The sequence below is a fragment of the Phalacrocorax carbo genome, chromosome Z, assembly GCF_963921805.1.
Source record: "Phalacrocorax carbo chromosome Z, bPhaCar2.1, whole genome shotgun sequence".
Lineage (NCBI taxonomy): Eukaryota > Metazoa > Chordata > Aves > Suliformes > Phalacrocoracidae > Phalacrocorax > Phalacrocorax carbo.
The window spans coordinates 85,465,452-85,745,664 of NC_087548.1; the positions used below are offsets into that span (position 1 = coordinate 85,465,452).

Consider the following 280,213-nt stretch of genomic DNA (forward strand, 5'->3'; position numbering starts at 1 on the left):
CGCGCTCAGCCCTCCTCGGGACAGCTTGGAAATGTGCCGGCTTCTCAACTCAGCTTGCCAACTTGAAGCCAATTTGCATTGGATAATTATTTTCAATTAAGTGATAACAATCCTGTTCTGAACAGAAATAATCTTGTCCAAAGGCCAAACAGTTTATCCTGTCTCAGAGATGAGGCTGCAGCTTTGTGCAGGGGCACATCAGTGTCAGCGCCGTTATCGGCTCCACTGTGCTGAAGGGTACAGCTCGTGGCCAGGAAGGGTTGCACACAGTCCCATGTGCTAACGCAGCCTGCTTACAGCGGCCCACCGCGACCACCGGTACACCCTCCAGGTCCTCACCAGCACCTGCTTCTCCTGCGCAGGCCCACCAGACACAGAATCACAGAATCCCTGACTGGCAGGGGCTGGAAGGGCCCCCTGGAGCTCACCCCGTCCCACCCCTGCGTGAGCAGGCACCCCCAGAGCAGGGGCACAGGGCCGCGTCCAGGCGGGGGGTGAATGTCTCCAGGGAAGGGACCCCACAGCCTCTCTGGGCAGCCTGTGCCCCTGCTCTGGCACCCGCACAGGGAAGGGGTTTGTCCTCATGTTCAGGGGGAACCTCCCGTGTTCCAGCTTGTGCCCGTGGCCCCTTGGCCTGGCGTTGGGCACCACTGAAAAGAGCCCGGCCCCATCGTCCTGACACCCACCCTTCAGATACTTACAGGTATTTATGAAATCCCCCTCAGCCTTCTCTTCTCCAGGCTGAACAAGCCCAGGTCTCTCAGCCTTTCCTCACCAGGGAGATGCTCCAGCCCCTGATCCCCTTGGCAGCTCTGCGCTGGCCTTGCTCCAGCAGTTCCCTGTCCTTCTTAAACTGGGGGGCCCAGAACTGGACACAGTACACCATGTCTCCCTTCCCGCTCCCACAACAAGCTAAGGGGTTTTGCAACCCTGGCAGTTTTATTCACTCCCCGGGTGGTAGCAGGACTATTTTTCGTCTGCAGATCTCACCTGCCCACCAGCTGGCTTCCTCCTGCAGCATCATGCGGAGCAGGCATGTGCGCTGCGTGGCAAGGTACAGCTGAAACAGAGATGCACACCGAAACAGCCCCAGTCCCCGCAGCCAGCTGCCCTGACAGAGGACTCGAGCGTGTTTCTTACGAAGTTGGCACCTTTCTGCTCAGCATCCTCCCCACTAAGGACACCTGGCCTCTGCGGGAGCCAGCAGCAGGAGCTGTCCCATGCCCCTGTGAACCGGCCTCTCGGCGCTGGTTGTGTGCAAGTGTCCTTTGCTCTCAGGAGCAGCATGAGCCACCGAGCGTCCCTCAGGCGCAGCAGGCGGTACGTGTGGGTTGGTGACATTCCCCTGAGGAGCTCTGCCTGTAGGCCGTCTGTCTTTACCTTGGCTGTCAGAACCAGAGACAAGCGGGACTGCGGCCACCAAAGTACAGATCCGGCTGGGCCCCGTCCTGCCCTTGGTGGGGAACAGATCCACCCCAGGCAAACTATCTGCCAACTTGACAGAAGTCACGGGTATTTGGTACTGAAACTTGGAGGCTCTGGCCGGCTCCAGCACAGAAAGGGGGAAAGACTGTGGTGAGCATGGCCTGCGCCAGAGATGGGCCCAGCCAGCTTGGAAGAGCTGCCTCCAGAAGTGTAACCCTCTGGCCACAGCCACAGCCACGGCTTGTTCCAGGTGGCTGCCCTTGGCTTCCTGCCCCTCGTCCCTCCGTGCCCAGCACCGCAGCCGGCAAGGGGCAGGCAGCAGCCGTGGCTGCAGCAGGGGGCTGGCTGCAGTGCTCATCGCTGCGCCTCGGAGCCAGCCTGGGAGCCGAGCTGGGGCGGTGGCGGTTGCACGTGCACAGATTTCTATACCGCGCTTTGCCGGATGGAAGTTGGGGGGGGGTTTGTTGTGGGTTTTTTTTTCTTTTTTTTTAATCCACCAAAGCCCAGTCAGTTGGGAAGATTGGACTCTGGAGCTCCTGCAAGTGAAAAATAGCAAATCCAATATCTTTTTAGTGGTGTTTTTATATTCAAATTAGACATAATCTCCATGAATAAAATTACTGTTCCCAAAGGGATCATGCCCAATTTAAATGTATAAAATGTCATTAAAAGGGCACTGGCTTGCTATTAAAATTTAACTCCAGCAAACCCCCAATGTCATTTGTATTATAGTTTTACAATTAAGCCAGAGATGTTGGAAATAATAGTTTTGATGTACAATCTGGTACCATACAGTACGAGTGCATTGTTCCTAAGAAGACTGCAACCGGACCTGTCGCTGGGAACATGGCCACGTTGGAGCAGGAACGCCACCGGGGCCAGCTGCAGCTCTCGGGGAGGGGGGGCGCAGCCACAGCACTGCCGAGGGGCGTTCGGTCGGGAACAGGTCTGGTGCCTTACTGCACCCTTGACTCCTGCTCACAGCGTGGTCCACCTGAGACCGGCTGGCGCAAGGACGTGGCCAGTGCAAGGTGACTTCCTGATGGAAGGACCCTTTGCACAGGGCTGGGACCCCTTGCCTTTTGGGGCCATGAAAGCTGGGCCAGGACCACTCCAGGCAAAGGATGTGGATCTCTTTCCTTTCAGTCTTGCTGGTTCAAAAGCAGAACACCACAGGGAGGGTGAGAGCAGCACCAGCAGGGCACGGATGCAAAGCAGGGCTGCCAGGCTTGTGCAATGGCTGGCAGGCACCTGGACAGAAGGAGGCACTGCCAAGGAGGAGGCAATCACAGCGGCAGTGCTCTGAGGTCAGGGTTTGCCCCAGAGGGATGGGAGCACACCTATCACCCCACATAGCTCCGTTCCTGAAAACGTGGTGCCACTGAAAACGTCCCGCAGTACCCTGCTCTGGCTGGGGAGAGGTAAATGCCCTCCTGCCCTGCCCCTGGCACTGGGGCTCAGTTCACTCCCAGGAGGGCAAGATGCAGCATCTGCAGAGGTTGGTGTGCACAGGCTGGTTGCCCCATCTGTGCCGTGGGGATGGCTCGCTGCAGCCACAGTGGCCCAGGACAGTCAGCGCAGAGAGCAGCTTGGCTTTGCTCCTGACTTTGCCCCTGGTCTGCTGCCTCACAACACTGTCTGGCTGCAGATGGCCTCATGGGAAGCTCGGTGCTACTCTCAAGGTCAGGTAATCCCTGGCAGGGATCTTGCCCGGGCAGCTGTTGCAGCTCAGGAAACAGCTGAAAGCAGCAGCAGCAGGAGGGGAGGTAGGAGGGAAGAGGTCTGCCCGGAACACTGCCTGTGCCAGAGGGGTTGGGGCAGCCGGTGCAAACTGCTCACCTGCCTGTCCCCAGCAGAGGTGTAGCTTGTGCCAGGTCATTGCTTTTGTCCCTAATAGAGGGCCGGGTCAGCCACCAGGAGCTGCTGGCTGTTTTCCCCCAATGCAGGAGGAGGAAATCAGAATCCTGTCACAGTAGACAACATCTGGGTGTACCTGAGAACTGCAGGTGAGCTTTCAGACACACAGAGAGCCCCTCAGTTATCAGGTGACCTAAGGAAAGGTGTTTTGACTCTCCCTAACAGATGGTGACTCTGCTGAACCCTTGCTCTCATATACTAGAGTCCAGAGCAAAACCAGGTGATCCTGGGAGGAGACAGCAGCCACGGGAATGGCCTGGCCTGGCCCAAATGCTGGTGGTCCTGCTCCCCTTGCCCAGGCAGGCTTCAGCTTTCCTTGAACACCAGTCAGCATCACCAAGGCAGTTCCTGACTTGGCACACCAGCCAACTGTGGCTGTCGAAAGGGTGCAACTCGTTTCCTACAAAATCTGACATCATGAAGCACCCAGCTAAGGATAGCAGCAGCCGTCCCTTTGGCAATCTGGTCACCAAGTCCAGAGCCTATGCTGGCCTCAGGCGGCTGAAACTGGGGCCTCTTTTGCTGAGCTGTGGATGAGAAAAGGGAATCCAAGCGAGCTGTCCTGACCCTTCCCAGCCAGCACTTCATGCATGTGGTCCCCCAGGAGATGACCAGCTGCCCTGCGCTGCCGCCCCGCACTGCTGTGCTGGCAAAGGTGTCTCCCACCTGCCCCAGGCCATGCCGGGTCACCCAGCGGAGCTGCAGGCTGAGGCCGGTCCGGGGCACCACCACCAGACCTTCCTCTTCCTTGGACCCTCAAAGCCCAACCATTGTAACAGCCAGCGCTTGCTCTGTGAGTGCCTGCCCCAGGCATGGGAAAGGCAAGGTGGCCGCCGCAGGAGGTGTGCAGGGGAAAGACTGCTGGCAGCAGGCCAGCATAAGCCCCCAGGCTTGAGGGCATAAGCCCCCAAGCACCGTGTCCGTGCCTGTGGCACACCGTGCACACCCTGGGGCTGCAGCGGGGCACCAGGAGCCGAGGCAGCGCACGCTGCCCGACCGTGCCCCATGACCTCAGCAGACCTGATGCAGTTTATCCCCCAGAGTCGATGCGAGACTGCACACACAAACATCTACTCCCTTGAAAGGGGCTCCTCAGAAAGAATCTTTGCTCTCTACCAAATAATTACTATGCATTAAAGGGTATAATGCATATTTAAATACGCATTCAACTGTCAGAGTAAGCAGGTGAGTGAATACGCATGTTATAAAAAATATGTATTTAACTAATATGCAATTAATGGGGCAAAACAGCCAAAACTATTTATTACTTCTGGGAACAGAACACCTTCCAAAGCATTTTAATTACTGCAGTAATATTCTGAAAACAAAGATCACATTCAATATTTCTCACTCGCTCTTCTTTTTCCCCAAAGAATAGAACAACTATGTTAAAACTGAGCAATCCTACGTGTACGAGAGAACTGTTAAACAAAAACAGAGTATGTGGAGCCCTGGGAAGGTTGCAATCAAACAAACTGCTGCAACAGGAGAAAAGTAAATACCCCGGTGTGGACTTTGCAAAAACCAACCCTGCTCCTGGCCTCCACTCTGGCAAGGCGCAGCTGCACCCCCCAGGTGGTGCGCGGGCAGTGCCACGGGGAGCAGCACCACGAGGCCTCTGCCCAGCACTGGCACAGGGACACAGAGGTGCTGCGGCACAAGTAGTCTTGGGGGCTGCTGCCAAAGCTCGCCCTCCTGGCCAGGCTGCTTGCCACCCCCAGGGAGCGAGAGGTCCCAGCTACACGCACTCAGCGGCACCCACGACAGCCAGCATCATGGTGTCCACTGCCAGCCTCTTCTCTTGTCATCTGTCTGGCAGTTGCCTGAATTACTGCTGGAGCTCATAAAGCACATGCAAACAGCCTGCAAAATGGGAAGCATTCATCTGAGACATGCAGCCCAAATGCCCTGCTTGCGCTGCAGACGGATCACTTAGCCTTGTCATTGCGTTTATGAGGGTGAGAGAGTTTTTCACTGCTGCGGTATTTTCCCATTAGCCATTACAAGGAGATGCTGCTGGAGGGAACGAGGAAAAGGCTTCTCCTATGCATGACTGAGCTGCAAAGCCCAAATCAAAGGGACAGGTTGTGCCCTGGGTAATTCTTACCTCGATTTCCATGTTGAAACACGATAAACCATGTAATAAAAACCTCGTTTACCTTCCCACACCTTCACGTCCTCACTACCGGACCCCCTCCTCAAGCCCAGCCCCACGGCCATGAGCGCCGCTGAAGTTTCAGTGCCATGCCCCCCCCGCCCCAGGCAGCGCTGCCTCTGCGCCCACCGCGGCGGACCTCAATGGGCCAGGGCCCCCCGGCTCCCGCCAGAGCTGCTGGCGGGCCACCGCAGCCACGGCAAGGTGCAGCAAAGCCTCAGCGCGCAGCGCAGGGGAGAGGCGAGGCCAGCGACCGCTCTCTCCTCTCCGGTGCCTCCGGTCGGGGTCTCCCCCGCCCGTGTGGGGTTCTCCCCCCGCCGCCTGCCAGCGCACGGCACAAAGGCAGGGCGGGAGGAGGCAGCCGGTGGCCCCTGCCGTGAGCTGCCCTCCGCAGCCCTCCTGCCGCGCCACGCACACGCCCTGCGGAGAGGGGCTTGCGGGCCCGCGGTGCTGCTGCAGGCCCTGTCGCCGTGCGCGCCCGCAGCGGCGCTTGGCTGTCCGGGGCACCCGTACCACACCGGAGCCCGGGGAAGGCGGCCCCGCGCGCTGCCGCGCCGGCCCGCCCCGCCGCAGCCCTACGCGAGGCCCCGCCGCCAGCAGGCACAAGGCCCCCGTGAGGCCCAGCGGGAGCCAAGGTACCGGCAGTGGCGACTGCGGAGCAAAGCCCGGCCCCCGCAGGCTCCCCCTCCCGTGCGGAGCTGCGCTTGAGCAGGTTGCGCCTGCGTGCCCCCAGGGGCCGGCAGCCGCCGCTGCGGCCCGGGTCCCCGTTGTTCGCGGGGCGCGACCCCCCCGGCGCTTTCGGCACCTCTTGCCTGAGGGAGGGAGTTTTGCTTCTGTTGTCAGAGAGAAGCAGCAACTTAATGAGAAATACTTTTTAATTTTTCTCTTTTAAAGGAAGTTTCCAAATTTATGCTAATGTCGGAATGCTTCTGAGTCAGTAGGTGGCTGACAACACGCCGGGTCATATTTTGTGTTAAAATACATGAATCCAAAATGAAAATATTGGCAGATTTAGCATCTAGCGGTCCAGTGGGGAATGCCCCCATCTGGGCATTTCCAACAATAGATTGCGTCTAAAACAGTTCTGAGTTCAGTCCTGACCACTAATGCTCCGCACAATTGCATGAAAGAAGTCCTTTTTAATTCTTAAAAGGAAAACAGTTTAATCATTGTAAGAAACTATACCTTCAGGGTATCGTTTCAAAAATACAGGCAGAGATTAGAAGGGATTTGTGAGATTGTGTTTATTCCCAATTTAGGTGCTTTCCATAAATTAATTATAAAAGCAAGCCCAAACCAGTCAGGAGTACACTGGGAAATTCTCAGAGTGTTAGTCATTTTCATGCACTAATATTCATGCCATCTGCCTGCCTTTTTTCTGTTTTCTCTAACTGCTCCATTGTTAACCGTAGCCTGCTTTCTTTTGCTGCGTTTAGTCCCTCTCCCCCTCACCCTGCTGCAGGTAGTTACCCTGAGCACACTGTTATATTTTTGTTGAAAGAGCATTAGAAGGAAAAGGCTTGTTTTGGCAATTGGCACTGATGCACAGCAAGCAGCGCCTCATCACAATGCAGACACGAGCTGTCATTTTGTTCCCGTTTAGAGGATTCGCTCCCATCTGCGTGTCGTCGCCTTTCCAAGCTCTCCACTGGGGTGGTTTGCAGAGGACCATGGGCTGGAGGCCTCCTGCCAGTATCTCCAGTGCGATGGAGAGGATGGGACAGGACTGTGCTTGCCCTTCGGCCCTTCCTGCAGCATGGCATGATGTCCTGGGAAAGACCTGGAGCTACGGGTGTGGGCAGAGCTGCCTCTGACGGAGGGGTGAAGCGGAGTAGGCTGCCCATTTCTCCATGCATGAAATCCACATACTGCAGTGAAAAGAACAACTTCTGGGTCAGCCTATAATAGCAATGGTAAAATGCAGGTGCCAAGCATCCCCCAGACGAGTTTCCTCCAGCAGCTGCTAGTGACATCAGCAATGCAAATCCAGCAGTGCTGCCCAGGATGGAAGGCTGGGGGACAACAGGTCACCTTGTGACAGGACAAGAGCTGCCAAAAAATGGTCCCAGTGCTGTCAGTGCCACTGCAGCCTGCTCAGGAGGAGTCTGGGGGTTAACAAACGTTCCCTCAGCTTGGGAGCTGTAGCCCCAGCTTCACTAACCTGGCCTCATCTGGCAGCTTTCGGCTGGGACAGGGGAATGGAGTGAGCGAAGACCTGCAGGGAGGGGCGAGCCATGGGGCCGGGGGCGCAGGGCATGTGTCCCGGAGGCCTGATGCCCTCCCCACACCCTGGGCAGGCGCAGGGCTTGGGGGGAGCTGTGCTGGCAGGCCCAGTGTTGCCAGCGAGACACCTCTCGCTCTCGCCCAGCTGGTGGAGCATCACCACCGGTGCAGTCCAGCTTGCTCGGAGGACAGTGCTCCCCACATCTATCTGGGGATGGCTGCTCAGGTGGCCTAATGACTAGAACTGGAGCTCGCTTGTCTCCTCGCTTCTGTCGGTCCTCTGGTCCCCACTGGGGGTGCTGGGTGTCACACCCCACAGAGGAGTCCCCCAACAGCGGCTGCCTGCTCTGAAAATCCAGAAGCCACCTCTCCTAGCCAGCCCAGCAGGGAAGCAGCCAGCAGTGGTTTGGGTTTGTCCATTCAGCTGCCTGGAAATGGGAAGGAAGGGCAGGAGTCAGCGCACGGAAGCACCCAGGAGCTGTCCTGGCTCGGGGGGGGGGGGCCACACAGCTGCTCCACCAGCCCCTGGCCAGCAGAGACCCAGCGTGGCGGTCCAGGCCCATCCAGGCCACTGCACAAGGGCTACTGATGCCGAGTTTGCTCTGTCTGGTGTGAATTGTCTCCAGGTAGAGCTCTGATCCTGCTTTTAAAGATTGTAGTTGTCTCTTTTAAGAAAGGAAAATTAAAATAGTGCTCCTTAGAACAGTATCATCCAAAGGTTTTGGTTGCTCCTAAATACAAAATCCTAGCTATCCCTTAAGAAGGATTAAAGAAACTGGTGTGGCTGAAATCCCTAATGGAGATTATATGTTTTTTCCTCCCTACAGGAAATCTCCGAAAATGCTTTAAAAATAATCTTGTGGTAATAGTCTAACAGCCTAAGTACATATTCGCCCTCCAGTAAAAGCAGACTTTCATCTGGGTATTAGACTTCTGAACATCACAGAGCCTGAAATGGCAGCGCCCTGCGCACTGTGTCCTACATGCAAAATCCCTGTCCCCACAAACTGCGCAAAGGAGAGGAGTCGCCTCTGCTGTGGGCACAGCAAGGCAAGCGGGGATGCAGGATCACAGCTAGACAAGCAGAGGCAGCAAGAGAAGGAAGCTCAGACCGGGACAGAATGGGAAAAGCTGGGCTCCTGCTAGCCTCAGGCCCCAGCTGGGTGGGCAGTATGCTCCCACGTGCAGGTCCAGGTCACTCCATCCAAGGAGGGAGTCCTGGAGATGCCGGGGAGGTGAGGAGAAGAGTGGGAAGTGAGTGCATTTGGCGGAGCAACCCCAAAGGGCTCTGGCTCTCCACATGACAGGGCAGTCCCACCTCCACACATGCAGGTACCAAGAGGCAGTACAGAGCAGAGCTTGGAGTCACAGGCTGAGGGGAAGCAGAGATGAGCAGCGGTGGTTCAGGAGGGCCTGTGGGACCTCAGCATGAGGCTCTTCCATGCACCAAAATCTTCCCATCACCAGAGCAAAAAGCCCCTTCTCCTGGCATGCTCCTGTGGGTCCTTGCCTCCGTGCCACCTCTTTGCTGACCTTACACCTTCAGGCAGCATTGTCCAGCTGTCACCCTACCCAGCAATCCAGCATTTATGGGATAAAGGGGCCAGGGGCACTTGCTCAGCAAACTAACACATAGGCTTTTGGGTATCAGATCCTTTCCACGGTCCCACCTCCACAGCTTGGCAGCTGTGGGGTCAAGCAATGGGACCCTGGTTGCCCCGCTCAGAACTGCCAGCACAAGTGTCTGGGATCCCAGGGCTGTGCATGGGCTGCAGGAGGAGGGGCAGCCCGGAGGCAGCAGCATGACTAGCAGGGATGGCAAGAGGGCACCAGCTTTGCTGATGGAGGACCGTGTGGCATAGCAGTGGGCCTGTCCTGCAACACTGGGGAGGCTTCCAGTGTCATGGGGACATTGTTTGGCAAGGAAAGTGCCCCACACCAGGACAGTGACTGTGTGTGCAGTGATGGGGCTGACTAACACAGTCCTGCTCTACTGTGGACACACTGTGCTGCTGCTGGGCTGGCTAGTTCTGGCTCAGGGTCATCCCTTCCAGCAGAAGATTACCGGTTTGGTCAGGAGTAGGCCCAGGCAGGGGCTGCAAACCACTGCCAGGCCAGCATCTCTTGCAGCGGCAAGAACCCAACCTGACAGCAGCCAGCACCACCGTGGTGGGACATGACCACATTTAACCCAGGGAGGAGAAGGGGAGGTGAGCACTGCATGGGCAAGCAGCAGCAGATCCAGCCCCTCTCCCCATGGCATGAGACAGGGACTGTCAAGGGGCTCCAGGCAGGAGAACTGGTCCAACCTCATGGGGTTGAGAGTGCAGCGCACGCAGAGCCCCTGGCCCAGACCCGCAGGTCATGTCACTCAGGCATGCAGGTCCCCCACTCCTCCCAGGAGCCAGCGCCACTGCTGGTGCCTGGCTTTGTCCCTGGAGACATTTGTCACATACCAAAATGGGAAAGCAGCCATGCCCCACAGCAGAGTTATTAATTAACCAGCTGGATCCCAACAAATAGGCTTTGCTCTGAGAAGCGACCAATTAATTTAGTGGGCGTAAATTTGGCTGGATTAATTCCCACCACCAGCCCTCTGGCAAATGCTTTTCTAGTCCAGGCTGACATAAACCCCTGGGAAATTGGTTCTCACCCCTAGCACTCCCTGGAGAGCCATGGCTCCTCCTCAAAATCCAGGATGCATGGACAAGATGGGATGGGATGGGATGGGATGGGAAGGGATGGGATGGGAAGGGATGGGATGGGAAGGGATGGGAAGGGATGGGAAGGGGTGGATGGAGACTCAGCTGTTCTGCCGGCTTTTTGCAAGGAGCTGCGTACGTCCACACTCTTGTGTCCTCTGGAGAGCTGCAAGCTTTGCTGGGGTGCCTTATATTTCAAAGGACATCACCTTCATATAACAAAAGCCAGTGGTTGTTTTTGTCCTGCCCTGACATGCACCCCTAAAATCCCATCAAACTCCTGCTGTACCCAAGAGGGTGACATTTGCACCTCCTCTGGTGGAGCATGCACCCCAGAGTCACTGCCGCAGGCGGCTGCTCAGCTCATGGCAGCTCTGCGGCCCCGCTGGCAGTGGCACGTGGCTTGCAGAGGCTGGGCAAAGCTTGGACGCATCTTCTATGGCTGCCTCCTGGCTCAAATGGCCACCTGGCTTTCTGTGTCGAGCCCACTGGCAGGATAAAATAAAAGCAAAGCATTGGGAATCAAACGGCCTCACACAGAGGAAATGTGAAAACAGTGTTCGGGGAAGCTATTCGCACAGCAAGGCTTCTCCAGATGTGGTAGCACCGACACACTAGCTGGTAAAGCAAACCCCTGCAAGTTTGCACAGGAGGAAAGAAAAGCTGGCTGGGACATACCCATCATCCTTGCTCCTCCTACAGCAGCCCAGTGGCCTGCCAGCAAGTGGAGGAAGACACAGCATCCGCTCATCTCTCTCATTTCAGCTTTCAGAAAGGTTTTGCAGAGCTCTGCAGAGTTTCCCAGGGGTGAAATGGCCTGCAGGTCTGTCTGAAATAAACCAGATGGTAAAAACAGAATTTACAGCTCAGGTTTCACCAGGGTGTCCAGATAACAGGAAAGATGCCAGGTCACGGATGAGAGACCAATTAATTACATTAACTATCTGAAACTCCGGGGTGAAGCAAAGCGTGGTGGAGCAAGGAACGGCTACAAGACATCCCCAAGTCAGGCAGACTGACGGGCACTGTGCAGCACTTCAGAAGGAGCCAGCAAAGGCATGTCAGTGGAAGAGGCGGTGGTGGAGGACAGTGGCAGGTGCAAAGCCATGAGGAGCAGGCAGAGGCAGTGGGAGGGCTGTGCTGACCTCCCCGCAGCCACTTGTGTTAGTGGTCTGCCGTGGCCAAGGGGGACATGGCTCAAACACAGCAGGAAAACAATTCAGAAGGAAAAGGTGGGATGGGAATACTGTGATGGCTAAAGATGCCATGGCTAAGCCTGACATATTCACTTTCATGGCATGCACAAAGGAGCAGAGAACTGGTCAGGGGGTGCTGCAGAAAGGCAGCGCAGGCTCGCATTTCACCAAAAGAAGGGAATTAGAGGAGATACAGAAAATATTAAACATAAATTATGCATTTATGTGTGTGTGCCTTTTTATACGCACATATGTGTATGCAATAGCTGTAAAACATCAAAATGGGAAACCAGGAATTGCTATCCAGTTTGTTCCATGGGACAAGAAGAAGAAGACACTGTTAGCTTGAATGACATCCAGTGTAAAACCAGGGAGAGGAAATAGCTGCTTCTCTGCATATGGTTGTGGCATGCCCTCGAGCCAGGTAACAAAAGGGTCTGTTGCGGTTTTAGCTGGGACAGAGTCAATTTTCTTCACTGCAGCTGGCATAGTGCTGTGCTTTGGACTTAGTGTGAAAACAATGTTGATAACACGCCGATGTTTTAGCTGTTGCCAAGTAGTGCCTACACTAGTCAAGGCCTTCTCCAGCTTCCCATGCTCTGCCAGGGGCACAAGAAGCCGGGAGGGGAAGGGGCACAGCCAAGAGAGCTGCTCCAAACTGGCCAAAGGGATATTCCATATCATATGACATCATGACCAGTATGTTAACTGGAGGAGTTGGCTGGGGGAAGCAGCGATCGTGGCTCAGGGACTGAGCCACGATACAATACTACTACTACTAAACAATAATTATTATTATTTGCGTTACCATTATTACTATTACCATTTTATTTTAATTATTAAACTGTTCTTATATCACCCCATGAGTTTTTTTGCTTTTGCTCTTCCGATTCTCTCCCCCGTCCCACAGGGCTGGGGGCAGCGAGCGAGCGGCTGCGGGGTGTTTAGTTGCTGACTGAGGCTGAACCATGGCAGTGTCACAAGCAGACTGAACACTCCTTTGCACACAGAGACTGTTCAGGCCTAGAAATAGTCACTGTCCATGTTTGGCAGAGGGCACAATTTCTGTGTACAAGTGAAGCGCTAATTAATAGGGGTAATTTCTTGGGGTGGCTTACTGATAGCCCTGCACTGAAAAGTCCAAAGCAGCCAGGACAGGCCAGCCCTGGGAGCAGGCACTGGGATGGGAGCACCCATGGTAGAGAGAGATGGTACAGCCACCAAGCTGCTGCTCTCTTCTCTCAAGGTACAAACAGGTCTGCCTACTCAGCAACGGCTTCAAACTGCTTCTGTCCCTGCAGTAGTGGGGCAGCTGGACACCCCTCTGGTTGTGTTGTGTGGTCTCCTATAGACTTTCCCACCTCCCAGCAGCTGCCCCATGCAACCCCCATGCCTTTCCCCCAGACCCTGCTTCATGGTCCTGCCCCAGTCCCCCCAGTTCTGCAGCGCTCCCAGTTTCCTCCTACTTCCGCAAGTGGTAGCTGAGCAGGAGCTCAGGTGCTCCAGGTGGTGGGCGCTCCTCCAACGGGCAGGCTGGCAGCACCACACTGGCAGGACCACAGCGGCTGCAGGCAGGCATGCCCTGTTCCTTGCAGGGCCCCTGGCTCTGTCCTCCCTCCTTCTGCCTAGCTTGAGCAAGCAGGACTGCTGCCAGGCTGGGATGAAAATGGACAGAGGTTTTGTGCGTATTTGGGAAGAGCCAACAAAGGTGGGCAGACATTACAACCCTCATCCGTGCAGGGAGGGAGGGGATGTGTAGCAGCAGCCACTCCTGACACCCCTGCGCTGGAAGGTGAGGTACCAAGACTGCATCCCCCCCACCCAAAGAAAGAGCATACGTTCTCTCTCCACCTCCCCCCTAACTTGTTGGCTCAAAAACTGCAAGAGCTTGGAAAAGTTGGACTAGTTTCGTTTGCACTCTGTGTCTGGAGATGTGAGCTACATTTCTACAGCCATCAGGGTAAAAGTTGGACATGGAGAGGGCCAGGACCGTGCCAGTGTCCTGTGGAAGGGAGGACTGCGTTGCACACTCAAGTCTTATTAGAAACAGCCAGTGCCTTCACCCTCTCTTGTTCTCATCCCCAGGGAATATTTCAGTGCGACACGCATCCTCATGGGTGCTGAAGGCAGTCAGCCACAAGGCAGAAACTCATGCGGAATGAAGCTCCATTTGTTCCTCTGCTCATGAAACTCCTGCTTTTTTAAAATCAAGCTCACAATCCCATGACAGTAGGCAGTAGCGCTTGAGATGGGGTGATATGGGGAGGAAGATGTGGGTGTTAGGAGCAGGCTCAAGCACAATCCCGTTTGTGCCTGGCCTGACAACAGAGTTTTGGCCAGTGCAGGTGAGGAAAGAGAAGGCTCAGGGGTGTCCTATTGCTGTGCTTAAATACCTGGCAGGGGAGTGAAGATGTGGAAGCTGGGCTCTTCTCAGCAGTGCTCAGCAGCAAGGCAATGGGCATGCACTGAGACACAGAAAATTCCACTGAAACAGATGAAAAATGCTTTTTTAGTCTGAGAGTGGCTGAACACTGGAACCAGTTGCCTGAAGAGGTTGTGGAGCCTCCACCTGTGTAGATATCCCAACCCCAGTGGAACACAGCCCTAGGAGACTAGCTCTAGGCAACCCTGTTTTGAGGAGAGATTGGGCACATTGACCTCTGGAGGTGCCTCTGGCCTCACGGATCCTGTGGTTCTGAGCTGCACCCTGCTGCAGAGGACACCTGTAAGATCCAGTGCAAGATCGCAGCACTGACAGCGACGTTACCTGCAGAGGGACTGAGGAGCTATCACCTTTCCAAGAGGCAGCAAGTTTCTCGCCCCAGTGGACTGTGACCTGTGAAGTGAACAGGCACGTAGAGGTGGGCTGCCACTGGCTCGTGTGGTGCCAAAGGGTTTTGTCACCAAACCGTGCAAGTGACGTGATCCAAAGGAGTAGGACTAAGTCTGCAAGCAAAGTATCCTCAGGTCTGGCATGAGAGGCTAGCTTTGTCCCTCTGGAGCTGACTGCCAGCTGCATGCAGGGAAGAACACGTTCCCTTGTCCTTGCCCAGATCATGCTGTCACAAGCTTTTGCCACTAAGCAGTCATTTCCTGAGACACTTATACCATGCACAGGGTGCGTTTGCTGAGCAGGTCCTGACACCACCACATGCCTATGGCTGGAGCCAGTGGCCCAGAGGGTGGTGACAAGCCAAGGCACTCTAGGAGTGGGTTTCTGCATATTTATAGTAAAGACTTTGAATCTGAAGCCACACAGCTAAGGAGACAATTTATAGGTGCTCTGTGCATTTAATTGTATCGATAAAACCACAATTTTGCCATCATTGTGAGTTTTGTTTTGTAAATAAATCCTCTCTGGAAGTCTCTGTTTTTCTCATACTGGTGCCACTGGAGGAACCGGGCAGGCATTCAAATGTTGTCACTGCATGTGGTGTGCTGGCTCTGGCAACACAGGGCACCAGCAGCTGCGTCACGTTCTCCTGAGTGAGTGACTCCACTGCATTCACCTGGATGAGCAGGGGAGGGCAGCGGGAAAGGGGAAAGAAAACCCTTGCAGCCACTGCACCACAAGATTAGTGTGGAGATGTCATGCTGAAGAGCACATACTCCTGACACAAATCCTTACGTGATCAGGGAGGAAGATAAGATGTCTGCTCTAATGATAACCCAGCTCAATACAATAAAATAAACTTCCGTGCAATTATTAACAAATAAAACGGATTCTGCTGGCATAATCTGGCAGCATACTGACGGTGGGAGCAGGCGTGCATCACGATAAAGGAAAATCCCACCAGTGGAGTACAGTTTCATTAGATAAGCTGATACCTCATATAGCACTGATGATTCATGCCAAAGAAAAGCGCTGTAAGTCCCTGGTCTCCCATTTTCCTATAAAACTCCCATTAAGATCAGACGGTTGTGCACTCCGGCTCTCTTCAGCTCTCTTGTTAAAGCTTCCATCAGATAACAAAGGCTGTAAAGTCCCGGGGCAATGATGAGGAAGAAGTCACATAGGACCCTTTGTTTTCCCAACAGGGCCAGCGCAGTGAACCACAGTGACCCAGCCAGGCTCCGGCCATGGTCACATCGCAGCTGCCAGGCCAGAGTCACAGGGTCTGAGCCTCTGCCAGCAGATTGTCCTCCATCTAAACACAAAACCGGGCGGGGGGTGGGGGGGTGCTGTAAGCCATCCCCATCTCTCACATGGCCTAAGCCCGTGGAGCGCCTGCTGTGGAGCAGCAGAGGAATCCCAGATAGACATTCTGGGGTGTTAAACTCCACCTTCCCCGTGTCCATGGATGTGTTTTCTGTACTGGTAAGACCCTGTTCGTTCCCAGAGATAATACACCTGCTTTACCCGACCTTTCTATACAAGCTCACGTCTTCTTTGGTCCCAATCCCTCCCCATACCTGTGTTCATTTTGTGATCATAAAGCAGGTTCAGATCTGGTCTCCAGCAAATTTAAATCTGGCTATTAACAAGCAAAGTCTGTTTAGCACTGGGAGAGGCTTTACTCTGCCTACCTCTGGCCTTTGGGAACCACCCAAACCACACACTGGAGGCTCTGCAGTGGAAACTCTCATCCTAAAACACTGTCCAATACCTGTAGCATCGACTGCTGACTAGAGGTGTCAATCCTTCTCCAGCAATGAAGCTTAGGCAACCAGCTCAGCCTAGGTGCATGCTGTGGGGATGATGTGTCAGAATGGGGCTGTCAGTAGTGTTTCTTCAAGTAGCTGAATGAAGGGACCTTTAGGAGATGAATGAGGTTCCTAGAGCTGCAAGTTGGGTGGCTTGTTCCTCTTGGCTGGCACGTTCTCACCCTTACTTTGGGGTAGGTATGCACTGCTTAGAGATACAGGTTGGGTCCCAGCAGGGTGTATCATCATGGCTCCTCTATGCCTCCTCAGCCAGCAGAGAGAGAAGTGCTTAAATGATGCCTCAGGAGTAAAAGACATCAGAGATCAGAACACAGTTCTGGTCAGGGACCAGACTGGGTGACCACAGCAAAACAGAAACTGTGAGGACCTGTCACCTTGTAAGCTGGTCCAGAAGCCCACCATCTCCCAGCAAAAGTGGTTTAGGTCATCACCACCCCAACTTTAATGACACTGGCACAAAGCCAAGTCTAAAAGCTGGTTGATGTAGTTCCCCACCTTACTCGGATTACCAGGCCCTTGGCTGATTGGTGATGGTATTATACAGCATTACACATTATATCTTCACAGCAGTACTTCTTATACAAAGGTATGAAATTACCACTGGGATGATGGGCAGAGTTCAGTGTCATGGTCTGCAATATTTGGTAGTAGTCCCTCTGCCAGTTCTGGAGAAGATGCTGGCGCTCATGCATAATACCCTGATGTTGCATGGAATTTGAAAAAAGTCACAAGGAACCCAAATAAATGTCTGCAAATATATATACAGGTGTACATGTATGTGCATGCATGAACGTATACGTTGTCCACACCATGGTGCCCCCTGGAACCAAGGACTGCTTGGCCATCCACATTGGCATGCATACCTGTCTGCACACACCCACACGTGTGTGAATGACTGACAGAGGGATGCACCCAAACACCTTGTTCTGTCTGTCCTTCGATTTCCCTGCTATGCTTTTCTGAGCCACCAGTGCATTGATATCTGTAAGAATTCAGCCAGATTTTATTAAAACTTCATCTTAGGTTTAAAAAATCTTCTAAAAGCCCTGCAGGGCTATTGTAAATTTCAGTCCCCTGCCAGATCGCAGGAACAGAGCAGGCAGGCAGATAGGCGGCAGGTCTGCTCTGAATGCAGACATGTGCAAGCTGTAACACAGTAGGTAGGTCTCCTCTGCCACCCACCAGTACTCCGTTTCTTGGGATTGGCAGCCTCCACACCAAATCCAGTGGAGCTACTAATCTCCAAAAGGCCTAAGGGAAGATCCCACCTCCTGCTCTATGATGCAATCCACCCTTGCCCTCACCCATCCTTAAATGTTCCCCATCAGCATCCCAGCCGGGCTCCTGCAGCCGCCCCGCAGGATGCCCACATCCCGGCCAGGCAGTCCAGGTACCCACAGACCCTCGCTTCCCCGGGGTGCTGATCGGGGAAGCGAAAGGCTGGGAGCCTTTCCCTCCTGCAGCCCAGTGCTAGGGCTTGGGGACATCTGTCCTGTGCAAGTCAGGGGCTTGGAGGCTGCATGTGGAGCGGCTTCTTTGAAGGAGACCCACCAGCAGCCCTGCAGGAGTCGGCATGGGGCGGAGGCGTTGCCGTACCCTCCTGGCTCTGGGGACCTCCCACGCACGCAAGCACCAACGGCAGCACAGTGGGTGCTGCCAGGAGCAGCCACGCTGCGGGAAGGGCTCCTCTGAGGCGGAGGAGGTGGCACAGTACAGCGAGGCAGCTCCCACCCAGGCCTCCAAGGCAGCTGGCTCCCAGGGCAAAGGTGGGCACGGCCGCGGTCTCTGCAAGGGGAGGCCCACAGCTGAAACCTCATGACCATTCACCAGCTGTTCTCACGACAAGCTGCTGGTCCGCCCGCGCCCCAGCGCACACCGTAACCCGGAGAAGGAAACGGTCCCGGTAGCCGAAGGGAGGGGCCGCAGAGCGGCCGTGCGGCCCCAGGGCGGGGTGGCGGCCGCGCCGCGCGCCGCCCCACGCAGCCTCCCCGCGCCCCGCCGCTGCCGGGGGGCGGGCCGGGGGGCGGGCCGGGGGGCGGGCCGGGGGGCGGGCCGGGGGGCGGGCCGGGGCGGGCCGGGGGGCGGGCCGGGGCGGGCGGGGGGCGGGCCGGGGCGGGCCGGGGGGCGGGCCGGGGGGCGGGCCGGGGGGCGGGCCGGGGGGCGGGCCGGGGCGGGCCGGGGCGGGCCGGGGGGCGGGCCGGGGCGGGCCGGGGCGGGCCGGGGGGCGGGCCGGGGCGGGCCGGGGGGCGGGCCGGGGGGCGGGCCGGGGCGGGCCGGGGGGCGGGCCGGGGCGGGCGGGGGCGGGCCGGGGGGCGGGCGGGGGCGGGCCGGGGGGCGGGCCGGGGGGCGGGCCGGGGCGGGCCGGGGGGCGGGCCGGGGGGCGGGCCGGGGGGCGGGCCGGGGGGCGGGCCGGGGGGCGGGCCGGGGGGCGGGCCGGGGCGGGCGGGGGCGGAGCGGTCGCCCGGGGTCGCGGCGGCGGCGGCGGCGGCGGCGGCGCGGCCATGGCGGTGTTCGTGACGCGGCGGATCCCGGCCGAGGGGCTGCGGGTCCTGTCGCAGGCCGGCGGGTGAGCGCGGGACCGGGGCCGGGCGAGGGGGCGGCGCCGGGTCGGCCCCGGCCCCGGCCCCGGCCCCGGCGGCGCGGTGACGGGCCGGGCCGCGCTCCCGCCGCAGGTGCCTCGTCCAGCAGTGGGACTCGGAGGAGCCGGTGCCGCGGGACGAGCTGCTGGCGGGCGTGGCGGGGAAGCGGGGGCTGCTCTGCCTCCTCTCGGACCGCATCGACCGCGAGGTGCTGGAGGCCGCCGGTGGGTGCGGGCTGCGGCCCCGCGGCCCCCTCCGTTCCCCTCCCCTCCCGGCCCAGTCCCGCCCCCCGCCCGGGGCGACGCTGGGCAGCCGCACGCTGGTGGTGTCTTGCAGGGCCCGGCCTGAAAGTCATCAGCACCATGTCCGTGGGGTTTGACCACCTGGCCCTGGAGGAAATTAAGAAGCGGTAATTCTCCCCTGCTCTGCCCCTCACCCTGCCCCTGTGAGGGATGGGGCCCCTCTGGGGGAGGCGGCGGAGAAGGAGGGCAAAGCGCAGAGCTCATCCTGCTCTTGACCTCTTGACGTGGCAGAGCTGCGGGTCGCTTTGGCAGGCGCCTGGCGGGCGGACTTTGGCACAGCATGGGGCTGGACAGGGTTTGCGACCTGCACCTCCCTCTTGCTAGGGTATGGCTAGGGTCACCCCCAACCCAGCTGGGGTCGGAGGAGCCTTTGGATGCTTGGGTAAGGCTAGGGTAACCCCACCCCAACTGTGGTTGAGAAGAGTCTTTGGAGGAAGGGCTGAGGAGCTAAAAGGGATGTCCCCTTGCATATAGTTTTGTGGAGACCTAGAAGAGATGTAGCATCAGCAACTCACCCAGAAATGTTGACGTAGCACCCCAAGGCTGGCAGCCTTGCCCCAGAGACGTGTGCTTGCCTTGCAGAGGGATCCGTGTGGGGTACACACCTGATGTCCTGACAGATGCCACCGCAGAACTTTCTGTAGCTTTACTTCTGGCTGTGTGCCGCCGGCTGCCAGAGGCAGTGGAGCAGGTAAAGAAGTGAGTATCGGCAGCTGCCAGCTGCAGCAAGGGCTGGCTTCTGAGCCCTGCAGCCCCCAAACCGGGAGCTGCAGGAGAAAGCGTGCCACACTTGACAGATGAAATGGGGCTGAAGTCAGAGTTTAACCCAGCTCGAACTGAACAGCTTGCAGGCCAAAGCAGAGTCACCTCAGTTCCATGACTCTTTGGAGAGGTGCTGCTCAGGGGCTGTGAGAGGGGCAGAACTCCCCTCTGTATGCTAGGTAGAGGGCCTGCGGGAGAGGGCACCCAAGGCCACTGCAGACCCCTTGAGGAAGGCACGCATAGAACATCTGGCCAGAGCTCAGTGACTGGCAGTTGTTCCAGGGCTGTGGTGAGCAGTACCTAAAATCCCAAGGCAGCTGCTGCTGCTGCTGAGCACCTGAGGTCCAAGCAGATTCCTGCAGGAGACCACTGAGGTCACTTGAAGCAGGTACCTCAGAAAGGCTGGTTGTAAGATCATCTGTCAGTGCAAAGGGCTGGCCACCTGCATTGTTGTAGTCTCTGGCGTACTTGCCCAAATGCTGGGCTGGGCTATGAGCAGCCTCTCCCATGTTCTGTCTGACATCTGTTTCTATCTCACTCTCTCTGCTAGTGGTGGCTGGACAACATGGAAGCCCTTATGGATGTGTGGCTATGGTCTGTCTGATAGTACAGTGGGCATCATAGGTCTGGGGAGAATAGGTAAGTGCAGGTCAGGCGCAGGATTTTTGTCTCCTGTGATGGCAGGGTGGTTTTGGAGGTTCAGCTGAGGTGGTGTCTCCGGTGCTCACCTATGAGAACAAGGACAGCTGTGTAGAGCCTCTCCAAACAGAAATAATGACTCACCAGGCCTAAACCTTAGAAGTTTAAAGCATTCAAGTGCATCGACTACATCTGAATGCTACAGCAAACTGCATGCTGTCCTCTTGATTTTCAGTTAAACAAATGCCCTGACAAAGTCCAAGATGACGTGCTTGTCATCCTTTCAGTTGTGGACTTTGTCAGCAGATGGCTATTTCTTTCCTCGCTTCCCAGTTTGCTCGCTAGGGTAGCTGCAGGTTTACTGTTCCGTGGCTCCCTTTCTGTAGTTTCATTCTGGTGGGGAGTCCATTCCTGCTTGCATGAGGAGCAGCAGAAGGCATCCATCTCCCCAGCCCAGGCCCTCCGCGCTCCAGGCTTGGAAGCAGCCTGGCAGGAGTGATCCTACCACAGCACCCATTTAGCGAGCGATGTGCTCTGCTTGCTGCTGCGCTGTCAGCCACATCGAGGGTGAGCGTGTCGAAGAATGGACCGCTTGGAGAGGCCTGGTGGACCCCCATGGCCCAGCGTTAGCCTCTGTGCAGCATGCCTCATGCTTACGATGGCACAGCAGCCCGACGGTCTTCTTTCTCACTCCTAGGACAGGCGGTTGCCCGCCGCCTAAAGCCCTTTGGGGTCAAGAAGTTTCTGTACACTGGCAGTCACGCGAAACCAGAGAGTGCTGCAGAGTTTGAAGCTGAGTTCGGTAAGAAAGACGCCAGGAGCAGGGGCAGAGTCGTCTGTTGCCTGGCAGCACAGACCGCTAGGGCTGGGATGGCTCCGGGGAGGTGTCGCCCCACGGGTGGGCCAGTGGGAGGGAGGGTGTGAGCTGGAGGTTATGGGTGGCTCCTTGGTGTAGCTGGTGTGAAATGCTGTGGGGGCAGCAACGGAGGGAGTGGCAAATCCGAAACACTTTCCATGCAGGGCGGTGGATGGCAGGGAGGGAAACCTGCCTCCTTTGAGCCGGGCAATTCCAGCCAGAAGGCTGGACACACCTGGGCTATCACTGACCGCTCACCATAATTGTGGCCTGTGGCTGTTTCTGCCGCTTTTGCCTTTCATCTGGTGTCCATCTCTTTGGATTTCCAGTTAGTTTCATTCCCACAAGGAAGTGGAATATAATGGGCAGGGAGGGGAAAGTGGCAGCTGCCCAGTGCCAAGATGTCCTGCAGGGAGGAGGGAACAGGCTGAGGCTGGCCACAGATCTTCATTGAGGGTAGATTTTGGTTGCTGGAAACAAACATCAGCTTTAACCTCCTGCTTCACAATGAATGTCACAGTCCAGCCAAGCCTGGGAATGTCTCTTAGCTGCTGAATGGGGCTTTTCTGTGGCCCTGTTGGAGTCCCGAGACTTGCATCGTGCTAAGTTTTCACTCTGAAGCCAGCATATTTCCAGCTGATGCTTTTTTGCACAAAGTCATTTGCAGAACTTGTCCTGCTCCTTGCAGTTTCCTCTCACCTCCAGGAGCGACAGTGGCACAACTCATTATCTGTAGGTACCGTATACAGAGATTTAATGCTGGTATAAACTGCTGCTGCCATATTTTGCTGTCTAAACATGAAATACATACCAGAGCCTCCTTTGGGCCAGATGGCTAAACTATCGCTAGATTCCCTTTTGGCTTGGATTTGAATTCAAAAGATGTAAATTCTTCTGAGAAAGAAAACACTGCAGTAGTATCTGTAGGAGTGTGCATAGTTTCTGTTGGGTGTTTTCTGGTTGTTGCGTCTCCCCATCTGTGGAGAAGGGTCAGCCAGGTCTCTCCAGAGCCATGCTTGCTTGCTGGCAAGCCTTACAGATAAAAGCGATGCTGAGGTGGGCTGGTGAAGTCCCCGAGCAGAGCTGTGACCTGTGTTTCTCCACTCAGTCCCACTCATGAGGCTGGCCGAAGAGTCGGACTTTGTTGTGGTGACATGTGCTTTGACTCCGGCCACCCAGGGAATGTGCAACAAGGACTTCTTCAGCAGAATGAAGAAGACCTCTGTGTTCATCAACACGAGCAGGTAATTGCAACTCGGTCTCCTGCATGGGGCGGGGTGACAGCTGTGGTTGCAGGGGGGATCTGGTAGGCTGTGAGATGTGCTTCCACTGGGAGTCCAGGTGGTGTGTACAGCCTTCATGGCTGCAGCCGCCAGGACTGCCCAGCATGTGGCTGGCTCTTCCAGCCCAAGGTCTCCTGGGATCAAGCCAAAGGCAGATTAAGATGTTCGGGGGGGTACAGCCCCTGTCTCCTTTGCAGGGCCTTGTGCCCCACCCCGGTGGGGTGGACGGAAGGGTGACTGTTGGGTGACGGGAGGGTGAGGCTGAGGGATTGCCCAGGAGACGGCTGCAGCTGCCAGAAGCCTTGCTCTTGGGACAGAGGCAGGTGTGACATGGCTCCTTGGCCGAGTCCAGTGGTAGCCTCCTGTTCCCACTGCCTTGTAGAGCACGGTGGCAGGGCAGAACCCGTGCAGCCCGACATGCAGCATCTGCCCAGCCGCCCGGGATGCCTTGCGCTGGCTGCGCCTCCCTCCACAGCTGCCGGGGGTTGTCCTGTGCTCCAGCACCTGGCTCTTCTCCTGATGGGCAGCCTGGAGCAGGAGCAGCTCGTTGTGCTGAGAAGTTAGGCACATCCAGAGAGTGTGACCTCTGCTCAGGCAGCCCTGTGGACCTGGATGCCACCACCGAGGCTGTCCTATGTGGCCTGTGCCCTGGCCAGGCCCCCCTAGGAGCCCATGGGACTGCTCGGAGCCCATGGGACCCCTCAGCAGCAACACAAGCTCTGCCTCTGTGTTTGCCAGGGGGGCTGTGGTGAACCAGGAAGACCTGTATGACGCACTGGCCCACGGCCAGATTGCAGCGGCAGGCCTGGACGTCACGACGCCGGAGCCGCTGCCCACTGACCACCCCCTGCTCTCCCTCAAGAACTGTGGTAAGTGGCCGGCTTGGCAGCTGGCTGCGCTCTGCTCTGGCAGCCTGCACTGGGGGTGCCCCGTGCGCCCACAGCTGCGGACCCGCTAGCTGGCGTGATGAGGATTCCTTGTCCCTCTTAGCCTGCTGGTGTGAACAAGCACTGAAACATGGAAGGGCAGAAAGGTCAAGCGTCTTTAAGCAGACTGTAGGTAGCCCCTGTACAATGCGGGGAGCTGCTAGAGGGGAATGGATCTCCATTCAGTGGGGTGAGGCATGGTGTGAAATTCATGGGGGAGCCTGATACCAGCAGGTGCCTGAATGAGAAGCCAAATCTCTGCTCATGTGCTGCCAAGCTCTGGTATTCTCTAAGCTCCTGGGCATATATTCTGCTAAAAAAGCTTCCCACGTGGCTAAAAAGCTGGGTGCTGAGTCTGCCTAGAGGAGTCTCAGCCTTGGGAGTGCTGCAGCACTGCGAGCCTGGGCTGCCAGGCACAGGGTCAGCATGTGTGCTCAGAAGCACAGTTCATTTAAGTGCTTGCCGTGCTCCCCAGTGGATGTCAGCAAATTAGCCGTGAGCTGAAGAGGCCAGCAAGTGCTCACGCTATGGGATGAACAGGAGGTGTCTTTGCAGACAGTCTAGCTGCATGCCCCGGCCAGCCCAAGGCAACTTTCACTGGGAAAGTGGTGGCTGGCGAGCTGAGGCAGCCTGTTTTCTGGATAGTAATGGGCATCAGGCAGGTAGGAAGGTGCTGGTCCCAGGACTAGTGTCTTCTCTGGAAGAGGACAGGTTGGATGAGAAAGGCCTGTTAGGCAGGGGCTTGCTCAGCTGCTTTTGTGCTTCAGCATTGCCAGGCTGCAGGAGTGGGGGCAAGAGTGCCTGCAACCAGGGGTGGTAGCTGATCACTGTTAGTTTCACCCATGCTTTCCTGAAAGCTTGCTGAGAGCTGCCGCGTGGGGCAGGATGATGTTTTACTGCAGGAGGTTAGCAGCCCTCGGTGTTTTCCTGGGATCCTCGTTGATGCAGACTGAAGGGACTGTGTAGGGGGCTGTTTCCCACGCCTGCAAGCACCAGTGCAGCTCCATCCTCACAGGTGCCAGTGGCTGGCCAGCAGCCTGGGATGAGTTAGGGACAGCTCCTGGCGTGTTCACTGCCTTCCCTCATGTGGCCTTCAGTGAGTAACTTGGCCTGTCCCCTGTAAAGTGGGGCCAAGAGCCTTCCTTTTCTCCAGCCAGGGAGCGTGTGGGTCAGGCCAGTTACAGAGTAGGGCTGACACAGACACAAGCCAGAGAGGCTTGCTTGTATCCCTTGAGGCAGAAAAGAGACAGAAATGAAAAACAGAGAAGGCACTGCTTTCTAATTAGAAAGTAAACGTCTGCGATTGTGCCATTGCTGGTGCCACGGCAGGGTGCCCGTTCCTACCTGAATGCTTGTCTTTGCCAGGGTGGGCAATCCTGCTCAGAGCTGATGCCATAAGCCAGGCCAGAGCAGCTTCCTCTCACATCAGCATGTGCTTTGGCCGCTCAAACGCACCCCAGGTATGAGATCTGGTCTGTGCATCTTCACTTGCATGGGCAACGTTATCTGAGTGGCTGTGCAGGTGCCAGCAGGATGTCCTGTCTCCTGCAAGGAGGCTTTGGGAGTGTCCAAAAAGAAACAGTAGAGGCATCCATGCAAATTTGGAACTGCCCATGACCGAGTATCCATTTCTGAAATACAAGTTCATAGCTGTTGCTTTGATTATCTTTTTGCTATAATCTATTTTCTGTTTGTTTGCTTTGGTTCCCATGGTAGACAGTGTAAGAAATTATAAAAGCAGAGGCTTTCTGGAAATATTTGCAGGACTACAGAGATCTTGGAGCTCTGGAACAACACAAGCAAGGCAAATACAGATGTATTTACTTTCACAGAAATGAGGCTTTGATGATTCTGAAATTATTCACAGATTTCACCCAAAACTGCCAAACAGTTTCAGCAGCAGAAGGAACATGGCATAAGTAGAGGAGGAAGAAGTGGTGATGTTACTTTCACACTGAATAAGGAACCCAGGCTGGCTCTTGACTGGGGGAGAAAGGACCTATGGGACGCCACAGTCCTTAGGAGAGCCTTCTGCCCCCAGGGCAGCAGCATGTCAGGTGTTCAGGCTTCTGCATTGCCTGTAGATGCTCTGTCAGAAACCAAAGAAAGGCTACAGTGCAGGCTTTTATCCATACATGGGGAAAGTACTCTCCACTACTAATATAACAATAACTTACCACTAAAGCAGCTTTGGCTCATTCCTGTACATTGCATAGAAGGAGCCTTTTCACATAAGTGGATAAAAATCTCTGCCCTGACTGTGCTGCAGCATGCCAGCTCTGTTTGGCAGGGGCTGTTTGCCTCCACACGTGCCTTCCCAGTGCACCCCTGGGTCTGTAAACCATGATGTTTTGCAACAGCCTTCGGGCTTGTGCTGCGATAATGTGTTGGTTCATGCCTATCAGTGAGCCGAACCTCCTAAAGCTGTGTGGCAATCAGGCAACAGCGTGCAAATTTCACTGCATGTTCATCTGCTGCAGAGATAGTATTTTACATCCACCACCAATTTTGAGTCTGTGCAGGAAGGTGAGTACAAGCCTGAACGCAGAAAGAAGGACCAACTTTTGGCTGAATGTCTTTGGCCTGGAGGACTTAAAAAATACCTCAGTTAGCTATTTATCAGATGTCTTTTCTGCTCTCAGTGGCTGATGATTTTGTTTCATGCTCCATGTCTGATGTCAGCTTCTGGTGGAGCAGTGGCTCATGCAGGATGCAGGTTTACCCCCTCCATGGGAAGATTTCTGAAAGAGGCTGCAAGAGGTCAGCAAAGGTAAGAAACAAGCAAGTAACCCTCCCTGTCCCCTGCAGTGATTCTGCCGCACATTGGGAGTGCCACGTACGCCACGAGGAGCACCATGGCAGTGCTGGCAGCCAACAACCTGCTGGCTGGGCTGCGAGGGGACCCCATGCCCCATGAGCTGCTGCTGTGACAGCCAGGGCCTGGCTCCTGCAGGGCTGCAGGACTTGGCCGTTACCTTCCCCTGGAGAACCTTCACCGACCAGTCCTGTGCCTCCTCACCTCTGCAGCAGCGCACCAGCAGTGCCTTCAGTGAGGGAACTGTACTATAACCATTAAAGAGAATCGGTGAACGTGTCGTGCTCATTTCATTTGAGAACAGGGTGCCCCAGGCATGTGGTGGAGCACACAGCGCTGCGGGGGGCTGCGGGTCTCATGGTCGTGTCACTGCCGCACTCAGCCGGCCATAGATGGCGTTTGGCCCCGATTCAGAAAACACTTGCAGGGTCAGGACTGTTGTGTATTTCACTAGCCAGGATGTGTCATACCATAAGGGAGCTGCTGCTACAGTGCCTGTCCTCACAGCCTGGCTCCTGAGGTGACAGCGAGAGGCCAGGCAGATCTGTACTTGAACTGCCAGCTTGTAGCCAGGAAGGGAAGAGAGGCAATTGCTCGATCAGCACAGGCCCATTGCTGCCAGCCCGCTGGTTGCAGTCTCGGATTTTTTCACGCTGGTTGCAGTCTCAGATCTCTTCCCCAGTTCTTTTTCTGAGATATGCAATGACACGTGTCAGTGCAAAAGAAGACATGAGTGGGGGCCAAGCCTCTAGGTGCTAGGGGAGACCTGGATGAGCACATTTCAGGGGTGTTGGGGGTTCTGTCTCTCCTGCAGTGGGGGTTGGAATCCATCTCTCCCTGCCAGTCCTCCCAGCAAGCTTCTGTCCCAGCTGCTGAAACAATCAGTGAGGCGTGCTCTGTGGATTGCTCCTGTGTGGTGTACCATGCCCTGTCCGAGAGCAGCACGCTCTGATGACATTGTTGCCTTAAAGAAAAGAAAGGTAGCTGTCGCATTGCATTGCGGTGGCAGGAGGAATTTTACACAAAGCTTGTCAGAAATCCTGCTATGAATGTGTGCATGTTGAGTGGGATCCTCGAGCACGTTCTGCCTGCAGGGGAGGAAAGGGTCAAGAAGGACTTTTTTTCCAATTTTGTGGGGGGCATGCCCATAAGCTCTCTGCAAGAGGACTGTGCACAGTCCGTGTGCGGCCCTGCAGCATCCAGCCATGCTCTTGAGGACAGGAGTAGCTCATTTCCCACTTTCTTCAGCAGGGGCCTTGGCTGTGAGCTTGCAAGGTCGTCTTCCCAAGAAAAAGGAGTGAGCGAGCCCCTTTGCCAGTGTCACCCCCCTCCCTCTGGGAGCTTGCTTGAAAGGGGCAGCTTTCCTCAGAGTCCCTTGCAGCTGTGGCAGTCCTTCCCAATCTGCTGCAGGCAAGCCCACATCAAGGGTCTGCTCTTCCTCAGATGGGAACCAAGCCCTCTGGGGGCCCTGGGGAGTCTTCTGTGGTTCGGAGCCATGGTCACAGATTCACAGTCTAGACCAGCAATTTTCCCATCCTCCTGTGCAGCCAGCACTTGGGGAGCAGTTCTGAAAAGTTCACTACACAGCAAAGGAAAACACCCAACTGGGATTTTCAGAACAAAAGGCAAGGATTTGATCTATAGGATTGTTGCATTTGGAAATCAATAGCAAAGTGCGTTAAACAGGACAGTCACGTTACTTCCCTGGAGTTCTACCAAAGACCTGTCCTGTGCACAGTCTTGCAGTGGCAGCACTGGACACATCTGCAAATTGTGAATTTGTGTCCCCCAGATATGAACACGTGTATGATGAGGAAGCCAGTTCAATTTAACTTTTCGTATTCTACCTTGGCAGGGCGGTGGGAAAGCCTTGGCAAGTGCAGCCTGCAAGGGCTGGTGGGAGAACAAGGGGGGGCCTGCCTGGCCCATCCCTGCCTGACAGTGGCGAGACTGCTTAGGGGCACACATCGGCCTTGCTGTGGTCCCATCCCCTCATGCCCTCCTGGCACCTACAACCACGAGGCAGACGGGACAGCCCTGCGCGATGCCTGCGGGATATGTTCACAGCCCTGGCCAGCCCCAAATGCGCCGCCGCTGCATGGTGGGGAGATCACTCTCACCAGTTTTAAACCAGTCTCCTCCCAGCTCTACAGGCTAGGGAACACGGTACAGACCATGGAAGCAGACCTGGACTCAGTTTACTTGTGGGCTGTGGCTCTCGATCAGCCTTCCTCCCCTCCCAGCCTTGTCATTTTGATCCCTAGGTTTTGGCATTCAGAGCCATATATGAAGGAAGGGACAGCCTTCTTTCCAAGGCTGTGGGAGGTGTGGAGAGGAGGAGGAAGTAAGTGAACATTTCGGTTCACTTGACCCCAGGGGGATCCATCCCACAGATGCAGAACACAAAGTACACCCAGTGTGTTCAGCCAGGGCAGGTGCTGTAGCAACAAGCTCTGCCATCAGCAGAGCCCCTGCACCAGCCACCTGGCTGCTACTGAGTCATCTCCATCTTAAGTTTCCTCCAAAGCTGAGGCTGGAGCTGCTCAGTTGGCCTCACGGGCACAGGACCCCACCATGTGTTCCACATGGATTTCTGACTGGTGCATGGGTACCCTGCTTCCAGCCATGTGGGCTCCAGCGCTATCTCCTGACCAGTGCCCTCACTCATTCCCCCCCACCCCGACCCAGTGCCTGCCAGAGCTCGGTACCGTCTCAGTGTGTTCTTTTAGATAATCCACACAAGGAAGGTTTGGGGCTTAATACCAAATTTACTTCTCTGTAGGCATTTGACGTTACATTGGATTTTTGTTTAGCAGAATGATACAGCAATGTACTGAAATTGCAGTACAAGCACAGTACTGCAATTGCAATATATGGTGGGACTGCAGCAGAAATGTGGTGGCCGTCACTGGTCTCTGGAGGCGCCGCTGTCGCCGTGCTGGGCACCCCCAGCAGCTGGGAGGGAGCACGTGCGCTGGAGCCAGCTCAAGCCTGTTGCACTCGTCAGTGCTTTTTTTGCTGTCCATCAGTGCTTGCACTCTGCTTTGAGCTGAGCCAGGTGAACCTCCCCATGGTGGCTGGGCTTGTGTAGGACGACATCTGACCTCCTTTGGTGACGTCCAGGGTGAACGGTGTCACAAGCAGCTGATCCACCCAGCTGAGAGGCATGTTTGTGTAAGAAGAGCCCCTGTCCCTTTGCATCGAGATCAGCTCAGCTGTCTGCAGCTGCCTGAGCCCTCTCCTCTGTGCCTTTGCCTTTGTAAGGATTTGCCGACCGGCCTTGGCCCTGGCAGCAGGGGTGGTTGGGCCTGTGCAAGGGCTCAGCGTGGGCCCCACTCATGACCCCATCCCCAGCAGCAATGTGATGCTGCAGCTGGGCAAATGCCCGTGGGCTAAATGCATGACAGGCCTGCTTCCACCTTGGGGCTGAGGTTTACCTAGTCCCAGCAAATGCCACCCTTCGCGCAGCAAGACAGGGCAAAGCTCCTGTTGCCCAGCAGCTCAGCTGCTGGACCCCGACCCTGACTTACCCCCAGCTGTGTTTGTCCTGGGGCACCTCCCAGGAGGAGCTGCCCTGATGGCGCAGCATCAGCCTCACCAACCCAGGCACGTCTCCGCATCCAGCCCAGAGGGATGGACCAGGGACAAGGTCTGAGCACGAGAGGTAGCCCTCTCCTCCCCAGTGGCCAGCTGCCTGCTTCTCACAGCACTGAAGAAGATGCTGGATGCCACAGGCGACCTGAGAACCTCAGCTGGTACAAAATCTGTGCCTGCACCACCCGGTGCCTCCCTGCCGTGGCTCTGCCTGGCCACACTGTGCACCCACATCCAGGGAGGAAAGAGCCTTCCTTGTGCAGCCCAAAGGCTTCCGCCACGCTTTGGGTCTTGGTGAGAGATGCTCATACCCATAGAAATTGCACTGAAAAAGAGAAGAGATGTAACATGAAGCCTCAGCTGCTGGACAGATGCAAAACCAGTGCTTCTTTGAAATGACGGTGCAAGGGGAGGGGGAGAGGGGACTGCAGTAGGCAAGAAGAAAGGGTCTCGTTCCCAGCTCGGGACCTTGCTGGCTGTGTGCCCAGCAGTGCTGGGCCCCCCACTCCACTGAGCTATGGGTAGGGGCTTTCGATGCCCACTGGCCAGGAGGAAGAATAGCCTTGTGCTTCCTCCCGCAGGGAGGCTACAGCCCAGCCAGACCCTTCCTGGAAGGCAACCAGTGCCCAGCACAGCTTCACCACCCTCCTTCCAGCGAGTCAGGCACAAGGTGAGCAGTGCGCGCCAGGCAGCCACGCTGCCAGAGGGAGCTGAGCCTGGAGGCAGCAAGCGCTGTTCTGCAAATGGATGGACAGAGAACAGCCTCTGGAGAAAAGCCCAGGGCAGTAACCAGCCATAACGTGCCTGAACTGCTCAATTCACCATTCATCATTTTACAGCACAGGAAGGTTTCTGGCAAGGGTAAAAGGAAGTGCACGAGTCTGCATCTCTGAGAGCAGCAGTGTTTTGTTTTCTCCAACTCTCATCCCGTATAAAAGCTGAGCAGGGTGCTGCATAATAATCCAAAACATTACTTAAGAGATGAGAGGGGAGGGCAGCAGCTGGTGGTGTCATAAGCCTGATGAATGGAGGGAGCTGAAACACAGAGACAAGCCTGTGCTTGAGAATTAAAGTTCATCTAGTACTCCCTGTACTTCTCTTTCTGTCCCCTAGCAAGTGTTGTTCATGCTGAATTCTCTACTTGAATTTCTGTTGATGTTAAATGAACCATACTCTGATAGCAATAATAGCTATTGGAAGATATTCATTAATTAGCTATTGATGCTGGCTAGTTAAAGGAAGACCTTTGCTTCATGCCTCAGAGAGTATCTGACATGTTTATCGATACGTTTTGATTCACAAGCCTTGCTGATTACTGTATGCCTGCCCATAAGAAGCAGAAAGCGTTGGGGAAGTTTCTAATGAGACCTCTGCTGACCAACAAAAGGTTTGTAGCTGAGGTGGTAGATGATAGGAAGGGAGTGGGCTCCTGAGCATCTCAACTAGCTGGAAAGCTTCCAATTGACAGAACAAATCAGAAGGATTCACTTTGACGTGAAAACATTGACTATATTACATGGGCACAAGTGCATCTGGTTAGTTTGCTTGTCTGTATGGCTTTTTAGTTTTGACACTAAAGGTTCTGGTGTTGGTGAATGCTGAAGGATGTTGACTAAATATTCGAGAAGTTATTGCGACCCCTAATGATGTGAGAAATAAATAGTTAAGTGAAAATGAGCTGGTGTCTGAGCATTTGTATTAGATTCCCTGAGTATACTAAGAAATAGACACGAGCTTGTAAATAAGGCTGCTGGAGGACCAAAGCACTTTTCCAGTGTCACCTCTTGGAATTTCTTTGAGAAGAGTACCTTCTGCAGCTATCGATCACTTTGCTCTGCCAGCCACAGAAATCATCAGTATGCCCTTACTGAAAAGATTTTGTTTTCTAAAAATACTTTTAAAACTGTAAGTGATAAAACGTTAACCTTGTCTCTCTGCCCCTGCTTAAAGGAACCTGTAGGTTTGTTAGGCAGTCTGAGTGTGGCTGTGCAGAGCCAGATCTACTGACAGTGAAACACAAGTAAGCCTCGATAGGTGTCTGTCCAAGGCCAAACACCTCTTAAGAGGATTTCTTGCTCAGTAAGTTCTGGACATACGCTGTAACGACAATCACTAGTCAAAACTTTATGCCACCAATCGCTAAAGAGCTAGCCAGTGCAGCGAGCTGCAGCAGCTCCCAGGGCACGGTTGCTGTGCTGGGCCTCCAGATCATTGTCTTCCCACAAGGAACTCAGACAGCAACAATGACAATGGATTATGGATTTTACAGATGTCACATATTAACGTTATTTCAGTAACAACTGTAATAATAAGACCTTAGGAAGACTATATCCTACCAGGAAATTGTTACTGAGGAAAGTGCAGGCTTTTACAATTAGTTTTTGCTAAGAACAAGTGTTTCTTTGCGGTCTTGCATAAAGAGTAATAATAATTTTCCAGGTGCCTTTCAAGTGGCCTGTTTTGGTGGTTATTTGGCTGATGGTGCTGAAGCAAGCAAGGAGACTCGCACTCACTGCGCTGTGGGGGAAGCAGCATTTCACAGCAGAGCTATTTCTTCATCCACTGCGCACTCGCAGCAGGAGGAAGAGCCAAGCGCGCAGCAGGGAGGAGGCACGGGGACGGCATCCCGCTGGACAGGCGGCTGGTGGCTGCAGAGGCGAGAGCTCACACCTGCTCTTTCAACTCCTTGCAAGGGCCAGCCCCCATCATGTAACACATAAGCAGCAAAGGTGGTAAAACCGCCATGGAAGTGCGAGGATTTGCTGCAGCAGTCCAGTGCTCAAGGTACCATTGCCAGGGACAGACCCTTCCCTCAGACATCCTGAATAGAGGCATTCTTGTTGTGCTTTGGTAGTGTTTTACAAGGTTGAATTATGAATAAGAGGTGCTTGTGGACTGACTACGTGAGTGACCTGCAGCGGCCATCTGCAGAGACAACGGGCAGAGGACAGAGCACAGCCTAGCTTCTGTGCAAGTCTTCCAACAGGAAACTTTGCCGCAGTCTTTCCATGACTATTTTCTCTGGCAGGAACAGCAAACCTTCAAAAGTGGTTCCAAAGCATAAGCAAACACAAGGCTTCAGCTAAGCATGAGCTCCTACAGACACATAGTTACATGGATGTAGTATTGATGTATGGCTTCTACCGACACCTTACATTAGTTCAGAGTCATTCTTTTTTATAGGAAACTCCAGACTGAACTTATTTTCATATAGTATTAAGAAAAATTAAAAGAGCGCAATATGGCATTTAAATGAGACCGCTGCTTTTATGTGTTTTCAAAATCTATTTAACTACCCACCCTGATATCTATTCAAGACGTGAATTATGCTGTCATGTCATGCAATTTGGTCTTGCCAGCACTAATACATTTTATTAAGCAAGTCACCAAACCAGCCTTTGTTAGTTGCCTCGTGTTGCAGACCTGGAAGGTCACTGAGGGGCATTCAGATGATGTTACCAAAAATAATCGCGCCATTACCCAACTACCCCTCCTTGCTCCCTTGCCAGCACAAGCATCTGCACAGTCACAAAGTGAACTCATCAAAGAACTGACAGCTGAAAAAAATGTCAATAACTTCCATGCACAAGTGGGGATGCTCCCAGAATCCCAAGGCTTTCCAATCTTTGTCTAATGAGGGAGACGCAGGCAACGCGCCCCTTCCCATCAAGGCTGCGGCAGGAGCAAGAATCCCTGCAAGCAGGTCAGCCAGCTGCAGGGCATCTCAAACAATCTGCATGAAACACCTTTAACATCGTCTCCAGAGCAGAGCTAGCCAGAAGACAGACCACCACATATTGACACATTGGCTCCATGAGAAACTAAACCACCCTGAGCCTGATCAAAGCCAGTACGGTGAAGTCCAGCCTCACTCCGCTGGTTCAAACTAGCTCACAAAGCATTGATGGGACAACGCAGTCCTTCGAGACTTCATACTGGCTCAAATATGGACCCACTTCTTCTTGACTAGGTATTACATGTCCCCTGAAAACTGGCAAAGCCCCAGCATAAAGCAGGCGGCTGGCTGCAGGCAGCAGTATGTGCTTGGCCTCTTTTGACAAATACGCCTACATGTGTGCCTACATTTCAATCGGATTGTTTTCCACTGCCAAGTGATCTAACAACACAAAGAGCCTGCTCAGCCAACACACAAACGCTACTTGTTTAGTCAATCCGTGATATGCTGTTGGCAAAGACACCAGGATAACAAACAGGTAAATCAAGTCAGACAAAATAGCACAAAAACGTAGGGTTTATTTTCAGATGTTTCATAATACTAACATACTGACATCTTCACACGAGGTTTCACTGTAGCATTTTTAAAGTTAAATTTTGAACAAAAGGCAGGGTGATAAGCTCTTTGACAACATTACCAGGCTTTGAGTTGAGGTACTGTCATTTTACAGTAGGGGACAGCTAAGTGGAAATACCAGTCTGAGATATTGCTTCATACTGGAAGACTAGGAAAGCAACAAGCCGGCCACAGGCTCCTGGGTTTGCAGTGTGTTCCTCCAGATGCACTAGATGTCAATGAATAATGAAATTTAAAGTTGCTACTTCCAAAAGTGCTCCAAGTTGATTTTTTTCTTAAAGAATGAATAAAGAAGTCCTCCTGCACAAGTTCTGATATTTCACAATTACATTAAAATTTTTATAAAAACAGACCAAAAGTACAGTTAAATATGTTTATCTGCTCAGATAAGTTCTTAATTACTCTCATCTCCTTACTCACATAGTTGCTTTATTCCTATGGATTGCAAAAATTCAAGGAATTCAGATGTGCTACAGGAAACAGATAGAAAATATATAAAACCCCCCTATATTAAAACCAAACACCAGAAATACAGGGAAGATCAAACACTCAGAACATTACTAATAAGGCGACACAAGAAAATATTGAAGTACAAAATACTGCATTTTATTGATGTTTCAGTGAGATTGCTTAGTATAGCTCAATGCTGTTAATCCCCGATATCAAAATTATTATCAAACAAAATGTGGCATAACCTAATGCTTTTAAAAAAATGCAGCACATTTCCTTAAAGCTTATAAAATCAAGAGCCAGAAATATGACCATTAGATAAATCCTATAACAAAATCTTACAGTTTGGAAGGAATTAATCATTCACTCTGTTTCCATGTTCCTGTTGACCCTGGATGCTCAAGGTGCAAATGACATGTTGACAAACATTCGGCATTTTTTTTTCCCTATGTAAAGCGGTGTAATTAGAGATGAAAACATTTCTTCATTAGCAGACTACTGTTTCACATAAAGTCAAGTGCAGAAAGATTCCCTTGCTTCCTTTGGTCTAACAATGACTGTTTGGTTTCTGTGCTTCACCAGTTTTGATAGTTCGTCCTGCTAAATGACCTACAGTACTGTGGATTAGGGTTTTATTTTCAGTTTGTCCAAATATAAGTCAGGGATGTTTAAGAAGGCTAACCATTAGATAGCACAAACCCCATAAAACTGCTGAACATCATCACACAGGATACCTTTGCTATACAGAATGAAAGAAAGAGGGGAAGGTTTGATTTTTTTTTTTAAATGTTAATGGAAAGCTGTTGCTCTGTGACTTTGATACCAGGAAATGCAAATCCTCTGCCTCTCCTCAGCAGAATGGACATGCTGTTGCCCTGACCCAGCTCCTACGTGGCAGAGCAACATTTATCAGCAGACGTGCTCCAAAATTTTACTTAGAAACCTAATATGCTGAACGCCAGTAGTTAGTTCATGTGCATCTTTAACAAAGAAAAAAGGACACTTCAGACAGTATTAGTTACAATGGTATCAAAGAGGAGGAAATTAAAACAAGATTTACACAATTCACTTGAAGAAAAATGATCACTGAATTTCTCCTATACAAAGTGTACAGTGCTATTTTATTAAATTAAATTTATTCTAGATTTTTTTTAATTTATGTGGAAAGGTACATTTATGACACTACTTTAAGTGGAAGGACTGGATTTGACAACTACATTTTATAGAAAGACATAAATAAATATGGCAAATTAGGATCATTCCTGACTGGTTTGATCTAAGGAACAATTCATAATTGTGAAGGAAAGTAAGTATGCAGAGGAGGAAATTAAAGCCTGAAGGTAAGTGTGTTAGAAAAGGACAATATGCTTACGCAGTAATGGGGATCAGATTGACTATCAGCATCTGGAACAGCAAGAGACTATCTTATACAGTAAAAAAAGCCATCACAAATTATCTCTCTCCTTCAAAATAACAAAGCAGACAATGACAAGCTCTTTTCAGACTTCTGTGTATATAGAGTTTTAACATAGGAGATACGAATTGGTTAAAATACTGCTAAGAATAGCACAAACAAGAAACAGTACTTCACTTATCACTTAATACAAGTTTCTACAGGAAAAAAAAAATATCATTCAAACATCCATGTCTTGCTGTATTCAAAGTATATATACATCTGGCCATTCAAAAGTTACTTGTCTTGGATTTAGTTTAAGCACCTTCATTACACAGTGTCCTTTACTACAAAACAGCCAAACATACATTCATAAACCTATAACTATTTTTATAATTAGCATATTTTAAAGCATTATGTCAGACAGGTGCATCCAAAGTTGGTTTTCTCTTTAAAAGATATGCAGTCTGTGTTAGTTACAGTAAACAGCTCTGGTATTACTGTCCATACATAATGCAGCAACTTGTTTTACAGGTCATTTATTTAAATGCTTTCACTTTTACAAAATACTTTAGAAAAAAACAAAAGAGGAAATATGCACTTCAGTTTTTCATTCTTGAAACGTGCTACTTCATGAGATAACTACACTCTCACCCCTCTGCCCTGCAAAGGTACTGATTAGCTTTATGGATCGTATCCCCATCAGCCCAAGGCCTGAACACACATCATAGTAATGCTTCACACATCTACACCGCGACTTCTGAGGATCTCCAAGTTCTTCGCTACCACACCCCTGTGAGGTAGGTACAGTAATATCCCCAATTGACAGAACCAAGACTTTTGTGTGTGTGGCACAATCACACATAAATATTCACTGACCAACACGAGCAGCCTCTCAGCCTGCAGCCTTGAAGAAAATAGTGTTCATGCTTCTGTGGTGTTTCAGGGAGCTAGATGTCTGCACTGGCGCTCTCCTGCAGGCCTGGGTGGAGAGGGTTAAAGCAAAGTGCTAGGCAGATTGCTGCTCTGCCACCTCAGGCAGGTTGTCTTGGAGTGTTTGTACAGGTGGCTGGACTGGCTGAACCGCTTGCCACACTTCAGGCAGGCATAAGGCTTTTCTCCTGTGTGCACACGGATGTGTTTCTTGCAGTCCGTCAAGGTCAAAAACGTCTTGCAGCAGATCTTGCATGCATACTTGCGCGCACCTTCTACAACCAAGACATTGTGCTCAGATAAGGCCTTCTTGCATTTTGAAAGGACATCTGCAGATGCCCTTGTCAGCTGTGGCGGACCAGCTTGCGATGGATGACCGTTTTCAAAGGAAGTGGTCCCATTCATGATCAGCTGGGAACTGGATGAGTTATCTTGCAGTTGGGAGCTCCTGACAGAGGTCACCACAGGCATTTTGGGGGCTATGCGGCGGTAGCCAGGAAAGCTGCTAGCTCCACCTCTTACTGAGCCCATCATTGCCCTTGAGAGGGAGTGCAAGCCCAAGCCTGACCGTGGAAAATCCATGCCAAACTGTTCTGCTGCCCGGTACCCAGAAGTCTGTACACAGGGGAGACCCATCACATCCTGCATTGGTCTAACAAAATGAGAGTCTGCAGGCTCACTGAACGGATTCTCGACATGAGAGACAGTGGCAGATGAATGGCCACCAGCAGGCCCCGACTCTGGACTCATCAGGTAAGAGGCATCACTGTCCATTCTGCAGTCACTGGTAGTATTTGGAATGTTGTCATCACTGTTTTGACTAGCACCAAAGCTACCACCTCTGCTTTTATTTAGAAAATTTGAGATACTGAAAGCAGACTTGTGTTCCAGGTTATTTGACACCTCCATAATATGGATGTCTCCCACCCTATCAGTACTGGACTGGGGGTCAGAAAAGCTGCGATCACTGCTCTCAGGACTCAGTTCTATCTTCTCTGCACTCACTACTCCTCCTTCCACTTCAACAGACTCACTGCCCTCTGCTTGGGAAGTGACATCACTCACCTCATCTTGAGGCTCTGGGGAACTCAAGGGCTCAGATTTCACTACCACCCTCATGTGCTCCTTTTCATTCAGACTGACCTCTGGATTCTCACATGGGAAGTTATTCTTCTCAGAAGCAGCCTCCTGGTCAAAGCTCGTTTCCACCTGTGTTGCCTGGGATGCCATGGACATCTGTGAAATGTTTCCTCCACTGTTGTCAGACTGACTGGGCACTTGAGCATCTTCCTGAGCACTGAAAGACTGATCAAACATAATAGTATTAACCTCCTGGTTATCAGCAACAGCGTCGGCCTTAGAGTTGTCTACAATCTTCAGTGAATCAGGCGAGAAGAAATCTTCCCGTGAATGAACTACTGTCTGCCCACTCTCTGCAGTCACATCAGAAACAGACTCATCCATAGTAGGCCTGATGCGCTGTCTGGCCCGATCTTCAGAAGACTGTTTACGTTTGTGGAGGCGACGGATAGGAAAAGTAGTGCGCTGCTCGATGTTACTTCTCATTGAGGAGCTCATAGTACTTGGTTGTTCCTCTGTGTTCTGAGTGGAATTTAATGCAGAGCTCACGATGCTCAGTCCAAGCTGCTGGAGCATGAAAGACCTCTGCATGCGTGCATTTTGCTCTTGAACTCTATCACTTGCTGGAGACATTGGCAGTGTCCTGGTAGTAAGGTAGTGTTTGCATGCTTTAACAACTGAGTTCAAATGTAAGTGAGAAGCAGCCAGCAAGACATCCATAACATTGCTCTCCCCAAGCATTAGTGTGGAAGTATACATCATGTCTATCAAAGCAGCAAAAGCTTCTGCTGTTACCACTTCACTGTCCAGCTGAATCATATTCATAGTCTGATCCCCTTCTGCTACAGTAAACAGAGCTCGGAAATGGGTGCTACACGCTGCCAAAACAGAGCGGTGGGCTTTGAAATGCCTGTTTCCCACCACAATGACACAGTCGCAAAGCTGGCCATGAAGCCTCTGGTAGTTGAGCTGCTGAAAGATTTGCTCAAAATGTCCTGGAAAATCCATGATCCTGTAAGACAAAACAGAACAAACTGTAATAATAAAAATGGCTGAAGTCCTATTCAGACCACAGAGAAACCAGGTTTTAAAATGAAAGTTGATGTCCGAAAGACAGAGGAACAATAACTAATCTTAATGTTCTACTGCCACATTGGTACCGTATCAAAGCTGGCAACCTTGTGGAGGAGGACGAGGAAGAAATTACAGGTTCTGCCATGGAGCTGACCTAGTATAACAGCCGCCTCAACATCAGCCTTGTCAGAGTCAGCTCTGCTGCAAACTGAATAACACTGGTCATTTCGCCTCCATTCGCTCCTGTCCAAACTAAAACACATTCTTTATAAAACATTTAATCCTGTTTTCTGAAAAAACCTAACTGTGAATAATCTACTGCAACCTTTGATAAATTGCTCGTTATTACATAATCTCCCACTGAAAAGTCTAAACTTTAATTGTCATCTCATTTAATCCAGTTTCACCTTCTACAATTGACTTTCTGCACAGTTTCTCAGCTACTGTGCAGAACTGTCATTCAACTACCTGCTTTTCACAGAGAAACATACAAAAGAGACTTAATGGAAAAGAAGGGAGATACTCCTGCACTGGAACAAGTGGTCAGCTCTTATCTGAAACTGCCACCTTTAGCTATCAGAAATGCAGTGCAATTTTCTTATTCACTATAGTCAGGTGAGATGCATCGAAGTCTGTTTTTCCCACAAAATAAATAAAATGGTAGAAAGATAGCAGAGTTTGCTGATATTAAGAGCTGTCTGCACTGGCTGTTTCTTGTGAACCTGCTTGGTCCATAAGGACATTATTGGAAGCTTTTGACAAAATGATGTACTAAACATGACAACTGGACAAACTCAGGTGTGTTTTTTTCTTAAATTTCCATTAACAGAACATAAATAAAATCTTAGTAGACTCATGTTAGGACTAAATAGGTGACCTTCAGTGATACCTCTTCTTTTTCTCATGACAAATCAACAAAGTATAAGATTTGGGGAGCAGAACAGTTGCAAATATGGGGCATACGCACACACATTTTTGTGTTCTTGATTTATTTTTCAACAGCTGTACAACAGTATCATGTGACACAAGACTATAAAGCAGCTAAAATAAAAGATCACACAGAAAGAATTATACTTGTGAAGAGGGATCAAATGTGAGTCTCCAATTTAGAAATTCTGCCCTCAAATAGACACATGCTGTGAACAAACCATGCACTGTTTGCAAACCTGCACGGCCACAAACTATATCAGTAAATGGCATATGAAGCTTCCCATAGTCATGTTTGACCAGTAAATAAAAGTATGCTCAGAAATAATGTTCATATTTAAAAATCTCTGCAGTTCTTTCACTTTATACAATGACTTTGCTCAGAAGGTATGCTCAGGCCAGAGACAGTGGTTGCCAAGTACACACATTCATTCAGAGGAAAACAGGTACAGCTGTTGATTTAGATTGTCAATTACTTTGCAATTTTATTCACCTGGATGGACATAAATTAACTATTTACTTGTAAGGATCAGCAGAAAAAGCAAAACCTCAGAAATGCAAAGAGCAACTGCCAAGATCACAGGCATAGAGCAAGAGCAGCACACAACCCCAAAGGCTCCTTCAGCCTGCAGAAATGCACAGCCTGCAGCAGCTCGAAGCTCTGTGCCCTCCTTTGCTGCAAGGCAAAAGGCAGTAAGGGAGGCAGGGCAGGCTGAGGAATACCACCTTTGAGACACATACTGCTGTAAGGCCCTGCTGGTAAAGGCAATACACAGAAGGTCACTGATGGATTTGTAAGGCATCGGTGATGCATATGTAAGCAGGCAGCTGTAGAATTAGAAAGATCCATGGGCTTCCAGCAGCAAATCAGCTCCAACTAGAAAAGTACATCTGCAATGTTCCACAGCCTTGGATTATCACCATTAACACGTCAAGGGAAAGCAGAACAGTTCTTGATCCTCTTTTATAAAGGATACACATCTTTTGAACTAGTTCGGGAGTTATTCTGCAAGCAGCAAGGGATTAGGTTTCTTATTAGGAAACAAAGTTAACACATGCTCTGTGTGCCCTTGCTCCCTTCACAATAACCCTGCTCGCTCCCCAGCCACACCCCAACCCACCGAATCCCCCCAGGCCCCAGAGGGAGCTCAGGCTGGGCCTGGTGCTGAGCGAGCTTTCCCAGTCACACCATCCGGTGGTGGAGCGGAACAAACGCGAGCTGAACACATGCTGCGCTCTCCATCCAGTGAGGGTACAAAGCCAGGCCCCCCTTTTCTATCAGGCCTACAGCTGCAAACCTTGTTGGACTTAAAATACTAGTTTCCATAGTCAAAACTTGCCAGCGTCTCCAACAGCTACGGATGGGATGGGCAGCGCAATTTTACTCTGTAACACTTCTTGTCACTAGATAACAAGTTTTGGGTCATCAGGGATGGGAGACTACAGACAGCTCTCCGGTAGGAAGACCTTAGATGCAGATACTGTCCATTTTTAGCCTGTCTTGAGGCTACTTTGGACACTACTGTGTGATGAACAGCTACAATTTTCTGATTCCCAGGCCTATGAAATCCCTTATGGGCAACCTGGACAAACAAAGGGACCTACTCAAGTTTGCAGCTTTTGCTGCTCTTTAACTATCAGACTACATTAAAATTAAGGGAATCAGTAGTATAGTAGGCAGAGAGATCTCAATTCATGCCAGAGGAGGTGGCAAACTAACATAAAAGCACAAAGACTAAAACTATTAAGTCACAAAATAAATCTCTCAGAACAGGGCCTGCCTGCCTCAGCTGCCAGGCTGGAGCTAATGTAAGAGCAGCTGCTGCTCCCCAGCTGAGGCAGCTCGCATTCACCCACCTCCTCCTTCTCTAAGGCACACGACATACACTTTGCAGGTCTTCGCTGAAGAAAGATTTCACCATAAAAGAGGGGACCCTGAAACTCACTGACCTTGGGCAGCAGGACAAAAGGAAGACAGGGAGCCTGTGACAAGAGCCTCGAGTCCCAGCAGGAAGTGTCTGGAATGTGGCAGGGGCAAGGGCTGCTTTGTGAGCAGTGCTGCTACATCGCCGTCTGCCTTTGCTGCTCCTGCACATCTGGTTAAACACATGCCCTCTTTTGTTCCAGCAAGCACTGTGCAAGGACGACCTCCTCTCTAAGGAAAGCTGCCCTCCAGACAGGCATATCTGCAAAGTTGAAAGGGGACTGCCAGACAATTCTTCTGTTATCTCTTTTGCTGGAGTCTGAGATGGGCTAGGTGTTATGCCAGAGATAGTAGAATGGTTTAGGTTAGAAGGGACCTTGAAAGCTCACCTAGTCCAACCCCCCTGCAGCGAGACCAGGGACATCTTCAACTACATCAGGTTGCTCAAAGCCCCCTCCAACCTGACCTGGAATGCTTCCAGGGATGGGACATCGACCACCTCTCTGGGAAACCTGTTCCAGTGTTTCACCACCCTCATAGTAAAAAATTTTTTCCTTATATCCAGTCTAAATCTACCCTCCTTTAGTTTAAAACCCTTTTCCCTTGTCCTGTCACAACAGGCCCTGTTAAAGAGATTGCTCCCATCTATCCTATAGACCCCCTTTAAGTACTGGAAGGCCACAATAAGGTCTCCCCGCAGACCTCTTCTCCAGGCTGCACAGCTGCAACTCTCTCAACCTGGCCTTGTAGGAGAGGGGCTTCAGCCCTTGGACCATTTCTGTGCCCTCCTCTGGACCTGCTCCAATAGGTCCATGTCCTTCCTGTGCTGAGGGCTCCAGAGCTGGGACGCAGCACTCCAGGTGGGGTCTCACCAGAGCGGAGCAGAATCCCCTCCCTCACCCTGCTGCCCATGCTGCTGGGAATGCAGCCCAGGATACGGTTGGCCTTCTGGGCTGTGAGCACACACTGTTGGCTCATGTCCAGCTTTTCACCCACCAGTACCCCCAAGCCCTTCTCCACAGGGCTGCTCTCAATCCCTTCATCCCCCAGCCTGTATTGATACCAGGGGTTGCCCTGACCCAGGGGCAGGACCTGGCACTTGGCCTTGCTGAACCTCATGAGGCTCTCCCAGGCCCACCTCTCCAGCTTGTCCACGTCTCTCTGGATGACATCCGTCCTGGTGTGTCAACTGCACAGCTCAGCTTGGTGTCATCTGCAAACCTGCTGAGGGTGCACCCGATCCCACTGCCTATGTCACTGATGAAGATATTAAATAGCACCAGTCCCAGTACAGGCCCCGGAGGGACACCACTCATCACCGGTCTTCATCTGGTCATCGACGCTCTGGATGTGACCATCCAGCCAGTTCCTTATCCACCAAACAGTCCACCCACCAAATGCATCTCTCTCCAGTTTAGAGAGAAGGATGCTGTGGGGGACAGTGTCAAAGGCCTTACAGCAGTCCAGACAGATTACATCGACAGCTCTTCCCTTGTCCACTGACAAGATAATGCTCTATCCTTGGTTTCATGGGACTAAAACACAGGCTCTAAGGGGAATCGGGGAGGGGGGTGGGGGGGGTGGGGGTGGCCAAGGCAAGAGTTGCCAGAGCAACAAAGCAACTCTTTCACTCCATTTAGAGAGCCATTACTATAGCATCAGTGTGCTCTTGGGGGGTCTGGATGTTGGTTGGCTTTCTGTCCACTTCACTCCCCAGTCAAGTGCAACAGCTCTAAGGAACCACTTCACAGCTGTAGGGCTATATGCAGGGCTGACTGCATAGTGTATAACGCTACAGCTGACTGGCAGACACCTTGGGAAGTCCCAGGCACCTACCACACCAGGAACGCCACGCCACCGTCTTTCCTTAAGGACCAGAACTGCAGGACACCATGGTATTATTTACAGTGACTTCCCAAAATGCAGCAGTGCTGAACCATAATCACCACCACCTAGGCAGCTAAGACAGGAGCACTTTGCTTTGCCCATTTGCAACCAAGAACAGAATCGTTCCACTTGTACCTTCACTGCAGAAAGCACAGGGCCCAGCAGAGACGGCTCCAGCTTCAACAGTCATCAGAAGCAAGCTGTTCAAAAGCACATAAGCAGTTCGCAGTCTGCGCACTGCTTTAGGTCATTTTAGGAAATGCACTCTAGAAGATATAAAATACCTGAGACCTCATGCATTGCCCTTATCGCAGGAGGTGGTGTGCTTCAGAAGGCTATGTAGTAACACATTTGAACCAATGTCCAGAGAAGCCTGGAGGTGGAAGACACCAAACCACACAAGGATACGATTTCACATCAGTAAAAAGACTGGGCTGGACTCCAGAAAGGAATATTGGTTACAGGGATAGAGCAAAGTATTTCTGCCCAGGCAGCAATATATATTTGAACCAGAAAAAACAGTCAAGAGTCGTTGTTTTGACCAATGATTTGGGATTTCAGAATTCAGAGAGACACCTTGCTTACAGTCACCAAAAGTGATTGCACCCTTTGTGCACCTGAAACAAGACAAATCCTAGTTTTGCTTCAAATATTAATTTTGATTTGTACTGAACTTTTACTACACCATAAAGGCTAAAGTCTTCAAACCAGAATCAACAAACAGACCCCACAGTGAGGTTAATCAAGATCCGTTGAAAATTATAAAACTAGATTTGAGTTTTAAACATTGCATACTATAAACACACCACATTCGGCAAGATATCAGCTACTTTGGGTTACTCAATACATTAAAGGCACCTAAGTCAACATGAAATATGTATCAGTGACTTATTTCCGGATATGCACATTTGGTCTGCCTTTCACTTCTGCTTTGGTCATATGTTGCCTATCAGCAACAGCTGGCCATAAAGACTCCCCATAACCACCCACGGGCTGCACATCCCCACTGTTCCTCTATCAAATGACCCAACATCTGCAGCATGTGACGGGTGGCATCCCATCACATGGTGTGCAAATGCCTGTTCAAATGAAGGACAGAGATGCTCCCAGCTGAGTAGTCACTGGTTTCAGTAGCCAGTCTCTGCAGCCTTTCTGAGGCTCACAGTCAGCTCCAGTTAACATCCTGGGGACTCAAGGAATGTTAGATGAAATCTTCTGCTGAATGAGATCAAATCAGTGGGGCTCGGGAGGCATCAGTGGTACAAACAGCAGACACTGAGTCCAGTGGCCTTTTGGAGAGTAGCGGGAAAGGGAAAAGCTTAGTTCTATAATCAAACAAATGACCACAGATGAGTGAAAAGAAACTATACCAAATTGTTTAGCTACAAGTGGGTTTACTGTAACTAATATATATAACATAATAAATAGTCAGAGCCAGGAAAGTTTTAAGGGCAAGCAATGGAAAAAATATCTACAAAATTCTGTTCTGCCTGTTCCTGGACTAAGGCCAGGAACCAGCAGGGTCAGAACCAAAGAAACACTCATTCACATAATGCAGTAAAACTACTGAACTCTTTGCCACAGGCAAGTACACATGAAGTCAAGAGCCATTACCTATATTCATTGAAGAAAAATCAGTTGAGAGCTACTAAATATTCAGATGCCACCTCCACCTGGGGAAGGTATAGTTTTATATATACTTACCACTCTGGCTTTCAGTTTGAGTTTGCTTTGGTATTTTTGGAAGAGTTTTAGGAGAGAACTATGAATTTTTTTAATGTAAGACTAGTTTGGTAAAATTTAATAAGGAAGTACTTTCTCCCTAACATTTTGATTACACACTTAAAAAGATAATTAACCTTTGAATAAAAAGCAAGTTCAGTAGGTATTTAAATATTTAACTTGACTTTTCACTGCTAGAGGAAAACATGCCACAGCATATCCAACAGCCCAAAAGAGGCAAGGCTGCTACTGCTCAACCTCCCCAGACCCCGAAGGGGAGTAGTGGGAAATGGCACATTCCCAGTGGGCACAAATGCATGGAGCACCCGTATACACTCAGCTCTCACACAAACAGAGCAGCAGCAGATATGTTGCCCTGCTCCCCTCTCTGACGGGCCAGGATGGAAGTCCATCTGCAAGAACATACATACAGGCATACGAGCTAGACCCCTCCAGCAGCTGGCCCTCCCAGCAGCTGCACCCTGGGTCCCAGTCTCCCCACCTCCAGTCTGCAGTTATACGAGCCCCCGAGGCCAGAGCCTGGCTCCCATTGCCCAAACAGTCTGTCAGAGGTACACAGTGGCAGCCAGGACTCCCCTGGTCCCACAGCTGACCTTCCCACGTTCTCACCCCTAAAGACCCAGGGACTCTCACACCCAATGCTGCCCTCAGGGACATATGGACCCCATTGCTCCCAGGCCACTTCACTGCCTCATCTAGGTTGATCTTCACTGGCCACCAGACACTTGCACACCCGCACTTGCTCCAGTTCATGCCCCATGGGCACAGGGACCCTCCACCCCATGGCCTGACCCGCACGGCTGCACTCATGCCAACCAGAGAGTCCTCACCAGAGCCAGGAAGGAATTTCATTAGGAGCAGGACAGACGGCATTAATCAGGTGCAGGTCACAGCAGGCAAGCATACTGACCAAACTGCCTACATGCAGCCGGCCTTTTTAGTCCCCTATATTTTAGTCCCTCTATATTTCCACACCTGTTCCTCCCTGGATCCCCTAAACCCCTCCTTTGCCCCACTTTTGGTTCCTCCCCTAAACATCCTGTAATAAGTCCTGTGGGGTCCCAAGCTGTTTTCCTTGCAGCCTATGTGTTCCAGCAGTGGGCAGCAAACCCCTTAGTCCGACAGAGCTGTTCTGCAACTCACTGTGATGGGTCATGCCGGGACACTAGGCAAAGGCTTTGCTGGGACTGCCCTGGCAGGGGCCTAGACAAGGTGCTCCTTCCTTGGGGTCCTTGATTTGCATTCCCACCTGTGCCCCTGTGCTCTTCTGGGCCTGCAACAGGCTAGCTCCAGGAATGGGCCTGGGAGCAGCCCTACAGGGTACTGTTTGTGCCTCCCCTGGGGCTGTGCAGAGGAGCCTAATCATGCAAACGAACATTCATGGTGGCACATACTAGCTGTTGTTCGGTCTTGTGTGTTGGACAAGTAAAACATCTGTATTTAATTAATGTTAGTAAAATATTCCTCATATATGTGGATGAAGATAAGGCTCAAATTTCTAAAACTAAGCCTTCCATATTAAAAAAACATCAGGATTAAAAATACCTAACTAGGAAAATGATGTGCAAGTGTTCTGAAATTCTAGGAAAAAAGACCTACAATTTACAATCACATAGCCTGTTCATTAATCTCCCGTTAGTTATTAACCTCAGAGTCTCTCTGTCAGCTCCAACCAAATTTAACAGAGAGGACATTAGATACTGAGTTCCCACATTTTTTGTTGAAGTTGGTGCCTGGTTACAGCAGAAGCCAAATTTATAAGGACTGCTTCTCAGAGTCATAATTAATTCCCTTATTCTCTTAAACAACACAGAACACGCCAAACCAAAAGGAGCCAGCTGGCCAGTTTGCACACAGCTATGAATGAGGCACTCGTGCTGCCATCTGCCCAGCCAGGCAGGTAGCAAACAAAAGGGGCAGCTGGTAACACAATCACATAGCAGGAGAAGGGATACTATAGATTTTACCATAGGAATTCAGATTTATTAGCACATATTTCTACTGTTTTAAAGTTAAAAATGTCTTCATATGGTTTCTTTCTATTTCTTGAATGATTAGCATTAACAGTACTATGTAGACTTACAGCCCCTTTTTCCATCAAGTCCCTCTGCTCTAATACTTAAGCTGCAGCAAGATGGGACAAGCCAAGTATTTAAGTACACTTACACTGAAACTACTGCAGAATCAAAAACTTATCTCACTTCGTTCAAAAAGTTAACTCACTATAAAATAGTGTGAAAAATAACAACTCTGAATAACGATCTACTTAAAATTTTATTACTGTGTCCAATACTATAGCACAGTTTAGATTATACTGCAATCCTGAGCCACTGTCAAGAAGTCAAACATACGTAGTCAAACATGAGTTTCCCCTAAAAAAGCTTTAAAAAATGTTTGCAAAGTAATTGATTTTGTGTTACTAAAACCAACAACAAAAGCTGCCTCGACTAACCATTCAGTAGAATTATATCAGAAGAAAACTCACAAATACTCTACTGAAAACTTTAGACTAGGTATTTGTCCTTACCAGACAAACGAAGGAAAATCTATTACTTGTACCTCAAACCCCATTCCTAACATTCTGCATTTAAATGCATCTGATATTCTAGGTATCAAGCCTGCAGGAATCTCTGGCGTACACCCAAAACTTGAGTGTGCAAACACAAAATTAATAACTTAGCTTAAATTACATTTTACAAAACATTACAATACACTTGTACTGTGCTTAACCATTGTGCTTGAAATAATACATCTCAAAAAGCTTCCCTGAAGCCTGAAATACAAACATAAACCTAGATACGAGTCAGTGATACAAGTGTTATTTTAGAAAATACTTTCTACTACCAGTTTCGTTGGTTTTTTTAACAAGCCAGCAGAACAGTGGGAGAGTAGATACAGAAAGAAAAGGAAGTCTTCACCTTCTCTGACATCTTCAGCAAGTTTTGCCACTTTGAAATGCAGAGGGCTTACATTCTCTGCTCTGAGAGTGCTTTCAAATGGAAGATATGGCGGAATTTTAATTAACAGTAGTTAAAATGATTTCTGGATTTGCCCCATAAAACTGAAGCAGACTCTAGTGTTACATCGCTTCAGTGTATGTGACAATACAGTGAGTGCCCGCCATGAAAGGCGTTTTTTGTGTGTGTCTGACAAGCACCTACAACTAGAGACTGATGACTGACAGCTGAGCTTACAGCATCTCATTTGAGGTGTTTCCTTAGGCAGGTTTTATATATAGTTCAACTCACACATCTTATCTCCCTATTGTCAAGGAGGATGAGTTACAACTTGTCTAAGAATCAGAAAGGATAAGCTGCACTGCAGAAGCTGCTGCTGGTGGCATCAGCCCTCCAGAGAAGAGTCAGAGATTAGCATATGGCTTAGTACTTTCTCATCACCTGAAAAGTACTGCAAATAGTCCAACCTATGGCAACACCAACTCATTAACAAACAGTAACAGCATAGTCTGCCAGCTGCAAAGAGCATCTTTGAAAGGAGCATCAAAAGGCTTCCTTAAAAAGGCTAGATTTTTCCTAGACACTCTTAGTTATCTACAGAAACAGATGCTACCTGTGACATGGCCATCCTCCAGCTTCCTCATGTTCCCACTCACCTCCTCCAAGCCCTGTGATGCACCTCTCAGTCTTCAGATCCTGCAGCACAGTGTGATAGTTCAGAGGAAGAAACAAAGGATGAGACTGAAAAGTGACACTGCTGCATTTTGATGTGCTATCTCAGCTTGTCACTGGGAAGGTTGTTTCTTTGTTGTAATTCCACTATTTAACACACCTGTACTGCTGTATGTTCTGAACAGACTGAACACTGTTTCCTTGTAATTCCTGGCTAATTCGAGGTCAGTACCACAGCTTTCACAGGCATCAGTCTCTCAGAAGAGTTGACATATGCTTCTCTGGTCAACTTACTAAAGCACGGTGCTTTCTAGGTATCCGTAAGAAACAGGAAAAGATGATCATGGATTCTATTCTTGATCTTATGAAGGTACAAAACTATCTAGTATGAGAAAACAGCTGTTCCCAAGAGCACAACTGGTTTTTAGGCACTGCACAGGGAAAGACCTGAAGAAAGCTGTTCGGGCAGTGTTGCAAAGGCAAAAGCATAGAACGCTGCTACACAGAACTGGCAACACAGTTATTTAAGGGCATGAGAAGACAAACTGCCATCAGTGAGGACTGATCTGGACTCACAGTTACGTTATCAGCTCAGAAAAAACTCTCCTGAGGTTCGTGGTACCACGGCAGTCTCTGTCACTGCCATCCTCCTCTCACAAGAATGCCCAGCTCTGCAATGGAAAATCAGTTGCCAGCTTCTCCTGCCTACCATCATGAAGCAAACCACAAACACCAAAGCTCTGCAGGCAAAGATCCCAAAGGAAAGCGCAGCCACAGACAGCTCGTTGCCAGCATGATGTCTTCTTGTTCAATATGGCAATAATTTCTAAATCTAGCTCTTCAACTTCACTATTTACTGCAGATTCAATAATTTTGAACAGTCCCGTTCAACCACCTTTCTTTGTGGTACATTTGCTTAAGCTTTTAACCCCAGTGAAACTAGGATTAACTGCATAATGAATAAATCTACTTTTGCCAGGATCGAAGTAACAAATATAAGTTTGCCACCACCACAACGGATTAACTAGTATTACATGTCTTCAGCCTAAGCAAATAACTATATCCCCAAAACTGATTCAACAGATGACTATTGTATTCCAAATGCGAATTGTTGAATTACCTCCCAAACTCGTTTCAATAACTCTTCTTCTAACATTATCATTTGACGCTCAAAAGGGAAGAAAATCTATGTGGATGTACTGTACAGTTCTGTCTATTTTGGCATTGTGGTGGGTCAATCAGACACCCACCCGGCACTCTCTCACTCCCCCTCCTCAGCTTGATGAGGGAGGAAGTGAGATGAAAAGCTTGTGGGCTGAGATAAGGACAGAGAGATCATTCACCAATTAGCATCCAAAATGCTCATCTTTGGGAAGACTAATTTAATCTATTGCCTATTAATAATAGAATAGGACAGGAAAAAAAGAAAAACCAAAACTAAAACCACCTTCCCCCCACCCTTATTCCTTCTTCCCAGGCTCATCTTTACTTCCAACTCTTTTACCTCCTCCCCTCCAAGCAACACAGGTTAAGCAATGGGGGTTGTGGTCAGTTCATAACGCTTCATCTCTGCTGCTACTTCCTCCTCATGCTCTTCCCCTGCTCCAGTGTGAGGTCCCTCCCTCAGGAGACAGTCCTTCACAAACCTCTCCAATGTGGGTCTTCCCACGGGCTACAGTTCTTCACGAACTGCTCCAGCGTGTGCCCCTTCCATGAGGTGCAGTCCTTCAGGAACAGGCTGCTCCAGTGTGGGCTCCCCTCCATGGGGCCACAGGCCCTGCCAGGAGCCTGCTCCAGCATGGGCTCTCCAGAGGCTGCAGCTTCCTCCAGGGCACTTCCACCTGCTCCACCACGGACCTCCATGGGCTGCAGGCAGGGGACCTGAATCACTGTGGTCTTCACCATGGGATGTTGGAGTCTGCAGGGCTGTTTCTCTCACACTTTCTTACTCCTTTCTCTCAGCTGCTGTCACACAGCACTATTTACCTCCTCTGTTATCACAGAGGTACTACCACCATCGCTGACGGGCTCAGCTTTGGCCAGTGGTGGGTCCATCTTGGAGCTGCCTGGAACGGGCTCTGGCTGATATGGAACAGCTTCTGGTATCTTCTCACGGAAGCCACCCCTGCAACCCTCCTCCCACCACCAAAACCTTGCCACAAAACCCAATACAAGCATGTACTAATGAAGAATTAAAAACAAAACATTGTCTTAATCAAGGTCTAAAAGTCCCACTAAAGGGTAACAATTTACATGGTTCGTGTGTATTATGCTGAATTAAATAAATTCCTTCTAAGTAATTTTTGAAAGGTGGAGGAAGAAATTAAGCAGCTGTTGTCCATTCCAAGATGGTAACTTCCTCCTCTGTTTTCACACAGACCCCACTCCAGGTCTACTTTTCCCTTGTAACATATGGGTTTACAGTAGAGTGCAACACGGTTACCAGCTTGACCACTTCAGGGCTTGCTTTTGTTAGCATGACCACGAGAAAAACCGGCAGTGAGTTAGGTCAATTCTGCAGACACAACACACATATTCCAGAGAAGCAACTGGTGTGCATGCGACTTCTGTACATCAACAGTACATGTAACACCTCTCCAACCGTATGCTGTCCTCCACAAGATAAACTTCAATTCTTATGCCAAGTACACAGAAATTATGTTTCTTTGAAAATTCCAGAACATTAAATTAATGGACAAATAAGGAAGACTGTTGTTCCTGAGCTCATTCCCGATTGCACTGAAAGGCTCTGTACTGAAGAATTTAGTTGTATGGGGTTTGTTTTTTTTTATCACCTGGAACATCCAAGTTTTATATCTCTCTGAAGACTCAAGATAACACCTACATCTCATTCTTCCATCATTAGTAGTTAAAAATACATCCAGAAATTTAATTTTGGATCTTACACAAACACCACCGTGCAGAAAAGGAAAAGGCCCTCCAGAGACTCCTCGTCAAACACAGCGTCCCACGCGCAGCACCGCAGTTTTGTCTGTCCCGACCAGGTCAGGGTCAAGCGCGCTTCAGGGTCGCCGAGCGCCGGCTGCGGTCCACGGCGTCCGAGCAGAAGGAGCGCCCGGCCGCCGCAGGGGCCCTCCGCGCCCCATCGCGTCAGGCCCGCCGGCGGCACGCCCGCGCCCCACGCTCCCCGCCGGCCGGCCTCCAGCGGCCCCCCCTCTCCCGTCCGCGACGAGGCCGCCCCCGGCCCGTCCGCAGCTCGCCGTCCTCCCGGCCGCCGCCGCCTCTCGACGGGCTCGCGGCTGGCCCGTCGGGGGTGCCCGGAGCGCGGGGGGCGGCAGCCCCACAGCGCGCGCACCCTCCGTCCCGGCCCTGCCACACACGTTACCCCCGCCCCGCGCGCTCCCAACCGCCTCCGTACTCCCCCCAAACCCCCCCCCGCCCCCCCGCGCTGGCACCACCCGCCGAGCCCGCCGCCGCCCCCCCCCCCTCACCTGCGGTCCCCGCCTCCCCCGCTGCCTCTGCTCTCCGGGCGGGAAGGGCCACGACGGGGCGCCCCGGGAGGCGGGAAGGGCCGGGCGCGGCCGTCGTCCTCGGCCCTGCGGCCCCGTCCCCACTACCCCGGCTCCGCCCCCACAGGCCCTGCGCAGCGGCGGCTTCGCCGGCAGCTGGAAGTGATGCCATCGCGCAGCCGCCCCCTCCCGGTTTGCCGCCAACCAATCAGCGGTCTCATTGTTGATAAGCAACGGCGCCCACTTGGCAATAAGCACAGTCGTGATTGGGTGGATTCCACTTCCCTCTGCGTGCGGAGGGCCACCCTCCGCCGGCTCGGCCGGGCTGCCTGCTAGGGTGCTGCGAGGAGGAGTAGGAGTGGTAGCAGGACGGGCCCGGTGGTGGCACTGAGCCGCTTCCCACCGCTGCTACCCCAGGGGCGCCGGGGCCTCGTGTACACCCGCTCGGGGAGGCGGGCGGGGCTGCCGCGGGAGGGGCCTCCCGCCGTCCCCGCCCCTCGCTGCGCCGCGACATGGCCGCCGCCACCTGGTGCTACCGCGGAGACCCCGAGGCAGAGCAGCCGGCCGTGCTGGGTGAGGTGGGGGCCAGGGCGGGCGCCGGGCCGGGGGTGTCGCGGCGGGAGCCGCGGGCGGGGGGCAGCGGGCGGCCACCTCCGCGGGGACGTGGGCGCGGGGCAGGGAACGCCACCCGGGCTCACGGTCTCTCCCCGCCGCCTTGCAGTGCAGTTCTCCAACGGCAGGCTGCAGCGGTCCGACTCCATGCGGTTCACCGTCTACCGAAACAGGGATAGGACCCATCCCCGGAAGAAGCATCGGAGGATTCTGGTAAGGGCCCGCCCGGGGAGCCCGCTCCTGCCGCCGCCTGCAGCCGGCCCTCGGGCCTGCAGCAGCGGCGGGAGCGCCGTGCTGTGCCTGCCCCGACACGGGCCGCGGCGGCGGGTGCAGCTCTGACACCATCCACCCACCCGCATCCGCGCCGTGGCTTGCTGTGTCACGAGAGTGCTCTGCTGCAGCCTGAACAGCCCCAGGGAACTGCGTGTGGGGAGGCTGCGGGGCTCTGGCCTCCTTTAGAGATCAGGGTGGGAGCTACACCCAGACTCGTGCCAAGGAGGCACGAGTAATTCCCACCTCGGTGGCTATGGCTGTCGTCCTGGCAGCTCCTGCACGTAGGAACTAGGAACCTTGGTCAGACACATGGTCCCTGGGGTCCCGTTTTGGGGAGACTGCTGTTCCCCGCCAGGCTCCTGCCTGCTGCTCTGCTCCAGCTGCACTTGTTACCATATAGTGAGCCAGGTTCAGAAAATCTGTATGAAGCTTTGCTTTGTAGCAAATATTTTTAAAGTGGCCCCAGCCTGCATGAGATTTCACAAAGTCTCTGGGATTTCAGAGGAAATTCTGGTTCTTATGTAGGCTGCCACCACAATGGAGGTGGGTGTGATAGTGGGTGGCAGGACAGGGAAGTCCTGCGCAGGGGTGGGTGGCAGGAGAGCCATTCCCTTATCCTGTAGGGTGCTCTGTGCTGGCAAGCCAGGCTTTCTTCCAAGGCCGCCTGCGCTTCTGCAGAGACCTATGAGGGTTTGCTTCTACCCTGGAGAAGTGGGTGTGGGTCCTGCAGCCCTGCCAAGTCTTTGGGCATGATGGTCTCTATGGAACATGGCAGGATCAGACTATGCCCTCTCAGGTTTGCCATTGTAAGCTGACTCTTGAGACAGAAAAGAACCTGAATAATGCAATGTGGCACATCTTGATTAATGATATTAAGTGTGACATGTGAGTCTTAGTAACCTTTCCATCAGAACTGAATATTTGAAAAATATTATCAGGCAAAGGTTGATTTACTGAAGTTGTGTGTACTCATGATTTATTTTAATACCCTAAAAGCAAATAATGTTTGAAAATCAAAAGCTATTACTTAACAACTAGTCAGGTCCATTTGATCACAAAATCTGTTATGTTTACACAGTGAATTCTGTACGCCCACCTGCAGGGCTGTGAGCTTATTGCCATCATGGAGATATGGCTGGGTGGCCTCTGTGACTGGAGTGTGGGAGTAGAAGGATACAGGCTCTTTAGAAAGGACAGACAGGGGAGATGAGGAGGGGGTGTTGCCCTCTTTGTCAGTGACCAGCTGGAGTTCATGGAGGTCGCCTGGGGATGGACGAGGAGCTGACTGAAAGCTTGTGGGTCAGGATTAAAGGGAGGGCAGGGACAGGCAACTTTGTAGTGGGGTCTGCTTCAGGCCACCCAGCTAGATAGACCAAGGCCCTCTGTAGACAAATTGGAGTGGCCTCACCTACACAGCCGTGGTCCTCATGGGGGACCTCACCCCAATACCTGTTGGAGGGACAACACGTCAGGGCATAAGCAATCTAGGAGGTTCCTGGAATGTGCTGATGATAACTTCCTTCTCCAAGTGATAGAGAAGCCAATGAGGAGAGGTGCTATGCTCGACCTTCTTATCATCAACAAGGAGGGGCTGGTGGGGAATGTGAAGCTCAAGGGCAGCCTTGGCTGCAGTGACCATGAAATGGTAGAGTTCAAGATCCTTAGGGCAGTGAGGAGGGTGCACAGCAAGCTCACTGCCTTGGACTTCAGGAGAGCGGACTTTGGCCTCTGCAGGGATCTCTATGGTAGAGTAGCATGGGATAAAACCCTGGAAGGAAGAGAGGCCCAAGAAAGTTGGTTAATATTCAAGGATCGCCTCCTCCAAGCTCAGGAGTGATGCATCCCAACAAAGAGGAAGATAGACACAAACGCCAGGAGGCCTGTATGGATGAACAAGGAGCTCCTGGACAAACTCAAACACAAAAAAATGAAGGTTACAGAGGGTGGAAGCAAGGACAGGTAGCCTGGGAGGAATACAGAGAAATTCTCCAAGCAGCCAGGGATCAGGTTAGGAAAGCTAAAGTCCTGCAGAATTCAGTCTAGCCAGGGACATCAAGGGCAACAAGAAAAGCTTCTGTAGGTACATCGGTGATAAAAAGAAGACTAGGGAAAATGTGGGCCCTGTCTGGAAGGAAATGGGAGATATGGAGAAGGCTGAGGTACTTAATGACTTTTTTGCCTCAGTCTCCACCAGCAAGTGCTCAAGCCATATCACCCAAGTCGCAGAAGGCAAAGGCAGGGACTGGGAGAATGAAAAACTGCCTGCTGTAGAAGACAACCAGCTTCAAGACCATCTAAGGAACCTGAAGGTGCACAAGTTCCTGGGACCTGATGACATGCATTCGCAGGTCCTGAGGCAACTGTTGTAAGAAGTTGCTATGGCACTATCCATTATATTTGAGAAGTTTTGGCAGTCCGGTGAAGTTCCCACTGAGTGGAAAAGTGGAAACATAACCTCCATTTTTAAAAAAGGAAGAAAAGAAGACTGGGGAACTACAGACCAGTCAGTCTCACCTCTGTGCCCAGCCAGATCATGGAGCAGATCCTCCTGGAAACTATGCTAGGACATATGGAAAATAAGGTGATTGGTGTCAGCCAACATAGCTTCACTAGGGACAAATCATGCCTGACAAATTTGGTAGCCTTTTACAACAGGGTTACAGTGTTGGTGGATAAGAGAAGAGCAACTGATGTCATCTACCTGGACTTGCGCAAATCATTTGACGCTGTCCCACACAACATCCTTGTCCCTAAATTGGAGAGACATAGATTTGATGGATGGACTACTCAGTGGATAAGGAATTGACTGGGTGGTTGCACTTAAAGAGTTGCAGTCAATGGCTCGATGTCCAAGTGGAGACCAGTGACAAGTGGTGTTCCTCAGGGGTTGGTATTGGGACCGGCACTGTTCAACATCTTTGTTTGTGACATGGACAGTGGAATTGACTGTAGCCTCAGCAAGCTTGCTGATGACACCAAGCTGTGTGGTGTGGTCAACACACTGGAGAGAAGGGATGCCATGCAGAGGGACCTTGACAGGCTTGAGAGGTGAGCCTGTGTGAACTTCATGAAGCTCAGCAAGGCCAGGTGCAAGGTTGTGCATATGGGTTGGGGCAATCCCAACCACGAACACAGGCTGGGCAGAGAATGGATTGAGAGCAGCCCTGAGGAGAAGGACTTGGCCGTGTTGGTTGATGAGAAACTCAACATGTGCCTTTGCAGCCCAAAAACCCAACTGTATCCTGGGCTGCATCAGAAGAAGTGAAGGAGTGTCACCAGCAGGTTGAGGGAGGTGATCCTCCCCCTCTACTCCACTCTCATGAGATCCCACCTGCAGTGCTGCATTCAGTTCTGGGGCCCCCAGTATAAGAAGGGCATGGACCTGTTGGAGCGAGTCCAGAGGAGGCCGTGAAGATGATCAGAGGGCTGGAGCACCTCTCCTGTGAAGACAGGCTGAGACAGTTGGGATTGTTCAGCCTGGAGAAGGGAAGACTCTGGGGAGATCTCGCAGCAGCCTTCCACTACCTGAAGGGGGCCTACAAGAAGGCTGGAGAGGGACTTTTTACAAGGGCATGTAGTGATAGGACAAGGGGTGATGGCTTTAAATGGAAAGAGTGTAGAAAGATTAGGTATAAGGAAGAAATTGTTCACTATGACGTTAGTGAGGCACTGGAACAGGGTGCCCAGGGAAGCTATGGATGCCCCATCCCTGGAAATGTTGAACTCCAGGTTGGATGGGGCTCTGAGCAACCTTGCCTAACAGAAGGTGTCCCTGCCCATGGCAGGGGGGTTGGAACTAGATGGTCTTTAGGGTCCCTTCCAACCCAAACCGTTCTATGATTTAACAGTTTTTGTGGTGGTTGTTGTTAAATCACAGTATAAGGAGATTTCTATTTATTTCAGTGAAGGGAGAACCAAGCTTAACGTCAGAAGGTGCTTTCTGCTTTCTGTTTTACAGCTGCTTACATGCACGATTCACTCAAGGAATGAATGACTTTTCAACCAAAATCCTCAGGGGAAATGTACTACAGTACAGTAGAGACACAAACATTTCAAAATACATTTAGGTGGTTGAGCCATTCCTGACAGTGCTAGCTCTTTCCTTTAGTCAGCAAACTGCAGTCACTTGGCAGTACTAGAGCTTTAAATGGGTCATTAAAAATTGCATTTTAAACTGAGTTCCCCTTACTCATAGTGGTGGCTCTGCCTGATATCTGCCTTGGGCCCAGGCCGAAATCTGCAAGGTTTGTCCTGGCTGGAAGCTTAGAGAAGTTTTGAGCAGCTATGTTACGGACCCTAAAGCATTGCTAATAGCGTCTTAAATTGACTGGCAAAGAGGCTGGATCTCTCTTTGCTAGTGACTTTGTGGGTAAACCCAGTTTCTTTCACAAACTGTTGCTTCTGGATTAAAGTACAGTAGTCAACACAGCAAGGTGTTTTAACTGTGGTGACACCCAACTTTGCTGCACTGATGTACTCTAAATTATGATTCCCGTTATTTCTTTGCAATGGTTCCTCATCTTATGGCCCAGTGAAAGCTGAGGTAGAATTATGTATCATGGGTAGTTTCAGCTTCAAGAAATGTTGTCTGTCTTTTAAAGATTTTGACCTCATGCAAAATGTACCCAAAATGGGCAAAATGAAGTTCGCCTACACGCATGACTACTGTCCAGTGCCTGGGTATATAGAGCATTGTGGGACCAGGGAAAATAAAGCGAATGCAGAGGAGGTTTTTCAAAACCCTGTGTTCAAGTAAGTTTTCTCTATTTTTCAGGTCTCAGAAACTGAAAGGCTTTCGTATGTGGGCAATAACTTCGGCAGTGGAGCTATGAAGTGTAACTCCCTATGCAGGTATGTGTTGCTGGCAAATGGGGGCAGGAGCATGGAGGTGGAAGCAGAGGAACTGCTCAGATACAAAGCTCCTGGCAGCCTTTCTTAAAGTTGGCTCAGAAGTTCCCACTGAGGCCATGATTTGAATCAAGAGGATTTTGACAGGAGACTCCAGCACCTGACAGCTGATTGTTTGTGCATATTACATCCCTTCGGAAGCTGTGATGTTACATAGAGTGTATTTGAAAAGGTCTTTTGAAGGAAAGGGTGAGGAGATGATTTGATGTATCCAAAACTTAGGAGTAACAGCTTTGTCACTAAGGAACTAAAACTAAGAAATTGCCAAGATCATCTGCTGCTGCCTAGCAAACCCTTGCATCAATAATCACCATTTAACTTCACATAGCAGCAATATGCTGTGGCCCTGAACTAATACACTGTCTGTGCCATGCACTCTAAAAGGAAGCATTGGTGAAACCATCAGCCTTTACGTGTCCTGGTTGAAGAATGTGACCTTTGTAGCACTGGGGCAGATCCTACTGGCCCCCTAAGAAGTATTCTCTATGCGAGATCTTTCTCATTCTCTAACAGAAGAACCAGCAAATGGGTGGAGAGCTAATATGAAATAATCTTGTCTTGTTATACCCAAATGTGTTCTTCTCCTTTGATGCATATTACTGCTCCTACTAGCCTACACAATGCTGACATGCATGTAATGTGCATGTCAGGCTCTTGGTACCAAGTGCTTGGCTCCGTAGATCCACTCCAGTTGCCACACACAGTTTGCTTACACAGCTTGTCTCTTCCCTAGTTGGACTGCACTGACCTGATCATGTCTGACTAGTTAAGGTACAGGTGGGGTGAGGGAGTGAGGAGTAAACTGAGTTATGTAAAACTATTAGGAAGAGGAGGTGCTTTCAGATGTTAGTGCCCTGGTGGTCCTATATTCTGAATAAGACTTGACATTAGCAAGCATTTCTTTAGAGAGAGGGTGGTCAGACACTGGAACAGGCTTCCTCGAGAGGTGGTTGATGCCCCAGGCCTGTCAGTGTTTAAGAGGCATTTGGACAATGCCCTCAATAATTTGCCTTAGCTTTTGGTCAGCCCTGAATTGGTCAGGCAGGCGGACTAGATGATTGTTGTAGGTGCCTTCCAACTGAAATACTCTGTTCTGTTCTCTTCTATAATTCTGTAAAAGGAACAGGTTTCACCTCTGCAAATAATCCATCAAAACATGCTAATACTAATCTTTGTCCTTCCTTCTGAGGAGTGAAACCAGAAGAGCTGGGTCCTGTTCAATATCTTCACTGAATATCTGGATGAGGGGATTTAGTGCAGCCTCAGTGAGTTTGCAGATGACACTAAGCTGGGCAGAAGTGTTGATCTGCTGGAGGGCAGGAAGGCCTCTGTAGAGAGGGACCTGGACAGGCTGCATCTATGGGCTGAGGTCAGTTGTGTGAGGTTTAACAAGGCCAAGGGCCGGGTCCTGCCCTTGGGTCACACCAACCCCATGCAATGCTACAGGCTTGGGGAGGAGTGGCTGGAGAGCTGCCTGGAGGAAAAGGACCTGGGGGTGTTGGTTGACAGGTGGCTGAACATGAGCCAGCAGTGTGGCCAGGTGGCCAAGGAGGCCAACAGCATCCTGGCTTGTATCAGGAATAGTATGGCCAGGAGGAGCAGGGAGGTGACAGTGCCCCTGTCTTGGCACTGGTGAGGCTGCACCTTGGATATTGTGTTCAGTTTTGGGCCCCTCACTACAAGGACATTGAGGTGCTGGAGTGTGTCCAGAGAAGGGCAACGGAGCTGGGGAAGGGTCTGGAGATCAAGTGTGCTGGGGAGCGGCTGAGGGAGCTGGGGGGGTTTAGCCTGGAGAAGAGGAGGCTGAAGGGAGACCTTATCGCTCTCTACAACTACCTGGAAGGAGGTTGTAGCGAGGCACAGGTCAGTCTCTTCTCCCAAGTAACAAGCGATAGGACAAGAGGAAATGGCCTCAAGCTGCACCAGGGGAAGTTTAGGTTGGATATTAGGAAAAACTTCTTCACTGAAAGGGTTGTCAGGCACTGGAACAGGCTGCCCAGGGAGGTGGTTGAGTCTCCCTCCCTGGAGATATTTAAGATGGGTATATGTGGTGCTTGAGGATATGGTTTAGTGGTGGACTTGGCAGTGATAGGTTAGCAGTTGGACTCAATGGTCTTAAGGGTCTTTTCCAACCTTAACGATTCTATGATTCTACGATTCAGATGTGACAGTTTACAGTTTAAGATGCTGTAGCTGAAAAAAGGCACCAAAGAGCTTTTTCTTCTTGAGTTTGAGGAAATAAATGTAGTTTAATGAATATGTATGATACAGGTATCGATGTAGTAGTATTTCTAGGCAGATTTAGCGCTGTTTTCTCTGAACACTTGACATCGCTGATTAAGAGACCGTTTTAGTGGCTTAAGTGGTTCTTGCCTGCACCTCTGGACATCCTGAACTATGGAAGCTAACAAGGCAACCTAACTGCTGATACACATTCAGCTTTAGATGGTAGCTTTGCATTAGGTGTGCGTGTGCCTCAGGATCTCCAGAGATACAGGCAAGAATCAATTAAGTAATTTCATGCTTTCCTTTCAAGTTTTTCCGACCCCATCCTTCTGTCCCTTTCCTCCCACGTCTGCTTCAGCTGCATGCATAAGGATTTTCTCCAGTGAATCCATTCCCAGAGCTCTTGGCAGCTGTCAGCCTAAAACTGTGCACTCACAACTGCTAATGTGGGTATAACAGGGAGCAGAAACCATCTCTGAGCAAACAGTCTAGCTTATTCTGAGTGGAAAGTCAATGCATCTGCCAAACCTCTGTGCTTCCTGGGACAGCAGAAACTGCCCAGAGATGCCTTCTGGCCAGGGCGGTGCTGTGATCCCCCTTGTACTCAGGCAGCTCTTCTGAGAGCAGTTGCATAGGGAGTGTTGCTCCCACTGCAACAAGCAAACAGTTGCCTGATGTGCAAGCAGGTTTTGTCATCAGAAAGTATGTCCTGAGTTTTAGGAAGATGTGGAACAGAGCAGAGCAAGTTCAGGCACCAGTCAGAAGGGATCTCATGGAATGAACTCTTCTGGCTGGGTGAGAAACTGGTGCGGTTGATAACCTGATCAGCTTCAGCCAGTGGTGATGTACAGCCCGTCACTGGTGCATCATGAGCCATGACGAGGAGCAACACAAACCAGTTCAGCTTATGCCTCTGAAATGTGGGATGAAAAGGAATTTACCTGAAGGAAATTATCCTATTTTAGGGACAGCAAAGTCACATTTCTGAGAAGCTCTGAGGACTTAAAGTGACTGGTACTAAGCAGAGAACTGGCCACAGGGAACACAAGTTTTAAAAACACAGGAAACTGCATAGAAGCACCGAGAAACCAAGGTTCCTGATGCATAAAAAAAGGCAAAAGAGAATAGCAGCTAGTACTCTGGCACTGAGACTTTTTCAGTGCATTTTGGAGCTAATTTAGTTGTCTTAAGACTCCTACATTTGCTTAGAGCAGCAAGTCTGTATTCTTTATACATATATAGTGCATTCCTTGGAGGTAACTTCTTTCATTGTGACATTCTGAATGCTTGCAAAACTTGTATTTGCAAGGCAAAAGAATTGGCATGGGATGGGGAATGCACGCGGCTCTGCACCACGTATTTTAAAACATCACTTCCACTGGCCTGTCTCTTGCTAATCACTTGATCCTGTTCTTCCCAGGTATTTTGTTGGTGTATTAAACAAGGACTCTGGGCAAATGGAAGTCTATAATGCTGAAATATACAACATGCAACCCTTCCTGTCAGGTAAGAAGATGCTGTGTTTTACTCCAGAGTCACAGCATGCTGGACCTATGTATGCATTTAGCTCTTGACTGCATGGTTGCTGACAGCAGTGCTTTTTGTCTCCCTGGCTGCTCTTTCTTCCTCATTTCTGTGTTATTCCCTCAGCGTGGAGGAAGGAGGATACATTGCACTCTCCTTCTAAGGCACTGCATGGTGTGAAAAACAGAGAAGGTGAAATTTAGGGTGGAGGTTAAGCAGAGAGCTTTACGGGTGGGAAGGTGGAGTCAGTAACAAAGTTGTCACTCTTCAGAGTAAGTGCAGCCTTTCCTAGGTATGCTCTGCTGAGGGAGGCCTGGAAACTGTCAGGTTGAGGGATCACTGAAAAGCAAAAGAGCTTTTCTTCAGCAGAACTGCTTTTTGTTACTCGGCCCAGGAGGATAACCCAAAGAATACAGTCTTTCAGGATCTTATTTTTCCCCTGTGCAGCAGGACCTGGTATTGCTGCAATCAATGTTATGCTTGTAGGCTTTATAGCAAATATTGGCCTGCTTTTCCTGTTAGGTATAAGGAACTACTGTTATATTCAGTGTGTTCTTTAGTTGACAAAGGCCCGTGGAGGAGACCTGGAAGTGTTGTGCCAAGTCTTTCAATAATGGATTAGACCTAAAGGAATAGTTAATACGTATGCTATCCTAGCTGCTGCAAGCCAAGCACGCTAACTTTTGTTCTTTTATAGATAGCGTAATACCTGATGACACGAAGGATTATCAGAATAAATCCTACAGGGAGAAGGTAAAGTTGAAATCCCATATCGTATTCTACCGTGATTATCCAGCTAACAGTGGCAGGTGATACTTGTCTGAGACTGTGATGTTTGGTTTACTGCAGGGTAAACGTGTATAGGTTCGGCACTCTTTCTGTGCCTTGGGGGTCTATGAGGCGGTGCATTATTAGTGCCTAACTTGGCAGTATTTTCACAGTTATTTCAGACTTGATTACAAGACCTGTTACTTCTGCCCCCTTGCAGATCACTGCTTGTCGTAAGGCTGCATTGCGCCCAGTGAAATGTTTGAAGTTTTCTTAGAGAATGTGAATGTGGAACAAGTGGTGGTTAGTTGAGTTCTCCTTAGATTCAAAGTGTCTTCAGTTTAGCAGTGTGTTTTAATTAACTTCTCTCTTGCACAGATGGATTTGTGCATTGAGGCCTTTGGTACCAGCAAGCAGAAGCGAGCTCTGAACTCCCGGCGAATGAATGCAGTGGGCAATGATATTCTGAATACTGCTGTGACGAAAGCAGCAGCAAACATTATAGATGCAAAGGGAGTAACAGGTAAGAATACTGTCTCAGAGTCTAATGAAGGCATTCAGAAGTGCCTTTTTCTGTCTGTTCCTTGCCATGTATGGCAGGAATAAGAAAGGGGTTTTCTTCGAGTGACCAAGGAAGCAGATGGTCTAATAGGGCACATGTGGAGGAACTCACAGATCTTTTTGGTGGAGGAGGAACTGCTTCCTTCTAATCCTCCTAGGCTTAATGTGGGAGTTGCCTGAATGAGGGAAGGTCCCTGTGGCATCAGTGTCCATTCCTGTGCAGTGTTGGGAGGTCTTCTGGGAGTCCTTGGATATCAGTTTACTGGGATAAAGGCAATACATTCACCTGGTCTGAACTGAGATGCTGAATGTTCATTAAGGTAAACTGTACCCTGGCTTCCCAGTGGCACGTCTATGGAAAGTGGTTCATTCCCTAAACCAGGTTACAGCCCGATCAAATTACATCCCCAGTGCTGTTGTCAGGCAGGCTGATGGACTTAGGCTTCTGCTTGGAGGAGCCTGCTGCAAAGAGGAGTCTGCCCTGGCCTTAGTTATTGTCAGAACTGCAGGGAAAGTTCACTCTCCAAAACATCGCACTGAGGTGATGTTTCAAGGAGGGTTGATAACCATGCTACTGAGTGCTGCCAAGGCTGCCTCTGTTTCATGTTGTCCAGCCTCTGCCACCCCCCTGCGCCCCTGTCCTGATCAAGGAGGAGGTGGAGAAATGACAGAGGAGTCATGGTAGGGCAGCAAGAATGGGCAGGGGCCTTGAGCACACACTGACAAGGAGAGGCAGAGGGAACTAGGCTTGGTTAGTCTGGCTGACAAGAGGCCAGCGAGGACCTAACAGCAGTCCACCACTACCTAAAGGGCAGTCAGAGCCAAAGCTTTCTCAGCAGTGCCAGCAAGGGTCAACAGCACAAGCTGCAGTGGCCCCTGGACCTTGGTAGGTCCACGTGGGAGACTGGGGGAGCCTTGCCTTGAAGGGTGGTACGGTCCTGGAACAGGTCACAGAGAGGTGTGGAGTCACGATCCTTGGTGATTTCCAAGCTTTGGCAGGATAAAGCCAGGGCTGTCCTGATCTAGTGCTGTAGACAGCCCTACTCAGAGCAGCAGGAGGCCTCCAGAGCTCATTTCCACCACCACTTCTGGGGTTCTGAGTTCCATTGGCTATGAATGGGAGAGATGTCTGTTGACTGTAGAATCTGTCAACTCTCATCCCTTGTGTGCCAGGTTGGACACTGACTGTGCTCTCAGAGCTGCTTTGTGCAAAGTGGATGTCCAGTGAAACTCAGGGTGCCAAAACCATATTCTGCCCACGTTGCACACAAGAGGTGCAGCAGGAGCAACCAGTTTGTCTTGGTGCACTTCTTTCCTAGATGTTTCTCTATGCTGGACTGGCTTTTCTGAATTTTAAGGAGCAGAAAGTTCTTGGTAGAAGGGATGACACCAGTCTAAAACCCAGCATGCTGGCACATAGCAGGCATATCAGAAGCTCTTGGCATTTCTGTGCCTACTGGAATGCTTTCTGTACAGTCAGCACCTACATGGGGCAGTAACGAAACAAAATGGGGAAGAGTTGTAGCCTTTTCCTTACTGCTGTCCCAAGTGAGATAAACTGAACTGGAGCTTTAAAAGTCTAAAACTCCAGCTGTGACTAAACCAGTGTTGACCCAAGAACAACCAGTGAGTAGACTTGTGTTTAAAGGGATGATTTGGGTTTGTGGTCATGTCCTCTGTGTTTTTGTTTGCATGGTCTAAATACTCTTTCCTGCTTCCCTCCAAAGCTTTGATCCAGGATGTGGCCCAAGATGATGTACAGAACATCTCCATCTTCCTCCCACCGTGTAATGAAGATGCTGACAAACCAGAAAATGTTTACAAGTTTGAGGACAGTATCTTTTTCTGTGGCAGAGTGGTTTACCACACCTGCAAGCCTTGATGTCAGTGGCCTGGCATGTGGGAGTGACTGCTGACAGGCATGTGAATTTGCTGAGCCTTCTCCAGTCACAAGCCAACAGCTGAGAGCAGGGGCATGCTGTGTTGAGATATTTGGACCTGCAAGTCCCATATCCTGCCTCTTTCCTACAGGGAGCAGGATGCTGTGCCTCCCTGTTGGCAGCAGTTTGACTGGGAATAGTAGTGAGGTCAGCTATGCAGAAGTGACTTGTGGTTGAGCCACAGTCCTTTAGAGACCTTTATTACTGGCCAGCTTCCTAGCTCTGTCGTTAAGTCCTGCCTAGTTATAATTCCATTCCCTCCTTCCCTGCCCCACACCTCCTAAAGCAAGAGTGGATAGAGCTTATTTCACAGAGCTGATATCACAGCTATCCCTTCTGTTCAGACCAGAAGGGAGAACAAAGCCATGCTTGTTCTTTTCTTTAAAACCCTTCCAGTTCTGTCCCCAGCAGAGTATGAAGCATTGCAGGTTCCAGCAGCAGTCTTTGTTAACATGACTTCAGAAGAAATCACCAAGAAAACAGAAGATAAAAGGTAATGCTGCTGCAAACAGCCTTGTAATAGTCGAGGTGGGCTCTGTGAAACTATAGTTTTTTGTGGGGCAGGATGGGTACTGCTGCCAGCTCCACAATACGCAGGCTGATCTTTTCAGTGCAGAGGCAGGACATTTGATCAAAGCGGGCTGAGCAACACGTGCCTTGGGGAATGTGGGGCATAGTTTTACAGGTGAGGAAGTTGTGTGCGCAGCAGCATGGCTGCGCTTTGGTGAACTGATTGCAGAGCAAGAGAGTGGAGAAAACTAAAGTGGGGTCTGAAGGCAGGTGCCTACAAAAGGGACCACAGAGCTGTGCTGAGCGCGGTATGCCTGTGGCTGGGCACTGTCCCAGCCAAGTACTGACTTGCTGTGGTAGTTGCTATGGCTTGGCAAGCCGACGTAGATGTACGCTTAGAGCTGTGAAGCCCTTGTGCTGAGGGGCTGAAATGAGCAGGAAGAGCACAATCCGCACCTCACTCCCTGTACTTCCTGTCTGCCTGTGCTGGAGTGAGGTGTGTCTGTGCCATGTTGAGAGCCTTCAGTTTCTGGAGTGCAGAGACCTTCTTAGGAGCTGCACACTGAAAGGGGCAGGCTTAACATGGTGTGCTCACAAAGCAGCCTGCTGGGCTATCCTTTATTAGGTGTCCAGGAAACTCTGCTCAGACAGCTGAGCATTGAAGTTACAGGTATGTCCTGCCCTCCTGACAACGTAAACTGGTTCTTGGTTCTCTGAGTCTCATCTTTGCCCTCTTTCTCCTTCAGCCATTGCTCCTTTGTTTTAGAGGAGCTGAAGTTCTTGCCTGCTGATGAGAAGAGAAGAGATCACAAAGCCCGATGCCTTTGGTTCCTGGACACCCTTATTAAGTTCAGCTACCTGAAAGTGATCAAGAAGAAGCGTAAGAGAGTTTTTAGCTTCTCTGCTTCTAAGCTACCTGCTGAGACTTAGTTTGTAATTACTGCAGTAGAAAACAGTAAAGCTGCCCAGAATGAGCTGTGATCAAACAGCCAGCTGCAGCTGTTGCTTTCAGTCTGTTTCATGCTGAGGTTAAGGATCTCCGTGTTGTTGAGGGTTGTTGGATCTGCATCTGCTGGGAGATGTATGTCTAATCCTTTTCAGACCCTTCACCTCTGCTGTGCATCAGGATGGCACTATGAGATCCTCTTGGCAGGAGGCAGGGTAGCTTAGATTGGAAATTCTGAGATTCTAATTTATCAATAGTTCTGTACTTATAAACACGTCCTCTATTTTCACACTTTAGTCCTAAGCCAAGAGGCTGGAAACTTACCAGCTCTCTCCTTCATCCAGCCTCCATATTCCAGGTGCAAAGGGCATACAGTACACATTACATAATTTTTATCTCCTTTTGTCCTTTTAAGAATGTTTTCATCATCCTTTGCTTATTAGCTCAATGTGTGGATCGCAGTGATCATACCTCCGTTGTCTTCAGGATCTTTCTTTTAAAATAGCAGGAACTGCTGTTCTCAAAAGCACTGAACAAAATATCTTGAGGTTTTCAAGACTTGCCATATTCCATAGAACTTGTGTATCTGAGTCTCCTTGTCAGCGTTGAAAATGTTATTGCTAGCATTTTCAATGGCAGGGGTGTGATGGAGGAAGAAATGGCAAGCCTGTCTGTAAACACCTTCCTGCATTGCTGGAGACACAGGAGTCACCCTGTAGGACTGAGTCAAGGAGGATGTAGAAATGACTAGTCTTGGTGCTAATAGGACTTTGTTAGTGTGGTTTCAGTTTTAATAGTATTTTGTGACAGGACCATCTATTAAAAGGCAGGAATCTATTAAAAGAAATATATGCATAGGCACATATGCCTGCATTCTAGATTGTGTAGTATTGAAGTGGGAGATCCCATTTGTAAAGAAAACAAAAGCTGTTAAGAGCCTCTCTCTGACCTGGAAAACAAAGGGACGAAGAAATCGAGTGCCCAGGTTTCTTTTAGGTTCTCTGTGTTCCTGGGAAGAGGCAATAAATGTTGTGCTTATTTAATAAATGTTGTTGTTTATTAAAGTGTGCTATTATGAGAGCTGGAGATGGGTAGTACAAGGAAGAGTATGTGTTTCTCATTCCACTGCAACACCCCTTTCTGTCCTAGATCCGATGGGTCCTGAATGCCCACACATTATTAGCAGGAAACTCATGAAGAATTTCACTTCGCTGACCTACAACAATGGCAGGTAAGGAGCTATGTTTGCTTTGATGTTCTTGAGGCAGAGACAGGGCAGAGTTTAGCTTGAAAGGCCATGGACACATTATCAGGAAACCTGCTACCAAAACGGAAGATGGCAGTAGCTTCTTTTGCTTCACACCCCTGGCCCTGCAGAGCACTGGGTTGTGGCTGGTGGTAGCCCATTTTAGACAGTGCAAGTCTAAAATGTGACTGGGAGAGAAGCAGGGTCATGTGTGCAAAAGCAAACCTGCACCTGTGGATTTAGTTGGTGTGACCAAGTGGGGTACGCAGCCATCTGCCTGACCGTTTCTGGGTACAGAATGGCAGAATGGGTGCTTGCTTTGCAGCTGACTCTCGACTGTGCAGCTAAACAGGCAGCTGTCTGCACGTACACTTTCACCGTGAACCAAAGCAGCTGATGAATGCGTTGGTTCTTCCACCATCTCAGAGTGGGTCAGGACAGAGTAGTGCAGTGGCTAAATAATGGTGCTTTTTTTACTCGCATAGTTTAATTAGCGTAACAGGGGTGCTTTTACATGAACCTAGTCCTGACTTGACTTATTTGGATTCTCCAGTGAAACCTACACAGAGAAAACTGCATAAGGATTTGCACTGGTTAATCCGCGCTGGGCTGACACACCATTGCACCCATATGTATGCAGGCCAGAGAGTTCTGCCTAAGCTTTGCCCAGGTATTGCCCTGCCAGCAGTTACAAAGTTTGGTATAGTAAGGTAGGGTCTGGTCCTGCTGTGGAGGTCAGCCAGGAGAAGCCACCAACCCATGGCTGGAGCAGAGACTGGGAAGCTACTGCAAGGTCCTCCTTTCCAGCAGTGCCAGAGCTACTTGTGTTGTGCTGAGTGCTGTCTCACTGCACGGAGGGCCTTGGGCAGCTGTTGAATGCTGCCTTAACCATCCTTAAGAAGGATGTCTCTTACAACTAAGCAGTTATAAATCTAAATTAAATATAAATAAAAAATTTAAACATTTTCAGCAGTCTAGTTGAGTGGAAACACCCCAGTGCAGGCAAGAGTGAGCAGTATCCTCACTCTTGCCACAGTGCCTTCCCCACACTCAGGGAGCCAGCAGCCTCTCTACCTAGAAAGGGCGTAATGCTGATGCTCAGCTACTGCACAGCTGCACTGCTGTTGTTATTCTGACATGAGTAGAGAATTTGAGTCCAAAGCTCAAATAGGCTTTTGTCTGAAGGCTTAAACCAGTGCCAAGCAGTCTAAAGCTTCCAGAGGACTGCCAGCCAATGATCTGCTCTCTGTGGATTGCGTATTTGAGGTGCCATTAGTAGTTACACTGAATGCCCCCAGAACAGCTTCCCTTTGCTTTCCTCTTGTAAGGGACCAGCCTGCCAAAGAGACTGAAGTGCTGTTAGTTGGTGATTTTGTCAAGGCTGCATAGTGATGAACAACGCCAGGGGCCTGAGTTCTGAGCAGAAATGGGCATGTGAGGACAAAGAAGCCTGTTAAGGCCCTGTGATCCGAGGTCGTTGTTAATCTGAGCTGTTTTTTGGCATCTAGGAGAAATTAGTCATGGCTAACTGGGGCTCGAGTTTTGTCTGCACCTTTTGGGGGTTGTGTTTTGGGTTTGCTGACACGCCACATCTCATGTGTTCTCCCTCTTGCCCATGCAGTGTCCAGAATTTAATCTCTGCATCAATGAAGACTAAAATCACAGCATACGTCATTGCATTGGCTCTGCACATTAACAACTTCCAGATAGACCTCACTGTCCTGCAGAATGACATGAAGCTCCAAGAAAGCAAGTGAGTTTTCATGTTTGTTCATACCTGCTGAGATGCGCTGTGATCCTCCTACAAAGAGCCCCCATGGAGAGAGCTGTGGAGCCTCTCTGGTGCCTGGGTAGTACAGCGATACCTGCTAGTGAGTCCCTTTTGTTGTAATTGGACTCTGTCTTTTATGACTGTGTTGAAGCTTTATTTTGAGGCTCTGATGCTCCTAAAGGAGAGTGGTTATAGTTCTCAGACTTTGAAAGGGTGTGTGTTGCAGAGACCCTCAGGTGCACCAAGAGGCTCTTCAGCTATTCTGCAGGGAAGAAAACCGAGGCAGGCAGCAGCAAAATGGGCAGACGGGTCAGATTCCAGGACAAGATGTATGCACTGCCACCCAGCCCTGTTTCTCACCTGACAAATCACGTCACTCTTCACCTTCCTGACCTCTGTGCCGCTTCTTCCTGCAGACCTGCGGTCCCTGCTAGGTACTAGTCTGAGTGTTAGTGCAGGTTTGCAGCTGACTGCAACGGGAAAACTAGAAACAAGTTTTCTTTGGTTTTTTTTTTCTTCACAGGTGCACTGTGAGCATGTAGTTGGTGTTTACATGGAGGAACACCAGGCCACCGAAATTCAGCCACTCTGGGCTAGGCACCGAGGAGATTGTTTTTGTCTCTGAAATACTGATGGACTTGGGGACTTTTCAGCAAAGCATTACGGGGAGGGGTTGTAAGCAGAATGGCTGGCCATAGTATTTGGAATAAAGATTTGCAAAATCGGGGTCAGCGAAGATGAAATAGGTAGAAAACAGCTTGCAGAATAAGCTTCAGGGCAAACAACCCTTGCTGTGTTAGCTTTTGGGGGCAGTTGTTATCTAGATTTTAATTTTCCATGGAAGAATAGGTAGAGCGGTGCAGCTGCTGTTAGATGCAAGACCTGCTTTTCCCAGCAGGTGTCAGCTGGAGCCCACTGCCAGCTCCTCTGGCTCCAGGAGCTGTTCGCACTGTACTGCCACTGGCCTCTGCAGAATAAATCAGAATTGAGCAGTTCTGATCCGCCAGTCCACTGTGCTTGCTGGGAAGACTCCCAGAAAGCAGACATCAGCTCACCAGGCTGCTTCTCAGTGCTGTCTGGGAAGGGATCAGGTGGCCCCGTTAATGACTGTTCAGCCATGCTCATTAGTACCTCTCTCCCACCCTGCCCTGTTGGGTGGGCAATGGTGACACCAAGGACATGTGCTTCCTAACTCAGTCACATTGGTCTTTCTTAACAGGATTGCTTAGTCATGTGGCTGGGTAGGAACTGCAGAAGGACACAAACCCTTTACAGCAACTGAGGAAAACATTGTGGACTATCCTGGGGTTTCTGGCTGAGGGATGTAATTTTAAGGTCTGGTAGCAACTGGAGGTTATCTGAGTCCTTAGTGACTTCTTGGTTTTGCAAGCTCCCTAGTCACCTAATCAGCCTTAATGCAATCACTTCTGATTTTGTCCCCAGTTATGCCCTTTATTCTTTGGTGGGTAGTTGTGGGTTTACCAGCAATATTTGCTGTTCATTTCTATAATTTTTTTTCTTTTTTCTCTCCTGTTTTTTTTTATTTTCCCCTTTTTGGAACTAAGCTTTTTACAGAAGCCACGTTGGTTTTTGCAATTGATGCCCAGGTTTTGTTCTTAACTACTATACTGGAGCTGGGAACCCAAGGCATTGCGTGCTGTTGAGAAAAGCGTGGAGGATGCTGGGACCTGTTGGAAAAACAGAGGAGAGATACATAGCCCTGAGACACCTGATGGGATGATTCTTGCTTGGAGTGGGAGGTTTGACTGAAGAAAATCCTTCCCAGCTGAATCTGTATTTCAAAGATAATAAAGCCAGCTGGGAGGATTCTGGGACTTGTGTGTTCTCAGGACCCCAGCTGAGGCTGGGACACCTGTTTCCCTGCTAATTTCCCTTTGGATGTGTTTTGTTCTCTGTTTGACAAGCCTCCAAGTGTGTTCTGGCTTGTAGGGTGAAGGGCAAGAGGGTGTGTCTCAAAGAAGCCCCTCTTCTTGCAGCTGAGGATGCTGAATTTTAGTGGCTATGGGGAGATGCTCTTGCTGTACTAGGTTCCATTCGTTGTACCATGCATAGGAGATGAGTGTTCTGGGAAGCAGACATTGGCTGCCAGCAGCCGCAATTGAACACAACTAATGCCTGTTCTCTTTGTAGGGAAGTGGAGAGCAGTATTGTTTTTTCCTCAAGTCATCTGGCCGTTCAGTAAGGCGACGTGGGTTTATAATGCTCCCTGAGGTGGCAGTGCACAGCTCAATAGCATCCTAGCCTCCCTAGGAAGGCTCTACCTTGTAGTCTTTGAATACTTCCAGCTTCTGTCTCCATGGTGTCCTTGAGATGCAGAGAACACATCCTGCTCACTGGTGCCTCCTGGCTTCTCCCCTAAGGCAAAAGGCTGTTGATCTTTTCTGCAGCATTATGATACAGGAGACCTGTGACCCTGCTGACACAGTATTTCTCTGATGTTTTCCAGGATGATGGACATCGCAAAGGCCATGCGGTTGAAGGTCTCCAAGGCAAAGGGGCTGCCGGGACTTGAGGATGACCAGAACCACAAGCTGGGCACACTCTCTCTTCCCTTGCCTGTGCAGAAGGCACCAGGGAACCAACGGAAGCGCAAGAAGATGGCATAAAATGTCGGGGATGTCTGAGCAGGGGCGGAACAGTTCCTTTCTCAACTGCTGTTCTGCACACAGAGCATCATGGGGATGCTTTTGTCTGTTGGATTTGGCTGTCCAGCATCAGCACATGACCCTGATGAAGCCCTGTCTCAAGGCTGGACTGGAACAGATGTTCACCTCATTAAACTCCTTCTTTTTTCTATTTATGTAGAAAAAGTGATAATAAAACACCTGTCTTTTTTCCTGTCTGTATGAGGGGAAAAGGATGTAGGTTGTGCTGGAGCAAGAGAGCGTGGTTTGAAACTGCAGGTCCTCCAGTGACTACTGGCTGACTGGTTCTGGCAGTGACCTGTCAGTTCATGGCCCGTTTTACCCCTTTTTCACACATGCAGAGTAAAAAGCATAGAAAGAGACAGACTAAGCAAAGCATTATTTACACAGAAGTGGGTCTATGTATGTTTGTTTCTCTAGAGTTTCAGTGTAATTCTGTGTAAAGATGTAACACAGACAAAATAATTCTGCCACCTCCCTTATCTGGCTTCTTGCCTGGAGGAGGGAGAATTCTGCTGACTCAGAGCTGGTATCATCTTCACAAAGGGTGACTAGTTTGAATTCACCGCTGTGGAGTCTCAGTCCTTAGGAGCGAGATTTCTGAGATCATTTCCCTGCATTTTCACTCTAATCTGGGCTGCTGGCTCTAAGCCTCATTGCAGGTGTATACTAAGTGCGGTTGTAGTAATCTGGGGCTGGTGAAAAGCTGAGGATCACCTCCAAGAGAAAAAGCTTATGTGAAACAGGAGCATGAGATGTCAAGAGCAGCCTTCTCTTGAGGTTTCTTTGCTTCAGACAGTAATTGGGGTTTAGTACATCATTTTGGGGTTTAAGGGTAACTCCTTACATCCCTTAATGACCCACTCTTCACAGCTCTCATTAGAAGTGACACAAACATCTAGTTTTCTGGGTAGAGGGTAATTAATGCCATGGGAATTACAGGCTGCAGGTGATTGATAGGAATGTTTTTATTAGAATGTTTGAGGTTGGAAGGGACCTCTGGAGGTCACCTTGTCCAATCCCGCTGCTCAAGCAGGGCCACCTAGAGCCAGGTGCCCAGAGCTCTGTCCAGATGACTTTTGAATATCTCCAGTGATGGAAATTCTACAACCTCCCTGGGCACCCTGTGCCAGTGCCCGGTCACCCTCGCGGTCAAAAAGTGTCCTGATGTTCAGAGGGAGCCTCCTGTGTTTCAGTGTGCACCCATTGCCTCTGGGCCTGACACTGGGCACCACTGGAAAGAGCCTGGCTCCCTCATCTTCATTGTACCCGTGAGGTATTTCTAGACATTGATGAGATTCCCCTGAGCCTTCTCTTCTCCAGGCTGAACAGTCCCAGCTCTCTGAGCCTTGCCTCATTAGAGAGATGTCCCAGTCCCTTCAGCATCCTAGCTGCCCTTCACTGGACTCTTCAGCATGTCCATGTCTCTCATGCCAGGGAGCCCAGAACAGGACACAGTACTCCAGGTATGCCCTCACGAGTGCTGAGCAGAGGGAAAGGATCACCTCCCTTGACCTGTTGGAGATGGTCCCTCCAATGCTGCTGAGAACAGTTAGCTGCTGCCGCAATGGTGCATTGCTGACTGATGTTCAACTTGGTGTCCACCAGGAACCCCAGGTCGCTTTCTGCCAAGCTATTTTCTGGCTGAGCAGCTCCCAGCATGTCCTAGTGCACATGGTTGGTCCTCCCCAGGTGCAGGACTCTGCACTTCCCCATGCTGAACTTTGCAAGCCTCTGGCATACCTGGGCCTTGTTCTCAAGTCTTCAGTAGAGTGAATTTGCTCAGGGAGCTTATCTGGCTGAAACTACTTTTTGTGGTTTTTTTTTTATTTCTCATTAGGATCTGGTCTTGTGCATATCAGAGCCAGCAGCTCTGGCTTAGGCTGGTGTGAAGCACTATTCTGAGGTATATAATTAGTTTACCCACTTTATCTAATTCTAGCTTCACTGCTGCTGTGTTTCAGGTGGTTCATATGGGCATGAGAAGGGGAGCAGACGTGGGTCTCCCTGACAATGTCATAGGTTTTTGGATTAAAAATTAACTGCTGCTGCAAAGCCGCTTTTGTGTGCCAAGGTGAGCAGAGTAGAAAGCATAGGTGGTTGCCCAACCAATCGAGCAAGAAGTGATGCTCTTTTCCATGATTTGGAGCCGCTCGCAGCAGTGTTAATGGGGATGTTAATAGCCTCTCTTGGCATCACTGCTATGCGCAGCAGAGCATGTTCTGATTGCGTCTGAGCGTAGCACCCCTGATTCGGAGAAAATAAGTGCTAATGCAGTCCAAATGGGAGAGTGACTCAACTGCGATGTGTCTCAGTATTAGCTGCTGCACTTTGGAAAACAGCTATTCGCCTTCCCAATAACACAGCAGAGCTCTTTGCTACATGGAAAGAAGTGCCAAAGCAGAGATGTGGCAGTGGGGGAAGGGGACCTGGAAACAAGGAGAGGTTTTCTAACACTCAACTCTCCAGGGGTCCCCGTACTCGAGAGCACATCCTGGACATCAAGAGTGCAAGAGAGATTGGGAGAGAGGCTGTGCACTTCTCTCCAGAGGCAGGTGTCCAGAAACTGCTTCCATTATGTTCTATAACCTATCCACTTTAACACAAGAACATAAAACATTTTATGATTAGTGACTGCCACTGAAAATTAATTAATGAATGCCCACTGAATTCTCTCCACACAAGGAGAGAATACTATTTTTCTGAGTCTGTGTCTGAAATTCCTAACTGTACTGACCAGTCAAGGTCTCAAGTGTATTTAACATAAAATTGAAAGATTAATTGGGAAAGCAAACTTCATTTTTGCTTTCTTGTGACAATGAAGTCAGTATGAACTTTTGAATTTTTTTCATAGTGATTGATAGTATGAATATTAACATTTGAAGACAATAGTTGAACTCTACTACCAGCTCAACCTGTTCAAAGTTTAAGGATATGTGATCAAGGGACTTCTTCCAGGTCTTACTCCATACACCAAAATTAACTGCTTGCTTGTATTCTGCTATATGTGAAGTTAAACTACCCATATTTTGTGCACAATTTTCTGTATGCCTGCTTGACAGCATGTGGATCCTTCATGGTGTGTTTTGCTGCCCCAAACTGCAAAAAGCACAGAATGAAAAGGATATTGAAGATATTGTAAAGATCCCAGATCTCACTGGTTTGTGTTTGTCTGGGTTTTTTGCATCTGGCTGATGGGACTCAAAAGCCTCTGGTAAGTGGCTGAACAGCAAGATGTTCTCTTAAATTCCACAGTTCAGGCCACTGCAGGCAGCCCCAGGCTTTACCGGTGCCCCATCTTATTTCTGAGATTCTCAGCGTTGGCTTAAAAGTATGTGCATGGTCAGCCCACTCCGGCTTCCATGTGCCAGTAACCACCACTGTGAACAGTCTAAGCCTCCACATCTATTGTAATAGTGCTATTTATTTCCCTACAGTAATTTTCAGAATAGTACTGAACATTTCCAGGTGCTTCTGCAGGCATGCCAACCTTCCGGCAACTTCCAATTTAAACACACCACCATGACTTTTCTGTCTATGCCAGCAGCCTGGCTCTCTCCTGCACAGCCCACCCTTCCTCTCCCAATTCCCCATCTCTAAAGGTTGCCCAAGGTCATGCACACACACACACAAACCATAAAGGCTGTGGCTCTGCACCTTTGTACCTGAGGCAGTACTGGAGACAGCAGCAGAGTCTGGGATTTCAGGTTCCTGCCCTGAGCATGAATTTGGGGTCTCACATTCTTCCCACACACCTATCCCTGCTACCAACGTGTTCATTTATTCCTCTCTTGATGCTTACCAGGTGACTCACACGGGCATATTGTGCATTGGCATCTCTCCCACTACAACTGCTGGCTGCTTCTACCACTTGACTGTTCCCCTGCTCCAGGACCATCTGTCAAGCACAGCAAACCTGTTATCAGCTGTAGGGTGGGTCTCAGCTAGGAGCTACAAGCCTTCCTTCCCTGAAGTTTGCCTCCTCCCCAGTAGCAGCACCACTGCAGCAACTGCCCTACAATGACCCAGTGGGTCTCATCTTCCCATTTCTCTAAGCCTACGTCAGGTCAGGCACGCTCACCTCAAGAGAACCCCATGCTCTACTCTCTTTGTGCTGTGCACATCCCCTCCCCATCTGCCCAGGGAACGGCGACCAGCAGTTCACGCTTTAGATGCACTGGTCTCTGGAGGCTGGTGCTAGGTCAGCTTTGCCTTTATCCTGAGGCAAACGAAGCCTTTGGCCAACTCACTGACCATACAGTACCAAAACAAAAGAGGCAGTCTTTTAATGGCAAAAGGGTTTCTTTGGTAGTGGGTTCAAGATGACTCTGGACTGTACACCCAGAAATGATACATAGAGCTAGGAGTGGAGATTTGCCAACTTATAATGTTGTCACTCACCTCTGGTTTTAAACCTACTCCTGAGTGTACGAAACCCTCCAGGTTTCAGCACATGCTGCATGCTTGCCAAGTGCCTGTCCCTGCTCGGTGGGCAGGGCTGCAGCCCACAGCCTTGCAGTGCAATAAGCCCCTTCCAAAAGTGTTGCCCCAAAAGCTGCTCTGGGAAGCCACTCAGTTTGGAAAGTGACTCAGCTACTAAAATGTAGACAACTTTTAAAATATAGCATTTTATTTGCAGCAGACAGTTTTCCTGAAATTACAGAAAATAGTACCTCTCCTTTTAAAAAAAAATGGATTGTATTGTCTTACAGCATCGGTCTGCAGAGAAGCAGCAGATGACATCATGCTGTGATCATAGCAAAGGAGAAATGTGTCTGGACACTCATTATGTGAATGAGACAAAGAAAATCCAGTTGGGAACCGACTGCCAGTTTCAGGTAGGGGAATGACAAGGCAGAAACCACTAGCTGGTGGTGTGAGGTTACAGCGTGCACACCTCTGTCTCCCCAAAGCAAGAGCACCAAGCCCCAGGGGACAGCAGGGGATTGCCAGTGACGCCCCCAGAACCATGAGCCCCTGCCCAGTCCCTCCCAGTCCCAGGGGAGCTCAGCCCCGTGGGCTGGGGACACCCAGCCTCCCCTGAGCACCTCACAGCCCCAGGGGTCACTGCCAGGGCTAAGGGAGACACTACAGCGTGGAAGGGAAGAGCATTCCAGGATTGCACAGGCTTTTTGCAGGATGCCTGGGGAGGGAGCAAATGTTGGAAACGCAGGGATCAAGGCGATTTGGGGAAAAAAAAAAGTGGGAAAACAGAGGAGTAAGGGGATAAAAAGTGTCCCATTGTATGTAAACAGGAGGCTGGTGGCCAAGGACAGATGCTGGTCTGGCCACGCCTGGGCCCGATGAATGCAGTCTGTCCTGCCTGCTCACCAAATGCTGTTTCTAATTCTTCCTGGGTTGAGGGCTGTCCCTTCGGAGCGGGTGCCAGCACTGGTGGTGTGTGGGGATCTGCATCTGCATGGGGCTGCTACAATGAGGAGGTGAAAGGGTTTGGGAGACCAGGCACTCTCTCTGTCTGTGTCTGTCTGTCTGTCTGCCTGTCTGGTGAGAGTGGCCTGCAGCCTCCAGGGGCTTGTAAGTCCTTGTGGCAGAAACTGGGGATAATGGTACCCAGGAGCAGGTACTGGGCAGACAGCATCTGAGCCCAGTTGCTGGAAGGACCCGTACTGCAGGTATGCATGTCTGCGCATACGTCTATCTGCACTGATCTGTGTGCCCCTTCTGGGTCAGAATCAGCACAGACAGAAATTGAGAAAGACCACAGAGGACACGTCAGCCTCTGAGTCTTCTGGCATAAATGCAGGTGGTCACTGAGAAAGCAGATTCAAAGCAAGTGATTCCCAAATAAATAATGCCGCAGGCCCCATAGGAAGAGAGGTTTGTCCAGCACTCAGGCTGGGGATGCCCGGCCAGGCGCACTGGTGGTCCTGCCAGGAGCACATTTCATCTAAGGAACTGCTCACTTGTAATTTACCCCAGCAGTGCTCTCAGTGGGCAAAGAGGAAGAAATTAACAGCTGTTCTCCCAGCTATTTTTTATTTAGTGAGGAGCCACTGAAGTTGCAAAATCCTTCATGAAAAGAGAGTACAGTCCAATGGGGTTCCCCATTCCTGAGATGTGAGAGCTTCCTGGTGGCAGCTCTGGAGAAAAGGCAGGCAGAGAAACCAGTGAAGAAACCTCTTCCCTGGTCAAAGAATGGTGCAGAAGATGCTCCCATGGTTGTGGCAGCCCCCATCCACCCTGGTGGTTATGCTGGAAACTCTCTGACTATCAGCCGCCGTGCAGGACCTCGGGGCACCTCTTTCAATGTGAGGCCGTGCTGGGGGGTTGGTCAGCATGCACTCCATATCAAACCTGGGAAAAGGAGAGACACCCCACATGTGGCTGTGAGGAGGGTGGAATCGTGCTTCCAGAGCAGCCTTAGAAACACTCCCTTGAGATTCACCCTGCAAGGAGGAAAGGGGCAGAGCCGTGCTGGCAGGCGCACAATGTTCACCACCCAACATCTGTTCCAAAACCCAACTGGGACAGAAATGGTTGGAGAATTGAGACAGAACATATTGCTTTACTGCAAATAATACTTTCTGTGAGTTCACAGCCAACACCTCTCAGTGACTGCAAGTTCTGGGGGATGGGGCAAGAGCCTGCAGGGGGAGAGTCAATGGTGGGACCTCCCAAGAATTGCTTAAAGGGGCCCAGATTTGGAAACCTAATGGAGTAATACTGGGCCTAAGGGCACTGGAGGAGGTGCTGAGAGTCATCACTAGTGCACTTGACTTTCATGCTATGGGAGTCCAGAGCAGCAGGTGGATCATCAGCCCAGGAGACCCCCCTGGCCTAACCTCCCTCCAGTAATGCAGGTCTTCCAATTTCACTGTGTCCTCACCCACACCCTGGACCAAGGTTTCTGATCCAGAGAGAAGAGTCAAGGTCAAAATTCTAGCTAAGAAGAACAACCCACTGGCTACCCAGCCCTTGTGTGGGTGACGGGGCTCGAGCCTTCCCTCCTCAGGCATCTGCTGCAGAAGAGAGTCCTGGTCTAGAGTGACCTGTTTTGAACAAGACCTATAATGATGAGAGTCACTGAGATCTGGGTGGCAGCTGGCAGCTAAGGAAAGCTTTGCAATACCCATTAGAGGTCTGCAGCTACAGAGGTACCTCTGAAGACCACCAGAAGACACATGCTTACACTGGCATAAAGACCAGGGTAGCTAAATCACACCAAGGAAAAACAAGCACTCCAAGATCCATTTTCCCATTCGCCATTCATGTTGCCCTGGTAGCAAAAGCCTGGTGGTGAAACCTATTGCCTGAAGCCATCCTCCTCCTCACAAGCACAGAAGCACAATGCAGGCTGCGGGGTGGCTCTGGCCATTCCTCCTTCCTCTGACTTTCTCGGCCCAGGCTACAAACACCCCAGGGCTGCCTGTGCTGCAGGGACAGCAGTGCAGCCCACAAACACAGCAGCCAAGCTTCAAAGGCAGCACTGCACGGGAGAGTGAGCTGGCCAGGGCACAGGGCAGACGTCCCTATGCTCAGAGACATTGTGAAGACCCACAGGCCTGTCAAGGAATAATCCAAGGCCCTCACTTGGCTTTAGAGGTACCCCATGAGGAGCCTCTTGGCTCTGCTTGATCTGTTGTCCTCATCTGCAGTTCACCACACACATGGGGCTGGTGCCATGGGTCAGCAGGTGTGGGAAGCTGGGAAGAGAAACTACAGACTTTGCTGGAGCAGAGCCCTCCAGCACTCACCTAACACAGGAGCACAATGCCACGCCAAGCTCACAACAGCACCCATGGTGCCAGTGCCTCACCTTTTCTTGAAGGTGAGAAGCATGTTGTTTTGAATGATGCAATCCTGTGCATTTGACACTGGTCGCAAAATGGATTTCTTGGATCTCCCTTGGAAAATGAGGTTTTCCTGCACCAGGCCTTTGGCTTCATCAAAAAGAGCAATCCCATAGTCCCGAAAGGACTGGATCCTGTTCTTGGTCACCTGCAAAATAAGCTTTAGACAGGATGGCCCAAGCAGAAGGACATTGTTCATATGCCTCTTTGATCAGCTCTTCTGCAGGCTCACTAGAACTCCCTGGCAGTTTGGGAGCATGCTGAGGGTTCAGACTGGATGTGCCGTAGCCATGCACACACCACCTTTCCCAAAGCCTTCCACACATTGCTGGTGGATCCAGTGGGTAGCTCAGTTGCTGTCAATAGTCGATGCCATAAGCTTCACTGCAGCTGATACCCAACCCCCTGATGAAACACAAACTCAGATGCTGCTGAACATGAACCTGACGCTGCTCATTGCTCTCAGGTTTCAAACGGTTGTAGTGACAGGCTGTCACTTCTTTGCATATGAAAAAAAGAGCACTTAGGAGTCTCTGCTTCTCAAGAAATACAAGGCCACAGCTCTCGCTGTGCCATCATCTGGAAGATCAATGTGGTCCCTTCTTCTCCTTAGCTCCACAGCAACAGCTGCTGTGATGCTCCTTGCCCAGCAGTCCTCCCCACCCAGCACTGCACACCATCTTACCTGCTTTCAGGCACTGGCTCTGCCAGTGGGCAGATGAGAAATGACAGCACCACAACATCGCCAGTACTTCAAAAAGGAGTGTGCCACCTGCTCTGCTCCCCAAATGAACCCTGCACGATGAGTTAAATTGCATTCATCTATCATTCTGATGCACAATAGCCTCACCTCAGCAAAGAAGAGAACAGTGGCAACCTTGACCCAGGTGCTGACACTGGGACCTGGCTAGATGCTGGAACACTACATTTAACTTTCAAAAAAATCTAGTTCAGATAACAGCTACCTCAGTTCTTCAGCACAGCTCACACAGCCTACAAATCTTCAACAGATGCCTACGGGATGACCCACTTGCCTGTGCCACTCGGTTAAATACAGGGGACAAGCCTGGGAGAAGATGGGCTGTTTAATGTCATTGCACCAAAATGCACAGGACTCTTTTTGCTGCTCTGAGGGAAGAGAGGTCTCTCCTACAAGCCATCTGTGAATCAACATGTGGGAAATGATGACTGAGCTGTCCTTTACCAAGGCTTACACATCAGACAGATGTGACAAACTACCTGTGGATCACCGTCAACGAGGATACAGCTTTGAGATAGGACTTCCAAAATTTACTCTTTCCTTTGCAACTGAGCAATGGCATGAGCTCGCACAAGCCCGTCCCTCATGTGCTTGTCCACCTAAAAAGCTGCAGCTGCTCGTACATCTCCTTTCACGTTTCTCTCAATGTGGGTACTGAGCGCTCTGGGGCAACACAGCCAGCTCCACCAGTACACGTGGAGTTCTGCTGCATGTGAGCAATAATAAGCATGGACCCAACAATGCTGAGGCTAGGGAAGATTTCACCTCCTCACTCTGGGCCCTACAGAGCACTTCTAAAGCTCTCTTGACAGATGTTAGGATGTGACACAGTTCAAACCCACTAGGGATGGAAATCTCACTTTCTTCTGAGTAGTGCACTCTCGTTTTGCACCGCTGACCTGAATAAAAACAAATGTTTACTTAATCCCCACCTTCCCTCAAACAATTTCTGCTGACTTTTCTCCAACCTATTCCCAGAGACTGCCCATGAAAAACTTGGAGTTGAGGAGTGCTGGTGGAACAGGGCTCTGGAGTAGGACTTTCTAGAGGACTAGATCAGGACAGCCTGGCTTTGTCCTGCCAAGGCTTGGAAATGACCAAGGATGGTGACCCCACACCGCTTTGTGACGGTGCAGGGCTGTACCATCCTCCAAGGCAAAAGACCCCAGGCTCTCATGTGGACCCCCCAAGGCCAAGGAACCACTACAACTTGTGCTGTTGACCCTAGTTGTACTGTCTGGCACTGCCAAGAAGGGCTGGGCTCTGACTGCTGTTCAGGTAGCTGTGCACTGCTGTTAGATCCTTGTTGGCCTCTTCTCTGCCAGACTAAAGTCCAGCTCCCTCTGCCTCATCATACCAGTCATGTGTCCTGGTACTTGCCTATCCTGGTAGCTCTGCAATGGACCTTCTCCCTTTTCTCCACCTCCCTCTTGACCTTGAGGTCCCAAACTGGAGGCAACATTTCAGATGCAGCCTCCTGATGGAAAAGGACATGGGTGACAACTTCCCTCAATCAGCTAGACAGACTTCTAATGTAGCCTGGAAACTGCAGCCCCTCTAATCGCAGGGTTGAGGACGTGATCCTGATTGTCCGTTCCTCCTGCTGGCAATGCCAGGGCAGTCCCTTCTGTCCTGCTTGCCAACCTGGGGCCTGCTGGCTTCCCCCCCGCCCAGGGAGGGAGGGCAGCAGCAGCAGGCTCGGTCTCCCCTCTGCCCCCATCCGCAGGGATGCACAAGTCAGTGCCCCTCAGCCCTCTGCAAGACACACCTTCATGTCTGCTGCCTGGAGCAGCTGAAGGCCACACCTGTGGTTGCCAATGATGTCGTTCTCCATGATGACACCCTCTCCCTTGGAGACAATGCCGTGGCTGCTGTTCTCATAGATGCCATTGCCACGCAGCTCCACCTGGCACTCAGCCTCGACCAGCACACCTCCCCGGCTGTTGCAGGAAATGCTGTTATCTGCAATGCGTGTCAGCTGGCTGCTCTGCAGCACGGCCACCCCACCATCACGGTTGGCGTGAATTACATTAGCAATGATGTTGAGCGCTTCGCTGCTCTTGACGTGCAACCCAGCAGCTGCCAAACAAAAATAAGAGATATCGGTTAAGAGTTTGTGGCCTCAGTCACGATGACCACAAATGTATTTCTATTTCTAAAAGCTACTCAGTTTCTTCTGTCACAATATGACTTTCTGACTGGCATCTTAAGGATGAAAATCCACCCACACTCAGGCCTTGGCCTAGCATTTCTCCAGGGTGCTCCTGGCCTGGTGGCAGCCGAGGAAGCCCCTGGCAGACCCCAGTGCTGGTGTAAGAGGACAACCCTCCCTGCCTTGGATACAAGGAGTGATAGCGTGAATCTAGGGAGTGTTGTATATGTTTAGTTAGCATGAATCCAAGTGATATTGTATATGATTAAGTTAGCATTAATATAGACTCTTCCTTTTTGATTAAGCATTGTTAAAGGTTAATCTAAGACTAGCGACAAGATGTCTTGGCCATCAGGTCACTCATTTAATTAATGGCAAGCATTTCTTTTTCAAAGAAAAATGAGTGAGGGTTGCTAAGAGAAAATAATTTTGAGTTGTTTCTGTGTAACAGCAGTTAGGATGCCTCATCTGCCAAGGTCACCAAAGACCCCTGAAGAAAGGAAAGCATGCATGGAAGAAACCAAAGCAGAGCCAAGAGTAACAGTGCCAATTATATAACTTATGTAGATCAGAATTAATATGTATTAGACAGGTAGAATATGTATGGACATATTGTAGAAATATGATAAGGTTGCCAGCTTCAGTGTGCTTGATTTGTGGAAAACCACCGAGCACCCAGGCTTGTGCAACCCTGAAACAAATTTGCAGTGCCTCTCCCGAGCGTGTGATTATTGGCTCATTGCACACCGAGTGACGAATCCGCTTTTTGGATAACACTGCTGGGCCAGGACAACACACTGTTCTGCATGCTACCCCTTCTCCTGGAGCCTGGGAAGAGCCCCAGGCCCTGAGCTCACCTCCATTGTGGTTGATGCTGTTCAACTCCACCAGTGCCACGCTGATGGGATGCCGGGCAGCCAGGTACTCCTCCTCACTGTCAGGATCATTCTCCCCACCAGCACCCTCCCTCTCCTCCTGGAAGTTCTCGCCACCCCCCTGGCCAGGGAGGTAGTCTCCAGCATGGTCCTTGCGGCAGAACACTGCCACCCCATAGATGCTGTTGTGGCTGATCTGGTTGTTGATGAGGTGCGGGAGGCTGGAGGACACCATCCACACGCCGCAGCCCTTGTTGCCTGTAGTGAATGGCAGCATAGCCCACCAACTCAGCAGTGCTTGGAAACCCCCAGCCCTGCCCCAAAGCAGCTGGTAGTCCACATGTGATGCAGATGGGATAGAGGTGATCATTCTCCTGAGCACACTGGAAGGCTAACCCTACATGTCAGTGGCTCACAGCAATCCTTTGGTCCCACTGGGCTGACTTGAGTCTGTGAGCTCAGTGCCATCATTTCCCCACATCCACCTGGCAATGTCCATGCTCTGACACCAGCTCAAGTATGCTGGTTTAACTCATGCAATGAGTAGGTAAACTCCCATCACCTTGGGGCTCTGTAGGATGGCCAGGCACAGCCCTACCTGCCAGCTCCATGGGCGGGTGGCTTTGCCACAGACAGGCAGCCACAGTGCTGGAAGCCCATGTGTCACCACTACCCCCTCCCGGGATTAGGCATGCCCTGGTCTCTCGTCCTCCAGGGCTGGGAGTCTCCAGGGCCAGGGAGCAAGCAGCTCCAGAAGCACTGAGACGATTTCCCTAAGGCTTGGCCTTCCGAGCCTAAGTGTATTCGCCAGTGTGAGCTGCAGCTTCACTACCCCTAGTGTGGCTGGGCCCTAAAACCAGCCTCCTCCTGCCCTGATCAATGCTGTTCCAGAAACCTCTGGGAACTCCCTATCTGTATACCTTACCCTCACTGCAAGGGGCTGACACTGGCTGACAGCACTACTGGCCACCACCACCTCCAGCCTTACTAGTGGGACAGACAGACACAGAGCCATGCTACATAACTGCCTGCATCCCATCTCTGTCCTAAACAGGGCCAGAGAGGAACACAGCCCCTCCAGGACTTGGACCCATGTCCTGGCAGCAGTGGGTTCTCTGCAGCATTTGTCCCCCTGCAGCTGCTCTCAAGAGGCTAATTCCAGCTTCCTAAAAAAAATAACCTGGGGAGTTTACACCTCTCAGACATTAGCCCAGCTGTTAGATTACAGACCCAGCGAGTCTCCTCCAGCCTTGGGTTATATGGGTGCAGGACAGCAGCAGATGCGGCTCCCCTCATCCTGTGGGGACTCAGTGTGTCCTTTCCTGCAGGCCTGTCCTGCACGAGGGAGACAGTGCAAGGCTGGCTACCCTTTCAGTGCTTCAGAGGGAAGCTTCTGCCAGTCACTGGAGACACAGCAGTGGTCTTTTCAGCAGGGAGAGAGGCCTCGTGAACCACAGTCCAGCAGCATGACCTCTGGAGTGCTTGTGATGGGCTGGACCAGGTGCCATTCCCACATCAGCTCCCTCCTGGGCACCCACCTCAGCCCTCTCCAGGGCACCCACCACAGCCCCCTCCTTGGCACCCACCACCACTCTCTCCTCGGCACCAATTACAGTTCCTTCCTGAACGCCCACAATAGACCCCTCCTGGGATCCCAGTACTGATCCCTCCTAGGTACCACCACCCCCATCTGGGCACCCACCACAGTCCCCTCGTGGGCACTGAACACTCTCTTCTCCTGGGCACCCACAACAGCCCTCCCTGGGGACCCACCACTGACCACACATAGGCACTTACCTCAGCGCCTTCATGGCACTGACCACAGGCCCCCTTGTTGGTACCCACTACAGATCCTTCCTGGGCACCCATCTCAGCTCCATCCTGCGCATCCATCACAGACCCCTCTTGGGCACCCACCACTGTACGCTCCTGGGCACCCACCAGAGTCCCCTTGTGATCATCCAAAAAAGCTCCCTTGTGAAGCACCCACCACAGCCCCCTCCTGGGCAGCACCACCCCCTACTGGGCACCCACCACAGTCCCCTCCTGGGCACCAATTACTTCTCCCTCCTGAGCACCCAGCACTGGCCCCTCCTGGGCAGCCACCACACTCCCCTCCTGGGCACCCACCACAGACCCACTCCTGGGCATCCAACACAGCCCTTTCCTAAGCACCCACCACATCCCCTCTTTGGCACCCACCACAGTCCCTTCCTGGACACCACCCACAGTCCCCTCATGGGGACCCACCACAGTCTCCTCGTGGGCACCCACTACACCTCCCTCCTGGGCACCACCACCCCCACTTGGGCACCCACCACTCCCACATGGGCATCCACCACAGTCCCCTCCTCGGCACCCACCAGAGGACCCTCCTGGTCACCCACCACCCGCTTTGGGTTACCCACCACAGGCCCCTCCTGGGCACCCACCACAGACGCCTCCTGGGGACCCACCGCAGCTCTAGAGTACACCAGAGGTAGAGGGCAGCCCAGCAAGCCCAAGATGATGGGCTGTGGGTGAGAAGGCAAGAATCATTCACCACCTGAGTTTGTTGCCTTACCGTAGATGGCATTGCCTTCGATAAGGCCCTTCCCGCTCTCGCCCACCACCACACCGTCTGAGTAGCCGCAGGAGATAAGGTTGTTCCTGAGGATGGGGTCGCCCCCATGGCGGATGTCTGCCCCGCCCCACTGGTTCTCACAGATGACGTTCCCTAGGGCCAGGCAGGGAGGATAAGGTGACTGCACAAGCCTCCTGCCCATGGAAGAGCAAGGAGACCTGGCAAGCCAAGACCTGGCCCCACTGAAAAGCTCCCATTGCCTGTGGCAGAGCCCAAGCCTCGGGAGCTTCCCATTCCCCCATTCCCCTGGCAATGCTCTCCCACACAGCACACTGGTCATTAGCAGTTCCGGTAACCACCACCTCCCTGTCCTCTGAGCTGTTGGGCAGAGCGGAAAACAACTCAGAGGTGCCACAACAGTAGGAAAACATCAATGATAGCTTTAGCTTATAAACGGGATGGCACAGGAGGAAAAAAATGCAGTCCACATGGCAGACTGCTCTGGAGCAGAGTTCCATGTCCCAGCTGGGCCAGAGATGAAGCGAACAATAATCTGGAGGACATGCTACAGAAAGACACGGTCCCTCCATCAAAGGCAGTAATGCCAACCAGAAAATGTAAACCAGGACATTATTGCACCTAAATTCACCAAAGAACCATAACAAGATAAATTTTGCAATCAAATAAACAGAGCTTAAAGGGAGAAATTAAGTGGGCGTAACACCATTTTCATTCCCGTACCTGTGATTTGGCCTCTCCCGTTCTCATTCACTGCTATTCCAGCAGCCAGTCCCTGGAAAATATGGTTCCCACTGAGGCAGGAGAAGAAAAGAAAGTTACTAGCAGCGCTGTTGCCTGCTCATGGTTTGCACCAATGCCGGTGCAGTGAGTCTCTGCACAGGCACCGGTCTGTCTGTCTGGCTACCCATCACAGCCTGTTGCCTGTGTCCAGCAGTGAGAGCTGGGCCTGGGGCAGCCACACAGCAGAGGGGAGGTAGAGGGAAGCACAGTGGGGAAGGTACATGCAAAGCAGAGTAGAGCTATTGACAGCTGAACCACTTTTGAGGTGAAAGCACAAAAGAGGCAGGAAGAAACACATGTCAGTAAGAGCATTCGAAGAGCGGGAAGTGGTCATGAACATCCAAATGGCCACTGTATCAGCTCAGTTGTCTGTCCAGCCAGGGTGCCCTCTCTAGGAGTGGCCAGCCATACCCACAGCCACAGGGAACATACAGACAGGGAGAACCAAGTTCACCCTGGCCTCTCTGCCCCACTGGTTCCCTGCATCCCCAGTTACCCCCACCCTTGAGGCAGACTTTCCTTCTCCTCAGGATTAAACTCATTCTGAAAGAACTAAACCCCTGACAGTCCTTGACTTAGTCCGTATTGTAAGCATCCTTGTTCTCTTGTGGTTTCCTCCCTTGCAAAGATAGTTTCAGGGATTTGAAGAATGCAACTGGGTGCCAGATAGGATTAAAAAAGATGGTGAATAAGCTCGTAAATTCATTGATAACAGAAACTCGGGACATCAGTGCCGAGATAAGGACTTGAGGAACTAGTTTAAATCAGCCCCTTGTGACAGTCCAAGGCTAAAGGACCGAGGAGCTCATTCAATGACTATATATGGGCAAAGGAAACCCAAAGTTCAACCAGCGGATAGGTGAGGAAGACCATCAGAGACCACTGGAGGACCCCCAAAGACCACTAAAAAGACAACTATGCATGCAGCTTGAGCTTTTACATATGTTAATGAACCCTCAGGAATCTTATGAATATGTATGACTTTATAGCATATAATCTTTGGAAGTTTACTGAATCACTGGAGCACTCATGGTGGATCAATCCCCAGTGCTGCCCAGCGCTGTAATAAAGGATGCCTGCTTAATAGTGACTCTGTTGCTATTGAGTTTTATTTCGGGAACTTTCTGGATACTCCGCTTCCTCTTACAAGGAGGTTTGGACTTTGAAGGGTAGTATCCGTGAATTTTTGTATCAATTCCTCTGCAAACCACCCTGAATTCTTGCTTCTCCCAGCACCATGCAGCTCACCGTGTGAGGAGGCAGGCCACCCACTGCCAGCTGATGTGGCCTCTCTACAACTGTGGGTGGCATGGAGCAGGGGGGTCCAAGCTGCAGGCCCCCATCCCCCATGGAAAAGTGCAGGAGATGCACTGTGTAGCAGCTGAAGCCCACCTAGGTCAATGTTGCAGAGGAGTCTGTGAGGGCTTTAGCCTATTTCCCCATCCTCCCCATCCCAGGGAGGAGGCGAGAGGCTTTATCAGCCATGGGACTGCTGTTTGGAGAAAAGCCCTGAAGCCAGTGGGCAGATGGTGATCGTGGTTGATGGTGGGAAACATTAAACATGGTGGCTGGAGCAGAGGCAGTGCTGTGCTGGGAATGACGGCCTGGAAAGCACACGTGGGTCCCATGGCGCCTGAGAAGAGGTGATATCCACTGTCCCTTGGGCTCCCACCTGCTGCCTGTCAGGAGGAACTAAGACCAGGAGCCCCAAGCCCATATTCAGGTCCTCCTCCACAACGTGACCCCAGATCTCTGGCTTGCTGCTGAGGTTCAGAGCAGTAGAGCAATCAGGTTGATCATGAAGAAAAAAAGCAACTGCCTGCAGTGCCTGGCACCAATTCTTCCCTGGCATCCAGCCAGGAATACTCACTGGAGATGGTTCCACTCACCCTGGGCTGTGAAGGGAGTGGAGGAGTGAGACAGCATGGGAAAGCAATGTCTGTGACAAGGAATCACCAGCAATGCATAATCTTCAGCGCTGGCTGGGGGCAGAGGGAGCGGGTGCAGTGCTTCACACAGCTGTGTTGCAACCAGGGTCAAATGTAGGCATAGCGGAGGCCACCCCACCTCACCAGGCAGCTAGTGCCTCTGCTGTCCTCTGCTGCCCTGGCACGGCTGCCCCTCCACTCACAGCTGCCTGCTCAGGGGCAGCAGCTGACTGCTCCTGCAGGGCCATTTGCTCCATCAGCCGAGGGAAGCACCCAGCACCCTGCCACAACATAGCTCATCAGTGGTCCCCAGAGAATGGAAAGCTGCTTGTGGGCTGCAGGGCTGGTGTGGCACACGTGCCTGCCTCTAGAAAGGGGCCAGGTGAGAAGGAAGAGTGCACAAGGCACCTGTACTTGAAATCCACGCTTGCACCAACAGCTGCAGGGTAAGGAAGAAGTGAAGACATCCCAGAGGCAATTCCCCAAGGAACAAAAGGCAGGGGTTCTCAACTGCCCAAGACCCATTGCTGCCAGGCAGTGCCCTCCAGTGCTGCTCTCACCAGCTTAGGAGAGCAGGCAGTAGCCTTGAACCACCAGGCACAATCACACTTGGCACCTCCCAGGCTTGGCACAGTGGGGGAGAGGTTTTACCCAAACAGCTTTGTAGCTGCTGCAGAGCGTACCTCTGACTGGAAGACATACACACCCAAGGGCCTGTATCATGCTTAAAAACAGTATTCAGCACCCATGTCACCAGCACATTTCTCAGAAGGACACCCCCCTGCTTTCTGCATGGAGCCCCTTGCAAGATCCCACCGAAACCTGTCCCCCAGCCAGGCAGCTGCAGGCAGCGACATGGGCTGGAGCTGGGCTTGCAGCTCTCAGGGATGGGCAGAACAGTATTCTGCTTCCAGCTGTGGAAAAGGCACCCAGCAAAGGACTTCTACCATAAACCTCTCCCTTTTGCCAGCTCTGCCTGCCCACAGCCGCACAAGCCATCCTGTCGGTGAGACCCAGCCATGCCAACAGCCCCCATTGAGCCTTACACTCAACACAGCTACACATGGCACCACCAGGACAGCACTGGTGCACACAGCTTCAGCCAGCACCGGAGCCTTCCTTGAGCCAGCACAGCTGAAAGGCAGCACAGAGCGGCATGCACAAGCAGAGCAGGGGAGCTCCTCCAAAACAGGCAGCTGGGCAGGAGAAAAAAAGGTGTCTTCCCACCAAGCTTCCTCCCTGCCTCCTCCCCATCATCTCCTAAGTGCCAGCAAGCACAGATGGTTATACGTCAGTCATTTGGTGCAAGCTAGGATTGCAAATGATGTTGCAAGAAATTACAGAAAGATATTTAGTGAATATCTCCATCCTGCAATGTGTTTCCTCTGCACTGCGGGGCCCTGCCATTACAACACAGCTTTTCTCAGAAATCAATACCTCTCTGAGTCCACTTTCATAACCCCTTGTTGGAAACCCTGGCCTTGACCCCTGAGTTTTCAGGGCTGCTACATCTGGTGCAGACTTCTCTCCAGGTCCCAACCTAGACTAAGTACCTTGGTCCATACAGGCAGTCTGTCTAAACCTCATCAGCTCTGCACACAGATCATGAACTTGCAAGAAGTTGCTTTCATTAGTACTGCAGGACTAAAGGTTGAAGCATTGTTAATTATCAACACTTCCAGCATGAAGACTTGCATCCTAGCTATGGGGCTGATCCAGGGAAACCATTTTCTTCCCTTTTTGCCCTACCCTGCTTTATAGCACCATGGTGAGTTCCTTATCACCCACAGGCATGGCAATACATGGGAAGTGGTGGCAGTAGAGACGAGATGCCTCTCACATCTGTAACCAGTGCCATGCTCCAGCTGCTATGTCATTTCTGGGTTTCTTTGCTACCAATTGATACCACCAGGTAAAGCTGATGGCATTGACCTGAAGAAAGCCTGCTAGACACAAGTGCTAACATATAAACTGAATGGTATTAAACACATGTCAGTAGTTCCAGGTATTTAAAACAGAAAAGTGAATTGGAGTAACAATGATTGGAGTGCTGAGGTCCGTTACTCAACTTCTGCCAAAAAGCACCATGATATGTGTGGGTTGTTCATCTTGAACACAGCCTGTCCTCGCCCTGATTCAGGGCAAAAACCCAGGACTGGCATTTGGCAAAGTCCTGGGTGCAGCAAGCAGTTAGAGGGAAGTCACAGAAAGGCACTAGTGCACCATGGTCCTATTTCTGCTCTACAGAGGGGATAGAAAAAAAGAGAAGAAAAGTGTGCATAGTGGGGTGACTAATTCTTAACAGATGAAGGTGGAGAGAGAGAGGTCAGTGCTAGCTAACATACCTCACAGCAGGGTTTCCATTATACAGAATATAAATGCCAGCTTCTTTATTCCCATAGATCTGATTGCTACGGATGATGCCTTTTCCGTTGCCAACGACGACAATGCCTGAGCGAAGGCCACTGTGTATCTTATTGCACTACGGTTTTATTTTTGCACATGTAGAGAGAATAAAAGCAAAAGGAAGGAAAGTCACTCATAAAAGTGAGCAAGAGGAGATAGCAACCACAGAGAAAAGCAACAGCTCCCAACCCTGCTGGGGAAGAGGGCAGAAGGGTACCTAATCCAGCTGGTAAGAAATCACTCTCAAACAGTCAAGGCATGCTTAACTTTTACCTTTCTCTGGGGTTCTAGCACACAATGTCAAATTTCCCTTCCCATCATGCCTGCAGCCCCTTCTTCCTCCAGCAGCTCCTGCTGCCACCTCCAAGGGCTGCCCTGGACCTGGTAACGCTTTGTTCCCCACAGCCCATCTGAAACTGGACATGGCTGGTGGGGCTGCAAGTCCAACCCATCCCCACAGCCACCAAGAGGAAAAGACCCTTGGTGGCACCCCCCCAGGAGCTGGAGGCAGGAGTCCAAGCAGGGTGCTCGGCATTACAGTCAATGCCTTTCCTCAAGCTGCTAGACAGCACTTTGCAGAGCCTGAATGACTGCTGTCAACAGCCCCATGGATGCTTCTCTCCATGACGGGGGCCAGCATCTTCCATGAGGACAGGGGTATGCTGGGACTCTCTGAGCAGGACAGCAGTCCCAGCCTGGTATCTCGCAGAGTGTCAGGGTACGAATCGCCAAACCGGACAAAGAAACAAACAGCAGCTCAAAGCTGCTGTCAAGGCCAGACATGGCCTGCGCCTCCATGGCTGAGCTGCCACCTCCTCCTCTGTGGGGCCACAGCTCTGCCAGCCTCATCTCCTATGCAAAGCTCACAGGGAGAGCTCAGTGCAGCCACAGGGTCACTCGTATGGTAGTTTGTATCTACCTTGGAGGTCCCAGTTCCTCCAAGGATGACTACAGACACAGTGTTCAGTAAACAGGGATAAGGTAACTCACCACACAGCTGGAGACACTACTGATTTGGAGGAAAAGCCATGCTGCTGGAGAGTGCGCTGCTGCCGCCCTCCTGCCTGAGGCTGAGCAGAGAGACAAGACCCTCCACCAATTCCCAGGGTAGACAACATGATTCCCAGTGTAGGAGAAACAATTTGCTATACAGTACTGATTTACTACCTTTCTTGCATGCATTCACTCACTACACAGGGGTGTTTATTTGCTAGGGGAACATCTCCCTACTCTACCCTTTATGTGCACCGATTTTAAGACACATACCGTGAAATAGAGCAGGAGACCATGCACGTATCGTCAGGCAGCACTTTGCTGTGCCTTGCCTTTGAGGTTAGCTGTAGTCTAGTTTATCAACACAACCCTAAGAAACAGGCTGAAGGGCAAAGCTAACAAAAAGGCCAGTGTTTCTATACCGGAAGATGGTCCCTGCTGCTCCCCGGAGAGAAAGAGCACTGTGAGAGAAAGAGTGCGCTGCCCTCCAGCACAGCTTGGAGGGCTACATACCAGAACAAGGGGATTGGCTCCCTTACGAATGTCCACTCCAGCCTCACAGTTCGAATGGATGTTGTTGTCCGCAATTAGGCCTCCTGCTGACAGGCGCAGGAATATCCCTGATGCTTTGCAATGGTGGATGTCATTCCTCAGCATGATAACCTGCAGGGAAGAAGAGAAGCACCTGTAGTTGTAGTTAGGACAAGGAAGAGGACATGACCAAAGGGTACAGCTCTCCCTTCTGCAGCCTCTGTGCATCTCTGACCTCTCTGCCTCTCCTGCAATCCAGGGTGTACCAGGCTTAAGGGCCAGACAAAAGGAAGATCAGTGTGGGTGGTCAAGTGCTGCGGTTAAGCTTCTTGGGCATTACCCACTGGCATGGGTCTGCTTGGGGATGGGGACCTTCAGTGCTTGGTGCTGCACAGCCAGAGCAAAGTTATTCTTTTGGCCTGACACGTTCCTCCACTTGACAAGCCCGTGTTCAGGTGTGCCCGCTGGCTTCATTCACTGTATTGCACTTGCATGCTGTCAGCAACGGTGAGAGACCATTCCCGGTCCCATGGTACAACAGACATGCCCTCTCCCTGCTCGGGCAGTCCCCATTAGCATCAGCATCCTCTCTGTACACAGTCTGGCAAGGGGCTGCCTCCTCATTCTCTGGTGCACAGAGCTGCTCGGAGGTAACGCATCAAATGCCACTGAGCCTCCCATGAGTCTCCCATGAAGCTGACTGTACCAGTGCACTACAGCACACATGCTCAGCATGTGACCTGTCCATCACCTTGTGCCTTCAGAGCCAGAATCATGCTATCTGGGGACAGAAATGGCCTGGCCAGCAAACTGAAATCACTGACACCACTCATAACAACCTAGTTTCTTCTAAGCAAATAAGTAGTTAAATATTAATGCAGCAGCAATCTTTAATATTTCCCAGTTAAACAAAATAATGTCTTAAATTCATGTCCTATGAGTGCTAAGAAATAATCTACAAATTGCCTTTGCACATCCCACTTCAATGAGCAACACAGATCAGAAGGTAATTAAATTATACTTTCTTTTATTTGCTTATTCCAGAAAGGTGCTTCATTCCATCTCTTGACTAAACATGGAGCTCAGCAGGGCTTGACAGCCGCCTGTCTTCATCAGTCATGCTTGGCTGCCCAGGGAGGGAGGCGAGAAACGCAGGCACCTGCTCCAGCTGGGTCCCACACACCAGACCCTCGTCCAGGCGTGCCCTGCACCAGAGGGTCCTGGCTGTGCGAGGACACCGAGACCTTGCCAGCCCCTTTGTGCTCCCACTTCATGTTGCACCTTGCCCCTGTCTCACAGTCAGGCATTTCATTGTCTCCCATTGCCTGATACTCTGACACCCACCTCTTGACAAGAGCCTCTGGGCTAATTTCTAGCTGACCGAATTCTCGCTGAGAGCAGCAGCTGGGCTGGCATCATCTCCCTCCCATTTACTACCAATTAAAACCAGGCTGCTGAGTGAACTGGAAGCAAACCGAGGGGCATAAAAATAGAACGCAGTCCAAAGTGCTGGACCTTCATTTGTCACTAGCCTAACTCCCATGATAAATGCCCCCAAGCAGCTCAGAGAGGCTGAGAAGCACTGCACCTGCACTCTGCATCCGTGGGGTGGCCTTCGGGAGGGCACCTCTGCTACAGGTGTCCCATAGAAAGGAAGAAGCCAACCTCCACTTCCAGTAAGCAAAGTGTTTCTGGAGGCCACAGGCAACAGTGCACAGAGGTCCTTCTGTGGGGAATGCAAATGGGGACCTAGTCCCATCACAGCAAAGCCCTTTCCCAGAACTGGGCTGGAAAACATTCCCCTTCCTTTCCCTGCAAAAAACTTTTATTTGCAGTTTTTTAAAGTAATAGACTGGAAAATGGGCCCAAATCCTGGGCTGCGCCAACAAAGTGGTTGGGTTGGTCTTGCTCTGGCCTGGAGAGGAGCCTCCTGAGCCCCCCTGACACCACCAGCACTGGGGATTTTGTCAGTGTTATTCCCCCCCAGTCCTCACTGCCACCGTCCTCTCTGAAGAGGCGGACAGAGAGAGATGGAGACCTCTGGGCCAGTGCAGGATTAGAAGATGCTGTGCTGAGGGAAAACCTTAGTTCAACCTCCAGCACATGTCCCTGGCCAGAATCCCTCCTTACACCCCATCTCTGCCTGTGGCAGGCACCCACCCCTGCAGGCTCTCCTGAAGCAGCCAGGAGTGGCCATGGTGAGGGGCAATGCCAGGGGTGACAACACAGTCCCCATGTCCCTGCGTTTGTGGTATGGGCTGTGCTGGGAGCAGGAATGGCGATGGTAACCAGCAGCACTTTTACAGGGCGAGAGTTTAATTTACAGGTAGAGCTGGTGTCACTACCTGACCCCAGTATGCCACGGAGTTAACACCTCCGATTGCAATTACTATGTTACTGCATGCAAAAGCAGGCAGCTTCAAGTGACCTGCCTTTCATTTGTGCTGGTTAACCCAAGCTATGCATAGGAAAGGAGCTGGTGGAGCAGGAGGGAGAGGGAAGAGGGCTCACAGCAGTCTTCACAGCACCTTACTGTTTTGTATGCAGCGCACTGCGTAGGTCAGATCCCTGAAGATGCTTCCTTCCAGTTTTGCTTGCCCTCGTGAATAAATGAATATTCCTCCCTTCCCATCCCTGAAAAGGCACTGTCGGATGATGCAGCCTTGCAGAGAGCTGGCCAAAGACTGGGCCTCCTTGTCCTGCTGCAGCTCCTGCTGCAGAGACTTGAGCTTAAGGTCCCTCTGAAGGGCATGCAGTCTGTTGCTTTGAAGCCTGCTGTGTGTAACGTCAGCAAGCATTGGACTCAGGCTGTGGGCTTGGTAGGGCAGTTTGTATGCAGCCTGAACATCCTCTTCATCATCGCTGTGTAAGTCACTGTCACTGGAGTTTGAGTCGAGGGCCAGGTACTCCTCCTCCTTTGCTGCCTGCAGGTTGTCTCCAAATTCAGTATCTTCCTGGGCTGAGCCAAGCAGAGCTTGAGCACCCACAGCAGACAGGAAGCTGCTTTGTTCTTCTACAACAATCTTGCATGTTCTCACTGGCCCCAGGAGCGATTTCCCCCAGCCAACCTGCCTGGCCATGGGGCAGCTGGCTGGGTCAGGCTCCTGCATGGACACTGCGCAGGACTTGGCCAGCACGGCCAGGTGCTTGCAGGCCCAGTTACAGTCAGAGCTCGGGCAGCCCTCCACAGTTACAGAGGCACTCTCACTGCCGGTGAACTCGCAGTTCTCCAGGATGCAGAGGGCCACACTGCGGAGGTGGATGCTGGACTGGCTGAAGGTGCAGAACTTCACCTGGCACGTCCCTGGTGCATGGATCTGCAGCTGCCCACTTTCAAAGTTGCAATTGTCGAACTGGACGTAGCCTGAGGTTGTCTGGAGAGTAAGCACAAGGTGAGATCATTGCATAAGCAAGAAAAAGCAGTCTTGAACATACCATGAAGTCCTTCCACAGCAAACAAGCTCAAGCTCACAAACACAGTATATGTGTTCAGGTGTCACAGATCCAACAAACTCACACAGGCACAGATGTGGTGCTGCAAGCTGAGTTAGCAAGGATCTTGCAACAAGTGACACCTACTGACTTACTTCTTTGCTAGCAACATTTCCTTACTTCTCTGCCAAGACACAGCTTTGCAGTCTCAGCAAGGCCCAGCAGTCATGCATGGACCTAGATGTGCAAAGATTGCTAAACCTTAGCAATGCTCCCTACACAGAGCAGTCTGCAACCTTCAGAGACGTGTATTTGCCAGCTGGCATAATTAATGGACTCGGGTTTACTGGGTGAAGCAGCAGGTAAGATGACAACAGACACTGCCTGGTTGGCCTGGAGTGCTACAATTCTCCCTGGAGCTGTTAGCATACTTGGTGGAATGATGGTGCACCCATGATGCATCAAGAGCAAAGGAAAACAGGTAAAAATCTGTGCCTTACTGCTGCACAGGCATTACATTGTGACACTGCAGTACGGTAGACACCATCAGTTCATTGTTCCCTGGCTGTGGCTTCCCATCTGACTGGCTAGTGCTTGCAGAATTGTGAGCCACCCCTACCATGGCCTTCCTCCCTTGCTAGGCAATGCATGTAGCAATTTATGGGTGCTGGCAAACCATCAGGATGATTGTGCATGGCCAAATGTCTCTGTGCAGTCTCTGCTTACCTACAGAAAAGGCCATCACAAATGCAACAAGGAACAGAGGGGCCAGGTCAGAAAAGCTAAGTGGTGTGCCTGGAATTTCACTGTGTTCCTAATTTGATTTGGAATCTCCTAAACTATTATTTTCTCTTCCCAGATTATCCCTCAATTGCCTAGTACACCACATTAAAAGCAGACAGATCATATCTTGTGACAGATGAGCTGGGGCAATTTTACAGAAATTTCTGGAATTTCCAGCCAACACACCATCCCAACATTTGTTTTCAACCTTGAGCACTCTCCGAAGTGGTCATGCTGCAAAGAGCTTTTGAAATGCATTTCTTTGTACCCAAAGACAACCACACAGAAATCCCTTCAGCAGCTAGCCTGCTCCAGACTGAATCGTACCTTCCCTTTTTTTTAACTAAAAAAGCTAATTAAAAGGTATGCAATCATATCAGCTTCTGAGAAGCTGCTTTTGAAAGCCATTCTGAAATTGCATCTTGCAGGGTTTTAATGACTGCCAATAGGATTGGCATAAGTTTGCTTTTTAAATTTGTTTTTCATTGACAGATTTGAGACGAAATGCTCTTGTTCCACCAACAGCAGCTGAAGGTCTGTACCATCACCCTGCTGCACGAAGAGACCAAAACGACAGCCTGAAAGGTGAAATGGAGCCTTGCTGACCAGTCAACTGCAGAAGACATCACTGAGCAACACACCGTGTGTCCACTTTGGCAACGCAGCATGTGACCACAAACAGGGACTTTCTCAGCAGATTTGTGACTCAGTTTCCCCCACTGCTTTACCTTTCTCCCGGGGACTTTAAGACTGATTAAGTCGGGTGTTTCAGCGGTTTGTTCCCCCTCTCCCCTCCCTTCCCCCCTCCCCCGGGGCTTTGTGACTCTCGTTGTTCTCCTTTACATTGCATTTCTGTTGTTGTTTCTTTTAATTTTAATTATTAAACTGTTCTTATCCCAACCCATGAGCGTTACCCTTCTGATTCTCTCCCCCATCTACCAGTGGGGGAGTGAGTGAGCGGCTGTGTGGGGCTGAGCTGCCGCTAAGTCTTTTTGGTGCCCAACGTGGGGCTCAAGGGTTGGAGATAACAACAGCTGCTGGTCACAGCACCATGTTGTCCTTTTTGCACTTGGTTTTAAAGATCGGTGTTGGTTTGTTGAGTCTGCTGTGTTCTGCTGTGATTAGTAATGTTTTGCCTACAAGATTTGTTATACAAACACTCGTTTTCAGCTTTATCTGGTATTTGGGGTTTTTGCTGAAACGGTTACTGTACTTCGGATGCCACCTTGTTGAGGCAATTAGCAATTATACCTCCTCCTCTGAGAGATTTTATATGGAGGAAATACAGAATAATACCTTTGCAACTTTGTTCTATGATGTCTGTGCCTTTGTTACAACAAGTTTTTGTATCTTGAACATCGTTGGGTGGTTAAGGTGCACTTATTGTTAGTTTTTGGGCATGTTGTTTTGGTTTTGACTAAGCAACTTAAGAATATCACCCAGGCTTGATAGTTATGAGTGGCAGGGCATGTGGGATAGCATGGGCAAATACCTAGGGCAGTGGGCACCCCCAGCGTTTTGGAGTTTCACCCCCGAACAAGTGCAGAATCCTAAAAAACTAGTAGAATATTTGGAGAAAGTATGTTGTTACGCTGGGAACTCCAGAGAGACACAGATAACTGCAACATGCTGGGGTCTGGCCCATGCATACCGAGCCCTGCTCAACAGCATTCAGTGCCCCCAGGGGGAAGAGAATGTCTCTGGGTTGAAATGCAAAGTGACTGGCACTGTAGTCACTCCAGCCCTGAGGACAGGCACTGCAGCCACTCAAACCCCCACAACAAGTACCGGAGCTGGCTCAGAAAATAAACCCGTACCAGTATCAGCTGCCCCCATACACAAGACGAAATATTGGAAGCGGGCGTCAACTCGTTTAGAACGGGATGATGAAGAACCAGGGCCATCGCGGGGAGAGGAGGGAGAAGTAATAAATGAAATAGAGACCACCCGATCCCTGTCCTTGAGTGAGCTGCGAGATTATAGCTGTTGTTCAGGTGAGCACATTGTCACCTGGCTGCTCCGATGCTGGGATAATGGGGCCAGTAACCTGGAATGAGAGGGAAAAGAAGCCAAACAACTGGGTTCCCTTTCTGGGGACGGGGGCGTTGACAAAGCAATTGGGAAAAAAACACAAGCCCTCAGCCTCTGGAGGCAAATCCTGCCCGGAGGAAGGAAAGGTATCCCTTTAAAGATGTTACATATCGCCCAGGAAAATGGACAACTATGGAGAAAGGCACCCAGTATCTAAGGGCATTAGCTGTGTTTGAGGTGATTTATGGTGACCTGGACGATCAACGGTCATCCAAAGATCCAGATGAAGCCGAGTGCACACGACCCACGTGGCGCAAGTTTGTACAGAGCGCACCATCTTCGCATGCAAAGTCATTGGCAGTGATGTCCTGGAAAGATGACGAGACACCAACGGTGGCAGAGGTGATTGATAGACTCCGAGATTACGAAACAAATCTCTCTTCCTCGCTCATCTCTGCTGTGGAGAAACTATCCCGAGAGGTCCAGCAATTCAGAGAAGATATGCCCTGCTCTCCACCTGTACGGAGTAGTGTCTCAGCTGTTAGGAATAAGTGTCCCTTTGCTCAAGAGAGGGGATGCACACCACGGGCCACCCTATGGTTCTACCTGCGTGACCACGGAGAGGACATGATGAGGTGGGATGGCAAGCCTACCTCGACCCTACAGGCACGAGTGCATGAACTGCAAGGAAGAACAGTCACTCAGGGAGGCTCTTCCAGGAAAGCTGCTGCTCCAGTTTCCAGCGAGCAGGTCCCCAGACAGTGGAGTAGAAGCACTGATTTTATTTCTGAGCTTAATAGAGGGACTCCTGATTCACATTTACAGGAAGTGAGTTGTGACTGCCATTGTTACCAAAAAACGTGGTAAAATCAGAAACAACTCTTTAACACCAATTTAGTATTAAAGAGCAGGCATTCTTTATTCACAGCGCCGGATGCACAGGGGATTGCTCCTCCTAACGTGCGTACCTCACACACCTTTCCCCTACAATTTATAGATCAAAATTTTACATAGTCAGACATATTCATTATTGTCCTGTCTACTGATTGGTACAAACTTGCTTGTTCCTTATGTAAATTACCGCGCAGGCTCGGCTGTCCTCTTCTGAGTAAGTGGTGTTACTTGGGTCGGTGGTGGTCTGTGAGTCGGTGGTCGCGATCTCCCCCTGCCAGAATTACCTTTTACCCTTTTGGCTCTTACTCTTGGCAGTCCTGGCCAGTTTTCTCAGTCCGCTACACGAAACTACGTTTTGTCATCCTTTTCTGACAGAAGCACATTGTCTGTTGTTTCGTTCACATTAATGATTACCTAGGGACTAAAATGCAGATCAAAGAATACACTGATTGGTATACTCCATGTCCCCAGACTTAATGTCCAGTTGGATCGGGCTGTACAAGGAGTATAGTAACATCCATTGTTGGTTAATTCTATCGCTCTGGTTACACCATGATCAGGACTAGAGGGGCCCTGCCTCCAGCCAGGTGGAGGAAAGGGATAACCGGGCTTACTGGACTCTGTGGATCCGATAGCCTGGCACGTCCGACCCACAGGAGTATAAAGCTTTAGTGGACACCGGCGCACAGTGCACCTTAATGCCATCAAACTATATAGGGGCAGAACCCATCAGCATTGCTGGAGTGACAGGGGGATCCCAAGAGCTAACTGTATTGGAGGCCGAAGTGCGCCTAACTGGGAATGAGTGGCAGAAGCATCCCATTGTGACTGGCCCAGAGGCTCCGTGCATCCTTGGCATAGACTGTCTCAGGAGAGGGTATTTCAAGGACCCAAAAGGTTACAAGTGGGCTTTTGGTGTAGCTGCCTTGGAGACGGAGGAAACTAAACAGCTGTCTACCTTGCCTGGTCTCTCAAAGGACCCTTCTGTTGTGGGGTTGCTGAGGGTCAAAGAACAACAGGTGCCAATCGCCACCACAACAGTGCACCGGAGGCAATATCGCACCAACCGAGACTCCCTGATTCCCATCCATGAGCTCGTTCACCGACTGGAGAGCCAAGGAGTCATCAGTAAGGCCCACTCACCCTTTAACAGTCCCATATGGCCAGTGCGGAAGTCTAATGGAGAGTGGAGACTAACAGTAGACTATTGTGGCCTGAACGAGGTCACTCACCCACTGAGTGCTGCTGTGCCAGCCATGCTAGAACTTCAATACGAACTGGCGTCCAAGGCAGCCAAATGGCATGCCACAACTGATATCGCTAATGCATTCTTCTCAATCCCTCTGGCAGCAGAGTGCAGGCCACAGTTTGCTTTCACTTGGAGGGGTGTCCAGTACACCTGGAATCGACTGCCCCAGGGGTGGAAACACAGCCCTACCATTTGCCATGGACTGATCCATAATGCTTTGGAACAAGGTGGAGCTCCCGAACACCTACAATACATTGATGACATCATTGTGTGGGGCAACACAGTGGAAGAAGTTTTTGAGAAAGGGAAGAAAATAGTCCAAATCCTTCTGAAGTCTGGTTTTGCCATAAAACAAAGTAAGGTGAAGGGACCCGCACAAGAGATCCAGTTCTTAGGAATCAAATGGCAAGATGGACGTCGTCAGATTCCAATGGATGTGATCAACAAAATAGCAGCCATGTCTCCACCAACTAGCAAAAAGGAAACACAAGCTTTTTTGGGCGTTGTGGGTTTTTGGAGGATGCGTATTCCAAATTACAGTCTGATCGTAAGCCCCCTCTATCAAGTGACCCGGAAGGAGAATGATTTCAAATGGGGCCCTGAGCAACAACAAGCCTTTGAACAGATTAAACGAGAAATAGTCCATGCAGTAGCTCTTGGGCCAGTCCGGGCAGGACAAGATGTAAAAAATGTGCTCTACACTGCGGCCGGGGAGAATGGCCCTACCTGGAGCCTCTGGCAGAAAGCACATGGGGAGACCCGGGGTCGACCCCTAGGGTTTCGGAGTCGGGGATACAGAGGGTATTGGATTGGGTATTAGGAAAATTTTTCTTAATTGAAAGAGTGGTCAGGCATTGGAACAGGCTGCCCAGGGAGGTGTTGGACTCTCCATCCCTGGAGGTATTTAAAAGATGTGTAAGTATGGCACTTCAGGGCATGGTTTAGGAAACATGGTACTGTTTGGCTGACTGTTGGACTTGATGATCCTAGAGGGCTTTTCTAACCTTAATGATTCTATGATTCTATGACGTCTCCATACAAACTTCTTCCACATGGATCATGTGGACTTGATTTCATCTGGATCTCTGGATAGCTGATTGCTGTCCAGGTAATAATAAATCACCTCCAGCACAGCTAATTCCCTCAGGTACTGGACACTTTTCTCATGGTGATCCACTTGCCTGGGTGACATATAACATCTTCCTTGAAGGAATACCTTTACTTCACGCCTGACAGGGGTCACCTCCAGTGGCTGAGGGTTTCCACCCCTTTTCTGATCACTTTGTTAATGCCCATTCCCTAGAAAGGGATCCCAGGTGTTTGGCTTCCCTACCCTTTAATTCAAGTCTACTGGCCCCGTTATCCTAGCATCGGAGCAGTCAGGTGACAATGTGCTCACCAAGATGATGGTCAAAATCTTTTTGCATATTTCGCAGCTCACTCAGGGATAAGGATTGGGTGGTTACCACCTCATTTACGGATTCTTCCTCTTCCTTCTCTCTGAGCAGCAGCCTCCTCTCTTCCTCCTCCTGTTGTCATGATGGTCCTACTTTGTAGTAGTTTGTCTTGTCTGATTCTTCCTCCTGCTCCGTCTTAGAAGCAGCTTCTTCATCCCTTACTAAACGAGCTGACTTCCGCTTCCAGTATTTCTTCTTGTGTAAAGGGGTGACTGATACTGGTACAGGTTGGTTCTCAGGTTCAGCTGCAGCGCCTGTCATTTTGTCGTCAGATCCAGAGGCCTCCTCTTCCCCTTGGGAGTACCAGATAGTGTTGAACGGGGCTCGGTAGGCATGGGCCAGGCCGCAGCACATTGCAGTGATTTTTGTATCATCTCGTAAACTGCCAGGGTGACAGCATACTCTTTCCAAATATTTTACTAGTTTTTCAGGATTCTGCACTTGTTCAAGGGTGAAGTTCCAAAACACTGGAGATGACCACTGTCTTAGGTACTTGCCCATACCATCCCACACACCCTGCCATGCATAACTATCAAGCCTTGAGGCAGTTCTCTGGGTGGTATTCTTAAATAGCTGTTTAACCTTAAACAGGCCTGAAACATATTCACAAGAAACAGAAATAGCAACATGCTGGTTTGAACATCCCAAGGATATTCAAAATTCTTAAAGCTATTGTGATCAGCCTGGAGTTGAAGGTGTCTTCCCTGTAGATTGGTTCTCCGAGGAGAAGAGGTAAGAAGTGTAATTATTACTAGTTTCCGAGAGATGGCTCCTGAAGTACGGGGATGACATCAGTGCTGAGTACCATCTCATTACCAATAATTTATCACACCATAAGCCAGTGTTACACAGTACAGCAAAGCGATAACTTGAATCCAACTCCCAGAGGTGATAAACAACACTGCAGGGAGTGCATACGGGAAGTAAGCTGTTACAAACCACAACTATGAGAACAAGCACAACAGCTCTGAAAGCAAATGAATCAACATTGTGACCGGTGACTATCAAACTAATATAATACATTCTCATCACAAATTTGTTTTAACACGCTCTGGTCAGATCTGTCATTATCTCAACCCTTTGAGCCCCATATTGGGCACCAAAAAAAAGGATTGTTGTGATTTAACCCCAGTTGGCAACCAAGTGCCACGCAGCCACTTGCTCACCCCCCCACCCCACAGCGTGGTGGGGGAGAGAATTGAAGAGTAAAAGTGAGAACACTTACAGGTTGAGATAAGAACAGTTTAATAATTGAAATAAAATAATATAATAGTAAACTGTAATGAAGAGAGAGAAATAAAACTTCGGAAAAACAAGTGATGCAACCACTCACCACCCGCCAACCAATGCCCAGCCAGTCCCTGGGCAGCAATCTCTGCCCCTAGCCAACTCCCCCCAGTTTATATACTGAGTGTGATGTTATATGGTATGGAATACCCCTTTGGCCAGTTTTGTCAGCTGTCCTGGTTATGCTCCCTCCCAGCTTCTTGAGCACCTCCTTGCTGGCAGAGCATGGGAAGCTGAAAAGTCCTCAATTTAGTATAAACACTGCGCAGCAACAAGTAGAACTTCAGTGTGTTATCAAAGTTATTCTCATACTAAATCCAAAACATGGCACTATACCAGCTACTAGGAAGAAAATTAACTCTATCCCAGCCAAAACCTGGATGGTATTATATCTCCATATAGTAATCGATCTGCTGTTGTATTGGCAATAAGTATGCAGTAAGCTGTAACAGTATATATCTACTTATTTGTTGCTGTTATTGGTTGTTGCTATAATATTGGTTGTCTCTGATTGCTGCCATACTAGTGATTGATACTGTATCATTGACTGCTGACAGTAATTTGTAATAGCCTTTCAGCTTTATTAATCAAAGGCAGACTTGCTAGTGGCAATTTGTGTGGTATTCGTGGTGATCTGTAATGAAGCAGAGACATACAGAGGACAAAGCTTCTGAGCCTCTGTGCATTACAGTCCCACAAACGTCTGGTCACACTCTCCAGATGCCCGCAGACTGGGGGAACCCCTTGGTTGTAACACATGGGTGGCCTTGCCATTCCCACCGCTCCCACTCCACTGAGCCTCACCTTGTAGAGCACCGAGGTAAAGCGGGCTGGCATGAAGACCATGTTGCAGAGGCGTGCAGTAGGGCAGTGCTGGTCGATACTTGCCAGCAGCGCCACATCTCCCAGCTTGCCCTGCCCCACAACCTCCACGGGCACCTTCAGCAGCACCTCACCCTGCTCCTCATGCACGCCAGGCAGCAGCACAAGGCGGTCGTAGGGGCTGGCGGCCGCCAAGGCGGCCCGGAGGCTGCCAAACTCACCCCCTGCCCCGACGCAGAGCCGGCGCCGGCCCTTCCTCCTCCGGAAGAGGGAGAGGCAATTGGAGGATTCCAGGTCCTGCGTGTTTTTGATCCAGGTTTTGGAGGCCAGATAGTGCTGTTTGAAGGCCTCTCTCCAGGACTGTGGCTCCACACCAGGCTTGTTGGGCCAGTTGGGGTGTCTGTGCTCGAGGCAGCCCAGGCAGAGCTGCCGCCAGCGTGTTTTGTCCAGGCTGAGGATGAGTTCGTACCAGGCCCTGCAGACCAAGCTGCAGCGTCCCAGGTCAGGGAGGTGCAGGTAGGATAATATGAGCCGCCACAGCTCCACTGGCAGGCTGCCAACCTCCATCAGCACCTGCAAGGGATGGTACACAGAGTCAGCAGTGAAGCCTGAGAGCTGGTGGGGCACAGAGGGGAAGGTGAGGCTCAGCCAGGCCAAGGAACATGTGTCAACGGGGACATGCAGGTCCCCACTGGATATACCTCTCCAGGCACAGAGCTGTACAGAAGCAGGCCCAGAGCAGCAGGCCGGCATGCCTCAGGCAGAGACTGGGGCTCTGTCCAAGCTGGGTTCAGCACTCATCCTACGGCATGCTCCCTCCACCATTGCCTGCAGGCCCCCATCCTTCCCTCCTTCTCCTGCTAGCCCCACTCACAGGCCAGAAATGCCCAGACAAGCTGTTCTGAGGTCTCTGCTTTTTTGCAGTGGTTAAAACTTCACTGCTTAACCTTGGGAATCAAAGACTGCACATGAACAAGCACATCCACCTGCCCCCGGCAAGCCATGGCATTCTTGTGTCCCCTGCCATGGCTTCCCCCCCGCCACACTCTATTGGTCCTCAGCAGATGGCTGGCCTGCAGCAGATGAGATGCTTCCCTCCAGCGCTAAGTGCTGCACCAAGACTGCTGGGGAAGGTGGCAGCAACGGGGGAGCCAATGGCCCTGCCCTCCTGGCCCCAGCAAGATGCCCCCCGCACTCAGAAAGACACAAAGAGTGGGCAGCTGCGTGCAGCGAGTGCAGCAGTGGAAACATGCTGCCAGCATGGCAGACTGCAGTGCAGCTCTGGACAAATCACAGATGTCAGCCGGGAAGGGTGAAGGTGAGGCCAAAGCCTCCCAGGAGAGCACACCTCTCAGCAGAGCCAAGGGAAACTGCTCAGCAGCACACAGACCTCTTTGGAGGGGCCAGTGGAGGGTCCCAGCCACTGCCTCTGCTTCCCAAGGAAAGCTGTCTTCCAGCCTCTAGCTGGTGGCACAAAGCACCACCCCGGGAGCAAGGGGCTGCAGAGGCAGGGCAGGCGTGAGTCTGCATGCAACTCTGGTGAGTGAAAGGCATGGCTGGGGCCACATGCTACAAAATGCAGAGCCGCCACGAGTTCCGCTGGTCACGCTGGCGGAAGAGGGTGGCATGGCCTGTGGAAACTGCCTGGCTGCTGCTGGTGAGAGTGGGGATCGCAGGACCACGCTGCTGGGGAGAGAGGGCTGCCAGTCCCCAGCCCCAGCCTGGTGTCCTCTTTGGGATGCAAGGCTTGTTAGGAAAGATGTGAAACTTTCTCCAGAGGCTGAGTTCCTGCAGCCCAGCACCTGGGGACACCAGCTTGACTCTTCAAGCAGAAGAGGGATTGAGAAGAACAAAGCATTCATGCACCACCAGCAAAGTGGGCATGGCTCATAATGGATCCCAGACACCTGATACCACCCTGGCACAAGGCCACTGCTGCTGAGGGCATGCAAGACCATGCCCCTTTGCTCTGGCTTGTGCCACCACCTGCCCAGCATCATTCCCCATGTCCTGCCCTGAGAAAAAGTGGCGCTCAATGGCATGATGCCCCTCCTGATTACAGGACTTCAGACCTTGCTTCCCATGCTGGCCCCTGGCCTGGTGAATGCAAGAGCGGGCAACCCTCCTGATGCCCCATGTGCTCAGCAACCTTCCACTGGTCTCCAGAAAGCACTGGATAAGCAGCTTCACTAACAGGGGAGATATGTCACAAAGTTTACCACTTGGTATTCCAGAGTAGAAATGTTACTATCAGTGACCAGAAAAACCAATAGTGCAAAATGGGGAGCTCCACCATCCATCAGCACTCCCTCTGAAGCAGCCCACTTCATGCACATTATCCAGCACGCAGTAGACAGAAATCAGTGCTCCGGTGTGGTAGGAACTCTACAAACACCACAAGAAAGCATGCACATCTATGGGGTCACTTCAGGTCAGCTAGCACGCAGGACAGCCTTTGCTGGCAGGAGTGTCTCTGACTCTGCACCAGGCGGTTCTGGCTTTGCCCCTGCCTATCCCCACCACTGCCAGACCATGCCCACTCACATGCTGGGAAACATGCTCAAACGGGGACTGTGGCTACCCTCTAACTCCAGAGTTCATCTCACATATGATGCTGTTAAAAGTGATCAGGAGCCACGCTCCCTTCTCTCACTGATGCATGCTGGCATTGCAGGCAAGCATTTAGTGCTCTGAATGATACTCTTTGACCAAACACAGGGAATTTTGCTTCTCCTTGCAGACATCTTGACTGTCAGCTATCCTGCAACTATCACAAGGGAATCTGCTGAAGAAAGTTTCAATTCATGCTAGGGTCCTACGCAATGCCTGGGTACCCAGTGGGGAATACCCCACTTTAATTGTACTGCAAGACATACAGACTTGCTGCCACACTCCTGCAGCAGCCCCCCAGGCAGTCTGCTGGGAAGGTCTCATGACAGCAGTGCCATGTCCCTCACAGCCCTGAGCCTCTGCCCTGGCAAGACATCCCCAGCTCGGGCATCGTGATGCCATGGAAACCAGACACTGACACTGGAAGAGTTTTAAGAACTTGGGGGGAAGACTTAGTCTCACACCTTTTCAAGCAGGCAAACAGCTCAGCATTTTCTCTTTGCCATTTCTCTCCCTTTTGGAGGCTCATCTTTACAGGTTAAATTGTAGTGAGCTTTATCATGAAACTTCATGGTAGTATAACAAATACTAAAACAAAAATGAGCCATTGTTATTTACTACAAAACCACTAAAATCAACCAAATGCTACACAAAACAATACAACTATGCACTCCGGCAGTGCTTTGTGTCTTCCAGCCTCTCCCCCGTGAGAGGCGACGCTGGCACCAAGCCCAGCCAGGAGAACAGGGTGCCGCCTTTCTCAAAGGGCACCGAGGAGGCCTCGCTGACGGCTTCGCAGCAGCCTCGCGGCCGCCGGGGACCGAGCGCCCAAGTCCCCAGGGCCGACCGGGCGCAGCCCCCGCAGCAGCCTGGCGTCAGCCAGCCGTCCTCCTGACGACGTTCTGCCGTGGAAGAACGCCTGCGGTCCCCTCTACTCAGTTCCACCCTTTCGGGACGCGGCGTCTGATGCCAAAGCCGCTTCTCGCGTCCCTGCGGCCGGGCCCGAGAGGTCGGCACAGCGCCGGAGCGGTACTGGGAAGCCGGAGAGAGGAGAAGCCGGGATAGAAGTTGTGCGGAGCCGCTGCCAGACGCCTCCCCGCCGCGCACGGCGGTTTTCCCCTCGCTCTCTCCCCGGGAGCTCTGGGGCTCCCGCAGCGGGGGGGAGCTCCCACCGCCCCCTGCCCTGCCATGCTTAGCCCGGAGACAAACGAAACCCTGCGGCTCTTCCCGGCGCGAGGGAGGGAGGGAGCGAGGGAAGACGGGAGGCGGCTCCTCATCCCGCGGCAGGGCCCGCGCCGCCGCCGCTTGGCCCCCCCCCTCGCCGGCAGGCCGCCGTCCCCGGTCCCACCGCCCCCTGTCCCGCCGCTCACCTCCGCTCTGCCCCGCCCCGCCCGGGACCGCGCGCTCCGCCGGGGGGCGGAGGTGCGGGCGGGGACGGGGGGCGGAGCACCGTTCCGCCCCGCCCCACCCCACCTCCCGTGTGCCCCGCGCCGCTGTCTGACTGGCTGAGGCGGGGAGGGGCGGTGCCGTCACCGCCCTTATCCTTGGTCACGCAAAGGGTGGGGTACAGCGGGTTGTTTCGTCTTTTTCCGGCTGCTTCCCTCTGCGTCAGGCAGCGCGCCGGTGCGTCACACGCCGGCGCGCGCACGGGGGGCTGCGGGGCCGCGTCGCCGGTGGAGGCTCCCGTCCCCTCCGCTTCCGCCCCGCCATCGCCATGGCAATGGTCGCAGGTGCGTCCCGAGGCGTGGCCCTCGCCCGTGACCCGGTTCGGCGGGGCTCGGCGCGGCTCGGCCCGGAGCCGCGAGCGCGCCGGGGCGGGGCTAGGAGAGCGCGGTTTCTCCGGGAGCGGGTCGCGGCCGCCGCCCTCGCGCCCCGCTGCGCACCTGACCTTGAGCGCCAGCTCGACCAGCCGGGGCCGAGGGCCGCCGGTGAGCGGGGCAGCGCCCCCGGCCCTGGCCCCGGCGCGGGGTGGCGGTGGGGGGAGCGGTGCTGCTGGAGGCCCGCGCGGGAGCGGCGTATCTCGTCCGCTGCCGCCCCGTTCGCTGACCGGCGGTCGCCCGTTTGCTTGCAGGTCGGCTGGTGCAGTGTCCCGGAGGAGCTGCCATCGCTCCCGAGTGCCCTCGGCACAGCGCGGCCGGGCGGCCCTGGCGGCGCCCTCGGGAGCACCGCGGCCTCCTCCGCGGCACAGAGTGGCGGGTTTGATCGGGCAGCTGTACCGCGGGAAGGCCTGCACCGAGAATGCAGTGAGCCTGCAGTGCGTGGCGTGCTGCGGAAAGCCCTCCGCGCTTCCTGCGGGCTGGCGGTGGCCGGCGGGACCGGGCTGGCAGTCTGCTGTGTGTTGTAGTGATAGGTGATCGGCTGCAGAAACAAATGAACACATCCATAAACCTTCTGTCTCAGCTGACGCGGCTGCACATCTTCAGGATTCGATGAATTGTTTAGGGCGAATGTTCCTCATAGTTGATGACAAGAGTGAGTTTTTAGTATTACTCTGTTCTACTGGCTGAATGAGCGGTCTGTTTTCAGAGTAATCCTAAACCATGATTGGGCAAGGAGAACTTCCTAGGTAGCACATTTCTTCCACGGCAGTCAGGATAATGGGACATGCTGCTATCTTTTATCAGTATGACAAATACAGTGATATAATGACATTTCAGATAACAGCCGACCGTTCCTTTATTCTTTCCCTTGTGCTTTTCAGACCTAGTGGGTCATGTGTCAGTGTTTTGAAGTCTACGGTTGTTTAGGCAGGCAAATGGGTTGAAATCTTTCTGTAGAAGCACTAGGTATGCATACCACAAGATGGTGACAGTGGCAGGTGCCTGACAGACCTTGGATCAGGGAATGTGATGTCAAAAAGGATCGTGTGTGCCCCCTTGCTCAGAACCCTTGGAAATAGGCTCCTGCATTTAGGGGAACTTCCATGTATAAATGGGATGTTGCAGTGACTTCAGGGGTTTGTATGTATAGGCAGTGCTGTTGATCCAACACTTCTGCTCTCTTTTGAGAACTGTTTCTTTTTCTTAAATTCTGACAAAGTGGCTGCCATGCTCCAGTAATTGTAGGTGGCACAGGCCTTACAAATTATGTGCGAAAGCAGTAAGTTCTGTTACAAACACTTCTGGGAGGACTTGCTGCACCTGGTTCTTGCAAGTTCCCAGCTCAGAAGCGTGACAACTTCCTTACATGAGGATCACTGCAGTCTTCAGTGTCTCCCTACTGAACAGATCCAGTGGTTATGCCAAAAGGAGCATGTAGCTTCTGCAACTAAAGGTCTCTCTTTTTAAATTAATTTTATTTATGAGTTTCTTTTGGGGGGAAAAATATGTTTTGGCCACAGACAGCTGCCACCCATATAAATGACTGGTTGTCAAAGGCCTTTTGAATCCTCTCCTTAACAGTGTTGTCTCTGGTGAGACTCTTCAACACTCTTAGTTGAATTAGCATGACCTACTGTCCCCTGTCCAAGAGCAGCATATCCACAGATGTGTCTGTCTTTAGTCTAATGTGAAAAGAACTAGAGTAACGTGAGTAATACTCAGAACTTGTGCATATATAAAGTGGTGTATAAGCCATCTAATGTGAATCTCTATCTCTGATGTTACTTCTGTATTGACAGAAATGCTTCATCTTTGTAAATTATTTTGATGGTATTTTCACTTGCCAGACCCTAAAGGATTAAATAGCATGTAACTGTAGAGGAAAAGCCAATCTAGGTACATCTATGTTTTGTTTTAAAAGTAAATTGCGTACTTCATCAAAATAATCTGTCAGGCTGCTTTGAGCAATCCAACTTGTTCTGTCTAGTCTCTGGCATGCATCTTTGACATAAGTCTGGAGAGACAGTACCTCATGCCATGAAGGCCTATTAGCCCCAAATGCCCTTTTGAAATAATGGAAATCTCATACATGTTGCTGGCAGGGCGTATCTGAGGTTCACCAACCGCTACCAGCCTTGCTTCATTGCTACTGACTTCAGTCAAGCTGTGCTGTAATGGCAGTTAGGATTCGGATCAGCTGCAAAAACAGCTTTTTACAATTGTGGAGGAAGTAATCCCATTTTATATGAATGATGAACATGACTTCAGTACTTCTCTCCTTTATTTGGTAGAACTGCCTCTGTTAATGTGTCTTTCAGGACCTCAGATCTAGCCAAGCTCAAGGTCTTAAACTTCTTGCCAGAACATGGAAATCAAGTGTGGATTCAAAATGCTGTCTTTCTCAGCAGATGAGCCTGAAGGTTAATTAACTAGAACTTGTAACACAGTTTTGAAAACTTCTGGAAGTGTTCTTGCAGATCAGTTCAGGCCTGTGATTACAACTGTGCACTAGCTTGGTCTGGGATAGAGTTAGTTTTCCTCGTAGTGGCTTGTGTGGGCTATGTTGTGGATTTGTGATGGAAACAGTGTTGATAACACAGGAATGTTGCTGTTCCTGCTGAGCAGTGCTTGCACAGAGTCAGGCTGGGAGTACACATGGAGTGGGGAGGGAACACAGCTGGAACAGCTGACCCAAGGGATATACCATGCCATACAGTGTCATGCTCAGCAATAAAATGTAGGGGTGGGGGGGAAGGTTGGTGGTAGGGCTCTTCAGAGACTCTCTGGGTGTCAGTTGATGCTGAGCAGTTGTTTTCATTTGCATCACTTGCTTTTGTTGTGTTTTATTTTTCTCTCTTTGTTTTTTTTTTTTTTCCCTTACAGATTTTTTTTAAACATCTTTTTAGCTATTAAACTGGGTTTATCTCAGCCTATGAGTTTCTTTCTCATTTTTACCCCTCTGATTCTCCCTGCCATCCCACTGGGGGAGGGGGGAAAGTGAGTGAATGGCTGTGTGATGCTTAATTGCTGGCTGGCTTAAACCACAACAAATTGTTATTTAAATTGTCTGTTGTTTTCTGCCACAGGGAAAGGCAGAGTGGAATGGTCAGAATTTGTAGTGCTGCCACATGTATTTTATTTATTTATTTCTTGGGACTCTTTTCTGTCCCCACCACCACTGTCCTGGTGATGTGTATTTTATTAGTGTAAGAGCAGACCTTTCACTGTTTTAATTCTTTGGTACAGATGGGGAAATCTACTGTGTAAACTTCCTCTTGTCAGCTGTAATGTAGTACTTGAGGCAATCATGTCTCAGTTTCCTTCCCAGTTTATTTCTATTTTAATTTGAAAGTCTACAAAAATGAAAAACTGCTGCTTTTTCAGGTCTCTGAGACTTGAGTAGAAAACAGTGCAATGTTTGTCACATTTGGCATTTGTTGCTTTTCTCCTTCAAATGTTATAGGCTTTCCTTGAATGTAAGATACCAGGTGCTTTTTGAATGATCCACTGGTGTGAAAAAAAGCTGCAGGGTCAACTGCAGCTCTGCTCATGTTCCTTCTCTTCTTTTTGAACATAGGGAAGGCGAACTGAGATACTACAGCAAGAAAAACAGTATGATGGATTCAGAAGATTCTGCCCCAAAGAAGTCAAAGGAATATCTAAGCAATGACGTATCAGCTACCTCTGGTAAACATTATATTTGTGGCTACTGTGCGGCCTTCACAAACATAGCAGTCACTTTTCCCATCCAGAAGGTCCTCTTTCGACAGCAGTTGTATGGTCTGAAAACAAAAGATGCAGTACATCAGCTGCAGAAGGATGGAATTCGAAACCTCTATCGTGGCATCCTTCCTCCGTTAATGCAGAAAACAACAACACTGGCTCTGATGTTTGGCTTGTATGAAGATTTCTCCTCCCTGCTCCTTAGCCACATGAGTGCTTCTGAACTCCTCACTCGCAGCATGGCAGCAGTGCTTGCAGGGACCACAGAAGCTGTCCTTACACCTTTTGAGCGAGTTCAGACTTTGCTTCAGGACTACAAACACCATGATAAATTTACAAACACTTACCAGGCTTTCAAGGTACTAAAAGTCTATGGGATGAGAGAATATTATCGGGGTTTGGTGCCTATTCTGCTCCGAAATGGACCCAGTAATGCACTCTTCTTTGGTCTGCGGGGACCTATCAAACAGTGTCTGCCTGAAGCAACTTCTTCCAGCACTCATTTGGTCAATGACTTTATCTGTGGAGGGCTGTTGGGTGCCATGCTGGGATTCTTGTTTTTCCCAGTGAATGTTGTAAAAACTCGCATGCAAGCTCAGATTGGTGGTGAATTTCAGTCCTTCTCAAAAGTCTTTGTGAAGATCTGGATAGAACGTGATAGAAAACTGATCCACCTTTTCAGAGGAGCCCATCTGAATTACCATCGTTCTCTCCTGTCCTGGGGCATAATCAATGCAACCTATGAATTCTTGCTAAAGCTGTTGTGAAAACCACTATCTTCCATTGGCTCTTCTGGTCATTTGGGTATTGGCATATAGGATGTTACTTAATCGCAGGGAACAGTGCCTGCATAGTGTCAAAGGTAATTAGTCTTGGTCTTCAATATTTATGGAGTGAATGGTGATGCTTCTAAACCTTGGTGCAACTGAGGTGAACTTTTTAAAGTATTTATTTCCTGGCAGGTGAGCTTGCCCATAATGGAGCTACTAAACAAATACAAGGTGTAAAGGGCGGGGAAAAAACCCCTTATATCAGCCCAGCAGCTCCTTCTGTATCACTCCCAACATCTCCTAATGCTCCGTGATGGAATGTGCTCCACTGTCTACATTGTAGAACTTGAAAATCAAGGAGGGGCTGATGAAAATTGATTCCCTTGCCCGATAAACTTCAGCAGTCTTGATTTAAGAACTGCATTTTCAAACATTTTAGGGTCCTAAGTACTCCTTATTGTTGAAAGCTAAAAGGACAGATCCAGGTGGGGATGACTACAGTTTAGGACTTCAAGCTTAAACTAAGCCTCGCAAACTCTCTGCCAGCTTGGCTTTAAGATGAACGTTTCGTTCAGCGGCATAAAAGTGCATATTGAGTGTTTAACTTCAGTGGAAGCTGACTTCAGTTCAGAGTGGGATCTCTGTGTGTATATGTACATGTGTGCCTTCATGTGAAAAAGGGAAAAGTGGAAGGAATGAAACAGCGAGTTTACTAAAGCTTTAAAGTGTCCTTCCTTGTGAAAAAACCTTCTACTTGTGAACATGGAGTTTGTTCTGCTTTTTTTTTTTTTTTGCCTTGCTGCTTTTTCTGTTGCTTACTGCTCTAGAGCCAGAAAGAAGATGGCCCTTTCTGTAATGCTGATGAAACAGTTCAGCTTCCCACGGTTGTGAAAGTTGTTCACAAATATAGCTCTGTTGTACTAAGGTGTCTTGTCTATTGTAAATTACTTCTGTTTCATTTGGGCTGTGGAATAATGGATCACAACAAGATATTTTTACCTGAAACGTGGAGTTCTGCCAACTTGATATGTACTCTTAACAGTGCTGTAAGACAGAGTTGTACAACAGCAGTGACAAGGTGATGTTTCTGGGTATTACCCACTTCAGTGGATGCCTCTAAGTGTAGCAGAGGCAATGGCCAAAGATGACCTTAGAAGCAGCTAGGTGGGAAAGGTGCAGCATTTGGAGATGTAGGTGAGTACTGAAAAGACTTACAGAAAAATGAAGTATTGTGTGTCTTACAGGCCTGGGAGTTGAGAGATATGACTTCAGGCCTTAGAGAAAGGGACAGAAGAGCAAGTGTGACCATAAACCAGGTGAGGGTCTTAACAAAAAGCATTTGGTTCCCTCGGGGACTTTATGAAACTATATATATTTTGAATGAAAGGGGCAGGAAGTCTTTCAGAAACTGGTCTGGATTGGTCTTTTCATAAGTTTTACTTTTTTACTATTCAACTTTTCTGTTTGCAAACTGTCCTCAAATACTGATTCTAATCAGCGTGTTATAATCATAACATGGTCCCTAGCTTCGCAGTCAGAAATGGCCAGGCACAGGTGAGAATTCTTGTATCCAAATGTTGTGATTCTCTGCATTTAAATAAAATGTTTACTGAATGTTTGTTACTGGCAGAATCTAATTGTTACTGGTGTACTGTTTTTTGTAATCACTCCTTGATGGAATAAAAAAAATTTGCATCCTGTTTCTCTGTGGAAGATCCTATATACTTCTCTAATGTTGGGAAAGCTGGAAGCATTGAGGTAAGAGTTTAACATAAGTCCACCACTAATTAGTGATTAGCATTACTGTGGCAAAAAGACAAAAGTGCAGTCCTGGTCTGTTGCTGTCTGCTTACATGGCAGCGTTAGATGCAGTGCACTGCAGGTCTATCATGACAGAATTAAGCTCAAGTATCTGCTTTGCTTTATAACCACCATTTGTTTGTTTTACAACAGCATCAAAGGAAATCTATGTGTAACAAATTACAGATGTTCTTTGTGTTAACAGGACAGATACTTAGAGTCAGTGAAGAGAGGAGTCCAGTGAGTTTTGGCACACAAGTTACTGTGAGATGGAATATGTAGTTTACTGAACAGGATGTGTTGCCAGTCTGGGAAGAGAGCACAGAAGGAGTTGTGATGCTTCAACTAACATGTAAACAACTCTGGGTGAGTTTCAAGATTTTTTCCAGCCTTAACAAACTGCCTGTAACCTGGCTGCCTCAACTCCAGACTTACTTACTTAATATAGTTGCAATTTAAGAATACAGGTGATGCTTGGAAAGGACCAGGAAAGAGTAGATCTTCAAACTAACCCTAGCTAGTAGTCTTTCTATGTATTGTCATCTGTGCAGGGCAGGGTTACTGCAGGCAGTGTGAAGGAGAAGGTGTATTAGAGAACCACTGCCAAGGCCACTTTTATCTTCCCTGGTGGGTTAGCACCCTTTTCTGTGGGACAGGTCAGGTGTGGGAGCCTCAGTCTTTTGTTGCCTTGCCTCATCGCTGTCTTGCTACAGATGCAAGGGGAACCTAACCAGGACATTGCCTGAACAGCTAGGGAGGCCAGGCTTTAGTTGCGGCTTTCTTTAAAAACATGCAGCTGGGACTCACAGTGAGGTTCGACCGATGTCTAAGGTAGGATTTTAAGAATGATTGCTGGTGCAGCAGTTGCTGTTCTTGGTGGGCTACAGCCATCATTTCCAGCTAAAGAAGGGACAGGGAATTTCACCAACAATGATAACAGGCATACTACAGAAAGAGACTTTGAGTGAAGGATGGCAATATTGCAAAATACTGTTCTGTCCCTTTGAGGCATATTTTTGTTCCAAAGACCTCGTATACCTATTATGCTAATCAGGTAATCATGTTTGGCCAGTTCTTAGCGGGGTGGGGGGGTGGGGCTGGGCAAGGAAGAACACAGGCTTTTGCAAAGTAAACTAGTATGAAGGCAAGAGCTCTCAGCAGGTCTGAAATGAGAGCATGGCTGGAAAAGGCAAGCTAGGAGAAATCGGTATCATGAGTAGTCTGTGATAGTCCAGTTCATGGGTTTGTTTGTTTTTTTTTAATAGCAACTAATGCCATCACATCTCTTACACCTAGAGAGAGACAGCGTTCTCCTCATTTACAATGCAGTGTAGAAAGAAGGGACAACAGCCACAAGCGCTGACATGCCCAAGCAGCATTTTGCAGCATCAGGGGAGGTAAACTGGATGTAACATGTTACGTTAGGCAGGGTACAGACTTTTTTTACCAGTGCCTGCTCTGGTGGTCTGCATGAAACATGGCTGTTTTGTATGGATAAGAGGTTCAGAGTCAAATTTTGACTTTTTATTGCATTTTAAGGAAAATGTGATGGAAAAAAGTGCTACAGCTAGGTCTGGTGCACAAGCTTGAGAACTGCAGCAGCAGCGTAGTATTATCCCCTTTATAGCAAAGCCAGGGCAACAACATGTGCACATTTGTGCTGGGGCAAAGGAATGCAAGCTAAGCAGCTGAGGAAATCTACCACCTGCTTTAGATCCAGCTGTGGGCATGTGGGAGTCTGTGTGTGCTGAGGCCTCATTTACAACAAATGCAACAGCAGATGCCCTGAGCATGCAGTGTCTTATGCATGCCATCAGTTCTGCATGACACTGACATGTAGCTGCTCCTCAGGTGATGTTGAGGCAGAGTCTGGTTTTGGGCAGGTGCTGTTGTCACCGTGCCTAGTGGCTTTGCTGGAGCCCAAACCTTTGCAACTGCAGCAAGGCAGTCACCCTTGGCATGAGCAACCCACACCCCTCTGCCTCACACACAGCTATCCGTGGCCAAGGAGGCAGGCTAGTTTTCAGTTTCAGGCTGGCCCCTGTGTGCACATAGTTGCCTGCTCATCACTGCAAGACTCCTTCAGCAAAATTTTACAAAATCAGTGCTGCCTTCAAGGGTTTGCTGTTTGAACAGCAACTCTCTGCCCCGTGGGTACTGCACCTCAGGCAATGGAATGGTTAATTACACTTTGTAATTATACTAGCCCAACATACCTCTTGCTTTCTAGGCTTAATGACTGAGCTGTTTCTTCTCACAAGCATACTTGATGGTAAGGACAGTAGCAAAGAAACCCATGGAGGGAAAGAGACCTGTGTACAGAGGTGGTTTTGCTCTAAGCACTGTTTTTTCCTTCTAGGTTGCAGGGAGCATTACAGAACAGAGCTCAGTGTAAGACAAATACATTAAAATAGGTTTTAATTCATTGAATTAATAAATGTTTAATTTATTATGCAAGCAAGAGAAACTGTCCACAAATAGTAAGTTACTATACGGCTGTAAGTACAATACTTTCAGAGCAGTTCCAATACTTTCTATACTGTATTAAAAGGCTACAATTTTTACTATGAAATCTCAGGTATTTCAAAATATTCTACATGCACAATTTGTTCTTGTATTAAAAACCTTATGCTTAACTGAAGATACTTAGTGCTTAAGAAAATGCACCTTTGACTAAGATCAGGAAATGATCCTGCAGGACAAAAATATTATGGGCTGTTGACTTTTTCCTTTTACTCCAGCTTTTAGGAATCTTGTAAACTAGATTTCCTAAAAGCTTTCATTTGGCAAGTGTATTTTTTTCTAGAAGTTCACATTTCATAGAGCAACAGACCCATGTTTTATGGTATCAGGACCTTCTCCACATCGTATTACCCAAATTAAAAAGAAAAGAAAAACCAACCCAACACCAACAAACAAACAAAATAAGCCCCCACCAAAATCAACCAATCCCCCCACCCCGAAAACCCCAGAAAAACCCGATGCTTACATTCTAATTCTGGTAGTAGGCAATGAAACTGTCCTTACCAAGACTCCAAGAGTGCAAACAAATGTACGCGCGTGTGTGTGTCTCTGTCTATATCGCTGTGCTTTTCTTCCTATCCCCAATAGTTCTGTTTGGAGGTTATGCATTTTTCCCTGAACTACCCATGTTTGACAAGTAGACTGATGCCCTGTGGCTATATATCTACTGAAATATACACACACACCCCTCATATAGGGAAAGTACATATACATGAATGTCATTGTATAGTTCCATTAATAGTTTCTCTCCCCCTTCCCACAAATGTTTAACAGTGCTGCAGTGATTTAAAGACTGACCTCTAATGGTATACTCAGAAAATGCATTTACTCCCACAGGATACAGTCACTGGACTATTACAAAAGGATTACTAGCTTCAAACACTAGTTTAGTTCCTGTAGATGCTGCTACATGTTGACATTCCTACATAGATCTTAATTATGCAGTGTATCTGCTTCTGCTGATCAGCCATGCTGTGAATGGAGGAATTCTTTTACTACAGAAGTTGATGAATATGAAACCATGCATTTAAAAGACATACTGCATGCTTTACAATCAAACAGGGAGCTCTATCTTCTTCAGTAGAAATACTGTAAAATTTATCAAGTGATGTAATACTTCAACGTTTGAAAGTAAATTAGTTTAAAGAAACCGCTGGTATAAGCCACTACCATACTTCTCTGTTAGTGCAGGCTTTCATATACCCTTTGAAATATTTTCTTAGATTTGTTTCAGACAGTTTTATAGTTCTGTAATGTTAAGAATTCACCTTTTGAAACATAACAGTAAGAGAAACCTCTTTTTTTTAACTATCTAGAAGGAACCCAAAGCTCATCAACAAATTACTTCATTAATTCAATAAGGCAAGGTAGTATTATTCAGAAAGCCAACTGAAAATCACTCCTTCCACCAAGATGAAGCTGCAAGGCATATCAGTTACAACCTATTGAATAGTGTTTCAAGAAGTGTTACATGAACCTCCTATGTAAAACAAACCAACTTTCACTGAAAATTTCCAAGTATTGTTGAAAAGGAATAATCAAATTATCAAAATCTAAGATTACCTACTTATTCAAATTTATTACAAGTGTAATCAGAACTAGGTAACATTTCCGCAGCATACCTGGACAGAATCCATCTTAATATGCATCTGCTGGACATGCTACGGAGTATCAATGTATCATCAAACCCCTCAACTAGGTGACTTTGAGCATCGGTCCTACACCCCTGCTCAGTGGCCCTGGTTTCCAGAGCTGGCCAGGGCTGGTCAGCCCACCACTCTTGGTGCTGTGCATTGCAGGTAGTATCTAGATGTGATGACATGTGTCACTTTGGAGTAAGAGTTCTTTATACAGAAAAGTTGGTGTCCAATGTTTAAGCACAATATTCCTGTAAAAAACAGCATATTATGAGGTAGAATTAAAAAAGTAACACTCAGTGCATATTAACAGGCATAGAATTAAAGTCACAAGCCATGTACCAGCTCTCATAATTTCTGATAGGAAAAACCAAAACCAGCTATGAAAACAAACAGACAGACCCAAGAACTGCTTTGATTTCTTGGGTGGTTCTTCACCTCCAAAATGGACACGATTCAAGCCTGCGAGAACAGTATTTAAAATTTCTTCAAAATGCTACCTGTAGTCCCTTTTAATGATGTTTAGAAAAACATTAAATGAGAAAACCACAGCCTAGAAGCAGGGAGAGGAAGAGCTTAGGGGAAAAGCCATTACGGTCCTGTGTGGGATGGGCGGGGAAAACCCATTTCTTTATTCCTAACAGGCCGCAACTTTTAATGCAGGGGAATGCAGAGAAATGCAAGTGTTCCTACAGTCACACTGCATTCTGTTTCAAAATACCTCAGGAAAAGGAAACTTAGCACTTTCATTGGACTAATGTCAAGAATACAGTATCCATAAGTTTTGCCACACACACTGCTACTGTTTTGGGGTTTTTTTTTGTTTGTTTTTTGTTCTTCCCTCTCCACCCCCAAACAGCGTGGCCAATTGAAAACTCCTTGTTGCTTAGCTCCTCTTTTGCACAAAAATTTTGTATTCCACACCTGTCCTCAAGTTTTCTGCACATTTCACTTTGCTTTAAGTCACAGACAAGGGAAGTCCCCTGAAATTTTTCTAACAAACCAACAAATCCAAGCTGCCCCAGATGTAGGTTCAGGTTCACATGCAAAAGGAGCTGAGTGGAAATGGAAGTGATGCATTTCTAACTGGTCTCAGATACACTTGAATATTTTATTAATTCAGTCACTAGGCCCCATGTTTCATGGCTTGGCCAATTAAAGTGAAAAATACTCTGCTGAATTGAGTGTGTGATTGGTCAACAAAACCTTAGTGAAATACTAAAAAAAAATATCTAGGAACACGTAAGTGATGAGAATATTATAAACCAATATGGATGTATGGGACTGAAATAACTGTGTGTTTACAAGGTTTCCTTGAGGAATTAACTTGAGGGCTAAAACTTGACATTCATGCTTAATACAGGATTTAATGATAAACATTAACATTTTTCACATCTTACGATAAGCCCAGTTAAAGCCAGATAGATCTTACTATGGACAGGCATGCTTTTAATCCGTTCTCAAAATGACAGTACATGTGAAGAAAGGCTCATCTGGTGATACTATGGACACATCCCAGACAAGTTCCTCTCACAGCAATGGTGCAGGCAAGGTGTGAAGATCAGTTAGGTGGGACATAGCCTTAACATCAGCAGAAAATTCTGCAGTGTTAAGTTTCAAACGTGGGATGAAGCTTTCTACGTTACCAATGTGGAAAGCTCCCTACAACAGAAACCCTGGTGGCTGTGGAGTCAAAGTTGCCCAAGAGAGGCCAACCACGGACACCCCTATTGTACGAAACATCCAAACAGTGCACCTGCAGTGGTTACAGGGCAGGGTCTTCACCCATTCAACTCCTGTTTCCCTGCCCCACTCTTTGCCTTCTAAATTATCTGAGGAAAAAATGCAGCTCCAGCTCCATCCAGAACCTCTTCCTTCTGGCAATAAACACAATATATGCAATCACAGAAAACCAAATGTTTTAACTGCAGCAAAACATTGACAGTAAGTTGCCTCATTTTTCTAGCCAATCACAAACAACTAAATTAATATAAAAATGAAAATAAAATTTTCTTTCTGTGTCAGTAGCTAACTGTCAGTTATGTAGAAAAGCAGCTCATTATCTAATAATCAATGTATAGCAGTTTCAGCAAAGAAAAGACCAAGGAAGCATATGTGAGGAAGTCCAACTCCTTTGGAACAAGGAGGTGGAGGACTCAGGGACCCTGGGCGAGTTTTGGCTGAACTGCTACCCTTGCCCCTCTACATTTGTTTCATATAGCCCACTTCAAGTTGCATTGAAGGGAATTATCAATGATTATTATGGTACAAACAAACCAGAACAATGACTCAATGGCACAGGATCAGCAGGAGCAGACGTCTGCTTGGAAGGCTGAAAACACAGTGCATGGAAATGGACTTGTGGATGCAGTATGAAGACACATATAGTGCTGGGCTGGAAGCTTGTTCCACTGTCATGTTCAGAGATCATAGTAACTATGATCTTATCTGGATTTAGATATTTCAGAAAGAACACACTTCAACTAAACTGAAGTAAAAACCACAAACATCTGAAGGTCCTGTTGATGCAAGATGTGCCTAAAACTTTGGCTGATACAGAGAAACACGTCCACTAAGGCACCCCGAGGCGATCTGACAGTGTGTTGGAGAAAACTTGGTTGTCAGTACCACGTCATTGTGAGAGTAGAGGGAACGGATTTCTTTCAGGGGACTGGCTTCTTTGGGCAAACAGTCAACGAGTTCGCTGCAGTGTGCATCAAACCCCAACAAGCGGATCCCAAAGCCATGTGGGGATGAAATCATCCGGCCATCGGGACTGAAACAAAGTTCTTTGATGTAACCCCGGCCCACATTGGCTTCTTCAATGCAATGAGTCAATCGCAGAGAACAACGAGGCGAGACAGGGCGCACAGGGGTTCCTTCCTGGAATTCATAGACGCAAGTCCACTAAAGGGAGAGGCAGAGAAAGGAATATTGAAAGAAGAGTAAAGCACTGCAAATACTTATTCCCTCCCACTGCATGTTAAGTGAATAACACAGGAATGACCAATGCTATCGCTTATCTACTCTTTGATAAGCACCTACTAAGAAACACTGAAAACAGGCTGGTTCTTTGGCATCTCCTCTACTTTGAACTGTCTAAGCAAAACAGCTCTCTAGCATCAAAGGTGCATTTTTAATTAAAAAGATGCTAGATATAATCTTTTAAATCTAGTTGTTATCTGGAAAGAGCAGACAAATCCTTTGGCCAGGCATCTGCTCTAATTTAGCAAACATTTAAATGAAATCCACAAAACAGCAGAACTCAGCCAGCTGTAATTTAGGACTGACCATTGGCATTTTGTGCCCTTAACTTGAAAAGGGAAGAAATCTTGAATAAAGAGGGAAATAGATTTTTGAAGGAGTGTTAAGAACAGCTCTATAGCCAGCTTGTTAATTGAGAGACAGCCAGGGATTTTAATGTGTAATCTAATTATCCAATCTCAAACAAAATGCAAAAACAGCTCTGTGACAAAGTTTATATCATGTTGAAAGATTCAATTCCAGCCAGAAGACAAAAGAAATGTTCTCGGTTCTGTTCCATGTATTCTACTGAAATAAACAAAAAGGGAACAATACTAATGAATATTAATAGAAGACAGTAAGGCAGACACTAGGACTACAGGAAATTTTAAGTAGGTCATATTGGGTTAGTGTATACTGACAATTAGTATTTGCACTTTCAAAAAATTCTGTGTTGTATAGCAGCTTGATTACAATTTTAGAGAACCAGCATTAAAATTTATGACAAATCTGCTAAGCTTCCATTCAGTCCTCTACACATCTGTAAGAGGTTACTGTTACAAAGAGTGGCTTTCTTAAAAAAAAAACAACCAAACCTACTCAAACAAATAAACAAAAAAACCCCAAACCCAAAAAAACCCAAAACCACACCAAACCCAATTTACATGAGCTATCAAATTAGCTAAACTGTTTATTATTGATCAAGCATTCCAAGAATTCTTTGTGGTTTTGGAAAACCTCTGTGTCTTAAAAGCAGAGCGGTCTGCACAACTCTCATCAATACTTTTGAAATAACTCTAGGGAAAAAACTCTATGGTCCTCACAAGAGGACCTTCTGGTTGAATCCAGGTGTTCTGAAGTCTCTGTCTGGGCTTAAAGTTATAAGTGAAATTTAGTTAACCTGGAAGTTACTTCCTCAAAAGCAGGTCCTCCCAAACACAACCTGTACGCTCTTGCTTTTTGTATACAGTTTATGAAGAAGTTTGTAATGCACTCAGAAATAATGAAAAAACTTTCATTTTTACAAAATGAAAAGACTGCTGTTTGTCTTAAAACAGGGTCCCAGTGCAATATGGCAGCTATTATGTGACACTTCAAAAACAGAACCTGGGGAAAAATAATCCATCACTGGCCTTAAAGTCTGCCATTACTTCTTTGAAGAGGTATTTTGGAGAGTGAAATCTCCAAGTTGCAGATGAGCTGTAGCTGGTCTTATGACTTAGTAGTTCAAGCAAAGACCTGAAATGGATTCTGCCAGGAATGTCATTGATACCCCCTTTATATTTACGTTGCAGAGTGTGCTGGTTTTGGCTGAGAAGGGTTTAATTCTCTTCACTGTGGTGCTGGTGGTGGTGCCTGTGGTGGTGGGGTACCTTTCCGGCTTCCTGCGCTCTGCCGCGCGGGGGGGTGCTGGGAGGGGCAGGGCCGTGGTGGGGGCGGCTGACCCCGACTGGCCAGCGGCAGGTTCATTCCATACCACGTGACACCATGACCAGTATATTGAGGGGGGCAGTTTGCGGCTCGGGAGCGGTGCGGCGTCCGGTCGGCGGGTGGTGAGCGGCTGCGTTGGCGTGCGGTTTGTTTTGGCAGTTCGTCCCCCACCCACCACCCTCCCCCCGGGTTTTGCGCCTCTTGTCGTTTTCCTTTCCATTGCATTTTTGTTGGGTTTTTAAAATTTTATTTTATTTTAATGATTAAGCTGTTCCTATCTCAACCCACGAGCGTTACCCTTCTGATTCTCTCCCCCATCACACCGGTGGGGGGTGAGCGAGCGACTGTGTGGGGCTGAGCTGCCGGCCAAACCATGACACAGAGTTTTAGGATGACAGCTGAGACCAAGGCACTGTGATGTTACATAAACATCACTGGAATTCATCATATTCAGACCTAGGGTATAGCAATTTTAAATAGATGCTGAAACATGCCATGAGGTTTTTTCACAGCAGTATAGGAGCAGCCTTTGGAAAGCATTCATCCTTGGAGCACTAATGGAGGTAGAGAGGAGGCAGAGAACATTCCAAAGGTACTTGAGAAATTCAGAGGAGCTTCTCTGCTTAACTTAAACCAGTACACGACTCTAATCCTCTGTCTTTTCCAAGTTCACACCCCCTATATTTTGCCAGGTACATATTTTTAAGTCACATATTTGGCAGCACAACTACTGTTTGAAAACTTCTAACAGACCTGTGAAGTATAAAATGCCTTCTGTGAAAGAGCTGGGCAACAGGGGCACTGAGTGCAAGATACAAAGTCATACAAGGTCATTAAAAAGAATAAATTTATAAGCAGAAATAGCTGGCTCATTTATTCAAATGCAAATTTACCCCAAAACACGGAGAATTCCAATATAGTTTTATGACAAATATATCTTACTCAACGTATTTTAGAGAAGAAGTATTTGTTTTACCTCCTGGTCATCCGTATTACTTGAGCACCGAAGAAGTGTAGCCCACCCTTTTGGATGTAGCTGTAGTGATGTAATGCAATTGCCTCGATCTCTTTCTCCAGGAACCTCTGGTGTTAAGACCTCCAAACTATTTCTAGGTGACCCACCTAAAAGGGGAAGTCAACTGTAAGTTTCAATGAAGTCTATACATTGATCTTCACCTCTCTCATCAGCCTACTGCTGCAACAAGGTCAAACATGTGACACTTGCATCTGACTGGTAGAAAAGACCACACCTTTATGAAAGGATAAATCAAAAGAGAGGTTATCCAAACAACTGAAGCTAATACCAAATTTCAAATTTTTGAAATCTGCCTTCCAAGACCTGCATCTAATCACCTCATATTGTGAACTAAGTCAGAGTTAACTTTCCATACATGCTCTTCATTATCATTAAAGCAAAGTCTAAAGAGTGGGGTTTTTTTGTAAGAACTACTGGTTCTCAAACATGTATTATGTCCTTTCCAAATTCCTTCCAAAGTCTGCTCAGCCGTATGCAGCTTGCCTCCCTTCTCACCCCTAGAAAGCTTTTCACAGGTAAATCATGCCTAAGCACCCAGATAAGCCTCCTCCTAAGTATGTTTGAGGATCTCACAACCATGAGTTGTTAAAACCTAACGTTATACTTAAAGTTACATGTGATTCACAAAGCATTTACCAATTTGCCAAGTTCAAACTGACTCTCTGAAAGCATATTCTGGATTCAGAGGAAGCCTGCTAATCACAGGATCATCAGCTGTCATAGCTCTGGAGTTAGGTAGGACTTGATTTGTAATCAGAACTTCACAAAACACCCTGTCCATGTTTAAGACCTGTTTGCATATTCTTTTTTCGATCCTATTGACTTCTCGTGGAGAAACTGCAGATAAATATTCCCATCATTAAGGAAAACAAAAAGCAAACCAGCTATGTTCAGCTCTGTTTTTTTTTTTTCTTTCTTTTTTCCCCCGTAAAGGTCATTCACACAAACTTTGTTCCAGGAAAAAACATAAGGAAAAATACGTACATCTGTGTAACAACAATAATGTACTAATATAAAATAAAGATCTTGTTGCTGTCATCAGATTTCTTGGAAAAAACTGATTAGACCCCCAACTTTGGTGTGCTATGATATTTTATTGGTTTAATAGACATCAAAGCAACACTATTCTTTTAAAAAGTCAGAAACGAAACCACAGTTTTTCATTTATACCCAGGCCTCTTCTGTCTATGATTTTTAATTTTTTTAAAACTTTTTCCTACCTTCTCGCTGGGAGGACCGTGACGTGTGTTTCTCAGACAATGGACCTGAATCACTCTGGTGACACGGTGATCCAACAGATCGAGGACCAGATGAACCTGATGTTATGTCTGTAAACAGCATCAGCCATGTGAACAGAACAACTAAGCACAGCCAACTTACTATGCATGTCCCTCACTTAATCCTCTTTAGAAATGCTAAATAAAGGGTAAGAACCAGGCATCTTGTTCAGAAAACACTTTTCAAAGCTCAGCATATACTCTAAAAGTACCATTCCACTTGTGCCTCACACAAATAAATAGCCAGCACAAACTCTACTGGGAATAAGAGCCCAGATGCATTCTTTCCTTCTTATGCACTGTCAGTACTAGAAGCTGGGGTATGAATTTTCCCCCAGGTCACTCTCCTTATATCTTGACACTCCAAATGGCAGAGTTTCTGTCAGTATTTTGCTCTGTTACTGCCACAAAGCAGGAGGAAGCAAGCAGTGAAATTTCAGAGCATGTGATTCTTCCAGGCCTGCTGTTGAGAGCAACCACACCACTACATAACAGTCATGAGTAGCAGCTGGCGCTCCCAGTCAGCTGACTCAACATGGCTTAAGTTTTTTTTATTACAAGGCCAAGAACAGTAGATAATAAAGCTAGGGACTGCCAGCTTGAGATGACAAAATTCCACGGGCGCTATATCCTGTAATGCTGAAGTGTTGACACCAAAAATCACCCTACACACTTTACCTGAGTCAGAACATACCACTGAACAGTACAGATGTGTGTGACCCCTGAACAGATCAGCTACTGTTCCAAAGAGTTCCCCAGCAGAATCCTTCCGACTCCACCTCTGCCTTCTTTTGCTAGTTAAAAGTATCCCATAAAACACCTCTACCAGAAGCTGCCATAGACTTTTCCACAAGCATTCACCTGAACTTGATGTAGTCCTTCTAGCTCTTAAAATTGGGTAACTGCCAACCTCTAAAGATTTGTTTAAATCGAGGTCATGCAAAATCAGAAGATATCCAGAGGAAGTTGAGATCAACATTTTGGAACAGTCTGGTGTCAGCCTCATTCTCATAAGAAAACGGGTGTGAAAAAACTTCTTGTGGGGACATCCATCTTCTGTGCACCTGGACAGTGAAAAAAGCAGAAGAAATGGCTGCAATTAGCTCTGACTCAAGTCCTTAATAATGTCCAGAAGAGTCCAAGATGTGCTAGGCATCCTTGTTAATCTGAAAACATTTTCTGAGTACTGTCTTTATCCTATTTAAATCTGATTTTAATGAAACAGCAGAAGTCACATTTTGATACTACCACAACAATGAGGACAGAACTTTTCCAAAAAGAACGAACTACATTTTGTCATGTCAGCAAGAAAAGGTCTCTTTTTAGCTACTGGACTGTTACCATATAAAGGTGATGCAAGTTCTTGATATGGGCTATAAACAAATCATTCTAAGAATGGATTATAGCATCATTCAAGGAAGCAGGTTTTCCATCTTGTACAGAAGAACCGTATCCTTGTGTGTTCTAGAAACATAACAGCACGAGCACAGCCACATACCTGTTTGTGTCCCAGATGATCACATTTCCATCAAACCCTGATGTTACTAGTAATCTCGTATTGGTATCGTACTCGATGTTCTTAACCCAGCTGGTGTGACCATGTAAAGTGCACACTTTTGTGTTCAGCTTTCTCAAATCCCAAAGTGCTATTGTAGTGTCATCAGAACAAGTCGCAAACAGTCGATTATCTAGAAACCTGAAAATGGGAGAAAAATACTGTAGCTGCTTAGGGCCTTTTCTAATTTAAATATTCTTAAGCAGGAATTTAAGCTAACACAGAAACAAACAGAGTGGCCACACAAAAAACTTAACATACAGCAGAATATTTGCCTGTAAACATTTCCTTTAAAAAAAAGTACTGTTAGGATATGAACCAGTAGTACAACTGTAGTAGCAAACTAGTAAACCCTGTCATGCACTGTTCCCGGATTGTTATTGATAGCAAGACAGATTCTGTCTGTCAATGTGCTTCACTGACAAGATGCCAAGCGGTTAACCCATACCACAATTTTATTAAGCTTTCCACTGTCCTTAAGCAAGTCACTTTAACCTATACAGTAAACCAAATACATAATAAGATAGAAATCGGTAGAGCAAGATACATGAAATTGGGGGAAGAGGGATACAACCTGCTCAGTGTTCCAGTAGTTTGTGGCAAGGTCAAAGGTGATGGGGGTCTCAGAGCAGCTGAGAGGGAATTCCACCGAGTTACTCCCATGCTCCGACTTCATAGCTGGCGTGAAGCCCCCACTCTCCACGTATCTTTGTACCCAGAGTCTGAATTGCCGCAGCACACCCTGCTACAACTCCTGGAGCTGAACAGGGGCTGTTTGGGGTGGATAAATGAGGGGTGAGGAGGGAGGAAGGCCTCACGGGTCGGCAAAAATGTTCACTCTTCTGTAATTTAAAGGAACCACACAGCTAAACCCTCAACCATGAGTTATCGGAGTCTGCACAGCTGGGGCTCAGGGCTAAGCAAGGAGTCACCACCAAGTCTTCACCTAGTTCCACCCCTCACCTCGGCCTCATCGTGGAGTTCCCCTCTTCATCAGACCCCCAACATTAGTCTGGTCCCGGAGTCGGGACCCCACAAACCCACATAAGCATAGCAGAAGTTTTTTTCTTTGTTAGTTTTTTTTAATGAATCGTGTAAGATCACACAACCACCAAACTACCAGTGGAACAAATGCTCACACGAATCCCTCTGGTAACCAAATCAGTTACTCACTGCAAACCTCGTTGCAAAGCCTATGATAGGAGTCAATCAACGGCAACCTGCTTTCAGGAACACCCTGCCTAGCCAGCATGTCACCAACAGTGGTGGAACCACCTGTGCTGGAAACACTTCAGTGCCAGGCTTTTTGGGCTGTTAGTGAAGCAACCCGAAGCCCTGCTCTTCCCAGAAGGCTGTTTGTGCTGGTCCTGTCGCCTTGTGGGAAAGCACTGGAGACAGAAGGCTGCTGTATGGAGTCCTACAAGACAAGTCGCAGAACCTGCTGAAGGAGAAGGTGAATCGAGCCAGTTTGCAGAGGTAAAGGCCATCCAGCTGGCCTTAGACATCGCTGAACGGGAAAAGTGGCCAGTGCTCTATCTCTCTACTGACTCCTGGATGGTGGCAAATGCCCTGTGGGGCTGGCTGCAGCAGTGGAAGCGGAACTGGCAGCGCAGAGGCAAACCCATCTGGGCTGCCGCACTGTGGCAAGATATTGCTGCCTGGGTAGAGAACCTGGTTGTAAAGGTACGGCATGTGGATGCTCAGGTCCCCAAGAGTCGGGCCACTGAAGGACATCGAAACAACCAGCAGGTGGATCAGGCTGCCAAGATTGAAGTGGCTGAGGTGGGTCTGGACTGGCAGCAAAAGGGTGAACTATTTCTAGCTCAGTGGGCCCATGACACCTCAGGTCATCAAGGGAGAGATGCAACATACAGGTGGGCTCGTGATCGAGGAGTGGACTTGACCATGGATATTATTGCACAGGTTATCCACGAATGTGACACATGCGCTGCAATCAAGCAAGCGAAGCGGGTAAAGCCTCTGTGGTGTGGGGGACGATGGCTGAAATACAAATATGGGGAGGCCTGGCAAATTGACTATATCACACTCCCACAGACCCACCAAGGCAAGCGCCATGTGCTTACAATGGTAGAAACAACGACTGGCTGGATGGAAACATCTCCTGTCCCCCACGCCACTGCCCGGAACGCTCTCCTGGGTCTGGAAAAACAAGTCCTGTGGCGACATGGCACCCCAGAGAGAATTGAGTCAGGCAACGGGACTCATTTCCGAAATAGCCTCATAGACACCTGGGCCAAAGAGCACGGCATTGAGTGGGTGTATCACACCCCCTGTCACGCACCAGCCTCTGGGAAAATGGAGCGGTACAATGGACTGTTAAAAACTACACTGAGAGCAAGGGGGGGTGGGACATTCAAGCACTGGGATGCACGTTTGGCAAAAGCCACGTGGTTAGTCAACAGGAGGGGATCTGCCAGGCGAGCTGGCCCTGCCCAGTCAGAAATCCTACATGCTGTGGAAGGGGATGGAGTCCCTGTAGTGCATGCAAAAAGTATGCTGGGCAACACAGTCTGGGTCCTTCCTGCCTCAGGCAAAGGCAAAGCCATTCGTGGGATTGCTTTTGCTCGAGGACCTGGGTGCACTTGGTGGGTGATGCGGGAGGATGGAGAAATCCAATGTGTGCCTCAAGGGGATTTGATTTTGGGCAAAAACAGACAATGAACTGCATGGCACAATGTGAACTGCTATATAATATTGTGTGTCACCTCTGTGCTGTATCAATGATATCAGAGTACGAGCCTCCCAACCCATGGAAGACGAACTTTGATGGAACAAGCAAACTGCAGCAGTGATGGAACAAAGACTGACTTTGGTATGCAGCAACCCAATGCCGCACACACCATCTCTCCCGCCCTGAAAGACTGATATGACAGATGGAGCCCAGAGTCATGGACTGGGTGAACTCAATGGATGTTTTTATGGACATTTTACAGGGAAGGTCCATGCACTAAGGGAATGATGTCTGTGTATTATGTTAAAGGATGGGAAGGGGATGGGAGGTGGTTGGTACGGTTGTATTGCATTGTATGGGACCTGGGCATGGTGTAAACAGTATGGAATAAGGGGTGGAGAATGTGCTGGTTTTGGCTGAGAAGGGGTTAGTTCTCCTCACCGTGGAGGGGCGGCTGCCTTTCCGGCTTCCCGCGCTCTGCCGCATGGCGGGGGGCTGGGAGGGGCAGGGCCATGGTGGGGGCAGCTGACCCCGACTGGCCGATGGCAGGTTCATTCCATACCACGTGACACCATGACCAGTATATAAGGGGGGGCAGCTGCAGCTCGGCGTAGGGGCGGTGGGCGGCGAGCGGGTGTGGCGCAGGCAGTTTGTTTTGGCGGTTCGTCCTTCTCCCCTCCCCCCCCGCTTTCACGCCTCTTGTTGTTTTTCCTTTCCATTGCATTTTTGTTGGGTTTTAAAAATTTTATTTTAATGATTAAACTGTTCCTATCCCAACCCACGAGCGTTACCCGTCTGATTCTCTCCCCCATCCCACCAGTGGGGGAGTGAGCGAGCAAATGTGTGGGGCTGAGCTGCCGGCCAAACCACAACACTTACAGATGATGGATCTCCAGAGGCCCTTTCCAAGTAGACCTTCTGCCACACTAACGTGGCCATAGCTCTGTACAGACACCTAAGACACACCATATGTCTGCACTGAACATGCTGAAAAGCTGGCCCCATGGTTTTACACAGGATGTACAATGGTGCTTTTCCAAGAGATTTAATCCAGCGGATTAACTGTCTGGAATATGGCTTGCTTTACTAACCACACAGCTTACATTAGATATGGTATTGTTATCTTGGAAACATGTACTATATTTAAACCTGAACACTGCCACTGTTTGCACATTTCCCTAGACCCTTAATTTCATTCCACCTTCGCCCATCTTTTGCTTCAGAGCCCACCCAGCTCCGTAATGCCCCAGGAGCACTGCACACTGCAGCTGTGGAGCCAGGAAGAGCCATGAAGACCTCCTGCATCCAGGAAGGATTTTTTTTACCACCTGAACAGTCTCAGTCTCCATCAAGAAGCAAAGGGCTTTTGCTCCCACGTTTCTGCCTTTCCTTTCCCCACAGTACAGTTCATGTGTTTGAAGCAGGCACGTGAAGTTGGGCTTTTCAAATGCACAAAAGCAGGTGTGCATATCAAAGTGCAAGTGCAAAGCATTGTTTAGGATGAGAATTTCAGATCATCTTTGGAGGCAGCAGCTGCACAAGTGGAACAGGCTACCCAAGTGTATGGACTCCTTCAATACAGATGTACATTTGAGGATTTGAGATGTTCCAGTTTGAACCGCAATATAATATGAAATTCTGTTTAACTCTACTGCAAGAAGAGCAAGCCTACTGCTCTGTATTTCACAAGGTATTTACAGACCTGCAGTTCTACAGTACACTCTTTTACAGCAGTGAATTTATCACGTGCTTAGTGCTCCATCTGCACTGTGTATGTTCTGCACTTAGAGGCTGAGTCCCCGCTTTCTGAACAGATGACAGACTAGTCACTAATGTCATACTGGGAGAAGATAAGAAAGTGGAAAAGAATATGGGTCATACTAGTTGGATTGCTACACTGATCAGGTTAAGTACTTAGCCTGTACAGATGGTAATTCTTTATCATGATAATCACTGGTCTTCAGCCAAAATTCAATGTGTGTATCACTCCTGCCTGAAGTAGTATGAGGCAGCTTGACCACCTTCAAGTGACTACAGAAGGAAAGAATATCTGATGTAAAAACACTCCATCAGACAGAAGGGGATAGAGGGGCTGTAATCAGCACTAAAGAGACATAGCTAGGTAGTAAATTGAGTCTAAAGGTTACTGAAGGAAATGCAAGACTTCAAAACCACCAAGTGAAGACGAAACTTTCTTTGAAAGTGTACTTTGACAAGTTATTTGGTTCACAAAGAAAAAACACTGGATAAAATTATTTAGTTTGCATTACACAGATCAAAGTTTATCTTACTCCATTCTCACTGCAATTTATGCATGCCCTTACTTTTAGAAGGGCAAAGCATGCTGTTTTATGTTTGGAATTCATGTCTGACGAAGGCATTTTGAAAAAAAGCCTTACCTGACATAAAAGAGAAAATAAAACCTATCCAAAAAACACCAGAAGTAGCTGCACATAAATACTAAGGCAAGAGATCCCTACACAGAGACATGCAGTAAGTTACCCCTAGAAACAGTGTTTTGTCTTTTAGACTTAGAACCACGCTACATCATGTAAAAATAGCAACAACTCCAATCAAAAATAACCAACTACAATGGGAAGAATCCAACATTTCAGATTTTCAGAGCAAAAGTAAAACAGAGTACACTTCTTGCTTGTATAAATCCATCACTTGCCTTTATCTTGGATGCCACAGGCAAGCCTGCTTCACCCACCACAAACAGGTTTCAGAAGAAACAGAGGGATATGAATGGTGTTGAACAGCTTTCATATAGGGAATGACCAAGCAGACTAGGATTCGCTTGAAAAACAGCTAACTGAAAGTGCATATGACTCAAGCACATAAAACTGACTGACACAGAGAAAGCAAATACAGATTAGCTGTTCCTTGTCCTCCTGCTTAAGAAAACAAGAAAACTAATGGCCCTCACACTAAGCTAGCAAGCTCTAAAAACACTGTTAAATACTTCTTGATACACATTTGTGCCATGGAGCTCTGCCATGTGAGAGTTTTAAGGAAGCTCAAAACCTGACCAAATTCAGGTGGAAAAAAAATGTCTGCATCAGGTGATTACAGAAAAATCCCTAGCAACCGGGACACTACTGGAAGAGGACCACTACACGCTTCCCTATTCATACATACCTCTGAAGCACCTGCTATAGGCCACAGCAGTAATGGTATTTATTTTTGGTGCTTATTACAATGAATTTCTGTAGTTGTATAGTGCCTTGAGTCCTGCTCATTAAGCGGAAACAATACTCCAGGTAACGCTGTACAAACCATGTGTTACAGAACACAGTTAAGTTCCTTGTAACTAAGTTTCTAACAACAAACAAATGGGGTCACGCAGGAAAACACAGAAGAAGATACCACTATCCGACAAAGACAAAATAAAGCTTTAAGAATCGTTTCAAAGGAAAGCAGAAAGTTTACTACATGTTGCTAGGAAGGACTTTAGTCTCGTCTGGTGATCATCAGTACACCTGAGAGTTATCTTCTTGGACATAGAACTGGTATTTTTATACAAATCAAACTACACACAGAACATGCAAGGACCAAGAACAGACTTACAAAGCCTCACAGACAGCCAAAGTAGAAAGAAAGGAGATCCTTTGAATAAGGGAAGGGAGTGGCAGGAAGTTTCACTGCTATTCTCCACCAAGGAATGGGATAAATTTTCAAGATCAGCACAGCAGACTGCAACAGAGACAGCCAACTGGTCAAGGAGCCTACAACAGAATGCTCTTTGTAAAACATGCCCCAGAGTAACTCACTTGAAACCCTAGCAAAAGGATTTCAAATGTAAATAACAGATACTGAATTAGGGATCTATAACAAAAAATAAATCTAGTTTACCTTTGCCTTCAGATTCATGACAACACAGCTTTATCTCTCACCTAGCTTTATGTAAAAACTAAACACATTTAAAGGACAACCACTGATATGCAGGACGTGAAAAGCTGTATTTCCTTATAGAAAAGGATGTTCTCAACATCTCCCCTTCCATTTGTGTCAGCTAGACCCAGCTTTTACCTTAGCTTTTCTAGAAGACATCCAACTGATGTAAAACTTCAAGTCTCTTCTAAAAAGGACAGGCAGCTTGTGAAAAACATCAATTTATCTGCAGAATGCATAAAGACATTGGCACCCCACATGTATTCAGCTCTTTTGAGGGGAAATGCTCAGATTGCTTCTACAGTTTTCTTGGGGTTTTTTTGGTTTAGGTTTGGTTTTTGAGTGGTCTTTTTTTTTTCCTTTGAGACTCTGAGTAAAGAGAGGCTACAATACTGTCCACAAGGTTAAGAAGTGTCTTAAGTTCATGTATGAAAGTCAATCCTCAGACCCAGAACAGCTAAACATAATAGAATTTAAAATAAGAATCATTACAACAATACTAATGATTTAAGTTCCTGTGCTTGCTGTTTCCCACTTCATCCTGAGAAACAGGCAAAGGATTTAAACCATAAAGACTGAGTTTAAGTTGAATTGCAGAAGCCATTTTACTTCCCCAGATCTTCTATATCATGCCTGCATTTAAAGCAGCCAATCTTTGTCTGGAAATTTCTACGCAACTATGACAGTTACTCTTACGATTCAAAATACCAGCCATATTAATATAAATATCTCATCTTGCTATGGTCTTGGACTTGCACTTCAAACATAAATCACACACTACTTGTTACACTCTGATCTTGTTACACTCTGATCTACAGTGTTCATTCAGGGCATTCCAAAGGCCAGTTAAAGCATGTGATAATTCTCTTCCCCTCCCGTAAACTGCAGCTCCTCCATCAACAAAACTGCCTGCCAGCATTATATACCACCACCACGCTCACATTCATCCTCTTCTCCTTTCCAGCCTTTCCCCACCTCCAACACCAATTAGAAGGAGAATAGCACAAAGCAAATTGCAGCCTAATGGCTTCACAAAGCCCACTCTCCAAAAGAAGGTGCATCTTTAACACAAGTTATCACACTGTGTCGTGGTTCAGCCACAGTCAGCAACTAAACACCACGCAGCCACTCGCTCACTCCCCTACCCCTGTGGGATGGGAGAGAGAATCGAAAAAGCAAAACCAGAAAAAATACTTGTGGGTTGAGATAAGAACAGTTTAATAATTAAGATAAAATAATAATGATATAATGATTAAAATTATGATAATAATGATAATGCAATAAAAAGGAAAAGTGAAAAGGGAAAAAACCAAAACCACAAACGATAAAACTGCTCACCACCCGCCAACCGACACTGCTGGTCCCCGAGCCATGATTGCTGCCTGCCTCCCCCTGCCAGCTCCTCCCAGTTAACATACTGGGCATGACATTACATGATACAGCTGACATCATCACGAGGCCGCTCTCCATAATCTTTGAGAAGTCATGGAGAACGGGGGATGTCCCAGAGGACTGGAGGAAGGCAAATGTTACCCCTGTCTACAAGAAAGGCCCGAGAGCGGATACGGGTAACCATAGGCCCATCAGCCTTACTTCAATCCCTGGGAAAGTTATGGAACGAATCCTCCTGGGGGCCATCACAAGTCAACTGAAGCACGTGATTGGGAAAAGCCAACATGGCTTCACTAAGGGCAGATCGTGCTTGACAAACCTGGTGGCCTTCTGTGACAAAGTGACTTGCCTGGTTGACATGGGGTGGGCAGTGGACATTGTTTACCTGGACTTCTCCAAGGCCTTTGATACGGTCCCCCATAGTCTCCTCCTGGAGAAACTGATGTGTTATGGCCTGGACAAGTGGTCTGTGCAGTGGGTGGGGAATTGGCTGACAGGCTGCACCCAAAGGGTGGTGGTAAATAGCTCTTTCTCAAACTGGCAACCTGTCACTAGTAGAGTCCCCCAGGGATCAATATTGGGCCCAATGTTATTCAACATCTTTATAAGTGATCTGGATAATGGCATCAAATGTAGCCTGATGAAGTTTGCTGATGACACCAAGCTGAGTGGGGAAGTAGACACTCCGGAAGGGAGAGCTGCTCTGCAGGGAGATCTGGATAGGCTGGAGGAGTGGGCCAGCAAGAACCTTATGAAGTTCAACAAGGAAAAGTGTAAAATCATGCACCTGGGAAAACATAATCCAGGAGTGCAGCACAGACTGGGATCCACCTGGCTGGAGAGCAGCTCTGTGGAAAGGGACCTGGGGGTCCTGGTGGGCAGGAAGCTCAACACGAGCGAACAGTGTCTGCTGCAGCCAAGAAGGCCACAGGATGCTGGGTTGCATCAACGAGGGCATCGCCAGCAGGGAGAAAGAAGTCATCATCCCGCTCTACTCAGCGCTTGTCAGGCCACACCTGGAGTACTGCGTACAGTTGTGGTCCCTGCTATACAAAAAGGATGTGGCCAGGCTGGAAGGGGTCCAGAGAAGGGCCACCAGGATGATCAAAGGACTGGGAAGCTGCCATATGAGGATAGGCTGGGAGAGCTGCGTTTGTTCAGCCTTGAGAAAAGGAGGCTCAGAGGGGATCTCATCACCATGTACCAGTAATTAAGGGGTAGGTACAAAGAAGATGGAGACTCCCTTTTTACACAGAGTCACATGGAGAGGACAAGGGGGAATGGACACAAGTTGCTCTTGGGGAGATTCCGATTGGACACGAGAGGGAAATTTTTCACAGGGAGGACAGTCAACCATTGGAATAATCTCCCCAGGGAAGGGGTTGACTTGGCCACATTGGACACCTTCAAGAGTTGTCTGGACAGGGTGCTGGGCCATCTTGTGTAGACTCTGGTCTTCCCAGAAAGGTTGGACTAGATGATCCCTGAGGTCCCTCCCAACCTGTGATTATGTGATCTCTTCAGCCAGTTTGAATCCACTCTCTTAGCTGTGCCCCCTCCCCTCCTGGCTCCTTGTGCACCTGGCAGAGCACGGGAAGCTCAAAAAGTCCTTGACTAGTACAACCACTACCCAGCAACAACTAAAACATCGGTGTGTTATCAACATTCTTTTCACACTAAGTCCAAAGCACAGCACTATGTCAGCTACAGTGAAGAAAATTAACTCTATCCCAGCTAAAACCATGACACACTGTCATAAAAAAAAAAAGCATCTATGGTAAGACAAAACATGAGGTTTTTGTATTCCTTCTGACCTACCTGATATTATTTACACAGTCTTCATGAGCTTCAGAGAGAGTTTTGATGTGCTTTGAAGATATTGGGTCAAAAAGCAGTACTTCAGTCTGTTCACAAGCAACAGTCAACACTGACCTGCAAGGGAGTAGAGCAAAGCAGAAACATTTGTATTCAGTAAAAGAAATTACACCTGTGCGCACCCAGCTAGCCTACATTCCCTATCCTCACAGAAGCTCAGTTTCACCATTACATAGCTTGGCTTTCTGTTTACACTGTATCTGTATTTTTTATTGCCTTCTTCCAGATGTCTCTTCTCAAGCATCTAATATTCAAAAAACGTAGAAGAAAACAGCATGTTGTTTTATTCTGGAGAAGTTAAGTTCTCTAACTCCTTTTCAGGAGACCATGACTATTCTGCCTGGCTGTTGGCATAATGAATGTAAAACTGATGTAAAACTGGTGCATTTGCTGGACAGACCACATGATCTTTTATCTCACTTTTAACATGCAAGGTGGTTGTTTTGTAACAGCTATGCACTTCATAGACACAAAGATGGCATTATTTAGAAAAAAAATAAATCACACTTAATGGAGTTTACATCAGTGGTATTTTTAGAAGTTACTTGAGTCTGATTTGTCCCATCACTACAGTGCAGGTACATGAACTCAGTGGTTCCTGTCTGGGGAAAAAAGAAGAATCAAGCTCTGGCATGAAGCACACTGCTTTGTTCATGTGAGGATATTTGCTTAATGCTGCAGGAAAGGAGGGGGGAGATAACAGCACCCAAGGGTAAGTAGAAAGTCATCTACTCTGAAATTCCACTGCGGATTTTCCCATATGACTGTGTCCATGTTGTGGTCTCCCTCTATCCATTCACTGGCAACACATTTCGGGGGGTTCTGCAACATGGTAGTTTGCTTTTCAGGGTGTCTTATAATCAGCTGAAGACTCTGTAAAATGCAGGGGTCTGACAGAGGCTGTACTGAGAAAGCTTTGAGTCCTGGCAGCCAGCTCACGCACAAGAGGCAACAAACTGCGAGCCACCTTTTACATTCTGACACTGCATTAACCCTTATTAAAGAGGACAACATACGGCAAGAACCCTTTCAATCTCACTCCCTTATCAAGTACAATATTCCTCTACAACCTTTAGAAATGCTACCCCAGCTACACCACCACTTTGTAACAGTCAGCCAGTCCAACTTCTTCAGGGTAAAGGCATACCGTTTCCTCATCTCCTTCCGTAATGCTGACTTTGATGGCTATTTAGTTTGGCATCTACCCAAAAGCACCATAAAGATGACATTCAGACCGCGTATTCAGGTGCAGAATTTTTAAAGCAAACTCTAAAGAATAGCACCCTTCCCCAATAATCCAACTAGTTAAACAGCTCTGCAGACTGCCTGCATTTTTTCTACATCAGAATAGCATGAAGCCAGTAAATGATGAAGGCAGAAATGAGACTGATTCAAAAGTTTATTTAAAATATCTACCTTTTCTGCAACTAATTTTTTTCCCACTAAAAGCTTATATAAGGTTTAGATTTAGAAGTTTTGCTTTTTAAGACAGCAAGAAGTCAGAGGATTGGTATCAGACATCACATTTTATTAACTACAATGAAAGAGTTCTCTGACAAAAGGTGTTGTTTTCTAAATGTAGTTGTGTTTTTATGGAAGTGATTGTCAAAAGCAGCAATAATGAGGCACAGGCATCAGTCTAAATTGGGCATTAGCAGAGACTTAAGCTGGGAACATGCCTAATTGTTATCCATGTTTTTTGAGATTAATCTCACAGCAGACATTAAACCATGCTACCATTACTACTCTGAGGACACAGAAAAGTCTGGAGCAAGATTTAGTATATTACTGTACCACCTAATTCACTTGCTGAAACCAGAACAACTTCCAGGAACTACAGTTCCAAGGGTGTTACCTCCTTTTTAAAGCACCTTCTCCTCCCCACATGAAGATCTATGTGTATTTATTTACTGCTTTTCTCAGAGAAGAAAAAAAAGAAAATCAGAAACCTTGTCCAGGATACACTTTCTGTGTGAATGAGACCAGAGAGACGTCTGCAGAATTCACAGGGGTCCCAACAGGGACAGAAAACATCAACCATCCACAGCTTGCGCAGGCTGTCTAGCTCTGTGCCAGCTTCTCCTAGGGTATCGATGTTTACTGGGTTCATGTATGTTGAAAAAGTCTGATTAAGCACAATGATGTGACAGTGAAGTTTGCCCTGCTAAATTAGTGAGGCCAACCTCCAGGAAAGCTTAGAGGTTCCCCCAACACTGCAGCAACTCTGACCAGGACAGCAGTGTTACAGCAAGAGGGCAGCACGCCCCAGCGACCCTCAGTCCACAAAGCAAGCCCTTGAGGAGTAGTTCCCCACAGGCAGGCCAGACCTAACGAGCAGTGCACACACAACCCAAGACAAGATCCCCACCATGTCCCCAGAACAGTGCTTTGAGGGGCCAGAAGCTGCAGAAGGGGCAAGGAACAGGGATGCAGCACTGCTGACCATTGTCAGGTCTCTTGGGAAAGGCTACAAAGAGACCAGAAGTCTCCACTTCATAGGACGGGCCAGCACAGGTTAGGGCAGGTCTGTGACTGCTCTAAGCTGACCCTAACCAGCAGAGAATCACACAGAAGCGAGCAAGGTCTGGGCTTTTGCATTTGTTATTAAGGCAATTGAGGTTCAGTGCCATGGTCCTAACCTATACCCAATACCACTTGCAGTCTGCTGGGCCAAACACTGCAGCCACATTTAACACCAGGTCCATGGATGCATCCCTTTGACACAAGAACCTTTGTGCTGGGTTAGTTTCCAGATACGGAAGGTTTCGCGCACTGTCTAGCCTCATGAGCATCAGGCACAAAGGAGGAATGCAAAATTACACCTTCTGCCAGAAGCTTGCATGAATAGCCTGAAACCACAGCCCAGCTGTACTGCTGCTGTAGCTGACACTTTCTACATGGGTACAGAACATCCACATGTGGGTGTTTCCAATTTAGTTCACTGCGGCTAAGCCAGCAGAGCGATCCTACCTGACCTCTTCACACCACATACTGTAGAAAGAACCCTGTGCCTCAAGAACCTTAAGCACGCCTGGCTGGGGATCTATGAAAGAAACCACTTTCCAACAACAGTCACCTGAGGATGGTTTTGATAGTTTCTGGAGCTTAACCTTGCCCTTTTAAAAAAAAAAAAAAAAAAAGGATGCACAAACAAGGAGTTGAACTTTGGCTCTACAGCACAACCGTGGAAAAACTGTCATGAGTTCAGATATTCATGGAAACCAGAACTCTGGTCTGACAAAAACTCACTGAAAAAGCTGACCAGCCATCAAGGATAACAGATTTCAATTCTGACTATCCAAACTGATAACACCAGTGAGACCACCCTAGCTTGCAAGGTCCTCCTGCCAAGAAAACTTCACATACAAGCGTACTGCAAGATACAAATATGCAAAAACTCTGAACTGAGCTCACTCTGCTTTGAGCTGGTGTGCCAAGACTATCTTTATTCTAAATTAATCCAACTGTCACCTGCTTTTGTCTACACTGTTACACAGCATACAACAGGACGCTTCTAAACTCGTCAGTGCAGACCTACAAAATCCACGGAACCTTAAGCGAATAAATAAGTAATGCATTTCAAAAAGAAACTTAGCTGTTCAAGGAAGTCTGACATTAACAGATTTGCGAGTTTAAAAAACGGCTCCAGCACTCTGTTCTCGACCTGGTGCCGCAGTTTATCGTCTCCCCTCCTCCTGCGGGAAGGACCACAGAGAAGCCGGGAGCACCGCCAGGCAGCGGGAAGCGCACCCGGTCCCGGGGACCCCTCCCCGGTGCCGCTCTCTTGCTCCACCTGTGCTGTTCTGTGCCTACTGCCTGCAAGGCAGCCGCCAGCCTGCGGCGAAAGGCCAACCAGGCGTCTCACAGCCCAAGGGCTTCACGGCGCTGCAGGAGCCGCGGAGCCGGGCGCTCGCCGCGCAGCGCCGAGGCCTCCCGCCCAGGCCCGACGAGCCGGGTTCTGTCCCCGCCGCGTTGCTCCTCCAGGTGAGCCTCACGGTCCCCCCCGCCGCGGGCACACAGGGCCGCCACAGAAACGCCTCCCCCCTCCCGGACCGGGCACAGAGCGCCGGGGCGGGGGGGGGGGGGGGGGTCAGCAGCCGGGGCGGGTGCCGCCTGCCGGGCCCGACCCGGCTCCTGCAGGCCGGGGCACCCCGCGCCCTCCCGCAGCCCAGCCAGGCGCTCGGCAACGGGCGGGCAGTGGGGCGCCGTCCCGGCACAGGCGGCGCGGGCTCCGGCGGGAGCAGCGGCAGGCAGCCGCGGGGGAGCAGGGAGATCCACGCACGGCCCCTACCCGTCAGGTGAATACTCGAGGTTGAAGACGGCGCCGTGCGTGCGGGTGCTGAGGTACACCGAGTCGGCGGGCTGGATGGAGCCGTACAGTCCGGTCATGGCGCGGAAGGTGTCCCGCGCCGGGTCCACGGCGGCGCTGCGGCCCAGGCAGCGCCCGCGTAGCCACCCGAAGATGCCGCCGCCCTCCGGCACCGCCCGCGGGGAGGCGGGCGGCAGCGCCGGCTCCATGCCGACAGGAGAGTCAGGCCCCGGAGCCGCCGGGCGGCCGCCGGACCCCGCCCGGAGGGCCTCCTTTTGGGCGCTCATGGCTCGCCGGGCGCGGGCATGGCCGCGCCTCCCCCTGCCCTTCGCCAGCGGCACCGCGCCTGCGCGCCCGACGCCCCGCCCGGCCCAGCGCGCCACCGCCCTCGCGCGGGACCGCCCCTGACGGCGCGGCTCGAGCCACGTGACCGCTGCCCCCGCCCGCCGGCGGAGCCGCGCCAGCCCCGTCTCCAGCCGCGGCCGCCCCGGGCCCTGCGAGCCGCTAGCCCCCGGCCACCCGCGGCAGTGGGTGCAGCACGCCGGGCTGTAACGAGGCGCGTTAGACCTCACACCGCGGAGCCGGCAGAACGCCGCGGGACAGCTCCTGCAAACTCACAGGGGGGCCCAGCGAGCTCGTCACCTGCACCGCCAGTCCCCAGACCAAAGCAATGCCCTTCCAGCCGTGTCAGGAGCTCAGGAGCACGGGAGTCAGCCCAAACCCTGAGGAAAAGGGAAGCCCACCACTCCTGCCTACCATCTGGCAATTTTTTAACCCTCTTACGCATTCAGAAATGAGCCACACTAGCATGAGAATTAAGAACTGGATCAATCTTTCAGATACGTAGGCGTCAGTGATCCATGTCAGGCATGCTCAGCTTCCTCCTCCTCCTCTCTGTGGGGCATCCTGCCCATGGTGTAGAATTCCTTGTTTGGGCGCAGGTCAATATAATGAGCTATGCGATTAGACATAGCAAAAAAAGCAGAAATCATGCCTATGTCCCAGGCGTCTTCACGGTCAAAACCATGCCTTTCCAGCTTCTGGAAATGCTCTTCAGTGATGTTATCAGCTCGACAGACTGCAAGAGCAAACTCCAGCATTGCCAGCTCCCGGTCACTTAGGTCAGCCAGTTTCCAGTTCACAATGACCTGTGAGAAGGCAGAAACCAGAGGTAGCACAGATGGACACAGCACACAATCTAACTGGATAACCACCTTCTTAGCTCCGCAAACCAAAGAGCTAGCAGTACGCAGGCTCTTACTTAGCACCCGAAGCAGATGGCCTGGCTACCATCAGACAAAAGACTCATCTATTCTACCGCCCTTCTCATCTTGGGGACTGCGGCAGTTTTGCTGAGCAGGCTATGGAGGAGTTCTTGAAACAGGATGCAACACCCAGGATGCTGCAGCTCCCCATCGGTAGCAAGGTCCTCCACAGAGCAATTAAAACAGCAAAGAATGTCGGCAGCAGGATGAATGCTCCACAAGCCAACCATCCCTCCACGCATCTTGCTCCAAAAGAGTATGAGGATACACAGACCCCCACCTTGAGGTCCTACACCCACCAGCTACTGGTATGACTGCTCACCAATAAACCTAGTAAGCCAGGTATTGAGTTAGGGCCCCAGACATGCCAAAATTGCTCAGAATTGCTGGGAACCACATAGATCAAACGGTCAAAATATAGATTAAGGATGAAAGCTTCAGGTGAGAACACAGGTGCATTAGAGGCCCATTCCCACCTCCCAAGGGACCATGTGAAGGAGATGGGGCGCACGATGTAACCCCACTGACCTGGTCAGCCAGTGCTGGCTGCTTGGAATATATCCGATGAAGTGCTCCATGTGCAACCACACAGTAGGGACATCTATTCACAACACTTGTAGCCACAATTATGAGCTCTTTGTCTGCCTTGCTGAGTCGCCCTACGGGGACAGCAAAAGATTTGGCCCACTTTGCTGTTAAAAGTGTCCACCACAGCAAGTATCACTGGGGAAGCAGGGAGGGGAAGGCTCTGAGTACAAGCTGCCTGCGGCACAGCCTTGGAGACAGCACTCCAGAAAGCATCCAGGGAGACACTGCAACCAAAGCTCTTAGGTGACATGACAAGGGGCAATGGTCCTGAATTGAAAGATGGTAGGTTTGGATTGGGCATAAGGAAAAAATGTTTTACAGTGAGGGTGGTGAGACACTGGGACAGGCTGTCCAGAGAAGTTGTGGATGTCCCACCTGTGAAGTGTTCAAGGTCAGGTTGGACTATGCTTTGAGCACCCTGATCTACTGAAAGATGTCCCTGCCCATGGCGGGGGGGGGTGTTGGACTAGATGATCCCTTAAAGGTCCCTTCCAACCCAAACCATTCTGTGATTCTGTGAGCATCCATGCAACCAATTTACCTGGATAGTTGCTTGTGAGGCACCTAGTGAGGATGAGGGACATGAGATTTGGTCAACAGGGAAACATCAGTTCAACATAACAGGAAAACTCAGGGGAGCAAAATTACTTGCTCACAGAGTAGGAAGCTTGGTTGGTACTTCTCCGTGTATGTCTCAGGGCAAATGGCTAGGGAGAGTGTTGTCTGTTCTTCCTCTGACGCTTTATTGCTGCTTTTACAGAAAAGTGCAGTGTTCTAAAACCCACTAAGCAGGTTTCAGTAAGTAAACATCATTGGCAACTTTGAAGGCAGAAAGAAAAAAACAAAAGGAACAATGAGGTACCCTAGGACTGGGGCTTTGAGAACTCCTAGTGACCACCAGACAGACAAACAACAACTTCTACAGAGTGTGACTGCTCTAAAGAAGCTGCTGAAAATAAAGATGTGCTTTGTTATACTCAGAATCAATCCTAATAATTTACACAAACAGCTTCACAACAGGACTGTGCATAGGATCTGAAGAACTTGCCTGGCTGCATATCAGCACTCATGCTCTTTGTCTTTTTTGAGATAATCAGGGTTTTTTCAAAACTGCACTTCACAGGGAAGGTCAGAGTCCCTCCTCCTCCCCAGAAAAGCTGCTGCTTTACTGGACTTTGAAAATATTTCCATAAAACCAGTGCCTTCTAAGAGCATGAAAGACACTGTTAAAACCTCCTGGGTACGGATGAGTCAGGAGAAGAGGCCTTCTTGCTCTGGTTCAGCACCAGAAGGTGGCAATGCCATGATCCTGCAGGAGAGATGCTGAAAAGGGTGGGATCCAAAATAGTCCTACTCTTCAAGTCAAAAAGGAAGCATGGGAATGAGAAGGGAAAAACAGACCCTTGTACAGCTAGGGGCACAGCTCCACTCCAGCAGCACAAGGAGAGGGAAAGCTTCACACAGAGACTGCATGTACCATATGGGAGACGCATAAGGCTGCACTCCTCACTGCCTCCAGATCTTGCCAAGACACTCCTCCTGAGCTCTCATCTCCCAGTAGCAGGAGGAGCAGTCTACGTGCACCAGCTTATTTTACAAAAACCTAGTTTTACTAATGTACCATCAGAGCAAAAGAACAGGCTCCTCAGTGCCCTGTACCACGGGAAGTATGAGGGAGGAACAGGCTGTCCTCAGACTGCATTTCCTCAAAGGCTGGAGAGCCATGCAGAGTTTCTTACAGCCCTGCCCAGCGGCACTGCTGCAGCCAGCTCTCCCTCATCTCCACACTGGGGCACCCAGAGGCCACCTGCTGCACAGGCATCGCAGTGTGCAGCAACCACCTCAGACCTCTCCCTGATGCTGCAGGATACAGACAGCCCTGGGTTCAAAGTCCTCAGCGTAGCACATCACAGCCCAGGGGGCACAAATTTTGTGCGCGGTTTATGGGCAGCTCATTGCCAAGAACTGTTGTGAAGGAAGAGCTGCAGGCAGGGTCAGCAATGACCTGTCCCTCCCCTGGGAGGTGTTTTATGCTGGGCCATTGGCTGTGACCCCGTCTGAGCCACGCTGCAGCTGCAGTGCCTGGCTGTGTAACCCTGCTGGTCTGGACCCTGACTGACCCCCAGGTCAACTTCCTGGCTTGATCTTGGGTCTGCCTCATCCCCATGGACTTGCCTAGGAAATCTAGAATGCCGGCTGGCTCTGGTCACCACTGCCAGACCTACCCTACTTGCCTTGCTCTGGTAGTATGGGGCTGCAGCCTTGCCCATGAAACCGCTGCCTCTGCCTGTGCCCTTCCAGCACACTCAGCTCCCAGCTTATCTTAGGCAGCAGCCCATCCTTTCTTTGTCGTGACACAGAGCATGGTGCAGTGAGGCAGCAGAGCTTGGCTTGAGAGCTGCTTTTTAGCCGCAAGGTAAAGAATAGGAAGCTGTATGCAATATGAGCAAAATCAGAAGCTGCTGCGCTGTTCCAGCCTCTGCCAGCTATTATTATGGACTGGGAGAAGGCATGGTGAGGCAACACAGCCGAGGATGTCAGAAATGTTGCTTCTAGCAACTTTTCGCATCTACAAAAGGAAGGGCAGTTTAGAGGTGGTTGTATGATTTACCTGTGTCTTTGTTCATAATGGCATTGTAATAAGCAAAAAAAGCTCTGAATTCAGCAGGTCGGTGAGACATGGCTTTGAACACATTGGGCAGAAATCCAGTCTGTTCAAGGGAAAAGAAAAATAAGAACTGTAACTTAACACAGAGCAAAGAGGGTGACATCAATGCACTAGGCTTAGCAAACAATTTGTTAGCACAACAGTGCTGGGAAATCTCTGCAGACCCATTCTCTTGCCCTTTGAGCCCAGTTATATATACGACTGAACATGTAACAATGTGGTTCTTAATTAGCTGTTGCTGCTGTTTCATGGCATGATTGATTGCCCTGCTCACTTCAGCCACAGCAGTAATGACCACAGTCACATAGGCAAGCTCCTTTCCAATCTGAGAGGCTGTCTCCACTTGGTCTCCCTGCAAAGATGCTGCTACACCCATTTGACCATCCTAAACCTTCTGTAACTCTCCTCTTCCCTCCAAGCTTACAGGACACCAGACAGGGCCAGCCCAATCTGAATAGCACGCCATTTGAGGAGCCAGCACACAGTGTATGTATATGCTGGCACAAGAATGCTGCTCTGCTTCTCTCCCCATTCTGCCCGTGATAACTGCAATGCGAAGACCATCTCTGTGATGGTGTGTGGGGCTGCCTTTCCCAGAAAATTGCTTGCTGCCTGTCACATGCAGGGTCAGCTGATGCAGCACCCACCTGTGCCTGGGTTCCAGGCAGTTGGCATTTATCAGTTGGTGTTCAGCCTCGGTGCCTGGGTGCCTGCTGCAGTTCTAAACATTCTGGGTTCTCTGTCATTGTGCTAACTGCCTGCAGGCTCCATCAGCTTAGCGGCTGCTGTTCTTCAGTGTGTTTACGGAAAAGGAGAGTAGCCCAGGTGTTACAGACCCTTCTGGCAACCCCCCTCCACTGCCACACAATTGCCTGTGCTGCCTTCCTGTCTCATCCGTCTGCTCACTATCAGTAAACCAAGAGAAGGCTGTTCTGTCTTCATCCTGTGGGGTCCTGACCCTGGGCGAGACTAATGTCAGGGGTCTGCTGAAGAGGGAACTCCATGATGAGGCTGAGGTGAGGGGTGGAACTAGGTGAAGGCTTGATGGTTGCCCCTTGCTTAGACCACAGTCCCAACTGTGCAGACTCCGATAACAAGCCTCTGCCACTCCCTACACTGCTTAATCAGCTGCCAGAAAACTAAGCCTAAACTTACGTCAAGAGCTGAGACTGTTCCTAACAGAACACCCTGAGGGAAATATTTACACCAAATCAAGAAGCTGCCACCCACTTGCAACCGAAGACTAATCACAAGCACAACTCATGGTTGAGGGTTTAGCTGTGTGGTTCCTTTAAATTACAGAAGAGTGAACATTTTTGCCGACCCATGAGGCCTTCCTCCCTCCTCACCCCTCATTTATCCACCCCAAACAGCCCCTGTTCAGCTCCAGGAGTTGTAGCAGGGTGTGCTGCGGCAATTCAGACTCTGGGTACAAAGATACGTGGAGAGTGGGGGCTTCACGCCAGCTATGAAGTCGGAGCATGGGAGTAACTCGGTGGAATTCCCTCTCAGCTGCTCTGAGACCCCCATCACCTTTGACCTTGCCACAAACTACTGGAACACTGAGCAGGTTGTATCCCTCTTCCCCCAATTTCATGTATCTTGCTCTACCGATTTCTATCTTATTATGTATTTGGTTTACTGTATAGGTTAAAGTGACTTGCTTAAGGACAGTGGAAATAATAAATAAAATTAATAATAAAATTAATAAATTTTAATAAAATTGTGGTATGGGTTAACCGCTTGGCATCTTGTCAGTGAAGCACATTGACAGACAGAATCTGTCTTGCTATCAATAACAATCCGGGAACAGTGCATGACACATCCACAACCCATTGGTTTACCCAGGAACCTCTGGCAGGAGAGGTTTGTAGCACTGTTCGGATATCAGTCTGCTAGGTTGATTGGATCCTATACATAGGTCTTTGCTGACACCTTCAGTGCACTGACACACAGGAGTTTGCGTGTGAAATTTGAGCTGACTCTTCCTCTGTACATCATATTTACCCTCAAGCCTGCTGACTCCTTTCATTATTATGCATACTTCACCGGGGCCAGTGCAATGATAGCAGAGCACAGATTCAACAGGCTAGCAGGAAGGACAGGGAGGGATGGACCAGCACTCCCCTGACAGGAAGGCCCTGGAAGAGATAAGTCTCCACAGAAGTGTTTTAGCTGTTTAGGAAGATCTGTCTGGCATTTCTTCTCTGCAACAGCAGGGAAGGAAACTCTTGTCCAATTCCCTCTTTTTCCCTTTATACACCGTTCTGCATTAAGCTTACTGTTCTGCCACTGTGCAGCCCGTTTAGCACTGGAGAAAAAAAGCTCTAAAGTAGAAATACTCCGTGAGCCTTTTACTACTGTCATCAAAACAGCTCCTCTCATTTTTATCCAATAAAAGTGATAAAAACACTCTTAATAGAGCATCAAGTAAACACAGATGCTCTCCCAGAAAAACAAATACATGTCAGTGTTCCAGCTAATCCTATGCATAAGACACCATCTGAAATAACCCACTAGTCTTGTGGAACCAGGGAGACTTACAATCCTGCCAATACACTGCAGGATTTCCAGCAAAATCCCATCCTGTAGACTGGAAGGAGCTTTGCAAGAAGTGCAGCTCACCTCAGTCTCCCTATCAGGTTTTTTTTAGACCTAACTGGGCCAGATCTGCTCTTTTAGGGTATATAATACACTTGGACTTTGGACCCTTTCCACCAACAAAGTTTTGCAGCAGAACTCCTTTACCTTCATTTCTACTTCCTCCATAAGCTCCACAATGTCATACGGCATGTCCTTCTTATTGGGTACTGGGTACCGCCCAACAGGTCTTGCAGCACTCTCTTCCTTGGTGCTGTACGCCACCTGGGGCTGCCTCCAGAGTCCTCCTAGTGAGGCTAGGAGAGGCAGAAGCTGGGGAGAAAGGAGGGAGTAAAGTTTGTTATTTGGAAAGACACGTATCATCTCGGCAGCCTGGGGAGCGAGCACTTCTCCTCAGCTACTCCTGCTTTTCTGACAGTACTCGGGGCGCCTCTGTCCCTTTAAGACTCTCACTGCTCCGTTAGCAGTGCCACAGGCACTCTGGGAAAGGAAATCCAAGGTGCTTTCCTGGCTGTTGCCCTAAGCTGCTGTGTGGGCATCTGGCAAACATCACCTTCCCTTGCCCCCCTGCTATGCACCATCTCAGCTGCAGGCCACAGCTCCTGCTCCTTGCAGTTGTCACCAGCCATGGATCAGCCCATCAGCACCAACGCTGAACCTGCAGCATCTCCCAAGCTTGAAAGGTGTTTCCCACCAGTCTGCACACAGCAACACCACATGGACATCCAGCAGCAGCCCTAACAGATCTCCTTCAAGAAAGGAGCTTGAAGAATAAATTCAAGGCCTTTTTTTCTGCAAATCAGCCTTCCTCCAGGCGAAGCTACCTTCCTTCCTTCAGAACAATCACTGGCACCTTCTGGGAGGCCTGAAGTAAACAGCACTGTTATGCCTGAACCACTGGAAAAGGTTTGGTACTGAGAAGACTGTATCACCCTTTGTAATGCTCCATTACTGTGCAAAGAAGTTGTGGTCTTGCAGTGTCTAGGCTACAGGCCTTGTTAGCTTTTTAGCTGCGTAGCAAAGGGCTTTACAAAAGCAGCTGCGTCCTACAGATGGGTGGGCTGGGCCAGAGAGTGGAGTGACTTGGTGTTGGGCATTCGCTGCAGGCATGGGAGCAGATCCCAGGTGTCCCACCTGTTGCAGAAGTTACTTTCTAGCTCAAACGGAATCCAACAATAGAATTAGTAGCGAGCCTCAGGCCACAAGCTATGAACTTTTACCTCAACACACTGACCTTATACTGAACTTTTACTTAGCTATATGAAGGAAGGCCCCAAAACCAGTGCAAACCAGACAGATCTGGAGGGAGTAACTATGACTCTTTTAAGATGGGATCACAGTTACTAAGAGGGCAGAGATGCAGAGGTCACACCTCCTCATGGTCCTGTTGGATGCCCTTCGGGGTAACTGAGTTGACCCCTGCCCAAGCATCAAGGGAGTTATAGTTCCTTCCTCCCTAACAATTGGCTTCACTGATCCCAAAGGTGAAACAAATTTCCAGCACTGAGATTGTGTTGTTGCCCGGCGCCTGTGCCCACGGGTTTTGGCTGGGCCCAGTAGTCTGACAGCCCTGGAGGATGCTGCTCTCTGGCTTTTGCTCACCCTCACTTTATATTGGCAAAATGAACCAGCTGATGTGGGTGAAATGTGTCATTTGATGATCTGTGTATAAACTGAACTTTCTACCTAAGGCAGGAGCCAGACCCCCGCTAGAAAAGCCGAGGGTGACAAAAGCTTGTGATAATGAGTGTGAGAGTAAGTAGGGATAAATTGGGCCTCGGTATCATAATGTGTCACCATTCTTGCCAAAAAGACAATTATCACCAGTCTTTACCAAGGTGGATGGCCCATCTACACTTAACCTAGAAAAGGAACATGTGTAAATTTATATATGATCGATAAATAGCTACAACCATCAGCAGAAGCTGCATCCATTAAGACAAGAAAAGGAATCTCCCGTCTGGAGACAAAGAAAGGATCTAATAAGGAACAAGAAGACTCTGGACCCAAACATTACTGTTGGAGTGAGGGGAGGGGAACTTAGACTGTAAGGGTATAATTGCTCAGGGATTTCTCTGTTCAGGGTCGTTCTCCAGAGGCACCCAGCTTGAGCTCTTCTTTACTGCTGTACCACTCAATACATTTGTCTGGCATACGTTATGTCAAAACACTGCTTCAGGGAAACCTAGGGTCAAGCCTGAGAGGAGAAAAAGCGCCTGAGAGTGAGTGTGTATGAGGGAGGAGTCAAAAAGGGGCACCCGTTGACTCAGTGGAGCTGCGGCTGTGAAGAGACTCTAGTCCTAGCAGTTAGTCTCGGTGTGTGCAACTCCCTGAATGGTGTGTGAATGCTCAGGCTGTGGCTTTTCCTTTAACACTCACACGCTGCTGGGAGGGTGCCTCGAGCACCTTCCGGGCTCTCTGGCAGGCACCACAGCAGTTCTCAATGTTCCCAGGAACACTGCATGATCCCCAGTCATCCCCAACACCGCATGGTGTCCCCCACAATTTTTGGGTAAAAACTAAACCTGTTGGGTCACACATTCTCCAAGTGTTTTTGCTTGGCATAGATTTGAGTTCTGGCCTGAAATGCCAACACAATACTGCAGCATAAACAAGTAGCAATGATAACTGGGGCAGAGACACCTCAACTTGCTGCGATGAGGGAGAAAGACACTGGAACAGCCATACATGCTGTTTCCCAGAGAACGTATCCCAGTACCACCTAAGAAAAACACTAAAGCAAGTATAAACAGGAAAACCATCTCAGAAATTGAACTTCTGAAGGTAAGTAGATGGGTGAAATGAGCAACAGGCTTACAGCCTTAGGGCCACTGAAAGCAAAGACTCCCATCACGTGAAGGTCAGCCATGCACCTGGTTGAAGACCAGACCTGTACACATCAGCACAAAGGTCTGGTGGGTTTTCCTATTACTGGAAGAGAAAACGTTAGGGTCCAGAGGACGCAGGGTGTGTGACACGGCGCAGCAGCTTCACGGACGGTTTGCACGTGCCCGATGGATTCACCCTCCCTTTGCGATGGCCTAAGACGCCCCAAGTGAAAAAGAGAAACCGTCAAGAGGTGGGAGCCGCTGGCCTCCATGAGACGCGACGGCTCCGCGGAGGCCACAGCGGCCGTGGCCAGCGAGCCTCCTCCGCCCCGCCGCCGGGCGGCCAGGGGCACTCCGGGTCCCGCTCGGGGCCGCCGTCGGGGGCCGCCCGGGGGGCATGGCAAGATCCGGCAGCGCCCGAGGGCCGCCGGGCGGGCGATCCCCGCACCCGCCCGCCGCCTTCGGCCCGGAGCCGCCCTCACCGTGCCGCGGGGCGGCTTCTCCCGCCTGCAGCGCGCGTCCCCCGCCCCGGCCCGCGTCCCCCGGCAGGGTCCCGTGCCCGAGCCGCTACTCACGGGCGGGCGGGCGCGGCGCAGCCACAGGCCGCGCAGCAGGGAGCCGCTCATGGCCCCTCTTCCCCTCGCGGGCCACCGGGCAGGGCCGCCGACGCGGGCGCAGGCGGGCGGGACACGGCACCGCCCCGCCCTGGCTCCGGCCCCGCCCCGGAGGGGAAAGCGGCCGTGATGGCGGGCGGCGGCGCCGACGGCGGTGGGTGCTCATCGGTGGAGCCTGAGGGTGATGTGGCGGTGGCCTGCGAGGCCCTCCGCCTGCTGCGGATCGAGCCCTCGGCCTTCGGTCCCGGCGCGGGGCGGGCGGGCGGCACGGCGCGGTGCTCGGTAGGTGCCGGGGGCGCGGCGGGGCCGGCGAGGCAGGGCTCCGCTCCGCCGCCGGCGGCGGGGCAGCCCCGCGGGCTCAGCGGCAGGAGGGCCGCAGGCCTGAGGCCCCGCTACTCCCACAGAGGAACGTGCTGCGGAAGCGGAGGCGCTGGGAGCGGGTGCTGGCGGCGAAGAAGGGGAAGCGGCGGCAGGAGCGGGAGAGGAGCAGGGCCCGGTGGGCCGAGGGCCCAGGTGAGGGGCGGCGCGGCGCGCCCCCCACGAGGGGCTCCTGGTGGGAGCTGCAGGCCGGGTCAGGGGCGGGCGAGGCCCCGCCGGGGCCCGCGCTAACCTGTCTCTGCTCTGCCTCCCAGGGGCTGCCAGCCGGGACGGCGGGAGGGCTTTGGCCGCCCTTGCCAAGGAGCGCCTTCTGGAAGCCAAGGTGTCGGGGCCCCGGCTCTGCGTGGACCTCGGCGTGGCCGACCGCATGACACAGAAGGTAGGGGGTCTTCTACACCTTCCCTGCCGTTGCCTGCCGACGCAGTCCCTTGTGGGGTCTGGAAGCTTCTCGAAGATCCTGAGGACGTGCCTCATTGTAGCCTCGACGTGGCCTGAATGCTGCTCTTCTCACCCATCTGTCCCTATCTGCTCCTGCTCTGTAAAGCATCCTGCCCTGTGCTGCTTCTGGAAGGTGCTGTTTGCAGGGAAGAAGCAGAGGGAGAGGAGGTGGCTGGGGCAGGTCACTGGTTTCTTCTAGCTGTGCTGGGGAACTGAGAAACCCTCCAGCTCACCTAGAGCCGGGCTGTGTGAGGGTGCACAAACAGCAGCTCTCCTGAGCTCAGCCTTGGGGCGGGGGATGCAGGCCCCTCCCATCTCTGCCTGTCCCTCCACCATCCTGGCCCTGCTCCTGTCTGCCTGGTCTCCAGCATTGTTTGGCTGCACACCTGGCTTGCTTGGTTTCCTTGAGACCCAGAGGCAGCTGAGCTCTGTTCCCCAGGAACAGCGTTCTCAGAGTCTCAGCAACTGGCCAGTGACACAGGTGTGATGGATGTCTGCAGGACCCGAACAGAGCTGTGTTACCCCCTGCTCCTAGACTTGTAAGTCACTGCTTGTTATTTGTTGGAAGGAAACAAGCCGCCTCGCCTCGCAGATCAGGAGACTCTACGGGGCAAACAGACGGGCCAAGAAGCCATTTTGGCTCTGTCTGACGGAGTTTGTGGTGGGCTCCTTGATCTATGAGGAGTGTTTTCGCATGAACGACGGCTTCTCCAATTATTTGGTAAGGGTTTCTGACCACTCAAGGCTCATAGCACCCCGCACCCACAATGCTGGTGCTCAGTGTTGATCCAACACAGGCTGAGTTGGGCTCAGGTGGTGGGAATGCAGTTGAGTGATAGTGGTTAAGGTCAGATCTTCTTGCCCTTTGGCAGGAGACAAGAACTGACAGATAATAGGGTGATGCACAAGGCCTTCTGGTTAGAGCTTTGGCCCTCCTGCCTGCAGAAGGAGAGTTCCTTCTACAGACACTAATTCTGTAAAGACACCTGTGTTATTGGGGACAGTCAGACACATAAGCTTGGTCAGACTTTGGGCACATCATGTATTCCTGTCCTGAGTTTTTGTACCGACCTTGGTCTGACTTGAGGACGAGACCCACACATACACGTTACAACAGTGACATTGAGCCATGTGTTCTGCACCTCATGTGGGCTGCAGCTGGTAACAGTGAGGGGAGAAAACCACCTGACGTGGAGATTCTTGCATCTGTCAAAAATGAGAATCTCATTTAAAATTAGGTAATTATTGCTGATCTCAGTCAAACCGTGTCTAGGGATTTTGTTGAGAAGATAATTTAATGGATTTTGAAATATGTATTGTTCAGTGCCCATATAGAAACATTTTCCAAATTAAAAAAAATTATCTGTAGGAGCTTAAACACCTAAGGCAGTAGTGTCAGTTCCAATATATTTCTGTGTCTGAGAATGGGTTTTGTTCCGGCAGATGAAGTTTGGGCTAATGGGCTGCTTCTTTTCCTGTCTTTCATTATTCAGATGGATACAACTCAAGAAAGTTACCTGGACCTGTTTCCTTTAGATGCAATTGTTTATCTCACTCCTGACTCTGAGAATGGTAAATATTTTACTTGCTTTAGTCACAGGGGAACTAGGGCAAAAGGTTGATTTTTAAGCTTTTCATTCTGAGAGTGTTTCAGACTCCAGGTGATTCAATTCCAAGCATTCACTGTCTCAAATTGCATGAGATATACTGTGTACTTAGGTCTGATGCTAAATCTATTCATATTTCAGCCTGTTTTCACAGGGAATGAGGTTTTGAGTCAGGACTGTGTGTGATCTGCAGGAGACTTAAAACCTGTGTATAGAACCCCCTGCAGTTTGTAATACTACGAAGTGGTGAAGTGGAGATGGTGTGGCACTTTTGAATACGGTCTAGATTACACCTGTCTCTTAAGTAACACAGGAGCTACAATGTTCCCTTTATTGCTTAATTTGCTGCTGTGTTTATTTTCTCCTCTTCCGCCATTTCTAACCAGCCTCATGTTCCTGGGGACGTAGATCCCTTTCTTGTTTTAGGCAAGTGCCTTACTTCGATAAAGAATCTGGTAAGGGTGGTGGAAGGTTTTAGTACATTATCTTGACAGTGGGGAGGCATCTGCAGAGCAGATTGGGATCAGACTGAAAAGATCAGCTACATCGCAGAACAGGCAATGTTAAAGGCAGCAATATATGGTATCTCTGACACTCTGTGCTTTCAGCCTATGTCTGATCTCCTCATTTCAGTCTGACTGCAGGTTCAGGCAGACACTTCTGTCTCTGAAGTCTCAGCGTGCTTCATGGTCTGAGGCTCCAGGGTGAAGGGTGACTCTGGCTACAGCTTTCTCACTGACCTTGCTTGGGAAGTGTTGTAGCGCAGGATTTTACTGTTGTATGGTGGTGAGCAAGTGCTTTCTTGTTTCTAGTGCTTGAAGATATAGATCCAAATAAAGTGTACATCCTCGGAGGCCTGGTGGATGAAAGTATTCACAAGGTGAGTAGTAGCCTGTTGGAACCTGAGAGTGCTGGCTGCCCCATTCTCTCATGAGAGCAGAGTCATCCCATTGGTGGCACTCAGTGGCGCTGCTGCCTCGATTTGAGACATCAGTATTGTGCCACCTTCTGTTTTTCCTCAAGGTTCTGCCTGGATCCAGCACCAGGTGAGAGAGACTGCAGCAGTCTGCGTGAAATGAGCCCCAGAACGGTTTTTGGCTTCGTAGCTGATTGTACCCAAAATTATATGCATGCTATGCATGTGCAAGTTTGGCCAGCTTGTTCTTGTTTCCCCTGCAGAAGCTGACTCTGCAAAGGGCACAAGAGCAGTCCTTGCAAACAGCCCGCCTCCCCATTCGCGAGTACATGGTGAAAAATGTTAATACCAAGAACTACCACTCGGAGACACTGGCAATTAATCAAGGTGAGAGGCTGAGCCATGTCCTATTACATGCCTGGGCTAGAGGAAGGCGGGGAGGCTATCAAGCAGCAGAGTTTTCAAAATGGAGGCCTGGTGCTGAGTAATGGGGGAAACACTGGGACAGAGGTTTCTCTTACTAGGTTTTACCCTGCTGCCCCCATTTTAAGGTTTTGTGTGATTCTCTGCATCAGCCCATTCTCAGAGGGGCAGGACTTGCATAACTTTTGCTTTGCATGAAGCAGTGAACAGTTAGTGTGGGGAGATGGGAGGAGGCGGCTGTCGCTACAACTCGCACAAGGTCCCAGGCAAGGGAGAAGGACAGAAGTTGTCAGGCCTCTGTCAGGCTCAATCAAGGCAAGGCTCAAAACACCAGGTTAGAGCATTTGTGTGCTGTACCACTGTGATGGCTCCATGTCATGGCCATGGGCTGGGCCAGCTGGTCACACCCATGGATGTGCCTGTGCTCCTCCTCGTCTGCTGGCAGTCTGTGGCTTTGCAATGTGAACATGCCTCTGCTAGGGACTATGGAGGGGCTCATGCCCTAGGAGGCCAGCTCTAGTAAGTTCTTACCTCTGGTGTGAGGACTTCATTGCTGTCTTCATCAGCACAAGGCAGAGGAGCTGGCAGGGGGCTCTGCAGAGCACCAACTGTAACTGCTAGAGACCACTGTGCCCCCCAAGGGAGCTCCAATACAGAGACACACCATCTTGAGAAGCAGTGGTGGAAGCAGAGTAGGTATGACCCAGAATGTGTAGTGTCATCAGCAGCATGGACAAAGCAGTACAGGTTAGTCAAAATGGTGACAGGGGGCACCTTGCTTCAGTTGTATCTGCTTTTCCTAGCCAGAGTTCCAAAAGTCATCTTCAAAATAGTCATTTGCTCCTTAGATGAGCTGCCTCAAACACTTGTTCATCAGATTTTAAATGAGAGGGAATGCAAACCCTTGTGTTTTGCAGCCAGTGGGATGTGTATTATAGAGTTTACTATCGATACTGCTATCACAGCATTGTACATCTCTCTTGTTCCTGACAGTCTTTGATGTCTTATCAACTTACTATGATACCCAAAGCTGGCCAGCAGCCTTGAAAGCTGGAGTCTCATCTGGAAAAGGCTATGTGCTACGAGATGCAGTGAAATAAGTGGAAATACCTCAGCATGACAACGCACAAGAAAACTCTTTATTTTGTGATGTTAAGGGACTGTGCAGACAAGAGAGGCAAACTCCAAATTTGAAGCAGAGGCACTGGCATGAATGTGCATAGAGAAAACAGCTCTGCTGAAATCTTGTTTAAGGGCCTTGTTGAGAGTGACACATTCTACCTCAGCAGTAGAATGCTGGAAATTACTTTTCCCCTTGAACACAAAACTATAAGGCGATGGAGCCCTGCAATCAAGTAAAAACTGACAGGAATACAGTTTTGCTACTTTGCACTTGGTTGCTTGAGTGTTTCTGACTCCTGCATCTGTACTTGTTCTGGGATACAGAGGAGAGCTTTAAGGTATTTCTTTCACCTGATTAAACTATAAGTAAGGTGAAGTTAGAATGGCAAAGCTCACTGGCAAGGAAAAGTCCTTCCCATGAAAAGGACAGTGGTGTTTCAATTGGGGATCACAAGGTGGGAAGTGATTCCCCAGTGGAGACGCAGATTCCAGGTGTGCCATGTCCAAACAACTTCAAAGAAGTTGAAGACTTGGTGAGTTGTAGAAGCCTCTAGCTAATCCTGTGCATCTAATCTAAAATAAAATGTTACTCTTAAACTGTCATTGTGTCTTTACAGTTAGTGATGCATGCATGCATGGCACATCATCATACACTGATGTGTGAAGTTCATTAACCCTGATGCTCCTCCTGGTAAGGTACCTGGGATTTGACTGGGCCCTGCACAAATAGCAGTGACATATTTCACGGCCACAGCAGAAAGCATTTCTTGATGCATCTAAGTCAGTCTATTACCTCAGCCACTGTTGCTAAAAAAAAACAACCCCAAACCCTCACAGTCAATGACTATGTCTAACCACCGTGGAAAGACATGAAGGCCTTCTGAGGTAAATTCCTATCTCATACGCTTATGTGTTTTCATTTCTCCTTCACAGCAAGAGCCTTTTACACCTGGAATTCAGTGCCTATAATATAGTGTCAGTCAGGCCTCCTGCAACAGAAACTGTTGGTGGATACAAGCTGTTGCTCCCCACACAGCCTGAATTTGTGTTTGCCGGTGCCTTTTGCTCTGCTATGCCTATGGGCTCTTTTGGTGTCCCAGGGGTGCCTCCAGTTCTTACTCTGTGTCCCTGTCCTCATCAGCTGTTGGTCTGTAATTGGAGGTCTGCACTTGGGCTTCAGTGTAAGAGACTTGAAGTTTCTGAACCCCTGACTTTGCTAGCCAGTGGCATACACTAACCCAAACCACCTGGCAGTGCTAGCTTCCCCAGTGGCTGCAGGTACTTAAGCCACCCTGGCCCCTCTGTGGCCAGGAAAGCAGACTCCCCTTGGTTAGCTAGCTTGCTGCTTACAGTAGCGGCTGTGGAGGATTTGGTGTAGGACTGCTAAAGGTTGCCAAATTCTTGTGGGTGTTTGCTTGCCTGGCTGTTAAGAGTGCCTGGTTAGGGAGTGCTGCAGCACTCCCTTCTGTCCCAGCTTCCATTGTTTTCCACACCACGGTTCAGCTGCAAGGACTTGCCCTTTAGCCCCTCTGGAAGAATTAAAGAATGAGCAAAAGGTAGGGGTGGCCTCCCTCAGATGTTGCGGAGCCACAGGACAATCCTGTCCCCATGCTTCCCAGGTGTATGGGCAGAGCTGGCCAGCCAATGCTTCTCTGCTCCCTGGTGCAGACTGCTCCATCCTGAGCACACTCAGTAGCAGCAACTGACCTGCTGCAGTGCTGGCTCATCACACAGCACGCCTGCTGCAGGCTTCCCTCAGAGAAAGCAGCTGCTCCCAAACAAGCCTTCAGTTAGACACCAGCAGTCAGGGACCAGCCTCAGAGGATGCCGAGGTCATGCCTCCAGCACTAGAGTGCTGATTCACCAGGGGTGTATAGCTAGATATCCTTTAAGGGCAGACAGCTCATAACTAGCTAGGGATGTACCACACATGATGGAAAAAGAGTTACTGAAGAGGTTCGGAAAAACGGCTTGCCCTTGCCTAAGGACACCAGGATCGTGGGTCATCCCCACAGCTGTGAAGGTGTCATTTCAGTCTCAGGACTTATTTATTCCTTCTGGAAGATAAGGATCCTTAAGTAGCACGGAGGGGGTTAATTAGGGACTCTCTGAAGCATCAGCAAATGGAAATAGAAGAGCTGGCTGACACACAGACAGCGTATCAGAAAAGCAGGATATGGTGGCGTCTCCCTCACCTGGGACAACCTTCTCTTCCGCCCTTGCAAGGAAAAGCAGTTAAATACAGGATAGCTTTGTTCCCAGATTGTCTGGACTTTGAACGGAAACCATACTCTCAGCCACAGAAGGTGGACAAAGCAGCCTGGGTTCCTTTTTGTCAGGCATGAGTGGGATTTGACATCACTCTACTTCACAGTCTGCCTGGAGACTAAGCAATGGGAGAAAAGGCATGCCAAAAAGCTCCTGTCCTTCTCCACAGGTGACAGAAGAAGGCTAAGACAACACCTTGAGACTGGCCACCTGTAAGGCCTTTGGGAGGTGAGGGGCAAACCCCAGGCAGATACATAAGCCACTGAAGTACTCTATGAGTTTGCATATTACATCTGAATTGTGTACACAGACTTACACAAAGCTAGGCTGGAGGGCGCTATGCCCTGGCCCATGACCACACCCTGGACAGGGTGGCTTTTAGTGGAGCTAAGCAGACATGCATAGACACACCCTTCTATGACCATTCTCAAGCTGTGGGGCAAAACATCCTGTAGCGGAGCATGTGGTAGTGGACAGCGGGAACATGGCTGGGCTCTTCCCCACGCAGTGCACCCGTGTGCCACCAAACCCTGTCACAACAATGGGCGTACCCTGAACTGCTGCATGAGACAAAACATGGCAGCTGTAAGGGCTGTGTGTTGGCGGGCGAGGAGCTTGGTACCCAGGTCTGGGCAGCCTTGCCTGTGAAGCTGCTGGTGAACAGCCTGCACAAGCTGGTGGTAAGTGGCCACCACATCCATGAGTGCAGCCCCAAGCTCGTGCTGCCTCTGCCTGCACAGCTGGCAGTGTGTCACCTGGAAGCAGGCCACTGCCAGCTGAACCAGGTGGTCGAATGTCACCCTTAGCACACCCTGCAGCTCTTTGAGGGGCTGGTCTGTTTTCAGAAAGTCCTGGCAACTGGACAGCAGGTCCCGGGAGGCTAAGCCAAGGGCACCCTTGCTCTCAGCACCCTCCTCTGCACATTGGTCTTGCAGGTGGGTTGCTTGGTTCCCAGAAAGCTTCCCCACAAGCACCTGAAGCTCTGTGGTATAGGCTAGGAAGCAGGAGAAATCTGCAGGGCTCATCTGTGCTTGGTCCTTCAGCCGGCTGAGGGCTTGGATATGAGAGTCCCACCATGCCACATCCCTAGTAATGGAGACTGGGTAGCTGTCCACAGGGGTCCCAGGAAGACTACAGCTGCTGGATGGTGGGGTGGTGAGGGGTCTCAGAAACATGCTGCACATGGGGATAGTGGTTTCAGATTCCCTACTGTCATCAGGCCTGTGGAAGCAGCTGATATAGGACAGCTGGCAACTGCATTTGTCCATCCCAAGCTGTGGTGGCGATGTTGTCTTCCCTGTGGAAAAACCCAAGGACCTAGTCATGATAGGGTCAGAACGGGTCTGCTCATCCTTCTTCTGGTTAAAGCAGAAGAAGGAGTGTTTTGAAGCCCCATGGTCTCCTGCTCTTTCCCCGAAGGAGTCCATGGGAATTGAGCTTGAGGAGGTGGAAAGCCCTAGAGATGGAGTCAGAGGAGAAACCTTCCTCAACACAGCAGCCTGTTCTCTGGGAAGTGGAGTCTGAATAGGCCATGGCTGTTTATGAGCCACATTTCCTGCTTCTTTTCTGGGCTCTCCTTCATCCAGCCCCTGGCTGCTTACCAACTCTCTGTCAAAGGGTGGTCCAGCTGGGGATGTCTGCATCTCCCTCCTGATAGCATCAATCCCCAGGCAGCAACTGGTTTTCTGAGAGGCCAAAACCTCTGGTGGGATATCTGCCCTTTCCTGAGATGGGCTGGGTGATGTGAGGTCTGTTCTCACCCCAAATGAAAGCCAGGAGAGGCGAGTTATAACCCCTGAAGTGCTGCTGCAATCTGTTAACAGCTGGGTTGCATCTGGAAAACCCATGTGATTTTTACTGTGCACTTTCCATAAGGCCTCCTTGTTTATCATTTGTCTGTTTTTTGCTGGTGACAAGGCACCGTCACTGCTCTTTTCAGCATGGCTGGCATGATTAGGTTTTCTTTCTTCACAGGGAGCTGGGTCAGGCTCCTCACATGCTGCTTGCCTCCCAGCAGTGCGGAGCAGTTCCTGGTCCTGGGCCACCTCATGGGCAGAGGCCACGCTGGGGCCACGAGCTGATGGCGGCAGGGTGTGTTCATTAGCAGGGCAGATCACCTCTTGGCCCAGGAATGGGGGTACATCACCAGCTTTGTGCTGGGCTGCCACCACCTCACCCACCTCCTCCAGTACCACTTGGGACATCCAGCCTCTGCTGGTCACACAGCTCTCCTCACTCAAACACCCAGTATTTCTCTTCATGGAGGAACTTCCCTGGGAAGCTCTGTTTTGCCCCCCAGGGAGGGACACAGCTTCCTCTAGGGACAAGAAAGGTGGATGTACAGCATGTGAAGGTTGGAGGCCACCGTTCACATGTATGGCATTGCCTGCAGTCTCCTCCCTGTGCTGGTCACCCTGCAGGCGAACAGCTGAAATGGAAGAAACCACCGAGTCAGTCACTGATTTTGTTTCCATGGTGTCAGGCTCCATTTCCATCAGGTCAGAGGATGGGTTTGTGCTAGCAGTGTCTCTCTGGGCCTGGGTGGCAGGAGGAAGTCCCAGCGCTGCATCTGTCTTCATGTTCTCTGAGGAGAGTGGAGTGGGGGGCTGAGGTAGGAGTGGTGGGGGGAGTGGCCAAGAGCAGCAGCTCTGCAGAGAGCTCGGCAAAGCCAAGGGGAAAGTGACCTGTGAGGTGTAATTGGTTTTCAGGAAAGATCTTCTCTTCCTCAGGCTCTTGGCATATGTCAGCTCCTTCTCCTTTCTTTGTTTCTCCCTTGCTGTCTGCCTTGTCGTCAGGTTTTCCCCAAGGGTGTAGCACCTTGGTTTCTTTAGGATGCCAGAGGAGTTGTCTATACCCTCCTGGGATGTCATATTGTAGCCTGCTGGCAAGTAAGAAACACACAGGTCAGGAAATAGCACCAGGCAGAAGAATATCCATGCATCTACGCAATGGGCCAAAAAGCCCTTAACACAGGTCCTGCAATTGCAGATATAGATGTTTGGCAGCAAAGCCTGGCTCCCAAGTGCCAAAGGAAACTGTCTCTTATGGTAGGGTCAAGCATCTACTTGGAACCAGCTATGTCAAGAAAAATAAAGAGTCTGGGCCTGCAGCTGCAAAACTGAAGTCCAGGATTAGTGATGCAGGGCACTGGATAGTCTCTACCCTTGTTTACTGGAGTCACTTGATCTGACTGCAGGTACAGCTATAATTCTCAAGTTAAATTTTTGGTGATATTAGCAGCAGCTATAGCGACCACTGCCTACAGCTGTAGATTTATTAACACTGGCTAGAAACATTACCAGAAATTCCCAGCCTGGATATTTAGATGATAAAATTTTCCTGAGATTACAATTTTTTGTCTGAACATGGTATTGTTACCATGCATGAAAGCAAAACCCAAAATTGTTCTAACTACACAAAACAAATTGTTAAGAAGTTCAGTTAATGTTGAAAGAGATTATTTCAGAAGCAAGAATCTTCGCCTTTCTTAAAAAATACAACTACCAGGGAGCTGCTCAGCCACAGGACTCCTTGACTGAGTTACATAACATGCCCCAGCCTGAAAATTATTTTTGATCTTGGGGGTGCATGGAAAAATAATGTCTTACAATTTTTAGCTCTCCTCAACCTGAGGAAATATAGCAGATTGAAGGTACTACCTGACAGTGGGAATATTTGCCATAAAGCTCCCTGTCAGCGCAAGGACACGCAACTTTCCTATGTTCTGGGACTTACAACTCTTTTCATCACCGAAGATTCAGCTGCACAGAAGGATGCGCAGAACTTACTTATGCAGCATGTTGACTTCAGGATTAGGTAAAGCCATACATCAGTATTCTGGAATTCCTGCAGAAACCTGTGGACTTGCCAGAATGCCAAACTAATTTTAAACCTGACTTTTTCTGGGATCCAATGCTTGGATGTGATGACAAAGCTCCCTGCAAAGTGGCAGCTCTGACCCGTGTGCACATCCACTGTATTTCTGCTGAAGAGTGGCTTATGGAGAATGGGTATTCAAATGTCCTTCAAAAATATTGCGAAAACTATGAAGAGCTAAAAAGATGATCCCTCCAGGAAGACTGACAAGGGAAACAGGCAACACCCTAGCCCAGAAGGTGGAAGGAAGGTGACCGGCAGTCAGTGGGTGTGATTTACCTGCCAGGGCATCCGGAGGGCTGAGCCTGTCTGCAGCATCATAGAACTCTTCCTCAGAACTGGTGTCACCAAAGCCGGGGGGTGGGTCCAAAATTAGGTCACTTGCCTCTGCTCCACATGGTGCCTCTTCCTGGGCAGACCCATCTTTCCAAGGACTTTTCTGAGGGCTGCGACTGATGTTGCTCCTCTCCATGCTGCCTGCAGGGGATACACTGTAGCACAGGCTGTAATAGCCCATGGTGTTTATCTCAGACCGGTTGGGCTCCAGCACAGATGGATCAATGTCCTCCACTCTCTGCTCAGAGGGGCTGTCTTCACACCTAGGCTCCTGTGCATGTGGTACTTGCAAGAAACAGAAGTAGTCTCTGCTATCTGCTCTCCTGGAGCCTCTTGCAGCACAAATGGGGAAGAGGTTCTTGTCTGAGCCACTCATCTCCTGCACTGTTGGTGTGTAGAAGTGGAAGAACTCCGGCCTGGAGGAAGAGCAAGCCTCCAACTCATCTTCCTCCAGTGCATCCATAGAGTCACTGGAGCCACTTGTCTTAAACCCTCGGCTCTCGGTGTTGGCTGAATCTGAAGCCTCGGACGTGCTGTCTGTTGCATTGCCACCTCCATCGCATTGGTAACTCTCTCCAGTTTGGGGCTTTGTGCTGTCCTTCTCCAGGCTGTGGACTTCTCCCAGCTCCTCCTTGCTGCACACAGGATGGGTGCTGCTGTATGATATACGGGTGCCCAAGCAATGCTCCGAGGAGGAATCCAGCTCCCAGGAGTCTTCAGAGTCACTGCAGGTTCGAGATTCATACCCTGGAATTTAAACATAACTATCAGCCGGTCCTTTGCAGTGACAAGGAGGAACAGCCAGACAAGGGTCATGAATTTGTCTGCACAGCCGGGACTCAAAGTCCAGAGAGCTCTGTCCTCACTTGTTCATCAGCAAACAAGGTGAAGATGCAATCCGACTGGCAGGGCCATAACCTGTCAGTGGAGGCTTGGTCCCTCCTGCCTGCTTTGCCTGGTTTTACTGCAGAGCAGTACCAAAGGAGCGGCAGAACAGCACCCAGCTAACTCATTGCCAAAAGCCTCAGCCTGCAACCCCTAGGAAGGCTGGAGTTATCCTGATGAGAGACAGGAAAACATGGCAAACAGATCCTCTCTCTCCTGGCCAAGGTATGCCAGCAGAGGGGAAGTTGTTCAGGAGGTTGGTAGAAGAGCACAAGTGCTCAGTGGGACATTGGCCACTTTGATAACAGGCACTCAGCCTTCACTTCTTGGGAAAAGCTAACAATCACTGCTGCTCTTCCCCTGCCTCACACATCTGGGGTTGATGGAAACCTGGCACCCCCTGCAACAAGGCTGACAGTCTTAATAATTTGCAGATGCCACTGCACACCCCTGGGTTACTCTTCTAGCATGATGCTATTCCCAGGAAGGAATGACACCTCTAATGCTGGATGATCCACCCACTTTCTCCCCATCCTTTGGCAAAAAAATGGCGGGTCTTTTTTTAAACCTTCTTCAGCTGAGACACGGTGCAGTTGCTGTTTTTTCTCTCCCCAGGTAAATATGGAGACATTTGCATCCACGAACAGTCTGTAATAGCCAATGACGAGGCAGACAAGATCTTTTGCACTGGTTGATTCCAGCAGCAGAGTCAGCAGCTTTTTTTTTTTTTTGGGGGGGGGGGCAGGGAGGGAGGTAGAAAACAGTAAAAAATATTAGAACAGACAAATATTGCTTGTACCACAATCAGCAGGAACATCGTCCACACTGCAAAGACATTCCCTCTCTCCTGTACCGCCACCATTGCACAGCACTCTGGTTTTGCACAAGGCACAAAGAAGAGAAACTGTTTTTCTCATATTTTGTTTCTTTGATATGTCTCTCTGATGGAGGACAGCAGGAACAATCACATCTCTTCAGTAATTTTGTATTCTTCCTACAAGCTTTCCCTTCCAAGTCTGTTCTAAGCCTTTTGTACTGATGACACCATCAGCTACATGTCACATTTTGAAAAGAATAGATGGTGTGAAGGACTCCCCCCCTTGTTCTCTGGCCCTGACACAGCCACACACTGGCCATCATGAAAGCACCGCTTACCTTCAGATCCTGCAGGTAGATTTTCACCATGCTCACTTTTTCAGACTCCTCTGTAAGCTCCACCCTGCTGATGTTTGCAAACTCTGCCAAACTTGTTATGATGTTGAGTTTATTATTGATAATCTGGCTCACCCCGTACTTGGCACCCACCAGCAAGGCAACATATGATTCTCTGTCCTGTAGCTGTAGGGGGAGAGGTTAAATCTGTAGCCAAAATTGGAGCAGGAACCCATTCACCTGTGCTGGGCAGGGACTCCTCAGTCACCCAATCTTGTGTGGTATCTTTTAACATTGGACTCTACAACTGGGCTGCAACCAGCTGCAAAGGCTGTGCCCCTTGTTACTTACAGGCTGTCAGGTCACCTGCTCCCAGCTGTTCTCCTCTCTGACTTGGGAACTGCCAGTTCCCTTGTGCCCCCAAGGCAGGTGGCCCCAGAGATGCACCAGCCATCTAGCAGATCCAAAGAGGTGGTCAGCAGCAGGTTGCTATCAGAAGCGTCACCTGGCAGGCTGCGCCAGATGGACCTAGTGAGACCTTCTGGAGCTGGCTAGAAACCTCAGGAAGGTGTTTTTAGTATTGGAAGAAATGTCAACCCTTTCTGTTAGGATCAGACACTTAAAAAAGTGAATTAACACCCATAAAATTTGGCAGAAGTATTTAAATTTGCATACAAGTGTAAACCTAGACATTACTGCAACCCATTAGTAAGGTCCTCCTCTGGTACAGAACTGCCTGCGCTGCTCAGCTCTCTGTACAAAATAGCTTGTGGTCCACAGTTCAGTACAGATCCAAGTGCGGACAGGCAATAAAAACCCAACCAAACAAGAAACCTCTTGTGAAAAGAGCCATGTTCTTTTTTTACATTAACGTTTAAACATGGCCAGCATCTTTTCAAGAGTTTTCAACACACACCCCCAGATCTCTTAAGTACTTTACAATATAGAAAAGCTAGACACAGCAACAGTCACAACTTTCAATTAGAAAAATATGTTATTTTTGTGTAGGCTGGTATGTTATTCACTTCAATGGAACTATGCTGAGTTACCCTAGCAGAGTCACTTATGAGTATTTACCATGACATCCCAGGCCAGGAAAAAGTGAAAATGCTGAAACAGCATCACCAGAGCTAATGTTACATTTTCTACGAGCATCAAAGCAAGGACAGGGAGGGAGACTCAGTAAGAGGTTGCTAGTCTCACATCAACAAGCAATTCAGAAAAAATATTTAAACATTTCTGCTTGAGATAGGGTTTGCTTTGGTTAAGATATGATCTTACCCAGTGGGGAAGAAAAAGGGTTAAAATTGCTTCTTCTGCCCTATCTTTGCACTTATTGACCAAGTAAGATATGCACAAAGCAAGGCAGTAAGACAGTATGGCAAAACCCAATTATATAAATAAACAGCACTCATACCATCAGGGTGGCATTAAAGATCTTCCCATTGTACATCTTCAGGTCTCCCAGTATTTGCAGGTAGCTCAGGCGCACTTGGACTGCTGCAAGCATATGCTTCATTTTGCAAGAGAAGAAATACTGTTTAGAAATGTGACGGTTGAATAAGGTTTGACAGGTAGCCTGTAAGCTAGATGTTCTTTTCATACAGGACTTAGTATTTGACCAACACATCTAGCTTGGTCTGGATCAGCAACAGATCCGTACAGGACCATGCCACATTACCACATTTGCCATCTGGCAACCCACAAAGAAACTGCAACAGAACTCACTGTGCAGGGAAGTTAGGGTGCATGCGCAGCAGAGGAAGTTACAAGAGGAAAAGATAGGAGAAAAGCCCCAGGTGGTCCTACAGAGAGGAGACCCATGGAGGAAAAACATTGCCTCTTTGGCCTTGAGAGATGCTGCCACCATCCTGGGAGGCACCTTGAACCCAGGGGACGCACACTACCTTCTGCCGAGGGTCCAGTAGCACCTGGTTCCGCTTCATGTGGTAGCTGATGGCTTTCTTGATATCCTTTCCTCTCATGTTTTGAAGCAAAGTTGGTGAGATGAAGTTTTCAATTCCCCAGTCCCTCCTGCCAAAAAGACAGAAGTGAGCAAAGGAGGTCCCAGCTATGTAGTCCTGGTAATGTAGGAATGTGCAGAAGGACAGTTGGTCAGAGGCAGGGAAGGGCAAAGGCACCAACCAGTCCAGGATACACCAAGCCTTAGGGTGCTGTAACATGTCTGGACAGCTCATGCAACAAGACTACCTCACCTGAATTCACTTCTATGTGCATTTGCTACTGGGTCAGGAGGTGGGGTGGGAGAAGCACACACTTTCATGCAGAATGCCTGTTTTTATATGGTTATACAGGAGACAATCTACAAGCTTAATCAGCACAGCACACCTACTGCTTGTGAAAGCATTTTTTGATATTCTTTTCCAGGTCCCATTACTTCACAGGACCTGTCACTTATACTGAAATCAGATGTTCCTGATAGAGTTCTGGTGGATGAAGAGATGTGAAGTACTGGCCATACAAAGTTGATGATTATCCTTTCTCTCAACTACAGCATGCAAGTCTTAGCATACTGGCAGGAGTAGCCTGGGTAACCATAACTATGCAACAGATTTGCAGTTTTCATATCCCTGCTCTAGCTGCAGATCAGAAACTCCCAGATCTGCAGGCCCAGATGTTATACTGTCCATATTATTCAAGCAGCTCAGCAGGTTAGAGACAGGGAGAAGCCACCTCACCCTACAATGACTGGCACAACTGAGACCACAATCTCTTTGGGTCAGAGGTCTTCTATCCAGAGCTAAACACCAGGCAAACATAGATGCCACTTTTAGCCAACTCCTCCTTTTGCCAGGCTTAGTCACAACATAACACAGAAATTTGGGAACTTACTCAATGTATTTCAAGGATACTTTCTGCGGCTGAGCACAAGTATAGATCCTCTCCTGTATATGCAGAGCAGCCAGACGTAATGCCACACTGCATTTCATTTCCACAGCAAATCTTTCCTGAAGCACATCGCTGCAGCTCTGGAACAAACAGAGCTGAGTTAGCATGATAATGGAAGCTCAAGAAAAGTCAGAATAAGACCTCTAATATGACTACCATGCGTCAAATAAAGGGATCCACTCAGCTCATTTCAACCTCATTCTGTTAAAGAGTGAAGCATATTAAATTGATTCAAGAATTTAAGGCAAGTTGAATCCAAATGCTCTGTTCTTAAGTGCTCTGCATTTCACATTCATATAATTGAACTGGCCAGAAGTACACTTTGGTTTAAAGCAGAAATGAGAATTGGGTGAGAATAGATCCTGAAGCATGGAATGCCTCGATTTCACCTGCAGGTAGAGATATTCGAAGGCAACTGGGTCTTCCTGCAGGAGGTCTAAGGGATCCTTTGGGACAAAGCAAACTCTGAAGAGGCACCGGTAGTCCTGAGATTCTCTTTTTTGGACCACCTGCAACAGACAAACAGCATCATGCCACAGCTAGCTATTGCTGTAGTCCCCCCCTTCATAAATGAATAGTAAGCCTCTGGCTTATATGAACTCACAGAAATCATTTAAATCTACTGGCAAGTGGGATGGCTGCAGATTAGCCATTGTCCTTAGCAAATACAAGGAGACATTGCTAGTGTTTGTAATTTTTATATTTGATTCTTTTTCTGGTTTTTGCTTCTCCCTGCAGTAGGCTTGGAAGTCCTTTGACAACAAAACTTCATTAAATATCCATTGGTCTCCCATACTTGCAGTATAAGCACAACAGAGTCTTCAAGGCCATATGATAATGACAGAGGAAAGGGCAAGCTTCTCTGCTTTTAAGTTCAGTCATAAGATACAGCAGCCCTAAACAGACACTTGGATCATCATTATAATGTCAATACAATGTTAAGAACCCTGGGTTATACATTAGCATATTTTATTCTGGGCATATCCCATACAGGCTTACCAACTGAAACAAAGCAGACATTTTCAGGCACATGTGCTCAATGGCCTCAATGTGCTCACCAACCAACAGTCAACAGCATGGAGATGAGACTCCCAAACAGGCACATTCTCACAAATTAGATTAGCCCAGAATTACTAGCAAAGCAACAGAACTACTAACAGAGCTAACCTCATGTCTGCAGGACACAAACTTTTCATTTAGAATTTGAAGTGGTACTTGGCTGGGTTAACTCTCTGACTACCTAGAGAACTGTAAATAACTGGGTACGAGCTACTTTTAAGATTTTCTCAAACAGTCCTCTGTAGATGGGCCTATCTGACAGGTAGCATGAAGCATGCTGATTCCCGATTGCTCTACACAGTCCAAGCCCACAGTTTTTCCTATGTGGGCTCTCTAAACAGAGCGAGATGCTTCTGAAAGTACCATTTCTTCAGGGGCTCTGGTTAATGCAGTGGTAACACATGCAATAGGCAGAGAAAAGAGGACAGCAACTCTGGAGATCGGGCCAAGCTCACTCCCTCTTGTGACACCTGCAGAGCTGAGCTCTCTCTGCACCTCACTGGCTGCAATTCATTGGTGCTGGTGCCCCCCCTCCAGCATGGCTGTGGGGGCGTGTGAAGGGTTCTCCTCACCTGCTCGATGAGCTCTTCCTCATGCAGCAGGTGAATCTTGGCCACATTGTACTGCTCCTCCAGAGCGAGGGCAAAGTGTGCGATGTTCCGGATAGAGAGCTTCTCCTTCAAGGTAAGAACAATATCCTGGGAATGGAAGGCACATAGATGGTCAAACAGAATTTAGACACAGTTGCTGAGCACTGCTAGCACACTGCATGAATGCGGATGATTGTAGCCTGCTTCTGGCAACCATGTGGGACAACACTGAAATTGCAGTGGCCAGACACAAAGCTGTCCACAGTCAAAACATGCTTGGTGCTGCAACACAGAGCAAAATTTTTAGCACTGTTTCACAGGAAAACAGCACCTATATGATATACTGCCTTTCCCTCTTCGCTGACAGCTTCTGAACACATTGACCTAGACAAACCACAGAGGTCTCAAGGTTAGAGAAAGCCTGCAAGTTTATCAGAAGTAGAGGTATGGGAGATGGCTACCACTTTGGAACACCAAGCACAAGCTTGGCAGTTAAGCAGCTGTGCTATCCCAGCTGGAAGTCTCAGCAACAAAATTCTTCTGCTTCGTGCTGAAAGTTTCAACCTTACAGTTTGTAGTTTGGTGCTGTTGAGCACTTTCTGTCACCCTTCATCCAAATGTTTGGTGTTAACCATTCTAGCTTTCTAGAACTCTATGACGCTTTTGAAGGAGCTACAAAGAACTGGTGAAAAACACTTCTCCCCACCAACAAACAAGTGTTTCAGTTGTATGGAGAATTCTGCTGGAATACTATGTCATGAAAATAACTAGTTTTATTTCTGCCAAACAGAAAACATTACATAAGGCTTGACTGAGTACAAATTTAAAGAGAACTCCTTTGACTCTCTCAAGCCTCTTGAGATAAACATAAATGACTCATTTCGGTTTTAAGCAAGGATCTCTCAAAGAGCAGAGGAATGTCTGAGAACACCTACCATAGGAAACATTTTACCCATTTGAGTGTTTCTGTGAGGACATGGGTGAGGGTTGCACTCAACTCCAGTAGGGAAAAAATTGTTCCAGGTCCTTGCTTTATTTATTTTCTTTTTCTCTGCCCTCCAAGTCCCAAGACTTGCAGAGACTTACTCACATGAGAGACCACAATAGCTTTGTGAAGTTTGGATGAACTAGACAATAAATGCCTCATTTTTGAGTAAAGTTTTCAGTACGTTATAAATAAAATCTCCTTGCTCTTCCCCTTAATATGCTTTCAGCCTGATAACTCCAGAATGTCTGTCCATTGTGCATCTTTTCTATAGTAACTGCACTGCTGTAGGACACCTGTCCTGATTTCAGCTGGGACAGAGTTAATTTTCTTCACAGTAGCTAGTATGGGCCATGTTTTGGATTTGTGCTAAAAATAACGTTGATAACGCGGAGATGTTTTAGTTGTTGCTAAGTAGCACTTACACTACTCAAGGACTTCTTCAGTTCCCCATGCCTTGCCAGGGGCACAAGAAGCTGGGAGGGGGCACAGCCAGGATGGCTGACCCCGACTGACCCCAAGGATGTCCCACACCATATGACATCGTGCTGAGTATATAAAGCTGGGGGAATAAGAAGGAAGGGGGGACATCCAGAGTGATGGTGTTTGTCTTTCCAAGTAACTGTTATGCATGATGGAGCCCTGCTTTCCTGGAGGTGGCTGAACACCTGCCTGCCCATGGGAAGGAGTCAATGAACTTGTTTTGCTTTGCTTGCATGCACGGATTTTGCTTTACCTATTAAGCTGTTTTTCTCTCAACCCACAAGTTTTCTCACTTTTACTCTTCTGATTCACTCCCCCATCATACTGCGCGGCAGTGAGCAAGCCGCTGTATTGTGCTTAGCTGCTGGCTGGGTCTAAACCACAACATCATATATCTTTTAAAGAAATGATGGCCTCCAGTCACTGTGCACAGGGAAATCTTATTAACTCCAACATAAACACCAAGCAACTCTAAAGAGTTGCTAGAAAAGATCAGCCTAGAAAAATTTCAAGTTTGTAAGCCTGTGTCTAAACATGGCAATTATGGAAAGTACTAGATTAATGGCTCTGGAGAGCAGCACCTTACATTTTGAAGAAAATGACAATAACCTGTCTATAATGCCTCCTAGCACAAGTGATGCTATGGAGGTGGTACTGCTTTTCCATCTTGAGGGGTTAATCAGTTTTCACGTCTCCACAGGGAAATGTCTTCACCAGTGCAGAAATGAGGCTGGAATACAGGCAGGCACTTTATGTAACAACTGGCACAGTAGCACTTGCTGAGTTCACATGATATCCAAACCTGGACTGTGCTGTCCAGGTCCCAAGCCAGGAGACTTGCTCTCTCTCAGGGATGCATACTGTCACTGCTATATTAAACAACCTCCTCTTCATTCTGCCATGTAGTTTCCAAGGAAAGCAACATTTGTGTGGACAGCTGCTGATTTACCAGTCCCTCACCAACCTGTGGCTTCTTGCCCAGCTTCAATCACACTTCACAAAGCTGTAGTGGTCTCATAGCCAAGTTCCTGCAAGTTCTGTGAAAATTGGTTGCTGAGAAGAAAACAGAGGTGAATGAAAGCAACACCTCCTCTACAGGAGGTGCATGGAAAATCCAGCATGCTCAACATCAGCCGACAATCTTGTTCCCACTAGCTGGCAGCCAAGAGGTTGCAAGTTCCACGGCATCCACCTTTGCTACTGGATTGAGTTCAGGTGGTGGGAACAAAGACAGATAACCAAGCATCATTACCTTCACAGTAGTGCTCGTCTCAAACCTGAAAGCCTTCGTCTGTCCATTTTCCAAGTACACCTTGAGAATGTTGGGCATATAAAGAAGAGAATTCCCCTGCAGAACAAAAGGAACAGCACTAATCCTTGGACTTTAAGCCTCCAGGCGTCAGGCTGCTCTGCCTGGCACAGCACATCCTGGTATAAATGAAAACCTTTCTTTGATTTTGCAATCTTCTTCTGTGGCACCAAGCTTTATTGCCTGATTACGCTTCTGGCACGGAACAAGGGAAAGAGAGCATAACAAATGCCTCTCCCACAACACTGCAGCCAGTGCAATAGCTGCACGTGTTCCAGATATGCCACTGTTCAGTTCCCACGTGGCATAGGAAGATCTGGAAAATACTGAAAGCTGAGAGTCATCCTCCCTGCTCATTACCAGAAAAGCATCAATGTCTCACGGAAAAGACGTCTTTCCATTAGTGGGCACCAGGCAGCACTAACCCCCACACTGCCACCTTCCCACTAGTAGCAGCCACGACCAACTCAAGAGCTACACAAACCCTCAATGCTACCATGAATAGATTTTGCACACCACAGGAAGGCTGTAGGATTCAGCTAAACATGCAGTGGTACTTTTATTGAGCATTCCTCTAAGATTTGTGACTCTGGGGCTTTCCAAAGAGGAGATGATGTCACCAGAGTTTCTTGAGATAGGTCTCAAACGCATTAGACAAAGCAATGACTCCCCTAGCAAAAGCACCTCCATCTGGTGCTCTGAGAAGGATCTGGGAACTTGGCCTCTGCCTTTCTGGGGCTGTCTAGAGCTGCACCTTTCAGCTTTCCACCTTACTCCTTTAGTAGAGCTCATTTGCACCTTCCTTCTTGTTTTCAGCCTTATTCTTCTTGTTGGTTAGTGCTGAGAAGGTTTACTCCTCCACCTGTGGACTTCCCATTCAGCATATCTTTCTTATGTTCTGGGACCAGCATGTTCCTCCAATCTTAAAGAGTTTATCTACCTGTCATGACAGTCTCAAGGTTCAAATTGCATTTCTAAGGTGATCTTTCATATGTTTCATTTGCTGTACGACACCATATAAATCTTACAACCTTGGTCCCTCTTGATAGAGAACCTACATACCCTAGAAGTACTACAAGAACAAACAAAACACTTCTGAATCTTACTGCTTGTTCTTCCCCTCCCTGTATTGTGGGGTTCAAGCTTCCTACAGTCATCACTGAGGAAAAAAAAGAGTGAACATTGCCAGGATTCCTGAACTCAAGCTCTAACTCCTTTGTGCTAAGTAGCATGAACACATCATGTCTTTGACAGGCTTTGGGTCCTCCCAAACTTCAGAAAATTCAGAAAAGTGATGCTGGTTTACACCAACTGCACATTTTCTCTGGTAGCACTACAGCTACAGGTTACCATACAAATGGGTCCTTTAACAACCAGCACATTGCAGAACTTAAACTCTATATAGATAAATCATACAAAAATTAAGTACCACCACTCTCCTTGTCAGATCCAACTAGCTGGCCAGAACACCTAGGTAGGATTTGTCTCCTTTTGACCAGGCTCTAATAGACTACTATGAATTGATTGTGAAAGGTTCTGTTACGACTTAAGCAACTGTACCCCTGTTACATGCTAGGTCCATGTTACAGTGAGGCCCATAGCTCCTGATAATAGACTGATGGATGCTGACCTGAGGATCCTGAGGGACCTGTCAGTTATATGGAAATACATAATAACTTTGCAACAGAAAATGGAGGCTGGATAGAATTGAGGCTTATTAACAATTTATATTCCCAAACTGGAGTTTCAGGTTTCAACTGCAGAAGGCAGCCTCTGGGTTCCTTCCAGTTGCCACAAAGATCATTTACCAATGCTCCATTAAGATGACAAGAGTAGTATATTTGCTGAAACAGGAGGCTTTGCAGTCTTTCAGGACCATAATACCTATTTTGCCTGTCTTAATACATCAGTTCGCTGAAATGAGAGCAGCTCTAAAACACTCAAGCAGAGTAGCTGCTTTCTATGGTGAATAGTGCTTTCCCAAAAAGAAGACATAAATATGCAACAAATTTATTTACTCTTCCTTTGTGCTAATATTTTACAGTTCAAAACAAGGTCTGTATGCAACTGGTGAAAAGGTAAGCTAACACCAGTGGGACCCCAACACACAAATGAATTTCTCTTACATTTATGTTCTCATTAAATGAATGGCAAACTATTTATTGATTGTGTCCCTCCTCTGCACTTCCAAAAGTGCAGAATATTGATAGAGGCTTCATAGGAAGTGCAAAGTACAGTGTTCCCTCTGGAAGTGCCTTCTTTGGACTTCTCAAGACCTACCTTGCAATCAGTAAGTGAATGGCACAGATCTGAGACTTCCATGGGCTGCAACACCAGTGCCCAGCCTCTGGCTGAAACAGCTCTATGGAAGCTCCCAGGCAGATACTAGTGTGGACATCCAACTAAGAAAAAGCAGAGACTTCTGGCATTTTCAGGTCTGGCTGTATCCCACAATCAGGCTTGCCCTAGGCCTCTCAGTCATGTCTGCCTGGTACCACTTCCAGAGCACATCCTCCTATTCCCTGCCTTGTGAGCTCTGTGTCCTGTGTGTCACATCTCCCAACCACGTGAAGGGTCCAGTACCTGGCTTCTATTTGGGAAGAGTCGCCCAGCTGCCATAATGCTCGGGCAGGATCCCAGACAGACCTGTCATTAAGATCTGAGGGATGTGAACACAGCTCTTGGTAGAGTAGAGACGAGCCGTGCAGCAGCTCCAGCATATCTGACAACAACTTGGCAGGAAGGAAAGGATCCCAGAGTCTAGAGAGACTTACTGGCAAATGTGTCAGGAGTCACATCTGGTGCTCTCCTGCTCTGGAGAGCAGGCCAAAGAAGGAGCAGGAGTCCCAACATGTCTGCAGTCAGGCACAGTTGCCAAAGCATTATCACTGCGCCTGTTAATAGACTGGTGACACCCATGGCATCTCTGGCTACATCTCTGCCCTGGTGCAGAGGGAGAAGAGGAAACATCTGCCACAGGGAAGTTCTGCCTGAGCTGAGCCAGGAGAACTCCCTACCACCAGAGATGGGAAACAAGAGAAGCCTAGAAAAGAAGAAAAGGGCCTAGTGGCTGGTTCATAATCACTGCAAAGTACAAAGAAGCAAGATTTCATCAGACCTGAAAAACTGAACAGCACTAATGAGTAGGGAACAGGACTGGGGAGGTTTGACTGCTGAAATTTTTCATTCCAAAGGGAAAAAGGAAAACTCAACAGAGTTAAAGACTCCCAACTGACCCCAGTCCATCCCAACCACATTCAACTAAGTTACACAGAAAGAAAAAGGAGCCATTTAAGAGCTGTTCTCACTTCAGGGAAGCTACAAGTGTTCTCACTGCTTGGCCTTTTCTACTACAGGCAGACCCATATCTACCCAGCTCATTTGTTATCAATGCTAGAAACCCTGTTATAAATTTGCAGCATTCCTCCAGTAAGCCATGATCTTGTTGCACGTAAGAACAGACTGGCTCAGTTTACAGATGGTCTATTATGGAGGCAGCTGCAAATGCTCTGTGGAAACTCTCTGCAAGAATATGAAACACAACAAGCTGTCACCCTATCAGCTAGAGAACATATGTCAAATTTAAACAGCAAAGCAAAGTCACCAGTACCGAACTCCCTGAACACAATGCTACCTGAACACTGCTGAAGGCCAGGAAGAAGTACCCCAGCTACTTTGACAGCAAATAAACCTGGCATCAGCAGCAGGATTCACCTCTCATCTTTAGAGTTCGATCTGTCATGACCAAACTTCAGTCTAGGTTTACTATGGAGAGACGAGCACCTCAGGATATGACTACTACATCCCAAAGCTGTGTAATGCTGGTTTAAAGTTCACCTGATGGTAAAAAGACAAAAGTAGTACGTGCAGGTATTTTCCATTAGTCTAATTAAGCAAATCAAAGGTAAAATCCTCTGAAAATGCCAGTACTTCCCCCCGATCACCAGTGAGCCTAGGAAACCAGTTGGGAGCAGATACCTGGATGCATACCCAGGGCACGCTAGCACAGTGAGGGTGCAGCCACTCTGTAGGTCGTTGCCCTGTTAACCCAGCCTGGCGTCTGTTTGCAGGAGTGACCCATTCCTTCCGAGCATGCGGTGCCCACAGCACCTGGCTGCAGCCATGCCCCACTGACCTGTGTGTGTCCATTCACCAGCACTTCCTCCGCGAAGCGTACTTTCACAGGGTTTGTTTTTAGCCTTGCTCTCTTCTCTGCAGTAAGAAATGATGACTTAGGCCCGCCCTGAAAAAACAATAGCACTCAGTTGGCAGTTCAGTCTGTTGCAGTTACGTATGAGAAGCAGAGGCCCACAGTACAGGCAGGGGTGCTGAAGCTGCTCACACCACAATGCCTCGCTCTTACAGGAATAGGTGTTGTTAGGAGCCTCTCAGCCTCCAGGCTTCCTACAGACCTTTTTGACCTATCTGAGTGGTGGCTGCTTTCTGAACCTGAACCCAGCTGTCCAACAACTGGACACATGTACAACACAAGCTGTACACACTCCTAATTTCACTGCCTGTTAACTAGTTACTGTGTTTAGGCATGTTCCCAACTCCTGCAACAAAGCCAGGATCCTGCAGAACAGCTGTTAGTCTACCAACAGCTGCCTTGCAGTGGGGCTACATAGTACTGTAAACCAACACATACAGAGTGCCTTGCAGTGATAAACAAAAACCCCTGTCAGTGTATTGCAAGAACACACCCATGTATGCAGCACTTTCCAGCTCAGCTGGGGTTTCTAGAGTATACTCTCATATTGCAAATGTTTAAGAAAACAGCCCAAGACTAAAAAGCCAACCTGACTTCTTTGCACTGTTGTCACATAACCATGCTTTCATCATGGCAGGGGCCTACCAAGCTCACGAGGCACCACATGAGCCTAGGAACCACTGAGTTCTTGTGCCCAAATGTTCTGCTCTTGTAAAGCATGATATTCCCTAAGAAGAACAGAGGCAGTATCCCTCAGTATCCTTCCAGACAACTTCAAAGTACAGCAATTCCTACACTCTTGCCAGAGGTACAGATGCTGTCCCAACCTGCCACAGCCCAATCTTGCCCCAAGGCCATTTGGCAAGGATGGAGAAAGGGAGGCAGGCAGGAGCCTCTGTGCCTGGGCAGCAAGCCCTTCCAGAGTCTGCCAGGCTGTATGGACCATCATGCCCCGCAGCTGCCCAGAGGAGGGCCAAGGCCTCCTAAATCCTTTCTAGTGTGGCCAGGGCAGCCCCGGCAGAAGGTCTGGTATCCGTTGATGGGAGGCGTTACCTCTCAGCTCTAAGCACAGCTGCCTTCAGAGTGGGGCAAGAGCCAACCCCAAACCCAAGATCAGCCTTGGCTGTATTTGGACGTGTCCTTAAAGTGACCTGCAAAGGAAAAAACAAAAATGGGTTCATGCCCCATTTGCTTCTCAACAATGCATGAAGGCCTGTGAAGGGTATTCCAAATCCTGTGAAGGGTTTTCCAAGTCCTTTTCTCTCTGAAAAGCCATTGCATCTTCCCCTTTTTGACAGGCATTCAGGTCTTGCATAACTAACTCTCTTTTTTTTTCCTTGATCTCCAGAGTCAGCTCAAGCACTGGCAAGACTGATGGTCAATGTGCTAGGCAAGGGAGATCAGATTAACAAAAGAGGGAAGACAGTGGGTTTGCTTACAGTTCTCTTTACTTTGGCTTTGTGCACATCCATTGAATGCCAACACCTTGGAAACTTTGGGCAGGAAAAATATATTTCAGAGATTTTTCTCTTTAATGTACTTTTACTGAATGGCCAAGAAACCTCATGACCTTAAACCTGAAAGTTCCAGTAAGTTTTCTCAAGGACTCACCATTCTTGTTTGTAAGAATGAATAAAACTAAAAAACCCTCCAAACAAATGAAAAACACTCTCAAAATGCTTTCCGGGTTGGGGCGGGGCAGGGGTAAATCCCCCTCAGGCCACTTTCATACATCACAAGAAGCCAAAAAGCACACAAACCCAATTTTGTCCTTGCTTTGCAGCTCAGCTTTTACACACATTGAAATCCACATGGATAAACACATCATGTCAGCAGTTCGTGCCTCCTGGGGAATTCTATGCCACAGGAATGGGCAATCAGCACCAAAGTTTTATACTAAAATTTCACTTCTGTTCCCAAAGTATGATCCACACCCAGGTCCCAACCCTCAAAGAGATGGAGCCTGGAGAAAAAGGGATAAAATTTTCCAGCACTCAAAATGGAAAACCTCAAGAGCTTCCAGGGAGCACCTAGGACAGATGCTGGGCCTGCAGCCTCAGAACGTGCCTTTCATGTCCAGGGGGTCCCCACACCCGAGGCAGCCCTAGCACGTGAGAAGCACTCCAGGCTGTTCTTGTGGTCTGTCCACAGCTGGCTGAGTAGACCTGCCTGCATCCCAGTCATTGTGGCCTCCTGGCCCCTGTGGAGCCCACTGGGCCCTCACAGCTCCTGATGGAGCCCCCAGCTCCAGGGAATTGGTCTCAAACCATTCAGCGAGCCTCTCTGTATGACAGGGAAGCTGTGAGGAGTTACCACTGATTCTACCCAAAACCTCTTCAATGGGTGTGTGTGAAAGCAGAGAACACTCGCAGCTCCCTCATGGCTTTGGTCAGGCCCTTGCGTCCTGCATGCTGGCCCATCCACCCCACCTTCCCTGCGGGCCGCACTGCCAGCCATGGACATCTGGTCAGTGCTGCTGGGAGTGCTGAGAGTGCTGAAAAAAGGCCATTTACCGATGTGCAGCGCAGGACAGTTAGGAGGAGCTCGTCACCGGCCTCCCTGTAACAGAGACAGGCAGTCAGCCAGGGTCAGCAGCTGCTTGCACCTTCCTCTCCACTGTCGCAGCAGATGTGCCAGCGAGTTCTTTGGCCCCTCTGCTCCCCCGTAAGGGAAGTCTCTCAGCCAGGCAGGGTGCAGCCCACCAAGCACCACCATGGTACAGGAAAGCAGGGGATCCCCTCTCTCCTGGGCTGCTGGGCCCTTCAGCTGCAGGACTGGCTGCCACTGAGACTCATCCCTGGGGGGCAGGCACCCACCAAGCGCAGAACCCCGGGAGACAGCGAGGTCCTCCTCCACAGCCCCACACAGCTGTGCACTTTTGCAACCCTGGGTGAGACCCAGTCCCTGCACCTCTCTTCTCAGCCCTCTGCCACCTCATCCCTGTGGGCCATGTGGGACCATACCTGATGATGTCAGCCGCTTGTTCGACAGACACGTTGTCCACCATGGTAGAATTTATCAGAAGGAGCTGGTCACCCGTCTGCAGCTTCCCTTCGGCGGTGCTCCCTGTGGGCAACCAGCACACTGTTAGTCATGACAGCACCACGCTGGCAGGACTCCTCCCATGAGGGATGCTCACTGCAATCTCCTCTTCTTACCTGGCACCCACTTGCCTCAGCAACTGCCTCTGGATGGGAAAACAAAAAGCAGCCAAAGGATGCTGGGCCCTCATACCAGCTGGGGTACCACTGGCCATGTCCATGCTGCCTCACCCAGGCTGCTCTCCAGCCCCACAAGCTGCCCTTGCACTACAGAAGATCACTCTTGTGCATGCCTTTTCCCTTGCCACAGCTTACCACACCGTCCTCACACACTGCCTACCCAGGGTGCAGCTGGAGGGCTCACAGGCTCTCAGGAAACCACAGAAGGGCTGGGGGTAGCAGCACTGCTTTGCCGTTCCGTTTGGGAAGAATGTTCTTCTGCTGTTTCTTTTTTTCCTTCACAGTCCCTTGCCCCTCTCCAAGAGGCCTCCCAGGGGCCTTGGGCAGGTGCCGCAGCACAGTACTCCCTCTTTGTGGGGTCTGCACCCTGGCCTAACCCTGCTGGTTACATCCCAGCGGCTGACCACAGGCCAGGGCTCGCACTCCCAGCATGCTGCTGTCCAGACCAAGGTGCTGCAGCAGTCTCTGGGAGATGTGGGCTTGATTCCCAGCATGGTGAGTCCCCTCTGCAACTTGGAACGACATGGAGGAGGTCTCCTTAACTACGCTATCCACTGGGAGGACCCATAACATGAGAAAAAGATGGATTCTGAGCTTTGCTTTCCAGGAGAGTGGCAGCCGCAGGACCCAAGGGGCTAAGGAGCAGGTGGACTGCTGGTCTGAGAAGGAGGAGCATGCATGCAGTCTCCAGCTCCACCACGATCAGTCTGCTGGCCAAGGCACACTACTGAATTTCTCTGTCAGATAGGTTTGCCTGAAAACCCACCTACCACCCACCACCTGTCCCTCAGGGTGATCCTGGCATCAGGGAGCATACAGGAAAGCCAAAACACAAAGGCAATAAGGGCCTTCAGCCATGGGCTCCCACAGCTAAGGACAGGACTTAAAAGGACAGGTTCCTTTGTGCCTCAGTTTTAAAAAAATGTTGATTCTTTCTGATTAGGAAAAAGAAAAACGTAACACAAAACCTCTTTCCCCACTTCTTAGACCCCAAGACTCTCGGCTAATTTAGCCACGTTTCACATGAAAGGGGTAAAAAGAGAAAATTTCACTCAAAAGCACTGTGAAAGGACAGTGACCATACCGTAGTGCCTTTATGCTAAACATCCCACAAGCAGAGTGCTTGGACAGGCCGTTCCCCCAAGCAGCTGGCCACAACCCACATGCCACATGCCACAACCCACATGGGCAGCCAGAGGCAGAGCCCAGGCCAGCCCTCCAGCCACACCCTCCACAACACCTACATGCACAGCTCAGGCACAGTCTTTCTCTGGCTGTCACACTCACGCTGACATGCAAAAAGCAAGCATTTTTGTGTACCCATTGAAAAGAAAAAGTAAATAAAAAACAGATTCACAGTTTTTTATTCAAAACCCCCAAGCCACCTTAAAAGCAGAGTTATACCCCTCCCTTTTACAACTGGAAGAGTTGATCTGCTTGACTTCAGCAGAATTTCACCTGGGCTGCCTATAACTAGCAGTGATCCTCTCTGCATTACAGGGCTGTAAGCTCAGACAGCATTTTCAACAACAGATCACCGGGGCCAGTGCAGAATAAGAACCAAGATTAGATTAAATTCTCCCTCTGCATTTCAGATCAAACACCAGAAAGAACTTTGCTTTGAAGCAGATCTTTGTAACCCTGAAGGTCAGCTGTGCCAAAGTGCAGGCAAAGGATTAGTGGTGAAGCTGCCATTGGCTTAGATTTCTTCCATGCCATCAGAATCAGGTAGATGTTCAAGCACTCTGCACGCCACAGACACACAGGTTTTGCCCTCAGTATTCAAGGATCACATGCCAGCCAGGGGTACCTGAGAAACTCATGAATACCTGGCAGGAGTTCATCTCTAAGGCCATCTGGGAAAGTTTAGGCTCCTCACACCTGTGGTTGTAGGGAGAAGGAACCAGTGCTTACCTGCAGTGACAGACGCAATCGTAAGAGGAAGGTTTGGACAAATCTCAAAGCCATAGTGATGGAGGACCAAATCTTTGTATACTGTGACAGTAAGTTTGACATGGCTGGCAGGCTGGCCACTGCCATCACTGGTGCTGTCTGTCATAGATGGCCTGCTCCTGTGAGACAAGAAGTCAGTGATTATTTAAGATACAGTCAGAATACACTTTACTGAAGGGGAATAGATCCACACACATACACACCCCGCAACTTTCAGTGGGCTGCACCAGTAAACAGAAGCCAGCACTTCTCTGGATACCCATGGGTGGCTCTGCACCGTGCAGACCAGCAGTGATCCCCCAGGCTCCACAGAAAGCTGAGGACATCAGCCCAGTGGCACCAGCTGGTTGTAACCACAACTCTTTCAGCCACCCCAGCCCAGTGGTCACATGGAGGCAGAACTCCAGGTGTGCCCTGCACCGAGCCCTGACCTCCACAGATCACAGCAACACCTCTACCCAGCAAGGCAGCGAGAGAATTTACAGCTCTCTGCTTCTGCCAGGATCCAGCCCAGCTTAATTTTGAATCACAGACCTTAGGAAAGTAAAGCAGCTGTGGCCCAGGATCCCTTGTAAATGCAACCCAGTTTTGCCCTAAAAACATGGGCCAATGTCAATGTCAAAATACAGAGAGAGGTTCAACCCCATCTTCAAAAAGAGCACATTTCACATTGAGCAGTATTGTATTTCTGCAGATGTGGCTCACAAAACCAGGATTGGTGAAAGGAGGAACATCGGTCCCTGTAAACCAAGGGGGATGCTTAAAAACACTGTTTTTTTTTCTGGGGACTACTGTGTGCATATTTCCCAAGAACAACTGAAACAAGAAGATCTGCAATCTGTGACTGCCCTTGTTTGTTGGCAACAAGCTTGTGCTGCCTCTGATCAAAGGTAATCAACAGATATTCCTTTCACAAAAAAACATGTTTACCTGGATGAGCCATCCCGAGAGCGATGAAGCCATTTTGCTACCATTTGCTCTATTCTACATGCTTTGCGTGTCCGGATTAAGTTAGTCTCCAAAACTTCCATCTACCTGAAAGTGCCGAAATCACAGGAAAACAGAATGATAAAAGATTGAGGAAATTTTCTAGACACTGTTCAGACTTACCAATGCCAATTCACAACTCTTTTGTAACAAAGAGATCCATTGGCACTTTGAGAAGACCATGTGCTTTAACAGAGAATGTTACCATCTGTAATACTTACTATGATTCCTTCTAACATGCAGTCTTCCCTGACTGCTGCTTTTGGTTATGCCCTGTTGGTGGTCATAGTGCATTAGCTTCTCATGGCAGAGAATGACCCATTAGGTACCCTGCAGTACCCCTTAGGTACCCTGAGGTACTACATGCCTTCCTTGCCTCAATCTTTAACAGTAAGACCAGTTACAGACAGGGTATTCAGTCCCTGGATCTGGAAGGCAGGGACAGATTGCAGAATAAACCCCCCATAATCCAGGAGGAAGCAGTTTACGACCTGCTGCTCCACCTGGACACTTGCAAGTCTATGGGGCCGGATGGGATCCACCCGAGAGCACTGAGGGGGATGACAGAGGAGCTTGCCAAGCCACTCCCCACCATTTACCAGCAGTCCTGGTTAACAGGGTAGGTCCCAGACGACTGGAAGCTTGCTGATGTGACACCCATCTACAAAAAGGGCTGGAAGGAGGATCCGGGGAACTACAGGCCTGTCAGCCTGACCTTGGTACCAGGGAAGGTTATGGAGTGTTCATCTTGAGTGAGTTCACCAAGCACATGCAGGACAACCAGGGGGTCAGGCCCAGTCAGCATGGCTTAATGAAAGGCAGGTCCTGCCTGACCAACCTGACCTCCTTCTATGACAGGGTGACCCACCTAGTGGATGAGGGAAAGGCTGTGGATGTTGCCTACCTGGACTTTAGCAAAGCCTTTGGCACTGTCTCCCACAGCATCCTACTAGAGAAGCTGGCAGTTCATGGCTTGGATGGGTGTACTCTTCGCTGGGTAAAAAACTGGCTGGATGGCTGAGACTAGAGAGTTGTGGTGAACAGAGTGAAATCTAGTTGGCAGCCAGTCACGAGCAGGGTTCCCCAGGGCTCAGTGTTGGGGCCAGTCTTGTTTAATATCTTTATCAATGATACAGATAAGGGGATTGAGTGCACCCTCAGTAAGTTTGCAGATGACACCAAGTTGGGCAGGAATTAACGATTAATGATTCTATGATTCTATGATTAACCTCTGTACTAATTTTTCATGGTTTCTAGATACACTGATGTGTTTTCTCAAGAAGAGAAAGCTATCGTATCTGGTCATAGGAAAGCCCTTCTCTATTTTAGTCTGGGATCTCTGAACAGTTAAGTTTGGTAACACCCACCTGTACATTGATCCAAACTAGACACGCTTCTTCCGTTGACCATTATTTCAGGGACAAATACATAGCCTTCAGACTCAGTGGGCCAAACACTTCAGGGCACAACAATGAGGTTTACAGCCAACTCCTGGCTGCCTTGGGGAGGCAGAGAACTGGTGTATTCCCTCCCTGTGACAGACATCCTCTCAGATTAATATAGCCACAGAAATTCTACAGAGAGTAGTAATGAAGCAAGAAACTGAGTGGCTAGTACAAACTGCTGCACATTGCTATTTGCACTAGCAGAAGCAGTTTCTAAACTAAGGCCATAAGCTCAAATTTGCCTTTGATAAAACTGGTCCAGTGTACTGACGTCTACCAGTCCTGGAGCTCTGCAAATATATGTCATTCCAGGAATCAGTAAAGTGAGTGGCTCACCCTGTATCTTCCTTTTAAAAGCTCTAGTTCAACAATATGAAAATGGTAACTCACCCAACCTGCTCCTTGTGCATGTACCCTCTGCTGTTGTTGGCATGTTTTTAGTCCTACTGACCTGAAGAACTGCCTCATTAGAGGGTTTGGCTCAAATGTGGTTGATTCATTGACTTTAATTACACCTAAAAACATTCCTTCTTCTGAAGATGTAAAGGCTACATCAGTTTCCAGACCCCAAACTGAACCTGACGGTCTACAATTCCTCTATCAAATCAGGTCATTTGCCACTGTAACATTGCGCCTTCCAAGACACGGAACGCCTGTTGCCACATATCATTTTCATTACTCATTCAAACACTGGAAAAAAAACTGTGGGCTGCAAGTGAAGAAAACACAAAATGAAACAGAAAATATGTCTGCATCTACAAGAAGTCATGAAGAATATAAACTCGTATTTCAGCAAGGAAACAGAATTATTATAGCCACCTTTCACACTATGTCTTCTGGTCAACTTGCAAGATTTGTGTGTCCTGAGCTTCTCTCTTGTGTCTTCTGCTCAGGCAGTAAGTTCTGCACACTGAGGACATTGTTATGCTGGAACACTGCACAGGACAGCAGGCTGCTGGTCCATTGCAGGAGCTCCGCTGTAGCAGAAATATTAGTAAGTTAACCTCAGAATAACAAGATACAACAGAGATGGCTGGAAGCTGACATAAATGAGGCACAAAACAACAGCTGCACCTCTTCTCCTCAGCACCCTCCCAAAAGACAACACTCCCCCTAACTCATGTTTTCTAACAAGGACGAGACGACAGGACCAACATTTGCTGATGTCTCTTTCTGTCCCAGGGATGGAGGACCATTTCTGGCCCATTTCACTACTGGCCTGTGTAGCAATGGACAGAAAACAGGACCATGAAATTCAACCAGGAGTTCTTTCACTGAGTATTCTCCTGGCTGTTCTTTCTTATGCCACACAGTTCAAAACTGCTCCTTCAGCCACACTGCTCCGATATCTGCCTCTGAGCAGCATCTCTGAATGAAAAATGAGTACCCTTGAAATCAGGCTGTGTTCTCTGAAGTAAACTAGAGCTTGTAGAGATGGGAAATCTGCTCACTTTCCAGAAGGTGACTGGGAAATAACCCAGTACAGAACAAGTAGAAGCACAGCAGTTCTGCAGCTTGAAAGACACACAGAGGACATATCAAACCAAGGCCTGAGCTTGGTCTTGCCTAAGCAAGGTCTATGCTTAGTATGTTCCCTTTTAGTCTCAGAATTTCAGTGTTTCTGACAGTTGGCTCCATAGACACTGCAACCACCTTCTGAATTTGAATTAATCTCTCTTCTGAGTAGCATAAAGTTCTTTGGCTTTCCCACATCCCTTCAAATGCTCTAACATTCCTCTTGGAGCCATGGGGAATGTCCTGCTTGCAGCTGGTTCTTCCTCCTAAGAGGCTCGCTGTTTCGATGCCTAGAAGTCACCTGCTTCAGCTACTGATGCACTGAGATCAGTTGTTCTCTGGGGCTTTCTCATTACCTCCATGTGCAGTTCCACCCTCTACCCCTGCCCCATATCTTTTATTTCTTTACAGAAGGGACAGCCTTTCCTTTCTACGCTTCTGCTGTGCTTCACAAAACAGAATTTATGAAGAAAGTCTCAACCTGCAGGACAAGGAGGAAAAGCTTGAAGAACAAGCATGAATGCTTAAAAAACCCAAAATGGAATACTGGAAGAGAAAAAAAGATGCACATTTTTTGTTCCAAACCAGAATTTTTGAGCCAAACAATAGGAGACTTAGGAGAGGCAGTTTAGGCAGATATTCTCCTATAATAGTGCCAAATGCTCCCAGAGAATTCTCCCGGAAAAACTGGCTGCTCATGGTTTGGACAGGTGTACTCTTCGCTGGGTAAAAATAATGGCTGGATGGCCAGGCCCGAAAAGTTGTGGTGAACAGAGTGAAATCCAGATGGCTGCTCTTCACAAGTGCTGTTCCCCAGGTCTCAGTGTTGGGGCTGGTTCTGTTTAACATCTTTATCAATGATCTGGATAAGGGGATTGCGTGCACCCTCAGTAAGTTTGCACATGACACCAAGCTGGGCAGGAATGTTGATCTGCTCAAGGGTAGGAAGGCTCTACAGAGGGATCCGGACAGGCTGGATCGATGGGCTGAGGCCAGTTGTATGGGGTTCAACAAGGCCAAGTGCCAGGTCCTACACTTCGGTCACAACAAACCCATGCAACGCTACAGGCTTGGGGAAGAGCAGCTGGAGAACTGCCTGGAGGAAAAGGACCTGGGGGTGTTGGTTGACAGCTGGCTGAACATGAGCCAGCAGTGTGCCCAGGTGGCCAAGAAGGCCAATGGCATCCTGGCTTGTGTCAGGAATAGTGTGGCCAGCAGCAGTAGGGAGGTGATCATGCCCCTTGTACTCAGCACTGGTGAGGCCACACCTTGAATATTGTGTTCAGTTTTGGGCCCCTCAGTACAAGAAGGACATTGAGGTGCTGGAGCGTGTCCAGAGAAGGGCAACAAAGCTGGGGAAGGGTCTAGAGCACAAGTCTTATGAGGTGCGGCTGAGGGAACTGGGGTGGTTCAGTCTGGAGAAGAGGAGGCTGAGGGGAAACCTTATCGCTCTCTACAACTACCTGAAAGGAGGTTGTAGCAAGGTGGGGGTCAGTCTCTTCTCCCAAGTAATGAGTGATACAATGACAGGAAATGGCCTCAAGCTGTGCCAGGGGAGTTTTAGACTGAATATTAGGAAATATTACTTCACTGAAAGGGTTGTCATGGATTTGAACAGGCTGCCCAGGGAAGTGGTTGAGCAACCATCCCTGGAGGTATTCAAAAGATGTTTGGATGTGGTGCTTAGGGACATGGCTTAGTGGTGAACTGGCAGTGTTAGGTTTACAGTTGGACTGCATGATTTTAAAGGTCTTTTCCAACCTATACCATTCTGTGAAGCTGTGAAAACACAAAGTAGCAGCCTTCTTTCTCATGGTGACCCCCCAGGGCACATAAACACCTGCATGTGTGCTGAGTGGGACAGTATTATCCAGCCTTTTGCACAGACCCGTCATGCATGTATAGCTGGCACCTCTTCCTTGCTTCAAAGATGTCCTACAAAAGCTCAGACCTGAGTCCTCCTCCACCCTGCCCTTTTGCAACTATTTTTGAGCCAAGCCCTTCAGCACGTCACTAAGCAGCTTGAGTGAGCTAGGATCCTAATACACAAAGATCCTTAAAATCTCTCATAGGAAACAGACTTGCCAGGTATTTGCATGGCCAACTGACCCATCCAGACAGTGATTGCTTGGGGTCTCAAAGGAAACCTGGGTGGGTGATTCTGGCTCTTCAGGAACAACAGTAACATGAAGATCAGGGCCTTGGCAAAGCTCAGAGCATGCAGCCACATGGTGGTACAACAGACAGTGTTGGGATGTGCATTGTGTCCTGCATGGAGGAGCAGAGGACAAGGAGAACTGCCACCCTTCACTCTCTGTAAATCATGCACCCTGCCACAGCAGCAAGAATACTGCTTCCCCACCAGCCTCCTTTTCCACAGCCTCCCTTTCAGCCACTGCAGCAGCACAGCAGGTTCATATATTCCATCCCTGCTGCAAATAAGGACAACATAGACCTGATCTCACATCACTCAGTTCTTGTCTGCCCCAAAGTGGAGTGGAAAGTTGGTAGCAGCCCACCACACGAGGAGATGACGCTGTGAAGAAGTGTGTGCTGACTGCACAGTCACACAGAAGGCACCAAATGGAGAAGTATTCAGCCAGCTAGCCCAGTATTGACTGGCAAGGGGGAAAAAAAAAACCCAATCAAACCAGCTTTCAAGGAGAATACCTCATTTTTTTTTCACGTCCTTACATGGAAAACATTAATTCATCAAACTGAAATTTTATGATTTACTAAAGTTTTACTGGTTAATTATGAAATTACATCTTTGTTTTAAAGTGTTCACTACTATCAAAACTGCAGAAGCAGTAGTGAGAATCAGCAGGTCTCCACTCAATGATGGCAGAGAACTGCATGAACAGAAATAAGTTGCAATAAGCTGTCATAAAACAGTTCTGGATGTGGTCCACCCGTATCTTCACTCATTTGTGCTTTTGGAAGCATCTAAGTAAGTACTTCTTGTAATGGATGCCAGTCAGTAGTGTGGCAATCTCAAGGAAGGCAATAATACAATCCAAATAGTGTATAATGTGCACTGTCCTCCCCCAGCCCCTAAAGCACAGTACAGTAATGGATACTGTCAAAAAGCTGGGACACTTCAGTGCTCCTCAGGGTGAACAGAGGTCTGCTGCTTGTGATTCACTTGCTCACTGCCCACGCCACAAGGCTTCAGCATACAGAGCATTATGCATGTGGCAAGCACCCCTTGAAGGCTAAGAAGGATCTAACCATCGGTGGGAACACAATCCTTGCTCTTCTGCTGCAATTTTCTTCCCATCGCACCTTGCAAGAGCACACACTGCTGAGACAGCACCACGCCAAAATCCAGACTTCCTCAGAGTAACCAGCAGAGAGAACAAGGATAACCTAGGTTAAATTACCTCTGGCTCACTTCAGGATATTCAGCATGGTGGCTTTTCGTATACAGCTTTTTGATTCTGCCAGAGATATCAGACAGGCTACCTGAGAGCAACCAGAAAAACGGGAAGCCTAGGGGGAAGTAGATGGGAGGAGATAAGGGGCAGGTCTGATGCCAGCTGTCTGTGCTGAGCTCCCAAGAACTGGGACACAGTGAGAAAGATGTCCCATCTTCCACCTTCTCCCACAGACATTGCCAGAGGTCATCAAGCCAGCTGAGGAACATTCCTTTCTTCTGCCTTTCAGGACTCCCTTGCACCTGCACCTCTCCACAAAGCTCCCAAAACCTCCTGTGGACGTAAGGTGAGTGGACTTAGCAGCGGAGGGGAGGACACCCAGCTGTGTGCAACACAGAGGGTGCACATACAAGATCTTTCTGGAACACACCATCTTCACATCAGCAGTAACAACTCATTACAGCCCAGCCACCTGCATACTGATGTTCCCAGAGGTCCTGATCTAGAGTTGTACTGATGGCTGGAAGTTTCATATTCGGTTTGATTTTTACCATGAGAGTGAAGTATCTGACCTTTACAGGGGCAACAAAACCACCCTTGATCACCCTTTATTCATGATCCCAGGTGTGTCCTTACGAGGGAAATAGAGAAGAATTCAAGTTTTTTTGTTGGTTTTAAATGTCCTGAAATTTGGGGCCTAATTTGTTCTAAATACTGGGAATCAGCAGCTATGACACAAATATTACTGTGAGAATATGTGTATTTAGAGCAGATGCAGAACAACTACATTTTCTTCTTTACAAAATACTCTCTTCTACCAGAAAAGCAGATGACCAGCATTTGCCTTACCACTGTTGCTGCCAGCCCTGCTGATGGTGCCAGTGGAAGATGAAGCCAGGCTTGGAAGCAGGTACCCAATTATTTTAACTTGCTCTCTGTTGGGTTTGAGGAGCACATATCAGGAGCCAGTACAGCTACACAAAGATTAATGCAGTACTCCTGCCTCATATGTGACTTTACTAAGGGAGTAAAGGGCCTTTAAGGCTTCTTCCATGTCCCATCTTCAGGTCAGCTCCCCAGCTACTCTACAGTAAGTAATACCTACGGCAGAGATAATCAGGACAGTAGGCAGCTCTGGCCTCTTAAGCTCCAGCTAATCCTATGCAGCCCTCACAGGAGGCCTCACCATGTGCAACAAGGTGGTTTGATCAAGGAAGACAGAAACCCTGCCTCTGGCCACCCTACCATGCCAGGGACCCTAACACTAGCAGCAACCTCCATAGCAGCTGCGGGGGAGACTATTCCTTTTGCAGATGTGTCTACAAGTTCAACACATCTGTCTCCCTTAACTGGAAAAGCTTTAGGGCTTGCAGTCAAAATTTGTGGTGTTGAAAATAAAGGCAGTAAGATTCAATGGCAGTGAGTGGCCTGAAGTGTAAATACAGTACTCTGTGCTGGTCCCCTTTGCTTTTCATTGAAACCAAAACTCTTTTTGGACAAATGGTCAAAACCTGTGCACTGGGTTGGATCTTTAAAAAGGAGTCTGCTGTTCCTCAGGAGGGGCTCCCAGCTTCAAAGATGGCCTTCTGTCCTCTTGCAAATATTCCTTTATGGGGCTGATGAGTCTCCCAAAAGCAGCAAGACTGCTGGCACTAACACCCTTCATTTCTGCTAATGCAGCCTCAGTGTCTTAACTTTCCTCTTATCCTTTGACTGATGGCTAGTTCCAGACCAGAGCGCTTGGGCTTCAAAGTAATCACAGTGATGTTGAACTTCAGCAGTTCCCCTGGACAAAAAGCAGAGGTGTCTGTGCTGTGCATGCCTTGCTATGAGGATGCTGCACACTACAGCTGTGGAAGCCAACTTCCAGAACAAGCTGTGAAAAATACAAGACAGGGTTGTGCATTTCATCATGTCTTACTTCACCTTTGCCTTACCATGGCAGAGTAGAGGAATATAAGTCCACAGTCCTGCCAGTATCCAAACTGTAGCTTTTATTGCTGAAAAGGCTGAACGTGCTGGTGGAACATCCCTCTGCCCTTCCTAAGAGAGATGTAAACATCCACCAGAAAAAACACAAGATCAAAGCGATCCTGTACCCTCCCACCATTAGGCAGAAGGCAGTAACTTAAAGTAAAGGAGCAAATGGAAGCAAGACTATGCTTGGGGTGGCAGGCAAACCCCCTCCTCGCCTACCTCATCATGGGCCCATCTGGGGCTCATCCCATTGCCCAAGGAGGAGGGTCCAGAGCAGGATCCTCCCCAAGGCCACAAACATTTGTGTGTGTCATGCTGTCAGTCCCCTCACATGTTACAGCAGCACTGCTTCTCCTCACAAAGAAAACAACCCATGACCCCACCCAATACTGCCAGATGTCACTAATGGGATTGAGGTCTGTTCAGCAGTGTCTATCCTCCACACTTTTATGTCAGCTGCTTGTCTGATCACCTCTGGGATCCTGGTTCTAGTTGCTTTGGTACCACAGGATGGCTTGCTCTCTTAACAAGGACTTCACAGCCAAGCTGATGTCCTTCTGACCACGTGCCAGTCCTGAGCTTTTCAGCCCAGCGTCTCCAGGTTAGGCAAGCTGAGCTGGGACCCAGAAAATGAGGAGCTTAGACTTGGTTAAAAAGGGAAGGAGCCCTACAGCACCAGCCAGTGGGTCAGCAAGCTTGTGAGCTAGAACTGTGCAGAAGCATGGGCCACATCTCTCCAGGAGGGTCAGGGGCAGCACACCAGCACAATCCTAGTCTTCTGAACATTCTCTGGTTCATCTACTGCCATTGGCAGCCAGAAAAGAAAATGTGTGCTGTGCCAGAAACACATGATCTCTGCCAAGCAAGACCAGGCAGGTTCAGCACCATCCGATTACAGCACCACTGTGTACAGTCACCACTTTGGATTCCCATGCTTTCAGTGAACAGGTGAGCAAGTTGTGGCTTGTCAGCTATTGTCACCAACTACCTTTGGCAAAAGCACCAGTCTGACTTAATTAATTTTTCACCAAGCCATCAATGCATCTTGGGTTTTAGGCTTTTTTTGATATAGAATGAAGGCACTTTGCGCTTGAGTGGCTCATTGCAGCTTAAGCAACAAAGTGACAGACAACCACCATGCAGCCCACCCTCAGAGTTAGCTTCTGACCTCAGGAAAATGGACCCACACTGTGTGAACTGGACAGAGTGCAGCATCCTGAGGGACTGTCATTTCTGACACCTTCTGCAGCTACTTAAGAAGTCACAGTCCTTGACCGGACTTTTCCCACAATGCACTATATCCTTCAGTCTTAAAGGAGCACATCATGTGGTAAGAAAGCCATGAAGTGTTTCAGGAGGTGCAATCCATGTCAGAAACATCATGTGCCCCAGCTTCAGTTCCCACAAAGTGCTGCCAACTCCTAGAATTATTTCCTTCTCATCTGAAATGGAAAAACCTTTGATTTTCAGCACTTCTTTGTAATATCAGGAAAAGAATTACCACCACTACAAGCCTGCCCAGAAAAAAAAAAAAAAAAAGCACCGTTGCTTTTTAATGTTATTGGAACCCCAGGTTTTCACCTACAGACAGCTGCTGCCAGGGGAAAAGAAGGAAGGGGAAAAGAAGGAAGGGGAAAAGAAGGAAGGGGAAAAGAAGGAAGGGGAAAAGAAGGAAGGGGAAAAGAAGGAAGGGGAAAAGAAGGAAGGGGAAAAGAAGGAAGGGGAAAAGAAGGAAGGGGAAAAGAAGGAAGGGGAAAAGAAGGAAGGGGAAAAGAAGGAAGGGGAAAAGAAGGAAGGGGAAAAGAAGGAAGGGGAAAAGAAGGAAGGGGAAAAGAAGGAAGGGGAAAAGAAGGAAGGGGAAAAGAAGGAAGGGGAAAAGAAGGAAGGGGAAAAGAAGGAAGGGGAAAAGAAGGAAGGGGAAAAGAAGGAAGGGGAAAAGAAGGAAGGGGAAAAGAAGGAAGGGGAAAAGAAGGAAGGGGAAAAGAAGGAAGGGGAAAAGAAGGAAGGGGAAAAGAAGGAAGGGGAAAAGAAGGAAGGGGAAAAGAAACTTTCCACCTGCCGTAAGTCAAAACCAGTCAGCTGGAGAATTCTGAGCATTTGGCAACCCAGGGAAGACGAGAGATTCTGCTTCAGGCCATGGTGCTGCTGAACCCTGCATGATGGAATTGCTGAACACAGATGAGGCTTCCCAGGAACAGCAGGGACACATCCAGAGACAGCCTGTGCTGCCTGTACTTGCACATTCTGAGTACCTGAGTCCTCCAACCTTCCTCTTTCCCACAGCACTGGTCAGGTGCTGTCCCACTTGGGACAAAGCTTCTCAGAGCCCCAGCCATTCCCTTCAGGTGCTCTTCACAGGGGAACCTGACATGCAGCAGATGCACCCTGGGAGCAGCACGGCCTGGGAACGAGGTGCCCATGGAGGAGAGGAATGGCATGAGACCCCATGCAACCTGCAGACAGGTGGTTTACCGGCAGGGGCACAGACTCAGCACTCTCTGGTCCTGATGCCAGCGCTGCTGGCAAGGTGGCCCCACACCCAGCCCTGGGGCGGGGCCTTGTTGCAGCAGAACAACAGAAGTGACCAGTGGCTGCTGGCAAGCCGAAGGATGGACTTGAAGCTCCAAATGAGCTGCTCCTTCTGTATCAATCACCTAGCACGGCTGTCCTCCAAGAGGCCCAAAAGAATCCATCATGTGGCATCTTTAAGCAAAAGCCAAGTATCACCTGGCCAGACCCAGGGAGGCAGGAGCACATCTTGTAGTTTGCCTGAGAACAGACAAACATCAGAGAAGCAGGGTGACCAGCGCTGCCAGATCACACTTACTGCTCCCAGATATTTGTGAAGATGGTCCCTTTGTCTCTTTTAGCTTGACTAGACATACTGTTGGTGAACAGAAGTCATTAGTGACCAGGAACACAAGTTAACCATTCACTGCTGCTCACCCCAGCCAATCTGCAGGGCACTGCCAACTATTACCTTTCTTTCTGAAATCATTTGCAAGTCTGGCCTGTACTATTACACCCTCATTGTGCTCTGGCTTCCTGTACAGAGGCTTCACATCTTAATTAGTTTTAAAATATGGGATTCTGGACATAGCATGCAAAGACTTCAGGCACCAAATAAAAATTGTTTTAGCAAATTGCCTGGCTTTTACATTTTGAGTACAAGGGGAGAAGTAAGAATAGCTTTGTGTATGGTCCATTAAGCACAAATGGAAGAAAATGATAAACAGGATGTTCAAGGTAGAAAGGAGAAAAATCAATACTTTTCTTCCTGAATAGCTTTCACTTCTAAAATTAGACTTGTGTGGAAGTGTGTGAAGAATTTCATCCCTTCAGCTATATGTCTCTGGTCAAGAACTGCCAGCACAGAAGGAAAGTTCCCCTCTAATTTCCTGACTTATCTTTCCAAGAGTAATTTCTTTTCACAGGGATGAAAAGAATTGCCTCTGAGTGTGTAGTCAGATCCTCTTCCCCAGCCCCTGTACACACAATACCACAAAATCGAGCAGCTCGCCCCATTAGTAACACTTTAATGCCACTTGCAATTTGCACAACAGGAAAAAAAATTATTCTGTGCAGAAATCCACATATTGGCGCTGATCTCTGTGTCCTGGTGCAGACCTTGAACCAAGACACATGCCTGTAAAGTCAGCACCCTGGAGTATTTCTAGTGTCTTCCTGGGATTGTTTGCATAGAAGAAAACTCACCTTAACATATACAAGCTCAGGGCAGGCAATGCAACGAGTTCCTCCATACCTGCTGGTAAAGATGACCTGTATGTGTGTGCCTCTGATTTCACCATGCACGACAACTACAGGCTGGGAAACCACTTCTGCACAGACTTTTGGCAAACACCAAGAGAGGAAGAGTAAAGAAAGGGAAAATATATGCACTGGAAAAAAATATTGATTCAGGAATTTCATGCTGCATATACAGCCATTTCACAAAAGCCTAAGAGCTTGTCTTCAGCATTAAAAACGCCAGGCTCTTTGCAATCATTAGAGCCCAGATAACTAAACAGCATTAAACACACTGCACTATTTGCTAGCAGCTTGCTTAGCAAGCATTTAGAGGGCAATTTACTTAGACTTAGAGGAGTGAAATCCAGGATAAATCAGGCAGCACTACACTTGGAAATACGTGCCATGTGCCTGCTAAATTAGAGAAGCAAAGGAGTGACCACCACAGCAAACTCCACACTTGGCTGCAAGCCCAGCTGCACCCAAACACTGCCATTTCTGCTGCTGAGCCACTCTTTCCCATAGCGGTAGCAGGTGCTACAGGACATGACTGAGAAGCTTTGGTGCAAGAGAACTTCACCTGCCATTTCCTGGGAGGCTTCACTAGCTTCTTCCAAGCTCCCTGTCCACCCAGAGCCCTCCTATCCCTCTACTCTTGTCTGAGAAAGACCTGTCTCGACATCAACCTACTACCTCTTTAGTATCATGGGGTTGGATAGAGGACCAGCCTCCTCTTCGAGCTGCGTTGTGTCCTGCCAATGATTCCAGTGCATCCTTGCTTTTGGCCTTCCTACCCAATTTTGTCCCAGAGCTTACTCATCAGTCTTGCCAGAGCTGCTCAAGCTGATTCACAAATGGAGGGATGGAGCAAGGGTTAGGTGCCTCTCTAGCTGATGTCAGCTGAACTTTACGCAGGGAGAATGAAATGCTGCCTTGTAGACTTCCATAATTTTTTTCTTTTCCGGCTTGGATTTTTATCAGGTTGTATGATAGCCCTCTGAACATTTCTCTCTCTGCCTTGCCCCATATGGGAGTGGGAACAGCACCACAAAAAGTGGTAACACAGAACAAATGGTTCACTGAGGGCTTCCTATCTAACATGACTGGCATTTCCGTTTCCATTCTGCAGATTCTTCTGGGCCAGCAGAACTGCACCTCAAGGACAAAACACCCATAACTAATTGGGCATCCTAACATTTCTTTTCTTATAACCCCTTTAAACTATTCAGCATTATCTCCCACATCTCACTGGTGGGTTAAGTCTCTGACAGATCTGCCAGGAAGGAGAAACTTTAGATAGTTTCCCACTACTGTAGTAAACCTGCCTTCAACAAGGGAGCCACTGGCAAGCTGTTGCAGAGGGTTTGCAAAAATGCATGATGGTCAAGAGGTGGACATCAACGTGCACATCCAGAACAGGCTATCCAGGCAGAAGCTGGCAGGTGTCTTCAGTAGTTAGCCATCATGAATGTATACAGATAGAGCAAATCCAATCACTTCAGCCAGCAACACAAATCTGTAAACACCTACAAGACAAACACCCACTGCCACTCTGACCTTATCTGCTGTCCTTCAGAGAGTTCTGATCTCTGTGCTCCAGCTGCCCCACAAAGATCCTGCCTTTGCTCAGCAAGACCACTGCCCTTGGCAATGAAGGAACTCTCCACAGAGTGCTGCACCTCATGCTTGCATGTTAAAGCCACTCAGCCTTCTGCTCCCTTGAACTCAGGTGAAATTTCTCTCACAATATTTTCCCATTGTGGTTAAAAAGCCAAAATAATTGACTGTGAATTCCACAACAGAGAGGTGTTAGGGGCTTTTTGTTTGCTTGTTTTGTTGTTTGGTGGGTGGGGAGCACATATATCTTCCTCCCATGAAAAAGAAAACTATTTTTTGGGGCAAGACCAGGCCAGAAACCACTAAACAAGTCACCTAAATGAAAAGAGTGGCACATAAAATTTAAGGTCATGAACATTTCATTCACACAGACATAGCAGAAGCAGCTGCCACCCAGCAAAGCAGGTATTTCTTGATAAAAGATAAAAGCAGGATACTAGACCAAACCCCAAAGCCACTGTCTTCCTGCTAGACCCCTGTGTTAGCGTGGCACAATCTCTCCCACTCTTTCAGCCCGGCCGCCACCGGCTAAGCCTGTGCAGCAGCACTCATTTCTTTGATGACAGACGGTTCACGGGCAGACATCCCTGTAGTTGGCTATAAACTCCAGCAGCAAAGCAATTTAACACGTGGCTTTTGAGAAACGGTCGATGCGGAGCAAAAACAGCAGTACTACTTACTGCAACACCTCTTTCAGCCAAAACGCCAGTTTTGACCGTCTCGGCTGACAGGCGCTGCTCCACACCTCCGCCGGCCCCGGGACCGAGCGGGACCGAGCGGGACCGAGCGGGACCGAGCGGGACCGAGCGGGACCGAGCGGGACCGAGCGGGACCGAGCGGGACCGAGCGGGACCGAGCCCGCCGCGCGCGGGCACGCCCGAGGAGGCGCAGCGAGCCCAACGCGGCGGCCCGAGGGCCGGCCCTAGCCCGCCCGCTCCCACAGCGGGAGCAGCTCCGCGGCCGCCACGAGCCACCCCGCGGCCCCGCCCGCCCCGCCGGCCCCGCGCCGCCCAGCCCGCTCCGCGGCGGGGGCTCCTGCAGGGCGGGGAGACCCGCCCGGGGAGCCCCGCGGGGCAGCAGTGGGGCGCGGCCGCTGCAAGAGCCCGCGCTGCCGGGGGTCTCCCTGGGCCGCCTCCGCCCGAGGCCGGGGGGTCCCGCAGTTCCGGTGCTCCTGGGGCAGTACGCCCAATCCCGCCGCCGCTGCAGAGAGCGGCTCTCCCGTTACCTGCTGCCGGGAGCGGAGCGCAGAGCCAGCGCCGGCAGCGGCGGGGAAGGTGCGGCCGCCGTCCGGGGAGGCGGGGCCGTGGCGGCGGGGCGCGGCGCGGCACCTCCCCGGGGCCGCCGCCCCGCCCGCCCGGGGGGCGGACCACCTGTGCCCTGCTCGCTGCCCGCCCTTCCCTCCCCTCCCGCTCGCCCCTTCGTGGTGGGCGGCATGTCCCCAAAGAGAACCCGCCTTTGGACCCACCACAACCGCGCCACTAAAGACAACTAAGGCCGTCCCATTTGCACAGAAAATTGGGCAGCCGAAGGATGGCGCCCGGCTGCAGCCAGTCTGGCCCCTCTTGCCCCGCACGTGACCACACACCACCTCTGCTGCACCTGCACTGGCTTTGAGCGGCTCTTTCTGACTCTACACCACGTTTCCAAGGAAGTCCCAGGTTTTCCCAGCCTCTGCAATGTTTTGGAGAGGCCAAATCCAGCATCCTGATAAAGGCGAAGCTGCTGCACCTCCTTGCCCCTGTGTCCAACCAGCAGGGAGACTGAGAATGTATTCCCCAAAGGCACATATAAAAACACAGGCCTACAGCGTGTACCTACATGGCCATCCACACAGAGCAATACTGACATACTCTCAATGACCACACAAATAGAAACAGCACCAGCAGCCTCAACTTGTTCTCCTCTCTGGTTGATCAGCATAAAGGTCCCCTAGTGGGAAACATATATATATATATATGTGGATGTGTGTGTTTGTGTGTACAATGCGGGTCCCTCCAGCTGCCAGGCACTGATACTGTCAGCCAGGCAGCTGCCCTGGGTCCTGGTCTCCCCAGGTGCTGGCACCTTCAAGCACATACAAGTCCCAGAGGCCATGGCTCCACTCCAGCTGCTGGATCAGACCTTCTTGCACACACCAGCACAGACACACAGACACAGAGAGCTGCCCAGGACTGCCCTGGTCCCTCCAGTAGCCAGCCCCTCTGGTGGTCTCATCCCTACAGACCCACACCTCTAAATCCCTAGCTGCTTGTCCAGCTGGATTGTCAGCAGCACTTGCACACTGGCTTGCACACCCACACCACTCCAGGTGCTGCACCACTGACACATGGGCCACTCTGATACACATGCACATGCCACATAGAGAGACCCTCATGCAGGAAAAACACTAGAAGTGGAGTTGAATAAGCCAGCAGGACAGACTGCACTGACCTGGTCCAGGGCATGGCCAGACAAGCATCCTGACCAGAAAACCATTTACATGCTGCTGTCCCTTTTTACTCCTAAGAATCATAGAAACTACCTAAAACTAAACTATGTGACTAAGAGTGTTGCCCAGATGCTCCTCGAACTCTAACAGGGTTGGTGCCGTGACTACTTCCCTGGGGAGCCTGTTCCAGTGGTTGACCACTCTCTCAGTGAAGAATCTTTTCCTAATGTCCAGTCTGAACTTCCCCTGACGCAGCTTCGTTCCATTGTAACATCCATGATGTGCTCCACTTCCTCTCTGTTGATAGTATAGCAGGATTAACCTGCCTGAGCTTCTTATCCCTCTTCTCCCATGTTTTTCTCCCCAAACCATGCCGATGCCTGCCTTTCCCCACATTTGGTTCCTCCACTGTGTATCCTGTAATAAGCCTGTGCAATCCTGAAATGATCTTCCCCTGCACCCCACAGCATGTCCCATGTTGATGATAGGGACCCCCCTTGGTCCCAAGGGTGCTCAAATGTTGAATCATTTTGGTAGGTTTCATGCCTGGACTGTGGGGCTGAGTCTTTCCTGGGACAGCCCTGGAAGGGCCCTGAGCAGGATTTCCCTTCCTCTGTGTCCCTAATTTGTGTACCCAATGGCCTGTGTGGCTTGTGGAGGTGCATCTCTGATGGGCTGATGACTCCTGTATGGGCCTGAGAGTAGAAAGTGCAGAGTATCATTTGGGTTTCCCACTCTGCCATTTCCTCTCTGTGCTCCTCTGTGGGTGTGCAGAGCCACTTTTATCATGTAACACAGTATGCAGTGCTACTGATGCTCTGGGCATAAATGGCTTGGTGATGCCAAGGGCAAAGAAAGTGGGTGCAAAGCTGCTTGGAGATTGCCTGGCACTGTGTAGCCTTCATTATGCACCACACAAAAGGGAACACAGGAACCCATATCCACTGTGTCAGCTCTTCCTTTCCTTCTCTGACACCAGGCTTTGCTGTAAAACTGCCCTGCTCTGTGTTTAAACTCCTCTGCTACTGCCTGCAGCTCTTTATTTAGCACAGGACTGGTCAGGAAATGAAGACTCACCTACTGAAAGGTATTGATTTTTTCTGTTTTGTGTCTTTCTGGTTTTGCTCTTTCATACTCCCTAATTAGCCAGAGTAATTCTGCACTGCGGGTCCTTCTGCTTTTACTTTTGCTGCTCTTTCTGCTCCTTTTTCAGGGGCAGCTCTTCTCCCAAATCAACTCTCCCACAGAAACTATGATTATTTTTCTTTTCTGCTGATGTAAAAACTGAGTTTCATGATCAGTACTACTTTGTGGTCACTGAACTTAACCAAAAATGAGGCTGGGGCCTGACATCTGTCAGTAATATAACATTAAACAGTGCCCAGGAAAAGGTTTTGCATCAACTGCTGATTCATGCAGCTTTCCTGGACAATCTGCACCATACTTCCCTTCCTACGAGTGCCCTTGGATGGTGTTTTCAAAGCTATCATCACAGGAAGCAGAAGCTCAATTCAAAAAAGAAATTAAGACATAGCTGTCTTTCCTCGGGATTAAAAGTGGTATTCACTAACAAGAGAAATCAGTGCTTCATGCCAAGCTGCAAAATGTATTAGATTTGTGCCTGTGTGTGGTGGAACTGAGCATATGGTTTTCCTTCTCTGATTACTCTAAGTTTCAGAAGCCTGGGGAACATTTGTCCAGAAAGTTACAAGACATTTTGTCTCTAAATAGCATTATTCATTGCCCATGTTTTGATCATGTCACAGCTGACTTAAAAAAGCCTTCTGTCTGGGAAAACATTTCAAAACTATTTGGAAGCTTCCAACTCTTTGCTGCTTGCCTGCCAAGCTGTTCCTATGAAGAATGTAAGAATACCAAATCTCTGGGAGCCCTTCCTAGTCATGAGCTGAACCTGTGAACCCATCTCCGTGTTCCATGATCCAGGTAATTGTTCTAGAATTGCTGGGCTTAAGGATCCAGAAAGCTGTGTCTGCTGAAGAAGAATGACTAAGATTTTGTGAAGGAGGAAAAAACGTTCACATTTCACATACTTGAAAAATGGAACTTAGCAGATTAGTCAGCCCCTCTCTGAGAGTTTCTTAGTCTGGATGTGGCAGGGCTGCTCAGCCATGTTTGAGTGTCTGTGTGCTGCAGGTTTTTGGTTCCATGAGCTGTGGAGGACCAGCTCAAGCTCCCTGACACTCTGCCTGGCCTTCTGCAGGATAAAGCTGCAGACAAGGCACACTTTTATCCTTCAGCCCTCTATGTATGATTGGCCATGTCATTCTGCTGCTGCGACCCAGCCCATTTGTCTGATGAGGTTTGACCCATCAAAGGTCATTGAGCATTATGTGCGTGATCCAAACTACCTTAGAATCATAGAATGGTTTGGTTTGGCAGATACCTTTAAAGGTCATCTGGTCCAACCCCCCTTCCATAAGCAGGGACATCTTCAACTAGATCAGGTTGCTCAGAGTCTTGTTCAACCTGACCTTGAATGCTTCCAGGGATGGGGCATCTACAGCCTCTCTGAGCAACCTCTTCCAGTGTTTCTCCACCTTCATGGTAAAAAATGTCTTCCTTATATCCAGTCTGAATATAACTTCTTTTAGTTTAAAACCATTACCCCTTGTCCTATTGCTACAGGCCCCATTAAAAAGCCTGTCCCTATCTTTCTTATCAGCCCCGTTATATACTGAAAGGCTGCAACTAGGTCTCTGGAGCCTTGTCTTCTCCAGGCTACACAACCCCAAATCTCTCAGCCTTTCTTTAGAGGAGAAGTCTTCCATCCCTGTGATCATTTTTGTGGCCCTCCTCTCGATCTGCTCTAACAGGCCATGTCTTTCTTGCACTGGGGACACCAGATCTGGACATATTGCTCCAGGTGGGGTCTTACCAAAGCAGAATAAATGGGCAGAATCACCTCCCTTGACCTGCTGGCCATGCTTTTTTTTCATGCTGCTGTTGTGGTTCAGCCTCAGTCAGCAACTAAACACCACACAGCCGCTCGCTCACTCCCCCTACCCCTGTGGGACAGGGGAGACAATCAGAAGAGCAAAACCACAAAAAAAACAACTTGTGGGTTGAGATAAGAACAGTTTAATAATTACAATAAAATCATTATAAAAATAACGATTATGATAATAATAACAATAATGATAACATAACAAAATGGAAAAGAAAAAAAAAAAGAAAAAACCAGAAACACAAATGATACAACTGCTCACCACCCGCCAACCAATGCTGCCTGTTCCCAAGCCATGATTGCTGTCTCCTTCCTGCAGCCAGCTCCTCCCAGTAACATACTGGGCATGATGTTACATGATATGGAATATCCCTTTGGCCACTTTGAATCTCCTCTCTTAGCAGTGCCCCCTCCCCTCCCAGCTTCTTGTGCACCCAGCAGAGCACGGGAAGCTAGAAAAGTCCATGACTAGAATAAGCACTACCCAGCAACAACTAAAACATCGGTGTGTTATCAACATTCTTTTCACACTAAGTCCAAAGCACAGCACTATGTCAGCTGCAGTGAAGAAAATTAACTCTATCCCAGCTAAAACCATGCAGCCACCCATAATATCTTCTTAAAATACAACATGGCATGTGTGACCAGAGGAAGACAAAGCAGCTCAGAAGACAAAGAGGTGAGAAAGACACGTTGCAGAGCTGTTTGCACTGGAGTCCATCCAGAGAAATGTCACCTGAGAAGGGCATGTATCTGACCAAGCCTTTCTGTGTGCACCAGCTTTCTCTCCCCTTTGGGAAGACCAGTCCGGCAGGCCAGGCCGTAGGTTGAGCCACGGCATCTCTCTGAATCTCTCCTGTAGATTGCCTGCCTCTGTCTGCTTAAGAAGTGCATGTCCTGCCTGTTTACAGCACACTATGATGCTCTTGCTAATAGTTGGCTTCTTAGAGTAACAATTGCTGCTTAATGTGATACAGACAAACTATACAAATATATCCCATTTCTGGTTCCCTTCAGCATAAAGGTCAGTGCATTAAACCTTTTGAAGACATCAGAAATCATGTTCAGCTGCCTGGTGCATGGACAGAACATGCTGTGATCATGTGTAACAGTTTCTAGGGATCACATTTCCTGTTAGCTTTCTCTCCCTGTCCCAGATAATAGATAAATGGATGGTAAGTCTGAAATGTTTGCCTTGAGGCTCTGGCATTGCTTTTTAATATTTCTCTTCACTTCCACCTGAAGCTTTTAGGGCTGTTTTCACCATCTGAGCATAGAAAGCAGCACAGGGAGTTGGGCAGAAGCTTGTGCAGCTCCACGAGCAGGAGAGCCACTTGTTGGCAGAGCCACATTCTGCTCCTCCCAAGGTTAATGGGAGACAGTAGGAAGAGACATCTTCCCTTGCAGTGCTAGGAGTGCCAGGGCACCATGAACCCTTTGTGCCATAGACCCAGACCACAGCAGAATGATACAACTGGCTGAAGGGTGATAAAACAGACCTGGAGTCTTGGGGACATCCCTAGGATGCCAGAATTGAGAACTGATGTGTGATTTCAAACTATCTGGCCTCACATGGGCTGACTGAGGTGGATTCTGATATGACTGGTCAAATAACATTGCTTTCAGTATTGTCTCTCTCAGAGAAGAAAGATCGCAGCTTGGGAGAGCAAACTTTGGTGACGAAAAGCTTGTCTGCACACACAAGAGCCCCAAGCTGCAGGAAATCCCTAGTGTCACCCTCACAGCCATGAGTCCCTGCCCAGCTCCTCCCAGTCCCAGGGAAGCTCAGCCCCATGGGCTGGGGACACCCAGCCTCCCCTGAGCACCTCACAGCCCCAGGGGTCACTGCCAGGGCTAAGGGAGACACTACAGCGTGGAAGGGAAGAGCATTCTAGAATTGCACAAGGCTTATTACAGGATAGCCAGAGAAGGAACCAAATGCAGGGAAATGCAGGCATCAACATGGTTTGCAGAGAACAAGCATGGGAAAACAGAGGGATAAGGAGATAAAAAGGGACGGCAGTGTATAAATGATTTTCTGGTCATGATGCTTTTCTGGACATGCCCTGCCCTAGGTCAGTGCAGTCTGTCCTGCTAGCTTATTCAACTCCACTTCTAGCAGTTTTCCTGAGGGACCATCTACAGTGGTCCTGTCAGCGTTCCCTGACAGGGAGCAGCTAAAGATGACTTCTTTGCTGGCAAACCAGTTCCAGTGGTCTGGCAGAAGCAGGTAGTGGAGGCTGGAGCATTGCCACTAGCCCCTTGCATGCTGCAGTCTGAGGCTGCTGTGCCGGTCTCCTTCCAGCTCTGGGGAGCAACCACAACAGGAATAGCTCCGGGCTTTCAGAGAAGAGCCAGAGGTGGCCTGAAGAAGTGGCCAGAAGAAGCAGAAGAACTCCTTGTTGGGGGTGCGCTCCCTCTCAGAGGAGAAAAGTCAGCTCTGATGCCTGAGTGCTAACTTGCCTGCCAGTCCAGGCAGTGAGGAAAGGACTGAACTAAAGCCACATTATCATACACCAAGCTGCCATCACTGAGGCAGGGCTGCCAGGCTGCTGGCTTGGGGATGCCCGGTGGGATGGTAACCTCTGATGGTAAAGGAAATTCTATCACAGAAAACCAGCCTATGGTTTTCTGTGTCACAGTCTGGCCCAAGGTGCCGCTTTCAAGGTGTCAAGACATGTGGTGAGCATGCAAGGGTCCCAGGGCAGAGGCCAGACCAGTACTCTGAGAGAGCACTCTCCTGCTGCTCCTTTTCTTCCTGCTACATATCAGGGACTGTCTTCCTGCCCCAGGTCCCCATCAAGCAGGATGAGCTGGTGAGGCTGCTGGAGAGATACGACCCACAGCAAAGGGGATCAGGGAGCTGGGAAGAAGCACAACACTACTGTGAAGTGGGAGACTTCCAGCCCAAGGTACCCTAAAGTCTCAGCCAGTCATGTGGATGGCACTGTCTCTTCACACTGTGTCTCTCTGGGCTCCACTGTGCCTTTTCATTGTGTCCACATCAAAGCAGAGGTGAGGTGAGGGCATGAGTCCTCCTGCCCTGGAGTTGTTCTGCCATTTTTTAACAGCACTATGTGGATTTACATTGCTGGAGAGTCTGCTCTGGTGTGGTTTTGCCCCTTTTTATCACCCAGTTTACATAACAAGCAGGATACCCTGTGGGCCTGAACGCTGCCTTATTTCTTGTTACTTGCTCTGCAGAAAAATAACATTTCTCCCACAGTCCTAGTGTCAGCTAAGGATGTCACTCTCCCCAGCAGTACTATGCCAAATGTACCCCTGCACAAGAATCTATGCAGTCTCCTAACTTGTTCCTGGAAGAGGTCAGTGTGATGTATTTCTAAAAGTCTTTCTCTGCTTAAGCTTCTTGCCATTAACCATTTGGATTAGCCATCCAGCTGACAGCTCTGCTACAGCACAGTGTTAGAAGGAGTAGATGCAGTTTCTATTTTGGAGTCTGTCATTCAATGAAGTTATCTGTGCCAGAGAGTCTTCCCCCTTGTACAGTCATCAAGAGTCCTGCTGGAAAGGTGTGATAGGCAGTGCTGACTTTCCTGGCCCTAAGAAGCTGCCATTAGCTGCAAACCATACCAGAGCTTCTGGCTGGAATTAATTGAAAAGACTTAAGACCTAGTGAAGTCAGAGGCAGAGCTCTAACCACGTATAGTCATGTGTCTATCTTGCAGACTTTTTATTTGCAGTGAGGTGAGGGTGATGTTACCTGCCTCAGAACTGAGGAGAGGGCATGGCTGGATGGAAGACAATGCCATCTCTGGGCATCTGTTACTGTAGGCCTGGACAGTATGACTTCTGAGTAAGCAATGGGCACTGATTTCGCTGTACAGCTGCTCCAGACACCATGAACAGCTGCATTTAGCTACACACCATTTGAACAGACAAAATTGCTGGGAATTTGCACAATCCTATATAACAGCCCTTGTCGTCTTTCCTGACCTTCACACCAGAGGCTGCAGATCAAGGCTAGAAAACACAGGAAATAAAGTGGAAAGCTGTTCACTAGTGACTGTCCTGAAATGAAACAGCCTGTGGCCTGAAAAGTCAGACCAAGCTTCTTAGGCAATACTGCCAGGGCAGTCATCTTTGGGAGGGTCTGCCAAATCATTCTCCTTTATGTGGGAAACCTGCCTTGCATTAAATGAATGAGCCTAAGCCAGCCTAACTCAGACACCCTTTGCCCTGGCTAAGCCTGGGTAGATACCCGTAACTTCTCATGTGCCCCTACAGCACTGCCTGCAGTAGATCTGTCAGTCCTAGACCCAACATATATCTGGTCTTTAGCCACATCTGGTTTTAGACCAGCTGAACTGAAAGCAGTGAGTATGGATGCTACAGCTGCAAGGCGCTGGTGAGCCAATGCCCTGAGAATCAGACTCCAGCAGCAAGGGCCATGCACACTATTTGTGCACCCATGCACTAGGAGAGCTGGCATAGCCCTTTACACCAGGCCTGAGAAGCTGGGAGGCATCAGTGGGGTGGGTGGGAACTGTCCCTTCAGTTTGAATTGGCAGTAACATTAATTTGTTTTTTGGGATGGTTTGATGAAGCCCAGAAAATGTATCTCTGCACAGTCTACCTGACTCCGTGGAGCCCATAGAGTAAGACTACAGAATGGCAAGCTGAAATTTATTGGTCAGACAAAGTATTTTTGTTTGCACAAAGACAAATGCTACTGTCATTCTATGTATCGATTCTTTTGATGGGGTAAAAGGGTCAACATGGTAGGTAGCACCAAGGCTCCAGCACTATCTACTTTGCCTCCCCCTAGTGCTTCTGCAAGGCTTCCCCTGGGCCTTTAAAACACCTTTGATGTGCATCAGTGATAAACATCCTGATCCAACTCCAGGAGTGCAGGTTTCTAGCACTTTATGGATCTTACTGGTAGATGCGCAAGGGGCCAGGGCAGCCTAATGCTGCCTTGCCTAAAGGAAGGCCGTGCTGTCCTTTCAACTGGCTGATGAGCCATCTCCAGGATGTGGAAGCAGCCCTGGAGAAACACCCCAGAACAGTGTAAGGAGGACCACTTCACAAAACATCTTCACTGAGGAGGATCAAGCCACCTTGGTGAGTTCCTTACCCCCACAAACCTGCATGAGGTGTCAGAAAAGACAATCAATGGCAGATTTAATGTCTGGGCACTATTTCTTCCCTGCCTTCTGCACTACTTGTGTCTTACCTGAGCACCAGTGCCAGCACTTCATGGGAGGGGGAGAACCCCTGGGGCAGGAAGTCCAAGTTTTCACTAGCATGTCCTAGCTCAGGTCCCCGGACAGCCTTGCCCAGCCAGTCCCTCTTCTCTGTATTCCCACCCAGCAAACAATCCTGCCACTTTCACCTGAAGTCTCTGTTCCTTGGCCTGTAGAGCTTGCTTGCACCTAGATCCTGCAGATTCCACCCACAGCAATGGCAGGAAGTCAGAACTAAAGCTCCTCACTCAGGCACAAACAAGTTATCTGAATCGTAGGCACAAGAGAATGTTGCTTTCTTTATTGTGCATGCAGCGGGATGCCTGGACCTGGGTCTGCTTCTTGGTGATTTTGTCACTGAGGTTAAGAGGCAGCCAGACCATGCCTATTCTCAGTATGTGAAATGCACCTTGGCTTATGCGGACCTTAACTGGTGGACACGTGGAATCAACTGGTTTCCTTGCTAGATTGGTATGCAAACCAGTGCAAATTCTTATTCTGTGTCACCTTGTCAATCTTTTCTCAGCAAGGATAGAAAAAACTTAACCTGTTTTTAAACAGTGTTAGGAAGTGATAGGTAGTGCCAAAGCCATCACACCTAGAAGGTGCATCTACATGGTAACACCGGGAAGGTCAATTCATTCACTGGGTGCTCTCAAGTCTGTTAGGCAAAGCAACCTGCCTTCCCCTTCATCCTCCTGACCAGGACAGCAGGTTTGATATGCATACTATAGCCAAAACAACAGGTTTGTTTTAAGATTCTGCTCTAGAACGGTGATCACGCACAGGGCTGCTTGACTGCTTCCTCCATGCAGCACTGGCCACAGCATCTGTGTACCTTGGTACTCCCTTTTCCTGCTTCTTGACCCTCCTCTTCACAATCCTTATGCTTCCTTTGTTTGTCCCAGTCTTGTCCCAATGGAACAACTGGCTTCTAACTGTATTTTCCCCATTGGCATCATAGGGGTTTTTTTAACATCTGTGTCCAGTTTGGTATTTATTACTGTTACATATGTTATCTTGGCACTATGTCTACTACTGACACAGTTACTGCAGAACTGCTCACCTAACTCCAGTTATCTGTCAAGTGTGGCCTTTCCCCACACCACTGCCCGTAACCTCTTGGGAGATCCAGCTGTCCCTTGTGGCATTATCTGCAACTTTTGTCAGCTTTTCACACTGCTACCTGCCATATGCAGCCATTCCACACACCATGTTGTGCTGTCATCCATGTTCTGCTGAGTGCCCAGTCAGTGGCTAGCAACCTGCCTGTAGACCCAGGAAATGAACAGTAAAATTATCATGCAGTTACAGGACTGAGTAAAACTAAGACATGGTATGAACTGTCAAGACTGCACAGTGTAGAGGTTGGAGGGCACTCTGGAAAATTGCCACAAACATTTCAAGAACAGCTCAGGAAGTTTTTCATGCTGCTGTCAAAACTGAAAGCCAAAGCCTTCTGTTCCTTGCCAGTTGCTCCACATCTGAAGACTCCTGCCTAGCCAATGTGGATGTCTCCCAAAGGAAATGTTTCTAATCCCCCCACATCTTACAAAAGGACAAGAAGAATGTGTAGCTCCAGTGGAACAACTTGGGGTACCAACTTTCCAGTCAATGTCCTGGCAGAGTCCTCACTCACATTGCTCCTTAACAGCATTTTTTTGTCTTCTCCTTGCTCCACTCTCTTTTCAATACTGTGTCATGTTTGATTCAGCTTTGCCCAGATTTGCCTAAGGTCCTTTATCTTCTCCAGAGCAATGCTTGAGGAAACGGCATCACTTCTGCTTTTCAAATACAAACCAAGATTGGGAAGAACAGCAGCCTTGAAATGTAGGATGATCCTCCTTGCTTTTCTGCCAAGATGGGCTGGGGACCTGCTAGCAAAGATCAGAGAAAACCACTGTTCAGAATTAAACCTTGAGATTTTCTGGAAGCCAGCAGAGCAAGGCTAGTTTATGTCAGCTGCAGATCTGGGCAGTTCTGTTGTATTTTCCTCCTATAAAGCTCTCAGGAGGGCAGTCTCACAACTTCTATGACCAGAAGAGGTTGCCCCTTCATTTGTACTGGGGATTGGGATCAAATGTCCTGCAAATATGCTGTGAGTAGGGTGGTTCAGGAACACTCCCCTTGGTCATCCTTTGCAAAGTTGGGGAGGGCCCTTGAGGTAGCACAGAAAAGCAAAAAAGCTCCCCCAGCCAGTGGGAGATGTAATTAGCCCCATTAATCACTTGCACAATGAAAGCAGTGCTCTGTAATTGGCTTTGCCTCATAGGCAGCTTAAGCTCAGAGAAATCAGGTTTTTTTAGTTATCTGCCTGCTGTGCATTGCCTCATCCCAAGGAGCACAGGCAGAGCATGGTGGGCTGTGGAACCTAGATATCTTGTGAGGGTGGCGGGAAGAGCCACAAGACACCGCCTGCTTGCTTGATCCTCTCCAGGCATCACTAGCACCTTTGTCCATCTCTGGCAGTATTCCTGGCATTCGAAGAGTCCTCCTGAAAGCATTGCTGCCTGCCTGCCATGGGCAGGAAATGTAGGGCTTGGCTGGCTGAAGCCTGTATGGTGCAGATGGAGGTCAAGGGTGAGGGCTGAGGACTGCATACACACTTCTCTGAGTGAGCCTGGTCTCAGGCCTAAACCAGCTCCTACCCCTAAAAAAAGGGCACAATTAAAGTCAGCATTCATGTCATCCATTATCCCGACTAAAACTCATCCACAGCCCAGCTTCCAGTGACCAGCTCCCAGAGAGGGGGCTTTGTGATTGGCAAGAGGCCTCTCCAAAGCAAAGATCCCTGGCCCTTTCAGCCTCTGTACCTGCTAAATATTCCTGGCCTCCAATGGTCTCCCTGGATTTGTTTGGGAATGGCAGTTGCCTTTGTACAACAACTTGTACGATGAAGTCCCGTGTTGGGGTGAAGGCTCCTCGTACTAAATGAAGCAGCGCAGAAAAGTCAGTTACTAGCTGAAGCAGTAACAAACTGCAGATCAGCAGTGGTACCAAAGACAACGGTGCATAATTCAGGAGACGGTGCATCATTCAGGAAAGCTAGCAGAGCCAGATGAACATTGACTCAGTGTCACACAAATTCTTTACTGCAATTAGAAAAAAACAGGTATCTATTAAGACCCATTGCAAGTGGATGACCCAGGAGACAGGCACTTGGAAGAGTTCCGAGGGGCCAGCAAAGTAACCTCTGCTCCTGCCTGGTGCAGCTATAAGCCTCTCTCTCCACTGATCAAACACATCGAGACTAGTTTGCTTTTCAGGACTGTGTTCTCATGCACACCTCACACAGTAGTACCACACAGATGGGGAAGCCAGTGGACTTTGCAGCAGGGGATGTGATGACATGGCCAGAGCTGCTGAGTTTGAGGCTGTTGTGCTGTGATGTGCTTTGAAGAGTCGAAAGGTGTAATCCACAAAAGCAGGCTCTGCTTCATCTGTGTCCACCTCCCCATGCCATATGATGCATTCCCATCACCAAGACAAGCATCTGGTCTGCTATCCATCATTCAGATGTATCTCCCGCTCCTTGGGAACCATCATTAGCCACAGACCTTGTCAGTAACAGATGTTCCAAGCACTATTACTTGCAACAGAGTTGACAGGCATAGTACAGTTTCTCTGTGCATTACTATGTAGGGCTGGTCTATGTCTGCTCCCTACTATACTGTAATTTTCTTCACTGCAGCTGGCACAGTGCTGTGCTTTGGACTTTGTATGAAAATAATGTTGATAACACACTGATGTTTTAACTGTTGCTAAGTAGTCATGGACTTTTCTAGGTTCCCATACTCTGCCAGGTGCACAAGAAGCCAGGAGGGGAGGGGACACAGCTAAGAGAGTGGATCCAAAGTGGCCAAAGCGATATTCTATATCATGTAATGTCATGTCCACTATATTAATTGGGAAGAGCTGGCCAGGGACTGGCAGCATTGGTTGCCAGATGGTGAGAGGTTGCATTGCTTGTGGCTTTTTGTTTTCCTTCTTTCCACGCTTCATTTCTTTCTCTTGTTATTTTCCTTTTTAGCATGTTATCATTTTTGTGATTATTATCATTACATTACTATTTTATTTTAATTATTAAACTGTTCTTATTGCAACCCACGAGTTTTCTTGCTTTTGCTCTTCCAATTCTCTCCCCCAACCTACAGGGGTGGGGAGAGTGAGCGAGTGGCTGCATGGTGTTTAATTGTCGGCTGGGACTAAACCACGACAGTCCTTCCTGGCGCCCAACATAGGGCACAAAGGGTTTGAGATAATAACAGTTGCTGGTCACTGCATAGACTCTGTTCTCAATATTAGTTTATCCAGTCTGCACCATGGTCTTGTATTTGCTGTGTCTGTTCAAGATTGGTGTTGGTTTTTGTGGTCTGCTGTGATTAGTGATGTTTTGCCTGGGAGAGTTGTTTTTAAAACACTGGCCTTGAGTTTTATTTGGTATTTGAAGTTTATATTCAAGCCATTACTGTACATTGGGTACCACCTCCTGGACACAATTAGCAATTATACCTCCTCCTCTGAGTGTTTTTTTATGGAGGAAATAAATACAGAATGGCACCTTAGCTACCACCTTCTATAAAGCCCGCTCTTTCATTGCAACAACTTTTCAGTATCTTGAACATCCTTGGGAAGTTAAGATACATCTATTGGTATTTCTTTGGCAGATTATTTCAGTTTTCTAGAAGGTTAATAGGCAATTTAAAAATATCACCAGACATCTGCCCCAGAGCTCAACAGTTATGAGTGGCAGGGCATATGGAATAGTATGGGCAAATACCTAGCACGGTGGGCACCTCCAGTGCTCTGGAACTTCACCCCTGAACAAGTGCAGAATCCTGAAAAACTAGTAGAATATTTGGAGGAAGCATGTTGTCACCCCAGCAACTCCAGAGAGACACAGATCACTGCAACATGCTGGGGCCTGACCCATGCTTACCGACCCCTGTTCAACCAGTATTCAGTGCTCCCAAGGGGAAGAGAAGGCCTCCGAACATAAGACAAAGAAAGGGAAAACAGGCACTAAGGCTATTCCAACTCCAGAGACAGGCACCATGACCACTTAAACTCCAGTGACATGTACTGCAGCCACTCCAACTCTGGCAACACGTACCACAGTTGCAGCCACTCCAACTCTGGTGACAGGCACTGAGGCCTATCCAACACCTGCGACAAGCACTGCAGCTGAACCAGAGGATCAATCTGTGCCAGCATCCATCACCCCTATACACAAGAAGAAATCTTGGAAGAAAAAGTCAACTCAGTTAGAGATGATGGAAGAGCAGGGCCATCATGAGGAGAGGAGGAGGAAAAGGAACAACTAATACAAGAAACAGAACCACCCAAACCCTATCCTTGAGTGAGCTGTGAGATATGTGAAAAGATTTTGGCCATCGTTCAGGTGAGCACATTCTCACCTGGCTGCTATGATGCTGGCATAATGGGCCAGTAGCCTGGAATTAGAGGGGAAGGAAGCCAAACAATTGGGATCCCTTTCTAGGGAAGAGGGCATTGACAAAGCAATTGGAAAAGGGACACAAGCCCTCAGCCTGTGGAGACAACTCCTGTCCAGTGTGAGAGAAAGGTATCCCTTTAAGGAAGATGTTATATATTGCCTAGGAAAATGGACAACCATGGAGAAAGGTATCCAGTACCTGAGGGAATTAGCCATGCTTGAGGTGATTTATGGTGACCTGGATGATCAACGGCCATCCAAAGATCCAGATGAAGCCCAGTGCACATGATCCATGTGGCAGAAGCTTGTACAGAGTGCACCATTATCATATGCCGACTCATTGGCCGTAATGTCCTAGAAAGATGAAGAAGCACCAATGGTGGCGGATGTGATTGATAAACTATGGGATTACGAAGCAAATATCTCTTCCTCCTTCATCTTGGCTGTAGAAAAACTGTCCTGGATGGTTCAGCAGCTCAAAGAGGCTATCTCCTACTCCTCACCTGTACGGACCAGCATCTCAGCTGTTAGGAGTAACTGTCCCTCTGCTCAAGAGAGAGGATACACACTATGGGCCACCCTATTGTTTTACCTGTGTGACCACAGAGAGGAGATGAGGAACTGGGATGGAAAACCTACCTTGCCTAGAAGCACGGGTACGTGAGTTGCAAGATAAAACAATCACTCGGGGGGGGGGGGGGGGGGGGGGGTTTCCAGGAAAGATGCTGCTCCAGTTTCCAGTGAGCAGTTCTCCAGACAGAGTAGAAGGACAGATTTTTTTTCTCTGAGCTTAATAGACATGTTTCTGATTTGCATTTACCAGAAGTGAGTGGCAAATACTGCGATCAGGACTAGAGGGGCCCTGCCTCCAGCCAGGTGGAGGAAAGCGATAACCGGGCTTACTGGACTCTGTGGATCCGATAGCCTGGCACATCTGACCCACAGGAGTATAAAGCCTTAGTGGACACTGGTGCACAGTGCACCTTAATGCCATCAAACTCTATAGGGGCAGAACCCATCAGCATTGCTGGTGTGACAGGGGGATCCCAAGAGCTAACTGTTTTGGAGGCTGAAGTGAGCCTAACTGGGAATGAGTGGCAAAAGCACCCCATTGTGACTGGCCCAGAGGCTCCGTGAATCGCTGGCATAGACTGTCTCAGGAGAGGGTATTCCAAGTGCCCAGAAGGGTACCAGTGGTGGACTTTCGGTGTAGCTGCCTTGGAGACGGAGGAAAGTAAATAGCTGTCCACCTTGCCTGGTCTCTCGGAGGGCCCTTCTGTTGTGGGGTTGCTGAGGGTCAAAGAACAACAGGTGCTGCTCGCCACAACAGTGCCCTGGCAGCAATATTGCACCAAGACTCCCCGATTCCCATCCATGAGCTCAGTCATTGCTTAGAGAGCCAAGGAATGATCAGTAAGACCGGCTCATCCTTTAATAGTTCCACATGGCCAGTGCGGAAGTCTAATGGACAGTGGAGGCTAACAGTAGACTATCGTGGCCTGAACGAAGTCACTCCACCACTGAGTGCTGCTGTGCCAGGCATGCTAGAACTTCAATACGAACTGGAGTCAAAGGCAGCCAAATGGCATGCCACAACTGATATTGCTAATGCATTCTTCTCAGCCCCTCTGGCAGCAGAGTGCAGGCCACAGTTTGCTTTCACTTGGAGGGGTGTCCAGTACACCTGGAATCGACTGCCCCAGGGGTGGAAACACAGTCCTACCATTTGCCATGGACTGATCCATAATGCACTGGAACAGGGTGGAGCTCCCGAACACCTACAATACATTGATGATATCATTGTGTGGGCCAACACAGCAGGAGAAGTTTTTGAGAAAGGGAAGAAAATAGTCCAAATCCTTCTGAAGTCTGGTTTTGCCATAAAACAAAGTAAGGTGAAGGGACCCGCACAAGAGATCCAGTTCTTAGGAATCAAATGGCAAGATGGACGTTGTCAGATCCCAATGGATGTGATGAACAAAATAGCAGCCATGTCTCCACCAACTAGCAAAAAGGAAACACAAGCTTTCTTGGGCGTTGTGGGTTTTTGGAGAATGCATATTCCACATTATAGTCTGATCGTAAGCCCCCTCTATCAAGTGGCCCAGAAGAAGAATGATTTCAAATGGGGCCCTGAGCAACAACAAGCCTTTGAACAGATTAAACAGGAGATAGTCCATGCAGTAGCCCTTGGGCCAGTCCAGGTGGGACAAGATGTAAAAAATGTGCTCTACACTGCGGCTGGGGAGAATGCAGAAAGCACCACGGGAGACTCAAGGTCAACACGTAGGGTCTTGGAGTTGTGGATACAGAGGGTCTGAAGCCCACTATACTCCAACTGAAAAAGGGATATTGGCAGTATATGAAGTAGTTTGAGCTGCTTCAGACATGGCTGGTACTGAAGTACAGCTCCTCCTGGCACCCCAACTGCTGGAGCTGGGTTGGATATTGTAGATGTAGAGGGAGGGTCCCCTCTACACATCGTGCAACTGATGCTACATGGAGTAAATGGTTTGCACTGATCACGCAACAAGCTCAAACAGGAAACCCCAGTCGCCCAGGAATCTTGGAAGTGATCATAGACTGGCCAGAAGGTGAAGATTTTGGAATATCACCAGAGGAGGTGACACGTGCTGAAGAAGCCCCACCATATAACAAACTGCCAGAAAATAAGAAGCAATATGCGCTGTTCACTGATAGGTCCTGTCATTTGGTGGGAAAGTGTCGGAGATGGAAGGCTGCTGTTCGGAGTCCCATATGGCAAGTAGCAGAAACTGCTGAACGAGAAGGTGAACCAAGTCAGTTTGCAGAAGTAAAGGCCATCCAGCTGGCGCCCGGCCGCCGCATCCCCTCCGAACGGAGGACCGCGCCGCAGGGCCGCACGTCTGGGAGGTTGCCCCGTCCCGCCGGCACAGCAGGTCTCCCTGCAGCCCCGCCAGAAGGACCCTGAGGGTGCGTTTGCAGCGCGCCTCCCCACGGCTGCGGGCCGACAGAGCCCCCCCGGCGGCGGCGGCGGCGGCGGCATGGACAGCAGCGGCGGCGGCATGGACAGCAGCGGCGGCAGCAGCGGCAGCAGCGGCGGCAGCGGCGGCAGCAGCGGCGGCGGCAGCGGCGGCGGCGGCATGGACAGCAGCAGCAGAGCACTCCCCCTTCAAGGACCCCAGGCGAGGGGACGCCAACCCCCGCCCCTCCGCTCCACTTGGGCCGGCGTAGCCCCGCCGCCCCTCCGGGCGCATGCGTCGCCGCCAGGGCCCGCCTTCATCACGTGAGCCGGCCTCCCTTCCCGCGGCGGCGAGTGTCCCTCCTTGCGAGCTGTAGGGGTGGTGCTGCAGTGGGCTGCTGGCATGTTCCGCATCGAGGGCTTGGGCCCCAAGATGGACCCGGAGGAGCTGAAGCGGAAGATGCGCCGCGACGTCCTCGCCTCAGTCCGCAACTTCCTCATCTATGTTGCGCTGCTGCGGATCAGTAAGATCCTGGGGGGTAGCGGCCGGGGCCGGAGCGGGGCCTGCACGCCCCGGGACGGGGCGGATCGGTGTCCCGCAGGGGCGTCTTTAGCCGCCTCTGTGCCCGCGGGAGCTGTGGCGGAGAGCCGCCGGTGGCTGGGCGCGTCTCCGGGGAGCAGGGGAGGCTCGTCACCGCAGCGGGGTTTCCAGAGCGCCGGCGGGGGCCTGAGGCGCCTGAAAGGCTAGCCTTGGGCGCGCAACAGTGCTTCTGTACTTCGTTAGAGCGTGAAGGAAAGAGGGCCAGGCTATCTGTCTTGTAGGCAGTGCTTTAGGGTGTGGCATCAGAGGCTTGCAACTTTCCTTGCGGGTTGCCCTTCTGTTTAGCAAACGAAAAGTCATGTTTGGGTGCCCCCCGCCGCCAGTGGTGTCGAGAACAGGTGCAAGGCTCTGATCTGCAGCATAAGCAGGCATACCTGATTGCCTCCCTTGAATCATGCTGCCTCACGTGTCAAAGCAATCATGCAGGGAGAGAAGGGACCATGTGGGAGGCAGAGGGTGGTATTTCACCCGGAGTCTGAATAGTTTAAATGCCGCATAAATGTGCTGCGGTTTCACCACAGACTTGCTGCAGACTTCTTGTTTTCTTCTGCTGAGTTAAGTTCATGCTGCTTTCTCTTTTCAGCTCCTTTTATCCTGAAGAAGCTGGACAGTATATGAACACTTAAGAAGATGCAGTATATGAAAACATAAAATGGACTGTAGCTGTTTTGCCATCTTTGTTAATTAAACATTGTGCCAGAGGCAGGCAACCAATACTAAATGGTTTAAAAATATTTCATTTAAGTATGTCTGACCTGAAAATGATAGCCTAATATGGGGAAGACATCTGTTGTCCCTGCAGATGAATTGTGGTCACAGAACACCCCCTAGTATCATCAAGCAATGATTTGTGATGAAGCATTTCTTGTGCTGCTTAAAAAAAATTTAGTCTCCATTTTGTACAAAGTGTTAACCACTAACAAGTCGCTTTGTGATGCAGCTACCTCTAAACTGCCACATGCTATGGCTATCAACCTTACTGAACCTGTATGAAAAACGAAGTGTTTAATGAATCCAGTTCAAAAGCAGTTTGATTTTTAAATAAATGGAAGAGCAGTTGTGTCACTTAACTCTGGTAGTGATTTAATTTTGAAAATCATCACTTAAACTAAAGGTCATTTGGTATTATTTCCCTTGCTCTTGCCTTAAGCTTGCATTCACCTCCATCTTTAAAATCAACTTGTATTGAGGGAAGGCAAGGAGAGTGAAAAAGACAAGGCAATGATGTGTTTTTCAGGTTGCTAAATGTGTAGCAACTCAGCTGTGAAACATGAATGTATAGTTAAGACTCAGAAATAAAAGGGGGAAGGGCAGCTCAGCTTTATCCAGCAGGCCTGTGCTAGTTTCCCCTTCAGTTAGAACCTCCTGGATCTTGAATTTATGCAAAGTAAAGCAGGACAATGCCATATTTCTTTTGTGAGCTAGTAACTTAATTTTAGTCACAGTAGAATTTTTTACAATGCCTGTTACTGCCTCATGCCAGTACTCGTGGTGTTTTGTCATATCCTGAACTGAGCTCTTTTTACCATGACAAATTGCTGTGTTCTGGTAGTTCAGGAGTGGTCCTTTTTACTCAGACGCCACCTGCAATATTCTTATCTTGTACTGCTTACACTGATGTCAAAATAGGGGGTATTTCCTTAGAGAAGCAGCTTGATTTGTGAAGAGGCTTGTGATTGTCCTCTCCAAAAGTGATTTCATAAGCTCTGGGGTTGATGCTTACTAGTATGTATCTGTTAAAGAAGACCCTGAACTGAGTTGCCAAAGCAGGAATTGGATTTTCAGCCATTTTGGGTTACTTCTCTGTCTAAGCCTTAAAAGATATATCTAGGATTTGACTTTATATCCTTACATCAGCTGCACACCAAGTCTCCAGAGAGACCTAAGTGTTTCTCAGGCTTGTATTTAACTCCTTGAAATGATTTTCACCTAGTGTAGGGAAGTGCCTGCAGAGCCACTTGCAGCAAATGCACTGCTTGCTTTTTTGTACTGCTTGCTTTTTTGTACTGCTTGCTTGCTGAGCTGAAGGAAGAATCTGTTCTTCCACTGTACTGTGCCCTTGGCTGAGAGCATGGTACCAGTATGAAGCATCATGGAATATTTGTTGTGCTTGACCAGATCTTGTGATTGCAAATTCTTCTATGAGAAGCAAGGGGGAAAAGATTGTTAGGTCAGTTCAAGCAGAGCTTTATTGCTGGCTGGCATCAGAGAAGAGAGGAATTACAGACAATGGAGAGACTGACCCTTGGAAATGTCTATCCTCCCATTTTGGCCAGAGCTTGAGCTCACCTGCAGAAAGCTGTTCTTGAAGCATATGTAGGTTTGGAGCTGGAAGAGGGACAGATAAAGAAGGAGTGCAGACAAACACTGAGGACTGTATATTGCCTCTTAGCTTCAGGCCTGATGTATTTTAAAAAGCCTCCCCAAGACAGGCAGGGGATGAAAGTGCAGTTCATGAATGGGAGGCTTGGAAGCTGGGTGTTAATTTGGAAGTGTAGCCAAGTAATTTGGAGACTTCTTACAAGAGCTGGCACATGGCCCTGGAGCCTTGGATGCTCACTACAGTCAAATGAAATAACCCAATCCTATTTAATTCTCCGGATTTTACTGAGAAATGAAAGCAAGGATATTCCTGAGCTCATTTTCTCCGATATCTTTGTAAAATGGAACAAGTGCAGTTACTAAATTGTAGTTGAATAATTGAATATTATCCAGTTGACTAATGGAGCAGGTAACTGCACTGAAGTTACAATGTTGATGGTGGGAGTAATGAGATACTTTAAAGAGTTCGGCCAGCCAGAATCTGCAGTCATAGAATCATAGAATCATTAAGGTTGGAAAAGACCATTAAGATCATTGAGTCCAACCGCTAACCTATCACTGCCAAGTCCACCACTAAACCATATCCTCAAGCGCCACGTCTAACCTTCTTTTAAAGACCTCCAGGGATGGAGACTCAACCGCCTCTCTGGGCAGCCTGTTTCAATGTTTGGCAACCCTTTCAGTGAAGTTTTTCCTAATATCCAACCTAAACTTCCCCTGGTGCAGCTTGAGGCTGTTTCCTCTTGTCCTATCGCTTGTTACTTGGGAGGAGAGACTGACCTGTGCCTCGCTACAACCTCCTTTCAGGTAGTCGTAGAGAGCAGTAAGGTCTCCCCTCCTATCTTCTGCCCAGCTATGGAGACTGGGACACTGGTATCCCTTTTGATCTTGGGCCTATGTGCAGGGTCAGAGGTGGGGCTCTAGAGTCCTCAGGAAGTTTAGGGATGTGAAGGTCTCTAGCAAGCCAGTTTCACTTTACTGTGTCCTTAAAATTGTGTATATGGCACCTCATTTTTGTCCACTTCCAAGCATGTTTCAAGGCTTACACACAGCTGACCTGTCAGCAGTTCTGCATAGTGAAGAAATATACTTGCTCAAGTGTGAGTTCAAACTGGCTGTTGGGAGCTGTTAAAGACTCTTCTAGGAAGTTGCTTTCAGGCACATTGACAGATGAAGGCATCCTCTTATTAAAATAGAAGAAAATAAATGGTTGGCGTTTTTCTTGTGACTGTGGTTTTCTGCAGTCTCTGATATGCCAAGCAACTGCATGTTTCTTCTCCAAGGAGGAGAGAGAGATGCAGCGGGGGGGTGTGGGGGGGATGTCAGGCTGCAGTCTGGCCAATGACTCCTTTCTGTTCCCTCTTCACTTCTATGGCCTGTCCTGCTAAAGTACAAGATGTGCTGCTGTGTGATCTCAGACCCTGGAGAAACAGCTACAGAACTTCCAAGCAGAAGCAGAGTGCCTCTTTCAAGTATAGGGTCAGGATAACAAAACAAGTAGAATGTAAGTCCTAATGAAGCTCAGAGCTCAGGTTATCCTGTAGATACCTTTTCTCAGGTGACTATGACTGTTGGCAGTAGGACGAAGACATTCTTTTCCCCCTTACATTCTGGGCTCTTAATAAGAGAATTTTCTTTCTGCTGTGCCTCAGGGACCTCCATCATCTGCCTGTGATGCAAGTCCTAGCATTGGAGACAGTCTAGGCCTGTGTCAAAACTTTCAGTGTGGAATCCTTGTCCATTTGACTACAGTTAACTTGATGCAAGCAGGTTGCAGGCTTACTTTAGGTAAAGGACATAGGAATGAAAACAAAGATGTTCCGAAGTCCAGCATGTGACCATCTCAACATGACACCTCCATGTACCCATGCTCCTCAGAGCAGCTATTTCAGTGTCTTGGCATTTTCTAAAATAACGTTACCATCATTATAGCTTTGTACCTAAAATACAGAAGCTTGCCAGCAAAGTATAGTTTGCCAGCACTAACCAGGCTTCTATTCACAAATTCTTTCCATGTTTATCTCAAGTTTGGGTCTCTGACTCCTCATCTTACCAGACATTTGCTTTGCTAATGGGGTGCTCTTCCTAGTGTGGGATCCGTCTTCCATTTTCCAGTAGCCCTTTTCACATTGTCCTGCTCAGCAGCTCTCTGCCTTCTCCACCACCATGCTCGGTTGTTGAACAGTGTCAGAGCTCAAAAGGGAGGAGTGTGGGCCTTGCTAAAACTTTAGCAAAAAGGGCATGCATAGGGGAAAAGAAAACCTCTTCATGCCATTAGTATGCAGTATGCAAGGAAGACGTGGTGCAGATAATATTTTAGATGAAAATACTGGACTGGAAAGTGTATAAAAGGCTGTCTGCAAAACTTCTGTGATGTGTAAGCACTGAAAAGCAGCACAACTTTTCTCTAGATCAGTGGTAAATACAGTGCTGCCTTATTGTTCACAGCCTTGATATTGCACTAACAAAGACTGGTATGATTGTAACAGTATGTAACATGAACTGCTTGCAGTGGAAAACAACTGCTGTTTAAAAGCAAAAGTAATTAATTATTGTAAGGTATGGTCGTTGTAATAGACAGTGGTATTTACAGTTATCCCCCAATGTGAAACCAGTTACTTCATCTTCCAGCCAATTAGCTGTTCTTGTACTTCTCCTGCATTTAAGACCTGTTACTAACTCCTGGTTTTTTGTTGCACATGTAACTATATCACATAATTGACTCTTTTTTTATTTTGGTCACCTAAATAAACTGAGTCCTAAGTTTTACTGTGCAGTATTTTCTCTAACCTCTATGTATTTGAAATGCTCTCCTGTAAAACAAACAGACCTATTATAATATGGAAAGCAGAACTATTATTCCAATGCCCATCTCACAGTCGTGCAAATTAGTGCCCTGGGTGTATCTGTTTATTCAGCCACCAATTACATTCCCTCTTGCTCTGCCTCTGCAGAACCATCCATGGGAGCTGCTTATTTACTCCCATGCCTAAATCTTTTCAGCATCCCTTCAGAGACCCAAATTCTGTGTCGAGCTCACATTATCTGCTCCTTGATTCATGTCAACACCCTTTACTTAGATGTACCTGTCTGCTTAGGCAGACTGGGGTTCCCAGCAGTCTGGCTCACCTACAGATCCACTAAGTGGATAGCTTCAGAGAGCTAGTGGCAATTGTGAGTACTTGCACAGGACACAAGCCCTTGTAAAATTCTCACAGCACCTGAGGATTGTCTGTTGAACCACTTAAAAGGTGTACGTCTCCCATTGCCCACATTGTTACTCCCTTAAAATGGCTGCCATGTAAAACAAAGCTGAAAAAACTCCTGCAAGAAGTCCTGCAAATATGACGTATTTGTATTTGAGTACAAAAACCCCTACCAAAATTGTAATCACAAGGAATTAAATGCTTTCTCTTTGACCACTTTGCTCCAGAGCCCCAGCATGTATCCTTGCCACCATTCCTACCTTTTACTAATGAAATCCTACCTCAGGCTTCTCCACTCAACCCAAAAATCATAGAATATCTCAAGTTGGAAGGGACCCATAAGGATCACCAAGTCCAACTCCCTGCTCCTGCCAGGACTACCTAAAACTAAACTATGTGACTAAGAGTGTTGTCCAGCTGCTCCTCGAACTCTGACAGGGTTGGTGCCGTGACTACTTCCCTGGGGAGCCTGTTCCAGTGGTTGACCACTCTCTCAGTGAAGAATCTTTTCCTAATGTCCAGTCTGAACTTCCCCTGACACAGCTTCGTTCCATTGTAACATCCATGACGTGCTCCACTTCCTCTCTTGATGGTATAGCAGGATTAGCCTGTCTGAGCTCTAGCTCTATGGACTTATTTAGTGTAGCAGCTGCTGTGACAACAGGTTTGGTGTGGTATGGTGTATGAGTGACTACCATACTAACACCAAGCACTTATTTTCTTCTCTTCAACCCTTGAATAAAATGCAGAGCAGAAGCAAGGTGGAAAGACCCCAAGCTGAAAACACAGGCCCAACCCCTGCCCAAGGCAGCACAGGGGTTCATTGCTGAAAGTGTAAGGATGAAATTCAACAAAACCAAGTGCAAGGTCTTGCACCTGGGGAGGAAGAACCCCACGCACCAGTACAGGCTGGGGGCTGAACTACTGGAAAGCAGCTCTGTTGAGAAGAACCTGAGAGTGCTGGTGGACAAGTTGACCATGAGCCAGCAGCGTGCCCTTGTGGCCAAGAAGGCCAATGGTATCCTGGAGTGCATTAAAAGGAGTGTGGCCAGCGGGTCAAGGGAGGTTATCCTCCCCCTCTACTCTGCCCTAGTGGGACCGCATTTGGAGTACTGTGTCCGGTTTTGGGCCCTGCAGTTTAAGAAGGACAGGGAACTGCTTGAGCAAGTCCAGTGGAGAGCTACCAAGATAGTCAGGGGGCTGGAGATTCTCCCTTATGAGGAAAAGCTGAGAGTTTTGGGTTTGTTCAGCCTGGAGAAGAGAAGACAGAGGGGGGATTTCATCAATATTTATAAGTATATAGTATTTATACTATAAATATTTATACTTATAAATATCTAAAGGGTGGGTGTCAGGAGGATGGGACTGGACTCTTTTCAGTGGTGCCCAATGACAAGACAAGGGGCAATGGGCACAAGTTGGAACATAGGAAATTCCACCTCAATATAGGAAAAAACTCCTTTCCTGTGCAGGTGCCAGAGCAGTGGCACAGGCTGCCCAGAGAGGCTGTAGTGTCCCTTCCCTGGAGGCATTCACACCCCGCCTGGACACGGTCCTGTGCCTCCTGCTCTGGGTGTGCCTGCTCAAGCAGGGGGTGGGACAGGATGACCTGCAGAGGTCCCTTCCAACCGCCACCATTCTGTGATTCTGTGATTACCCATATTGCTGCTGTTCCTAGCTATAGCCATACTGTGTTGTTTCTGCTGCTTTGTGTAAACTATTACTGTGGTTAGGAAAGGGTGTAGGTATAGTGCCAAGCATTCATATACGGCTGTAATTTATACATACAGACACATGTATTTGAAGTCATGGTCTCTTGGTTAACCAATACATCCACCTTAGATAAAGGAATTGCCTGGACTGGTATTTCTTCCCAGTCTTTCTCTTTTTAGTTGACTAGTGTTTTGGTAACCTAGCCTGTAATGCAGATGCAGCAAACAGGTAACAGTCGCAGCACTTCTTCTGTGTGCCTCTGGCTTTCTGGCATTTCCTCAGTGTGGGATATCTGGAAAGCAAAGGACGTAGTGAACAATCCAGGCTCAGACTGTGTGGACTTAATCTGCCTGGGAACAAGAAGGCCTCAGGGATGTTGCAAGTTAAAACCAATGTATGTAGCTATTAATAACAAATGTGATTTTGTATTTCCCAAGACCTACAAAGCTGCATGGTACGAGCTTACTGTGGGAACGTGTAGGAGGGCATTACGCCTTGCTGATAAGTTACATTCCAAGATTGGCCACAGGTGCTACTCTGTCAACGGAGCCGCATCCCATACCACCGGCAGGAGTGTCTCGTTACAGGGTAGCAAAACAAGGCAGGAGTTGCCAATGTTGCTAGTAGCTATCTTTATGATAAAGCCCAAGGCCGTGCTGACCAACTAACAATAGGCTTGTGTATAATAAATAGAGGCTTGTGTGTGATAAGGTGGTTACAGAGCTATATTAACCGTGCTGCGTCTGTAATAAACTGGCATTTGCTTGATCATATCGGTCGTGTGCGGTGTTGGTGACTTCCGCGTCAGCACCTCAGAATCTACACATTTTATAGGCAACACAAGCAAGCAGAGACTTCATATGGCAGGCCTCAGTACTGTGGGAGGAAAGTGTGCCAGAGCTGCAAATCTACAGAGCAGACAACGGATTTCAGTTGTTGTTTCTTATTCTCAAATTACTGGAATAGACTTACTATGCTGTTTCATTTGCAGCAGGCAAGCAGTCATGGGTTTCTTTTCTTGCTTCACTGTACCACCTCTAGCTCTCTGCATGTTTATTAGCATCACCTTCTTTGTTTGTAGGCCACATCCACTTCTTTTTGACTGTCTGTCAAAAAACCTGCCTGTCCTGGATTTCTCCCCACTTCTAATTTCAGCTTTGAAGGGAAGCATGCTCTGAGCCAGAGGCACCTCAGTGATGGAACCAGCGCGCATTATGTCTTTTCTGAAAGATGACTCTTAACTCTTCTTTTACATGTTTTTTTTTTTTACCTCAAGACAACTCTACTTTGGATTCTTGCCCTACGGAAGCCAAACCTTTATAACCCAGCAAATGCTTGGACAGACAGGCAAAAGAGCTGCATGCAGTGCTAAGAGCAGGGAGAAGCAGGGTGATGCTCACTGGGCAGGTGCTCTCTGCAGCTCCAGAGAAAGACATTGGTGAACTACAACTCTTTCTGCATACACCCAGCCAGTGCCAAGACTCTCTGATCCCTTTCTTCCTTATTTTCCCTGAATCTGAGCCCTATTCACATCTGAGTTCAGTCAATCTCTCAGTGTAGCTCCTGTGTCAACAGCAAAGAGCAGAGACCTTCTGTCATAGGTACTGGGCTCTGGATACTTCCCAACACTGATCAATATGCCCATTGTTCAATATCCTTCTGTTCTTTAGGCATCTAAAGGCCTGAGGAAATATTTCTCTCGCTTTATGAGTCTCAGAGGTTTTAGGCAAATTTTGTTGTGCAGGGTGCTCTGAGATGCCTCAGGCTGATGTCAACACAGAGCAACCTACTTTCAGACACAGAGATAAAGCTGCATAAGAAACCAGTAGTGCCAAGTAGGCTCTGTTTTACTAGGGGTATGGGTAGTTCGCTGCTGGGCATACATCACAGTAGTGGTATTGACTGCTAAGACCATTCTCTAATTTGCAGTGCTTGACAAGGCATTCTGATATTATTTATAATCTCAAATTACTGTGAGAAGATGCTTGGATTCATGAGACCCTTTGGGGAGATGCGTACTAGACACCCCCACCAGCTGAGCACAGACGGGCACTGCAGGCTGCAGAAGTGTTAGAAGAAACTGTCTCTATACTGCTTTCAGCAAATACACAGATGATGAATCAAATTACCTGAAATGCGGTACAGTAGTACAGAATATGAGCATGGGAATGCTGAGCCACAACTGCTGTTAGATACTGAGAGTGGTCCTCCTGTATGAGATGTCTAGCATACCTTTCTCCAAGTGATGACAGGAGTGGGTGCTGGCTTCAATTCACAAAGGTACACCTGGGCCCCAGAGACATTGTGAATTTTCTTTGGTGACACACAATCACAGGAGCTGGAAGAAAATAAACACTTTCCTAGAGGTGATGTGGATACCTGGCATGGCCATATGGACTAGGTAAACTGCCTCCATGCAGGTAGGAAAGGTCTGCAATCTGCTCCAGCCAGAAATAGCTTGGGCCTTCAGCTTTCCTGCCAGGGAACCTCACTTATCCTGTATAAAAGAGTGTACTCTTTGCTGTTGTGCTTTGAGGATGACATTTCTCCCATTCTACCCAGCTCCCAGCGAAGGGGGCAGCACAGGCAGGCAGGACAGGGTACTGACTTGACATATACATCTTGCTGCACGAGGGGAGCTGAAAACCTCAGAGGATACAGCGTGTTGGCAATACTCTAGTACTGGCTCAGTGCTGAAGGCTGCTTTGTCAGAAAACATGTAAATACCCCCACAGCCAAGAATGTCATAGATTGAGAACCTGGGCCCTGCTGCATCTGCTGCTGAAGGAAGGTTGGGTATGGAAGACGAGGTTGTCCAGGAAGAATGAGGCCACAGACTGGGACTCTTGGGTTGCAGTCTGGATTTACGTAAGACCAAAAGCTACCTAAGCTGCTTACTCTGTCCTGACTGGTATCTGTCTTTCTCCTCCTACTCTAAGCCCAGTGCCACATGCTTTTTCATGAGACCAGTGAACTGGTGGATAAGGACATTTGAAAAACACAACCCAAGCAGAGAAGTTGTGTGGCATTGAGCTCATGTTTCTAGTATCGTGTGAGGGAGCAGCACAGGTGCTAGCTGCCAGGCATGAAGTCAAGGTCCCAGACAGACCATGACAGGCTTGAGGAGAGAGCCCATATGAAACTCACAATGTTCAACACACCAAGTACAAAGTCCTGCACCTGGGTCGGGATAATCCTTAGTTTCAATACAGGCTGGGGGATGAAGGGATTGAGAGGAACACCTGGGAATACTGGATGACAAAAAATTGAACAAGTTGGCAATGTGCATTTGCAGCCCAGAAAGGAAGTCATACCCTGGGCTACAGAAAAAGAGTGGCCAACAAGTCAAGGGAGGTGATTCTCCCCCACTACTCTCATCTTGTGAGACTCCACCTGGAGTACTGCATCCAGTTGTGGGGTCCCCAGCAAAAGAAAGACATAGATGTGTTAGAGCAGGCAGAGGAGGTCATGGAAATGATGCAAAGGCTGGAACACCTCTGCTGTGAGGAAAGGCTGAGAGAGCTGCAGTTGTTCAGCCTGGAGAAGAGAAGACTCTGGCAAGACCTTATTGCAGCCTTTCAAAATATAAAGGGGGTTTATAAGAAAGACAGAGAGAGACCTTTTACCAGGGTCTGTACTGACAGGATAAGAGACAACAGTTTTAAACCAAAAGGGGATAGATTTAGATTGGACATAAGAAAGAAATGTTTTACAATGAGGGTGGTGAGGCACTGGAACAAGTTTCTATGATTGTTCACTCAAGTTGTGCTCAGATTTTTGCTAATATGTCTCATGCTAACGCCTGATGTTTGCTGGGAGCAGCACCATTAGGTCAAACTAAGAGCATCATGTACATAGGACAGGTGGGCAGAAAGTGCTGTCCATTCCCAGGTACACCTCTTTAGCAGACTGCATAGGTTCAGGAAATTATGCTAAATTGTGTCTATAAGCTTGCCAGAATCCTAAAGTTCCTAGGACTTGTCAAAATTCCTTCTTAGCAAAAAGTGAATTTAACTTCGATATTTGCTGTAAGGTGTCAGAGGGAATATACTATCTGCCTCATTGCCAAGTTATGCCTAATGATTGAACCTTTTGGCTACATTCCTGCCGTTTAACCTCAGGAATGGTAATCCTCTTACCTTCCAGATGGGCCAGGATGCCACCACGCATTCTTTGTACCTTATTGGAAGAAACCCCTCCAGTTAAAATGTCTTCTATATATTGATATACTATCACCCCATGTTCCTGTGGGACTTGCTCTTAATGACTCAGCTAAAATCTGATGTGACAATGTAGGGCTATGTTTGAATTCTTGATGTAATCAGGTGAAAGTGTATTGTATTCCACCTCATGTAAACGTAAATCTCTCTTGATCCTCAGGTTGTAATGGGACCATGAAAAACATATCCTTTATATCCACGGTAGCCGTCCAAGGACAGGTTGTTTGCTCTATAGAAAAAATAAGATCTGTGATAGATATGATGGCAGCGTCTAAGTGTCCAGTATTTTCACTCAGTTGAGGATAACCTAATGCCAAACATCGGGTGCTGTTAGGCTTACAGATGGCCACATGTGGGAGTTACACAGGGAATGAGTTTTCTGAGTAACAGCCCATTGTTCTAAATCCTGAAGAAGAGTATTTATGCCTAGTGTGGCTTCAGGGTTAATATGATATTGTAATACATGGGTTAAGTCACTTCTGGGTAATTTAGGTGCAGTCCGTAACAGGAAAGTAGTAGATCCTCAGCTGGTAATTCATCTATAGAGACTAAGGAGTTCTGAGTCTGTTTGTCACCCAAGTGCCTATCAGTCTTAATAGCCTGTGACTTTAATATGTTCATACATATACCTACATATATCTTAGGGTCTATTGTGGTTTAACCCCGGTGGGCAGCTAAGCCTCCCACAGCTGCACACTCACTTGCTCCCAGGGGAGTGTTGGGAGAGAACTAGAAGAGGGGAAGTCTATCCTAGCCAAAACCAATACAGTATACCAGTCTTCCAAGACAAAGCACCCTTCCAGACAGAAGGATAGGATCCTAGGACAGCAAAAAGTGCCATCACACAAAAAAAGTAAACATTTTGGCCAAGAGGAATTTACAAATACTTAAGGCAAAAGGCTACTAAATCATGCCAATAATGTGGTTTCAGACGTAACAGTCTCAGTTAGGAAGACCATGAAGGGTCTGGTGAATGCTTGAACAGCTCTTGTATTGTGTTGGTAAAATGTGTTCCTGAAGCACTCTGAGGCAGTAGTTTCAGACTTAATAGACTACATTCTGGAAAAGTCTCATGATGTAACAGGTAGACTCTTGACTAATTTTTGCTAGCTTTTGCTTCAGCATGAAGTGGGCTCTTCTCAACCTAGTCATAAGGCATATGGCTGCATTGCCTATGTTGGCTGTCATGCACAGCACCAGGCAGAGACATCTGTCCACTGGAAGAGCCCTCCAGGCTGAGGAAGTGCTCCAGAAAGGAAAGGCAGCAGCTCTGCTGCAGCAGCCAGGCCAGCCTCTTACTCCTGCCAGAAAGAGAAACTGCTGGGCCCAGAGGCACTAGCTGTAGATCAGACAGGGAAATGGGAAAGCAGGGCAGCAGATGAGACAGTTACACCACCTTGGGGAAAGGGAGCTTATGCAGGGAGGGCAGCCAGAGCGGAAGGAGTCAAATAAAGAAGTGCCACTGGGGGAAGGTGACCGCTTGTGAGGGTGTGTTGGCACTACAATGCTGGGGCAGGGGCAAGCAAAGCCGGGCACTGGAAGGAAAATGGGCATTTCCCTATAAGCTTCCTCATTCTCATGTCTCACCTCCAGCTACTGTTCCCTACCCACATCCTGGTCCTAATTCCAGGCTCCCTGCCACTCTGCAGCCTGTACTCCCTGGTTACAGCTGTGTTCCCAGCCAACACCAAGTCTCTGCTGCAGCCAACATGCCGGCACAGACGCATCCCCCACTACAAGCTGCTTTTTATCTGAAGGTATGCTTTGTTCCAGTGACTGCACAGGGGGGTGTGGGGCTCTGCCATTCCTTGTTCTACCCATCTATCACCCCTTAGTGCCTCAGTCCTGCTAAGGCCTATGTGTCCTTAGCAGGACTGATGTAGGTGTCACCTATGTTTCAGGTTCCATGCAGCCTCAAGCCTAGGCAGGTCTGGGCCCAGGTGCCTGGGACCAGGTAGAAAATGGCTGTTCTAGCCCTGTATTCTCCATTCTGCTTCTTAACAGGCCTCTGTGGAAGGGAGCATGCTGGTCTGTGCAGCTCTTCCAGCTGAGATTTGACAAAGGCTCCAACAGGAGTCCAGGAGAACTGCCTTTTCAGGAGGCTCAGAGCCTCCCTGATCATTTTCTTTGCCAGGTATGTGCATCCTATATTACAGTAGACCTGCACAGGAGAAGGGAAACTGTCTGATGGAGACTGGTTGCCCAAGGTTGTCTTCCTACAGAGACTTGCAGAAATCTGCCAGTTGCTGAATATGCCAGGGATGTCCCGTGCCATGGGAGAAGGTATCTAGCTCCATCCCCCAGGAGATCCCTCCACACCTCCCCATCTTTCTACCTCCCCTTTGAGGCTGAAGAAAGTGGCTTCCTCAAAGCAGGCTTTGAGGCACCAATTCCACAATGGCTTCACTTTCCACAATGGCTTCACGTTCACTTGAACATGTGCCATCATGCTTTCCATTGGTCTTTCAGTGTGGCTTAGCTCTCCATTCCCTCGTTGCCAGAAACAGCTCTGCTGTTACCATCAGAGGCCAGAACTCATGAAAGAAGAGAGCAAAGAACACAGGAGCATTAATTTCACAGCTTAAAGGGTTACCCAGCCTGTGGGTATGTAAAGATCATAACAGCTAGGTAATACTTTAGGTCGTGAAAGCAATTGATGTCACAAGTGGGATTCTGTAAAATACACAGGGCATAGATGCTTAGGATGAAGAAATGGAAGAACAGCAAAAATGGCAAGATGACAAGTGATGGAAAACACTTGGGTGGGAGAGGAACTGGGTGGCTGAAAATTGTTTTGTTTGGGAAACAGTGTGAGCAGAATTTCGGGAGTGCAGGAGTCGTGTGTGTAAAGTGAAGCAAGTGACCCTTCACTGGGCTTTTGGCAGGGGCATTGGCAGCTGCAGGCACTTTACTAAAGACTTCCAGGCAGGAAGCTCAAGACACCTTACAAGAGGCTTTGCAGCAACCTGAGAACGCAGAAGCACAAGCAACCACCTTTGAATCTCACAGCCATGTTAACAGGCAATTACTGTGACTGTTAGAAATGAACCTTAGGCCTGGGCTTTATGACAGCTTGAGCAAGAGCATACAGGCCCAGTCTCACAGAGCAAGCTCGTTGAAAAGATACGTACACTGAAAACTGATAATGTAAAGGATGATTTTGATTTTGGCAATGGGCCTCTGTTCCCACCTTATTACCTGAGTCTAATCCAGATAAGACAGCTTCCTTGTACCCTATCATTAAAACATAAAACTTATACAACTTGCAACTAATAGCCAGAGGGATTTCCAAGGCAAAAAAAAACCCCTGTACATCTGAGAAGCAGCTATATATTACGATTTGTTTTCTTTGACTCAGAGTTGCAAGTTAAAATGAAGATAACATTGGAGGAGACAGCAGTGTAGAGGTTTAAACTGAGTAAGAAAGATTTAGTACCTTGCATGGATAGCTGGCAACTATGAGGGCTGTTGGGACACTGTACTTGACACAGAGATTGGAAATAGTGGGGAGGAGCAGAGAAGGGAAGAAAACACTCACACCTCCATATAATCCAGTAGATGTGTGAGTGGGAGAAGGGCCTGTACATCACTGGAAAGATGCATGGCAGAAGGCAATAGTTTTGTAAGAAAAAAGGTGCAACAGGTGAAAAGAGTGGATGGATTGCTGTGCAAGATTATAGGTAACAATACTAAGGGGAGACAACAGGCAACTACAGAAGAGTAAGAACAGGATAGAGAATAAAAGCCAGCAAAATTAATTGAGCAAGCAAAGTGGTGGCAGTGGCAGGGCTTCCATCCCTTACAGAGCTATCACTTGTTTTGAAAACAAGGTAGCAGCAGCCATTGCTGAAAAAAAATGCCTACCACAACAGGTATACAAGCACCAGCCTCTGTCAAACTTTTCCATTACTTATAAAATATTACAGAAACATGCATTGTGCCAGCTGTCAAAACTGATTCCATTATGACTTTATTTGGTGTCATTTGCATCGAACCAGCCTAATGACCCTGAGTGAGGGAGTCGCAGGTCAGGCCTGGGGTCAAGCCAGGGTCATGTTTGGTGGTACAAGGGAGGGGTCAGGGTGATGGGAGGGTCAGGGTTCACGGGGGGTCAGAGGTTACATCCCACCCCCTCCAGACCATGCTGACCCTCATGTCCCTGAGTGCCATGGCCAGCGGCCTTGACCATGATGAATGCAGGGGGACCCTGGGACCTCGGGCGAGCAACAGGGTGGGAGGGAGGGGATCCCTGCCCTACCCCTGCTGACATCATGGGTGGGTGTGGCAGGGGGTGGCCCTCAGGGCTGCTGTCAGGGATGCTGGGCCCTGAGGCAGGGGTGGAGCTGTGGGGCTCTACACCTTCCTTAGTGCTACCTTCACCACCACCAATGCCCTGGGACCACTGAGATCCTCCAGATGGGTCAGGGCCCTTTAAGGGGTTGGTCTTCATGGTGGTGGTGCCTGCCAGGGAGGGGGCAGGACTGGGCCCCAGGGCTGTGGGAGCCTGAAGGGAGGGGGAAACGCTGGAGGAGGCACGACCACATGGAGGGGGGTGTGGCCATGAGGGGTGTGGTTAGGTGATGGTGTGACTAAATGGGCAGGGCCTTGGGGGGGATCCGGTGGAATTCTACCCCTAAGGGAGGGTGTGTCTGGGGAAGGGGGTACGGCTTACAGGGGTGAGCAGGGCCCAATGAGAGGAAGGGATGCAGGGGAGTGGCTTCTGGAGTGGGCGTGGCCTACTGAGTGATTTAGCAGGGCCTAGTGGGAGGGCGCAGGGCTTCCTCAGCCAGGGCAACTCTAGAGGGAAGATGGGTGGTGGGGAGGCATGGCCATCCTGAAAGGGGTGGGGCCTACTGGTTGCGGGCAGGGCTTCCTCACTCAGGGCCACCTGGGACATCTTGGTACAGGGAGGCCTCCTGCGCCAGGCCCACTGGGGAGGGCTGGGGTGGGTGGGGGTGCAGCCATCATGGGAAGGGTGTGGAGTGGTGGGCCTTGGCCTGCCCAAGGGGCTGCATGCCCCCATGCCAGGGGTCACCTCCTGCAGCATGACAGTGACGCCCTAGCATGCATCTACAAGTGTATGCTGATGAAGGAGCAGTGCTCCCAGGTCCAATGCCAGATATGGCTTGCACAGGTGACATCACATTGACTTCATCACATGACATCAGATGACATCACATGGCATCACACCTGGGAGAGGCAAGAAACCAGAGCTGCTGCATGCCCCCAGATGTGGAGACACACACACACACGCGCGCGACATACAGTGACACATGATGATATGCCATGGCAAGGGTGATGTCATGGGGCATGGCATCACATCACATGGTACCCCCACCTGGGAAGGGAGTGGGGACCTGGGGCTGCTCTGTGCCCCCATACCAGGTGGGGAGGTGGAACATGATACATGGTGACACACCATGACACATCACAACAGGGGTGATGTAATGAGGCATGACACCACATGCAACCCTACTGATGGTATCAGAGGGAGGCCCCACACCATTGCAGGCCCCCAGTGTGGGGGAGGAGGAGGAGGGAGGTGCCCCTTGCCAGGGCCCCAGCCTGTGAGCACCACTTGGGGGACAATGGTAGCCTGGGAGGGCAGTGGTGTGTCCTGGGAGGCTGTAGGATATACTGGGGTGGAGCTCTGGGCCATACTGGGTGTCCTGGGCAGTCCACTGGTCCATACTGGGACTCACTGGAAGGCACTGGCCCATACTGGAAGGCTAGGGTCTGGGGGTCTGAGCTGTACAGGGAGTCACTGTGATGCTTGGGGCCATACTAGAAAGGTACTGGGCTACATTGGGATGGTGTCAGACTGGGAGAATGGGAGAAGAATGGGAGAAGAAACGGAGGAGAAAAGATGAAAATGGGGGAAATGGGGGAAAGAAGAGGGGAAACCAGGGGAAAATGGAGAGAAATGGGGCAAAAATGGGAGATAGTAGGGAAAAACGGGAGGAAAAATTAAAGATGGTACATGGGTGAAAATCTGAAAAAACATGGAAAAATAGGCGAAAGGGGGGAATTGGGAAAGAGCGGATGGGGAAGAAATACAGCAAAGATGAGGAAACCAGCGAAAAATGGTATGAAATGGGTTAACGGGAAAAAGTGGGGGGAAACTAGGCGGAATGAGGGAAGAAATAGGGGCAGAAATGAGCAAAAATGTGGAAAAATCAGGCAAAAAACAAGGAAGAGGGGAAAAATGGGGGGAAAATGAAGCATAGAAAAATGGGGCACAAATGGGCAAAAAGTAGGGAGAAGACCGGGAGAATATCGGGGGAACGGGGTAAAAAAAAACGGGTAAAATGGGGAAATAGGGCAGAAACAGTCAAAAAACCAAGGGAAAACAAGAGGGGAGAAACCTTAGGGAGAAATTGCAGGAACATGAGAAAAAATGTGGGGAAATTCATCAGGAATGGGGGGAAGGGGGAAAAACGGGTCAGAAATGAGGCAAAACAGGTCAAAAACAGGGAAAAAAAGGCAAAAATGAGGCAACATGCGGCAAAACCAGCCAGTAACAAGGGTCAGAGCAAGAATAGGGGGAATAGGCCAAAACAGGGCAAATGAGACAAAAGCAGGGAAAAATGGGGGGAAAACTAGAGAAGAGTGGGGCAACACCAAGAAATAGGAGGAAATGGGGGCAAAAGAGCAAAAATGGAGCAGTGGGGGGAATCTGGGGGTGGCTATGGGGTGGGGGGGCAGCTATGGTGCAGCTCGGGGGCAAATTTGGGGAGAACTATGGGGCACTTGGGGGAAATTGGGGGCAGTTGTCGGGCACTTGGACAGGTGTGGGACAGTCTTGGGCAGACAGGAGAACTAGGGGCAGTTATGGGCAGCTGGGGGGCACTTGGGGGCAGCCACGGATCAGGCCCTTGATGTGGGTCAGACCTGGAGTTCCTGGAGGTGCTGTTGGAGGGGCTGGGGCTGGTGGTGTGGGCAACAGGGCGATACCCCACCCCCAAGCTGCTGAGTGCACCAGTATGGCCCAGCACCACATCCATGCCACCTCAGCTCACCACCATTCCAGTATGGATCCAGTGCTCCCAGTATATCAAACTGAACCACAGGTCTTCAAGCATGATTGCAGTATGGTCCCACTGTTCTAGTATGAGCTCCAGTGCTCCCAGTACAATACCAGTCTGGGCCACAGCTCCCATAGTATGAACCCAGTATAGCACCAGTGCTCCCAGTACAATACCAGTCTGGGCCACAGCTCCCATAGTATGAACCCAGTATAGCACCAGTGCTCCCAGTATGATGCAAGCCTAAGCCACAGGTCTTCAGGCATGATCCCAGTATGGGCTGCCACATTCCCAGGATGGGCCCAGTGCTTATAGTATAGCACCAACACACCCAGTACAATGCCACTGTGGGTCACAGCTCTTCAAGCAGGATCCCAGTATGGCCCCAACGCTCCTAGTGTGGGCCCAGTGCTCTCAGTACAATGCCAGCCTGAGACACAATTGTGAGCCAGATCCTAGTATGATGCCAGCATGAGCTACAGCTCAAGTAAGATCCTAGTATAAGACTCAATGTTCCCAGCATGGACTGGGTTTTCCCAGTACAGCACTAACCTGGACTGCAGCTCTCCGAGTATGATCCCAGCGTAGGCCCCAAGGCTCCCAGTGCACTCCCAGTGTTTCCACTATGCACCCTAAAGCTCCCAGTACGGGCCCCGAAGCTCTGAGTGCAGCTCCAGAGCACTCCCAGTGTGTCTCCCAAGGCTGCCAGTGAAGGCCCTATGGTTCCCAGTATTGGCCTTGAGGTTCTGTGTGCAGCTCCAGTGCACTCCCAGTGCTCCCAGTATATGCCCTGTGGCTTCAAGTGCAGCTCCAGTGTGCTCCCAGTATGCGCCCCAGCACAGGCCCCAGTGCTCCCAGCACACACACCACCAATAAACAGTTTTCACCCCAACCCATCCCAGAGCCTCCTTGGGTTGAGCACCCAAACCCTCAGAATTCCCCCCAAAAATAATGTCACCAGCCTGCTATTGCCTTTATTGGTGGGTGTGTGCATTCACAGGATCAGGCCCCCCCCAGTGAACTCCATCCGCTGCCGAGGGAAAAGAGAAAAAAGGGGTGAGTGGGGGGATTCTGATGTCCAAGCCAGGGGAACCCTGGCATCTGGGGGAGCAGGCATGGGGCAGGGGGACCCCAGCGTCTGGGCGCACCTGTGGGGGGGCGACGAAGGCCAGCCAGTCTGAGGGGCGGGTGGGCAGCAGCCCCATGGCCTGGCACTTGTAGAGGGCCAGCGCCAGCCCAAGCCCGTTGCCCACCAGGAACACCAGCCCCTGCAGTGTCCGCCGGCTTGAGCTCTCCAGTGCCTTCAGTGCTGTGGGGGATATGGTGGCACGGGGGGACCTGTCACTGTTACCCACATGCTACACACCTAGCACAGTGGGCAACTATGGGTAATGATGGATGGGGAGTGGCAGGGGAGCATCACAGGGGAGAGCCGTGGCCAAGGTGTGGGGCAGATGGCACAGAGGTGGCTGTTGGGCAACTGCTGAGGGGCATGTGGGAGTGACCAACATAGGGGTGACTGACATAGGGACAACTGCCATAGGAACAACTGTAGGAGGATGCATGGGCCGGGTGACGTGGGGGTAACTATTGGATGCACGGGAACAACTGACTTGGGGGCAACTGTTTGGGACATATGGGGGACCTGATGTGTGGGTGACTGTCATAGGGATTACTACTGGGGGGCACATGAGGGCAACTGACATGGGGGTAACTGTTGCAGGGGGACACGCATGTCCAGGGCTGCTGCAGGGACAACCGTGGGGAACATATAGGAATGACTGTTGCAGGGGGAGACGCAGGGCAGGGGACTGCTGCAGGTATGTGGGGCAACTATCATGCAGCAGGGGATGGCTGTGGGGGGGACATCAGGGGAACCCGCATGGGGCTGTAGCGTGGAGTTGTACTCACTGGTGGAGAGGGACATGAGGGCTTGCAGCGGGCGCCAGCCCATCATGCAGACCATCATGGCAGGGAAGATAGAGATGGTGTTGCCAGCCATGTACATGATGAACAGGTTCATGGGAATCTGCTTCAGCGGTGCCAGTGCCACGTCCCAGCAGCGCTGCAGGGAAAGAAGGGTCCCAGGCGTCCGTGATGTGGTGGGGGCGGGGAGGGCGCGGGCCGCCCTCGTACGGGACCCAGGCATCCGTGACACGGACCATCCCCCACCATGGATAACCCGGGCGTCCGAGGCGTGCCCCCCCCCCCCTTCCCCCCTCGCCCACCTTCTCCATGAGGATTTTGTCGCTCTCGTGGACGCCGCCCTCCCCCAGCTGCCGCTCGGCGAACCCCAGCGGCCCTCGGCCCTCGGCGGCTCCGCGGGGCCTGGGGGGATAGAGGAGGGCAGGTGAGGCCGGGGAGACCCTTGGATGGCCTAAACCACCCCCCCCCAACAAAACCCCCTCCCCCGGGCCTCACCGCCCCCCCGGCGCCGCCGCCAGCTCCAACGACCACTTGAAGCGCCGTCCCCTGACCGCCGCCGCCGCCGCCATCTTGCAAGTACCCGAACGGGGAGGAGCGTCACGTGGAAGGGTCACGTGAGGGGTCCCAGGGATCCTGCCCCATAGCAACATCATAGCAACACTCTACCCTATAGCAGCCCCATATGAACTCTATAGGAGCACCATAGGAGCTCCATACCAGCCGTATGGCACCTCCGTTTCTCACAGCAGCCTCCTTTCTCACAGCTAGCCCGCAGCACCCGCACAGCGCCCCGGCGCCCCACCGGCCGCCTCCCGGTCCGTCTCCCCCGGAACTGAGGTGCGGGACCGCTGGTTCCGCCCGAGCCGGTGGCGAGTGACGCGCTGACCGCCCCTTGGTGCTTGCGCGGATACAGTGACGGCGGCGGCTGCTGTGGTGGACGGGGTGGTGAGGATGGTTCAATCCTTCCTGCTGCTCCCTTCCCCCTCTTTCCTTCTCCCTTCTTCCCGTGTCCCCCCCCGCCTTCCCCCTCCCCCGCGTCCCTTTGGTGTTTTGGTGTGGGTTTTTTTTTTTTTTTTTTTTTTGGGGGGGGGCGGCTTATTTTGATTTCCTGGGGATGTTTTGTGGTTGGTTTTTTTTTTTTTTAATTTGTTTATTGGGGATGTGTGACGGATACACTGGACTCCTTAACCAAACTATCAGTAGTTTGATACAGCCTCCAAAGGCTGTAAACAGGCCAAGAACTTTTCTCGTTCTAATCTGTTATCTGAAAACCCACAAAGAAGTAGAGTGGCTCTGTGAGCATCGGTGCATATGAGCTTGGAGCACTGATCATGTGATTAACAGAGGTATCATTGTTGGCTTTTCCAAGACTTATTTATCAAGGAACAAAGTCAGAGGTAGAAGGAGTCTCATGCATACCTTTTCCATCACATGTAATTTGACTACAAGCCAACTACTTTATTCCATAACTATGACAGCCTGAGTGAGCTGACTTTCAGCTCTCCCAGCTAAGCAGCCTGGCTGTGTAGCGCTAGTCTCCCCTTCAGCGGGGACACATCTCAAGGTTGCTTCTTGAGGCAGAGACCTTTCATCAATGGCAGAGCTTTGGTGAGTGACCAGTATTATGCGTAACTTTGTGTCTTGGTAACTTTGATTTTTGTCTTAGTAACTTTGACTCTGCCTTGGTAGTTTTGAATCATTGTTGAAATGATTGTGCAGTACACTAATAGAGTGAATCTTGCCATCAAACTTTGTCAAGTCATGCTTTTGCAACACTGTGTTTCAATAAAGCCACTTTGCCAATACCTTTGACAGTGGTTCTTTAAGCGGTCTAAATCGCCCATTCATTATGGGGTTGTTTTGATTTCTTGAGGTCTTTTTTCATTTTTTTAAATTTTCCTTATTTTCTTGTGGGTGTGCTTGATGAGTTTGTTTTGTTCTCTGTAGCTGGTATAGTGCTGTGTTTTGCATTTGTGCTAAAAACAGTGTTGATAGTGCTGAGATGTTTCAGTTGTTCCTAAGTAGCACTTACACTAGTCAAGGACTTTTTCAGCTTCCCATGCTCTGCCAGGTGCACAAGAAGCCAGGAGGGGAGGGGGCACAGCTGGGACAGCAGATCCAAACTGGCCAGAGGGCTATTCCTTATCATATGACATCAGCATATAAAGCTGGGAGAAGAAGAAAGAAGGGGGCAATATTCAGAGTAACGGTGTTTGCCTTCCCAAGTAAGCGTTATGAGTGATGGAGCGCTGCTTTCCTGGATATGGCTGAACACCTCCCTGTTGATGGGAAGGAGTGAATGAATTAATTGTTCTGCTTTGCTAGTGTGCACAGCTTTTGCTTTACCTATTAAACTGTCTTACTCTCAAACCATGAGTTTTCTCACTTCCACTCTTCAGATTCTCTCCTCCATCCCATTGGTGGGGGGTGAGTGAGTGGCTGTGCGGTGCTTGGTTGCTGACTGGGGCTAAACCACAACAGTCTTTTTTGGCACCCAACATGGGGCTCAAAGGGTTCAAGATAACAACAGATTTCATTGAAATATGCTAGACTGAATTTATAGCTGTTATTGCTGCTTAGCTATTAATCAGCCAGCTCCTGTGCTTGCCATGGGGCTCGCTTACCTTACTCTATATTAGAGTCTAGTGCACATTAGTGGCTGCTTTTTGTTTTCTCTGCTTGCTGTACTGCTTATCACCTTACTCTGCTGTGTCTGGGAACATTTTGATAACAGCAATGGCCAGGTACCTGGGCTGGTAGATGACCAGGGCATCACTGCTGTTTCTGTGCTGCTGTACTGGGCAGGCTGGAACTCCAGTGTGAACTCAAGTCAAAGGGATGAGTCCACATGGGAGTGGGACACCGTCAAGCATCTATGGCCGTGGACAAGCCCATGCCAGAGCAGGTAAACCTTGAAGTGTCTGTGGCCATGATTATATCTGTGGCACAGCAGGTATGCCTCTGAAGGGATTGTAGCCCAAGGATAAGTTCATACTGGAGAAGATACACGTCAAAACATCTGTGGCTGTGGGTAAGTCCATGCTGCAGCAGGTACACCTTGAAGCATCAGTGGCTGTGCATGAGGTTATGCTGGAGCACCTCAAAACATGAGGCCATGGATAAGACCATGACAGTGGGTTGGCTTATTTTTTTTTTTAGTTTATTGAGATATTTTGATTTCTTGGATTATTTGATCTCTTGGGGTTGCTTTTTTATTTTTTTCCTTGGGTGTTATTTACTTTTTTATTTTCCTGTCCTTGTCTTCTTCATTCTCTCTCCCCATCCCATTGCTTCTTCCCATCCCTTTTCTCCTCCCTGCCCCTTTTTTACCTTCTCACTAGACCCCTCTCCCCCTTCCTCCCTAGTCCTTTCTCCCTCTCCCTCTTTTGCTCCTCTGCCTCCATCCTGCCCACCCAATACGGCTGCATCCTTCTCCCTGTCCCTGACCCCGACCCACTCTCCATTTTTCTCCTCCCTCTCATCTGTCCATCTCCCCCTTTCTCACTCCCCCGTTCCTCTCCCTGTCCCCTCTCTCTCCCTTCCTCTGTCCTGCTTCACCCCCACCATCTCCTGCACTCACTGCGGCACCTTGTGGAGAAGTACCCACCACAGCAGCTACACCCCAAAGGCCTGGTGGACCCTGGACAACTGCCCCTGGGGAACAGACCAGGAAAGAGTTTGCTGCAATGTAAAACCCCATGGCTTGGTGCTAGGGGACACCATATGGACACAGTGGTGGAGGTGCCTTGAAGATGCCGCAACCCGCACTTCCTCATGTGGTAGGAAGCATGGTAGCAAGAGCCACCCAAACTGGTGGAGGAGGAGCTGGGCAGGAAGCTGTGGATGCGCAGCTGTGACCCCACCTGAGCTGGCTGCTGTGGCCCTGGGCCGTCTCTCCTGTCCTGAGCAACCACCACAATATGTGGAGCCTGAGTTATGGACTAGGTGACTGTGGTAGATGTTTTGTGGACAATTTATTAATGTTTTATGGTAATTTTATAGATATTTGAAGGACGATTTATGTAGGGTGAGGGTCTGATACCCTCATTCCCAGAAGCAGAGTATTCAGTGGGGATCCCAGGCAGATCTCTGGGCTCTCTGGGCTGTCTGATCCTAGCAGCTGGAGGGGGTTCTTCGATAGTCTTCCTCAACAAGTTCACTAGTTGAACTCAGTCTTCAGGCATGATCAGTTCCCTTTTGGCTTGTTTTCAAGGTTTTTCCATGTGCTTATTTTGCAAAAGTCTACTAATTAGGATATATTGCTCCATGATGCTGAATCTTCTTAATGAGTAAGGAATGTACTATGCCAGGGTGCAATACTAAATCATATCCAGTATATAATGTCCAAGGACATGATGTTTAAATCATGTCCAGACTCTTCCTGTTGTCTAAACATAAAGACTTCCTAAACTTACCTTGCTTGTAAATATATCACCTACCTATCATACTTGCAAATATGCCTTTGGTTATCTTGATTAGACAGGGACCAGATATTCCATCTGGTATCAATGATGCCCAGATGTCCCAGACATCCCGGATGTCCCATCTGGTATCAATGTCCCATCCAGTATCAGTACAGGATTTACCAAAGCCAGGGAGAAAAGCATTGGGCTGAGAGCAGGAGCATCCTTCTCTGTCTAGAGCTAACAATTGCATGGCTGCTTGGCTGTGCGTACCAGGTGCTACAACTGCCCTTGTGGCTGTTGGCCCAGAACAGCACTGTAACTCATAGCAAGGACATGAAGCCTGCCAGAGGCTCTTGCTGACATAGCCAGCGTGGACTGTGTTGCATCTGCATTTCACTGTGCTTTGTGCAGGAAGGTTTGACACTGCTTGAGTATGCTTGGCTTATTTGGCTTGCCTGGCACAGTGGGAACCAGATTGCCTCTTCAGCAGCCAAACATGTGCATACTGCTTGTAGTAGTTATGCTTCCTGGCCTATGTGTTTTGGGAAGGGCCTGGTGGCAAATGGCTGCAGAGAGCAGGGTGACAGTGAGCTTCCCAAAGGCTGTGGTGCCACACTTGGGTTTTTTCCTGCTAGGTGTTGACAGGCAGTGCTTGGAGCCAGGCGCTGCTGCCTGCCCTGGGGCCCATGCACCCTCATTCCCACAAGCAGAGCCTTCAGCAGAGGTCTGCCTGATCCCAGCCAGATCTCTGGGCTGTCTGATCCCAGCAGCTGGAGGGGATTCTTGCTTGGAACCTCCCATGTTGCTCCCATCCCCCACCCTGAGAAGCCACCGTGCCCAGCATCCGGAACTAGCAACTCTGTGACATCAGTCCTGGGGCCAAGGGCACCACAGTCACTACATTGGCTGCTGCACTGGTGGCAACAAGCCCTCGGTCCTTGCAGCTGCCAGCCAGCGATGAATTTGCTCCCCTTCCTCTTCCTGCTGGCCGTGTGCTGGCCTGCGCACAGCACATGGGACAGCTGTGGGTAAGTGGCCCAATGCTCTGGGAGGGGTCTTGGGCAACCCTTATGGGGTTCACTGGAGGGTGCCCGCTTGTCCCCTGTGACCACACCACAGCTTCCCGAGCCCTGTGGGGGAGCCTCAGCTCCTTCCCAGCAGCTGGGCCACTGGCACAACTCATCTATGGGGCTAAAGTGGAAACAGGTGATGAGCACACGCCCCATGGGGTCCCCTGGCCCTGCCATCCATGCAACACCTTGTGGGGAGGGAAGGTGGCTGACCTTCAGCCTGAACAGCAGCAAGCCATTGAGCAGGACAGTAATGAGTTTCTGGTTACAGAGGGACCTGCGGGCTCCGGCCCCTGGCTTCTTACTACGGCATGTCACGCGTCGTGGGTGGCACAGATGCCCAGCCAGGGGCCTGGCCCTGGATTGTCAGCATCCAGGATCCCTGGGAAATAGGCACGGGACATGTATGCGGAGGATCCCTCATCAGCCCACAGTGGGTCCTCACGGCAGCCCACTGCTTCATTGAGGCAAGGTAAGGAGGACCAGGGAATGGGGATAGCCCCACAACACTAGCAGCTGCCCTGTCCCCAACACCACAGGCTACTCCCATCCTGTTTCCTTGCAGTATGCCCAGTGCCTGGGCGCTCAGGAGCCCAAGAGAGAGGCTGCTAAGGAGAAGGCTGGGCTCATGCTGCTGCTTCCTAGCAGCCTCCATCTTGGCATTCCTTAAGCGTAAGGCATGCTAGGGGGGCAGTTGCACCCTTTGTAGTGCTGCTTTCTTCCTCTGTCGCTTGGGAAGCAGAAGGCAGGGAACAACTGCTGCGCTGCTGCAGCACATGGCTGCATTCCCTCTGACCCCTCTCTGCATCTGCCTTCCAGGCACATCACGATGTGGCGCGTAGTCATCGGGGCCACCCAGTTGACTCAGCTGGGCCCTGAGGCCCAAGTGCGCAATATTAGGCGGCTGCTGGTTCATGAACACTACAGTAATATCTCGGAGAGGAATGACATTGCCTTGCTGGAGCTGGACCAGCCCGTTCAGTGCAGCTACTACATACAGCTTGCCTGTGTGCCCGATGCCTGGCTGAGAGTGTCGGAGCTGACGACCTGCTACATCAGTGGTTGGGGTTCCACGACTGCAAGATGTGAGTTTGCAGCAAGTACTCATGTCAGGAGTGCAAGCTTGGCACACTGGGGAGGTGGGTTGGGCTTCCTGACAGAAGAGGTGAAAGCCAGAGTCAGGCTGTGGGGACGTATGCCTATAGGGAGGTGGGCCTGACCCACTACCCAAAGCAAGACAGAAGGGAAACACCGGTACGATACCTCTCAAAATGCAAAACCAAGACCTAGGGAAGGGGTTCGCCCAGGCAGGGAAGGAGAACTGGCAAGGAGCTGCTGGGTGGTGTTAATTCCTTTCTGTGCTCACAGCTGGAGGATCAACTGATGTCCTGCAGGAGGCCAAGGTTCGCCTCATTGATGTTAACCTCTGTAACAGCAGCCAGTGGTACAGAGGGGCCATTCACACCCACAACTTGTGCGCTGGCTATCCACAGGGTGGCATCGACACCTGCCAGGTAGGAGTGTGCTACGAGTCAACCCCCAGCAGCACAGACAGCCCTGTCACAACCGCCCAAACATACCCCAGCACATGGTTTGCCTGACAAGTCACCCGCCCACTGCTGGGTCCCTGCTGCTGTTGGGGCTCACCTCCCCTTCCCCATCTGGAGGTCCTTGCCCAGTGCCTGTCTTGTCCCAGAGGCCTGGGACTCTGCCCAGAAAGCCCATCTGGTGCTCTTGGCAGCCCATGGGTTCTGATCCCAATCCTGGAACATCCATCTTCTGCACATCCAGGATCACTGTGCAGAGATGAGAGAGCGCCCTACCGTACAGGCCCGCTGCCGCCTCCCAGAGAAGGTTCCGTAGGCTCCAGCACCTGAGCACAGCCTTTCTGTGCAGTGAATACAGCTCTGGCAGGTGCTGTGAGAGAGAAGGAGCCAAACGTAGTGCTGACAGGGGCCACCCAACACCACCTTAATCCTCTCTCCTTCTCTGCAGGGTGACAGCGGTGGTCCTCTCATGTGCAAAGACAATACCTATGACCACTTCTGGCTTGTTGGCGTGACCAGCTGGGGAAAAGGCTGTGCAAGAGCAAAACAGCCTGGAGTCTACACCTCCACTCAGCACTTCTACAGCTGGATCCTGGTACAGATGGGACTGTACCCAGCAGTAAGGGGCACGCCAACATCACGGGCATGGAGTCATTTTCTTACTGCCTCAACCCCCTTTCAGAGGCCAGGCCCAAATCCGACGCAAGCAGGCAGGTTTCGCTCCTGCCTGTTTCCACTCCAGAAGCTGGTAGACTTCTTTGCTCGGGTGCAGGAGCTCCTGCAGGTCCTAAGGGGGAAAAAGGCTTGATCAGCAGGATGAACAGGATCCAGTGCAGGCTGCAGTGGACCACGACCCGTTCCTTCTGGGGCAATGCCTCCTGAGCTAAACGCAGCCTGCATGTCAGAGGTCTGCTCTGTCTGCCCCCTCTCCCATATCTGCACACAAATGCTGAAGTTGACCTAGTTCTTGAAATAAAGTTGCCACTTTTCGCAGATAACCATGCTTCAGTCCAATTCTGCTTCCTCTGCAAGGCAAGGATGTCCATGCCCAGCACCTGCAAAACAAGGCTGCAGGCCCACAGTAAGGCCCCAAGGGAAAGAGTCACTCAAAAGTCTTAGAATGCCTACACCCCCCACCCCACTTTCTTCCTGGACCTAACTTCATTCCTGATTTTCTCTACCTCCTCCCTGCTAGTGGGGCAGGGGGATGGGGAATGGGGTTGCCATCACCTCATCACATGTTATTTCTGCTGCCTCTTTCCTCCTCAGGGGGAGGACTCCTCACACTCTTCCCCTGCTCCAGCATGGGGTCCCTCCCTCAGGAGACAGTCCTCCATGAATTTCTCCAATTGGGAGCCTTCCCACAAACTGCTCCAGTGTGAGTCCCTTCCACGGGATGCAGTCCTTCAGAAACAGATTGCTCCAGTATGGGTCCCCTGTGGGGTCACAGGTCCTGCCAGCAAACCTGCTCCAGCATGGGCTCCTCTCTCCATGGGTCCACAGGTCCTGCCAGGAGCCTGCTCCAGCAGGGGCTTCCCATCGGGTCACAGCTGCTGTCAGACATGTCTGCTGGCTCCAGCATGGTGTCCTCCATGGGCTGCAGGGAGATACCTGCTGCAGTGTTAACCTCCATGGGCTGCAGGGGCACAGCCTGCCTCACCATGGTCTTGACCATGGGCTGCAGGGGAATTTATTCTCCGGCACCTGGAACACCTCCTCCCCCTCCTTCTTCAGTGACCTTGGTGTCTGCAGGGTTGTTTCTCTCACATTTTCTCACGCTCCCCTCTACAGCTGCTGCACAGTGGTCTTTACCCCTTCTTAAATATGCAATCACCAATGTTGCTGCTTGGGTGTCATTTGGCCAGGGGTGGGTCTGTCTTGGAGCTGACTGAAAGTGGCTCTGCCTGATGTGGGCTCAGCTTCTCAAGTGAAAGGGGGAAGGGGCTTTTAGGATGCAAAAACAAAAGTTAACTGTTCTGTTGCTGAATGCTTATCCAGCTGAAAGTTAATTGTTGCGAAACACTTATCTGGCTGCTGTGTAAAATGATTAGCCAGGAGGCCTGGAATCCACCAGCGGACAAGTTCTTGATAAGGACAGAAACTTGTCTCAAAAACCAGCTAAAACTGACTTTGCAGTTTGGAAAAGAACCAAGGGATAATTAATTGAGTTTACGCAAAACCAAAAGATTACTAGCGGTGACGAAGAGGACTTGTCAGCCTTCATCCCCAAGGCCCCCTGTGACCACCACCAGGAGGCACTGCGCAAGCGCAGTTGAGAAAGATTTATGGAAATAACTCTTTTAGGCTAATTTAAGTGGGAAAAGGTCATGCATATGTATAGGCGTGTTGGCAAATCTTATGTATATGTAATGCTTTACTGTATAAATCCAAGACTATCATGCTGGTGTGCACAACCTTGGTGGGACCACCCCCGTGCTGCCCAGCACTGAATAAACATACCCACTTTACAATCTTACAGATTGTGGAGTCTGCTTTCCGCACATCAAATGTCTTCTCACAGAAGGCACCCCTGCGCATCCTGCCCTTGCCACCCCCCTTACAAAGACCTTGCCGCTTAAACTCAATGCAAATTTTCAGAGAAGAGCCATGAGAACAATTGAAAGATGGTGAGAAGAGGCCTAATGATGAGAGACTCAATCTGGTTAACTTCTCCGGGACATGCTAAGACATCAGAGAATGGAAGCTTGGTACAAAAGGAGGCTTCAGCACAGCAAGAAATCTTTAAGAGTCTCTAGCTGATGTTAGGTAAACTCAAATAAAAGGTAAGGTGGGTTTTGGTTTGGGTTTTTTTTGTTTTGTCTTTTAACTGACTTGCAAAAGTATGGATTCATATGTCAGGGACTTATTTTAAAGGTGCATTTAGTACTTTAAAAGTTACTTGCTTTAGTTTAAGTAGTTTATCTGGCCAACGTTATACAAGAGTTCACAGTGCCTTCTGTCTTCATAATGGCATAACTACTCTGTGGCTTCCCCTGATACGGTCATTAGCTGCCTTTGTCTTGCTAATTCAGCCTGCAGGTTTCCATAGGCCTCTTCTGTGCCAAAGTGTCTAAATATACCTGCTGGCAAAACTGTTCATCTTCCTCTGCAGATGACTGGATGATTTCCTCCTCTTAAGAATGCTAGCTAGGCGTTCATTATTGTTCTTATTTGGGTTGCGATCTGTCTCCTGCCTCCTGTGAGTGTGCATAACACATCAGCTTCCTGCTGGTTGTCCTGCTTGTTTGACTGAGCCATGCATCTAATCACTAGGTCCATTCTACCTTCTTTTTGAGAGTGATTCCAAATCCTTTTCTGTATGTGGTTCCATTTCACCTCCAGCTCTTCTGCATGGAGATGTTCTCTGGGAGGAACGTGGGCTTTATACAGCATGCACAGAGGACATACACACACGTGCATGTACCCAGCATGCATATTTCATGTGCACAAAAATGCTATGCGCGTGCATGCTGCATGCACACACACAGGGTGCATGTGCACACAAGGAGACACATATGGGGTGCAAACAGAAGGTGCACTGCACATTCAGAGTGCGTGCACACCCATACTCCAAACCTCGTCTTGCACACAGAGTATAATGTGCAGTGTTCACATACACAAAGCATGCACACATATGCATACCTTGCTGGTGCATGTGTGCGCATGCATGTACACACACAGGGTGCACACACACAAAACATACATACAGTTAGATCATGCACACTCTACAGTATGCGTGCATGCGTAATGCACCCAGCTGTGCACACTGCATGCAGCGTGCACCTTCCCATCTGCCCGCATGCATACACCGTGATGCATGCACACATAGAATCCACCTCCCACAGGTGCACATGCAAACTCACTTCTCCATGCATGCATGCATACCCTTCACACATACACATATGCAGGTATATACACATGCACACACACACAAACACAGCCCGTTAACACCCCACATGCTCCTGAGCTACCCACATGGACATAGCTTATCACACCCACCTGTGCCTGGCCCACGCTCGCCTTTCTGTGTGTGCTCCCACAGCACAGCAGCAGCCACTTGGGCCTTTCCTTCCATGCCTGACCATGTGGACATCGTTCATTGGCATGTCCCACCTGTGCCTCCTCGTGCCTGTGCTGGTTTAGGGCATGATGGATCTTACCTGATAAAAACCTTCCCTATAGGATGTGTCAAGCCAGCCTTGGATCCACTGATTGCACGGACCATATGGGAAGTCCAAGGCAAATGGACTTGGTGTTGACAGCCATATTGTAGACAGAACCTCTATGTAGATGAAGCCTGCTCTTAGTGTGCTCAGAGTGCCTGGACACTGCTTCAAGAGAATCCTCTGCCTTGCTGTCATTTGCTCTTTTCCACCCAGACCAGGAGATGATAAGCCCCCAACTCTTAACACAGGCCCAGTCTGCGGAGCAGTTGATGCATCCTCCTGTAAAGAGGTAGGGAGTGCTTACTGGCAAGCATTTGGAGTCTGAAGTGCTTCAGCTGTTGCTGCTATGAGGAAAGGCAGATCATCTGGAGTCATCCCCGAATGCTGACATATGGGACATATGTCATATGGGTTAGGTGTTAGAAGGTCTGGTTAAGGTTATGCTTAGGGTTAGTCCCTTGCATTAGTCTTACGGTTAAGGTTAGGGTTGAGTTTAGTGGTTAGAGTTAGGGTGAGGGTCGTTTGGTTTATGGTGAGGGTGAGGTTTAGGCTTAGTTTTAGGTTCAGGCTCAGGGTTAGGTTGTGGTTTAGGGTTAGGGTTTAGCGCTACAGTTCAGGCTTGGATTAGGCTTAGGCTTAGGGTTAGAGTTAGGGTTCTTGTTAGGGTTCTGGTTAGGGTTCGTGTTCGTGTAAGGGTTAGAGTAATGGTTGCGGTTTAGGATAGGGTTAGGTTTTGTGTTAGAGTCAGGATTTCTTGTTAGAGTTAGCATTTAGAGATAGGATTGGTCTTAATTTTCTGGCCTCAGGGATAGGGATAGGTTCAGGGCCATTACAGTTAGGGTTAGGGATAGGGTTTGGGTTAGCAGATACAGTTATGGTTATGCTTAGGTTTCAGGCCATTAGAGTTAGGGTTAGTGTAAGGGTTTAGGCTTAGTGTTAGTGTAAGTGTTTTTGGTTAGGGTTAAGTTCGATTTCGGGTTAAAGTTAGGCTTAGGGTTAGGGTTATGGTTTCCTGTTAGGTTTAGGGTTAGGGTTTAGCACTAGGCTTATGATTAGTGTTAGGGTTTGCCTTAGGGTAATGGTTGCGATTTGGGATAGGGTTAGGTTTTGGGTTAGATTCTGGATTACTTGTTAGGCTTAGCAGTTACCGGTAGGGTTAGGGTTAGTTTTCTGGCCTCAGGGATAGGGATAGGTTTAGGGCCATAACGGTTAGCGTTAATGTTCGTGTTAGGGTTCGGTTTCGGGTTAGCTGTTATGTGCTATGTTTACGGTTAGATTTAGGGTTAGTCACTGCCATTAGTCTTAGGGTTAAGGTTAGGGTTAGGGCTACGTTTATGGGTTAGTGTTAGTTTTAGGGTTAGGGTTAGGGTTTAGGCTTACGATTATTGTTAGGGTTGGGGTCAGGGTTAGTGATTAGTGCCAGCAGTTACCGTTAGGGTTAGGGCTAGGTTTTGGGCCATTAGGCTTAGGGTTAGGTTTTGGGCCATTAGGGCTAGGGATACGGTTCGGGCCATTACCCTAGAGGGTTAATGTTAAACTTACAGTTCGGTTTTGGGTTAGGTGTTAGAAGGTCTGGTTAAGGTTATGCTTAGGGTTAGTCCCTTGCATTAGTCTTACGGTTAAGGTTAGGGTTGAGTTTAGTGGTTAGAGTTAGGGTGAGGGTCGTTTGGTTTATGGTGAGGGTGAGGTTTAGGCTTAGTTTTAGGTTCATTCTCAGGGTTAGGTTGTGGTTTAGGGTTAGGGTTTAGGGCTACAGTTCGGGCTTGGATTAGGCTTAGGCTTAGGGTTAGAGTTAGGGTTCTTGTTAGGGTTCTGGTTAGGGTTCGTGTTCGTGTAAGGGTTCGAGTAATGGTTGTGGTTTAGGATAGGGTTAGGTTTTGTGTTAGAGTCAGGATTTCTTGTTAGAGTTAGCATTTAGAGATAGGATTGGTCTTAATTTTCTGGTCTCAGGGATAGGGATAGGTTCAGGGCCATTACAGTTAGGGTTAGGGATAGGGTTTGGGTTAGCAGATACAGTTATGGTTATGCTTAGGTTTCAGGCCATTAGAGTTAGGGTTAGTGTAAGGGTTTAGGCTTAGTGTTAGTGTAAGTGTTTTTGGTTAGGGTTAAGTTCGATTTCGGGTTAAAGTTAGGCTTAGGGTTAGGGTTATGGTTTCCTGTTAGGTTTAGGGTTAGGGTTTAGCGCTAGGCTTATGATTAGTGTTAGGGTTTGCCTTAGGGTAATGGTTGCGATTTGGGATAGGGTTAGGTTTTGGGTTAGATTCCGGATTACTTGTTAGGCTTAGCAGTTACCGGTAGGGTTAGGGTTAGTTTTCTGGCCTCAGGGATAGGGATAGGTTTAGGGCCATAACGGTTAGCGTTAATGTTCGTGTTAGGGTTCGGTTTCGGGTTAGCTGTTATGTGCTATGTTTACGGTTAGATTTAGGGTTAGTCACTGCCATTAGTCTTAGGGTTAAGGTTAGGGTTGGGGCTACGTTTATGGGTTAGTGTTAGTTTTAGGGTTAGGGTTAGGGTTTAGGCTTATGATTATTGTTAAGGTTGGGGTCAGGGTTAGTGATTAGTGCCAGCAGTTACCATTAGGGTTAGGGCTAGGTTTTGGGCCATTAGGCTTAGGGTTAGGTTTTGGGCCATTAGGGCTAGGGATACGGTTCGGGCCATTACCCTAAAGGGTTAATGTTAAACTTACAGTTCGGTTTTGGGTTAGGTGTTAGAAGGTCTGGTTAAGGTTATGCTTAGGGTTAGTCCCTTGCATTAGTCTTACGGTTAAGGTTAGGGTTGAGTTTAGTGGTTAGAGTTAGGGTGAGGGTCGTTTGGTTTATGGTGAGGGTGAGGTTTAGGCTTAGTTTTAGGTTCATTCTCAGGGTTAGGTTGTGGTTTAGGGTTAGGGTTTAGGGCTACAGTTCGGGCTTGGATTAGGCTTAGGCTTAGGGTTAGAGTTAGGGTTCTTGTTAGGGTTCTGGTTAGGGTTCGTGTTCGTGTAAGGGTTAGAGTAATGGTTGCGGTTTAGGATAGGGTTAGGTTTTGTGTTAGAGTCAGGATTTCTTGTTAGAGTTAGCATTTAGAGATAGGATTGGTCTTAATTTTCTGGTCTCAGGGATAGGGATAGGTTCAGGGCCATTACAGTTAGGGTTAGGGATAGGGTTTGGGTTAGCAGATACAGTTATGGTTATGCTTAGGTTTCAGGCCATTAGAGTTAGGGTTAGTGTAAGGGTTTAGGCTTAGTGTTAGTGTAAGTGTTTTTGGTTAGGGTTAAGTTCGATTTCGGGTTAAAGTTAGGCTTAGGGTTAGGGTTATGGTTTCCTGTTAGGTTTAGGGTTAGGGTTTAGCACTAGGCTTATGATTAGTGTTAGGGTTTGCCTTAGGGTAATGGTTGCGATTTGGGATAGGGTTAGGTTTTGGGTTAGATTCCGGATTACTTGTTAGGCTTAGCAGTTACCGGTAGGGTTAGGGTTAGTTTTCTGGCCTCAGGGATAGGGATAGGTTTAGGGCCATAACGGTTAGCGTTAATGTTCGTGTTAGGGTTCGGTTTCGGGTTAGCTGTTATGTGCTATGTTTACGGTTAGATTTAGGGTTAGTCACTGCCATTAGTCTTAGGGTTAAGGTTAGGGTTGGGGCTACGTTTATGGGTTAGTGTTAGTTTTAGGGTTAGGGTTAGGGTTTAGGCTTATGATTATTGTTAAGGTTGGGGTCAGGGTTAGTGATTAGTGCCAGCAGTTACCATTAGGGTTAGGGCTAGGTTTTGGGCCATTAGGCTTAGGGTTAGGTTTTGGGCCATTAGGGCTAGGGATACGGTTCGGGCCATTACCCTAAAGGGTTAATGTTAAACTTACAGTTCGGTTTTGGGTTAGGTGTTAGAAGGTCTGGTTAAGGTTATGCTTAGGGTTAGTCCCTTGCATTAGTCTTACGGTTAAGGTTAGGGTTGAGTTTAGTGGTTAGAGTTAGGGTGAGGGTCGTTTGGTTTATGGTGAGGGTGAGGTTTAGGCTTAGTTTTAGGTTCAGGCTCAGGGTTAGGTTGTGGTTTAGGGTTAGGGTTTAGGGCTACAGTTCGGGCTTGGATTAGGCTTAGGCTTAGGGTTAGAGTTAGGGTTCTTGTTAGGGTTCTGGTTAGGGTTCGTGTTCGTGTAAGGGTTCGAGTAATGGTTGCGGTTTAGGATAGGGTTAGGTTTTGTGTTAGAGTCAGGATTTCTTGTTAGAGTTAGCATTTAGAGATAGGATTGGTCTTAATTTTCTGGTCTCAGGGATAGGGATAGGTTCAGGGCCATTACAGTTAGGGTTAGGGATAGGGTTTGGGTTAGCAGATACAGTTATGGTTATGCTTAGGTTTCAGGCCATTAGAGTTAGGGTTAGTGTAAGGGTTTAGGCTTAGTGTTAGTGTAAGTGTTTTTGGTTAGGGTTAAGTTCGATTTCGGGTTAAAGTTAGGCTTAGGGTTAGGGTTATGGTTTCCTGTTAGGTTTAGGGTTAGGGTTTAGCACTAGGCTTATTATTAGTGTTAGGGTTTGCCTTAGGGTAATGGTTGTGATTTGGGATAGGGTTAGGTTTTGGGTTAGATTCTGGATTACTTGTTAGGCTTAGCAGTTACCGGTAGGGTTAGGGTTAGTTTTCTGGCCTCAGGGATAGGGATAGGTTTAGGGCCATAACGGTTAGCGTTAATGTTCGTGTTAGGGTTCGGTTTCGGGTTAGCTGTTATGTGCTATGTTTACGGTTAGATTTAGGGTTAGTCACTGCCATTAGTCTTAGGGTTAAGGTTAGGGTTAGGGCTACGTTTATGGGTTAGTGTTAGTTTTAGGGTTAGGGTTAGGGTTTAGGCTTACGATTATTGTTAGGGTTGGGGTCAGGGTTAGTGATTAGTGCCAGCAGTTACCATTAGGGTTAGGGCTAGGTTTTGGGCCATTAGGCTTAGGGTTAGGTTTTGGGCCATTAGGGCTAGGGATACGGTTCGGGCCATTACCCTAGAGGGTTAATGTTAAACTTACAGTTCGGTTTTGGGTTAGGTGTTAGAAGGTCTGGTTAAGGTTATGCTTAGGGTTAGTCCCTTGCATTAGTCTTACGGTTAAGGTTAGGGTTGAGTTTAGTGGTTAGAGTTAGGGTGAGGGTCGTTTGGTTTATGGTGAGGGTGAGGTTTAGGCTTAGTTTTAGGTTCAGGCTCAGGGTTAGGTTGTGGTTTAGGGTTAGGGTTTAGGGCTACAGTTCGGGCTTGGATTAGGCTTAGGCTTAGGGTTAGAGTTAGGGTTCTTGTTAGGGTTCTGGTTAGGGTTCGTGTTCGTGTAAGGGTTAGAGTAATGGTTGCGGTTTAGGATAGGGTTAGGTTTTGTGTTAGAGTCAGGATTTCTTGTTAGAGTTAGCATTTAGAGATAGGATTGGTCTTAATTTTCTGGTCTCAGGGATAGGGATAGGTTCAGGGCCATTACAGTTAGGGTTAGGGATAGGGTTTGGGTTAGCAGATACAGTTATGGTTATGCTTAGGTTTCAGGCCATTAGAGTTAGGGTTAGTGTAAGGGTTTAGGCTTAGTGTTAGTGTAAGTGTTTTTGGTTAGGGTTAAGTTCGATTTCGGGTTAAAGTTAGGCTTAGGGTTAGGGTTATGGTTTCCTGTTAGGTTTAGGGTTAGGGTTTAGCACTAGGCTTATGATTAGTGTTAGGGTTTGCCTTAGGGTAATGGTTGTGATTTGGGATAGGGTTAGGTTTTGGGTTAGATTCTGGATTACTTGTTAGGCTTAGCAGTTACCGGTAGGGTTAGGGTTAGTTTTCTGGCCTCAGGGATAGGGATAGGTTTAGGGCCATAACGGTTAGCGTTAATGTTCGTGTTAGGGTTCGGTTTCGGTTTAGCTGTTATGTGCTATGTTTACGGTTAGATTTAGGGTTAGTCACTGCCATTAGTCTTAGGGTTAAGGTTAGGGTTAGGGCTACGTTTATGGGTTAGTGTTAGTTTTAGGGTTAGGGTTAGGGTTTAGGCTTACGATTATTGTTAGGGTTGGGGTCAGGGTTAGTGATTAGTGCCAGCAGTTACCATTAGGGTTAGGGCTAGGTTTTGGGCCATTAGGCTTAGGGTTAGGTTTTGGGCCATTAGGGCTAGGGATACGGTTCGGGCCATTACCCTAAAGGGTTAATGTTAAACTTACAGTTCGGTTTTGGGTTAGGTGTTAGAAGGTCTGGTTAAGGTTATGCTTAGGGTTAGTCCCTTGCATTAGTCTTACGGTTAAGGTTAGGGTTGAGTTTAGTGGTTAGAGTTAGGGTGAGGGTCGTTTGGTTTATGGTGAGGGTGAGGTTTAGGCTTAGTTTTAGGTTCAGGCTCAGGGTTAGGTTGTGGTTTAGGGTTAGGGTTTAGGGCTACAGTTCGGGCTTGGATTAGGCTTAGGCTTAGGGTTAGAGTTAGGGTTCTTGTTAGGGTTCTGGTTAGGGTTCGTGTTCATGTAAGGGTTCGAGTAATGGTTGTGGTTTAGGATAGGGTTAGGTTTTGTGTTAGAGTCAGGATTTCTTGTTAGAGTTAGCATTTAGAGATAGGATTGGTCTTAATTTTCTGGTCTCAGGGATAGGGATAGGTTCAGGGCCATTACAGTTAGGGTTAGGGATAGGGTTTGGGTTAGCAGATACAGTTATGGTTATGCTTAGGTTTCAGGCCATTAGAGTTAGGGTTAGTGTAAGGGTTTAGGCTTAGTGTTAGTGTAAGTGTTTTTGGTTAGGGTTAAGTTCGATTTCGGGTTAAAGTTAGGCTTAGGGTTAGGGTTATGGTTTCCTGTTAGGTTTAGGGTTAGGGTTTAGCACTAGGCTTATGATTAGTGTTAGGGTTTGCCTTAGGGTAATGGTTGTGATTTGGGATAGGGTTAGGTTTTGGGTTAGTTTCTGGATTACTTGTTAGGCTTAGCAGTTACCGGTAGGGTTAGGGTTAGTTTTCTGGCCTCAGGGATAGGGATAGGTTTAGGGCCATAACGGTTAGCGTTAATGTTCGTGTTAGGGTTCGGTTTCGGGTTAGCTGTTATGTGCTATGTTTACGGTTAGATTTAGGGTTAGTCACTGCCATTAGTCTTAGGGTTAAGGTTAGGGTTAGGGCTACGTTTATGGGTTAGTGTTAGTTTTAGGGTTAGGGTTAGGGTTTAGGCTTACGATTATTGTTAGGGTTGGGGTCAGGGTTAGTGATTAGTGCCAGCAGTTACCATTAGGGTTAGGGCTAGGTTTTGGGCCATTAGGCTTAGGGTTAGGTTTTGGGCCATTAGGGCTAGGGATACGGTTCGGGCCATTACCCTAGAGGGTTAATGTTAAACTTACAGTTCGGTTTTGGGTTAGGTGTTAGAAGGTCTGGTTAAGGTTATGCTTAGGGTTAGTCCCTTGCATTAGTCTTACGGTTAAGGTTAGGGTTGAGTTTAGTGGTTAGAGTTAGGGTGAGGGTCGTTTGGTTTATGGTGAGGGTGAGGTTTAGGCTTAGTTTTAGGTTCATTCTCAGGGTTAGGTTGTGGTTTAGGGTTAGGGTTTAGGGCTACAGTTCGGGCTTGGATTAGGCTTAGGCTTAGGGTTAGAGTTAGGGTTCTTGTTAGGGTTCTGGTTAGGGTTCGTGTTCGTGTAAGGGTTCGAGTAATGGTTGCGGTTTAGGATAGGGTTAGGTTTTGTGTTAGAGTCAGGATTTCTTGTTAGAGTTAGCATTTAGAGATAGGATTGGTCTTAATTTTCTGGTCTCAGGGATAGGGATAGGTTCAGGGCCATTACAGTTAGGGTTAGGGATAGGGTTTGGGTTAGCAGATACAGTTATGGTTATGCTTAGGTTTCAGGCCATTAGAGTTAGGGTTAGTGTAAGGGTTTAGGCTTAGTGTTAGTGTAAGTGTTTTTGGTTAGGGTTAAGTTCGATTTCGGGTTAAAGTTAGGCTTAGGGTTAGGGTTATGGTTTCCTGTTAGGTTTAGGGTTAGGGTTTAGCACTAGGCTTATTATTAGTGTTAGGGTTTGCCTTAGGGTAATGGTTGTGATTTGGGATAGGGTTAGGTTTTGGGTTAGATTCTGGATTACTTGTTAGGCTTAGCAGTTACCGGTAGGGTTAGGGTTAGTTTTCTGGCCTCAGGGATAGGGATAGGTTTAGGGCCATAACGGTTAGCGTTAATGTTCGTGTTAGGGTTCGGTTTCGGTTTAGCTGTTATGTGCTATGTTTACGGTTAGATTTAGGGTTAGTCACTGCCATTAGTCTTAGGGTTAAGGTTAGGGTTAGGGCTACGTTTATGGGTTAGTGTTAGTTTTAGGGTTAGGGTTAGGGTTTAGGCTTACGATTATTGTTAGGGTTGGGGTCAGGGTTAGTGATTAGTGCCAGCAGTTACCGTTAGGGTTAGGGCTAGGTTTTGGGCCATTAGGCTTAGGGTTAGGTTTTGGGCCATTAGGGCTAGGGATACGGTTCGGGCCATTACCCTAGAGGGTTAATGTTAAACTTACAGTTCGGTTTTGGGTTAGGTGTTAGAAGGTCTGGTTAAGGTTATGCTTAGGGTTAGTCCCTTGCATTAGTCTTACGGTTAAGGTTAGGGTTGAGTTTAGTGGTTAGAGTTAGGGTGAGGGTCGTTTGGTTTATGGTGAGGGTGAGGTTTAGGCTTAGTTTTAGGTTCAGGCTCAGGGTTAGGTTGTGGTTTAGGGTTAGGGTTTAGGGCTACAGTTCGGGCTTGGATTAGGCTTAGGCTTAGGGTTAGAGTTAGGGTTCTTGTTAGGGTTCTGGTTAGGGTTCGTGTTCGTGTAAGGGTTCGAGTAATGGTTGTGGTTTAGGATAGGGTTAGGTTTTGTGTTAGAGTCAGGATTTCTTGTTAGAGTTAGCATTTAGAGATAGGATTGGTCTTAATTTTCTGGTCTCAGGGATAGGGATAGGTTCAGGGCCATTACAGTTAGGGTTAGGGATAGGGTTTGGGTTAGCAGATACAGTTATGGTTATGCTTAGGTTTCAGGCCATTAGAGTTAGGGTTAGTGTAAGGGTTTAGGCTTAGTGTTAGTGTAAGTGTTTTTGGTTAGGGTTAAGTTCGATTTCGGGTTAAAGTTAGGCTTAGGGTTAGGGTTATGGTTTCCTGTTAGGTTTAGGGTTAGGGTTTAGCACTAGGCTTATGATTAGTGTTAGGGTTTGCCTTAGGGTAATGGTTGTGATTTGGGATAGGGTTAGGTTTTGGGTTAGATTCTGGATTACTTGTTAGGCTTAGCAGTTACCGGTAGGGTTAGGGTTAGTTTTCTGGCCTCAGGGATAGGGATAGGTTTAGGGCCATAACGGTTAGCGTTAATGTTCGTGTTAGGGTTCGGTTTCGGGTTAGCTGTTATGTGCTATGTTTACGGTTAGATTTAGGGTTAGTCACTGCCATTAGTCTTAGGGTTAAGGTTAGGGTTAGGGCTACGTTTATGGGTTAGTGTTAGTTTTAGGGTTAGGGTTAGGGTTTAGGCTTACGATTATTGTTAGGGTTGGGGTCAGGGTTAGTGATTAGTGCCAGCAGTTACCGTTAGGGTTAGGGCTAGGTTTTGGGCCATTAGGCTTAGGGTTAGGTTTTGGGCCATTAGGGCTAGGGATACGGTTCGGGCCATTACCCTAGAGGGTTAATGTTAAACTTACAGTTCGGTTTTGGGTTAGGTGTTAGAAGGTCTGGTTAAGGTTATGCTTAGGGTTAGTCCCTTGCATTAGTCTTACGGTTAAGGTTAGGGTTGAGTTTAGTGGTTAGAGTTAGGGTGAGGGTCGTTTGGTTTATGGTGAGGGTGAGGTTTAGGCTTAGTTTTAGGTTCAGGCTCAGGGTTAGGTTGTGGTTTAGGGTTAGGGTTTAGGGCTACAGTTCGGGCTTGGATTAGGCTTAGGCTTAGGGTTAGAGTTAGGGTTCTTGTTAGGGTTCTGGTTAGGGTTCGTGTTCGTGTAAGGGTTCGAGTAATGGTTGCGGTTTAGGATAGGGTTAGGTTTTGTGTTAGAGTCAGGATTTCTTGTTAGAGTTAGCATTTAGAGATAGGATTGGTCTTAATTTTCTGGTCTCAGGGATAGGGATAGGTTCAGGGCCATTACAGTTAGGGTTAGGGATAGGGTTTGGGTTAGCAGATACAGTTATGGTTATGCTTAGGTTTCAGGCCATTAGAGTTAGGGTTAGTGTAAGGGTTTAGGCTTAGTGTTAGTGTAAGTGTTTTTGGTTAGGGTTAAGTTCGATTTCGGGTTAAAGTTAGGCTTAGGGTTAGGGTTATGGTTTCCTGTTAGGTTTAGGGTTAGGGTTTAGCACTAGGCTTATGATTAGTGTTAGGGTTTGCCTTAGGGTAATGGTTGCGATTTGGGATAGGGTTAGGTTTTGGGTTAGATTCTGGATTACTTGTTAGGCTTAGCAGTTACCGGTAGGGTTAGGGTTAGTTTTCTGGCCTCAGGGATAGGGATAGGTTTAGGGCCATAACGGTTAGCGTTAATGTTCGTGTTAGGGTTCGGTTTCGGGTTAGCTGTTATGTGCTATGTTTACGGTTAGATTTAGGGTTAGTCACTGCCATTAGTCTTAGGGTTAAGGTTAGGGTTGGGGCTACGTTTATGGGTTAGTGTTAGTTTTAGGGTTAGGGTTAGGGTTTAGGCTTATGATTATTGTTAGGGTTGGGGTCAGGGTTAGTGATTAGTGCCAGCAGTTACCGTTAGGGTTAGGGCTAGGTTTTGGGCCATTAGGCTTAGGGTTAGGTTTTGGGCCATTAGGGCTAGGGATACGGTTCGGGCCATTACCCTAAAGGGTTAATGTTAAACTTACAGTTCGGTTTTGGGTTAGGTGTTAGAAGGTCTGGTTAAGGTTATGCTTAGGGTTAGTCCCTTGCATTAGTCTTACGGTTAAGGTTAGGGTTGAGTTTAGTGGTTAGAGTTAGGGTGAGGGTCGTTTGGTTTATGGTGAGGGTGAGGTTTAGGCTTAGTTTTAGGTTCAGGCTCAGGGTTAGGTTGTGGTTTAGGGTTAGGGTTTAGGGCTACAGTTCGGGCTTGGATTAGGCTTAGGCTTAGGGTTAGAGTTAGGGTTCTTGTTAGGGTTCTGGTTAGGGTTCGTGTTCGTGTAAGGGTTCGAGTAATGGTTGCGGTTTAGGATAGGGTTAGGTTTTGTGTTAGAGTCAGGATTTCTTGTTAGAGTTAGCATTTAGTGATAGGATTGGTCTTAATTTTCTGGTCTCAGGGATAGGGATAGGTTCAGGGCCATTACAGTTAGGGTTAGGGATAGGGTTTGGGTTAGCAGATACAGTTATGGTTATGCTTAGGTTTCAGGCCATTAGAGTTAGGGTTAGTGTAAGGGTTTAGGCTTAGTGTTAGTGTAAGTGTTTTTGGTTAGGGTTAAGTTCGATTTCGGGTTAAAGTTAGGCTTAGGGTTAGGGTTATGGTTTCCTGTTAGGTTTAGGGTTAGGGTTTAGCACTAGGCTTATGATTAGTGTTAGGGTTTGCCTTAGGGTAATGGTTGTGATTTGGGATAGGGTTAGGTTTTGGGTTAGATTCTGGATTACTTGTTAGGCTTAGCAGTTACCGGTAGGGTTAGGGTTAGTTTTCTGGCCTCAGGGATAGGGATAGGTTTAGGGCCATAACGGTTAGCGTTAATGTTCGTGTTAGGGTTCGGTTTCGGGTTAGCTGTTATGTGCTATGTTTACGGTTAGATTTAGGGTTAGTCACTGCCATTAGTCTTAGGGTTAAGGTTAGGGTTAGGGCTACGTTTATGGGTTAGTGTTAGTTTTAGGGTTAGGGTTAGGGTTTAGGCTTACGATTATTGTTAGGGTTGGGGTCAGGGTTAGTGATTAGTGCCAGCAGTTACCGTTAGGGTTAGGGCTAGGTTTTGGGCCATTAGGCTTAGGGTTAGGTTTTGGGCCATTAGGGCTAGGGATACGGTTCGGGCCATTACCCTAGAGGGTTAATGTTAAACTTACAGTTCGGTTTTGGGTTAGGTGTTAGAAGGTCTGGTTAAGGTTATGCTTAGGGTTAGTCCCTTGCATTAGTCTTACGGTTAAGGTTAGGGTTGAGTTTAGTGGTTAGAGTTAGGGTGAGGGTCGTTTGGTTTATGGTGAGGGTGAGGTTTAGGCTTAGTTTTAGGTTCAGGCTCAGGGTTAGGTTGTGGTTTAGGGTTAGGGTTTAGGGCTACAGTTCGGGCTTGGATTAGGCTTAGGCTTAGGGTTAGAGTTAGGGTTCTTGTTAGGGTTCTGGTTAGGGTTCGTGTTCGTGTAAGGGTTAGAGTAATGGTTGCGGTTTAGGATAGGGTTAGGTTTTGTGTTAGAGTCAGGATTTCTTGTTAGAGTTAGCATTTAGAGATAGGATTGGTCTTAATTTTCTGGTCTCAGGGATAGGGATAGGTTCAGGGCCATTACAGTTAGGGTTAGGGATAGGGTTTGGGTTAGCAGATACAGTTATGGTTATGCTTAGGTTTCAGGCCATTAGAGTTAGGGTTAGTGTAAGGGTTTAGGCTTAGTGTTAGTGTAAGTGTTTTTGGTTAGGGTTAAGTTCGATTTCGGGTTAAAGTTAGGCTTAGGGTTAGGGTTATGGTTTCCTGTTAGGTTTAGGGTTAGGGTTTAGCGCTAGGCTTATGATTAGTGTTAGGGTTTGCCTTAGGGTAATGGTTGCGATTTGGGATAGGGTTAGGTTTTGGGTTAGATTCTGGATTACTTGTTAGGCTTAGCAGTTACCGGTAGGGTTAGGGTTAGTTTTCTGGCCTCAGGGATAGGGATAGGTTTAGGGCCATAACGGTTAGCGTTAATGTTCGTGTTAGGGTTCGGTTTCGGGTTAGCTGTTATGTGCTATGTTTACGGTTAGATTTAGGGTTAGTCACTGCCATTAGTCTTAGGGTTAAGGTTAGGGTTGGGGCTACGTTTATGGGTTAGTGTTAGTTTTAGGGTTAGGGTTAGGGTTTAGGCTTATGATTATTGTTAGGGTTGGGGTCAGGGTTAGTGATTAGTGCCAGCAGTTACCATTAGGGTTAGGGCTAGGTTTTGGGCCATTAGGCTTAGGGTTAGGTTTTGGGCCATTAGGGCTAGGGATACGGTTCGGGCCATTACCCTAAAGGGTTAATGTTAAACTTACAGTTCGGTTTTGGGTTAGGTGTTAGAAGGTCTGGTTAAGGTTATGCTTAGGGTTAGTCCCTTGCATTAGTCTTACGGTTAAGGTTAGGGTTGAGTTTAGTGGTTAGAGTTAGGGTGAGGGTCGTTTGGTTTATGGTGAGGGTGAGGTTTAGGCTTAGTTTTAGGTTCAGGCTCAGGGTTAGGTTGTGGTTTAGGGTTAGGGTTTAGGGCTACAGTTCGGGCTTGGATTAGGCTTAGGCTTAGGGTTAGAGTTAGGGTTCTTGTTAGGGTTCTGGTTAGGGTTCGTGTTCGTGTAAGGGTTCGAGTAATGGTTGCGGTTTAGGATAGGGTTAGGTTTTGTGTTAGAGTCAGGATTTCTTGTTAGAGTTAGCATTTAGAGATAGGATTGGTCTTAATTTTCTGGTCTCAGGGATAGGGATAGGTTCAGGGCCATTACAGTTAGGGTTAGGGATAGGGTTTGGGTTAGCAGATACAGTTATGGTTATGCTTAGGTTTCAGGCCATTAGAGTTAGGGTTAGTGTAAGGGTTTAGGCTTAGTGTTAGTGTAAGTGTTTTTGGTTAGGGTTAAGTTCGATTTCGGGTTAAAGTTAGGCTTAGGGTTAGGGTTATGGTTTCCTGTTAGGTTTAGGGTTAGGGTTTAGCACTAGGCTTATGATTAGTGTTAGGGTTTGCCTTAGGGTAATGGTTGTGATTTGGGATAGGGTTAGGTTTTGGGTTAGATTCTGGATTACTTGTTAGGCTTAGCAGTTACCGGTAGGGTTAGGGTTAGTTTTCTGGCCTCAGGGATAGGGATAGGTTTAGGGCCATAACGGTTAGCGTTAATGTTCGTGTTAGGGTTCGGTTTCGGGTTAGCTCTTATGTGCTATGTTTACGGTTAGATTTAGGGTTAGTCACTGCCATTAGTCTTAGGGTTAAGGTTAGGGTTAGGGCTACGTTTATGGGTTAGTGTTAGTTTTAGGGTTAGGGTTAGGGTTTAGGCTTACGATTATTGTTAGGGTTGGGGTCAGGGTTAGTGATTAGTGCCAGCAGTTACCGTTAGGGTTAGGGCTAGGTTTTGGGCCATTAGGCTTAGGGTTAGGTTTTGGGCCATTAGGGCTAGGGATACGGTTCGGGCCATTACCCTAGAGGGTTAATGTTAAACTTACAGTTCGGTTTTGGGTTAGGTGTTAGAAGGTCTGGTTAAGGTTATGCTTAGGGTTAGTCCCTTGCATTAGTCTTACGGTTAAGGTTAGGGTTGAGTTTAGTGGTTAGAGTTAGGGTGAGGGTCGTTTGGTTTATGGTGAGGGTGAGGTTTAGGCTTAGTTTTAGGTTCATTCTCAGAGTTAGGTTGTGGTTTAGGGTTAGGGTTTAGGGCTACAGTTCGGGCTTGGATTAGGCTTAGGCTTAGGGTTAGAGTTAGGGTTCTTGTTAGGGTTCTGGTTAGGGTTTGTGTTCGTGTAAGGGTTCGAGTAATGGTTGCGGTTTAGGATAGGGTTAGGTTTTGTGTTAGAGTCAGGATTTCTTGTTAGAGTTAGCATTTAGAGATAGGATTGGTCTTAATTTTCTGGTCTCAGGGATAGGGATAGGTTCAGGGCCATTACAGTTAGGGTTAGGGATAGGGTTTGGGTTAGCAGATACAGTTATGGTTATGCTTAGGTTTCAGGCCATTAGAGTTAGGGTTAGTGTAAGGGTTTAGGCTTAGTGTTAGTGTAAGTGTTTTTGGTTAGGGTTAAGTTCGATTTCGGGTTAAAGTTAGGCTTAGGGTTAGGGTTATGGTTTCCTGTTAGGTTTAGGGTTAGGGTTTAGCGCTAGGCTTATGATTAGTGTTAGGGTTTGCCTTAGGGTAATGGTTGCGATTTGGGATAGGGTTAGGTTTTGGGTTAGATTCCGGATTACTTGTTAGGCTTAGCAGTTACCGGTAGGGTTAGGGTTAGTTTTCTGGCCTCAGGGATAGGGATAGGTTTAGGGCCATAACGGTTAGCGTTAATGTTCGTGTTAGGGTTCGGTTTCGGGTTAGCTGTTATGTGCTATGTTTACGGTTAGATTTAGGGTTAGTCACTGCCATTAGTCTTAGGGTTAAGGTTAGGGTTGGGGCTACGTTTATGGGTTAGTGTTAGTTTTAGGGTTAGGGTTAGGGTTTAGGCTTATGATTATTGTTAAGGTTGGGGTCAGGGTTAGTGATTAGTGCCAGCAGTTACCATTAGGGTTAGGGCTAGGTTTTGGGCCATTAGGCTTAGGGTTAGGTTTTGGGCCATTAGGGCTAGGGATACGGTTCGGGCCATTACCCTAAAGGGTTAATGTTAAACTTACAGTTCGGTTTTGGGTTAGGTGTTAGAAGGTCTGGTTAAGGTTATGCTTAGGGTTAGTCCCTTGCATTAGTCTTACGGTTAAGGTTAGGGTTGAGTTTAGTGGTTAGAGTTAGGGTGAGGGTCGTTTGGTTTATGGTGAGGGTGAGGTTTAGGCTTAGTTTTAGGTTCAGGCTCAGGGTTAGGTTGTGGTTTAGGGTTAGGGTTTAGGGCTACAGTTCGGGCTTGGATTAGGCTTAGGCTTAGGGTTAGAGTTAGGGTTCTTGTTAGGGTTCTGGTTAGGGTTCGTGTTCGTGTAAGGGTTCGAGTAATGGTTGCGGTTTAGGATAGGGTTAGGTTTTGTGTTAGAGTCAGGATTTCTTGTTAGAGTTAGCATTTAGAGATAGGATTGGTCTTAATTTTCTGGTCTCAGGGATAGGGATAGGTTCAGGGCCATTACAGTTAGGGTTAGGGATAGGGTTTGGGTTAGCAGATACAGTTATGGTTATGCTTAGGTTTCAGGCCATTAGAGTTAGGGTTAGTGTAAGGGTTTAGGCTTAGTGTTAGTGTAAGTGTTTTTGGTTAGGGTTAAGTTCGATTTCGGGTTAAAGTTAGGCTTAGGGTTAGGGTTATGGTTTCCTGTTAGGTTTAGGGTTAGGGTTTAGCGCTAGGCTTATGATTAGTGTTAGGGTTTGCCTTAGGGTAATGGTTGCGATTTGGGATAGGGTTAGGTTTTGGGTTAGATTCTGGATTACTTGTTAGGCTTAGCAGTTACCGGTAGGGTTAGGGTTAGTTTTCTGGCCTCAGGGATAGGGATAGGTTTAGGGCCATAACGGTTAGCGTTAATGTTCGTGTTAGGGTTCGGTTTCGGGTTAGCTGTTATGTGCTATGTTTACGGTTAGATTTAGGGTTAGTCACTGCCATTAGTCTTAGGGTTAAGGTTAGGGTTGGGGCTACGTTTATGGGTTAGTGTTAGTTTTAGGGTTAGGGTTAGGGTTTAGGCTTATGATTATTGTTAGGGTTGGGGTCAGGGTTAGTGATTAGTGCCAGCAGTTACCGTTAGGGTTAGGGCTAGGTTTTGGGCCATTAGGCTTAGGGTTAGGTTTTGGGCCATTAGGGCTAGGGATACGGTTCGGGCCATTACCCTAGAGGGTTAATGTTAAACTTACAGTTCGGTTTTGGGTCAGGTGTTAGAAGGTCTGGTTAAGGTTATGCTTAGGGTTAGTCCCTTGCATTAGTCTTACGGTTAAGGTTAGGGTTGAGTTTAGTGGTTAGAGTTAGGGTGAGGGTCGTTTGGTTTATGGTGAGGGTGAGGTTTAGGCTTAGTTTTAGGTTCAGGCTCAGGGTTAGGTTGTGGTTTAGGGTTAGGGTTTAGGGCTACAGTTCGGGCTTGGATTAGGCTTAGGCTTAGGGTTAGAGTTAGGGTTCTTGTTAGGGTTCTGGTTAGGGTTCGTGTTCATGTAAGGGTTAGAGTAATGGTTGCGGTTTAGGATAGGGTTAGGTTTTGTGTTAGAGTCAGGATTTCTTGTTAGAGTTAGCATTTAGAGATAGGATTGGTCTTAATTTTCTGGTCTCAGGGATAGGGATAGGTTCAGGGCCATTACAGTTAGGGTTAGGGATAGGGTTTGGGTTAGCAGATACAGTTATGGTTATGCTTAGGTTTCAGGCCATTAGAGTTAGGGTTAGTGTAAGGGTTTAGGCTTAGTGTTAGTGTAAGTGTTTTTGGTTAGGGTTAAGTTCGATTTCGGGTTCAGGTTAGGCTTAGAGTTAGGGTTATGGTTTCCTGTTAGGTTTAGGGTTAGGGTTTAGCGCTAGGCTTATGATTAGTGTTAGGGTTTGCCTTAGGGTAATGGTTGCGATTTGGGATAGGGTTAGGTTTTGGGTTAGATTCCGGATTACTTGTTAGGCTTAGCAGTTACCGGTAGGGTTAGGGTTAGTTTTCTGGCCTCAGGGATAGGGATAGGTTTAGGGCCATAACGGTTAGCGTTAATGTTCGTGTTAGGGTTCGGTTTCGGGTTAGCTGTTATGTGCTATGTTTACGGTTAGATTTAGGGTTAGTCACTGCCATTAGTCTTAGGGTTAAGGTTAGGGTTGGGGCTACGTTTATGGGTTAGTGTTAGTTTTAGGGTTAGGGTTAGGGTTTAGGCTTATGATTATTGTTAAGGTTGGGGTCAGGGTTAGTGATTAGTGCCAGCAGTTACCATTAGGGTTAGGGCTAGGTTTTGGGCCATTAGGCTTAGGGTTAGGTTTTGGGCCATTAGGGCTAGGGATACGGTTCGGGCCATTACCCTAAAGGGTTAATGTTAAACTTACAGTTCGGTTTTGGGTTAGGTGTTAGAAGGTCTGGTTAAGGTTATGCTTAGGGTTAGTCCCTTGCATTAGTCTTACGGTTAAGGTTAGGGTTGAGTTTAGTGGTTAGAGTTAGGGTGAGGGTCGTTTGGTTTATGGTGAGGGTGAGGTTTAGGCTTAGTTTTAGGTTCAGGCTCAGGGTTAGGTTGTGGTTTAGGGTTAGGGTTTAGGGCTACAGTTCGGGCTTGGATTAGGCTTAGGCTTAGGGTTAGAGTTAGGGTTCTTGTTAGGGTTCTGGTTAGGGTTCGTGTTCGTGTAAGGGTTCGAGTAATGGTTGCGGTTTAGGATAGGGTTAGGTTTTGTGTTAGAGTCAGGATTTCTTGTTAGAGTTAGCATTTAGAGATAGGATTGGTCTTAATTTTCTGGTCTCAGGGATAGGGATAGGTTCAGGGCCATTACAGTTAGGGTTAGGGATAGGGTTTGGGTTAGCAGATACAGTTATGGTTATGCTTAGGTTTCAGGCCATTAGAGTTAGGGTTAGTGTAAGGGTTTAGGCTTAGTGTTAGTGTAAGTGTTTTTGGTTAGGGTTAAGTTCGATTTCGGGTTAAAGTTAGGCTTAGGGTTAGGGTTATGGTTTCCTGTTAGGTTTAGGGTTAGGGTTTAGCGCTAGGCTTATGATTAGTGTTAGGGTTTGCCTTAGGGTAATGGTTGCGATTTGGGATAGGGTTAGGTTTTGGGTTAGATTCTGGATTACTTGTTAGGCTTAGCAGTTACCGGTAGGGTTAGGGTTAGTTTTCTGGCCTCAGGGATAGGGATAGGTTTAGGGCCATAACGGTTAGCGTTAATGTTCGTGTTAGGGTTCGGTTTCGGGTTAGCTGTTATGTGCTATGTTTATGGTTAGATTTAGGGTTAGTCACTGCCATTAGTCTTAGGGTTAAGGTTAGGGTTGGGGCTACGTTTATGGGTTAGTGTTAGTTTTAGGGTTAGGGTTAGGGTTTAGGCTTATGATTATTGTTAGGGTTGGGGTCAGGGTTAGTGATTAGTGCCAGCAGTTACCGTTAGGGTTAGGGCTAGGTTTTGGGCCATTAGGCTTAGGGTTAGGTTTTGGGCCATTAGGGCTAGGGATACGGTTCGGGCCATTACCCTAGAGGGTTAATGTTAAACTTACAGTTCGGTTTTGGGTCAGGTGTTAGAAGGTCTGGTTAAGGTTATGCTTAGGGTTAGTCCCTTGCATTAGTCTTACGGTTAAGGTTAGGGTTGAGTTTAGTGGTTAGAGTTAGGGTGAGGGTCGTTTGGTTTATGGTGAGGGTGAGGTTTAGGCTTAGTTTTAGGTTCAGGCTCAGGGTTAGGTTGTGGTTTAGGGTTAGGGTTTAGGGCTACAGTTCGGGCTTGGATTAGGCTTAGGCTTAGGGTTAGAGTTAGGGTTCTTGTTAGGGTTCTGGTTAGGGTTCGTGTTCGTGTAAGGGTTAGAGTAATGGTTGCGGTTTAGGATAGGGTTAGGTTTTGTGTTAGAGTCAGGATTTCTTGTTAGAGTTAGCATTTAGAGATAGGATTGGTCTTAATTTTCTGGTCTCAGGGATAGGGATAGGTTCAGGGCCATTACAGTTAGGGTTAGGGATAGGGTTTGGGTTAGCAGATACAGTTATGGTTATGCTTAGGTTTCAGGCCATTAGAGTTAGGGTTAGTGTAAGGGTTTAGGCTTAGTGTTAGTGTAAGTGTTTTTGGTTAGGGTTAAGTTCGATTTCGGGTTCAGGTTAGGCTTAGAGTTAGGGTTATGGTTTCCTGTTAGGTTTAGGGTTAGGGTTTAGCGCTAGGCTTATGATTAGTGTTAGGGTTTGCCTTAGGGTAATGGTTGCGATTTGGGATAGGGTTAGGTTTTGGGTTAGATTCTGGATTACTTGTTAGGCTTAGCAGTTACCGGTAGGGTTAGGGTTAGTTTTCTGGCCTCAGGGATAGGGATAGGTTTAGGGCCATAACGGTTAGCGTTAATGTTCGTGTTAGGGTTCGGTTTCGGGTTAGCTGTTATGTGCTATGTTTACGGTTAGATTTAGGGTTAGTCACTGCCATTAGTCTTAGGGTTAAGGTTAGGGTTGGGGCTACGTTTATGGGTTAGTGTTAGTTTTAGGGTTAGGGTTAGGGTTTAGGCTTATGATTATTGTTAGGGTTGGGGTCAGGGTTAGTGATTAGTGCCAGCAGTTACCATTAGGGTTAGGGCTAGGTTTTGGGCCATTAGGCTTAGGGTTAGGTTTTGGGCCATTAGGGCTAGGGATACGGTTCGGGCCATTACCCTAAAGGGTTAATGTTAAACTTACAGTTCGGTTTTGGGTTAGGTGTTAGAAGGTCTGGTTAAGGTTATGCTTAGGGTTAGTCCCTTGCATTAGTCTTACGGTTAAGGTTAGGGTTGAGTTTAGTGGTTAGAGTTAGGGTGAGGGTCGTTTGGTTTATGGTGAGGGTGAGGTTTAGGCTTAGTTTTAGGTTCAGGCTCAGGGTTAGGTTGTGGTTTAGGGTTAGGGTTTAGGGCTACAGTTCGGGCTTGGATTAGGCTTAGGCTTAGGGTTAGAGTTAGGGTTCTTGTTAGGGTTCTGGTTAGGGTTCGTGTTCGTGTAAGGGTTCGAGTAATGGTTGCGGTTTAGGATAGGGTTAGGTTTTGTGTTAGAGTCAGGATTTCTTGTTAGAGTTAGCATTTAGAGATAGGATTGGTCTTAATTTTCTGGTCTCAGGGATAGGGATAGGTTCAGGGCCATTACAGTTAGGGTTAGGGATAGGGTTTGGGTTAGCAGATACAGTTATGGTTATGCTTAGGTTTCAGGCCATTAGAGTTAGGGTTAGTGTAAGGGTTTAGGCTTAGTGTTAGTGTAAGTGTTTTTGGTTAGGGTTAAGTTCGATTTCGGGTTAAAGTTAGGCTTAGGGTTAGGGTTATGGTTTCCTGTTAGGTTTAGGGTTAGGGTTTAGCACTAGGCTTATGATTAGTGTTAGGGTTTGCCTTAGGGTAATGGTTGTGATTTGGGATAGGGTTAGGTTTTGGGTTAGATTCTGGATTACTTGTTAGGCTTAGCAGTTACCGGTAGGGTTAGGGTTAGTTTTCTGGCCTCAGGGATAGGGATAGGTTTAGGGCCATAACGGTTAGCGTTAATGTTCGTGTTAGGGTTCGGTTTCGGGTTAGCTGTTATGTGCTATGTTTACGGTTAGATTTAGGGTTAGTCACTGCCATTAGTCTTAGGGTTAAGGTTAGGGTTAGGGCTACGTTTATGGGTTAGTGTTAGTTTTAGGGTTAGGGTTAGGGTTTAGGCTTACGATTATTGTTAGGGTTGGGGTCAGGGTTAGTGATTAGTGCCAGCAGTTACCGTTAGGGTTAGGGCTAGGTTTTGGGCCATTAGGCTTAGGGTTAGGTTTTGGGCCATTAGGGCTAGGGATACGGTTCGGGCCATTACCCTAGAGGGTTAATGTTAAACTTACAGTTCGGTTTTGGGTTAGGTGTTAGAAGGTCTGGTTAAGGTTATGCTTAGGGTTAGTCCCTTGCATTAGTCTTACGGTTAAGGTTAGGGTTGAGTTTAGTGGTTAGAGTTAGGGTGAGGGTCGTTTGGTTTATGGTGAGGGTGAGGTTTAGGCTTAGTTTTAGGTTCATTCTCAGAGTTAGGTTGTGGTTTAGGGTTAGGGTTTAGGGCTACAGTTCGGGCTTGGATTAGGCTTAGGCTTAGGGTTAGAGTTAGGGTTCTTGTTAGGGTTCTGGTTAGGGTTCGTGTTCGTGTAAGGGTTAGAGTAATGGTTGCGGTTTAGGATAGGGTTAGGTTTTGTGTTAGAGTCAGGATTTCTTGTTAGAGTTAGCATTTAGAGATAGGATTGGTCTTAATTTTCTGGTCTCAGGGATAGGGATAGGGATAGGGCCATTACAGTTAGGGTTAGGGATAGGGTTTGGGTTAGCAGATACAGTTATGGTTATGCTTAGGTTTCAGGCCATTAGAGTTAGGGTTAGTGTAAGGGTTTAGGCTTAGTGTTAGTGTAAGTGTTTTTGGTTAGGGTTAAGTTCGATTTCGGGTTAAAGTTAGGCTTAGGGTTAGGGTTATGGTTTCCTGTTAGGTTTAGGGTTAGGGTTTAGCGCTAGGCTTATGATTAGTGTTAGGGTTTGCCTTAGGGTAATGGTTGCGATTTGGGATAGGGTTAGGTTTTGGGTTAGATTCCGGATTACTTGTTAGGCTTAGCAGTTACCGGTAGGGTTAGGGTTAGTTTTCTGGCCTCAGGGATAGGGATAGGTTTAGGGCCATAACGGTTAGCGTTAATGTTCGTGTTAGGGTTCGGTTTCGGGTTAGCTGTTATGTGCTATGTTTACGGTTAGATTTAGGGTTAGTCACTGCCATTAGTCTTAGGGTTAAGGTTAGGGTTGGGGCTACGTTTATGGGTTAGTGTTAGTTTTAGGGTTAGGGTTAGGGTTTAGGCTTATGATTATTGTTAAGGTTGGGGTCAGGGTTAGTGATTAGTGCCAGCAGTTACCATTAGGGTTAGGGCTAGGTTTTGGGCCATTAGGCTTAGGGTTAGGTTTTGGGCCATTAGGGCTAGGGATACGGTTCGGGCCATTACCCTAAAGGGTTAATGTTAAACTTACAGTTCGGTTTTGGGTTAGGTGTTAGAAGGTCTGGTTAAGGTTATGCTTAGGGTTAGTCCCTTGCATTAGTCTTACGGTTAAGGTTAGGGTTGAGTTTAGTGGTTAGAGTTAGGGTGAGGGTCGTTTGGTTTATGGTGAGGGTGAGGTTTAGGCTTAGTTTTAGGTTCAGGCTCAGGGTTAGGTTGTGGTTTAGGGTTAGGGTTTAGGGCTACAGTTCGGGCTTGGATTAGGCTTAGGCTTAGGGTTAGAGTTAGGGTTCTTGTTAGGGTTCTGGTTAGGGTTCGTGTTCGTGTAAGGGTTCGAGTAATGGTTGCGGTTTAGGATAGGGTTAGGTTTTGTGTTAGAGTCAGGATTTCTTGTTAGAGTTAGCATTTAGAGATAGGATTGGTCTTAATTTTCTGGTCTCAGGGATAGGGATAGGTTCAGGGCCATTACAGTTAGGGTTAGGGATAGGGTTTGGGTTAGCAGATACAGTTATGGTTATGCTTAGGTTTCAGGCCATTAGAGTTAGGGTTAGTGTAAGGGTTTAGGCTTAGTGTTAGTGTAAGTGTTTTTGGTTAGGGTTAAGTTCGATTTCGGGTTAAAGTTAGGCTTAGGGTTAGGGTTATGGTTTCCTGTTAGGTTTAGGGTTAGGGTTTAGCGCTAGGCTTATGATTAGTGTTAGGGTTTGCCTTAGGGTAATGGTTGCGATTTGGGATAGGGTTAGGTTTTGGGTTAGATTCTGGATTACTTGTTAGGCTTAGCAGTTACCGGTAGGGTTAGGGTTAGTTTTCTGGCCTCAGGGATAGGGATAGGTTTAGGGCCATAACGGTTAGCGTTAATGTTCGTGTTAGGGTTCGGTTTCGGGTTAGCTGTTATGTGCTATGTTTACGGTTAGATTTAGGGTTAGTCACTGCCATTAGTCTTAGGGTTAAGGTTAGGGTTGGGGCTACGTTTATGGGTTAGTGTTAGTTTTAGGGTTAGGGTTAGGGTTTAGGCTTATGATTATTGTTAGGGTTGGGGTCAGGGTTAGTGATTAGTGCCAGCAGTTACCGTTAGGGTTAGGGCTAGGTTTTGGGCCATTAGGCTTAGGGTTAGGTTTTGGGCCATTAGGGCTAGGGATACGGTTCGGGCCATTACCCTAGAGGGTTAATGTTAAACTTACAGTTCGGTTTTGGGTCAGGTGTTAGAAGGTCTGGTTAAGGTTATGCTTAGGGTTAGTCCCTTGCATTAGTCTTACGGTTAAGGTTAGGGTTGAGTTTAGTGGTTAGAGTTAGGGTGAGGGTCGTTTGGTTTATGGTGAGGGTGAGGTTTAGGCTTAGTTTTAGGTTCAGGCTCAGGGTTAGGTTGTGGTTTAGGGTTAGGGTTTAGGGCTACAGTTCGGGCTTGGATTAGGCTTAGGCTTAGGGTTAGAGTTAGGGTTCTTGTTAGGGTTCTGGTTAGGGTTCGTGTTCATGTAAGGGTTAGAGTAATGGTTGCGGTTTAGGATAGGGTTAGGTTTTGTGTTAGAGTCAGGATTTCTTGTTAGAGTTAGCATTTAGAGATAGGATTGGTCTTAATTTTCTGGTCTCAGGGATAGGGATAGGTTCAGGGCCATTACAGTTAGGGTTAGGGATAGGGTTTGGGTTAGCAGATACAGTTATGGTTATGCTTAGGTTTCAGGCCATTAGAGTTAGGGTTAGTGTAAGGGTTTAGGCTTAGTGTTAGTGTAAGTGTTTTTGGTTAGGGTTAAGTTCGATTTCGGGTTCAGGTTAGGCTTAGAGTTAGGGTTATGGTTTCCTGTTAGGTTTAGGGTTAGGGTTTAGCGCTAGGCTTATGATTAGTGTTAGGGTTTGCCTTAGGGTAATGGTTGCGATTTGGGATAGGGTTAGGTTTTGGGTTAGATTCCGGATTACTTGTTAGGCTTAGCAGTTACCGGTAGGGTTAGGGTTAGTTTTCTGGCCTCAGGGATAGGGATAGGTTTAGGGCCATAACGGTTAGCGTTAATGTTCGTGTTAGGGTTCGGTTTCGGGTTAGCTGTTATGTGCTATGTTTACGGTTAGATTTAGGGTTAGTCACTGCCATTAGTCTTAGGGTTAAGGTTAGGGTTGGGGCTACGTTTATGGGTTAGTGTTAGTTTTAGGGTTAGGGTTAGGGTTTAGGCTTATGATTATTGTTAAGGTTGGGGTCAGGGTTAGTGATTAGTGCCAGCAGTTACCATTAGGGTTAGGGCTAGGTTTTGGGCCATTAGGCTTAGGGTTAGGTTTTGGGCCATTAGGGCTAGGGATACGGTTCGGGCCATTACCCTAAAGGGTTAATGTTAAACTTACAGTTCGGTTTTGGGTTAGGTGTTAGAAGGTCTGGTTAAGGTTATGCTTAGGGTTAGTCCCTTGCATTAGTCTTACGGTTAAGGTTAGGGTTGAGTTTAGTGGTTAGAGTTAGGGTGAGGGTCGTTTGGTTTATGGTGAGGGTGAGGTTTAGGCTTAGTTTTAGGTTCAGGCTCAGGGTTAGGTTGTGGTTTAGGGTTAGGGTTTAGGGCTACAGTTCGGGCTTGGATTAGGCTTAGGCTTAGGGTTAGAGTTAGGGTTCTTGTTAGGGTTCTGGTTAGGGTTCGTGTTCGTGTAAGGGTTCGAGTAATGGTTGCGGTTTAGGATAGGGTTAGGTTTTGTGTTAGAGTCAGGATTTCTTGTTAGAGTTAGCATTTAGAGATAGGATTGGTCTTAATTTTCTGGTCTCAGGGATAGGGATAGGTTCAGGGCCATTACAGTTAGGGTTAGGGATAGGGTTTGGGTTAGCAGATACAGTTATGGTTATGCTTAGGTTTCAGGCCATTAGAGTTAGGGTTAGTGTAAGGGTTTAGGCTTAGTGTTAGTGTAAGTGTTTTTGGTTAGGGTTAAGTTCGATTTCGGGTTAAAGTTAGGCTTAGGGTTAGGGTTATGGTTTCCTGTTAGGTTTAGGGTTAGGGTTTAGCGCTAGGCTTATGATTAGTGTTAGGGTTTGCCTTAGGGTAATGGTTGCGATTTGGGATAGGGTTAGGTTTTGGGTTAGATTCTGGATTACTTGTTAGGCTTAGCAGTTACCGGTAGGGTTAGGGTTAGTTTTCTGGCCTCAGGGATAGGGATAGGTTTAGGGCCATAACGGTTAGCGTTAATGTTCGTGTTAGGGTTCGGTTTCGGGTTAGCTGTTATGTGCTATGTTTACGGTTAGATTTAGGGTTAGTCACTGCCATTAGTCTTAGGGTTAAGGTTAGGGTTGGGGCTACGTTTATGGGTTAGTGTTAGTTTTAGGGTTAGGGTTAGGGTTTAGGCTTATGATTATTGTTAGGGTTGGGGTCAGGGTTAGTGATTAGTGCCAGCAGTTACCGTTAGGGTTAGGGCTAGGTTTTGGGCCATTAGGCTTAGGGTTAGGTTTTGGGCCATTAGGGCTAGGGATACGGTTCGGGCCATTACCCTAGAGGGTTAATGTTAAACTTACAGTTCGGTTTTGGGTCAGGTGTTAGAAGGTCTGGTTAAGGTTATGCTTAGGGTTAGTCCCTTGCATTAGTCTTACGGTTAAGGTTAGGGTTGAGTTTAGTGGTTAGAGTTAGGGTGAGGGTCGTTTGGTTTATGGTGAGGGTGAGGTTTAGGCTTAGTTTTAGGTTCAGGCTCAGGGTTAGGTTGTGGTTTAGGGTTAGGGTTTAGGGCTACAGTTCGGGCTTGGATTAGGCTTAGGCTTAGGGTTAGAGTTAGGGTTCTTGTTAGGGTTCTGGTTAGGGTTCGTGTTCGTGTAAGGGTTCGAGTAATGGTTGCGGTTTAGGATAGGGTTAGGTTTTGTGTTAGAGTCAGGATTTCTTGTTAGAGTTAGCATTTAGAGATAGGATTGGTCTTAATTTTCTGGTCTCAGGGATAGGGATAGGTTCAGGGCCATTACAGTTAGGGTTAGGGATAGGGTTTGGGTTAGCAGATACAGTTATGGTTATGCTTAGGTTTCAGGCCATTAGAGTTAGGGTTAGTGTAAGGGTTTAGGCTTAGTGTTAGTGTAAGTGTTTTTGGTTAGGGTTAAGTTCGATTTCGGGTTCAGGTTAGGCTTAGAGTTAGGGTTATGGTTTCCTGTTAGGTTTAGGGTTAGGGTTTAGCGCTAGGCTTATGATTAGTGTTAGGGTTTGCCTTAGGGTAATGGTTGCGATTTGGGATAGGGTTAGGTTTTGGGTTAGATTCCGGATTACTTGTTAGGCTTAGCAGTTACCGGTAGGGTTAGGGTTAGTTTTCTGGCCTCAGGGATAGGGATAGGTTTAGGGCCATAACGGTTAGCGTTAATGTTCGTGTTAGGGTTCGGTTTCGGGTTAGCTGTTATGTGCTATGTTTACGGTTAGATTTAGGGTTAGTCACTGCCATTAGTCTTAGGGTTAAGGTTAGGGTTGGGGCTACGTTTATGGGTTAGTGTTAGTTTTAGGGTTAGGGTTAGGGTTTAGGCTTACGATTATTGTTAGGGTTGGGGTCAGGGTTAGTGATTAGTGCCAGCAGTTACCGTTAGGGTTAGGGCTAGGTTTTGGGCCATTAGGCTTAGGGTTAGGTTTTGGGCCATTAGGGCTAGGGATACGGTTCGGGCCATTACCCTAGAGGGTTAATGTTAAACTTACAGTTCGGTTTTGGGTTAGGTGTTAGAAGGTCTGGTTAAGGTTATGCTTAGGGTTAGTCCCTTGCATTAGTCTTACGGTTAAGGTTAGGGTTGAGTTTAGTGGTTAGAGTTAGGGTGAGGGTCGTTTGGTTTATGGTGAGGGTGAGGTTTAGGCTTAGTTTTAGGTTCAGGCTCAGGGTTAGGTTGTGGTTTAGGGTTAGGGTTTAGGGCTACAGTTCGGGCTTGGATTAGGCTTAGGCTTAGGGTTAGAGTTAGGGTTCTTGTTAGGGTTCTGGTTAGGGTTCGTGTTCGTGTAAGGGTTCGAGTAATGGTTGCGGTTTAGGATAGGGTTAGGTTTTGTGTTAGAGTCAGGATTTCTTGTTAGAGTTAGCATTTAGAGATAGGATTGGTCTTAATTTTCTGGTCTCAGGGATAGGGATAGGTTCAGGGCCATTACAGTTAGGGTTAGGGATAGGGTTTGGGTTAGCAGATACAGTTATGGTTATGCTTAGGTTTCAGGCCATTAGAGTTAGGGTTAGTGTAAGGGTTTAGGCTTAGTGTTAGTGTAAGTGTTTTTGGTTAGGGTTAAGTTCGATTTCGGGTTAAAGTTAGGCTTAGGGTTAGGGTTATGGTTTCCTGTTAGGTTTAGGGTTAGGGTTTAGCGCTAGGCTTATGATTAGTGTTAGGGTTTGCCTTAGGGTAATGGTTGCGATTTGGGATAGGGTTAGGTTTTGGGTTAGATTCCGGATTACTTGTTAGGCTTAGCAGTTACCGGTAGGGTTAGGGTTAGTTTTCTGGCCTCAGGGATAGGGATAGGTTTAGGGCCATAACGGTTAGGGTTAATGTTCGTGTTAGGGTTCGGTTTCGGGTTAGCTGTTATGTGCTATGTTTACGGTTAGATTTAGGGTTAGTCACTGCCATTAGTCTTAGGGTTAAGGTTAGGGTTGGGGCTACGTTTATGGGTTAGTGTTAGTTTTAGGGTTAGGGTTAGGGTTTAGGCTTATGATTATTGTTAAGGTTGGGGTCAGGGTTAGTGATTAGTGCCAGCAGTTACCATTAGGGTTAGGGCTAGGTTTTGGGCCATTAGGCTTAGGGTTAGGTTTTGGGCCATTAGGGCTAGGGATACGGTTCGGGCCATTACCCTAAAGGGTTAATGTTAAACTTACAGTTCGGTTTTGGGTTAGGTGTTAGAAGGTCTGGTTAAGGTTATGCTTAGGGTTAGTCCCTTGCATTAGTCTTACGGTTAAGGTTAGGGTTGAGTTTAGTGGTTAGAGTTAGGGTGAGGGTCGTTTGGTTTATGGTGAGGGTGAGGTTTAGGCTTAGTTTTAGGTTCAGGCTCAGGGTTAGGTTGTGGTTTAGGGTTAGGGTTTAGGGCTACAGTTCGGGCTTGGATTAGGCTTAGGCTTAGGGTTAGAGTTAGGGTTCTTGTTAGGGTTCTGGTTAGGGTTCGTGTTCGTGTAAGGGTTCGAGTAATGGTTGCGGTTTAGGATAGGGTTAGGTTTTGTGTTAGAGTCAGGATTTCTTGTTAGAGTTAGCATTTAGAGATAGGATTGGTCTTAATTTTCTGGTCTCAGGGATAGGGATAGGTTCAGGGCCATTACAGTTAGGGTTAGGGATAGGGTTTGGGTTAGCAGATACAGTTATGGTTATGCTTAGGTTTCAGGCCATTAGAGTTAGGGTTAGTGTAAGGGTTTAGGCTTAGTGTTAGTGTAAGTGTTTTTGGTTAGGGTTAAGTTCGATTTCGGGTTAAAGTTAGGCTTAGGGTTAGGGTTATGGTTTCCTGTTAGGTTTAGGGTTAGGGTTTAGCGCTAGGCTTATGATTAGTGTTAGGGTTTGCCTTAGGGTAATGGTTGCGATTTGGGATAGGGTTAGGTTTTGGGTTAGATTCTGGATTACTTGTTAGGCTTAGCAGTTACCGGTAGGGTTAGGGTTACTTTTCTGGCCTCAGGGATAGGGATAGGTTTAGGGCCATAACGGTTAGCGTTAATGTTCGTGTTAGGGTTCGGTTTCGGGTTAGCTGTTATGTGCTATGTTTACGGTTAGATTTAGGGTTAGTCACTGCCATTAGTCTTAGGGTTAAGGTTAGGGTTGGGGCTACGTTTATGGGTTAGTGTTAGTTTTAGGGTTAGGGTTAGGGTTTAGGCTTATGATTATTGTTAGGGTTGGGGTCAGGGTTAGTGATTAGTGCCAGCAGTTACCGTTAGGGTTAGGGCTAGGTTTTGGGCCATTAGGCTTAGGGTTAGGTTTTGGGCCATTAGGGCTAGGGATACGGTTCGGGCCATTACCCTAGAGGGTTAATGTTAAACTTACAGTTCGGTTTTGGGTCAGGTGTTAGAAGGTCTGGTTAAGGTTATGCTTAGGGTTAGTCCCTTGCATTAGTCTTACGGTTAAGGTTAGGGTTGAGTTTAGTGGTTAGAGTTAGGGTGAGGGTCGTTTGGTTTATGGTGAGGGTGAGGTTTAGGCTTAGTTTTAGGTTCAGGCTCAGGGTTAGGTTGTGGTTTAGGGTTAGGGTTTAGGGCTACAGTTCGGGCTTGGATTAGGCTTAGGCTTAGGGTTAGAGTTAGGGTTCTTGTTAGGGTTCTGGTTAGGGTTCGTGTTCGTGTAAGGGTTCGAGTAATGGTTGCGGTTTAGGATAGGGTTAGGTTTTGTGTTAGAGTCAGGATTTCTTGTTAGAGTTAGCATTTAGAGATAGGATTGGTCTTAATTTTCTGGTCTCAGGGATAGGGATAGGTTCAGGGCCATTACAGTTAGGGTTAGGGATAGGGTTTGGGTTAGCAGATACAGTTATGGTTATGCTTAGGTTTCAGGCCATTAGAGTTAGGGTTAGTGTAAGGGTTTAGGCTTAGTGTTAGTGTAAGTGTTTTTGGTTAGGGTTAAGTTCGATTTCGGGTTCAGGTTAGGCTTAGAGTTAGGGTTATGGTTTCCTGTTAGGTTTAGGGTTAGGGTTTAGCGCTAGGCTTATGATTAGTGTTAGGGTTTGCCTTAGGGTAATGGTTGCGATTTGGGATAGGGTTAGGTTTTGGGTTAGATTCCGGATTACTTGTTAGGCTTAGCAGTTACCGGTAGGGTTAGGGTTAGTTTTCTGGCCTCAGGGATAGGGATAGGTTTAGGGCCATAACGGTTAGCGTTAATGTTCGTGTTAGGGTTCGGTTTCGGGTTAGCTGTTATGTGCTATGTTTACGGTTAGATTTAGGGTTAGTCACTGCCATTAGTCTTAGGGTTAAGGTTAGGGTTAGGGCTACGTTTATGGGTTAGTGTTAGTTTTAGGGTTAGGGTTAGGGTTTAGGCTTACGATTATTGTTAGGGTTGGGGTCAGGGTTAGTGATTAGTGCCAGCAGTTACCGTTAGGGTTAGGGCTAGGTTTTGGGCCATTAGGCTTAGGGTTAGGTTTTGGGCCATTAGGGCTAGGGATACGGTTCGGGCCATTACCCTAGAGGGTTAATGTTAAACTTACAGTTCGGTTTTGGGTTAGGTGTTAGAAGGTCTGGTTAAGGTTATGCTTAGGGTTAGTCCCTTGCATTAGTCTTACGGTTAAGGTTAGGGTTGAGTTTAGTGGTTAGAGTTAGGGTGAGGGTCGTTTGGTTTATGGTGAGGGTAAGGTTTAGGCTTAGTTTTAGGTTCAGGCTCAGGGTTAGGTTGTGGTTTAGGGTTAGGGTTTAGGGCTACAGTTCGGGCTTGGATTAGGCTTAGGCTTAGGGTTAGAGTTAGGGTTCTTGTTAGGGTTCTGGTTAGGGTTCGTGTTCGTGTAAGGGTTCGAGTAATGGTTGCGGTTTAGGATAGGGTTAGGTTTTGTGTTAGAGTCA

The 280,213-nt window shown here is 48.8% G+C and overlaps 12 protein-coding genes across 19 annotated transcripts; 6 read left to right on the forward strand and 6 right to left on the reverse strand.

Annotated features, from left to right (window-relative positions):
• The first annotated feature begins 18,709 nt into the window (after positions 1-18,709).
• GRHPR (glyoxylate and hydroxypyruvate reductase) lies at positions 18,710-26,720 on the forward strand. Its single transcript, XM_064437939.1, has 9 exons — positions 18,710-18,849; positions 18,956-19,086; positions 19,199-19,271; positions 19,747-19,863; positions 20,477-20,565; positions 21,263-21,367; positions 22,530-22,665; positions 23,443-23,573; positions 26,439-26,720. The coding sequence occupies exons 1-9, from the start codon at positions 18,785-18,787 to the stop codon at positions 26,558-26,560; spliced, it is 969 nt and encodes a 322-aa protein (XP_064294009.1). The 5' UTR covers positions 18,710-18,784; the 3' UTR covers positions 26,561-26,720.
• Positions 26,721-34,632: 7,912 nt separating this feature from the next.
• Positions 34,633-53,012, reverse strand: ZBTB5 (zinc finger and BTB domain containing 5). Of its 3 annotated transcripts, XM_064439625.1 has the most exons (3): positions 52,844-53,012; positions 49,333-49,415; positions 34,633-39,219 (listed from the first exon to the last, which is right to left on the reverse strand). In XM_064439625.1, the coding sequence occupies exon 3, from the start codon at positions 39,213-39,215 to the stop codon at positions 37,191-37,193; it is 2,025 nt and encodes a 674-aa protein (XP_064295695.1). In that variant the 5' UTR covers positions 39,216-39,219; positions 49,333-49,415; positions 52,844-53,012; the 3' UTR covers positions 34,633-37,190. The 3 variants fall into 3 exon arrangements, with proteins under 3 accessions (XP_064295695.1, XP_064295694.1, XP_064295696.1); XM_064439624.1 differs by lacking the exon at positions 49,333-49,415 and having other exon boundaries at positions 52,844-53,011; XM_064439626.1 differs by lacking the exons at positions 49,333-49,415; positions 52,844-53,012 and adding an exon at positions 50,896-52,761.
• Positions 53,013-53,139: 127 nt separating this feature from the next.
• On the forward strand, positions 53,140-73,009 carry POLR1E (RNA polymerase I subunit E). 3 transcript variants are annotated; one of them, XM_064438256.1, is made up of 12 exons: positions 53,140-53,434; positions 53,583-53,686; positions 58,521-58,597; positions 62,301-62,386; positions 63,102-63,157; positions 63,551-63,695; positions 65,461-65,568; positions 66,070-66,166; positions 66,930-67,063; positions 68,279-68,360; positions 69,997-70,128; positions 72,614-73,009. In XM_064438256.1, exons 1-12 carry the CDS (start codon positions 53,374-53,376, stop codon positions 72,771-72,773), a joined length of 1,242 nt encoding a protein of 413 aa, XP_064294326.1. In that variant the 5' UTR covers positions 53,140-53,373; the 3' UTR covers positions 72,774-73,009. The 3 variants fall into 3 exon arrangements, with proteins under 3 accessions (XP_064294326.1, XP_064294327.1, XP_064294328.1); XM_064438257.1 differs by having other exon boundaries at positions 53,588-53,686; XM_064438258.1 differs by having other exon boundaries at positions 53,420-53,439.
• Positions 73,010-77,416: 4,407 nt separating this feature from the next.
• Positions 77,417-109,621, reverse strand: FBXO10 (F-box protein 10). 2 transcript variants are annotated; one of them, XM_064438338.1, is made up of 11 exons: positions 109,568-109,621; positions 105,570-106,160; positions 96,161-97,006; positions 93,615-93,764; positions 92,048-92,184; positions 87,715-87,785; positions 86,974-87,126; positions 84,393-84,668; positions 83,152-83,462; positions 80,590-80,771; positions 77,417-79,127 (listed from the first exon to the last, which is right to left on the reverse strand). In XM_064438338.1, exons 2-11 carry the CDS (start codon positions 106,152-106,154, stop codon positions 78,962-78,964), a joined length of 2,877 nt encoding a protein of 958 aa, XP_064294408.1. In that variant the 5' UTR covers positions 106,155-106,160; positions 109,568-109,621; the 3' UTR covers positions 77,417-78,961. The 2 variants fall into 2 exon arrangements, with proteins under 2 accessions (XP_064294408.1, XP_064294409.1); XM_064438339.1 differs by lacking the exon at positions 77,417-79,127 and having other exon boundaries at positions 80,688-80,771; positions 83,189-83,462.
• Positions 109,622-109,806: 185 nt separating this feature from the next.
• SLC25A51 (solute carrier family 25 member 51) lies at positions 109,807-116,210 on the forward strand. 2 transcript variants are annotated; one of them, XM_064438330.1, is made up of 2 exons: positions 109,807-109,927; positions 113,595-116,210. In XM_064438330.1, the coding sequence occupies exon 2, from the start codon at positions 113,632-113,634 to the stop codon at positions 114,505-114,507; it is 876 nt and encodes a 291-aa protein (XP_064294400.1). In that variant the 5' UTR covers positions 109,807-109,927; positions 113,595-113,631; the 3' UTR covers positions 114,508-116,210. The 2 variants fall into 2 exon arrangements, with proteins under 2 accessions (XP_064294400.1, XP_064294401.1); XM_064438331.1 differs by lacking the exon at positions 109,807-109,927 and adding an exon at positions 110,345-110,451.
• A 2,525-nt stretch (positions 116,211-118,735) lies between these two features.
• DCAF10 (DDB1 and CUL4 associated factor 10) lies at positions 118,736-143,528 on the reverse strand. Its single transcript, XM_064439639.1, has 7 exons — positions 143,157-143,528; positions 138,809-138,922; positions 128,956-129,153; positions 128,319-128,521; positions 127,401-127,508; positions 126,121-126,266; positions 118,736-123,377 (listed from the first exon to the last, which is right to left on the reverse strand). Exons 1-7 carry the CDS (start codon positions 143,459-143,461, stop codon positions 123,009-123,011), a joined length of 1,443 nt encoding a protein of 480 aa, XP_064295709.1. The 5' UTR covers positions 143,462-143,528; the 3' UTR covers positions 118,736-123,008.
• Positions 143,529-143,983: 455 nt separating this feature from the next.
• On the reverse strand, positions 143,984-153,830 carry LOC104040014 (uncharacterized). Its single transcript, XM_064437778.1, has 5 exons — positions 153,700-153,830; positions 150,444-150,608; positions 147,639-147,738; positions 144,968-145,098; positions 143,984-144,322 (listed from the first exon to the last, which is right to left on the reverse strand). Exons 1-5 carry the CDS (start codon positions 153,748-153,750, stop codon positions 144,038-144,040), a joined length of 732 nt encoding a protein of 243 aa, XP_064293848.1. The 5' UTR covers positions 153,751-153,830; the 3' UTR covers positions 143,984-144,037.
• Positions 153,829-159,225, forward strand: TRMT10B (tRNA methyltransferase 10B). The gene is made up of 8 exons (XM_064437777.1): positions 153,829-154,020; positions 154,143-154,251; positions 154,371-154,495; positions 155,123-155,275; positions 156,048-156,126; positions 156,974-157,041; positions 157,341-157,464; positions 158,494-159,225. Exons 1-8 carry the CDS (start codon positions 153,868-153,870, stop codon positions 158,598-158,600), a joined length of 918 nt encoding a protein of 305 aa, XP_064293847.1. The 5' UTR covers positions 153,829-153,867; the 3' UTR covers positions 158,601-159,225.
• A 46-nt stretch (positions 159,226-159,271) lies between these two features.
• On the reverse strand, positions 159,272-184,891 carry FRMPD1 (FERM and PDZ domain containing 1). Its single transcript, XM_064437779.1, has 15 exons — positions 184,790-184,891; positions 183,821-183,978; positions 181,649-181,751; positions 181,199-181,244; positions 178,611-178,718; positions 174,419-174,514; positions 171,681-171,806; positions 170,439-170,558; positions 169,993-170,129; positions 169,047-169,173; positions 168,557-168,652; positions 167,143-167,325; positions 166,556-166,703; positions 165,046-165,849; positions 159,272-163,771 (listed from the first exon to the last, which is right to left on the reverse strand). The coding sequence occupies exons 1-15, from the start codon at positions 184,888-184,890 to the stop codon at positions 161,424-161,426; spliced, it is 4,701 nt and encodes a 1,566-aa protein (XP_064293849.1). The 5' UTR covers position 184,891; the 3' UTR covers positions 159,272-161,423.
• A 32,949-nt stretch (positions 184,892-217,840) lies between these two features.
• TOMM5 (translocase of outer mitochondrial membrane 5) lies at positions 217,841-219,191 on the forward strand. The gene is made up of 2 exons (XM_064438296.1): positions 217,841-218,044; positions 218,705-219,191. The coding sequence occupies exons 1-2, from the start codon at positions 217,924-217,926 to the stop codon at positions 218,737-218,739; spliced, it is 156 nt and encodes a 51-aa protein (XP_064294366.1). The 5' UTR covers positions 217,841-217,923; the 3' UTR covers positions 218,740-219,191.
• An 18,365-nt stretch (positions 219,192-237,556) lies between these two features.
• EMC4 (ER membrane protein complex subunit 4) lies at positions 237,557-239,166 on the reverse strand. Its single transcript, XM_064438372.1, has 5 exons — positions 239,029-239,166; positions 238,836-238,935; positions 238,519-238,672; positions 237,756-237,916; positions 237,557-237,637 (listed from the first exon to the last, which is right to left on the reverse strand). The coding sequence occupies exons 1-5, from the start codon at positions 239,100-239,102 to the stop codon at positions 237,602-237,604; spliced, it is 525 nt and encodes a 174-aa protein (XP_064294442.1). The 5' UTR covers positions 239,103-239,166; the 3' UTR covers positions 237,557-237,601.
• Positions 239,167-239,376: 210 nt separating this feature from the next.
• Positions 239,377-246,570, forward strand: LOC104050265 (acrosin). Of its 2 annotated transcripts, none has more exons than XM_064438370.1 (5): positions 239,377-242,478; positions 244,281-244,481; positions 244,829-245,094; positions 245,378-245,523; positions 246,005-246,570. In XM_064438370.1, exons 1-5 carry the CDS (start codon positions 241,613-241,615, stop codon positions 246,362-246,364), a joined length of 1,839 nt encoding a protein of 612 aa, XP_064294440.1. In that variant the 5' UTR covers positions 239,377-241,612; the 3' UTR covers positions 246,365-246,570. The 2 variants fall into 2 exon arrangements, with proteins under 2 accessions (XP_064294440.1, XP_064294441.1); XM_064438371.1 differs by having other exon boundaries at positions 242,355-243,967.
• Positions 246,571-280,213: the final 33,643 nt, after the last annotated feature.

Bases quoted from the DNA above. Each gene is read 5' to 3' on its own strand.
- LOC104040014 (XM_064437778.1), bottom strand. From the start codon at position 153,750: ATGAGCGGCTCCCTGCTGCGCGGCCTGTGGCTGCGCCGCGCCCGCCCG. The intron at 150,609-153,699 runs GTGAGTAGCGGC...CTTTCTCCCCAG, and splicing joins TGCGCCGCGCCCGCCCGCCC to CTTCTGCCTCTCCTAGCCTC. The intron at 147,739-150,443 runs GTAAAGGAGTTC...TCCCTTGAACAG, and splicing joins TGGAGGAAGTAGAAATGAAG to ACTGGATTTCTGCCCAATGT.
- EMC4 (XM_064438372.1), bottom strand. From the start codon at position 239,102: ATGGCGGCGGCGGCGGCGGTCAGGGGACGGCGCTTCAAGTGGTCGTTG. The intron at 238,673-238,835 runs GTGGGCGAGGGG...CTTTCCCTGCAG, and splicing joins ACAAAATCCTCATGGAGAAG to CGCTGCTGGGACGTGGCACT. The intron at 237,917-238,518 runs GTGAGTACAACT...TATCCCCCACAG, and splicing joins CCTCATGTCCCTCTCCACCA to CACTGAAGGCACTGGAGAGC.
- SLC25A51 (XM_064438330.1), top strand. From the start codon at position 113,632: ATGATGGATTCAGAAGATTCTGCCCCAAAGAAGTCAAAGGAATATCTA.
- LOC104050265 (XM_064438370.1), top strand. From the start codon at position 241,613: ATGAGGTTATGCTGGAGCACCTCAAAACATGAGGCCATGGATAAGACC. The intron at 242,479-244,280 runs GTGACTGTGGTA...TTCTGGTTACAG, and splicing joins GAGCCTGAGTTATGGACTAG to AGGGACCTGCGGGCTCCGGC. The intron at 245,524-246,004 runs GTAGGAGTGTGC...CCTTCTCTGCAG, and splicing joins GTGGCATCGACACCTGCCAG to GGTGACAGCGGTGGTCCTCT.
- FBXO10 (XM_064438338.1), bottom strand. From the start codon at position 106,154: ATGGAGGTTGGCAGCCTGCCAGTGGAGCTGTGGCGGCTCATATTATCC. The intron at 92,185-93,614 runs GTATGTAGCCCT...ATAAAACCGTAG, and splicing joins GAGCCAATCCCCTTGTTCTG to TGCAATAAGATACACAGTGG. The intron at 80,772-83,151 runs GTGTGTCTTGCA...CTTATTTTGCAG, and splicing joins TCCAGGCAGCAGACATGAAG to GTGACCAAGAACAGGATCCA.
- GRHPR (XM_064437939.1), top strand. From the start codon at position 18,785: ATGGCGGTGTTCGTGACGCGGCGGATCCCGGCCGAGGGGCTGCGGGTC. The intron at 19,087-19,198 runs GTGGGTGCGGGC...GGTGTCTTGCAG, and splicing joins CGAGGTGCTGGAGGCCGCCG to GGCCCGGCCTGAAAGTCATC. The intron at 21,368-22,529 runs GTAAGAAAGACG...TTCTCCACTCAG, and splicing joins AGAGTTTGAAGCTGAGTTCG to TCCCACTCATGAGGCTGGCC.
- ZBTB5 (XM_064439625.1), bottom strand. From the start codon at position 39,215: ATGGATTTTCCAGGACATTTTGAGCAAATCTTTCAGCAGCTCAACTAC.
- FRMPD1 (XM_064437779.1), bottom strand. From the start codon at position 184,890: ATGGAAGTTTTGGAGACTAACTTAATCCGGACACGCAAAGCATGTAGA. The intron at 171,807-174,418 runs GTAATGATGCTT...TTCCATTCCCAG, and splicing joins AGACGAGCACTACTGTGAAG to GATATTGTTCTTACCTTGAA. The intron at 163,772-165,045 runs GTAAATCACACC...CTTACTTGCCAG, and splicing joins CCCTCCGGATGCCCTGGCAG to CAGGCTACAATATGACATCC.
- TOMM5 (XM_064438296.1), top strand. From the start codon at position 217,924: ATGTTCCGCATCGAGGGCTTGGGCCCCAAGATGGACCCGGAGGAGCTG. The intron at 218,045-218,704 runs GTAAGATCCTGG...TTCTCTTTTCAG, and splicing joins TGTTGCGCTGCTGCGGATCA to CTCCTTTTATCCTGAAGAAG.
- DCAF10 (XM_064439639.1), bottom strand. From the start codon at position 143,461: ATGAGCGCCCAAAAGGAGGCCCTCCGGGCGGGGTCCGGCGGCCGCCCG. The intron at 138,923-143,156 runs GTAGGGGCCGTG...ACTCCCTTGCAG, and splicing joins CTCGAGTATTCACCTGACGG to GTCAGTGTTGACTGTTGCTT. The intron at 128,522-128,955 runs GTATGTGGCTGT...TTCACTGTCCAG, and splicing joins ATCATCTGGGACACAAACAG to GTGCACAGAAGATGGATGTC.
- POLR1E (XM_064438256.1), top strand. From the start codon at position 53,374: ATGGCCGCCGCCACCTGGTGCTACCGCGGAGACCCCGAGGCAGAGCAG. The intron at 63,158-63,550 runs GTAAAGTTGAAA...TCTCTTGCACAG, and splicing joins ATAAATCCTACAGGGAGAAG to ATGGATTTGTGCATTGAGGC. The intron at 65,569-66,069 runs GTATCTTTTTCT...AAACCCTTCCAG, and splicing joins TGTTTACAAGTTTGAGGACA to TTCTGTCCCCAGCAGAGTAT.
- TRMT10B (XM_064437777.1), top strand. From the start codon at position 153,868: ATGGCGGGCGGCGGCGCCGACGGCGGTGGGTGCTCATCGGTGGAGCCT. The intron at 154,496-155,122 runs GTAGGGGGTCTT...ATTTGTTGGAAG, and splicing joins CCGACCGCATGACACAGAAG to GAAACAAGCCGCCTCGCCTC. The intron at 156,127-156,973 runs GTAAATATTTTA...TCTTGTTTCTAG, and splicing joins CACTCCTGACTCTGAGAATG to TGCTTGAAGATATAGATCCA.